The sequence below is a fragment of the Aulonocara stuartgranti genome (genome assembly GCF_965226115.1).
Source record: "Aulonocara stuartgranti genome assembly, chromosome: 16".
NCBI classification, from domain to species: Eukaryota; Metazoa; Chordata; class Actinopteri; order Cichliformes; family Cichlidae; genus Aulonocara; species Aulonocara stuartgranti.
In genome coordinates, this window is record NC_138952.1 from 10,046,807 (window position 1) to 10,335,164 (window position 288,358).

General features: G+C 38.5%; 3 protein-coding genes and 2 long non-coding RNA genes across 6 annotated transcripts; 1 reads left to right on the top strand and 4 right to left on the bottom strand.

Moving 5' to 3' along the window:
* Positions 1 to 10,093: 10,093 nt before the first annotated feature.
* On the bottom strand, positions 10,094 to 25,661 carry LOC309690909 (histamine N-methyltransferase-like). The gene is made up of 8 exons (XM_082508365.1): positions 24,973 to 25,661; positions 24,735 to 24,877; positions 23,321 to 23,373; positions 21,900 to 22,007; positions 16,490 to 16,620; positions 15,994 to 16,087; positions 15,088 to 15,488; positions 10,094 to 10,733 (listed from the first exon to the last, which is right to left on the bottom strand). The coding sequence occupies exons 2-7, from the start codon at positions 24,866 to 24,868 to the stop codon at positions 15,136 to 15,138; spliced, it is 873 nt and encodes a 290-aa protein (XP_082364491.1). The 5' UTR covers positions 24,869 to 24,877; positions 24,973 to 25,661; the 3' UTR covers positions 10,094 to 10,733; positions 15,088 to 15,135.
* Positions 25,662 to 26,276: 615 nt separating this feature from the next.
* On the bottom strand, positions 26,277 to 35,346 carry LOC309691405 (histamine N-methyltransferase-like). 2 transcript variants are annotated; one of them, XM_082509021.1, is made up of 8 exons: positions 35,236 to 35,339; positions 33,927 to 34,030; positions 32,567 to 32,713; positions 30,556 to 30,608; positions 29,590 to 29,697; positions 28,012 to 28,142; positions 27,753 to 27,846; positions 26,277 to 26,788 (listed from the first exon to the last, which is right to left on the bottom strand). In XM_082509021.1, exons 3-8 carry the CDS (start codon positions 32,701 to 32,703, stop codon positions 26,427 to 26,429), a joined length of 885 nt encoding a protein of 294 aa, XP_082365147.1. In that variant the 5' UTR covers positions 32,704 to 32,713; positions 33,927 to 34,030; positions 35,236 to 35,339; the 3' UTR covers positions 26,277 to 26,426. The 2 variants fall into 2 exon arrangements, with proteins under 2 accessions (XP_082365147.1, XP_082365146.1); XM_082509020.1 differs by lacking the exon at positions 33,927 to 34,030 and having other exon boundaries at positions 35,236 to 35,346.
* Positions 35,347 to 40,170: 4,824 nt separating this feature from the next.
* thsd7ba (thrombospondin, type I, domain containing 7Ba) lies at positions 40,171 to 237,715 on the bottom strand. Its single transcript, XM_082508367.1, is given in 30 exon segments — positions 40,171 to 42,604; positions 42,895 to 42,982; positions 43,280 to 43,475; positions 44,110 to 44,192; positions 45,331 to 45,350; positions 45,352 to 45,424; positions 49,034 to 49,207; positions 52,881 to 53,049; positions 53,359 to 53,504; positions 55,079 to 55,196; positions 55,898 to 56,013; positions 57,735 to 57,879; positions 62,156 to 62,315; positions 63,448 to 63,581; positions 83,563 to 83,741; positions 84,261 to 84,527; positions 95,680 to 95,871; positions 102,789 to 102,892; positions 104,378 to 104,510; positions 106,349 to 106,464; positions 110,456 to 110,687; positions 113,989 to 114,180; positions 127,813 to 128,013; positions 137,054 to 137,212; positions 152,873 to 153,042; positions 154,017 to 154,265; positions 157,177 to 158,035; positions 192,163 to 192,339; positions 195,609 to 195,944; positions 237,483 to 237,715. Coding segments are annotated over 28 exon segments (4,917 nt in total). The 5' UTR covers positions 192,323 to 192,339; positions 195,609 to 195,944; positions 237,483 to 237,715; the 3' UTR covers positions 40,171 to 42,522.
* A 6,330-nt stretch (positions 237,716 to 244,045) lies between these two features.
* On the top strand, positions 244,046 to 244,888 carry LOC309690913. The gene is made up of 3 exons (XR_014271830.1): positions 244,046 to 244,089; positions 244,491 to 244,665; positions 244,810 to 244,888. It is a non-coding gene; the product is annotated as an uncharacterized lncRNA (long non-coding RNA).
* Positions 244,889 to 282,036: 37,148 nt separating this feature from the next.
* On the bottom strand, positions 282,037 to 283,169 carry LOC309690365. Its single transcript, XR_014271722.1, has 2 exons — positions 282,881 to 283,169; positions 282,037 to 282,285 (listed from the first exon to the last, which is right to left on the bottom strand). It is a non-coding gene; the product is annotated as an uncharacterized lncRNA (long non-coding RNA).
* Positions 283,170 to 288,358: the final 5,189 nt, after the last annotated feature.

The window sequence follows — 288,358 nt, forward strand, 5'->3', positions numbered from 1 at the left end:
GTCACAGCGTCGAGGGTCATGGCATTGCTGATAAAAGCGCAAAGCCTGCTATTTGTTATGAGCCCAACTTGACTGATCATAACTCTTTTGATGAAAGGGGACATGATTTCACACCCCCATGCTGTCACTCCCAAGAGATGCCCGTGTTCCTGATAATATAATGTCATTTGAGGATCCCAGTGAATGAGGCCTATCATAGGGAATGTAGAACTAAATGAAGTGGTTGTTATCACTCATAGGACAACGATTATGGTCTTCCGGGAATAGTTTGCAACTCCAACCCTGCAGATGCACACACGTACTTAGACATGCACTGTTGAAAGTGTGTAAGCTGTGATTTGTATGAGCTGAATTGTAGCTCTGATCAAAAAAGGCACAACAGAGTAGAACATTAAGCTTTATGGGATTTTAGCATTTCTTCTTCCCCTCGTTTCCGCTTTTTGGGGTTATTTACTTGCTTTACTTGAAACGGGTTGTAGTTTTTTAAAGTACTCAGAAGTTGTTAATACTCATAATTTTGAGTGTTTTATTGTCATGCGCCGTGGTGCGCGGGCACGAAAGGATCCAGGCGCAGACTCCGAGCTAACAAAAAGACACTTTATTAAAACAACGAAAGGCGACCCGGGGAAAGTAGAGAGCAAAACAGAAACTAAAAATCCGGGGAAACAATGACACGAGGAAGCCGGGATCGGGACGGCGGGGGGCTGCAATAGAAAGGGGAGATGATTACTAGGGAGCCAGGAAGCGGGGAGAACATATCAGGACTGAGTTAGAGTAGGGGAACCGTGGGAGCTCGGGAGGGAAGTGTGGCAGTCCGTGGGGGCAGGAAGTCCATGGGGGCAGGAAGTCCGTGGAATGGCGAGTGGGCCAGGTGAGCACCGCGAGATCCAGTTGAGCCGGAGGACAGGCAGGTAGCAGACGCCGAGTAGAAACCTGGACAGAAGTAGGCAGGTTAAACAAAGTTCCAAGCAGAAGAGAATGCACACTTTTCGTGGAAGTCTGGTTACCACTGTGGGGATGACTACGGACTGGCGTGGAGCATCCGTCAGCGCCGGATTAAGTGGATCTCCGTGTAATCACCGGGATGGAGAGCAGGTGTGCTGGTGATGGCCCAGCCCGGGGGTGTGGCTACCCGAGCATCACGCATTCCACAGACACAGGACCACGGACCATGACATTTATGTAGAAGGCCAATATCACTGTATTCTATTGTATTGCCAATTTCATGATAAACACTTAGATAAATCATTAGTAATAGGAATTCATCTTTATGGAAAAATATAGTCTGAAACAATGCATCTGAGCGTATGATGCTAAACACAGTAAGGGGGGGAAATGAACCTTACAAAGACTTATCAAAGCTCTGCAAACTCTCCTTATGAAAGCTGATCAGAATAAATTAGGTTCACTTCAGCACTGAATAAATTCTTGTGAGATCAAGAAAGTCTGTGCCATATCCATCATGCAAGAGGCAAGTAAGACTGATTGCCTGTCATCTTATGCTTAATAAAAAGCAAATATTGGCTGTATGTATGAGTATTTGTGCAAATTGTGTGTTTGTGCTGCGACAAGCAGCAGTGTACCTTTACCACCATCAGGAAAAAGCTCCACGTGGTTTGCTCTGAGTCATTTAATTGACTGTTACCGTGCAAGCAGAATCACATGCCACTTGCGTTGATGATAAGACATGTTAACCAATTTTGAATTGAAACATTTGAGTACATTTTTATTATGATTTTTCCAAACACATACGAAACAAAACACGGCTGCTCCAAATTTACAGCACTCAGTATTGGCATAGCAAATCTAGACAGAACAAAGCAAACACTCATGCACACACACTTGTTTTTATATCTTAGTGACCTAATGCTGACCCTAACCTTCAAAAATAAATGCCTAACACTAACCCTTAGCCTGAAACTAACCATCTTAATTGTAACCCTGACATTAAAACCACATTTTAACTCTCTAATACGCCGTCAAACTTGTGGGGATGGGTCTTTTGTCCCCATAAAGTACTGTTGGCCCCCACAAGTATAGTATTCCAAGTTTTGGTCCTCACAAAGATACCAACCATGGTATACACACACACATGCACACGCGCGCACAAACACAAAGCAAAAACATTTTCCAATAGAATAAAAGAAACAAAATAGTCGAAAGCATCATATTTTGCTTTTTGTAGTCTTAATCTGGAGGTTAGCTGTTCCATGCATTAAATATATTTAAATATGCTCGATAGTGAGAGGTTCTTTGCAAAGCCAGTTCCTTTTTTAAACCTTCTTACATGCCACCTTAACCTCCTAGGACCTGCTGTCTACATATGTGGACATCACATTTTGGGTTATTTAGACCAAATTACTCAATTTTGCTCTACAAGGGCCTGATATCCACTCATGAGGACATTATACTGCCACTGTTCTATCAAAATTTTAAATGAATATCCTCATATGCGGCTCTTATTTTCTTAAAAACAAAAATAAGGTAAAAACAAAAATCTGGTAATTCTTAATTTTTACATTCATCGCGCACCAATATGCCCAAATATCAAAGAGAAATTAAAAATGCATGCTGTGGAAGAGTTCAGGTCTCAAGGAGGTTAAATATGTTTAATAAAGTAACCACCAACTTTCATCAAAATAAGTATGCTAAGCGGCTGGCATTCTAGTGATCAGCTAAAATGTCTGCTCTAAAACTAAAAACCTATCTGTGTACGTGGTTAATGTGCAACTCGGTGAATGACTGCCTGTCAGAGATCAGACTCGCTTTGAATCCATTTCCTAAAGGTTCACACAATTTCTGTATAGCAGGAATGAAGCAGAGGGTGTAAATTAGAAGGGCGTAAAGGGAGTACCCCATAACTAACGCTATTCAGACATGGAATGCACCATCGCTGGCTGGCTTCATGAAAAAGACATAGCTAAAACGGTGACGAAGAGGGCTGAAATATGCAGCACTCTTTGCCATGTAGCTGAGATTTGTCTTCAAGTCACATATAATGCATGAGGCCAGTTTTCCGGCTGCAACATGATGGACAAGCGAGTGCGCCGTTCAGGGTGTATTGAATTGCCTATTAAACATAATAAAATTCTACATCAGTTCATTGTAGTCTTGTGATGCCTGCCTGTAAGTGCTTCTGCATGCAGTCCAGACACTATGCTGAGAAAGTGATTAATAAATGTTACTGGGGTGTCCTAGTAAGAACGCTATTACAACTTTTATGGAAAAGTGACCAAGGGTTGTTCAGACTTGAAGCGAACATGTTCAGATGCCCTCAGATTAATGGAAAGGAGTTCATGTCTAAATAGGGAAACAATCAAAGTCAGCAGTGGGGGACCAACTCCAGCTGAAAGCTTGCGACCTGGTCACAGGGCACAGTGATGGGAGAAATAAACATTTTCTTTTCTATGGGTGTGGATCATGAAAACATGACACAGAAGGAAGTCCTGTGGGAAGCTTGCATGCTCAAACAGCTAAATGCTGTGCCGCCATGCTTGGGGAGACTACATCACAGTTTGAATTGTGGGAAAATGACAAGTGATCTCGGTGTTTTAAAGTGAAAAAACACTTTCACAGAGGCTGTGAAGTAAGTGACAACTAAATGATGTTGTGCTTGGTTATAAACATGCTGGACTTTTCCCTCCTCTTCCTGTTTCGATGCTGATATTTGAAGGCTGATGTCTGCTAATGAAAGGACAAACCTTTAATGACTCGCTGTGAATGTCAGCAGGGACAATGAATTAAGCCGTGTCACTGCACCATGACCTGTTCGTACTTGTCATCAAACAGGCTTATTACAGTTTGTACACATCACTCATGTTAGTATATGCGGCTCTTATTGTTGTGTCTTGAATGAGATCATGACCATGTAGTTTTTCCATGTCTCTCAATGTTTTCTAGCTAGATTAGATTATGCAAGCCTCCTCAAAGGCATACAGTGTGTCTCATGTGGTTGCCTGAGACAATTTTAAAAGGTGCATCGCTGAATGAATTCAGCTACCAAACAAAATGTTTTTCCACCTTAATACCCGCTGCGAGTATGAACCTTTAATGTTTAATAAACTGCGTTCATTTGGATCGGTATTAAACTTAGTCACGAGCATCATACCAATCACAGAAAGTTGTTTCTTGAGCTATTCTCTATATTACCTTTCTTGCAGCACAATCTTTCAGATTTCCCATAAACTGCAGCCTGTTCTCTCCCCCTCAGGGACATATTGGGGTTCATTGAATGAATCTCAAACATCAGAGCAATCACTGTCTTGGTTGAGTGGCATTTCTCTCTGCACTCTCTGTCTAGCAGCCTTGTTCCGCTTCATTTGAGCCCACATCCGGCCAGAGAATGATCGTGGCAGCCAGAGGAGTCTTCCCAGCCGTTTTGTGGGCGTCTGGACGTCCTGGGCTCCTCTGTATTCATTAGCAGGCTAGTCACAGTGGTGCGATGGAGCGTATCCTCTCAGTGGCTCACAGGGACTGTCAGCAGAGTGACGGAGACAGATCGCAGGTGGAGAAGCGAGGAGACCTGCCATAGATTAACTCGTCTGCCAGCAGGGGGACTCCATGGTACCATTTGTTTTCAGCTCAACAGATAATTTTTCTAATTAACCTTTAAGTGGATTGCTCAGTGTTGTATTCAGCATGAAAAAAGACCGCTGAGTACCTGTCAACTGTTCTTATATTCTTTGGTATTAGGAAAATAAGAAATGCTTTTTCAATTTCTGATGATTTTCCAAGCTGTGTGTCACGACCGATACATGCACACACACACTGATTAGCAAATGTATTACCCAGTGAAAGGTTTATGCCACAGATGCTATAAATTAACATGTGTGCAAGCTCTTTAATCAAAATGATGCTTTTAATAATCAAATCCATACGAAAAAGCAGAAAATCTGTCTATCTATATTGTATTACTGAGGCAGTAGCACTGAATGAAACTGAATACATTATAAACTTTCACACTGAGTCTAGTCACCTATCACATACAATTTTGTAAGACAGCACGCCTGTGATTAGCGGAGAGTTCAGTTCTGTTGTTTTTCTTGCCTGTGGAGAAAGGGCGGGTACTGTGTGTGGACTTAAGACATGAAACTATGGAGAGTTATCTACAGTTGAATAATGTATTGTTCCCATTTTGACTATACCACAATACACTAAAATCTGTGTACTCTTCCCAAAGAAATCTTGAGAAAAAAGGGGATTGTGTTGTCGTACTTTTGACAAGTACAATTTGCTTTCTGCACTTTCTGTGAACTGGAAGAGAAAACAGATTCCATTCTCATGCCCATCAGTATCAGAGTATCAATATTCTTCATGTATGTAGTTTAGTTTGTTCAGTACTTTTGTGGCCAAAAGTAGAAGGTCACAATGTCAAAATGTATATATATCACATATATTTCACCTCTGTAATATTCTGGATATTTATAACTGAGCTATTTGTTTATGTAAGAGCAATTTCTTATTGACTTCTTATTTTGCAAACTTTTTGTAATATATTGTATTATTTAATTTAGTTCAGTTTGTTACTGTTATTGTCTCGGAACAACTGTAACCACATAATTTCCTGACGGATTAATAAAGTATTCCGATTCCTTTGTGTCAAGCATTCAAACTTGTGACACAGGTACATATTAGGCCTTTGAAGGTTATCTAATTTGACATATCATGATGTTACGATGCTGCCTAGCAACAAGCGAGCATTGCGCTAGAGTGACCCTCTTTAAGCATTTATTCCCTCACTGTAACATCTAGTTACGGTAACATTCACAAAATTTTACTCAGACATTATACACTCCCTGGTTGCCTGGCAACCACCTAGCAATGGGCTAAAATGACCTGTCATTTGAAAAAAAAAAATCCTGTCATTTTAATTTCAAGGCAGATTTGTAGCCACAAAAGCTGAATTATACATTATAGGTTCACCCTGTTGCCTAGCGACAGCTTAACAATGGGCTAAATTGACCCATTTTTTATTTTTATTTTTTGCATTTGTGTACCTATAACATCATAGAAAAGCACTGCATCATTTTAATTACATGATCAACGGCAACTGTATTGGTTTACTTAAATATCCAACTATTGGTTTACAGGTGTAAGGCTAATGTTCATATCATCCACAGACTGATCAGACTAACAAAAGATGGTGTTTATTTTCTGAAATCATCCGAATACAGTGTACCATTAAAGTTTGACTTAACTCTTAGAGTATAACCTGGAAATTCAATTTTAAACTTGAAGTTAACAGTCAAATGTTGTCCCCAGGCCAAGAGATTTCCTCCTTTGCAAATAAATCCAAAATGGGCATCCTAAGATTATTCCCTTCCAGCCTCAAGACACTGTAGCTTCAACCAAAATCCACAACCTGGACCGCCTGAGGTCACAATATTAATAGGTCAAATTCCTATTTCTCACTCATGTTTATTTCTTCTGTGATATAAAAAAAAATTACTTATTTGTGTTGTCGTTTTTTCAATGCTACACTGGCTAGTTTTTTTTTCCCTTTATGCTAACCTAAAATTAAGCTAACAAATAAGCTGGAAACAGTGTTTAAAGATGCCAAAATATCACACGACTGTTATTAGGATTTAAGGTGCTTATCATAATTATAAATGCTTTATAGACTATTCAGACCAATCAAAAACAAACCAAAAAAGAAGACATTGTTCATTACTGGACTCTCTTCGCAGCATGCTGTGAAAGTTTAAGTTATCTGTCAGAGTAACACCAAGTGGACTCAGGACATTCAGTGTCAAACTTTATATTAACCATCAAATGTTGCCCCCAGGGCAAGAGACTGCCTCCTCTGCAAATAAATCCAAAATGGCCATCCCAAGAAGATTTCCCCAAGCCTCCAGACGTTCATGCTTTAGATTAAAAAATGTGTAATTCCATAGCCATCTGGCTCGAGAAAGGAATTTAAGAGCTGTGTGGATGCCAGCCCGATGCCACATCTTGGAATGGGCTATTGCTTTCCAAATTGCTCTGGGCTGTGTCCCTTTCCATGTATTTGTGCAATAGCATTAGCTTGTTTTCTGTCTGCCCTCTTTATAAAGTTTAAAAAGTAATCTTTTCTCAGAGCATGGCTGTTTCTGATAAGGAATCTAAACTAGGTCAAGGACTCAGAGTAAAGTCATTGAACAGTAATTAAAGCACCCGCTGATGCTACAGTTCAAAATGTCTCCACCATGAGCTTTGAGATAGAAATCCATTCAAGGATTTGGAAAGCTTTTGTTTCACTCTCCTCATGAGTAAAATTACTTCATTCTTTTTTTTTTGTCAGGGAAACTGAGTAATTAAGTGAGCAGAGTTATTATCGAGCCACTGGAGTGAATCGAGAATTCTGCCTGATCACCTACGTAATGTGATGCCCAGTCATTCAAAGGGGTGGCAGTAAGTTGAAAACAATTTGGGGGCTGGCTGATCAGCATATGAGAAATCCATTTTCCAGAAATGTACATTTTACATTGTGACATTGTGAAGGATCATCTTGGTACACAAATACAGTAAGTAGCAGTAAAAAACAGTCCCTTGTGATTTTAATTTCTATATTATCCTTATATCAGACTTCTATTGTTAGTAGGCCTACCATTAAAACATGTGTTGCACTACCTATAACTTAATGGTATTTTTTATTTACAGTACACTGAGCCAAATACACATGTATGTAAATTTACTGTATCCAAAAATGAAAAAGTAAAAAAATTGCACATACAATAAGTCTCCTTTTTAAAACCAGACTACTGCTAAGAAGTTCTGAAAGTCATGAAAAGAAAAAAAATAAAATAAACAGAAATATATGCAGATCTGGAGAACAATACACGAACTAATATTCCCACCAATGGGACCACCACTGCCTTGTGAAATACATAATCCCTTTCTGTAAGAAGATGATATTTGGCAGCCACCTCCATCTACTGTAACATTGTGCCTATGGTCTTTTTGCTTCTTTAGGAGAGCCACTGGCTGAGCATTTGAAGTTTTAATCTGGCGCTCCAGAGACTAAGGTCACCTTTCACTATCCCCCCCCTCTCTCTCTTTTATTTGCTCTTGCTTAGTTCTGGCAACCCTGCCATTTCACACACTATTAAAAGAAATCTGCTAATGCAAGGAATGAGGTCCTTGGCTTGTGGAATGGAAAATGATAGCATTTCTGAATTCTGTCTCTCTAAAAAAGACCCTGGGCGTCTTGTGCAGGGTTTATGACCCTAAGATTAGTCACTTTTTGGTGCTGGATGTACTGCCTTGGGCTATTTCTGCCAGAAACTGATTTTCATATTGATGTGCGACGTTGAACCCTCTCCAGTCCACATATTGGCTCATGCATCACCTGGACTGTGCAGCTGTCAAGCCTCAGTGATAGCAAGTGAAGCAGACAATTCCTCTGTTAATAAATAAACAAGTGAGGGTGCAAGTACGTATAATATTCCAGGCTCGAGGCATCCAACTACGCACCGCACATTTCATTAACATTAACATTGCATGATGTTCAATTTCAATTTGTCCTGATTTCCTGTTACAAAGCATAATTATGGCATGTTTATATATTACTTGTGTCAAGAATAATAATACCACCACATCTTGAGCCGCCTTCACTTTGTCATTGAGTATTGTAGTCTTCTCTCCTGAGCAAATTTGTTTTTATTGGGCTTTTCCTTTTAAGCAACAGAAATTGGAATGAAAAAAAAAAACCCCAAAAAGATACATGCAAATGGATAAAACTTCTTACCAGTCTTTACTTGCACTTATATATCTGTGTGGATATATAGCAACATGGCTAAAAGTAAGACCAGGTTACTAACACTGTATGCGATATACTTTATACTACTGGCCTTTTTACACTTGTCAAGGAAGAGAAAAAAAGAGCAGTTGGGGAATTACATGGAGCACAGCTTTGCATGCATTACACAGAGAAGACTAAGGAGAGATTATCCAGAGCCAGATGTGTCTCTCTCCAAGGAAAAAACACGCAGTCCGCTAAGAAGCAGCAATATCCTGCCGCTAGTAAGCGTCAAACAGCAGGGCGTTGACGGTCGGCTGTCTGGAGCATCGTGCCGGCTGTCTTTAAATTTGCAGGATTTCAGGTTTAGGAAGCAGTCGTCTTTTAATGTTGTCGACACATCCTCCATCATACTTTAGACAAGTGTTTTCCAAGTTGACTGATAGACGGTAATGCAGCATTAACTTCTGTTTGCTCACAGGCAAATGTCATCTGTTTATTTCTGAGAAAGAAAATGTGGGGTTCAAGTTTGTCTATGAGCAGAGCAGCTTTTTCCCAGCAAAAGAGACCGTCATGCAAAGAGTCCGGAGCATTGCAACACTGAAACCCTTAAACTAGATCTGTACACACTATATTACTTTGGGTTCCTAACATTGCCATGCCTACTTCCTCTGGTTTAATTGTAATAAATGTGTTTGATGTCTTCGATGAGCATTTCAGTGTTATGACATTCTGTAGTTCATGAGCTATGACTCCATAGCACAGAAACCAGCATGCTTCTCTAGGTGCAGAATTGTGTTTTATTGAACCAGGGCTTGTCAGCATTTTTGGTGAGCTGGTAAAATATAATTGTGTCATCCTTTATAAAGCAGTGTTGGGTTGACAGCACCCACAGAAGCTTCATTCCTCTGCTTTTTATTGGGGTGTGAAGAAGGGACATTCTCTTGGTGATGAATAACGTCTCTCTCGCATGAAGTCAAGGTAAAACACACTCACAGTGGTGGTGTGCTCCACTGGATGTACATGGATCATTTAAAATGAAATCAATTCAGCTGAAGAATTAGAGCTGGTTGCCGTAATGGTTTTTATCTGACACCCATCAATACCTCTATTGATTTGCAAGTAGGATCGAGTCTTGTAAGGACTGAGTGAAAAAAAAATTAAAAATAGATACAAATTTGGCACAAAAATATCAAAGTACTATTGCAGCAAATGCACTTAAGTAAAGTGACATCCGTTAATGATTTTATCTGTTCCCTAATGCTAAGTGTTTGAATGTTTAATATACCAAAGTCAGAAATGTTTTAAATCTAAATCTCTTCATGTTTTTGTAACAACACTGAACTTGTGCATATATTCTCCAGTTGGTTCTCTGCTTATGTGTAATTCAGAAAAAATCTAATCACATTTTTCTATACAATTTAATCATTTCCTCTCTTAAAGAAACAAACATCAGATGACAAATATACCCCAGAACACCTGCACTACAATATATCAAGATCAGCGACCATCTTTATTGTGTTCAGGTTCTTACCGGGGCTATAAACACCTGTTTATGGATACAAAGAAACAACAGTTTCACATTTCTTTATAACTGATTTTGTCAGAAACACTATGAGGCCAAATAAGGACCAGAGGATCCTGTTCATAAGTTATTAAGGCAGGGAGGGGTCGCATCAGGGACTCCCGCTTTAAATAGAGCTCCAAAGTTTCCAACTTCATTTCCTATGCACAATCAAGCTCAGACCCAAGAGATGGAGGATATTTAAGGTCCGATGAATGGATGTGAGCCAGAAACGGCATTTAATAAAAGCAAAAGACGAGATACAAGTTGATTAATGCAATGAGGAATAATAAAGCCATAGCAGATCTGCGGGGAAATGTAAGGTCTTATTTTCTTTTTCTCTTGACAGGGATTAAGTACAAATATCCCTGCTACTGGTATTAACTTCTGGCAGGATTGCTCTGTTTCATGATCAGTTTTTACTCCAAGTCCTGTATCTCTTCACTAATACAGCTGCAAAAGAGGGAGAGAGAGAAAGACATCATCTTCAGTAATAACAGTAATAAAACATAGCTGATATCATCTACAGGGTTCAAACGATAAAGGTGTTGAAAGGCCTCTGTCGATACACTGAAGTCACTGATAGTTAGGATGGCAACATTCAGTATCTTTAATTTGGCATTTTCCAAGCCATGACTCAATGATTTCTCAGTGTTTCCTGCAGATTTCCTTTCTTATCCTTTGCAACAGCATCGCTAAACCTCTAAACATTACTTATTTATTTTCCATTGAATCCCAGACTAATTAAATTCTTGCAGCTCTTTCAGGCAGACTGACCCACATCACCAGTGTGGCTATAGAGCCCGGGATATATTAAAGTTAAACATATGAGTGTGCACAATCCATAGTTATAGTATTATGAACATTAAAAGTATGCAAATGTTTTTTTAAGATAAATAAAAAAATAGTTCTGCTCTAATCATGTCAGAGAAACCTAGTAGTTAATAAAAGCACAGCTTGCATATCAAACAAACCCTATTTGAGCAACAACTTCAAGAGAAAATCTCTTATTCTGCATTAGGTTTCCTTTTTAAAAAAAACTCTTCTTCCACTTCCCACACAATGACAAGCACAGCCCCAAACCCTGAACCTTGTGAGGGGCATTTAGTGGGGGTAAACGTCACAGAGTGTAATTAAAGAGGAGCTTGCCCTCAGGAACTCTCCCAGTTGACAAAGCGAGTAAGTGACAGTGTCTGTTTTTTATTTTTTTCCATCAAACCAGCAAATATTGACTTAAAAGAGCATGGCTTAGAGAAATATCAAGTTGTTTCACAAAATTGTTATCACTGTTTGTCAGACACATATAGAATTCTTCTAAAGTGGCCCGTTTTTCATTTCAACTTTTTTCCTCTCGACACAAGTTAAACGACTGTGCTAGAAAAAAGAAAGTCTAAACTAGTATGATTTATGAAATCATCAAATGTGTGTTATCTGTAATTGATCAAAAATATGAACAGAAGCGGTCAATTAGTGGCGTGTTTGTCCTGCTTTATCTGTCCCACTAATGGCACTTCTGGAATAAATATGGTGCCATATCTTATCTGTGGCAATTCTCCATATTCACACCCACAGGAACGGTCCTGTACATCAGGCTATAAGGCCTTGAATCGCTAGATTAATGAGACAGACAAAGGTAAACTTGATTAGAGTAGAGTCACCCCATTCCACCCTTTCTGATTTGTAGTTAATCGCCTTGGATTGATTTAAGCCTTTGATTCTATAAGATCACTTCTGCGCAGCAGAATTTGCACCGACTTGAAGAGAAGAGAAATTTTTCAGCAGGAATTTCCACCTTGTTTTCTATCGACTGCTAATTGACGTTAGATAAAATTCCAAACTAAGAAAAGTCCCGGGAATCATCAATCAAATAGCCATATTCTGCTGTACTCAGACCTATGGAGGACAGCTGCTATATAACAACGGCTGCTAAACAGGACTAATTCTCTAGAATGAAATATGCTGCAGAGGACGGCCATTTACAGGACCGGTATCAGAGCTATATTTCAAGGCCCAGGCGCAGCCTCTGCCCATTAAAGTGTGTGTGATGTATTTTAGGGCCGGTTTATGTCCTGCTCTTTTCTCAAAGAGGGCTACACACTGACATAATGGCTGATAGAAGATGCTTCTGGGCCAGCAGTGGCTCTCCATACAGAGTAAACCAGAGTAGAGGCTATATTATTAAAGAAGATAGACATCTGAAGAGTCAATTTGGCCAAACCGTGTGAATTCAGATTAGAGAAATACCAAAAATGTCATCGCTGCTTTCGTTTTTATTTGCCTTTACAAATAAATGCAAGCACTGGTATCATAAATGTGCATTTAGTGGCTGGGATTAGGTTTATCCCTACCAGCTTTAGTATTCTAGGATACACTAGCATCAGCAAGACTGTTGGAAACCATTTTACAGCAGAATAAAGGTACGCATATGGAAAACAATGCACATTACTTGACCTCCACAGTTGCTATATTTATGGGTTAACACTGCTTCTGTATGTGCACTATCAGCACCTATTACACGTGAAAACAAATGGTGTGAAGTTATGGTCAACAAAATAACAAGGTAATTTCTTTATACGCGTTAGGTGCAGTAGGTGTGACGATGGTATCTCCTAGTGAGCAAAAACAATGCTGTTTTTTAAAATCGTTTTTCTGTTTTACTCTGGTTTAGCTTTTAAATTTTACATGTGATACTTTTTAGCAGTGATATATTAAATTCATTAATTACAGGAGAATTAAAGCAGCTGTGAATGAAGCATATTCTCTGCCTAACAACACGTGCCAAAGACGTTTGCTGAGCCAAGAAAATAATTTTAAAAACAGCCCTACTAGTGGGTACAGCACATAATTTAAGGCATACCAGTAGTCACACTTTGAACACATGGCCTGTTTCCTCATTGCCCCTAAAGATTGAAGACACAACTTAGAAGTTCAGCTCTGATTGCCCGCCAGATGGCCATACCGGAGAGATCACTTTTCTGAGAAAGACTTTCACCTAGAGGCTTCCTCAATCATGTTAAAATTTTACTGCAGCATCTGACATCTGACCAGCGTGCTGCATGGCCAATATGGGAAGAAAGTAGTTATGGAACCCACAGCTTTCTCTGCATCGTCTGCATAATAAAAAGCCCGTGAGTTTCATAAGCAAATAGAAATCTGCATCACGCACCCTTCAAAGACGTGGCTTGTCATTATGGCATCAGCTAATAAGCAGGTGGCAGGAAGTAAATAAAAACAATATCCAGCTAATAATATGACAATACCCAGCTGTTCGGCACTTCTGAGTATAATCAATCACCTGGACAACAAGGTGATCTATAAAAATTTCATCACATTTATCTAGTGGAGAACTTCTACCCTGATAAGACACCAACTGCCACATGAAGTAAATAGTTCTTGAAGAACATTAGTGGCAAGCAGTGTATTGAGGTTGATTATCTCGGTGACTAATGCTCTGTCACTCTGTGGTATGAGAGGGCCCAGCGAGGACCCCCAGTAATGGAGCCTGAGCAGGTGCTGAAAGCCCATTGACATCAGGGGGGAGTGCACTGACAAGAATTTCTGATGAATTTCAATTACTGATCTATTAAAGCTAATGAGGTAAATGAACAGCCAGAATACATTTGCCAGATAGCTTGAGACAAGACCTCAGCCGTTCCACTGGATTTTGTGCGTATGTGGCCACAGCAGATGGCATAACGCCAGTGTAGAAATGAAATAACTGGGCGAGTGGGGGCTGAAAATGTAACAGTCAAATAACCACTGGTAGCTCGGGAATTAAATGCTTAATATTAAGCACACTGATATGGCTAATAAAAGTTTCCACCGTTTGCTGTCATGGCCTTACTGAATGTAGGGATAGCATGCCACCAAGTGGAGTTAGTACAACATAGCATAATGCAGGTTCACCTGCATTTTGAGAGTTGCAGCACCATCTGCAGGCTTTATTGTGAACAGCAGTTTATTTAAATAATAATAAAAAAAGATACCCTCTTTGAACTCATGTTTGAACTAGCTAATCATGTGACACCTCATGGATATCAGATTGTGCACAATGATAAATATTGATCAGCTAGTCACATCCTTAATCAGAGTTCAGCAAAGACCTGCCAGCTCAGCACAACTCAATATGTATGATCTATCAGTGATAATTAATGTTATAAAATAAATATTCTTTTTTTGTATTTAGTATCTTTTGGAATTTTTTTTAAATCCCATTTGAAAATACATTGTGTCAACTAAGACTATACCAAAAGTTGTCTTCATTTTGCTAATAAATAAAGTGCTTTGTTATTTTTTTATACTGCAAGATAAAAATGAAAAAGGTTAAATCTGCTGCAAACCATAATGTCATATTAACACTGATTTAAAAAAAAATATTACGGAATAGCTGCCTAATTAGGCTACAGATGCTGCATATGTGAAACAACACTGGCATCCAATGTTTCTTTAGGTTTAAGATTCAACTGAGAACAAAACAACCTTGATGGCTGAAAAAAAAAAATTGTAAATATAGAGCAATAACTGGAAAACTTTGTAAAGCCGGGTGATTATTTTCTGTGGCTCTATCACAAGAGCTGACATTTTCCACACATTAGAGCTGTTCTAACTGTAAAGATATAGATTATAGAGACTTTATCTTAAAAGGTCATACCGATACTAAACTTGCTTACAGATTCGAAAAAGGCCAACGTTTGATCAAAGCGACTTAGTAGCTAAACGTATGTGTCTTCTTGTACAGCCACAACTTTTACTCACTCGAGATAAACTGAACTATATTGATTTTATTCATTCTTTCTGACAAACTTACAGAATAAAGATCCAGCGGAATAGATGGACACTTCTCCACAGCATATATTTAAGCATGAACAAGAATGCAGCTCAGATCGCTGTTGAACAACACTTTGCCATCCTTCTCTGCGCTGCACTTTCTCCTTAGAAGATCTAACATGCCCGCTCTGATCTCTGGGGTGAAGGACTCGTGGAATTTGTCGCTTCCTGTCATGAAACTCAGCAGGCGTTCTCCATGGCAGCTGCCTGGATTGAAGCACTCGGTAATGTCGAAGGCGTTGGGAGCTGAATGCTCATCGTATTTCAGACCCAGGCTCTTCAGACAGGCAATGACCTCTGCTGATGAACGGTACTCTTTAATGACACCTACACACAGCTCCTTGCTGTAAGTCTTCCACAAGGTGTCCCATCCACTGTTGGCTGGATAGTGTGATATTGAAAATCACATACATTTCTGAATAAAAAAATACTTCAAACAAAAGTAGTCAAGAGAATTTACTCAAAATATAAAAGTAAAAAGTAGCTCCTTGAAGGCCAGCTATGTGCAAACCTAACAGAACTTCATTATAAATATAATAACTCAATATTATTAATGGAATATAAACTTTAATTCAACTTAAATTTAAACCTAAAGTAGCTGTTTTTAAGTTTCCCCTTCAAATGCATTAAATACAAAACAAAAATGCTCAGATATGGATTTTATATACAAAATATAACCCCAAGAGGGCACCATTGTTCCAGCGCAAAGAGAAAAATATGTTTGAAACAAGGCTCATCTCTGGTAAAAACAGGAGCATAAAACAAATATGTTCTCAAAAATGTATAGTATACTTTATTTACATTCACACAATCTGAATTTGACACCTTTAAACTGTTATACTGCGGACTAATTAATTAAGGATAATTAAAATCAAGTTCGGCTTACCTGCTTCGACGATGATCATAAGTCTGCCGTTAGCTTTTAGAAGGCTGTGGTAAAAGCTGATAGTTTCACAAAGGTTTTCCACATAATAGATCATCTGTACGGGGGAACATTATGGGGAGAACTTTCTAAAGCTTGAATGAATTAAGTGTTATCATTTACAATAAATCTGCTAGGACATTTCGTCAGAGGTTGCTTGACAATTTATCACACTAATTACACATTTATCTGTCAGAATACACTCTACTCCCACTGCGGTCCCCACTGAATTCAAGCAGCAGTGCAGGATTTAGTGAGGACCCAAATATATCTCATTGTTAACAGAGTCAGACAAGGATATTACACTTTACAATACTTATACTTTATAGTTTGCAGTAGATTTTAGCTCACCACAATCCCACCTTAGGCGAGAAGACAAGACACCATAGAGTGACAAAGCAAATTCTAGAATTCCCGCTATTCTTTTGCCATGAATCTGCAGAAGGAAAACTCGTAATACCTGAATCATGTGTATGAAATCAAATTTCTTCATCTCGCCCTTCGTTTTCACTTGCTTTACATAGTCCTCGCTGCTCATGATGTTCCAGCCAAATGGGATCTTCTGAAGACTGGCAGTCTTTGCTACCAAAGCTTTAAGATGAACAAAACCAAATAGCCATCAATAACATTGAGATCTATGCTTATGTATATGCGATACATCAAAACACTGATTACACTGAGATAAAACGCTGGCAGACATCATTTAAGAGAATGAACTACTTTAAGAACATATAAAGAAAAGTAAAAATAAATATGGGGAGATGCGATTGTAGTCTTCTTCGTTGGTGTACATGAGAAGACCACAAAACAAAGAACCAAAAAACAGCTGATGCATTCACATGAAAGTAACATCAGCAGACGTATCAGTAGTTTGGGGTTTGTTCCTATGCATAACAACAGAGCAGCCACCAGGCCCAGGCTCTTCCAGCAGCCACCAGGCACAGGCTCCTGCAGCAGCCACCAGGCCCAGGATCCTCCTGCAGCAGCCACCAGGCCCAGGCTCTTCCAGCAGCCACCAGGCCCAGGCTCTTCCAGCAGCCACCAGGCCCAGGATCCTCCAGCAGCCACCAGGCCCAGGCTCTTCCAGCAGCCACCAGGCCCAGGATCCTACTGCTCCACCAGGCCCAGGCTCTTCCAGCAGCCACCAGGCCCAGGATCCTCCAGCAGCCACCAGGCCCAGGCTCTTCCAGCAGCCACTAGGCCCAGGATCCTACTGCTCCACCAGGCCCAGGATCCTCCAGCAGCCACTGGGCCCAGGATCCTCTAGCAAGGCACCAACAAGTAAATCAACAGTGACAAGACGGTGAACGGAGCGAGCAAGACAACAAGCTCAATGGGGCCTAAGAGAACACCGAACGCCGATGAAATTGAGGACATCAAAAAGTCATTGGACTTTCTAACTGAGGAAACATCGGCTATCAAGCTACAACAGAAATATATCCTAGACTTAGTCGAGGAAATAAGGTCGCTACGTAACCAGAATGCAGAGAAGGAGAAACGGATCGTCTATCTGGAGAGCAGGGTCGCGGACCTGGAGCAATATACCAGAATGAACGACGTGATCATCACAGGGCTGTACATAAAACCCCGGTCATATGCTCGGGCTGTGACTGCTGGCAGTAAAGAGGAGCAAGGAGATCTGGATGGGAGCTCTGCGGAGCAACAAGTAGCTGGTTTCTTGCAGTCGAAAGGGATCGACCTGGACTGTAATAACATCGAGGCATGCCACCCCTTGCCCAGGAGAAATGCTAGTGATAAACCAGCTATCATCATAAGATTTGTAAACAGGAAACACAAGAATGCACTGCTGAAGCAGGGGAGGAAACTAAAAGGATCGAACGTCTACATGAATGACCATCTAACCAAATCCAATGCTGACATAGCGAAGAAAGCACGATACCTAAAGAAACTGGGTAAAATTCAGAACACCTGGACTGCAAACTGTAAAATATTTATAAAGCTCAACGGTACACCGGAGGAAGCCAAGGTGCTGGTCATCAAATGCATCCAGGATCTGGAAAAATATTAACAGGTCACTTGACTACAAAGGCAAGGAGCGGGACAAACAATCTACAGTCATCAAAGCAGGTAATAGAAGACAACAACGGAAGCTAAAGCGTAACGTATTCAAGGATGAAACAATCAATTAATTCATTATCTGGGAATTATACATTGCTACCACAAAGGATTGCTAATCAGGAGATAAATTCACCAGTAAACACGGAATACAAAACACACTTCACAGAGCAGGACATTGATCCAGAACTGAACTTTTTTAACATCAAAAATACCTGCTACTATCATACTGAAGAACAATTCAACAAAACTGTCAAGGTCGACAGCAAAATATCTATAATCCACTTTAATAGTAGAAGTTTATATGCAAATTTTCACAAAATAAGGGAATATTTAAGCAAATTTACACATCCATTCAGTGTGATTGCAGTATCTGAAACATGGATTAATAAACAGAAAGGAGAGGACTTTGTAATAGATGGATATGAATTAAATCTTACAAATAGAAAGAATAAGAATGGCGGTGGTGTGGCCTTGTTTGTGGATAAAAATTTAAAATACAAGATGGTAGAAAAAATGACGGTGGCGGTAGATAATATATTAGAGTGTGTAACAATAGAAATTAGTATGGGAAAAGAGAAAAATGTCATTGTAAGCTGTATATATAGAACACCAGGTTCTAATATTGAAATTTTTAAGGAGTGGGTAGATAAAACATTCATTAGGACAAATCAAAAAGTCATGTTCATTTGTGGGGATTTTAACATAGATCTACTAAATCCAAACAAGCAGAGAGCGACAGAGGAATTTATTAATACAATGTATAGCTTGGGACTTTTTCCAGTGATCACTAAGCCCAGCAGGATTACAGCACAGTCGGCAACCCTAATAGACAATATATTTACTAATGAAATAGAAAATAGAACCATAAGTGGTCTCCTAATTAATGACATCTACCTGTTTTTATAGTGTATAACAGCAATTACAGGAAGGTTAAACAGCAAAACACAATAAAATACAAACGAGTGAGAACAGAAGAGTCAATAAACGCATTCAAAAGTGATTTACTCAAGCAAGAATGGGAGATGCTGTATAAGGAAAAAAATATTGATAAAGCTTATGAGATTTTTTTAGGAAAATTTAAACTGTTATATAATAGTCATTGCCCAGTAAAGAAATATAGTAAAAAACAAAAATATGCAGAGTGCCCATGGATTACAAAAGGATTGCAAAATGCATGTAAGAAGAAAAATACCTTATACAGAGAATTTATAATGAACAGAAGCACAGAAGCTGAAAATAAATACAAGAAATATAAAAATAAATTAACGAGTATTTTAAGGTCATGTAAAAAGGAATACTATGAAAAATTACTGATTATGAATAAAAATAATATTAAAGGGATCTGGAAAACATTAAATACCATCATCAAAAAGGGCTCGGGGCAGGCAGACTATCCTTCGTATTTCGCAAATAATGATAGAAATATTACTAATATGAGAGATGTGGTAAATGAGTTCAATAAATTCTTTGTAAGTGTTGGGCCAGACTTGGCTGAAACAATTCCTGATATAACAGATTCTGTAGAGAAAGAAACTAGACTCATTGACCGCAATCCTCATTCAATGTTCTTAACGGTGGTGGAAGAAATGGAAATCATTGATATTGTTGGGAAATCACAAACAAAAAACTCTACAGACTCTGACGACATTGATATGGAAATCGTTAAGAGAGTGATAGAGGGCATTTCCAAACCCTTAACACACATTTGCAATTTGTCCTTACAAACTGGTACATTCCCAAAACAAATGAAAACAGCTAAAGTAACACCACTGTTTAAAAATGGTGACAGACACCAATTCACAAATTATAGGCCTGTCTCTCTACTTTCTCAATTTTCAAAAATACTGGAAAAAGTCTTTAGTAATAGACTTGACAAATTTATAGATAAACACAAAATAATAACGGATAGTCAGTATGGTTTCAGATCAAATAGATCAACATCATTGGCATTAATGGAACTGATCGAAAATATCACCAACAATATAGATAAAAGACAATGTATAGTTAGTGTATTCATTGACCTAAAAAAAGCTTTTGACACAATTAATCATGACATATTACTTGATAAACTGGAGTACTACGGCATTAGAGGAGTGGTGTTAGAATGGGTAAAGAGTTATTTGAGAGACAGGCAGCAATTTGTGAAAATTGGGGAATATCAATCAGAGTGTATGGACATTGTTTGTGGAGTTCCGCAGGGGTCAGTATTGGGACCAAAGCTGTTTATCCTCTATATCAATGATATATGCAGAACATCAGATATACTACAGTTTATTCTATTTGCAGATGATACAAATATTTTTTGTGCTGGAGAGAACTTACATCAGCTTTTGGAAATTGTCACACAAGAAATGATTAAACTGAAAACATGGTTTGATAGAAATAAGCTATCATTAAATTTGGAAAAAACTACATTTATGTTATTCGGAAATTGTAAAAAAGATGCAGGAGCAAAATTATTAGTAAACAATGTTGAAATAGAGCAAGTTTCGGATACAAAATTTCTGGGTGTGATAATAGATAACAAAATCTGCTGGAAACCTCACATAAAGCATATACAAGCCAAACTGTCAAGAAGCATCTCCGTACTAAGTAAAGTTAAATATTTTTTGCCTTCCAAATCACTCCGGGTACTTTATTGTTCACTTATATTGCCATATTTGGAATACTGTGTGGAAATTTGGGGAAACACATATAAAACTGCACTTCAACCAATATGTAAAATTAAAAAAAAAAAGCAATCAGGATGATTAATAAAGCAGGATTTAGAGACCATACTAACATCATGTTTTTGAAATTAAAAATACTGAAGTTTATGGATCTTATAAAATATAAAACTGCAAAAATTATGTACAAGGCCAGATACAATATGTTACCAGGAAATATACAGAGGATGTTCTATGACAGAGAAGGAGACTATGAATTGAGGGGGAAATTGAATCTAAGGATTCTTTAAAGCACGGTTAAAACCTTTTGTGTCACTATTTATGGGGTAAAACTGTGGAATAGTTTTACTATAGATCTACAGCAATGCTCAGGAATTAGTAAGTTCATGAAAATACTTCGAAAACTGATTTTGGAAGAATATGATACCGATAAAGATGATCACCCATTGTATGTATAAAAATATCAAATTATATCCAAATTATATCAATCACGGTAGCCAAGTTTATATAGGTTCTCCTCGTGTATCGTGTGGAGTATGTGATGATGGGAATTAGGTGAATTATGTGGGATCAATAAGATGTTGAGCAGGGGTAGGAATTAATAAGTATGTTCATACTTCTTCCTACTCCTTTTCAGACCAAACATTGTTACATTATGTCAGACGATTTTGTTTTATTTCATTATATATTTTTTGTTTATCTGAACACATACGTGTGTGTGTGTATATCTACATATATATTCGTATCTGTAAATGAAAATATATGTAGTGTGTATATATTGTTTTTTGTTTTATATGTCTGAAACAAATAAAGATACAATACAATACAATACAATACAAGTGAAACAAATGATTTCAGATGACAATGTATGCACCGCACGTTTTACACAATTTTCAGGTACTGCAACACAAATGAGTGCATGATGAATTTTAACAACACACAAAGTAACTACTTCTTTTGGCATTTTGAGAAAGCTCTAAATGTCAGCTGATAATGTTAGTACTTTCACTACTGGCACTAATACATCGGCTTTTCAGAAAGGTAAAGAAGAGCCTGAAGAGGAAACCCATCTGAAAATAGAGTAAAAATATTTCAACATGTGGTGTGAATGTGAATGGTTAATACCTTTGAAGTTGTCTGAGAGTTCAGAGCTGCCCTCCACAATGTCAGCAGTAATAGGAACAGCAGGGAATACAGACTGCAGCAGTGTGAGGATCTGAGCATCCACCTCACCTGGGGGAAAAAAAAAAAAAATCAGGAAGTAAGAAGATTTTGAACACCTGTGGCTCCACATAACGCTTTAAAATGAAAATGCTCCAAAACATATAGTATAGAACACTTAAAAAAAAACCTGAAATTTATTTAGAAAAGTCAAAAATATATATAACGCAGATGTGTGTAATACTTCTTATCATTCTGATCAACAGAATCATTAACAGTTTGTTGTTTGATGTCATTGTGCAATAACCGCAGTGATCTATGACCTATATTGATCATATGTGGAGCCAAGTGCAATCTGCAATAGCTTTGACAGTGACTTTAATGTATTAATGCCCCCACAGACACTGTTATTATGAATTCTCTTTGTTGCACGCCTTTGAAGGGCATGGTAATCAGTTTAATTGGAGCTTTTTAACAGCGATTCTCAAACTTTTTCTGGCATGTCTCACTTCAGAAACCAAAAAAAAAAAAAAAAGTATCCAGGATTACATTTTAGTGAAATAAAGGTCAGCATGACAACATCAGAAAACTCTTTTCTTCAAAAAACCCTGTTCGTTCAGCTGCTCCACTTTAATCTGTGGGGACTGCCACAGAGAACCACTGGTTTAAAACAAGTAAATATGTGATGGTCTTGAGTCTTTGACCCGTTTTTGAGTTTGTTATTTTGTTTTTGCAGAATATTAAGATGCTGATATTCAGTTTAGAGTGCCTCTGAGTTTTGTTAAGTTCTAGTTCCTAGCCCTTGTTTAATCATTTAGATCCCTCTCATGGCCAGTCTCTCAGTCTTGCTTCTGTGTCTTCTCCAACGTCTCCTGTGTAAGTTATTTGTGCCTCCTTGTGTAGTCCATCATGTCTGGTTATGCATGTTAAGTTCTCTCGCTCCCCCTGTTGCCTGCGTTTAGTCAGTCTGTGTCTCAGTGTGTGTTTCTCATAATTCCTTTGTTAGCCTCCTGTGCTGTGTGCGTTATGTTCAGTTTTGCTTCCTTGTCTCATTAGTTAGATTACTTTCAGCTGTGTTCCCACCTGTGTTCTGTTCCCTCATTTCCCCTTGTGTGCATTTATGTCTGCATCTCCCTCATACTCTGGCTGCTTGTTAGTTTCCTAGTTTTCCCCAGTTTGGTTTCATGTCCTCTGTATTTCCAGTAATAAAGCTTAAAGAGTTTTGAGTTCAGTCCTGTTTGTGAGCCTGCATTTTGGGCAGTGTTCCTGCCCACTTCACACTGCCACATGACAAAATAAGCCAGAACTACCACAGCACACATATACAATGGTCAGTAATGCTACTACAATTAATATTACACTTATTGTTATATTTGATCACATACCTCCACCACTTCCAACACCAAGAACGCTCAGGCTGCTTTTACCCTCTCCAATCCTGCATCAAAAATAAGAATGTTAATAAACCGTTAAAGAAAGTGTACAGTATGTGTGTCACAAGATGTATGCTGGAAAATTACGGTCTTACAAAATTGCACTATGGAGCCTCTGTGTTATAGCTGTCTAATTTATTATGGCTGGTGCTAGGCTGGATCATTGAATAGATGGGTTGGCAGCTCAGTGGGTTGTACACAGCTCAGCTGCTTGCTTAATTTTTAAAACAGCTTCACTCCTGAATGGTGGTCTAAAAAGAGCATCTAAGAAGTGACTGTTTGAAAGCATGGATGTTTTCTTTTGTGAAAAAACTAATTACAGAGCTCAAAGCAAGAGCATTATGACAGCTGCTTTTCAAAACGATCAGCCCAAACCTCTAAACGATCACAAAATCTAAAAGGAAAATATGAAAATGTAAAAGCTGAAAGCCATACATCTTTTGTTATTAAGCATTTCACCTCTACTTACAATATGGAATTTAATCTATTGCAAACTATCAGACTACAGAATATCTCAAAGCATTTTTCATTTAATAAATAAGTTGGTGAGGTACATTTAGTTAAGTAAACAGTAGATGTTTGTGCTATCAAGTGAATAAAGACAAGTGTAAAGGATAAACTGCAAGTGTACTGTTGAATTCTTTCAGGGGGTTTATTAAAAAAATGACCAGTCTTGCTGAGCACAAGTTAACATTATTTCAATAGACAAATTGTGGATATTCAGGAGATCATGGTGAAAAGAAACTTTTTACAAGAGGGCTGTGCGGCAGTGAAAGAGACAAGAAACCCTTCTTCTAGTCTTCCCGTCTGTTTTAAATAGCTGTGTGACAAATACGGATAAAAATGTAATAACCAATCACAGCATAGCATCATCCATCAGGCTGATCCAATTTAGCACCAAATGGGTTGTTTTGACATAGTAGGGACAATCTGAAAGAAATTGAGTTTTTGAATGAAAATTCAGATTGTGTGCGTGCACTGCAGCTTGCATGAAATTGTAGGCAATTTCTTCTGCCTTTAAAAAGACATTTTGAAGTTATCTGCACAGACCCTGGTGGGCTAAATTACCCCATTCCCTAAAACAGCACGTAACATAAGGAAGGCAACAATTTAAGCCTGGCTAACTAAATGGATAAATGCTCAAACGACTTTCCATAAACTAGCAGAGACCATACTGTGGTGGAACTTCAGGCGGTATAAAGCATCTACTGTTGACAAGTGGAGGACACAGATGCAACTTACGTCAAAGTTTTCACATTCCAACCCTTGAGTACAGTCATTACTGTAGTGCTGCATGAGCAGTCTGTCCCCTACTCTTAGCTTGGAATATGGGTTATTACTTCAAGCATTTCATTTCCTGCTGTACCTTTTAAATTCTCTTGCTAGGAGATTGTTAACACACTGCACAATGGCCTTGTGCTCTCCTGAGTGTTCCAGATAGAACTGGAAAATGTGGACATTGTCACCCTCATAACAAGTGTGCTGTGCTTCTGCAGCCATGACTGATTCCTGCAATGCACAGAAATCAAAAACAACAACATAATCAAGTTGCTCACCACACTTTAATTATATAGTTACATCATAAGAATAAAAAAAAAAAATACCTTAAATAGCTGTAGCCTCTGTGGAAATCGAGTTCTTCCCCTTCTTTTGAGTTGCACACTTTACATTCCCTCCCACAAAGTGGGCTGGCTTCAAAGTAGTCTCTCTAAAGCACAAATAGTGGGCGTCCTGAACTGTTGGACTGGTTGTGGCGAATGAGGGCAGAGACCCAACTGCTCTCCCCCTTCTTTTAAGTTGTGGTGTTTCTCTTCTCTTCCACAAATGGGCTGGGCTTCAACATTTTCTCTGTAGAACAGAAATAGTGGGCTTTCCTCAACCTGTTCAATTGGCCTCACCTGCCCTTAACACTAACCAAACATATACAAAGCATGCACCACTTTAGATGGTCTAAGATTCTGGTCCTAGATTTAGAACTGAAGAAGCTTCTTGAATGAGGGTTGCAGCATCTTGAAGCAACTTAAAGAAGTCCAGATGCTTTTCTTTCTAAGCTCTTTAGACTACGGTGACCTGGATGACTGAGAACCTTCACAGACACTGCTTTAGATGATTTCATACATTACATGTCATGGTTACATGGTTGTGTTTGCAGATCAGTAAGTAAAGTTGTCCTCAAGATGGTGCCAAAAGTTCAGCTATATCGTAGTGTCTGCAGAACATCTGCTGCCACAGCATACATCATCTTTACCATTTTATAAATATTAACAGCACAAGCTGTTGAGCTGAAAAGACATTCTGGAGCATAAATATATTTAAGCTGCAAAAGGTTGTAACAGTTATTGTAAACAATCCCCAAATCAGTCACAACGCCATGATTACGATGAATCTACTCATCTAGGAAAACAATTTATTTTTAATGTATAAACCATCTTAATTTCAAAATGCTATTGTGACAGCTTCATCTTAGAATCAGTTGTATAAGTAACTTACTTCAGCTTTATACACGTCCAGTATAAGCAGCGACTTTAATTCATCTACTTCTCACATTAAAATAAATATCATCTTCAAGTTTTTCTGTATAACAAACAGCTTACAACCTTTCAGCTTATCTAAAATAGATCAGCCTTTATGGAAAACTGAACTGCTTAATGTTCTGTTTACTTTTAGATTTTGATTAATACATGTTCCAATGAAAACAACATAATGGGGTTGGCAGTGGAGCACCGAAGCCTGCCAAATACAGCTCATTAAAAATGATACGACGGTGAAATCTAAAGCTAATGTCCGAAGCAGTTTACGACTTATTTGTGAGACTCATAACAAACAGTAGTTATAACCAATTCACTTATATACAAGCATAACCTTTGATTTTACAGAACTGTTAAGAAATGCTTTAACAACAGCAGTCTATGGAGTCATTATTTTATTAGTAAGTAGACAAAATATATAAATGGAAGCAGGTGTGTAGATATCCTCTACCCAGCTTATTATATACATCAAGTGCAAAATAAATCAAACAATGTGATCCACCTACATTTACTATACTGACAGTACATGTTTAGGAGAGCTGGTCTAGTGATATTGCTTCAAGGTTGTTGTTGAAGATAACTTTACCGTTGGACTCTACACTACAGTCTGGGTGCCGAAGCATCTCCAGGACACCAGCTCTGAGCTCAGGTGAAGCTGTGTTACTGAAATCCAGCACCTCAGTGAGAAAATCAAGAAGCAGCTCTCCCTTCTCATCCCCTTCAGTGAAACACTCAGTGATATCCATCTGAGATGGCAGCTCATAGCTCTGGTAACGCACTCCCTTGGAGTCCAGGAAGCTTTTGATGTCTCCAGTGGTCACACACTGACTTATGTCGGGTTGACACAGCTGTGCTCTGTAGGTCCGCCACAGCTTCCCCCAACCACTCTTGCCTGGAACAGATGAAAAAGAGGCTATATTACAACAATGACAATTTGACAAGCAGGTGTTTAGCACGGTCACCATCCTAATTTCTGTCTAGAATTGGCCAGAAACTGAATCATACTTGACTGAATAAGTATAAATGAATAATGACTTGCTGGTGGTACAATGCGGGGAGAATTCATCCTCATATGCATCAGAGCAATTTTTTCACCATGGAGATGCTTACATGGATCACGTTGCTACATCGCAGCTCAGGTATTTAATAAATTCAGAGGAAAGACTCAGAGGGAAGTAAGAAATAAGAAAAAGCTTTAGCTCCTTCAGGATTACACTCAGAGCCTTGTTTATTTTCCCTGTTTAAGGTTTTTGTCTTGAAGTTAAAAGTTGCATTTTTATGCATCTACACATTCACGGATTCACATACCAGGAGCAAAGCAGATGACACGAACCTCAGCATACACTGAAGATGTCGAGGAGATCGGTGTGTGCTAGCAAACTGTCTCTTTTGTTGTGTGCAATATTTATGGACTCATTGGTGCTGACATGGGGAAAAAGGTCAGACTAATATCAAGGCTTTTTTATTTTTTTTTAAATGAAGGACTGGCTGTGAAGAATCTCATTTGGGTTGAGACTGGTTTTGGGCAGCATGGCAGCATGAGATGTCTGAGAGCAGGTGTCTTAGTAAATTGAGTTTTGGCCACTCTTGGTTTTCGCAGCAATAAATTTGAAAATTTTTACTGAATTAAGTGAAAATAAATAAGTTAAAACAGCAGTATAACTGCTGCTCTATATTCTGAAGTTATGTGCGTGTACTATATATCAACTGAATGCTGGAAAAGGTTTGGTTGTTTCTGTAAGATGCTGTTTTAAACCTTTCATCTCCAAATGTATTGCATGTATAAGCAGTATGTTCGTTAGCCATTTGCACCATAATTAAATCGCCCACATGAGAGAAAGAAAATATCCACTTACCAGACACTAGAATTATGAGAAGCTTCCCATTTTTACCAAGAAGACCCTGGAAGAATCTGACAGTTGCTTCAGGATCCTTCACGTAGTATAGCATCTGTCGATTTCACCACAGATAATGAGCTACTAACTGCATTCACAGAATGCCTAATTATAACGCTGTGCCAGGCAGTTGTTCTAATTGGATTTACTGCTGCCATTTGCCAGAAATGAATGTAACCCAGCTGTGTAAAAAACACAGGGTATGCTCATCGACACCGACCTGTATCATGTGAATGAAGTCCACCTTCTTGGTGGCCTTTTCGGCTTTCCAGTGCTCCTCAAACTCAGAGGCAGTCATCGTGTTCCAGTTGAACTTGATGTAATCTAAATCTGGTTTCTGTGACACTAAAACTGCAGACAGATAATTACTTAGTTATTTATTACAAGTTAACACCGAAATAAAGCTGGCATGAAATTTTACAGCTTAGAGTGGCTGATTTTTTTTTTCAGGCCACAACGGAGCTGACACTTGTCACAATGATGAGAGCATTTCTGTAATTTGCACCCCCCTCCCCTCTAAAAACAACGCACTTGTTTTGCATCACACTTCATTAAAAACAATGGAGACCACTTGGCACAACCACACAGAGACCTTTGAGAATGATCACAACGCTTTGAAATTAAAATGTTACAGTGTGTTTGAAACTCTTTGCTGTTCGTGCATCCACCACTGACTTCCAGCATGACAGGTATTCAACTTATCGTAAGTTCATGGATTCATTTACATGAGCTAATTGCATCTGCAGTCGTAGGCTGGTAGGTCTTTTGTGGGTGGAATGCTGCTTCTCCAACAGAAAATAGGAGGTTCATTTACTCTATCAATATGTCTCGGAGCAAAGTTTAAATGTCATACATTTTACTTTATTTCTCTATGTCGACATTACAATCCCCTTAGAATGAACCTTTCAATCATTCAAAGAGGTTTTTTTCTTACATATCATATTGCTATTTCTTACACACCCAGTCATCTGAGGGGTAAAGGCCATGAAGTACACCTCCAGGAGAATAGTCCTAATTGTTTCAAAACCAATTACCAATCACACTTTCACCAAATTCATAGTCAATAAGAAAGTCTGGAAATCCTCTGCAAAGCAGATCATTCGGCAAATTAGACCATCCAGTCTATAAGATGATAAGCTCACCCATCCCTTCTTGTAGAGGCTTACACTTCATGTTGCATCATTTGTAAAAACGCAGCATGTGTCTGCTATCTTGGGGAAACTTAAACACCTTTTGTTTTCTTTGAACTGCAAATCTAAGGGGACAATTATGATCAGTTCCACAAATAACAAAAGATTTCAACATGCTTTAAAACATTTTTAAACAGCAAAGGTGTCTCTCATTAGATTGTAAGTTGAACAATGGAAAGAACCAGCAACAAAAATCAACAATGAGGAACGGGGGAGTCCCTGCTTTATGCATTATTTTTAATCAGATATCGTGTCTATAGGAGTTTTGGGTGAATAATTGGTTGTAGCTTTAATGTATGCAAGGATCCTGGTCAGACAGCAGCAGACTTGAAACTCGTAACGATTCAGTGTTTTACTCACAGATGCTTTAGTCGGGTCCATTCTTACAGACATTAAGGCTAAACTCTACAACGCCACTGGTGGTTAAATGACTACTTCCTGCTAATATATGAACCGGTGAATTCTTAAGATGCTGTTTTTCACCAATAAAAATATAATAATATCCTGTTTTGCTTGTAAATAAATACTGAACCCCATTTTGGACAGCTGAGAATACAATGATTCATTTTGTGTTGTGTGAGAGAAGTGTGTGCCTGTAAAGACTGTACCTTTGTAGTTATATAGCTGCTGGCAGCTAGGCTCCACCACCTCGTTATCCACCGTCACCCCTGGGTGCTTCTTATGGAGCTCAGAGAGCATCTCTAGGTCAATCTCACCTAAAGGCACAGGCACACTTTTTATTTGGAAGACAAAGTCGCAAACACAAATTTGACCCACTTTCCCACAGTTCCCGAACTGCTAAAAATAATTGAAAATAAAATTTCCACTTTTAGCCAAACAGATCAACATCAGTTGAAATGGTGCAGGAAGCATCTAACAGCATGTTTCAGTTTTGCAGAAAATCATACATTTTCTGTTGCAGTAATTACAGAAGTGAAAAAAAATGTAATTCAACACCATGAGAGATAGTTATCACAGCGATACCGTTTCAGTATCACGTAACCAGGGATTTGGCTCTAATTCTAACTGAAGGTGACAGGTTGCCATGTACAAAGGAGCTCATGTGGACACATGTTAAATCTTTTAGATTGAATAATATCTTTCAGGGGAGTTTCCAGTCATTCTAATGTATTTTGCAGCCGAAAAGAGAATCCGTAATGCTCCAATATGATTCTGACATGACAGCTCAGTAAATTAAAAGGATTGGCGGAGACATAACCAAAGGGTAACAGCTCTCTGGGGGCATGTACTGGGTTTGCTCAGGAAAAATATTAACCTTGCTGTATCACGGGCACTGAAAACAATGTGCAGTAAAGTTATAGAACAGCGAGGTCATGCTATCTGGCCTGGGTTGAAGATTAATCTCACAAACTGGACAGATGTCTACAAACTGCTGGCAGTGATAATAAGGGCAAAGTTTTGTTGTTTTTTTCCTGTTGCAACCATAAATGAAAAAACTGCAGCAACAGCAGTAACAGATGGCTTACGCAATGTCTTGTCACTTTCGATGCTGCGCAGGTCGCGCTGCTTTTTAACGCGTCACATTTAGACCAGTGGTAACAGAATTTTCTTACCAGCTCCACTTCCAACTCCAATGACATTCAGATGTGACTTTCCATCTCCAATGCTGAGGAGAGAGCAGATAAAACACTTCAGAAAGGTTCACATCCTCCAACCTGTGACATGTGGGTCACATTTTTGGGCTTGTAACTGTCAGTTCTCCCTGACACTTGGGCATGTGAGATGTTCTGAAGTAGCGACTGAAGAATCTACAGATACCCAGGCTTTGATTATTGCTGTGGCATGTTCTGTCACTCACTATATGATTTTTAATAACACCTTTTTAATTTACTCATGAGTCACATCTTTCCAGATTCCTCTCTGATCTGCTTTTTAGACCTGCACAGAAGAGGAGAGGGTCTGTTTTTCTGCTGCATGTCAATTGCCTCCTACATCAACAGAAAATAACACAGGAAGAGATGGAATTTCCACAGCAATCAGTCATTGTCTTTTACAATCACATATTGTTTGGCTGGTTAATCTAGCATGTACACTTGTGTAGGCAGTTATTTGATTCTGTGAGTGAAACGGTACTTACATATTCCGCTTTGGGCTGTAGTGCAGTCCTAATCACTCAGCAATTCTGACTGCTTTCAGCAGTATTAAGCAGAGCACATGTTGACTGATTGACACAGCTTAGTCACTAAATGGTCTGTGTGCTCCAGATCTTCCTTTTCACACTGTATTTTGTCACCTCTCGACATATTCCAAATCGGTCTGAAGGTATGAGTGGCTGATGCTTATCATCACAAGTGGCCCAACATTAAACTAACCACGGGTGAAATGAATAATATTGATCATCTCGTTAAACTGTAATTATCTAGGGTCCAGGCATTTATGTGTATGTTTTTTAAACCTATATCACTGATCTAAACATTGCTCAACTGGTCAGGAATGCCATACAGAACATGACAGACACCCTAAAGTGGTTGCCCGGCCTTCAAACTCCCTATTTGCATAATCCATAAGGTGCAACAGAAGAATCCAGTCCAAGAAGGCTCCACAGATTAGCTGTAATTGCTAATTAATTGTAAATGCTCATAGGGCAATCATAGAGATCCATGCACAGAGATGTGTGTAGAGATGAGTCTTTGACACACGGGATACTTCAACAATATTGTAGTTTGGTTTTAATGTTGTGGCTTATTCTTAATGATATTTGAAAGGTTTCAAAATGACTTCATAGACTTTGCATAGTTAAGTAAAATAAGAAACGACACACAACAAAATATATACTTTATAATGCCTGATTGTATTTTTTTCAATTGACTCACATCTAATAAGATTACAATAAATGGTTGCCACCCAATTCCCACTTACTTTTAACCCTGACACTACCATGCATCTAGTCTAAGGAGCTTGGAAAGAAAGCAATTTTCTTCAAAAGAAACTTAAAGAAGTCCAGACTACCGTGGCTTAGATGAAGTCTACCATGACCTAGATGACTGAGAACCTATACAGACATATCAAGTGTCAAAGTTAATTGGCTGTTCTTAAGGGTTTTCCATCTATCGGTCCATTTTCTTTCACTTATCCAATTTGGGATTGCAGTTTTGGACTAAATCCAGATCACCCAGAGAGCACCCATGAGGATACAGGAAGAATATACACAATCTACACAACCGGCTGGTGGATTTGAACCCAGGACTTTCTTGCTGTCAGGAGATGATGCTAACCACCACAACACCAGACATGAGTTAACTTTTTATTCAATTATTTTACCCAATCTACATATCTACATCTCAAATTACCATATTAAAAGGAGCTGAGGTTAAAGGTTATTAACGCCTCCTGACTTATGGTACTCTAGTTTATCAGCTTCATTTTTAAATCATATGTTTAATACAGTTAAACCTTACTGTATCAGGTTTTTAAGGCTTGCACCAAAGTTTCAGAGTTTTGACAGTAAATGATTGCTTAGCTTTAAATACTGCTTTGATTCTCAGATTCAGCTGTAGTATAATGCATGCCATGTTGAATGGTATGGTCGTGCAGAGTTGCTCAAAGCTGTGTGTGGTAGATTACCTGGCCAGTATATCTGGCAGTTTATTGTGGATGAAGTCCCGCATACACTGGTGTTCAGACGAGCGCTCCAAAAAAAGCTGGAAGGATTTCTGGTATCGGTCATCATCATTAACCAAACTCTTGAGGGAAGATGCCATGGCTCACAATCTGCCAAAAAAGAAAAAAAAAAGTATTATTTCAAGTGAGCATTAACATGCTTGCTGTCATATAAAAACAATGACCTGCCACGACGTGTTACTCAAACACTGTTAACAATGACACATCTGGATCATTTTTGCTTTTTATCCCTGAAAAATAAGTTTTCTTACATTGAACTTCACCTAAGTCAACATCTCCAAAAGCTTTCCTGTATTTATTCTTCACTTCAGCTCCCATTGTACTTATCTATAGGAATACTAAAGCTGAGCATGCATCCATGACTACCAGATCTTAGCAGTCATTACAGAGCAGCCTGTGTATTTAGAGAAATGGCTTAAAAGTGAGAGCACAGATTCTGAGCCACTGCTCTCCGACGGATATGTTTCTTTTATTTTCCCAACACATCCCACTTTCCAGCAGTGAGAGCTGTTTGATGTTGGGTGCCCACTATTGGCTTGTGATCAGACACTTATGTAAATCTGAAACCAATGACCAATCCAGGAACTAAGACAAAGAAAAGAAAAACCTAAATATATGACAAGCCACCTACTATAAATGTGAATTTTCTAATTTATACATTTTTTGAGAGACCGTCCTAAAAATACCAGACCATGACATGTTTCTAGTACTTAGGTTTAGCAATAACATTTGAAATCATAAATCACTTTCATATGTCCATTTATCTACTTTCTTAAATGCAGCAGATGCTGACATTTACACTGAGCTCAGCTAACATAGCAATAGTTAATCCAGTCTACCTACACTGTTTGATCAATAACTGGTCAAGGGTCTTTAATCAACCCTGAAACAACACAAGTATTGAAACAGACAGCCAACAATAGCCGAAATCATGTTTTAACAACAGTCTGTTGTCAACTTACATGTAACTGAATCAATGTTGAACACTGCTGTTGAGTCCTACTCCCTTTTGCACCACTGATCAATATTAGAACAGCAGTAACATCACTACCAAAGGTCCACAGGACCATAGTGGTATTTCAGCTAATATTTAATACAGCACACTACAAAGAATACTTCAAAATATTAGCACAATTATAACATTTATCTTGGCTATAGATAAAGGATAAATATATTTAACTGTACAATTTAACATTAGGCTCTAACATGCAAATAACAGACAACTTCACATCAGTTAAAGCAGTTTATTTACTTTATTATCATCAGGGTTGGTTTAAAATTTGGTTTGTCAATTTACTCCTACATTTTCATCCAGACTCCCTTCACACCGTCTTGACCGTAGCTGTGAACTGCCTGGGTAAAGCAGACTTCACACTGCCACATTGACCAACTGATGAGTTAGACCATCTGGAAAAGAAAACACCAAAGCAAAATATTTATAAAAAATGAATAAAAATATGATAAAGATATGAAAGGAACACACTTTGTTCTGATTTGGGCTTAACTTTCTCCTAATTCACCCTAGCTAGCATTATTCTACCAGGTACAGTAACAGGCTGACTTCAGTATCTGGTCACTGTGACGGTCACAAATCTTTGTCACAGTAACAATGAACATAACACATAACTGGTAAAAAAAATACATTTTACACAAACATTAGACAAATAACTGAATGCTTACCTGATGCACTTACAGGAGACATCTCTGGGGTTCTCAAATGTTGTCTACCACAGGATCAGCAACATTAATCGCTGACTTTTCAACATAATAATGTGGCAGAGGTGAAACCATCTTTAATTTCGACCAACTATAAATTGTTGACTTTTCAGCCTCACTGGTCAACTACAAAAACCCCTATGAATCAGTCCTATTCCAGTGTCGACACGCTGTTTGGCTTCACTGATATCTTAATGCTGATCCAACATTAAATTAACATTCAGATTTGACTCTCGACCACAGCCATGTTTCAGATGAAAAGTCAGTATTTCTTCAGTGACTTCTTGCTCTTCTAAAGGACCAAATATTCAATGACTGATCCGCAAATCCAGATAAATGTGGGCTGGGATTACCTCTGCGTCACCTGAGGCATGTTCAAACGTGCACCTGTTGCCAATGACAAGTTTCCAAAGCATATTACTAAGTTCCAGGAATAACCAGGAAACCTTCCTTTTCATGGGTGAATTAAAACAACGTTCACAATATAACGCTTGGCCATCGGTTTCAAATTAAACCACGTAAACGGGTGGTGTTAGAAGGACAGTCTGATCAGCAGCACTGCGGTCAAGTGAGCCTTCACTTACGAAGTCACAGTGGGAAGTGAGTAACTGTGTCGTGGGAATAGACAAAATGCACACCATAAGAAAGTGCAAGAGAAGTGAGGACGGGTACATCATCGGCGGCTTTTGGCTGTCGGCGTCTTAGCGGCGGAAACACAACTACGCCACACAAACACGGGAGTCTGCTGCGTCCATCGACGCGTAGGCAGCTGCTAAAACAATTGAAAGCCAGCTGTTGCTCGCTGAACATGTGTCGCAGAGCCAGCTTTGCCATATTTGTTTATGATTTGTTAAACAGCAGGAAGATTGAGCTAAAACACGGCAGTTTTCACTTACATGTGCAGAACTGATGTCCGGATGTCTGCCCGGCTGGAATAAACCCTCCCACCAGCGTCTCCGCTTGGCTTTATGCAGAGCGAAGTGCAAAGGACACAGGGCGACAGTGCTGTTTGTCAGATTACGTTATAAAAGAAATACCGTGTCGTTATTTTACATTCAAGAAAAAATAGTGTTTAATGTGTTTGGTATGAAACTTGGACACTAAAATGCTTTTTTTTTTTAAACCACAAGAGAAATTTTACATTTATTCTAATTTCATGACAGTTGTATAACCATGCACTTCCGTGTCAATAATTGTGTTTTTTTTAAACAAATATTTTAGTAAGTTTTGTCTGAGTTGTTATGTAGGACATGATGTAAAAGTCTCTTTAAAGGGGGTTCCGTTTAGCATGAAAATGAGGATATATTATTTAATTTGAAGGAAAGGGAATTAAGTAAATGTCAAGTCTTGTTTGTGATTAAGAATTGCCAGACACCGGAATCAGGACTAGAACTCAAATTAGACTGTTGTTATGCCACAGATCCCTTTTGATGTGCTTTAAAAGAGCGTACAGGGGAGGAGGGGAGGGCTGCTGGTCTTAGTGGTCTATAGCTAATAAATATAGGTCCGGTGGTCAGACATACAACTAGAACAATATTCATTTCATTGCAAGGACTCACATTTGTTTTTTTGTGGGGTTTTTTTGGGGGGGGGGGGCATCAGCATGTTATGCAATGAAAAACAAATGTCTGCAATCGCACTATCTAGGCAATTAATAACAACTGCATAACTGAATGAGCTAAAGTGAGCTGAACAAGATCATTCTTTGGTCAGTGTGACCCCTTGTCTGAGAAGGTGTAGTGAGGGGTTAAAGCGGTTCGGAACAATCAGAACAGTTTTCTGGCACTTCTAGTTAAAGAGTAATTAAATCTGATAGGCAGGCTAAGCATATCACTGTTGAATGACTTTAATTTTTTGTGTGCTGCAGCCTGTCGTTGCTTCCAGTGATGCCATGGAGATAACAGCTCAGGAATAAGATATTTAGATATTGGAGCTATATGCTGAATTATGCTAAATTATGTGTTTGTCTTGCAACACAAATTGAAGTTTCTTTCTACTTTCTGTTTTGTACCCTGCCTATCACCCTATGGTAGCTGGGATAGGGATAAGCAGAAGAGACTGGATGAATGGGCTGGTTTTGTGTTACATGAATAGGTTGGATGAAACATCAGGCTGTTTAGTGTGGGTTATACTGATTAGTTAAAAGTTTACAGTGATGCCTTGTGGTTTGCTGGTTACATCTAGAGTACTGTTACTAGGTTACATCAATTTATCTTTAAGGTGATGGTGCTCTTTAGATTCACTCACTGAATTCTACGTTTTGTACATTTATTGCACATTGTGTTGCAGAAAGTCTACAATTTATCAGAGTAATTTGACTCTGTTGGATGATTCGATCAGTCTGATTATTTCTTATTAAAGTTTTTGTGAAATGTAAAAAAATAAAATAAAAATGAAAAAAATGGTGGAACAGTATTTCCCAGCAGGTTCTGTTGCTAGGATCCTCCCAACCCATCCCAACATTTGCAGACCATATTATTACTGTCATTATTAAATGGATGATGAAAGCAGTACTTCACCTGCCACATAGTCTTTGGAAAAATCTTTATTTTAGGCCTTAAAAAGCACCTGTAAACTGTAGCTCTGTCACAAGACAACAAAAATGCCTTTTCATCTCTGGCTTCAAATGAAGAGTGTTTAAATAGGAAAACAAGACAAATGAGTTAAACAAGGCTAAGATCAACAACTTGTCAAGAAAGATAGAAGCACTGACTTGATTTCTAATAAAAGAAATCCTTTTATTAGAAAATAATAAAGAAGCCCTTCTTTATTGTGTCAGTTGAGTCACTTACATCATTGTGTCACTTACACAACACAAGGATAGGCATTGTGTAAGCGAGCGTTGTGTAAGTGCACTCGCTAACACAGCTAATATCCTCGGTTCTTTTATCGTCTTGTATTAGTTGTGATCAATTAGTAGAAGTTTAAAAGGCTTGTTTATGAATTCAGGTTGGATAATTGGCACATCTTCAGCACAAGTATAATAACTGTGCATGAGATTAGAAGCGTGTTTATTGTCAGTTTGTTGATTTTTCTTTCTGTGCTGCTGCAGTAGTGAGATGAATGAGATCTAGGATAGAAAGTGCGACATTTATGACGTAATCGTTTCATTTTAGCAGTGATATTTTACAACCTTGGCTCCTCAGAGAGCATCGTGCCTTCACCTACCGACACACATAGCCTAATCACTTTGTTGGTTTGTGTGTCTCAGTTTGCAAATGTACCAAGAAATCATTGCATTTCACTTGGTTTACTTGACATCATTTACCTCTAAACACTGACTGAGGTGAATTTAAATCAGTACTTCATAATTTTTCCAGTTCATCATAAAAGAAAGTCTTGCATCCTTTTTTTAATTTTTTTTAAAACATTGTGGAAGATTAAAATTTCATCTTGAACTAAATAATGCTGTCAGACGAAAATGAAAAGCACTGACCTTATAACAACAATTTGTCCTTATTTCAGAGACTCCATGTGGAAACCAGGATTTTTATTAATTACATAAGCTTGCACCAGCTCATCTTTTTGACCTCACAGTTCTCCGTGTTCCACCTTTGCACCCTCTAAGATCTCAGTGTGCTGGCTCATGTAATCACCAAAAATGGAAGTCAGAAGATTAGTGGGTGGACTGGCATGAAGTCCTTCTCTTCTCCTTCTTGATTAATTAGATACCCAGCCTGCCTAACTGTCAAATTCAGCACCAAATATTTATTAGTCTGTCTCACTTTCTCTGTCTTTCTATCCCTAGAAGGCCCAGCAAGACACACACTATTGTGCATTTTGTGCTCTGTGATAAAAGCTTCCTTCAGCTGCTCCCTTGCAACAAGGGGGTTACCACAGCAGGTAGCTCCACATTTTTGATCTGGCAGGGTTTTACGCTGAAAGCTGGATGCCCTTCCAACCCCAAAGGGAATTTGTTTCTCTGGCAGGACTCAACCTTTCACTCGCCAAGTGAACGTGTTAACCACCACACTATCGGAAGCACGCGATGCCAGGTCATAGTTAAAAAGAGTGTCAGCCGCTCATCTCTTCAATCTAGCTTTTAATGGTCCTTTGAGCTAAATAGCAATATCAGTAATAACATGTTCGCAATGACAACACTGACATTTTTGTGTTCACCATTTCACTTGAATGTGTTACCGTGCAAGGATTTATATATTGGCTCTAAAAAGAAGAAATCTTTAGTTTGCCATTCACTTAGTTATAAGTACTGGATAAAATGCACTTTTGAGTTAGGGGAATGTAGAGAAACTTTTTACTTGGTTGTTCACTGAATCATTTGCTTTGACATTAAACACCACACTACAACATAGGGGTACACTTTAATACCCCTATTATTAAATAATAATGATAATAATAATAAATGGTTAATCAGTTGTCAATTTACCTTCAGTTAATAATTATTTGGGAGGCACAACAGCTGAGATCCAGCCTAACACTGACCCTGCGTTGGATATGTGGAAGAAAACAGATAGATGGCTGGATGTTTACTAATTAATAAACAGTTGGTTTATTACACAGTTGCAACTTTACAATGAGCATCCAGATAATGTTCATAGGTGATGTTGATAACTCTTGTTCTAAAGCATAGTGTAGCAGGTAGATGGACACGGAGTGGTACATCTTCATGGGTTAAGTGAAAACATTAACTTTCTGCTGCCACTACATTAAAGCATGGTTGAAAACACACTCGAGACAAATCTATACAATGTAAGTGATTAATTGTTAGTTTCAGTGAAACAGCTGAATCAGGCAGTAGTAGTTTTGGACTAGCTCCAACATCCCCAACCCCTAAACTTACAAACTAAATAACTTAGTGAAGTCAAAGATAGCTGCCCTTGTATTAAGTCTTCAAGAAATGTCATAATTTATCAGCTTCAGCAGCACTGGTGATTAAAACTGACTGTAGAGGAGTCTCATGCAATTAAATCCTGATCCTGATATAAACCTTGATGGGATTATCCTAAAGGCATGGAGAATACTGGTGGTCAAGAGACCTGTAATGAACACGATCTGAATGAAACTGGCTTCTTGTTTCAATGTCTGCTGGCCGACGATTCCTAATACATTCATAAAATCCTAAAAAGACTTTTTTTCCCCTGGAAAAAACATTAACAGACTTATTTTAGAGAGGCTGAACATATCAGAAACTAGATATCTCTAAGAACTGCTTCACTCCTCTGGGCTGCAGATTCACACATAATACATTAGTAATAAATGATAATAAGCATTATAATGGCCATTATTTTAAAGCATTAAGCACTGATGATGCTAAACATTCATTAAGCTCTGCTCTGCCCTGACAAACTGCAGGATACAGCATTTTATTAGAATCAGCCAGCTTTCATATGATAGATAAATAAAATTAATTAAACTAACCATTTTCATTCCGCTCACAAGCATCCACTGAAATGTGCAAATATGTCTTGAAAGCTACTAAAATGAGATGAATAGAACATGACAAGATCGGCCCACATCTTTGCCACAGATCAGATGGCCGTGACACAAGCATTTGAATTCAACCTTCTCTTAAACAAAAGTGACAGTCTTAAATAAATGAATTAGATGAGACAAAAGATTTAAACACTGTTTCCTTCGCAACCTGCGTGCATCCTGCGGGACTATCAGACTGGGAATCTGACTGGAGGGCAAGATGAATCTTATCAGCAGCTTATATATTCTAGGCTTTGCCTCTGAGCCTGTATCAGTAATTAGAATTTATCAGGACTCGATAGTCAAGGAGCCGATGGAGATCACAGGAGAACAAAAGCATCCCTCAAAAAAATATTTAAAAAGGTGCACCAAAGAGGAAAGAAAGCAGTGCATTGATTTCACATGGTTTCACAATTTATTTGCATTTTTGTCCAGCTCTCCAAGTACACACAATAAAAACACAAGCAGCATGATGCTGTAAACAATGGGTGAACATACTTTTAGTTTTCTGGGACATAACCAGAGAGACGTCTCATCAAATCAGGCTGTTTTTTTCTTTTAAATACAGTAAATAATTAGTATGTCATGTTTTCAGAAAGGGGTTTCACTTTACTTTTATTCGTTATCCTTGTCATCATTTTCCACATGTTCCTTTGTGTCACTTTATCGGCCAAATATTAGAAACACTGTCTAAATTAAACGATTCTGAAATGTTCGGTAAATTGTAAAACAGAATCTTTGCAAAGGCCACTTGGAGAACGTTCTGCCAAAATGGATCTAGCATGCCTACATACAATCAGCTGTTGGAATACAGTCACGTAACAACCGTATTTGCACAACCGTTAAGATTAAAGAGTTCCCGATAAAATACATTCAGGAGGAGATCGGACAACACAAGACCAAATCTCCAGTTAGTCTTGGCAGAACGAGAAACAGCATAAACTCCGATCAGAGCCAAAATTAGCCAATACCAGGAACTTCATTCTCCACTGGGCTGTGTGAATATTGCACAAAAGGAAGGTGAAAAGTCTCGAATCTACCAAGATGCTATGAGTGGAAATATATATATTTTTTAAAAAAGACAGGGCTAGAAAATAAGACTAGAATAAGAAAATAAATAAGAAGCTGCCGGATTATTAAATTATGTGCTCATAAATATTTGGTATTTGCTATCTTTTATGTCTTCAGCCCTGTACTCATGGTACAAAAACAACAACAACAAAAAAAGACCTTGTATTTGGATGTAAAATAAAGCACTAAAATATGACAATTTTTAAATAAATAAAGCGCATCTGCTCTGTTAAAGCACTGTGTGTAATCCAGTGGATAATTTGTCCTCTCTATGCTCCGGTATGTTTTGATGCTTAGTCCTTTCTTGCTTTGCATTTAGTGAAAAAGTGCTTAACACATTTATTAGACCACAACCCATAGAAAGGTTCATACCACAACTGGCTTAATTACACAGTAACGGTAATTACCAGAATAATATTTTATGTTTCTGTAACAGTTAAATCGACCTGTATGCGCAAACTTGTTATATGCTGACAAATAATTATCATTGATATCCACGAATTTTCACATTTAGTTAAAAAAAAACAATAAAAAAGACCCCAAACTGCTTGTTATTTTTTTGATAAAAATGTCAAATTACAGTTATTTCCTTGTGTTCCTGAACAGAGAAATTAGTTTTAGTGGTTGAATATTATGCTTCATTAATTTCTGATTTTTTTAATCTAAAAATATGAATTCTTTTTATATTTGCCTAATAAATACTTATTTATTCGTATTATTCTTTTAATGGCAGGTGGTCTAATAACCTTTAAGCACTGCATATGAGGTATGGTCTTTATCATACTGGTATTACATACTGTAATTTGCATTATGTGCGATACCGCACTCGTCACCAAAATACTCGGACGCTTTTTGGTTTTGTACAAATTACTCCGCTCTGACTTACTTACTCATTTTTGTCCTCAGTGGTCGAGAATCCAGGGAGAATAAGGGAGGAGAAATTACTGCATCATTGTATCGTTAAACTCAAGGCAAGCCTGCATTTGGTTTTCACATATACACAACATATGGCATCATCAACAAAACACAATCTGACAGCAAAAACTTGCATTACAATTAAAACACTAGAAAAGTCATCGGAAAGGAAAACGGAATCAGCACTAACGTAGTGCATAGACCATCGTGTTTATTGTCGAAAATTCAAAAAAAGGCTGTTTTAGTTTACTCAAAAGGCTTGAGACGTTTCCTTTCACAAAGATCCACCACTGATGAGACAAAGTCAAATACTCCCACCTCTGTGGGTCTTTGAATATCACGAGCGACTGCTGACGAGTCAACCAGGATGTCCCTCGGATACTTGACACACACAAAAAAGAAAACAAAAAACCCCCCTCCAAGAGCAACAGCTGTGCATTCATCTTCTTTCGCAGGTTTTAAATAGTGCTTCAACTGTGTGTTCATGTTGCAAGCATTAAAAAAAGAAAAGAAACTAGAGGTCCTTGTCTCATTTTTTCACTTTGATCAGCTCTGGTTCCTCTTCTTTGAGGAAGCGAGTGGCTCTAGCGAGATTTGTTACCCTTCAGCAGCAAATCATGTGTGATCGTTGCTATTCGCTGATCTATTTGAGACATTGCAAAAACCGAGCAAACAGTAAGTGACGGATGTGCTTCCTAACAATCTGAACACAGGCAGCAGGCTGTCTGATGCCGAGCGTGTCCTTGTGAGGTATAGCAACCTGGTTACATATCCATGTCACCATCATAGGCCAGGGTCAAGGGCTTCTGCGGTGGGGGAGACGTCTTAGTGGTTTTGGATGGCTTACTGAAAAAAAAAAAAGGACAGACAAGAAAGAAAAGCTAAGAGTTCATGTGGCTTAGTAGCACAAGGCAGCCCAACTTGATTTCAGTCCTTACAAAGAATTCCATTATCTGATAACAGCAACACAGCAGACAAAGTATAGAGTAGACTATAACTCATACTTGGCAGGGTTCTGTCCAAGGAAAGACACTTGCTTTCCTTCTTGATGTTCTCCATTCTCATACAGAATGCGCACAAACCACAATGAATCTTTTGTTTCTGAGACTGAACACCGAGTAGAAAACGGTACATACCAGACCAGGAACGATAACGCTATAATGAAGAGTATTAAGATGAATCCAACAGCAGTCACGGCGTAAACCCACAGCTTTACTCTTCCATCTGTGCAATCAGAAAGCAGTTTTTAATAGAAAGTTTTAAATATATGTAAGTCTACATCTATTTTATGAATATCTTTTAGAACTTTTTCCTCACTGCTCAGAATAAATAAGTAGGGCTAGTCCTGACTACAGTTTTAGGCATTTAAAGTCTATTGAACATTGTCTTTCTTGTAATATATAATGAATTCGTGTAAAAACATGGACCTAAATTCCTCGCCCGTCCCGGTGAGCAACAAAGTTAGGTTCAAAGGTCGTAGCAGTACTGGTTGGTCTGCACACATGATTTCCATTTCAGTACCTGGGCCAACAGGTCGTAGGGTCCACTCGTTGTAGCGGTCTTTGGCCTTAGACGGCCCAGGTTTTAATCTGCCAGAGTTAGTTTTCACATCTGCTTTCTTATTGTTGTCCAACCCCGGAGTTCTGGTGCAGTAGTCCAAGAAACCGTGAGTGGTCATCACCTCAGTGTAACCCTTCTCACACCCACACACTCCACTCTGCATGAGGGGGAAAGAAGCCCAGAAGAACATCATTTACAGCGAGCTGACGATGACTGCAGTTGTTGCTTTCCAATTACTGCAAAGCACTGCTGACAAATGGGCTGCCACATATTTGGACCGTTCTGTTTTACTCAACAAAATATTTCTCACTCTAAACACAGGTTTACTTTTTCCAGCACTAAATTGTTCTTGTCGGGGGGTAGATTACACCGCTTCCCGGATCTGGAAACGGATAAGAATGCGCCCCGTCAGGCTAAAAACAGGCACCCTGAAACAAATGCAACACGTGATTTCACAGCGTTGCATTTGTGGGTGCAGTAACACGGGGGTACTCTAAGGGGCAGTAAAACTTCAAGCTAAATCTATTATTTGTCATTTTCATGCTGCTTGTGTGCAGTCCCCCCACCTCATAGGTGTAGTCTCTAACTGACATGGAGCCCACGTTCATTGGTATTAATCTGATTATTCTTTAATGGCCTGTTCTGCCAAATTAAAAATGTCATCTGTCAAAATCCATTTAACTCCCCACCGAAAACGTGGGGGCAGCAAAAAAATAAAACGGCAAAAAAAACAAAAAAACAGTGAGAATTACAGAGATCACAGCTGCCTGATCAAAGTGCAATGGTCTTACCGGCGTGCAGTGTGAGAACGGTTTTGTGCACGGAGGATGACAGTGTCTTAGCGTGGTGGGCCTTTTTTGTGGGAAACATCCCCCTGGAGAAAGACAGTGTGTTCTTATTTCTGTTCCTTTACCTATTGATTGCTAAATTAATGTACTGTCACATCAGATTAATGGGCTTAGTTGCCTATCAGAGCCCCCCATCAGTCTGTGAACATTTTAATTCCAACATGGAAAATTGCATGTCAAAATATCAAAGAGTAATGCCTGAGGTTGTTGCCTTCTTTGCAGAGGGAGGTTATTCCTTCTGGGCTCATATTTGCCAAAAACACTTCCTAGCAGTGATAAGATCACATTCAACCACTATTTACAGCACATCAAGCTCGCCTAAAGCTTTCATTCCCCCAATACCATTACCTTTGTTCTCGTTCTCTACGCCTGCTTTACTTCCCACAAATACAAATGCACGTTTATATTTATATGGATTGAAAGCCTTGCAGCTCAGAGTCTGGCTTATTGATTACTTATGTTAAGAGGCAGAAATCAATGGAGGCTCCACTGAGACTAGGTAGATCAAATAAGGTGTTAAATTCAACTCAGACTCTATACTAAAGCCATGCTTTTCTCTGAGTGTGTATTTATATGCATGTGAAAGAAACATGTGTTCCAATGGAAGACTGTGAAGTACTATCAGATGTTTTTGAGAGGGGGTAAAATAGCTAATCATAATTGTTACAGGATGTAACCCATGGACAGTATATTATCATAAACTCAAATGATTAACAAAGGCAAAAAGACAACATTCGTATCCGATTTTGTATCGAGCCTTCTCAGATCTTTTCCAACGTCTCGTTTCCAATTATCTCGTGAACCAACAAGAAAATCATGATCTAAATTTATTTCTGAACCACCTGCTAAAGCCACCTCTGCTAATATTACCAGTGTAATAGCTTTCTTAGATGAATGAAAGCAGATTCACTTACTGTCATGGCAACGCTTACAAATTTCTTTTTGAGCGATCAAATTATCTGATATTGTAGCACATATCCGTGTGATCCAGACTGAATTGAAAAATGATTCAGTTCAGCATGGGGAACAAAATCAGAACTGGGGCACTTTTAGCTGCAGCCTGCATTAATATGATTTATATTTATACAGAACATGTCTGCGTTTTCCCAGGAGCAATTCTGTTTGACCCATCTAAGGTGGCCAGAAGACCCAACGACTGTTCACCTGTAACATCAGCCCGTCTAGCGCTGACACCATACTGTTCTCTCGTTGTTGCTCCATCCTCCTGTCCTCCACTGGTAACTGTGGCCATTTTCCTGTTGCAACAGCAGAGAGGCAAGAGACGCGGCTCATTAGCAGTTTGTGTTGGCCAAGCAGACCTGTCGTCAGGCCAAGATTGACGTTAACTACCACTCCTTTCTGCAACTTCATTATGGTAAGACATATTACGGTTTTAGTATGGGAAGAAAATGCACCTTTGTAACTGAGTCCCAGTGTGCTGGTGAAGACAAAGGTGGTGAAAGTCATCCTCAAAATTGGTTGGAAATGTCTGAAAAATGCCATTTTTTGTTTGTTTTTTTGCAGGAAAGCTCATATTTTCCCAGAGGAAGCTACAGGGAAAAATTGATTTAAAGAGAGAAACAGTGAAAGGCACTTGAGCGTCATGTATTAAAGAAAATGTGCAGTGCTAAAATATGGGACAAACGATTAAAAACACTAAAGGAAAGGAAATAAAGAACAAGGTTAGGACAATTTATATATTCGCTGTAGCCCACAGTTACCCTGTTATGGTTTCAAAAACAACTAATTAATAAAAACAATCAAGAGGCAAAATAATTTGTAGACAAAATATATATATATATATATATATATATATATATATATATATATATATTTGTGTATACCTTCATATACACAAATATATATAAAATCGGTGATGTGGGGAGTCTTTATCCTTCGGTCTTCTATCCTCTACCAGGCCTGGAAACTTGATCCTAGCTTGTTCATTCTCAACCACCCTCAGGACTTCCAGGTCATACTTGGCACAGATGTTCCTTAATACTATGCCAGACACTTGGTTATAGCATTCCATGTATGCCCTGCCTGTTAGCATCGTGTTCTCTAATGTGTGCCTTTCTGTTGTTTCGTATATATTTCTCTTCTTTTGTCTATATGCACCTTGATCGTTTATATTTCTCCTGTTTGCTATTTAATTCCTGCTGTCTGCTAATTATATTTTATTTTGGGACAGCTGGTGTGGAGCACCCACAAATTCATTTTACATGTACAATGACAATAAAGGGACATTCTATTCTATTCTATTGCACCCTGCTGCTATGAGCAGGATTATCTCACAGGCATCTTCACGCAGCCTGCACCTGGTGTGCCCGGCTTTTATGGATCTTGTGCTTTGGGCTTGTTCGTGTGCTGCCATGATTAGTGCCTCTGTGCTATCATTCAGTCCAGCTTTGTCCAGGTTTTTTTTATATATATGTACACATATATTATATATAAATATACATTAACTCAAACTCAGAGCTAAGTCACAAAGGTCTCTTGTGAAACACACATATCTCCAATTTGTGAATCAATAATCAGTCAAATGCATTGACCTCCATGTTTCATCAAATATTGGATAAGTGGAATAACATTTATGACCCTTCTATGGTTCAAATGCTGACTGTTTAATCACAGCCTTTTTGTTGCAATTTGTAATTTTGAAGTGCTAACCTCCCATGACACAGTCTCAATGAGAACTTTGCAATTACAATCACCAGACTGCCATCTACAGCACAGATACCCATTTAGAAACCATTTGTAGTATCACCTTTTAGCCTTTTACCTTGAACAGAAAGGCCTATAAGAGTTCTGTCACACATACAGAATCATATAAAAATCTGTCTGTCTTTTATGAGAAGACATAAAGTTTACTGAATGTTTAACAGAAGGCAATATTCATGTCACTGATCCATTTCAGGGATAAGAAGCTTTTGTTTTTAATACTGAGTGTTGAAAATTGTAACAGATTCACTGTGTGCAGAAGGAAAAAAAGCAGTTTTTCTCACAGTAAATGATGACCTTCCATGTCACCATGGTGTTAATCTTCTCTTACATTTATTTATTTATCTGTAGATTTATGAAGACAATAAAGGTCAACTTGAAAGCCAGTGAAAGAGAAACAGCTTGAGTGGTTCAAAGGTTCGGGGGCATGTTTTTCAGCTTCTCGGTTACAGTTTAAAACCTGCAATAACTGATTTTTAATGCCTATTTAAGGACCATAGACACCAGCTGTTAAAGCAACACAGACATAGCGCAACATACTGGGAGGTAGGGTGGTGGTAGAAGCACAAACACACACAAGTTTTGACTAGGAGACCATTAATTAAAAGGAGCCTACAGTATATGCTCATTTCCAGCTCCATATTTATTTACTTGCAGTATTCTAGAGTAACTTTGTAGAGTTTATGGTTCAAAAGCGGGAAGCCAACCTTCTTGTGATTGGCTGCCGGTCACAGACAGAAGGTGGGTGGGGCTCTTGTGTTCACATCCAGAGGTCTGGGCGTAGATGGCACTATTAAGGATGGCTCCTCTCTATTAGTGCCTTCCATTTGAATCTGAGTTATCAGTTTAACTGAGTTACCAGGTAAGATTTTAAACAGGAAAGCTATTTCAAGGGAGATTTTCAACTTGGAAAGTCAGAGGAGCCCCAGCAACCCAGACTCAAAGATCCAGGATTGCTGCTATGAGCACAAAGATCAGTAAAACCGTAAAACATTTTAATCTGAACTGCAACTGTTTGATACTTTGCTACTTACTAAATAAGCCATATGCAGAGAATTGATCAGATTCTATCTATGAAGATAGAATAGAATCTCAATGGTGTTAAATAATTTTTTTTTAAAAGCCCTGCACTGTGTTGCTAGTGTTGCATGACTGGCTCCACCTTGCTAAAGCAAAACAAATCCGGTTGTTGTTTGCTTTTCTGACTTTACCAGGGGAACGCCCTTAGCTTGAGAGTTGCGTCACTCCCTACAAAATCTGACTTCCCAGGTCTAAAAGTTATGATATTAATGTAAACATCCACTTATTTGCACAGCTGCTAGAGGTCTAACTTTTAAAACAATAAAACAATAGGATGTAACAGAAGCTGGCACAAATGACTTATTTTCTCAGGGCGGACAGTCTTTATTACCTTGCTAATGCTAATTGAGAATATTTACTTTATTTTTAGGAGTGGCGATCATGAGCTCTGTAATTGCTAGAGAAAATGCTGACTTTGTCTGTTAAGGCCTGACAAGAGAGATTGCAACATGCTCATTAAACGGAGGAGGCTGGAGGCACAACACCTTTCCAACACATCAAACCAACACCAGGCACTCAGCTGAACTGCAGCACAAACCTGAGAATTTAGCCACAAATATTTAGGTCACCCCTGAGAAAAGGAGGAAAAAAGGATTTGAGAGCAAACTTCAAAATCTGGAGTTGGAGTTTTATACGACACTATAGCACAATATTATTTTTTAACAGTATTTGTAGTGGAAAGAACATATTTCTGCAGTATTAATTAATTAATTTTCACTGACCAGTGTAAATTCATCAGCTGTTTGAGAGACTCTGTGATCAGTTGTTCTGATGCAGAAGTAACAAGGAATTTGTCCATTTAAATGACCCATTAATGCACACATGAGCTGCTGTGGAGAGGGAAGCATTGGTGATATATGGCAGCTGTTCTGAATGTTCTTAGCTCAATCCTTTACAAAGTAGTTGTTACCAAACTGCTAGTATTTGGTGCATTTAACTGATCAATTATTGTGCATTTTGGTCAACAGTCACTGTCAGGAAGAAAGAAGAAAGTCGTCTTTTGCCTGACACTGGCGACCTGATGCTGGTATGACTTTGCATGGAAAATGCATGGCATCCCGAGTACCTTTACAGGGCTGGGTCTCAAAGACTTGATGAGGGCAGCTGTCCTGATTCTCCATGTCTTGAATAATCACGGCTCTGGAGCGCGCTTGGCGACCGGTGGTTTCAAAGCTCCGCCCCTCCAGGCAGGTCAACTGGCACGAGCTCCAAGACGACCACTCAGTCAAATGGCAGTCTCCTGAGGGGAAAAAAAGACAGTAAAACATCAGTGATAGCACAACTTGGTCAATAACACTGTCAGACTCTCCTTTCAGATACTTGCGGGTGGTTTATATTCAGCTTGCCAACACTATTTCAGGGATCGTTTTATTGGCTCCCCTGCTAGCTCCTGGAACATTAAAAAGAGATCGAAAACAACTTCAGCACACATCTGCGGCTGATAATGTAACAAATGCACAAACAAATTACTCAGACAGCCCAGTGGGTATTCAGAAGTAATAGACCAACCAGAGTTATAAATTATACAATACAAGCTATAACTCCAAGCTGGACTGTAAAGGTAAAACCCAAAACTGAAATGTGTCTCAAAGGAGATGGAAAATTCATTTGGTTTAGTTTGGAATATTTTTTTTAAAGGATAAAATCTGTTTGGTTTTTGAATGTCAAACACAAATATCTCTTGTATTTCTTGATAGGGTCACATTGTAGTGATAATATCACCCACAGCCTCAGCTACTCAGCCAGAACAACCCTCCGATTCTTTGCCCTGAACACCCATTAGTAACTGTCTGTGGATTGGAACATCTCATTATCTTTCATCTTTATATGGATACAGTCTATCAGCTCTTCACTCATGCTGCTAGAACCCTGGAAACATGCTGTAGCAATAGCTACAGTATACAGCACACACACACACACACACACACACACACACACACACACACACACACACACACACACACACACCCATCACAAGCATGTCAACAACTCCTCCTCTGGCCCCTACTCTGCGTCTGCCACCATCACATCAACACTTACATGAACACATACACACACATCTGCTCTTGCCATCAAACACTCCTGATCCCGAGCCAAGACTCAGAGCAAAGGCGGTTTGAGTGATGAATCAAGGAGAGGATCAGAGGAGAGTGAGAGGCATATGAACAAAAGCAAGCACTGCTCGCTCTCTTCAAAGCACAAATTAACAAAAGCCATACATGGAAGTAGCCATGCATAAGGAGGTCATTTTTTGAGGGGTGGTGATTTTACCATAATGACTCTCTCTTTAAAAAGAAAAAACAGAGAGAAAATCAAATATATTCTATAGAGTTTGTTCAGCTAGCATATGCCTAAAGACAGTAATGCTTCATTATAGACTCGCAGGGTGGAAAAGCAGACAGTGACAAGTGAAGCAGGTCAAAACTGTCAGCTGGCCAGTAACTCTCTTGGTTAAGGCAAATTCTACATTCACACTGTGGCCTAAATAAAAAAAACACGAGTTGAATGTCAGTTAACAATGATACACTGTCTGTCTGTTGCTATAGTGATTTTTACAACAATGAGCTTAATCAATTTCTATGCACAGACCCAATAAAAAATCATGACAAAGGTTCATTGTAGGGGTTCCCAATATCCTCACCAAAATAACAAACTAACAGCATGTCGTGCAAGAAGTCTACTATTATGTTGTTTACATTTTCCGTTTGAATTAATACATGCAGTGTTAATTTACTACAGACAACAAGGTTGAAAAGCTGCAACATGCCTTAATTTCGAAAAAGTCTACCAGAAAATTTGCATAAATTGATTTCGTTTAAAACAAGTTTTTGCATTTTAGGCTGCTGAGGTAGAGCACATAGCAGTGCCAAGATTCACCATCGCTTCTTATTTTTATGTTTTTCTTTTTGCTACATTACAGCTACAGACAGTTACTCTACCAACACTGGTGCTCTGCTATCGTTATCCATCACAGTGACCAACATGTGGCAGTGACATTTACTGTACTGAACAATGCAGTCTGGAGTCTCCAAAACATCACCTCACACTTTAGTGTAGATACACATGGTATAAGCAGAGGTATATTCATTTTTAAAGTAATGCAGTCCAGTAATGGGATTTGTCTAAGACTGAAATGTCAGCTGACAAACTTCTCTTTGATTGGACAGAAATCATAACTTTAAAAAAAATAACTCGATACAGTTGAACAGGTTCACAAGCTATGGCTAGCATTAGTCCAAGATACAGAATTATTTCATCACAATAATGTCAGAAATGATATAAAGACACAAAGCAGTTATATTTGAAAAAAGATGAAAAATATATGCTCATGATGAATTCATGCCAGCAACGGGGGAGACCAGTTACTGTACTTTTCACAAGGTTTTTTTCCCCTCATACTTACTTGATGAATGATAAATTTCAGGTTCTCAACAGTTTGCAGACTTCTTTGTCAGAGACAATGCTGATTTTTCAATAAACAACAGGTTTACAGAGCCATACTAAGGTACTATTATAGAGGTAGAATGGGGTTTGGCATAGTCTTTCTAAAATAAGCAATGCTTTTCTTAAAATTATGTTGGCTAGATGTTGTTCAGAAATCGGTATATACCATTCAGCAATAACATGGGCGTAACTTTGTGCTGAACATTGGGGGGGTGATTATACATGCTATTTTGTATAACTATGTTAACTATTTTGCTGTTAACTGAAATGAGTAAAGAAAATCAACAGGCTATTTATGCAAGGTAGTTCATAATTTTATTGGGGGGGGGGGTTCTATTGGTTGGATCTGATTATTGGGGGGGGGCATAACCCCCCTAAGCCCCCTGGAAATTACGCCCCTGAGCAAAGGGGCCTTCAAAGGTGTGCAAATGACCCATGCTTATGTGCACTATAGTATGTATTTCAAACCTGTTGAATTACATGCTATAGAATTACAACTGGTACAGATTTTTTTTTATTCAGTGCTAGTACCATAAAATATAATTTTTTATAATCCTTGTACATACAGATGTTTTTTCTTTTTCTTGATTTTAGATGTGCTAAGTAATAAAATCCCCCTAAATCCATTTACATCGGAAAAATAGTTTTAAATGATTAAATTAGATGGGTTAGTTTTTTAGAACCACACAACTTCTTCAGGTTTTTGTCGCCCATGTGTCAACATCATTTGAAGCTTGTGTTAAACTCAAAGCGACTCAGTGTACAAACTGTTATGGAAATAGGATAAAACGTTTTTTTTCCTTATATTTTACATACACTGTGTTTGCAGTAAACACTAAATGTATTGAAAATGCACTTTCATTCTCCTAATAATTGTTTTGTTTATTGGAAAATTATTACATTCACATTTGAACAAGCTTTCTGTGCGCAGAATTCCCATAGGCATTAAACTGCTGTGATAAGCTCTGGGATTGTTCTCAGCTATGTGATCTGCTAAATGCTTCAATTAGCAGATGATGGTTTTTCATGCCTTACGGAGTCATGTATTGTTACATAATGCAGTGCAAAGAAATAAAGTGTTCTCAGGTTATTGATTATAAAATATGTCTCTTTCATAGTTACTGAGCTCAGGCCCTGTACTGCTACTGTACAGGACGAAACTAGATAATGTAGAGCTACAAGGGTCATTAGTAAAGCTATGACTTTTATTGATTCTGCAATTATTTAGTGGCTGAAAATGTCAGCCAATTGGAAAAAGGGACAATTTATTGGCAGATCCTAGCAAATGAATTTCTGTTAAAAACAAGATTATTGACTGTGTTGTTAGACGGATTCAATGATTATGTAGTTGTTTGGTGAATATAAAAGGACTACAGTAATTAAAAAAAATCACTCAGTCATGTAATTTTGACATATTTGTGTAAAACTATCAAATCCAGTATATCCACTATGTTTGAATGCAGCTTTACCAGGGCAGGGGACAAAACAGGGCTGCTCCATCTCTTGTTGGATACGTTGCCTAAGTACGTCTCCACAAAGTTCCTCCTTCACTGGCTGACGAGGAGACTCGTGCCAGTTTCCCCAGTGGACAATGCATGATAGATTTCTTCTCCGAAGCCCCTCACCACATGCTGCGCCCTGCAGAGACACAATAAATCAACATTAATAAACATTTGCAAAGATTTTCTTAATTTTATTTTAACCTATTTGTATATCGTTTTCTGTTGAAGCACTGCAGCAGGCTGGCGACAAGTCCAAATTGGAAAGCTGAATGTGAGATACTCCTTTAAAACTATGACAGAAGCAACAGCTACTGCAGCATATTCTTGAACTACACATATTAGATAAATGTGATGCTGAAAGTCTGCAGACCACAGGAAACACAAAAAGCTGTTAGGCAGTACAGTGCAAAGAACATCAACATATAGGCAGAAAAACCTGTCATACCGCTACTGTGCATGGGGACCAGTCACTCAGCACCCACATGTAGCAAGGCCTTATGGGGCATGGTTTGGTCTGGATGAGCTGGTTGGGACAGGGGCGACCCTCCTCTTGAGCATCCTGAAGGATTCTCCGACTGCGCACAGACTGACCTACACAACACAAGGCAAACATGCAAATGTGACAATAAATCGAGCAGAGTGCATTTGCATTGGATGCCTGCCTTTTATGTCCTTTTTTCCATTAATTGCTAAAACACAGTAACAACACAGTGGGATTGATCCTCTTAGTTCAGCTCATACTCTCAATTGCTTTGAGAGAGACAAAAATGGATCACTACACAAACATAAGACTCCATAAAACAACTGTTAATACAATGAGTGGCTGAAATGAGAGATGATGATTCATTTAGTAGTGAAAATAGGCTGTGCCTGCTCTTTAGCTCACAAAATATTTTCCTCACGACAAAGAGGAATTAGTGTAACAGCACTATACATCTGTGTCACTGTGCCACTTTATGCTCAGATTTTGCAGTTTCCAACAAAAGTGCTTCATTCAAGTGAGCCATTAATATTGTGTGAAAGGAAAAGTTTACTAAATGCCAGCAGGGAAAAAAGCAGCTTGTGCCTGGGTCCTGTAAGCCTCCATGAGCCATCCAGTTGGCAGAAGTTGTGCGTGCGCGCGCCTGTGTATGTAATGCCAGGAGAGATGCCGAGCTCCGAGAGCCGCAGGAAGACGCAGCAAAAAGGACATCCGGCTCTGCCATCTCAAAAATCAAACCAAAAACATTAACGCTCCCATGTCATCCTGACAAAACAAGATCCTTGCGTCGTCTGACACAGATACGACACAAATACGACACAAATCCCTCATCGAGGCAGAGAAATGCGTTTCACAATGTGTGAGAATGAAGTGATAGTAGCAGAAAGAGTCACAGCAATAGTGACTGAGCTGTGAAAGAAAGGATTTCGAGTTTATATTCCCAGATGAAAGCCTGGGCTAGTGTGAGCTCATTGGGATAAGGGGTTAACTGCAAGTAGAAAGTTAGCGAGTGACAAATTAAAATTAATAAACATAAGAAGAAGACAGTGCCGACTCTCTCTAATTAGCAGAATAACATGCATTCTCTTTGGGAGATTGACTTTGGGAAGCTGAAGCAACAATGTATGCATTTCGGTTTAATCATTTACTTTTGTATATTGCATGAGGTTACAACATGACTTGCACAAAGTGATACTAAGTGTGTCACTGGTTGGGGATTATCAGCTGCATGTTTGCACTCACGGAGTGGTATAGCTATATATTTTATTTAGGAACACTGAATCATTTATGGCGTCCACAAGTGTGAGCTATGGAGCTCACACTTATGGACGCATCTATTGTTAAAACATAATGTCACAAAGGAAGTTTCCAGTCTTAATTAAAAAATAAATAAATAAATAAACTTGGTGCATAATATAAAACAAAGAGGAAAAAGTAAAGTATACATTATTGAAAAAAACCACAACCTGTGCACAGAGTTCCCCTGCATAATAAGGCATTGGATTACACATACGCGTAAATATTTTAATGCATTTAAATGTATTCATGCACTATTCAACATCTTGGTGCATGCCTGAGTAGATGGAATAATGAGGCGCTGCATATGTAGTCCACCGTGTGTCTGTTTATCAGGTTGTTGTTCCCATGAATTTAAGTTAAGGTTTTTAGCTCATGATGTTTTTACCTTGACTCCCACAGCTGTGCGAGCATTCTGCCCACGGCGACCACTCAGAGAGCACACAGCTGACAGGACAGTTGACTACGCAGCTCTCTGTTAGAATCCACTTGTTGATCAAACCAAACTGTAGAAAACAAGAACAGATCTGAGAGGAGGGCTAGCTAATTATTTCCACTAACAAGAAAAGGGGGAGCGCACACATTTCCATATTTTAAATATGCTACAGTTCATTTCAGACAGTGGAAAAGCAGCAGCTGAAAATAAAACCCTAACAAAAAACCTTCAGATGCTATTGAGCTGTTAATGTACATTATATTTAACACAGAGACAACATCATTGCTACATTCATCCCATTAAAATTGCATTAAGTGGATAGTGCAATATGATTCTGGATGTGCCAGAGATTACCCAAACATTTGGAAAATGTTTGGTTTGCTTCACAAAAATGAGAAATCTTTTTACGTCTACTGTTATTCAATTACAGTAACGTAAGAGCGCCATTTGTCTTTGCACAAATAAAGTCAATAACATTAAGTTCTGTTTGGCTTAGTGGCAAAGTTGGTATGAAATCAGATACAACATTTTCACTTAATCAAATTGGGCAACTGAGCTTTCAATAATAAATAAGTAATGAGAACAGAAGCAAAGCTGCTGCACTGCAATAGCTGTCAATATTTCAGATTTTGCAAACTATAAGTTAATTTTGTGCATTTTTTAAAACTTGTATGGCTTTGGAATTTGACTTGCACCCAAAATATGTATATATGTGTGATGAAACTTTTCATTTTTACATTAAACATCTTTAATTGTCTACACAGCGATTACCTGCTCACACTTCTGCACCTCCGTAACCTTGCCATCGCTGCGAATACAGTCCAGGAGACGAAAACGTGATCCCTGACCGCAGATGGCATTTTCACTCAGCTGGCATGTACTCCAGTCTAGACGCACACAGCAACATATCTTCATTAGTCTCACTGTCAAACCGTCTTTTATGTCAACGCTACTGGTCTACAACAACAGCAACATTCTGCACAAATCCCAACAAGCTCACACTCGGCTGTTTCTTTGTTTAGGAAACTCCATGAAATCAAGATTTCTTTGTCAAGAGAGACCTGAGACCATTGCACAACCACAAGACCACAATAATAAAAAAGATTCACTCAGAACAACTATCCCAATCACCCAAACAACCAGACCAAATGAAGCAGTAACAAATATTGTACTCAGTAGTCTCTCATGGGGATGAGCGTCTCTAACTCAAAGCTGAGCTAACGTTTATTTCAGAAGTAGTGGTAATGAGGTGCACAGAACTGGGAACCAGTGTAACCATATTCAGTGATGATGAGGATGGGGTATGATGGCAGTCTGGTGTACTGAAACCAAAGGATTTGCTGGTAGACAGCATATGCACTGCAAAGCCAGCTCTGGCAATTTAGGTAAAGGCAAAAGATTCTGGCTACACTGGGAATAATTAACAATTAATAGTTGTATTAATTATTCACTATTAATGAATAATTAAATGAAATAATTAATAATTAATTCACTTTATTTCAATCCTGGAATCCATTCTGGGGAGTCTTACTGATAACTTCTTGCATACAGGCATGTGTGTGCCTATAAAGCTCAAAACCCACATAAAATGAATCTGCAACTGTCTATTTGTTTATTATATTTCAGTTAACTAAAACATTTGAGTTGTTCTCTCTTTGAGTGTGTTATGCACCATCCATATTGGAAAAATGTAAAAAAAATTCACTAAAAATGAAAAAAGGAGAAAACAGCTGTTCCAAAAGGAATCACAGCTATTTTTCTCATAATACTTTTGTAAAGTTTGATAAATATTTTATATTGCTATTGCAATGATTACTGCTACTTCAATACAGGAGAAATCTGTGTCAAAAGGTCTAAATCTAGCTTTCTAGTATGGAAACTGTCTTTAGACTCGCTCGGTGCACTGAATAAGGAAGAGTTAGGGAGGTTTCACAACTTTATGTTATGTGGGTAGATTCTAGATCTGGCTGGTTATCATCTGACAGTAATCCACAGACTGTGAAAAAGTAGATCGTTCTACAGCTTAAAAATGAGCATGCTACCACACTTGCAGAAAGTATGTAAAAATAGCTAGCCTACTTAACTCCAACCAGTGCGTAGCCTTACCTTTAAGCTGAATGCACAGGTGTTTACCTGCTCCTTATGTGAGAATGACTAACACTAAATTACAATATATCTGTCTTCTGGCTTTATGCATATGTTGAGAAATGTGTTTTATTGCTCTTTTTTCATCCCTGATGAAGCATCTTGCGATCTCCTTAATAAAACACTTTTATAAATGGGTTTTTTCATTGTTATAAAAACGTTATTTTTAAAGCAGTTTTATAATAAATAATAACATTTTTTATTAATATATTATTTAGCTGTAATACTGGCATTATAGTTGTTGGATAAAGGGACTTTGTTGTGTATCACTGTGTTACAAAATAACTAAAAATGACTTAATCTTGTCCCTTGCAGTATACCACGATAATGGATGCATTCTTATAGCAAGTAAACTTGACCTTTTGCTGGTTTTAGGTACGCACCCATCTTGTTTATGGGGCTAACAACAGGTTGTAATCATGTAACGTGAATTAGATCAGAAATGACGTGCAGATTGTCCTACCTGAGACTCTGTACTGGTAGGTGAAACATGTACTATTAAGAACACAGGACTCTGACTGGACCATCTCTGGACAGGGTGAGTTATCTGAAGCTGCGGGGCGCAGGATATGTCTGCTTCTGTTTCTTGATGTATCTTGGTCACATTGCTGCAGAATAACAACAAAAAAAGCAACAAAAAGAAAAAAGAGTGATGGGATGATCAGGCAGAAACAAAGCATCCTACAGCATCCGCTGTCTTTAGTGTTATGATCTACCAAGTTAAACATACTAATAGCTAGAAGTTATGAAATACATTGTTAATTTCAAAATATTTCAAATTTATTTGTGCCCCAACAGCATGCAGAAACTAATGATAAATACTTCTTGTCATTAGAAGTGACCTTTATGGCACTAATTTTATGTAGATTTCCAGTAGATTTCAAAATTTAACGTAATACCATTCAATATCAGCCGACAGCTGTACATCTCCCTAATGAATCCAAAGTGCTTACTTTTTGCAGTTATTCTCAAGGACAAACTTGTTTGTTTTTTTTTTATTATAATCAGTAGCAAATAATCCAATAATTTATTCTCATAAAAAGAACATATTTTTGTTCATAACATGCTATGATAAACACATTTAATGAAAGAAAAGCAACCTGAATGAGCCAGCTCAAGGTGAAACCCTCGTTTTCTCTTGACATGAGTGTTATCAAATTACACAGCACAGAGCGTTTAGCGGCCTGATTTTCAGCACAATGTGTTAACCTTGGGCATAAGCTACCTAATAAAAGGTTTATGAGAATGAAAGCTGCAATTGTTCCTCTTCAATAGATCATTTCTATTGACATGATTATGGTTAATTGCTGTGAAAACATCAGTCTTATAAATAATAGAAACTATTTTGCAAATGGAAAACAAAACAAAACAAAATACCCGGAAATTTACTTAAATAACCCTTCATTTGTGTTGTGGTTTACAGATAATGAAAACCTCTAAAAAACTGATGCAGATGCTAATACAGGTAAAAAATTTGATATCAAATCCTGATTTCTGTATCATTCTCTGTTTTCTCTGTTTTTTTATCAGTATAAATATAAATGTTTTTCTTACCCAACATCCAACTCGACTGAACAGCAACACTCGTCAGCAGTAATTGACACATGAAACACATTTGCTATATGGCAGCTGCTCCCTTCACCCTGTTATAAATAATACATATAGAGACTGGGCATCTAAATAATCTTGCAAAGTCAGTAAGCTAGGAGAACTCATCGACTTTTATACCACACTGTTAAATAATCAACCTCTACACCACACAGTTAAAGGCAAATGAAGACAATTATTGAAAAAACTGCAAGAGTACAACATTTACTAAATAAGGAGCGTTGGCAAATCATTGGAGTCACAATACAGAGGAAGCGAAATCCATTAACAGAGGATTAAATGTGAACTGTCAGCTTGGTCTTTGGTTGAAATATTCTTCTAATAAAGGTCTTTGCATTGAGATGCATTTGTATCTCTGCGCCTGATGCACCACAACACACACGTCAGTCACTGCAACCTCCTAATGAGAAGGTGGTGGTGTGTGAATCTCATGAATCAGCTGCAGTCATTGTAGCTTTAATGTGTTCAGGCTCACGATCACAAAGCCACGTGCTTACATTTGTATGCTTCATACAGAGACTCAGAGATTAAGATTTCTCCTTCTTATTACAGCAACTCATTTACTATAAAATACACTGACTGTCCACTTCATTAGGTGCACCTTACTAGTACCAGGTTGAACCTCTTTTTGCCTTAAGTCTTAATGGCACAACAAGATCCTGGAAACATTCCTCAGACAGTCTGATCTATATTGACTTGATTGCATCATAATGTTGATGTAAATCTGTCAGTTTGCCCAGAAAATATCCCCCATGCCATTACACCACCACTATGAGCCTAAACTGAGCCTAAACTAAACAGGAAGCAGGTTGGGGCCCCGCTTTTATGTCGTTTAAGCGAAATTCTGACCATAACAGCAGAAATCAAGAATCATCAGATCAGACGTTACTATCTAAATGTGATGAGCCTGTGCAAATTTTAGACTCATTTTACTGGGCACTCAGTGTGGTCTTCTGTTGCTGTAGCCACTGTACGTCAAGTTTCAACATGGTGTATGTTCAGAGATGCTCTTCTTTAAGAGTTATGAATTATTTTGGCCCTGTGAACTGCTGCTCACTAGTTATTTTCTCTTCTTTTGGACCATTCTTTTTGAACCGTACAGATGACAGTGTGGGAAAATAAGTGAAATAAGCTAAAGCACAGCCCAACTAGGACCAGCAACCACTCGATAGTCTGTGAAATTTCTTCCCTTCTAGAGTAGATATTCCATGATCACATCTATGTGAGAGTAGGGTTCAATAATGAGGCATATAGTGCTTACAAGTCACTAGCACACCTGCTCTGGCATTAACATCAGCACAGAAACTGTGTGCCAGGAGCTTCATGGCAGGTGTTTCCCTGTTTTTTTACCCCCAATAATTTATGACGCACAAAACATTGCCTTGGAGAAGCAAAATTTCCACTTTGGCCAGTAATGCTGAAATAAAACCCTAGTTTCAAAAGAGCCTTAAAAACCTTCAAAGAAGTGTAATCAAAATCTACTAAAAACCATGCAGAGAAAATGATGTAGCAACTTGGTCATAATAGTAAAACCAATCTGGGCTTATTTCCACTGCTCTGCAATTTATGTCTTTTTAAAATAAACTTTGAGTTACAGTTCCATAAAAGTATTCGTTTAATCTAACTTAAACTAAAACAAGGCTGAGAGAAGGGAAGCATCAAACTGTTATTACCTAGTATGCTATCGTTTATCACTATGCTGCCTTTGTACCCCACACATCTCGTCACATACCTGTACATGCAGCACAATACCTTCATTCCAGCTGAGAGAGCAGAAATAACCCAAGGGTACAAAGCTTCTGCTAATTACAGTGGATGGGCATACTTTACATAAAATATCTCTGTTTGATCTAACATTATCACTTACAGAGGAGGTTTTCCTTTCACAGCATGAGGATGCAGAATCAGTGTCAAGCGTTATTTTCATCATCATCTCAAGTTGTTGAATTTTAGAGATTAACTTCAAGAAGCACAAAAATATTTGACCAAACTGCAGCGCAGTGGCAGTTTAAGGTTGACAGCAGAGACTGTAAATCAGCTGCATACCCCGGTGTGTATGAGTAGACTTGCTTCATCAATTCTTTACTTTATTACTACTTTTATGTAGGACAGGATAATGTAAGGCTCACATATTTGATTTAAAATGATTTAGATCAATTGTGTAGATAAAATGTTAAGCTTACTGTATGTTAACATTTTTATTTTATCCTATTTTTTCTCTGCATCAGTATATTTATGTATTACGTACCAGAAATATTCTTTCAAGTGGCTAAATTTCAGTTGAGTCAGTATTTGATTAAACAACAGATGCAAAAACAAACACCTACATCATGTGCAGAGCTTTCCTAGCTGTAAAAACAGGACTGTTTAATTAGCTCTCAGTTTGATGTGTTTTGCATTATTATTTCACCTACAGCATTACTGCAGTCCTTTAATGCTAAAGTGCTACTAAATACTGTAGACTGAAACACTGAATGAATCAATGTGTAGAGTAGACTCAGACTAATTAGCTCGTTTCACCTCTTCTGACTCTAATGTTCCAGTCCAATGAACTGTTGCGTTTGACAGGAAACCTATAACACAGCTAAGAGGCCATATGACCAATAGCCTGTGGCTACAAACACTCGGGGACATATGTTACGTAGTTGCAGCCTGAGGGCTAACCTTCATTATAGAACAGAGGCGTATTAATAAAGTTCAATTTATCCACTTTACCTTAAACTATGCAGAAAATATTACAGAACAAGTACAGAACAGTGCTTCACTGTGAATATGAATATATATTTATATATATTAAGCTATACTGAAGTTAGATAAACACATGTAATGTGACATGTTACAAAAACACCTGGTTTCTAATGACACAAATAATTTTATGGAAGGCCATAAAGCTCATCTAAGCATTTGTGAGCCTGTTAACAGCAGATAGTTGATAGTTAAATGCAGAACTTAATGCACATACATGTTTTTTGCCCTTACTTTTTAGAAATAATAAAAGGTAATAATGAAATACGTTGTTTGATCAGCTGGGTATTTGTCCATTTTTACCTGCAGCTTATACTGTAAATGCTTCATATATATATATATATATATATATATATATATATATATATATATATATATATATATATATATATATATATATATATATATATATATATATATATATATTTGTTATTATGGATACAGTTGAGATGAAAACAACAAATCAAGCAACTTACTCCCTGACAATTTGTCAAATAACAGCAGAAACGGCCACTAAATTCTGTTTCTTACCACAGGGCAGTTGCTCCAAGGTCCCCAGGGCGCCATGACACAGTCATTGGGGCATGCCAGATAGCAGACCTGGGCTCTCGGTGGCATTTCCTCTTGATCACACAGACTATCCTCCACAGTGCTGTCTTCCCCATTCCCCGTTGTTCCTTTCTTTACACACCTATGAGCGCAGCAGATGCAGCTGTGTAATAAGTCTCTAGGGCCCCAGAAGCACAACTTTTTTTTGAGTTTTAAAACCCATTTCTGAGTTTATGACTCACACTAGATTACATGTTTATATGTTTTTTGGGTCAGGTAAAATTCTCAAGGTAGTTTGTTTTCACTCGAAATATAACTACAGATTTTTCCTCGTTAAAACGGCTTAATTACATTTCAGGAAGAGTAACATATTGTTTGTCAAGATGATATGGAATTGTTGTCCTGCAGCAGAGAGAAAAGATTCCCAGCTGGATGGTTGGCTTCAGTCGGATCTCCTGCTTAAACAAGTCTTTACTAGTGTGAGGTCATTATTTGTATCTCTCAGAAGTGGGTGAATTCATGATAACTGATGAACCAGTGACTGTTACCTAGTTTTACTCGCATAGAAGTAGTGATAATCTAACTTTTAAGTAATTTATTCAATAATGAACTCTAATAGCTCATCATTATCTATTATTAGTAGTCTTTTTTCATTCTTTAAAGGAGTAACAGTTAATCATGTAATAGATCATTCCTGTTACCCTGGTCATTCATTTGACAGTAAGTACTGATATTTTTACATCATTATTGTACATTTATCTAATATGATAAATGTACAAACCTTAAACATTCAATAATTATAGGTAAGGGAATTTAGAACACTTACATACAAAGTACAAACAAAATTTTGCTGACTATTCTCAGAAGAAGAGAATGTACATAAGGTATTGTAAAAACTCTTCTTTTTGAGTGGTTGATTAGCGCAAATTAGTTTCTGTTACTCACACTGAACAAGTCCAGATCAGTTTCTTTGGACACAATAACACAATTGCCCAAATCAGTGTCTATTCTCTCCGACGATGCTTAATCCAACAGCAATGTCAATACTTCACTCTTTTTCTCTGTGGCTTTTTAAAGTAGCACTAAAAGGCAGTGCACAAAAATCTATCGACACTCATTAGGAAGCTGTGGATTGTTTTTGACTGTTTATTTTCCCTTGGCATTGCGAGTGCTGGGGCCAGTGAGAGTGCCAGATTTAGGATCGTTGGCAGTCTTCTCTTTCCATTGTTGCAACGCTAGGCAAGCAGTCTTCTAAACCTAACCTACTCACTGACCTGATCTTGCGGCTTTGGACTCCCTCCCCACAGGCAGGCAGGTCATCCACAGTGTTGATGGTACAAATGGACCATGGCTCGGCCCTCCACTCGTATTGGCTGCATTCACTGTAGCATGGCAGAGCCTCATACACCTGTATGTACATACACACACATACACAGGAGGAAAAGGACACGTATAATAAACAATAGAAGGAAAGCAACTAAGCATGTGACCTGAAAAACTAGACATGCATACAAATTAACTCATACACACAGTGACCCCACCTGCCCTCCACACACAAGCATGCTACAAAAGGAAGAGTTGGTTGTTACAATTATAGCAAAAATGTAGGAACACTTTTAGTTTTCACACCTAATGAGGTGTCTCTGTAGCAGAAACAGTATCTCACCTGGGTTTTCCTTTGGTAAAGATAGAAAAACACACCGCTTTGAGCTTTCAGGCTTAATTTCTTACGTGTGGTAGCATTTACCTTCATGTTTTGTTTATTTTTACCATCAAGCACTTGTGCATTCTTGAGATGTTTTGAAGTCTGCGCCTGAGTTTTATGCCAGTCGATGTTCTTTATATTTTAGAGCATAAATGAGGCTTAAACATAATTAAAAGTTGACAAAATAATACAAATTGTGAGGACAGTCAGAGTAGCTAGAGAAAATGAAGGCTGTACTACAGAGAGGTGCTGAAAGACGTTTTATATACAGCTATAGATAAAAAGTCTTTTTTCCACACTAAAATAAACCTGCGCGTGAAATGGAGAGAACAGCATGGGGTGCGTAAAACGACAATGAGCATGGCAACGGGCCCTTCAGCTGATGATGTAATTGGCTCGCTTTTGAGGCTATTCACTTTTCTCCACTCAGCCACTGAATCTGGCATGTCTGTTGAACCAAGGGAGCAGCCAGCACAATGCTCCTGTAAACACATGTTTACTCTCAATCTATGTAACTGTCTGCCACAGTTAAAGGTGCACTCTTGAGGACAATTTGTGGAGAAAGCTATGACAAGCTGTAATGGGTGTCACCGTGGTGTGTGCGCTCACGAGTGTGTGTGTGCTGAGATAGAGACAGGGAATGATTCTCGAGTATTCCCTCCCCTGTGGGCCACACAGATGCCTATTACACACGTCATCATCTCCCATCTGTCCCTGCAGATGCCCCTAGCTTGGTAAACTGGCAACTGTTCTTCTCACACATGCTCCGCTACTACTGCAGAAACACAGCACCAGCTGAAGGGCTAATTTTTATCACCCAAAGAGTGATTTTTAAGCCATTTTCCTCAATTGCTACACTATTTATTCATCACTGATCCCAAACTTTTCAACCCGGGCTGGAGCGTCTCAGTTCAGGTTCACACAGGGAGTAAATTGCAGTTTAAAGCAGGTGCAGCGCAACAAAGAATAGGAACAGCCTCGCCTTTTTAGAGCGTATCGCTCATTCATATACATTCATACAGCACTCTGTTCTGTAATTCCCCCCCCCACGATTTCACACCAATGGCTAATTTAGAGTCAGTCAATAACTTTACATGTATGTCTTTGGACTGTGGGAAGATGCTATAGTACCAATAGGAAACCCACAGAGGAACAGAAAGAACATGTAAACTCCACACACACAGGCCCCAGACGACCGTGGGATTCAAACCAATCACTCCTGATATGTGGTTCCAATGCAAACCACTCCACCTTTCGAGTACAACTTTTGTCACACACACTTCATTACAGACGAAAGACAAACAGGCGGCTCTTTTATTCCTTTTAAAAGACTCCTAAAATCATTTTTTTTAAAGATTAACAATACAATAATATCATCTGACTCAATTTCTTTTTAGAACACTTTAAAAAACTGTTCACGATATAATGAAGCCCTGACATCTTGGCAGTGTGAATTTCTCCAGTTAAAAAGCAGATGATGTATCCTCTAAATGCACTTCGGATAAATTACTTCTGTTCGTGTTGCACTTGCACCAATCAAACTATTGTTCTTTCTCTCGGCTGAAGGGCTAGAAAGGTCAGAAGTATATGTGACTTGGACAGATCCGGCATGCATTCTGTCTTCATTAGCTAAAGCAGAGTATACGTACAGAATGAATAGCACTGACCTGAGCCTGCGTGGATGTCCATATTAGCAGTGCATGACAAGCCAGAAGTTGGGGCAGGGGAGAGAAGAACAATGATATGATCATTAGTATAGATTTTGCCTGCAGTGACAGAAATGTATAGTTCTGCGTAAATTTGAAAAACTGCATTCTCCTCGGTGTTTCATTAATGAGGGTAAAGGATGATTAGGTACTTTATCATCTACAGTGAATCTAGGCGTCCCGGATAGTTTGCCAAACTGAATGACTAAAAATGCTGAGAGAGTTTTTAAAATGCTGCAGTTGGTTGTAACAGCTGTGCTCTGGCCAGACCTGCAGCTGAAGGCAACTCCAAGGAATTAATTTGTCTGGAGATGGTGAGCGGGAAGTCCGCGTGAATAAGCATATGCTCAGAGAGGCTGTGTGCTCTGTATCTAAACAAGGTTACTGAATATAAAGTGTTATCTCACTGACAAGTTTCTGTTTGGGTAATTCTGAATGAGTTTAATTAAAACATTCGAATAAAATACACAGCTTTAGATTTAAACATATAGTATATTCATTCAAAATGAATATTAACTAGACTTGTAATGCTTTTTTAAGCCAAATGATTCTTGAGATGGCAAATGTACCACTGCACAGTCATGGTACAAAGATTATATATTGTACCTTCTTTCAGTTATATGGCTTTAAATATTAAAAACAAATAACAGAAGTTGGTTGATCAGACAAGGTCTTAAAATTTGGTAAAAGCAACCTTAAATGAAGAGCAACATATGTCATATTACGCAGTGTCATTACTTATTAAACAAAAACTAAAATGCAATGTCTGAAAAACGATGTACACCCTTACTGCTTCCATTGGAAGAAGGTAAGAAGTAGTCAGATGTTGTTAATCAAATGCACTTGATTACTTGACAATCAGCCCACGCAAACACGTCTATATAAGCGGACATTTAGCACTTTGCTGGTCTGAAGCATTCAGGTGTGTGTTAACACCGTGCCGAGGAGGAAAGACATCAGCAATAATCTTAAAGAAGCATTTGCTGCTGCCCATCAATTTGAGAACTGTTGTAAGGACATTTAAACAATTTCTCCATCCTCCCACAGTGGCAAAGACAACTCACAAGTAGAAAACATTCAAGACAGCTGCCAGACTTCCTAGGAGTGGATGTCCCACCAAGTCCACTTCAAGTCAGGCTATGTGCCATAAAAGCAGAGATTGTGGCAATTTGCTGCCCTGGGGCATTCAGATGTGCCATAACACAATGCCACAATCTTTCCAGGAATCTCAAATTCACCGAAAGGTCAGACTGTGAAATGTTGAGAGGAACCGCAAAAAACCAAAGCGCTACATCTCAGACTGTAGAGGCCTCAGTCAGCATTAAATGTCCATGACAGTACAATTATAAAAAGACTGAAAAAGTAGGGCTTGTTTGTGAGTGTTGTCATGAGAAATCCTCTTTTCTCTAAAAAGAACAAGGCTTAGCTTTGCAAAGTTGCATCAGAACAAACCACAAGACTTCTGGAATAATGTCTTTAGCCATTATGCACACAGCATCGCAACATAAAACACCCCATACTAGCCGTCAAGCACAGTGGTGAAGGCGTGACATTTGGTCATGTTTTGCAGCCACAGAACCTGAGCACGCTGCGTTCATTGACCCAACCATGATCTCCTCTTATACCAAAGTATTCTATTCTACAGTCAAATGAGAGCTTATCTGTATGACAGCTAAGTCTTGGCTGGGTTATGTAACAGGACAATGATCCCAAGCATACCACCAAATCCACAACAGAATGACTGAAAAACAAATTAATCAAGGTCTTGCAGTAGCTCAGTCAAAGTCCAGACCTCAACTTCATAGAAATGCTGTTGTGGAACCTTGAGCTATACAAAAATGAAAGCCCACAAGCCTCAATGAACTGAAAGAAAGGTATAAAGAAGAATGGGCCAAAATGTGAGAAATTGACAAAATCACAGAAAATGACTACATGCTATTGCTGCTAAAGGTTCTTCTAAAAGCTACTGCATCATAGGGTGCACTTAGATTGTTTTTCTTTTGGTAAATAAGTAAAGAAAAGATGGAAACTGTTGTGTGTTATTTTATACCTGAGGTGTTTTAGAAGCTCTTAAGGCTCAGAAGGGCTCTTTTCCCCCCCGATTATCATATCACCATACGTAAAACCTTGGAATTGAAAAAGGTTTAATTTCTTTTGACTGTATATTCTTGTGCTGATTAATGCCAATGCAGCAAGTTTTTCCTTGTCATTTTGAATCATTCTTTCATTTATGCCTTTTTCCCACTTGAATTGCATAAGAATAAGTAAAAATATTTAGCAGTGAATATAAAGTCCCATATTTACAGAGGAAAAAACAATCTACTTGCAAGACATGGAAATAAAACTCCATGGCTTCGCTAGATGCTAATTTGTACATGGCTCCTGCCCAAAAAACAAATACACACATACCTACTGTACTCTAGAAGTTTACCCAGTGATGCGCAAGTGCACATAAAAAGACAACACACCTATACACAATCAGATAGATAAAAGACCAACACAAAAGGACTTGAAGCACCAGCAGGCCCTTCTGCAGGGATGGCATTTTATTGTAAACAGAGAGAAAATGGAACACGAAGCCTTGATGCTGAGCAATCTATTCTATAAATCTCTTTCATAGTGTCACTGTGTGCCTCCAACTTCAAATAGACTCTGCAATTATTGTCAGTAGGCCCATGGATGAGCTAAAAAACAATGGCACCACTGAGAAACACAGTAGGATCTATTCTGGGGTGATGATGACCTCTAAAATACACTCATGAGATGATAACTTAAAATGTGCCAAAATACAGTATAATAGAGCCTTGCTTTTGAAGACGTCAATTTGGGATTTTTCAGAAGAGAAATACAACACTGCTGAATGAAAATACAAACAAACTGATTTAAGATGACAGAAGATGAAGCTGGGATAGGAAAAGAACAGAACCAGAGGTGGCAAAAGTACAGACTTCTTGTACTTAAGTAGATACCTGGTTAAAAAATATTGCAGTAATAGTTGCAGTGCTGAAGCAAGTTTTTTACTCAAGTTAAAGGAGAAAAGTACAGGCTGTTAAATGTACTCAAAGAAAGTAAAAAGTTACTCTTTGAAGTATGATTCTACTAACTATTTTTGTGCAAAGGCAACAGAACCTTGTGCTATTTAAATAAATAACTAGTTTCTGTTGTCTACATTAACTCAACACCTAAACAGTAAAATGAGTCAGGAGATACCGGGGGATTCAGCAAGTGAGCTTCAGTAGGTTTTCTTATGTGATCTGCAGACCTGCTGCTCTTCGTGGATTTACACAACTGAATTCAACAAGATGTCAGTACTTTCACAAGCTATGGTGGCTGATGTTGATCCCCTAACATTGACACTATGCTGTTTATACTGGTTTTACACCAGACAGACTTATAACACTTTAATAAATTAATAGATAGATTAATAAACTGAATTCCAAATTTATACTGAGTCACAGGAATTCTGTGAATGTACTCTTTCAACACGCTATACTGTATAGCCATGTATAGTAGCCACAATAGAAGAGCATTGTTTAAGCATTGTTTAAACCACTGTAGTTGTTTTATGTTGCGAGCATCACAAAAGCACATGGCCGACAGAGACCTGACCGTAGCTGCACTTAATTTTAACAGTTGGTCATTGACCATTGAGTTGGTTCTTATTATCCTCACCCTCTCTCTCTCTCTCTCTCTCTCTCATAACTGTCTTCCAATTAGTTTTCTTACTATCAAACACTTTCATGAACCAAAGCCTTTACAAGATTTACAGTCTGTCTAACATCCCCTTTGGACCCACTGCTGTGTTGGCTCTACTGCAGGGCAACGCCGTGACTTTCTGTAATTACACAAATTGATTGCCAATCATGCTTTGAAATAATCTCCTTTTCTCATTTATTTTGTAATCTATTACAAGAACCTAGCTCACCAAGACAGGAATACATTAGCAGAGACATTTTGCAAGTACTTAACCTTGCACCATAATAATAGATGTGGTCAAATATCTTTTTCCACATACAAGAGCCTCAGCATCCGCCCTTGTCTTTTGCAATTTATATCACTAGTGTATGTGAAGAAATTCTGTTTCAAATAAAAGAGTCCAACTGTAAACACTTCTGAAGCCATACATTGAGCTAAAAAGGACAAGTTCACACTGACTGTGGTGTTTAGCCTTATCTATAACTTCTGCATATTTACAAAACTAGGAATATGTCTAAAAATTCACGTAATATGAGAATATGTGTATGTATATGGGAAATTTGACAAATAATTTGCAGACAGTAACCAAAACAGATGTGCATAAGCACCAGTCTCAGAGATCCCATGTGGGAGCAATGGCCATTCTTTCAGGATTTGTGGTCTGGCCAGCTGATGTCAGAACAAAGACCCATCCCTGTTTTGTCTGGCGGTCGTGGCATACAAATTTTTAAAAAGAGGTTGGTCAGTGGTTTTGAGGTTTCATTCCATTAACTAACAAAGGAACTACAAAAAGAAAACAATTCATTATTTATTATTATCTTTTCTCTATAACTTGCTTTGGACATGACAGCGGTTCTACCATGAGCTTCTTGTTCACTGCTGCATTTCCATTGCTTATAAAACTTGCTACATAATTCCCATGCTCCGTTGTTGTGTACGCAGCTGAAATGCCATGGATGATTCCAGGATGTGTGAGGGTAGTGGCTGGCTTCTGAAAAACATGACCTTTCTGCAGTATTTCCCATAAATATTGTAATTTCCTTCTATGTGAACTTTTCTTCTTCCACTTTCACCCATTAGTCACAAAAATACTACATCAAATAACAGTGCAAGAAAATAATTTATCTCACTACTGGGCATATTCCTCACAGTTTTGAAATGTTTATTAGTGCAAAATGGCTTTAGGAAGCTCAAAGAAACACACTGGAGGTGTGACAATGTGACAGCAACACCCTGTGAAGCTAAAGTAAAAGAAACACCTGGAAGTGCAGTGCTTAGCACCGTCACTTCACAGCCTTTGCCTGGTTGTCGCTGGATACTAACAGTTGTTAGGTTATTTAATTGGTACAGCTAACCTTTTTTATAACCCCATTTCTGAAAAGGTGTGTAAATATTGTGTAAAATTAAAAAAACAAAAACATAATGCAATGGTCTACATATCTTATAGATTCAATAGAACATTTTAACATACCAATAGTTCAAACAAAATGTACCACTTGGGGAAAAAAAGATGCAGTATGATGTCTGGCATTGTCTCGCAAGGTCTTCTAAAAAAAGATGTGTACAGCATTGATGGTGCTTGTCCGGATGTTCTGGGTATGAGCTCCTCAGGCACTTGTGCACCCCAAACTGGCTTTTGAACCCAGCATTGATAACAAGCTGGTTGGGCCCACTTACCAATAACTTCCTGAGAACTCAGGAAAAAAGTATCTTTCAGATTAACTTTTTTTGTGATTTCTTTTTGGAGCCAAACAAGGTCACCCAAACACATGAAATATCATTGGAAAGGCCACAGTCGTGATGTGTTAAATAGGGGACTATTTAGCACATCAGGACTTAGTGGGGAAACTCAAATAATTCAAAAGATATAGACCAAAAAGAAATGTCCATTACAGCAGACATAAATGAATAGGCTCGGTCTCAGGAGGGTAGTCCGAAGGACATAGTGTCCATCCATGTTTTACAAAAAGAATTTCAAATTTTAATTTGTGTGACAACAACATTTAACTTTTCCTCAGTCCATTTTTAAGGCGCTTAGGCCATGGACGACAGCAACATTTCTCTATCATGCTCACATAATGCTCCTTTGTATGATAGCACTTTCACCTGCATTTGTGGCACAGTGAACCTTTATTGACCTGTTGCAAATGAACCTAACTATTTACTACTAACTACTTCCTCTTTAGTTCCACTTACTTTCCCAGCCTTTTATTGCCCGTCCCAACTTTTTTGAGATGTGTTGCTGCAATCAAATTAAAAATGATTTTATTTCTTCAGATTTTTCATGAATTGTATCAGTTAAAGAATTGATATAAGGGTTTATGAGATTTGCAAGTCATTGTATTTTTATTTTAATTTACATTTCACACAGTGTCCCAACTTTCAATTTGCTTTTGATCATCTGGTTGGCTAGAGACTTTTGAAGGGCTTTAAAATGTAGCCTGTTTGAGAATAATGGCAGCACTTCAAACTTTCTTAACAAATACGCAGGGTCTGGCTTACAGGGGGAGAATATCATTTACCCAAGCAATGCCCTTAGTTAATTACACCTCAATGGTCATCAGAAGCTCCATCAGAATATGACTACAAAAGTCTGTCTTTCTAATGAAGCCAATGATGAGTTCACCATCTGGCTGCAGCCAGGTAAGCACAAGATATCTAACATTAATCCTGCAGTTTGGGATCCATCCATTCCCTTGAGTTGCTATGGGCTGTGTTTGATTTTCAACAGAAGGATGAACGAGACTTGACTGAGGAAAATTAACTGTATACACTAATGATTCCAACAGAACGGGGTGTACCCATACACTGCATATAAAAATGAATGTAGGTTTTAGAGGTTTTAGAGTCACACTGTGAAACTTTGGTTCTCTTTAACCTTTTAAAAACATTCTTGATTTGCCTATGATCTCAACGACTAGTTTGAAATTTTATTCAATACAGGGCATTCATTTTGTCAGCTGTAATCAAAAGGACAATACAGCAGGGTATGCTTTAGGCCAGAATAATTTGCGACTGATGGGTCACTACAATGTCATCATGCAGTGTGCCTCGGTTCATCATACATAGAATTAAAAAAAAAAAGACAATAGCTTTCTGTAAATGCTCAACTCAAGCATGTTCTATTTTCATTTCATAGTCTATATTAAATCTTTGGTGCAAGAGAATCGCTGTGTGTGAATGATATAATATAATAATATTCTAAATAAACTTCATGCAGTGATAAGATGAAAATGAGTTAACACCACCATACTGGCAAGGATAGATGCACATAGTATATGCCACAATAATATAAACACTCTCAACAAATTATTTACAGAAGTATGGAAATTACCAACATGACACACTCATAACTATAACATAACACCTGTCACGGCGATGAAGAGAGTCCCTAAGAACATTTACGACAAAGCAGAACAGCTAGTAACATCAAAGCAGCAGCTATCAATTTATTCACAGAGCCCGAAAAGGAAAATGCCTGAAAGTACAAACAATCAAGTGCTTTTACGGTAAGCATAGCCGATGCTGTACTTGCCAGATCTCAAATTTGCACTTGAATAAGGTAAGCAAAGCAGCTTATATTACTGAATAATGTCGCAATAATTGTGTACTTTGGGCTTTATTTTTGCTGCACTGTGAACAGTCATTATTGAAGATTTTCGAAACAACAAGACAGGGGTGCCTCTGTTACGGTAGGTCATACAATCTGGCATACAAAGAGCTCTCAAAAGCACTTATAGGTCGACACAGTACGTAGAAAATATTGCATATAATGGCTGATACAGTGTCTGTCACCACTGCACCCCTATTTACTCTGGGGAAGTACAACGGCCCACTTGTGTGTCTTCAGTACAAGCCAAGGTTCCTGCAAGATTTATCATATCAATATTGATTCATGGTACTTTTCACAACAGTACAAAGTGGTGACATATTACTGCCAAAAGCAGGTATAACCTTTGTTTTCAAAGTTCTGTGCCCCGGATGAGCATATGCACACAGTCTGCACAAAAATAATTAAATATTTGCTTATGGCTTCAATTTGCCTTCTGCTCAGTACATTGTACCACTACATCTTACATGCTGTGTAAACTGTTTTGCTCATTATATTTGTTGTGCAACCTTATTTGATGTGCAAATGAAGACAGACTTGTTTTATAAAATAAAACAAAAATATGTTAGACTATAAGATATATAACATTTCCTATTCGTCATATTAAAAACATTTTTCGTTATGCGGTTATCCTGAAGCAAAGGACATGATGACTCACAGCTGCTGTCACAGTAACATGAAAGGCTTTCTAGCTTGAGAATTTTTCAGGAAAAAAAATGACATTCTGAGATGACTGAATCTGACCTGACAAACCCAGCTAAAATGGCTAAAGGCATTACGGGCAAGTTTTGGCTGCTTGTGGAAGATGTATATCCAACACTGCTCGCAGAGTTGTGCATTCCCAACGTCATATGAACATGATGTGGCTCTCTCATCTCTGGGATATATGAAAGCAACTGTCTGTCAGTGTAGTAACCCCCGTGGGTTCTGCTCCCTTCACGCATCAGTATGCAACAACTGCCTCACGTTAAAAAGCTTGCATTTTTCTATTGGTTACTCCATAACTGTAAGATAAATAACAGTAATATATTATTATTAATTTTAAAACATAATTTATCAAAAAAAATAAACGATGGATGGGTAGATGGAATTCATATTAATTGTATTCAACTAGATGTGTATATATCTATAGCTAAAGACCACGTGTTGGTTTTATTCCTTGGGCAGAATCCTACAATTAGGTCCATAAAATTTGTGCTAAGAAATATAATTTTTTTTATATTTTGCCTCAGCACACCACTGCAGTTAAGTTGAAGGAATTACAGCCATTTTTATACATAGGCCCTCATTTTCAAAGGCTCAAAAGTATCTTGACAATGAACTGAAATGACCAGGTTTAGGTGTGGGCAAATCGATAATCTGGTGCATTCTTAAAACAGGGAATGCACTGGCTAGCTTAACAACATCAAAAGGACTCCAGAAACATGGAATGCTAAAATGTATTGTTTCCAAGTCTTGTTTATAACTAAGAACACTCCAGAGGAAGTAGGTATATTATTATAAAAGTCTGCAATGTGGATGCGATGGCAAAATGCAGACCACTGGTTACACTAAAGAATAGGAAGCCAGGCTTTTTCAGAAATTTTCTGCAACCCCAGAAAACATTGAAAAGTCCTGGAAAACAAAAACAATCTTTGAAAACTCTTTGGACAGATCAAAACAAGATAAACTTGTACCAGAATGATAGGAATGAGAATGTTTTCAGAAGAGAAGGAACACCTTATGAGCTGAAATATATTCCATCATCTGGCAAACATAGTGGAGACAGTATAAGCATGTGTGTCTGCTAGTGGAACTGGACCAGTAGTATTCTTGATAATGTGACTGCATAAAGAAGTAGCAGGATGAATTCTTATGTGTACGAGGCTGTTCATTCAGATTCAGTGAATTGAAGGTTCTTTACAATGAAAATGGGTAACGACTCAAAAAACAAAACACAGCCAAACAACCCAACAGTTTCTAAAAGCAACTGTCAACATATTTAGCTAGCTTCAGCAGACAATGTGTGTTGGTAAGAATGTTAGATTCGATGTGTAGGTTGAACAGTATTTTATTTAATCTGGCTAGTAGGAGAACAGCACACAATGCAGGCTCTAAGGTAGGTAAAACTCCCAGAACTCCAATTTCCCAGCAAACATATGCAGACTCAATTATTTTTTAAACTTGTTTATAACTTCAGTTTTGGCATAGAGACAGTAATAACGGTCACATGTTCATGAAGTGTGATTAGCTAATCCTCACAACTTTAACGGGACCGTGGTTTAGGTCGAATTGTATAATGCATGAACAACAGACACATCTTTTAATCATTTACTAAGTGAACAGAGTTAATTATCCTTTCAAAATAAGATTTTAAATCTGTAGAGAAAATCTGATAAACTAAAATACTTGAAGCCAATTACACCAAATGTATTAAAGATTTATCAACAAGAGCTAAGCCATGAGGGCAGACTAGATAAATATCAAAAACAAGTGCTGACAAGACTAGTAGAAATTTAATCCTGCAACAGCCAACAGCATCAAACATTTACATGTGTTACTGAAAAAACAGTGAGCTTGGGTATCATAAACAGCAGCACCATTAGAGCTTAGCTTGGCAGCAATACCAGCAGACACCATGACATTTCTCATCAGTAAATGTGTGGTTGAGATAAAAAACAAATTGTCAGTAAATTAAGGCCTATTTAAAACCGTGTGTCACCATTTTCATTTTCTTTTCTCTAAAGCAAGACACTGTTACCCAGTAGGATCAGCAGCCCCGTAGCTTACCGACAAATACATAAACACCCATGTGAACGGAGCCAAGAGATCAAGCAATGGCCAAGAAAGCACAACATACCTTATTTTGACTCTGTCAAAACAAAACAGAGTCTGGGAAATAACTGTTGACTGTTGTATTGTATATAGGATATGGTGGGTAAAATCTTAATCATTTACATCTACATATCATTTACATATACTTATAATTAAAATTCTGTCTTACCTTTTAAAAAAGTGGCATAGATTTTTAAAATAATTAAGGAATTTCTTTTGAGACTTTAAAACAACTGTGATGTTTGATGCATGCAACAAGCCCTATTCCCCTATCCTTCACACTGACATTCATACAGCACCTGCTGCATACATACAAGGCTTTCTCTCTAATAGACACAGTCACCCACATGGATTGATGCATCGGTGCAGTCTGGTGACAGAATAAGCCCAAGATTGAACCGCTGACAACTATTGAACTGTTTCCAATTCACTACAAAAACAACACTGTTTGTAAAAACTTATAAATTAAATATAATTATTCATTCTTATAGACGGGATAGATGAAGCATCATCATTTGAGAAATGGAAGGCAATTTTATTAATTTTACATCTTGCTTGTTGTTCACCAAAAAATTCTTAAAACAGCATCCACAGACAAACCGCTTAGCACACATAGTGCATGCAGTGTAGACCCCAAGGCCTTAACAGAATGAAGACATGTGTTATATGGAAAGTGAATATAGTACGTGATGTCTCAGCATTTGGTGGTAAACAGTTGGAGTTTTGATGAAATTCAGATATCTCTAGTAATTATAGATCCAATTTGTGTTTGCCTTGGAGCTCAGCTTTGACATCTGTGAGCTCTCAGTGGCTATCTCTCAGGGCATCTTGTGTTTAGCAGTATGCTACAAATAGTGGTACTCTTACATCAATGAGAAGGGGTTCATGATTTCATTAGAAAGGTTTTTGGGTGAATTTATAATTATGTTTAAAAATGTGGGATATACAGTGGTGTGAAAAAGTGTTTGCCCCCTTCCTGATTTCTTACTTTTTTTGTATGATTGTCACACTTAAATGTTTCAGATCACCAAACGAATTAAAATATTAGAAAAAGATCCCCAAAAGTTGATTCTGTTCATCTGGTTTTCAGTTTTCAGTGAGAGAAACATTTCGTCACTCATCCAAATGACTTCTGCAGTCTCAGTTGAATGCAGGTTTCCCCAACCTTATAAACAATTCTTTTGTACAATGACTGAAACTAGCATCACTGACAAGATCGTCAGTGGTGCCTTCCTGCAGAAGGTACAGAGTCAGCTGCTCAATGAACGGGTGAGACAACATTTTTTTTTACCATTGATGTGCTAAAATCAAAAGAGGTGCGGATCTGACAGAGACTTACAATGTTTCCAGATGAGAATACTCTTCAAAAGGTGTTTGACTTCACTAAGAAGGCTCGTCTAGCACAGCATGAAAGTCTAAGACCAGGCAACAAAGGAAGTTTGACCCACTTGTTGTGTGTTGGAAACACCAGCAAAATACGGAAATTCTAAGCGTCCAGACGAGAGAAGGATGCCGCACCGAGGATGTGGACAAGTGGGTAAAAGATTTGTCTGACAGACAACTCATCCAAGCAAAGAAAAACATCCTTGCAAAAGGGTTGCTGTGACACAGAGAAAAATCCCGCTAGTAGAACTGATCACAGCCACAGAAACTGCATTGCTGAGACAGGCTGAAACTTTCATCTGCAGCTGCTCTGCTTCCACATCTGCAATGTTGTTGTTTCGAATTGCTAAGCCCCCAGTCTATTTACACCTAGAGGCCAGTGCCCACTCTTTCATCTTTTGCCATATTACAATGCTGTGATTGCAGCCATTCCCCAACTGTTTGGAATGGTACTCATGGCCATTGATCAATTGTCAGTGATCAATGAGCTTTGATCAGTGGTTGTTGATCAATGGTCATGACAGTTTGCATATTAGTGGCCACGTGTGAAAAAAGGGATTGCTCCCTAAACCTAATAACTGGTCGGGCCACCCTTAACAGCAGCAAGCATTTGCAATAACTCTCAATGAGACTTTTACAGCACTGTGGAACAATTTGTTCCACTCATCTTTGCAGAATTGTTGTAATTCAGCCATATTGGAAGGTTCTCGATCGGATTCAGCTTAGGTCACTCCAAAGTCTCCATTTTGTTTCTTCTAAGCCATTCAGAGATAGACTCACTGGTGTGTTTTGGTCCTACTGCAGAACCCATGTGCCCTTCAGCTTGAGGTCACAAACAGATGGGCGGACATTCTCCTTCAGGATGTTTGGGTAGAAAGCAGAATTCATGTTTCCATGTACCACAGCAAGTCTTCCAGATTCTGAGGCAGCAAAACAGCCCCGGACCATCACACTACCACCACCATATTTTAGTGTTTGTATGATGTTCCTTTTCTGAAATGTTGTGTTACTCATAACACCAGATGTAATGGGGCAGTCCCTTGCCCAGTCTCTTTCTTATGTTGGAGTCATGAACACTGACCCTAACTGAGACAAGTGAGGTCTGCAGTTCTTTAGATGTTGTTCTGTTCTTCTGTGACCTTCTAAATAAGTCATTGATGCACTTTTGGAGTAATTTTAGTAGGCTGGCCACTCCTATGAAAGTTCATCACTTTTCCTGGTTTCTCCATGTGTGGATAATGGCTCTCACCATTGTTCATTGGAGTCCCAATCCCCTAGGAATGGCTTTTTTTTTAACCCTTTCCAGACTGATAGATGTCAATGACTTTGTTTCTCAGCTGTTTCTTTGGATTGTGGCATGTTGTGTTGCTTTTTGAGATTTTTTAACCCGCATCAGTTTTTCAGATAACTTCTATTTAACCGACTTCTTCATTCAGCAGGTCTGGCAGTAAGTAATCAGTCCTTGGTGTGGCAGTGAAACTGATGTCAGGTTTATAAAAATGTGGTCAATCACTGTTAATTCATGATTTAACAACGTGGGGGTGATCACATTTTCACATAGGGCCATGTAGGTCAGGATTTTCTTTCCCCTTAATAAACACCATTTAGAATCTGCATTTTGTGTTTACCTGTTTTATCTTTGTCTAATATTTAAATTTGTTTGATGATCTGAAAGATTTAATTGTGACAAACATACAAAGAAATAAGAAATCAGGAAGGGGGCAAACACTTTTTCACACCACTGTATATACCTGTACTCCACAATTAAAAATAAGGGTATATATGAGACACTTATCATGATGGGGAACCCATACTAACTGTAATGAAAATGAACCAATAAACATCATATGTATGCGACTTTAAAATCTCTCCTAATTTAAAGCTCCCCCTCTTGTTTCTCCTATTTTCATAGCTGACAATATGTCGAGGCTTCAAGATGGAACTTATTTCAAGAAAATGAGAAAGACAGCCATGTATTGCCAGTGGTGACTTCACTTCAGTCTATGGCCAGGCACCCTTGACAGCAGTCATGTGTTTCCTGATGCAATGTTTAAAAAAAAATACTGTCAGTTCTGTATTTATAACTCCACATTCTTTGAGAGAAGTCACAAACACATAGTGTATTTCAAGGAGACATTATATATATATATATATATATATATATATATATATATACATACACACACACACATTTATATAATACCATATTTTGCATGGCAAAAAGTTACACAAGCTATGTTGACAATGTAAAAACGAATTTTTTCTTGTTTGTGGTCATTTCTAAAACACCGGTTCATGATAACTGTTATCAAAAATGAAGGTTGGCTATGGTTTAAAACAATAACGTCAACAAAAGATTTTAGATATGTACTTCATTACAGTATACATGATATTTGGTTGGAGGCCTTTTGGCATAGATTTGGCAAGGTAGTTAAATTTTGGCAGATATTGACAGCATCTTGCAGTTGCTACAGATTTGCTGGTTTCACATTTATGATGTGATTCTCCTATTCTCCTGGTGTAGCCACTACCAGCTCCACCATCATCATTAAGTTTGCTGACGACATCGTCGTGGTGGGCCTGATCTCTGATAACAACGAGATGGCCTACCTGAAGGAGATTAGGAATCTGGAGAACTGGTGCCAGAGAACAACCTCCTTCTAAACGTCAGTAAGACAAAGGAGTTGATAGTGGACTTCAGCACTAAGCAGGAGAGGAACTACCGGACCCCCGTCATCAACGAGTGCCCAGTGGAGAGAGTGGACAGCTTCAAATACCTCGGAGTTCACATCATGCAGGACCCGTCTTGGTCCTGTCACATCAACACTGTGGTGAAAAAGGCCCGACAGCATCTTTACCACCTCAGACGCTTGAGAGACTTCCGACTGCCCTCCAAGGTGCTCAAGAACTTTTACTCGTGCACCATAGAGAGCATCCTGGCGGGAAACATCTTAACCTGGTTCGGGAACAGCACCATGCAGGACAGACGAGCTCTACAGAGGGTTGTGCGATCAGCTGAGCGCACCATCCGCTCCGAGCTCCCTGACCTGCACTCAATCTACAGCAGGCGATGCTGGACCAAGGCCAGGAAGATCGTGAAGGACCTCAGCCATCCCAACAATGGACTGTTCTCTCTGCTGAGGTCAGGAAAGCGATTCCGCTCCCTGAAGACCAACATAGAGAGACTGAGGAGGAGCTATAAATATATATTTATATTTATATTTCTTCATACATCCTTATATATTTCTATACTGTGTATTTGTGTATTGTGTATTTTGTTGTACAGTTATTTTATTTTCAACTTTAATTTATATATTTTATCTTATTCTTTCCCAGTTAAATTTACCCTTCATTCTAATTTGTTGTTGTACAGTTGTTTCATTTTTAACTTCAATTTTTATATTTTATTTTATTCCTTCCTAGTTAAATTGACCCTTTTTAATTTTCATATTTATTTCCTATCTTATTCATAGCCTTTTTTTCTGTTTCTGTAGGTCACGAGCAATTGTGTAAGCATTTCACTGCATATCATACTGTGTATGACTGTGTATGTGACAAATAAAATTTGAATTTGAATTTGAATATTCCACCACATCCCAGAGACACGCTATTGGATTGACATCTGGTGACTCCGGAGGTCAATTGAATACAGTGAACACAAAGACATGATCCATAGCCTATGGTTTGTCAAGAAAATATCCCCCACATCATTACACCACCACCAGCAGTCTGAGGTGGATCCCTGTTTTACCGTCCAAATGCTGCAGCAAAAATTAAGACTCATTAGACCAGACAAGATCTTTCCAGTTTTCTTTTAGAAGATCTTCTTATCAGTGGTGAATTGTAGACTCAATATCCTGTTGATAGCTGCTAGCTGACAGGAGTGGCCTAGGTCTTATCCACTGGGACTGTCCGAGCAAATGACCCACCACAACTCACTTTGGGATGGGTGGGTCGATTTGGGAGATGGAATGTGTCCCATTGTGCTGGATGAGGACTAACTTGCATTATTTCAGTTAATGAGTTTTACACAGATATACTCGCTTTTTTTGGTAACCTGTAACTGAAATTATACTCAGCTACTAATACTAATGATAGAAAGATGGATATGCGCCCATGAATGTTCACATTTTGGTCTATCTCTAATTAATCTAAACATAGTTTTGCTATGATTTATATACAGTCAGTGTTACAGCTGGATCCATACATGGATAAAATCAAAAACATTGGCTAGTTGTGACTGAACAACTGCTGTTTAGGGGTGGCGTTTATCAAAGTGCAAACAAGAGTGCCGAGTTTTTAGTATTCTTCAACATGAAGTTAATTCTTTACTTACTCATTTCCCACTTGTACACCACAGCTTGGGGACTTTTTTCAGTGAGAGTGATGCATGCATTATTCATCATGATTAACTTGTTCATGGTCATTCATTTATCAGTACAAAAAAAAAAAAGAAAATATATACATACATATGGGCTTGCTCATTAACAGCACACTTTTGAGTTTACTTTACAGAGCAGCTTCTGCACAGCCTTTTTGACATTGTAGCCATTATTGCTCATCATTTCCATGGTGGCTCTCTCTCTCTCGCTTTCGTTTTCCTTCTTGCTCTGGCTCTTCCTTTCTCTATCTCTCCCCCTATCTTTTGCGCTCACTCAGCCGTGTGACAAGAAGATGATTTGTGGCATGCTGTAAATTTTATAACTGTCGAGCCAATCACTTCTGGCTGGGGCTCAAGGGGAAACATCTGCTGGTAGGTGTGAGGCTAGAGTTTGGCTACAGCGATTCACAGTTCAGAGTCAGCGACAGGAGAGCAAGTGTTTGTGAAAGAGGAGAGACCAATTAGGATTGAGAATTTTCGTTGTCGTGAAATACTCCTAACAGACATTAACTACATTTTTACAAATGTAAAAATAGAGAGCAATGGACAATAGTTACTTTAGGACAAAGCAAGGATAAACCAGAGGATAAATCTTTCTTTGACATCTTGTTGAGACCATTTAGAAGTTTCCTCATTTGACATAACAGGAGGAAGCACCCTCGCAGCTCTATGCCTACAGAACTAGCACAAAGGTTAGAGTATCTCTCCACCCACACTTTGGACAGATGTATTTCACTTTAAATGTCCAATTTAGCAATGTTAACAATGAGCCCCACTCCACAGTCTGGATAAATCCATGAGGACATGGGCAACAGTGAGCTCCAATTTAAGTGTTGAGGGTTATTACAGGGCATTACAACAGGGGCCATATAGACCTTGTTAGTGGGCACTTAACCATCTGTACACAAATCTCCACTAGAACACATTAGAATATTTTTCACACAGCCATGCCTCATCTCCATACTGACCTCTACAAACTAAAGTGTCCTTTCAAGCCCATTCAAGCATAGAGGCAGCATTCATAAAACACTTCCCCTCTTTAAACCGTGACCCCACGAGAGATGTGCTGTCACAAAATATTCAGGGCTGTGCAAAAAAACCTGACTATGGAATATCAAAAGCTCCCATCTGTCCACTTCCCTCCTCTCTATTCTTTCTTTTTTTTTAACTTAATTTTCTTCCATTTTTATGTCAAGGAAAGGGCATGTCTTGCAAGGCCATTGATTTGGCGACTCAAAACACCAGACAATGAACTGATCACCCCTGAGTCCCTCTGCCTAAAGGGTAATAAACCTTGTCATTGAAATGTGAGCAGAATTCATCAAAGGTATCCTAAAAGCCTAAATGAGATGTGTCAAACACTCACATGGAAACTGCAGCATGCACCGTACAAATGTTTCCTGTATAAGATAGTGTGTGCCTGCGTACAGCAAGGAGAACACTATTAGCACTAAGACGGTATTTGTTTCCACATTTAGCATAATTCTGTGTTGCATGTACTGCAGAAGTACACATGACTTCCATTATTTGTTATTATTAATCTCTGGCTCTCTTTCACAGTCTGTCTTTTCTTCTGTCTTCTTCCCATCACCTCCAACCAGTCAAGTAGATGGCTGCTCCTCCCTGAGCCTAGTTGTGTCGGAAGTTTCTTCCTGTTAAAAAAGAGGTTTTCCTTCCCACTGTTGCCACGTGCTTGCTCAAAGGGGGTTGTTTAATTGTTGGTGTTTTTCTCTATTATTGTAGTGTTTTTACCTTATAAAGTGCCTGAGATGACTGTTGTTATGATTTGGACCTACATAAATAAAACAGAATTGAAAACTGTATTATCCCTGAAAATGACCAAGTCTGAGAAAAAGGAACTTAAATAAGCAGCAAAAGAGCTGATGAGCGCATTTCTGTGTGGTTTTACTGTGTCTCCTTGTGTAAATTTCTCCCTGAAATTTTTAACTGTTATTAATAAATATTAATAAAGATCAAGCAACAAGTGAATACGAATTCCACTTTGAGGACAGATTCATAACAAACAGTTACCTTTCAATATTTGCTTTTTCCTCTTGTATTGGATTCTATATACTACACTGGTGCTAGCCTTACCTGGTTCTTTAAATCCAGTTTGGGACATGGTCGTCCTCCATTGAAAGCTTTCTCTCTCAGCCACTTAGACCTGATCTTTAACCCGCTGCCACAGGATGCACTGCAGGGGGACCAAGCTGACCAGTCACTGAGCTTGCAGTCTATGGGGCAAGGGATGTGGCAAACCTCCACAATGTAGCCTGGAATTTAAATTGGCAGACAGAATGGGCAGGGATGATTCAGACTTGGTCTGCAGCTGCAGTGCAGATCACATTAATTATGTCAGACAGTCACGCTACTGGTGAGTGTTACCCCAGACCCTGGACTTACCCACCGTGAGACCGAGGGCTAATAAACTGACTAATGAGCATTTAATTCCTATGCTGTATAAGCTTTTTACAGTGTGTTAAAAAAATTGTTGTTCTCTGCGTTTGGTTTTTAGCTAGACTTACACAGCAAGGCTTCACGACACAAGGAAACGACCATATAGGACAAAGACTTACAGTTGTGTTTTAGTCACTGACATTTTTCTTTCACATTAAAAGTTAAATTGCTCATACTCTCATCAAATTTCATCATCAATTTACTATATATAGTGAAATAAATTAGAGATATAATCTATGTTGCATGTATCTAATACAATGTTGTATGTTTATGAAGGATACTCATTATTTTTAGCTAAAATGTGTAATTTGTAGGCATATCTCAATTAGTCCTACCTGACTCTGTACAGAGTGAAGGGCTAACCAGGTTCTCCTGCTGGTTAATGCAGGCAACAGCCCTGTAGCGCAGACCTTGGCCACAATCCTTCACCTCTCGATGGCTCATCCAGCCCTGTGATGATCCCAAGACCGAAGGATCAGGGAGTATGCAAGCAGACCAGTTCCCACAGGGCTGGGACAAAAACTCATCACAAGGACATGTCTCTGTCTCCTCCAGCGGGTGCAACTCCTTATTCAAGCAGGTTTCCTTTTTTTTGCTACGACCTAAGCAGAAGATGGACAAACAATGCAAAATTACTGAACTGGATGGGCAGAACATGTTTTGTAATAGGACACGAGGACAGCTTTTTTCCACATTAGATAAGAGTCTTGAGAGATGAATGTATAATAAGGTGTATTGTTTAACATAAACAGCAGTTACAGTAATTAAAAAGTGTTCATTAAATGTAACAGAATGTATTTATGTTAATAAATTTACAAAGTCAGCAGGTGAGAAAACTAAATAACCAGTGTAGCTATTAGCTGAGTGTAAATTGCTAATTTGCACCATTATAACTGTGAGACACTTACAGGCACATTGCAAGTTCGCTTGCTCTCTTAAATCCACCATCTCTACTCTTAAGAGACTTGTATTTGAGCCTTAGCTGACTCCGCAAGGCAGTGAATTGCTTTAGAAGCTGGCTTAAAGTTTCATTATTCTCACTCACATTTAAGCCCAAATCATAGTTATGTGCAGAAATACAGTATATTCTCTAAAGATGAACTAAGACAATGTAACCAACTGTTAAATCTGCCATCATACAATAATAGAGCATAAGGTGTTAACATGGAGTGACAGTAGCTGTGTTTTATTGTATAGTTATCAAACGCTATTATGTAGTATTTATTGAAATATATTTGTATAATACTACATTTCTTTCCTCTTACGAGTGATTCCACCACAAAATACTGCAGTCAAATGGCAGGCTTTTCCCATTATATACCACAAACTGCTGCGAGGCTGGATGTAAACCAATTTACTCAGTAGGTCATCTTTTGCGATTCTAGTCTATGTTTGTTGAGTTCCTTTAGAAGAAACACAGCCGAGGCAGTAAAAAAAACCCCGAGGCAGTAAAAAAACAAAAAACAAATAAAATCATAACCAACAAAAAACACTTATTTGTTCCCTTTGTCGTGTGACGCCCAAAAAACCTCATTGTATAATTGGTGCTGTTCGCAAATGTATTATTGCTTAATTTCTCCATTTATTTTAAACCCCTTGGGGAAATGGTGCATGCTTAGTGTCTGTGTTATGACTCTACAGCTACAGCGAAGGTTAGACTTGACTAGAATTGCTTTACCATACTACTTAGACAATATTAAAATGGACAATACAAATAAGATTATTGTTCCATTCAGCTAAAACATAATTTCTATATTTATAACCTGTTGCAGCTCATTTGTATGTAAATGCACCATCGTTGAATATAGCACATTCGTGCACTGTGTGCTACCGTGAGGAGCAGGAAGGATAAAAAGTGCTGCAGCATTGCAGTGTTCTCCCACCGAGCAGGGAACACAGAAAGATCTGTCATTTAAAAATCTCTTGAATGTGTTCTGGTAATGGGCATTTATTCCCTCTCATTCTTTTACAACCATGATTTCTCACCAGCACTTAGTGGTTGCTGTTTATTATTAATAATGATCAAAAGTGCAGAGTCTTTGATTCAAAGGGTTGACAATAGTGGAGAAATGGGTGGACAAAGCTGCACAGACACATTAGTTATATCATTAATCTGTAATGTTCTGCTCAGCTGTTACATTGCGATTAAGTGCTGTAATTGTGTTTGGAATGCCTACCTTCCTTCAGCCTGTCTCTTCTTGTTTTATATCACATAATCATTTTTATAAATTTGCCTTTTGGCAAGCTTTTTTTAATTGTACTCCAACAATTTAATTATTTATTTATTTTTTCCTTTTTTACAGCATGCTTACTTACAATCCACAGAACACAGCGCATCTTATGGGTTGCCAAGTTCTGGTACGGCTTCTTTTAATAGAGATTGTGGCACCAAAATGAGTCTAAGAAATGAAAGAGGATTTAACTGAAAACATTTTACACTATCATCCGTCTTTATCACTGGGTATTAGTACATGGGTTAAGCGATATACAGTGGATTGAGCATGAGTATTTTCACAGTTATTTAATGTTATTTAATGTTATTTAAAACAACAATAGTAATACAGTGGCTGGAAATGCCACTTTCAATATCTGGACTGGCAACAGATACAACCTGTCAAGCTGCCCAGCCCCTCAGAAGTCTACCTTATGATAGATTGTCTGCTGTGTCATATGATAACATAACACCTATAAATATCCTGCTTTCAGTGATGCATCAGTTAAAATAAAGAAATAGATTAAACAGTCCCCTCTGTTGTCACCTCTTCATGTACTCGTCAGTACTAGAGAAAAATTTAAGTTGACAAGCCCACTGCCCCCCACCCACACACCTCAAAGACTATAAAGGGACAATTCAAGCAAATGGAAGACAAAACGGTTACATATCTTTATATTTCATCTTCTTGCCATTCAAAATGAAAATAAAAATGCAATTTAGGTCATAATGAGTCCCTGACATTGTTTTTTGTGTTGCTTATTACATTAATATTAATATCATTTTGTGTGTCCCTTAGGTTTGGGGTATACTGTGTGTAAAATTAATATGTTTAGGGGTTGCTGTTTTTTTTACCAGAGAATCTCCAAACTCTGTTTAATAATACATCAGATCTGCAAATGTGAATCCCTTCTGCCAGATTAAATGCACTGTTAAACTGACTATGCTGAAATTGAAAAAACACTATATTGCAATCATGTTTACCTCCACGTTAAAGTAATAATAACAATAATAACAATGATTTCTGTATAGCACAAAACCAGCATTATAAAGTGCTCCACAGAAATACAGAATAAAGGAACAAACTAATAAAAGAACAAATTGGCTGCCACTCAAGCAACTGAGTGTTTGTATTATGTAGAGACAGATACATTACTATAGCAACATTGACAGCGTATTTAGCAAAACAATGTGTGTGCTGTGACAGTATGATGATATCTGAAGACATGTTGCTAAGGTGTGTAATGTCTATCACTGCTTTCCTTTCCAGGTGATTTTAATGCTTTACAGTAAAGCCTCATAGACTTGAAGAGATACAGACATTGACCCAAAATAATTCTGGTTATATATATAAAGATGAACAGGCTCCACTGTACCTTAAAGACTACATGAAGAGAATAAATCTCTGTCAAAGTGCAAATTTACTTGAGACTGCTAGTTTTTAAAATTAGAGCCTGCCCCGAAGAGCTGCCTCTAAGTGTGGATTCAGAAAGCAGAGACCCTCTGTACTTTTTTCTAATAGCCACTTAAGTCTAATAACCTACAAAGTGTACTGAGATTACTTCAGTTTCCTGGTGTAGTATGACATGTTTACCTTATGTGCTGTTGTCTATTACACACAAATGTACTGTAATAGCACCTCCAAGCAAAAAAGGATTCCTCAAAAACTATCAGGAGACTTTTTAGTGATTAACATGATGAGTTTTTTTTCAATATACATTTATACATCAATTTTCTTTCACTCATTCAATTCAGAGTCATGGAAAAAAGAAACCTAATTTAAACGTCTTGCTTTAAAAGGAAGAAAATTCAATGTAACCTGCTGTACAAAGAACAGATGGCATTGTATTATTTGTAGGTTTATGCAGTACTGCTTTTGAGGTGGTTATTTTCTTGTTGTTTGGTTAAAATAAATCCTGTTAGTCCCACATGAATAGAACCATTCAACACTTTAATGAATTGCATTCCCCCAAGAATAAGCAAATTGCTACGTTATTGTTACAATTAAAGTAAACACCTCGTGCACTGTAAAATGAAAGCACTATAACAGAACTCCTTGACCCGAGCCAAATGGAGAGCTCACAAACACTCACAACCTGGTAAAAGAGTTGCACTGTGGTTGTACTAATCCTGCTATGCCTGTGCACCTCTGTTTATTTTGTGGATCCTGGGTGTCTTTAGCTCCCCGTGTGCCCAGTCAGTGAGCAGTCCATCTGTTTCGTAACATGATTTGATTGCAAACATTCCTTATCGAGTGTGAACCCACTGCCGTCACAGTGCAATTCACCAACAATCTGTTCAATCTATGCCACTGCTGGTGGTTGATTGAAAAGTGCCAGTGCAATATCACTTCACTGGCAACTTGACTTTGCAGGCAAATTACTAGTTAAAGATCTGCAGGCAACACAAAGAGTGCAATATCTAGCTTATTTCAATATTATGTATTTTGTATAGAGATTTTTCCTCTAAATCTTCCATATATAAAGTGTCATAACCTGATGCTTCTTTAAAGCCATAATATTATGCAGAATTATCGAACAATACTGCCAAGCATTTGGATGTGAATGCATATCTTTGTATGTTCTGACACCCAACTGTTAAAGAATGATGGCTGTTCCATTGTTGAGGCTGAGCCATGCCCCCCTATTTCATCTGCACCTGTCTTTAAAAAATACATGAATTTGGCTTGTGAGATAAAGTATTTTCTTAATATTTACTGATTGGTTTATGCATATTTCAAAAGGTTGAATTGATTCATGGCTTACGTACGTTTGTTTTTTAAATGTCACCATAAACACTGAGAATATATTATATTTTTTCACACTGATTTTGACTAAAATGCTCTGACTCTTTATTCTTGATATTTTTTCAAAGCAAACCTAAGAAATAAAGTGTTTGTACAATACAATAAGAGTGCATTACAATGAATTACAAAAAATTCAATATGTGTTAAAGCTGCTATATAGCTTGACTGATAGACTTTATATTCTTACATATAATATTAACTTCCTCAAGTTGCAACACTTAAAGTGAATTATTCATGTCATCAGTCCTACAGTGGCTGAGTAACAGTTGTCATGAATGAAAAAGTCTGACTGTTCAGTTTGTTGTCTGGCTCTCTAGCGGCATAATATTAAAACTTTTGTTATGTTACCCCAGAGTGTGTAATAAATCCTACAAATTTTGTCCTTTTGAATTCCAGCCCACTTCATTAAAACATTTTACCAACACACTTCTTCGCAGTTTGAGTGGACTTTTAAAGACTTTTCAAACCCATCACTTAGCAATCAAAAATTTTACCCATTAAACATAAAAAATCAGGTCAGCTTTGCAAAGAAACGACTTCTTAACATTAAAATCATAAAAACTCACAAAGAAGAAAAAATACAAAAGAAAAATTATGGAATGAAATCAGCTTCTAGATAGCCATTGACCATCGGAGCGAGCATATTTCAATAAACGCCTGTCTAAAATGATACACAGGAGCTACTTAGAAGGCTCAGAGTCAGAGCGGTTGTGAAATGCACACTAACAATGCCGGCTAAATCATTGAAATGCAGTTAAGGGCGATCGTGGCTCAAGAGTTGGGAGTTCACCTTGTAATCGGAAGGTTGCCGGTTCGAGCCCCGGCTTGGACAGTCTCGGTCGTTGTGTCCTTGGGCAAGACACTTCACCCGTTGCCTACTGGTGGTGGTCAGAGGGCCCGGTGGCGCCAGTGTCCAGCAGCCTCGCCTCTGTCAGTGCGCCCCAGGGTGGCTGTGGCTACAATGTAGCTGCCATCACCAGTGTGTGAATGTGTGCGTGAATGGGTGGATGACTGGATATGTAAAGCGCTTTGGGGTCCTTAGGGACTAGTAAAGCGCTATATAAATACAGGCCATTTACCATTTAAGGTCTTCAGGATACTTGCACAAACACTGCTCTCGGATAAGTGGGGGAAATAATTCACAGAAGGTAATGTTTGAATACTCATTCACCACTCATTCTCCTGGAAAATATAGCACCAGCTACTACTGAGCACTTAAAAGGAAAGTGCTTAAAAAAATGATGATTTTCTAAAAGATTTTTTTCACCCAAGTTAAATTCTGACTGATTCAGTTTACAGCGGCATAACAATAATTATTTTCCCTATTAACATTTATATTATTAAGACATTGGTGTATTTAAAACTAGAATATTATCATTCCCTAGAGTTATTTTTTATAACGGGTTCAATTTTTCAGTATTTTACTGATGTATGAAACAGACCTTCAGCATTTACTATTAAGGTGTTATTTATTCATAGACACATGAGTTAAAGATGATATGTTCAGAATGTTTTCAACAACACGCGGTAAACCAATGCTGCTAACGATAAACACTAAACAAATCTGATGCACATCTATTCACAACCAGGCAGCCAAATGGAAATGAGTAAAATGATAATGTGAGATGTCCCAAAAACACTCAGCAAAAGATAATGGTGGTGTTCAGTATTCAGTATACTGGTGGATCGTATACCATCATAGTGATAGAAACAGACATTCACACCTATTCAGCATGTGTTTAGACGTTTGGGAATTACAGCACCTGCAAGAAACCTATACTGGGTGAACATGCAAATTCCTCACAGAGAGGCATCAGCCTCCCTATGGACAGTTTTTAAAGTAACAGTTCTAACAACTGAGCCGATGCTGCCTCAATGTGGAGTGTCATATACACTCCCATCTAATTGAAATGGATTGCTATTTTTGAAGCATGTGATATATAAAGTCAGAGGTGTAATAAATTAAATCTGCTACTTAAAACAACATGTTTGTGTCCTTTAGTATATAAGACAGAGGGCAGGGTAAGTGTTCAGAAGCTGACAGAACAGTAAACAGTGGGTATGGCTGTTCGTTTTATGCCTTTCTCCTTTCAAGCACAGCCTGTTTGTGAACATAAGTGGAATGGTACGAACTAAAATATGAAAAATAATGTATACAGAGCTTTACAAACAGCTTTTATTCTAAATAGAGAATTATACCCACCAGCCACTTCATTCATAGATAGATCTTGCTACTACTGGTTTGATCTCCCATTGTGACTTCACACCTACCTTAGTTCTATGTGGCACAGATTCAACGAGATGCTGGAGATGTTACTCAGAGATTTTGGTCCATAATGACAGTGTCACACAGTTGCTTTAGATTTGTCAGCTGCACATCCCTGATGGGAATCTCCCATTCCATTACATCCCAAACATGCTCTGTCAGATCGATATCTGGAGAATGTGGAGGCCAGTGGAGTACAGGAAACTCACTGCCATGTTAGAAAAAAATCACTTTGAGATGATTTGAGCTTTGTGACATGGAGTGTTATCCCTATAGAGGAGGCATCGGTCTTTAAGGGATGGATACACAGTGGTCTTAAAGGGATGGACATGGTCAGCAACAATACCAAGGTAGGCTATGGCTTTTGAATGATGCTCAGTTGTTACCTGAGGCCCAAAGGGTGTTGGGAAAATATACCCCAGACCTTTACACATTACACCACCAGCCTGAACTGTTTATACAAGCCAGAATGGACCCATACTTTCATGTTGCTTATGCCAAATTCTGATGCTACCTATAAAAATGTTGCAGCAGAACTCATTAGACCAGGCAACATGCGGCCAATCTTCTACTGTGCAAACTTGTCAGCTACAGTATACCATGAGATTGTAGTCTTATTTTACTATTGCAGCTGACAGGAAAGGGACCTGGTGTCGTCTTCTGTTTCTGTAGTGCATCACCTTCAAGGCTTGAAGGTTGTGCATTAAAAGATGATTTTCTGCTTACTGTTGTCTTTCTGTCAGTCCAAAGCAGTCTGGCCATTCTCCTCTGATCTCTGCAATAGCAAGGGAACTGCCACTCACTGGATATGATCTCCTTTTTTGCAATCCAGAGATGGTTGTGTGGTAAAATGCCAGTAGATCATCAGTTTTTGAAATAGTCAGAATACCCCGTGTGGCAACAGCAACTATGCGACATTCAAAGTCACTTCAATAACCTTTATTCCCCAATGTGATGTTTAAACTTCAGCAGGTCGTTTTGACAATGTCAATGTGCCTAAATGCATATTTACATTAGAAATCAATAAAGTGGCTATTGAATGTATATTTACTTTTGCAAGTTTTCCACCCTGTTTAACCTGTAATGATTAGAGGTTAGTTTTTACATTGCCTTTTGTCACTTGGATCTCCATCAGTGTATTACAAGCCTAGTGTCCTGGCAGGCCCAAGTTGAAGCCGCCCAAACATGATTGTCTATGTTTGTTTGTTTGTTTAAATACAAATGTTGCAGTTGTTAAGGTAGCTAATGCATTTTATTAGTTTACTTTTAATAATATGCAATATTAAAACCTTGTAAAAGCAAACCTAGAAAGAAATGTAGGGATAAAGATAAGGTACATGTTACGAATTTTAGTTCTCTGATGATATTTGTCTACTTAAGTCCACTAAATATAGTTTACGGTGATCTAGATCATAGATACCAATATGTGGTTAACCGTTTGGTGCTTCATGGCGTAAAGTACATAAAATACATTTTCCGGTTTCTCCCTCTCTCCTGCCACTCACTGAGTCTTTGTGCAGAGCTCTACATGTGCAATCCCTCTGTTCAGTTTACAGGCAAGTATAGTGCTTGCCACTGGTATATGAGGCTGGTATATGCTTCACCAGATAAAGGTACTTCAAAATACAATAGTAAAAATACATTAAAAATTTAAAAAGTTGACTAGATGGGAACAGAGAACACTGAGAACACTGAAAGCACTGGTTGCTTAGTACTCATTTCCAAATTCGACCTTGATTTTAATGTCCTTTATCCACCTGTATCCTGTCAAATATCTTCAAATGCTGAAATCATTCTGAGAAAATTATTTCACTGTCATCCAGACAAACAGACATAAAATTCTTCCCACTAGAGTAGCTGTCTCAAAGATCAGATTTTGCCATGATGAGACGCACAAACAGACAGACCCAACAACTGAAAACCATCCAAATTCTTCTGCCCTGGTACCTATAGGCATACAGACACCTTGACTATTGGATGACTGACCAATCTAATACCAACGTTAAAAAGGATAACACCGGCTGCAATGACTGTATGCTGTAGTTTACAAACTTCTTTATCCTTACACTTGGTAAAGAAAGTAGGATCATTTCCAATCAAATGTCCAGATAAATTTGGTGATAAAAAGTGATAAAGACACAAGTGAATTGAAATATTCACATGTTCTGACTGCTATGAACAGACAGTTATGCTAACACACTTCCCCATGAGCTAAGCTTGATTTCATGTGGTGGATTATAAGAGCAATATAGAAGGAGACAGGACATGTTTACTGCAACCCCTCCAGCAACAGATAAAATATTAATGTAGACAAATAGTATCCTGCCTGGTCTGAAACCACAGCATGTAATTCAGATTTTGCCATCTGTACTAAAATAAGAGACTACAAGCTGTGAGGGATCAAATTTAGACGTGATATTAAACTACAGGAACTGTGTGAAGTCACACTGTAACAAAGTGCTGGAAAAACACATTTGAGTTTTTACAGTATTGTACATTTCTTCATAAATACATTTAAAATGCTATATTTGTTTAGTAAATTTTAGTATCACTGAGTAATACACTGTACTGCCAAAAGTACTCACTAGTCAGCCTTAACACAATTGACATCAAATTAATCCATGGGGTTTAATTTGATGTCGGCCCAGCCTTTGCAGCTAGAACAGCTTCAACTCTTCTCGGAAAGCTTTCCACAAGGTTTAGGAGTGTGTTTATGGGAATTTTTGACCATTCATCCAGAAGTGCATTTGTGAGCCCTGATGTTGGATGAGAAAACCTGGGTGACAGTCTCTTAGGGCCACATCTCAAAGATGCTGAAGTCAGGATTCTGTGCAGGCCAGTCAGATTCTTCCACACCAAACTCATTCATCCATGTCTTTACAGACCTTGCTTTGTGCACTGGCGCACAGCAATGTTGGAACAGGAAGAGGCCATCCCCAAACTGCTCACATAAAGTTGGGAGCATAAAATTGTCCAAAATGTCTTGATATGCTGAAGCATTAATAGTTCCTTTCATTGAAGCTAAAAGGTCAGCCCAGCCCAACAACCCCGTCCACCAAACTTCGCAACTGGCACAATAAAGTCAGACAAGTACCGTACTCCTGGCAACTACCAAGCTCAGACTCATCCATCGGATTGCCAGATGGAGAAGCATTTGTCACTCCAGAGAACACATGTCTACTGCTCTATATTCCAGTGTCGGCGTGCTTTACACTATCTGACACTTTGCATTGTGTTTGGTGATGTAAGTCTTGGATGCAGCTGCTCTGCCATGGAAAGTCATTACATGAAGCTTTTTACAGACTGTTTCTTGAGGTAATATGATGGCCACATGAAGTTTGGAGGTCTGTAGTGACTCATTGTGCAGAAAGTTTGCGACATCTCTACACACCAGTATCTCTTAACCCCACTCTGTGATTTTACTTGGTGTATCACTTCATAACTGAGTTGCTGTCATTCCCATTCACTTCCACTTTGTTATAATAACAGTAATAATGGATGGTGGAATAATTAGTAGTGAGAAAATTGCACAACTGGACTTTCCAGTTCCACAGGTGGCATCCTGTCATGGTACCACACTGGAATTCACTGAGCTCCTGAGAGCAAATGTCAGCTGTTGCAAATGTTTGTAGAAACAGTCTGTGTGCCTAGATGCTTAGATGTTATACACCTGTGGCCATGGAAGTGATTGGGACATCTGAATTTGAATGGATGAGTTTTTTGGAATGTTTTTGGCAGTATAGTGTGCGTGTAGGTGTACGCTGGCAAGCTACATATATTTTGATTGCTGTCAATGTTCTAATGAGATTTTAAGCACAAACAACACACCTGTAGCAAATAAAGACTTCAGGACATCATTCATACTTATATTAAAGGCAGAAAATTTGCCACACAAGCTGAGATCTTGGCATAGTTCATTTGTTTTCATTTTTTTTTCAGATTTCAAAGTTGTTCTACTCTTTTAAACTATAACTTTGTAATTAACAATTAGTTAAAATAAAAACAAAACAATAAAAAGCTGTAGAAGTTGGTCAAAAGTTGGCAGTGTTCTACTCAAATTTTACAAAAGAATTTTTTTTACCATCTGCAGTAATAGAATATGAATAAATAAACAAGACTCATTAGTTTGAAGTAAATGCAGAAGGACATAAAAATGTTCATTAATTTTGTAATTTAATGTAAAAGTGAAACAGCATAAGTTTTTTTTTTATCTTTCACTAATATGCATTAGGTCTGAACTGGTATATTCTGACTTAAGAAAACTGCCACACGCTCAGACATTACAAAAGCTTTTATCCTCTCTGCTTTTATTTATTTCCAAATTGACTACCAGTCATATCAATAAAAATATAAAACAACAATGTGAGAATGCTTCACCTGAGAACACAATCCAATTGTTCTACCAGCAAAGATTAAACAGTTGCCTTGAAATTGCGTGTGTCTCACAATCCGTGAATAACGAGTCTTTACCTGCAAGTGAGCGCTTTCGTATTCGAGAGCTGCCACATCCAGCACATTCAGAGAACTTGGACCATGCAGTTAGAGTGCAGTCATCCTTGCAAGCCACCCGACACTCTCTGATCTGAGGGGGCAAGGGACCAGCCCATTGCAGGCACTCTGTCATATTGGCAGACTCTCCGCTCTGCCCAACACAACTGACTCCTGCAATTACAAGAATGCCATTTCAGTTATACATTGCACAAATGACAAGCCATTCTTCATCAAGCCAAAATTCAGTTGTCGCTACTGTAAAATAGTCTTCGAAAATTCCTACTATGCCTGAGAAAAGGTTCACAGTTTTATGTGAGGTTGCTTGGACTGAAGAAATAAAATGCCTCCACAGTGTAGCCATAGTTAGAATATTCTGGTGCAGCTTTCATGTTAGCATCAAATGAAATGGTAATTCAACCTTCAAGCTCAACACCATTATCAGACTTCTTTAGATAACTATGATTTATTGTATAAAAACAGGACATTCATAATAAAAGCTTAACATAAAAGGTTAATAGCTTTGACAGAATGATCTACATGTTTTAAAAAGAAATTATTGGAGCCTGATCAAACAGGGATAGAGACATTACAATTCAGCAATATGTGCCAGGGTGTGCCATGAATTATTACATTAGCTGCATAACAAAAGCAGATGTGTTATTTTTTCTTTTACTGATAGTGGGTCTAGCGCTCAGTTGAATAGAAGAAACATTTCACAGTCTAGCCTGTTACTTTCCTTTAGACATAAATAAATGAATGCAAATAAATGGAAGATGTAAGAGGTGTCTTTTTCAGAAAATGCAACAGCTGGCATCATCAAAGGTCAAGAGCAAAAGGAACAATCAATATAAGGGATAGATCAGAATGAGTTTTTAAAAGCTGTACTGTGAGACTGTATTTTACTTTAAACAAACATGTTTCAACATGCTCAATTAACAGTAACGTTAACATTTTGATGCTTAACAGGTTTAATATTAGCAATGCTTTAGCATATCAGGATCACATAGTAATAAATCAAGTACTTTTCACTGAAAATGCCCAATCCTAACCTGCAGGCAGGTTAATGGCTTACCAAAAATAATAGTTTCCATTCCTTTGGGTAAAGGCCAAGTTAGCACGTTAGCATGAGTTAAATGGTGTATCAATAAATATGTTTAGACAAATGTTGCAGGAATATTGATATTTTATAGACAGTTAGTTATACACCTAATTATCTAATCTACAAAGGGAACATATTATGGAAGAAAGCACATCCATTTGTTAGAAATGCATGCATGACATTTAAATAACGTAAAAGAAATAGATTGTGTGATAAGTGCATTTGCAAATCAAATAGCATAATAATTGAAACACTACCCAGATTTACAGTTTTTGCCCACTGCTTGAACACATTTTGCAAAACCCCGCTCGCTGTGCCAAAACTGTACACACAAGTACACATGACACAACACTGGGAAATATACTATTCACATCTGTGCCAAATTGGAACTCTACTCCCAAAACCTAAACTCTGCTGTCAAAACCTAACATTCCTTTGTCAAAATGTAACTCTGTTGACAAAATGACACATACCTGCACCATATGCAAACACTCACAGATCAGGGGGAACACACTAGTCTGCTGTACATAAAACACTGCAGTCCTTGATTCCCATTGTTTATTCAGAAGGCACATTTACAGGAGACACATTTCCAAACAACCATAAACGCAAATAGACCTACTCAATACTGTACATTGCAGTACCATGAATACAGGTACAGCAAATAAAACAACAACAACACAATAGTACTGCAATAGAAAAAACACTATACTGTAAACACAAAAAACCATGACAATTGTGCATAAGTGGGCTCATGGATCCCGCCGTCTGTTGGGGTCTGGCCACAGGACCTCATCAACATCGCAAGCAATGTCCTCTCCCGCTAGGCACCGGGCTAAATATCCTCTTGCTCTCCCTCCATCCATGCTTGCAAAGTTCTTGGAATGGCTACGCTGAGGGCTTTTTGTAGTTGGCTAATTGGTGTTCGGTTTTGCAAGTAGGTGCCTTCAGGTGTGTATTTGAGTGGTTGCAATTACCCGATGTGTTTTGTATTTTGGATACATGTGTTTTCCGAATGGCACCCTGAGATTTCATTTTGTGAGCGAAGTGTCTTATGTATGAAATAGAGTGTAGCATGCAGGACCATGTGTGTTGCATGAGGGAGTAGGTGTGTTGCATAATTGGTACTGGGGTGCAAAGCAGCGCTTTTGTTTAAGGTAGGGGTACATGTGTTTGAGGTATGGTAACAACAGCTTCACGTTGTGTTACTTTAGTCTAAGCATGGGTTTATAGTGTTCAAGCAACGGGCAAAAACTGTAAAAACAAAACAATAAAACAAAGTAAATAAAACATCTGAATTACAATAATCAACACATCTACTGGTTGATAAAAGGAATGATTTGTCCCTCCCAGATTCATGAAACACATTTTTCAGACACTGCACACAAAGTAGCTGCATAAAAATAGTACTATGTGTAGAGTTTTAAATAAATTAAAAAAAAAAAACACACAAAGAAAATGAAGTTAAAAAAACAAAACAATGCCTGTGGACATATTGGCTCGAGTTTGCTGGCTGATGGAAGGCAGAGGAACATTTTTAGCTTCGCCAGGTTCTGTTAACTGTGAAGGAAAGGTTGAATGGACTTTGACGCCTTGAAAAAGGAATCCTCGTAGATAAACAAACAAACTGCACAGGGCATTATAATGTTCAAATACTTTGCACTGTCACTCTGGGATTTAAATAAATTATTGTTGCCAGTGAGGGGAACTTCTCCTCCCGCAAGACCTCCGAGTCTTTGAGGATTCACTGATCTACAAACATGCCTTTAATCCATTGTATTGATTTGTATTTGACTTTTAAATTTTGCCCTCTGACAAAAACTGTTTGGTTTCTACATGTCTGCTGAAAAGGCGTGGGATGGTCATTTACATACAAAGCTTCTGCACAGGCAGCACAAGGAGGATGGTAGCTGTTGTTATAGTGCATTTACGTAATGGTCAAATGCATAGCTATACAAAAGCCTGCATGTTTGTCTATAGGTTAATTCTGTAAGCCCTCAAACACTTAAGACGTGAGAATATATTGAAAAATACATTTTTTTTATGTCTTGTCTTTTAGCTAGTCTCACTGAAAACCCAACTATGTGATCCCCAGAAGCTTCTTATTAAGAATAAATTTCTTTCTCTTTTATTCAGTCCAATCCAGAAGATTTTATGTTTTACATCTTTACTTAATACAAAGTTTTTAATGCATTATATATCCAGCCCACACATCCACCATCAAACATCTTCATTTTAATTCAGTCATACTGCTTGTATAATGTTCTTCAGTATAATGCATTGTGAAGAGTAATGTGGACTGGATTCATCATAGCCATTAAGTCACATCTTTCCTGGAGCAAAAGATCATCAGCATGACTCACTTTCTACTGAATAATTACTCACAACGGTTCCAGTTCTACTCAGGGAGGAATATAACATATCCAGCTGGTTATGATACAAAATTTGGCTGAATTTAGACACAGTATGTAGTGCAATATGCACTGACAAACAGATCACTCTAGTGGTTATCAGCTACAAATTCACACAGGTAATCTGCAGTCAAGTGTTCTCTTTCGTTTAGTGTTTTTATTTTATTTGGAAAGGTTCTAATTCATCTTGTCAGATCTTTCATTTAGTAATGCCTCTTATCTGCGAGCACCTCAGCGGGTTAGTTGTATAACACAAACCTCTCCTCGTTCTGCACATTATGAGACATTAGCATTCATGCAACATGCCTTGAATCTGGCATGAGGCCAGATTCACACGGACATGGAAGTATTTACCCAAGGCAAGGAAATATTTGTGATTGGATTTGAGGTTTACAGAGCCAATATGTTGCAAATTCTGACTATTATTTTAATCTCATAGTAAAGCTCTGAGCCTGAGGTTCACAACATTTTGACTGGTTTTGACTAGGCAGAAAAGCCCTGGTTGCTCTTTAAGTTGTTCTTCTACCATCTTTAAACTATTCATAGTGACATTTATCATCACTAGTCAGTTTCCAGAGGCTGCACGGTATTTGTATTAAAACATTTCTTTCTCCCAGTAGAGGCAACTGCAACTAAAATGCTGCCTATCTCAAGGAAAGTAATAGTGGTTTCTACATAGATTGTGTGTCTGTTTTTACTTTTCAGTGTTAGAAATTAAGTCAAAGAAATATGAGATAAACCCAAGGTTAAGTGCATAATTGACTGTTTAATACACTTACATCTACCTTAAAGCAAATATATTTCATTGATGTACAGATATAAAGTTAAAAGGAAACATGTTAATGGGTAACACAATAAGAAGCAGAGTTGAATTCTGGTGATTTAAAAAAATCTATGCCTTACTGTGCTGTGATCTGCTGCTCACTATCACAGATATGAAAGCTGACGTGTCAGATTAGAAAAAAACACTATGGACTGTTCGTGACCAGAGAACAGAGGACAAATTTCATAGTGCATTGCTAGTTGGTAGAAGGACAATGCAATGTTAATATTTTAAGCTGATCATTTAAACAGTACATATGTTGTCAAGAAGATAGGATTACATTCATAGTTGTTGACCAACCTGGTAAACAGGTTAAAAAACGACAGTTACTCTTATATGTAATCTGCTTAACTACCATCATGCAAAGATGCAGCCTGATATGCACAATTCATCTTAGCATGCAGTGCACATATGCGCTACGCATCTCAGCACTCAGTACTGAGAAGCATATTGAGTTGCTATGGTTCCTAAATGCTTCCGCATTGTGATCATACCACTTACAGTTGATCATGGAATATCTAGGAGTGAAGGAATTTCACAAACTGACTTGTGGTTCCATCCTATTACAATTCCATGCTCAAATGAGCTCAGTGAGATCTTTAGTTCAATCCATTCCTTTACAAATGCTTGTAAAAGCAGACTGAGTGGCTAGGCAGCTGATCTTAAGCACGTGTGGCACTGCATCTGAAAACAGCTCAATTCAAAGATGACTTTGATACCTTTGTCCATACAGTGTATTCGGAAACATGATTAACTTCAAGCTGCTGAAGAAAGCCAAAGACAAGCAGCTAAAAGCCAGCCTAGATTTTGCACTGAAGGAGGATCAAGGTCTGACATACTAATGTTGCAACTTTTCATATTCAATTTTTCAATGAAGAGAAGCATTTGAAGTAGCTATCATCTCATCTCTCACACCCTTACAACAGGATGTGAGCAACTATAATTAATAGCAAGTCTGGGGGAAATAATTCAAAGTTGAATACTGTATTAGGGTCATGCCTTACCAATTCATCTCAACCTTCTAGCTATAGTCATGGATTATGTTGAAAAAATGTATATGAACAATTCAAGTTGAATGGACCTTCAAAGGTTTTAAACCTCTACTTAATAAATAAGTTAATAAAAACGTGTATATTTTTACACCCCAAAAAGGCTTTAATTAAAAACTAATATTTCCCCTATTCTTCATATTATTGCAACCAAAATCTGAGTCTGTATAATGTTAATAATGTTGTAGGAGTAATTCTGCTCTCCATAGGAAAACCGCCTGCCACAAATCTTACTAAATACAGCCCGAGGGCTGAAAAATTCACTTCTTAGCTTGTTGTGTGATTTTTGGACTGTGTAGATTCCTGTGTCATATCCTTGATGAACATCCTTATGCTTCTCAGAGGATCTGTGGAAATGACTGCTACAGGCTCAAATTATTAAAAAGCCATAGGTGTTAATTGAATCATTTTGCACTCATTTAAAGGCAAGCAGCTTCCTGATGCATTCCCGAAACCGGCTGTTCTAATGTACTTATATGGCTCAAGAGAAGTTTTCAGAGCATTATTTTACTGCCTTGAGAACTTTATAGCATTTCTGCTCTCGGCATCGCTGATTTCTACGTAGCAGTATAATTACAACTGACATTTCTCAAGTGACTTTCTATGACTTTTCGATGAAGATGGGAAAAGTGTTTGCAGTGTTCCTAGGTTAAGAGCAAGCCTCATTGACCTTTAGAGCTTCCTATTTGAATATGATTAGTTGATAGCCAAGTTAAATACCTGTGACATTTCAAAAACTGTAGTGTGAGAGTGAAATTTGCAATTGGTAAAAACACTGAAATTAAATGTAGGATTTAAACAACAAAGATTTCAGAGGCTACGTTCACTCAGCTTAGGCTTAACCAAGTCAATGAGAGGGCACATAAATGTCAAATTGTGGCATAACTGGAGCAAAGTAATTGGCAATAGAGCCATAGCTCGAGTATAGAAACAACGAAGGACATCTTTTAAAAAAAATTATTATTAGTCTGTGACTTTGAGATTTTCTGCCTTGCATGCGATATTTTGCAGATATTACAAAATATAATGTTCTAAAAGATTTGATTGGCTGCAAATAAAAGAAAAACAGCAAACAGAATAGGAATGCATTCAGCAAAATCAGTGTAAACTAGAGGATGACATAATGACAAGGACAAATAAACTACACAATAGTTTCCTCGTTTTAATGTCCATCTTTTTTAGTTTAAAGGTGAGCAAAAAGGTGAAGAAAAAACCTGATACACTGCATCAATATAGGTTCTTTTCGGTCTGACTTTAGAAAAGCAGAGAAAGCTATGAAACCTTCAAAACTTTATCCAACATAAAATGCACTCAGTTGTTAGTCTACTTTGAAGTTGTGAGTCAGAACATATGAGTGCATGTAGGGTCTGCATGGTGCTAGCTCTGGCTTTTCATTTCTATTAAAGCAAATACTAAGTAGCCCGTGATGGCTGGACTTGCTACGTACGTTAATAAGAGACTAGTGACATGATGAAATTGTCAAGAAAGCACAGAAAGGTTCATCTAATGATATTCACTGAACAAATTGCTGTCTTCCTTAACGTTTCTGCCATTTGCTTGTTAGAGGAGCAGTTCAGAAAGGACTATTAGGTCTCATTAAGTAAAGATGGTATATAGATGGAAGAGCAACGCTGAAAATAGGTGAAATGGTAGCAGCTGGGAAATATAAAGTGAAGAGAATGCACTGATTTAGGGCTACAACTTGCCTCTTGTTTCTAAACCTTTTCCACACGTTTCTCCTGGTCCCGACAGCCCACGTCTCACAGATTCAGGAACTAGAGAACAGCTGCTCCATTTGTGCGTCCTCCACCTAGACCGAAACGCGAAGGAAGAAGAACTTTAGGCTGGCAGCGGCTTGTTACAGTTTTAAGTACAGAAATGCTAAAGGTGTCATTATATTCTTCTCAGAAGTGCGAGTTTGTAGCCGTGAACTGGACCACAGGCAGCACTGAATGTGGAAAAATGGAAGTGAGTGCCATTCTTGATTTTACAATGAAAATAAAAATATTATGGCATTGAATTTGTCCAGTTTGTGAAGGTCACAAATTAGGTACATGAATTCACATTAAATACTAGAAAAACTCAGTTAAACGCTTAACTGTGTGTTATGGTTAAATGCTCATTCTTGCACATGAATGGTTACTGTGAAGTGCATGTACCTCACCAGGCCAACTGCCAACAACTTTCCAGCATATCTATTGCTAGTGGTGTTTGAGACGGAGCAGTATGCTGAAGAAATGAAGATATAGGTGTTTGAAGGAGTTTAAATCTGAGCAGATTTTGGAGGAAACCAAACTGGCAACAAATCTGAAAGCATCACACTGAGCTGAGACATCCAGCCATTGTTGGGAAGTATCTCCAAATGAGACTATTACTTAAAAGTAAGACCATGAAGCCAGCAGCTGTAAATGTTTCTCTAAAGGTGTTTTACATTTGTAATGTCATTTGTTTTTTAAGGTATTTGTCCTGCGATTCTATAAACAGTATTTTTTTTTATTTTTTTTTCTAAGCTTGGGACATGGTAGTAGTTTGAGAATTTATGACGAAAACAGGTTGGCCTTGTACTCAAAACACAGATGAATAGTTAGATTTTTTAAGGAATATAGCATATCAAGCAGAGCAAATGAAGATGAACACATATTTTACCAGTCATACTCCTTTAGTGAATGTCAAATATCAAGTTTCTGATGTTAAAGCTTGTGGCTATGTTACATAGCTGAAGCTCATTCCCAGGTAATTACACAGGTCTGCAACCGAAATGGTAGTTTGGCGGTGTAAGGAGCTCAGATGATCGTGTCCCAACAGGTTTATTTTGTTCATAGCGAAAGGTAAAGAATCTCAAGAAAATTATGCATTTCATTGCTTTTTTAAATTTAAACTCCACATATTTTGCAAATAACTGTACATGATGAAGGGAAATGGAGATCATTTTTGCATTCCGCACCGTAAAAAACATAATATTTACCAAAACTATCCCATGCAGCTGAAATTTTTTTTTTATCAACCTGTGTTAGTATCATATTATCATTCAAAATTGCAATTTTATATTTATATGTGTTTTTAAACATGTATCGTAACATCTGAATATAAACCAGAATTTGTATTTACTTACCTGTTTATTCTTCCATCTTGTGCCATTTAAACTTCATCATTTAACTCTAATAATGCACCCTAGTCATGATTTCAAAAATAGCTCACTCACTTCTTACCGTGTGCTCTTATATGGCAAATAAGCTGAGTTAACTTGTCCTTGGATTAAAAACAGAAAGCAGTTCATTATAAATAGTGCTTTTACCTATACACTGGACATACACGAAGTGATTCACACTCTCTCTCTTCGTAAAGTGTGTCGGGACACTCTTGACCTCCATTAGCAGCCCTCTGAATGATGGTCCTGTATCGAGACTGTGTGGCAGCGGTTGCATTTTCTGTTAAACATGAAAGATAATCTTCACAAAAAGGCTGCGTTCAATGACAGATTATTTGCACAGCTGAATTTAAGTGAACATTTCCAAGGAGGAATAGGATGTAAAATGATACCGAGACAAGTGCCTGACAAATGTCTTGGTCGCAAAATAAATGATGCATCAATATCACCACTGTGCTCTAATATCTCAAAGAGGGGAAAAAAACAAGTGGTCTCGAAATTGTTCCGATGCTGATTAGCATGCCCTTGTAGCAGCGATGTCCTCCACTTCACTGCAGTCTGTTTTCGGACACACCACACTGTAATGGCTTCATTTGGCTCAGGCTCCAAGGCCCATTACACAGCACTAATTACTAAACATTGAAAATGGTGCAATTAAGAAAGAGATTACATCATCAACAGACCCAATGGACTACAGCATATTTACACAGATGAGATGCCTGCTCAATTCTTCTAAAAACAATTACATACTTTTTGATTTCTGAGACATTACAGTACACATATTGAAACCCATTAAATATCCATTCTTTTCTCTCTATGTGCTAGGTTAATGTAATGGACAGTTAAAACTGTTGTTTACAATTAAATGTAATTCTTGACAACACTTTGCGTGTATTGCACTGTACATTTTTCTAAGAAGCCTCTTGCCATCATTGTAAGCATGTGAAGCCAAGTGCATCATATTTGAGTTCTTGAGATTTTTACGCCATCAGTTTTTTCAATGAAAAATCTGAATATATCGCATCGTACATTACATTTTCAAGCTATTCATTGCAAGAATGAAAAAATAAATAAAAATTCTGTATGTAGCAACTATGATACAAAGTAAAACCCATGTATGAAAATGTATATTAATTTTGAATTTTCTGGCAATTATTTTATAGGTCAGGCTTAAAGGAATAACATATACAGTGATGTATACCTTCTTGAAGTTTACCTTATACAATCTACTGATGTGTCTTGATGCATGCTCAATCATCCAGGTAAGTAAATCCCAAAAGAATGATTCTGTTCATCTGGACGTAGCGTTTTCAGACCAAACCAAACAACGTCATCAGGCTCCGCAGTCTATTTACATCTACAGGCCAGTGGTCACTATTTCAATGATGAGGATGTACACATCCTGGACAGGGAGGAATGCTGGTTTCAGCAGGGATTCAAGGAGGCTATTTACGTGAAAAGGGAAAGACCATCTCTGAATCGAGGAGGGGCCTAAGGGTACATCTTTCGCCATTTTACAATGCAGTGATTGCAGCCATTCCCCAACTCTCTGTGAATGGTACTCATGGTCATTGATCAATAGTCTTTGATCAGTAGTTGTTGATCAATGGTGGTGACAATTTGCATATTAATGATCAAGGAGCTGACCTCACAGCCCATTGCTCATTCAGTGGGCTAGGTTCAGTTATTGTGTAAAAGGTTGGGGAAACCTTCAGTCAGCTGAGACTGAAGAAGTCACTTTGATGAATGATGAAACGTTTCTCCCACAGAAAACGTTACGTCCACATGAACAGAATCAACCTTTTGGGAATACACTGATGTCAAATTAAAATCAGTTTCTAGATAGATAGATTATAGATTCGATTATAAGTAATCAGTTGATTACTTATAATCGAATCTATAATCTATCTATCTATTGTGAAAGTATGAAATGTGTTTTTATTTGAATAGGTTATTTGTGCTCCTGAAACAAGGTATTTATATATTCAATCCCAATATATTGATAATTTACCAATTTTAAAAGATTTTACTCTGGATACTGATTAATTTTAAAAAGACTTAAGCTATTAGAGAGGCAATTGTAAAATAAATTTCTAGAAAATCCTGTCAGTGAGCTACCTGGAAGGCAGGTTGATGGGCAAGTTGTCCATTCACTGAAAGGCGTCACAATGCAGTCTCTCTTGCAGGGTAGCAAACAAGGACGGACGGTTTCCGGACGGGAAGAATCTGAACATCTAAACATACAAACAAACAAACAGTGGTCTTAAATTCTCTTCAGCCCCCAGGTGATGAATGATAAACGTCCTGGGTCTCACTAGTAAGAGGATAGCGCAGTAAAACAAATGCCCTGTCCTTGACATCACACATCTCCCTACAGAAAACATGATTGATTACATGTGCCTCTGCCTGCATGCTCAAGCAAACGCTACACAAATATAGAAATTTACAGTGTTCTCACACATTCAGTTGCCTCCCAGTCTACAAATATTACTCATTAAAAAAAAAAAAAATTCAAGCCTACAAAGTGCCTGCATGCTTCACAGTGCATTTTCACTTTTAAATCCCAGTTTTACTAAAACTAGACTAATCAATATTTCTTTATGCTAGATTTGTAGCCCACAGTGGCATCAACTAGTAATAATAATAATAATAATAATAATAATGGATTGTATTTATATAGCACTTTTCAAGGCACCCAAAGCGCTTTACAATACCACTATTCATTCACTCTCGCATTCATACACTGGTGGAGGCAAGCTACGGTTGTAGCCACAGCTGCCCTGGGGCAGACTGACAGAAGCGAGGCTGCCATATCGCGCCATCGGCCCCTCTGGCCAACACCAGTAGGCAGTAGGGTAAAGTGTCTTGCCCAAGGACACAACGACCAGGACAGAGAGCCCAGGGATCAAACCGGCGACCTTCCGGTTACAGATACGCTTCCCAACCCCCTGAGCCACGGTCGCCCCTAGTGGCAGTATGTAGGCAATATTTTTTGAACTAAAAATCTCAACAAAATATCAGCAATGGCAATGTATCTATAAATAGTGGAAACAAATTTATGATCAATTTAAATGTCCCAGTGAGTGGATTTATTTTACATATACAGAGCAGCCAGGGCCATTTTTTGTTACCAACAAGACAAGCGAAAGAGTGCTCCAGGGGAAAAAATCAATCAAACACGGCTGCTAATTAACCTGAGAAACAAGGATATGCAAACTGTTTACCAATAGATCATTCCTGCTACACCAAACACATCATTACCAGGTTTTAATGAGCATCTGACCGACTTTTAACAATTTCCTTGTCTTAATTCATGCTGGCACATCTCTTGTGTAACATATCTGTAACAGCCCTCTGGCTGTGTTGTGTTTTGTGTGTCGTGCAACCTTGAATTGGTGCGGATTAATGCAGCTATGTAAAATCAAGTAATTCATAAGCTTTGATGTCTTCATCAACCAGCAGCCAACTCCTGTCCTCAATGCACAAACACATGAAATTTCACATTTTGTTTCAGAGCCAGTGACTTCCTTTGCCCAACAACCAGATCCAGGTCTCACTAGAGACCCAGCGTGGCGCCACATCCTACTGACTGCAAAAATCCAGCACGCACAGCAATGAGATCAAAGTATGCCAAAGCATAAGGGGGAAAGATACATAAAACCCATCATTCCCCAGCTTTATCCCTACTCTTCTCTCTCTCTCCCTTTGCAGTGATGTATGCCAGAGGGCATGACAACGCAACAGAGCAGCTGGGGTATATTGTGTGGTTTTCCCAAAATGAGGGAGTTAGATTCACTGTCAAGGCCACAGTGTTCAGCATCATTATTCATTATTCATCATTATTAATAATATTAATAGTATGTGTGTGTACTGTATGAAGTTTCATCACTGTCAGTTTTATTATTTACACTGTTTTTCTGGGGGCTCTGTATTGATACCAACAAAAAAAAAACAACGAATCTTTTTGTTGAGCCACTGCTCACTGCTGAGATTACTGCTCAGCATGAAATGCTAAGATGTTTGCTGACTGAAGTGACCCTTCAAACAGAGCAGCAACAGCTGTATTCTGAAACATTTTCCAACTCAAAGCTTAACAATTCAGAAATCAGAGTTTGAGATAAACAGGGGTTAACGCAGAATTGCAGCTCGCCTACCTACTCAGTTTTCCTTGCTTTTTTAATCCAGAACATAATCTGTTAGAACGTATAGAATGTGTCTTGGGTATAAATATAATTTATGTCAAATCTGCGTTTTTCGATAGAGTCAGACAGTCACAGCATAATTTGGAAAGATGGCAGAAAGACCCGACTTTGGTGCATAAATACACTAAAAAACTGACTCTTACTGTGGCGGCAGATAGGACAAGCATTAGAAAAAAAAAAGCCTCTACATAATCTATTTTACAGCCCTGTCAATAGCACATCAAGCTAAAGAAGAGCAATCTTTGTGAATTATTTATAAATCTGTCTTCCTGCTGTGAAGATCACTATAACATCATTATAGTGACAGCACAAAAGCCCTTAGCAGAGTTTGATATTGTATTGCTGAAAGAGGAGTAGATAATGGTGGAGCAGAAGCAAAATGAATCTCTGGTTCACAAAAACAAATGAAAAGAAACACTAAACACACAGAAGGAAAAAGGATAAAACCAGACCTCAATACACAAAACTCTGGGATATTATTTCACAGTGAAGCAAGTCCTCTGGGTCATCTGTTAGTAACTAAAAGCATACGCTAGATATCTACAAGTAAGGCGGTTTTGGAAAATGGAGACTGTGTTCTTAAGTGATTTTTTTTGTAAGAGAAACATCCCATCTTCCCCTTGATTTTACAAAGCTCCTTTTCTCCTCACCTATAATTTAGCATTCATTTCTCTCAGGGCCTATTTTCAGCTGCTAAAAATAAGCAGAGCAGCACAGTAAAAAGATACTCTGATACAGAAGTGCAATTTTCATACTGACAAAATAAGTCATCTCCCAGAACTGAAGAATATACGTTGTATAATTTGAAAAATATCTCATGTAACTTAGTGGAGAGGGGTAGCATGGCTAGTGGCCTTAATGAGTGCCCTTCAAGTTTTAATTTTAATTACCATAAACATCAGGTGGGGGGCTGAGACCACATATTCACCTCATTTGTTCAAGAGCAAATGCACGGAGGTCAAATTGTGACTCATAACAAGTCTCGTGAATATCCATCAATATGTTGATGACACAGTTAATTACTCATCAGCACCCTATTATTTGGCAAAGACCAAAAAACAGCTTCTCAGGAGGAGAACCTTATACCCAATGTGAAACATAGGGATAGAAATGTTACAGTTTAAGTTGGCTTCACGGCCTCAGGGACTGTGTATTTTGCAGCCATTGATTCAACTATGCATTCTGCACCTTATACGAGTGCTTAAGGATAATCTGAGGTCACCGCACTACAAGCTTAAGCTGAACTTAGAAGTACATCTTTCAAAAGGATTATGATCCTAAGCATAATAACAAATACACAAAGGATAAAAAAGCCCAGTCAAAGTCCAGATTTAAATCCGATTGAAATGCTGTGTTAGGATTTGATACAACATGGAAGCAAGACAACGAATGGCATTGACATTATATAATATAGAAAAAAATATAAAATAAAATATAATATAAATATATAATAATATAAAAATTATTATATATATATTTTTTATATATTTTTTCCATTAAAGAGTTGACTTCCTGTTTTCAATATTCATAAATGCAGACATAATAAACAGGCAATTTCTGCTAGTTTCAAGATTGCATATTAAGAAATACAGTAACTCTTTTGCTCTACACTAAGAACTACATATAACTCAAGTGCTCAAATGTGACGGGCCAATGGAACTCAGACTACAAGAGAAACCAAATTTTGTAGCTGTCCTATGAAAATCTATATAAAGACATCTGTTTATGGAGAATATAGACACTATGTATAAGTGAGTTAAGTGTTTGCTAATTAAAATTAAACAAAAATTTTTTTTAAAAAGGGTAAAAAACGTCTATTTGATGTGCAATGGCGTGAAAAAGTGTTTGCCCCCTTCCTGATTTCCTTTTTTTTTTTTTGCATTTTCACATCACTGTACTTACTTTTTCAAATGACTGGATATATAATTCTATATAAAAAAGTGACATTACAAAGAAAAATACTGAATCAGAGTACATAAAATTCAAAAAAGTCCATATATCAAATACTTTGCATAGACTCCACCTTTTATTTACGACTGGACCAGCATTCATCTTCACACAGATGACTTTGCGGATCTGAACCCCGACAGCACAGGTTATGGTCCCATTCTGGAGGCTGGTTCCATTGAGAGCCATAGAGGTATCCTCAATACATGGACCCCATGCTGAAGCTTCCCAGTGAAATACCACACAAGGATGGTCATTGCAGACTCTCCATTGCTCCAGAGCTGGACCCGCTGGACAAGCTTTTCCATCTGCATATCAACACATAAGAGTAGAAAATTGTGAAATACACAGAATGTACAACATGGCATTCAGAAAAAGCTGCACTAAATCACTCCAACACAGTTTCATTATTGTGCAGAGTACATGTGATTTGACCAAAACAAATCTAATGGATTCTCTTAAAGTACAAGATGTATTTGATCAATGGAAGGAAAAAAAGTGCCAATATTATCACTCTACCATGAGCTGTTTATTAACATACTGTAGCAAATATTTGTTTTTTGGGTTAGCTGAGCAAGCACTTTTCAAGTTTCAACTTCTAGAAGTTCAAATTACAAACTCAGTCACAGCAAGGCCACTGTGAAAGTCTTCCTTTGGTAATTCATTGACTGCCAAAGCACAACAATGTTTATGCTCTGTGTCCTGGTTAGTGTATGTGTATATATACATACAGCGGGGAAAATAAGTATTTGACACATCAGCATTTTTATCAGTAAGGGGATTTCCAAGTGGACCATTGACACAACATTTCCACCAGATGTTGCCATCAAGCCAAATATTGACGTCATACAAACAAATCAGAACATATAAGTATACAAGTTAAACCACAATAAATAAAGTGAAATGACACAGGGAATAAGTATTGAATACATGGAGATAACAAGGGGCAAAATGACATAGAAAGCCAGGAGATCACCTGAAATCTGTCAGTATTGATAGAGAAATCCTGTCCCCTATCAGTACTAATTGATATCAGCTGCTTTAGTCCTAATTGATGGCCTATAAAGGCTCCTCATTACCCAGAAGGCACACAGGAAACACTCCATGATGGGTAAAAGCAAAGAACTCTCTCAAGATCTTCGTAATCTTATCGTTGAAAAGCATTTTGATGGGAATGGTTATAGGTGCATTTCCAGAATGCTGAATGTTCCTGTGAGCACTGTGGGGGCCATTATCCGGAAATGGAAAGTGCATCAGTTCACCATAAACCTGCCACGATCAGGTGCTCCACGCAAGATCCCTGTCCGAGGAGTCCAAAGAATAATCAGGAGGGTTCTCCAAGAGCCAAGAACCACTCGGACAGAACTTCAGGAAGACCTTGCATCAGCAGGTACTGTTGTTTCAAAGAAAACTATAAGCAATGCACTGAACCGCCATGGCATCCATGCACGCTCACCACGCAAGACTCCATTGCTGAACAAAAAGCATGTCAAGGCTCGGTTAAAATTTGCGCAACAGCATTTGGAGAAGCCTGTGGATTATTGGACGACTATAGTATGGTCAGATGAAAGCAAAATTGAACTTTTTGGCAGTCATTCTACACACCATGTTTGGAGAAGAAATGGCACTGCTCACCACCCCAAGAACACCATACCAACAGTCAAGTTTGGGGGTGGAAGCATCATGGTTTGGGGCTGCTTTTCAGCAAGGGGTACTGGCAGACTTCATATTATTGAAGGCAGGATGAATGGAGAGATGTACCGGGACATTCTGGATAAAAATCTGCTGCCATCTACCAGGAAGCTAAAAATGAAAAGAGGGTGGACATTTCAGCAAGACAATGATCCCAAACACAAGGCCAAGGAAACAATGAAGTGGTTTCAAAGAAAGAAAATCAAGTTGCTTGAATGGCCCAGTCAATCACCTGACCTAAATCCCATAGAAAATCTATGGAGAGAACTGAAGATTAAAGTTCATAAAAGAGGCCCAAGGAACCTTCAAGATTTAAAGACCGTTTGTGTGGAAGAATGGGCCAGAATCACTCCTGAGCAATGCAGACGACTGGTCTATCCATACAAGAGGCGTCTAGAAGCTGTAATCACCAACAAAGGCTTTTCTACAAAGTATTGAATAAAGTGTGTTCAATACTTATTCCCTGTGTCATTTCACTTTATTTATTATGGTTTAACTTGTATACTTATATGTTCTGATTTGATTGTATGACTTCAATATTTGGCTTGATGGCAACATCTGGTGGAAATGTTGTGTCAATAGTCCACTTGGAAATCCCCTTACTGATAAAAATGCTGATGTGTCAAATACTTATTTTCCCCGCTGTATAAAACCTCCAAAGTAATCATTTCTTCATTTACAGTTTATGTAAAATACCTGAGTTCTATGTATGCATCATTGCTTTCTGGCTAAAGGATTGTTTACAGTGGTGTTCACAGTGGTAATTTACTTTTGTTTTGGGCCTACAGTAGTCAGGGCAGAGACTCTCTGGTTGAAATGGAGGTAAAACATGGACAGCTCAGTTGATGAAATATGATAAATATGATATCTGGAGAGGGAACAGTAGTGTGCTGTGACTTATAGAAAAGTAAGGATGAGCTGAACCACAACCAAATATTGTATATACTTACACCTTCCAGTCCAATTTGTATTTCTCAGGGCTTCTACAGTATTCTGTCAGACGCTGTTACAAAAATGTATCCTTATAAACACAAATGCAGCATTAATACCCATGTATACATACCCACACACACATCAGCTCTGTCAGCAAGCTGATAGCCAGTAACATTGTAATAAGCAACATAGTTTGGAACCTGGCTTAATCTGTGAAATTCTTTCATCAGCTGTTGTTGCAGATATGCATTTAGTTACAGGGATTAATGGCTGCTAGCTGGCTGCCAAGGCTTTGCTGACTGACTTGAAAACACAACACAAAGTAAGAAAAGCACTGTTGGGAAGAAAAGAGTCTCTGATAATGAATGGTCAACTCAAACTTCAAATGTTTGTGAGATGAAAAACGACTAAATGAGACTCGCACACAAAAAAAACCCAGATAAAGGTTCGAGCTCAATCAATATTTACTCTTCTTATTTGCCGAGTCTAGTCTTGTGTTAGCCGTGGCATTCCTCAGTTTGAGTCCCTCTAACAATAGCACTATATCCCAAAGACACTGAGCTCCCTGCTAATGAAAATGTTACTGGATTTTTTCTTTTATATCTGTAATTACAAGCTACTTCTTAAAATCTCCAAAGATCAGTGTTTTCATGCTTTCTGTCATCCAGTCAGTGTAGTACTGAACCTCATAGATACCGAAAGGTATACATTATTATCAACAACTACAGTAATAATACAATATAATACATCTTCTTGTTACTTCTGCCCTTTTTTCTGCAGTATTTCAGATGAGATGACATGTTAACGACAGTTATAATCTAAACCTTTTCTACCTATTTGCCATATATTAATATCAGCTTTAAAAATCTAGCTTCATTAAAAGTAAAACCAAGTTAAAAATAACTCCAGTAAACAAAGCAAAGAAGTTCTTTATTAGTATTAGATGAGAAAGAGTCAAAGAGATCAAAGGGAATTTTGGATTACCTTTTTGTGGGATGGCTAAAACAGTGCGAGTGCGGCTCTGTCTACCCTCTGCCGTCTTACTGGCACAGCTGTGTGAGCAGGTGGACCAGGAGGACCAGGGGCCAACCACACAGTCTGCAGAACAGGGCACCTCGCAGGCTTCTTCTGCAAGTGGAGGGCCTTCCACACAGTAGGCATCGGGCACATCTTCTCCTGAAAAAGGCAAGATAACTGAAATCAGCCTAAAGGCTCAAATAATCCAATTGACACTCGCTACACTTAGTATCTCATCTTGATCTAACAGCTATCAGATAGGGAAATAACCTTGTGCAAACTAAACCAAAACACACTGGCGCTAGAATGAAATCCCAGCTGAAGTATACATCAAATAACAAATGTATATTAGAAGCAGAAAGTGGTATAACCCAAGGCCCTATGACTCTGGGTTGATCAGATTAAAACCTTAAAGCCTGGTCTTGCTCACATTAAATGCAGAGGTAAATGAACCCACAACATACTGCGCTCCTAATACATCAGCCCCCTCCAGAGGATACCAGATCTTTCATCATGCTGAATGAAAGTATAAATGCAATTCACATGAAGTACAACACATAATGTGTTATTTGGTCAGCTACTTTATATTCTGTGCTCGTCTCAGTTTTACCATTTTTGTTAGGCCTGAATTATCTCTGAAGAACACCCAGACGTGCACTTGTGACACTGGACAAGATAATAAGTGGATCCTGCTGGATCTAGCTGACACAATTGACACATGTTGATACCATTACATTCACTCTGTGACAAATTCAAGTCATGTCTACATCAGCTCTGAATGTGAACACATGGCAATGCACGTATAGGGGAGGATGATGTGTTTATTGCAATTTGGAGCACTTAGACTTTTTTCATTCTTCAAAATTAATCCCTAAAATTCTTTTTTTGTGCTATTGATAAAGTTTGCCAAGACCATGTTACAGATAGTAAAAGCAAGTAAGCGGGCATCCCTCCTAAGTGTTCTGTCAAACACAAATTTAATTTCATCAAAAGAAATTGTAAGGTCACTCCATTGGTATTCTGAGCTAGTTTTAAAAGCTATCCTTCAGCCTTCAGCCTTCATCTTCGTGTTATGAAATATGTATCGCAGCTGCTAGTTAACTCTTCTTTTACGAATGAAACAGCCACAGGAAACAAAGAGCAATTTCTTTCTACTTTGTTATATCTTTACTCCATTTTTTTTACAGTTTATCTAGGTTGCTTTAATACGTCTTGGACCATCATTAAGGTGTGCAGTACAGTAAGTGCAATTTTATTAAGCCACAAAATGAATTACCTGCAAAAGTAAATATTCAACTCTCTGAAACTGTCATTGGCTTGAGTCATTCTTTGCAAACAAGATGGTCAAAATACTGGTCACTAGACTGCCATGTTGTCAGTATAATGGTGTACTCTGCCTATGTATACTCTTGCATACTCTTGCAAGGTTTGGCAGACAAAATGCAAAAGGCTCCACTTTTTTGACTCATATACAATGCCTCAGTTCAAGATATCTACCAAATATCTGCCAGGTCTCTCTTGGAAATGAGATTTTTAATCTCAACGAGAGTTATTTACCTGGATAAATAAAGGACTAATAATAATAATAAAAAAAAAAAAATAGGATTCTTATATAGATTTATATAGAGAGAAATATAGAGAAAGGACTGTTGATTGCATTGTTATTTGCCACACACTGTTGCATGTGCAGTCTTTCCTGTATTGCAACATCATGGTTATGGGAATAGTATCAAAGATACAGTCACAAAAATAGTAAGCAAACAAAGAAAGAAAAAGAAACATAAAAGGTGAGTTGGGAATAAAAGTGAAAAAGACATGACCTTGCATATCAGTTCTCACTCGTTTTCAATAAGATCAAAGAATGAAAAATAAAAACAAGAAAACCTGCTTGATCCATCATGACAAGTGGCTCCAACATCGTCTGCATGACAATATCAATGACATGCAGATGTCACCAGATAACATGGAGACTGAACAAGTAGTTTTGAGAATGTCATTTATCAAATGAAAATTGCACAATAGCCATCGAGAAGAACTTTTACTGCATCTTTTAAAGCGTCCTTAAGCACCTTGAAAGGTACCTGTAGATTAAACATAATACAACAATAGCTTTCTTGTTAAACACTATGCACATAAGCTACTACTATATAGATAACCAGACATATGGTTGTATTTCCTTTTGGAGCTTTAAAAGAGTTTGCCATAGATTTCTCCAAGGTCTCTGTCCTAGAGAGACAGATCAATTTCAGAAACAGGAATGTCATCCTGTTGTCAAAACAATGCCAGCAGCTGCTGAAGCATTGTTTTCTGATATACACTCACAGAGAGAAGAATCATTAACTTGGTTGAACCCTGCCACTAGATCACGGAATATAGTTTAACAATAACAACCCCAGGGCAGATCTGTCATCAATTTGTCTCTTTTTTTTCATCTGAATCAAGCAAACAACCTTGATTCAGAGGAGGGCAGTAAACATAGAGAATGCAAACTTAGATGTTGCCTCATAAGAAAAATGTAAAAGACCCACCCTCGGGGAGTTTGGAAACTTTGTGGCCATAAAGTCAAAGCATAAGAGATCTCCAACCATCAAAGCAGCTAATGTGCATACAGCAGGAGTTAAAGAAAAATCAGCTGAATGTAACGATGACCCAAAGGCTACAGTGTGGGATACATTACGACTTTCATTAGCACAGATCAAAGTGGGCATAAGATGCAAACTTTTCCAAAAAAAATGTGCATAAACATTTGTAGAGCGAGACGTATATTTATAATACTGGACAAGCGGAAAGATGGTGGATGGTTATTACTGTAATGTTCACTAAAATTATATTTTCAACTAAAATTAAAATTTTAAGTAACGAGAACATAGGTTTCACGATGGTATATATATTTAAACAACTCAGAGAAGCTTTGGAGGCTGCAGCACAAATTACAATGATCTTTAACGCGATTGTTTTGAACTGACAGTAAGCTGTGTGGGAATCCATTGTCACTGTTTTGGTTCGCAGTGACTCCTACCCAGGTGATTATTTCAGGTATGCATGCTAAATGCAAAGACAGCATAAAATAGAGTAGGGCATGCACTATAGATTTCAGTGAATCAACCTCACTGACCCACATTTAGAGCAATACACACTAGAAATGCAAAAATGGGCAATGATATACGGCGGTACTTAAAAAAAAAGAGCTTTAAATGGAAAATGCAAAGCAAAAAGTTTTAGCTTAAAGTAAAGTAAATAAATATTCTTTGTTTGTTCTTTTGCTTTTACTACTTTTAGAGAAAGAGCAGAAGAACAACAGTTTGTTTTTCCACCCACTATTACCTTTATGGGCAGTGACATAATTTACATACAATTTACACTGCTTTACAAGTAGAGAAGGATCATATCTGCCTATTCTAAGCATGGACAAAGTCTTATATAGTTTGGAAGTTGAATTTCTGTTAAACAGCATGGACAAGAGTATGAATCTATCAGTAGATAGCAGACAGCAGCATGATTAAAACCAGACAAGTCTGTGCAATCAAGGTGTTTGCAATACCAAGAGGTCACTTAAGTCTACTAATTTTTACAAGGGCAAAACTTTTGCAGAAAGGCCACTGACAAGGGCGCGTTGACGCATTTACATTCCCAACTTTAGGTTTTAAATCAAACTAATGCAACAAAAAGAATATAAAAGCATGACACTGGCTCCAGGCTTATTAAAAACTGATTAAAACAGATGCATTATTGCCAAAGGTGGAATTACTTACTGTGCTTTTATAAACAATGGAAAATCAGTAATTCAACAATCTTTCTGCTTGAAAATCAAAAGGGTTTAATGCATGTATTAGCAAACAAAGTAACAAAAGACTCACAAAACCTTGCCTGAAAACACTGCCTAAAGAGAAATGACATGATAACATGAATCCAAAGTCACAACTAATGTATTTGTATCTATGTGTGAGTGTGTATGTATGAGACTACTTGTGTGTGTGGGGGTGCTCTGCAAATAGATGGTTGCCCTAGGGGTCCTTTTGCATTATTAATACAGGAATTGGGGCTCTTACTCAGATATAATATCACTGGCTCCTGCATGCAATTTCCACATGATTTCTATTCTGCTCGCCCACCCACCAATTAATTTCTTCATTGTTATTATTCTAGTAGATACTGAAAAAAAGTCCTCGCCTTTGCTTAAAAGTTAATAATCATATCCAATCTGTGGAGGAAGCTTTTAAAGTAGAGCTGGGGGGAGGCAAAAGAAACAAGGTGCATTGGATAAAATAGCTGTGAGCATCCAACAAACTACCCTGGGTCACTAATTATTTTCTGTGCTTTACCTGCCTGTTAAACGTGTAGCTTCAGCATTTCAGCAAAAGTTAGTCACTTTCAGCACTTCTCCTAAACATAGCTCCTGAATATTGCTGACCACTTGAGCAAGCAGAGTCAGAATGATGCTGACCACTGTGCTCAGTTATTAGGTCAGAAATGTCAGTTCATCTGTAGGTTTAAGTATACGCAGCAAAGATCTGCTGTATGTGGCTCATGTCAACTGCCAGTCACAGGTGCACTGCATTACACTGTGGTCTATGGTTACATCGAGAAATTGGACCGACTACTCTGGTCACCGTGCAATTAGTGGGAGCTGTCAGAACAAGTTTACTGTGCCAAAAAGCTAGAGGGTGAAGCTATCACATCTCTTTGCTGAAGTAGTTTTCAGTAAATAACACATAAATACAGTAGTAACTGTAGCCAAACACAAAATAGTAAATGTAGAACACAATAAATGAATACACTCACATGTACATTTGGCACTATTTAAAAGAAAAAATGAAGAATTAACAATTTTTGATTAAATAGTGTTAAACCAGTGTGACTGGTTGCTTCCACTGACAGGTCACAAATAAGCATAAACAAACACAATGGGAATAAGCTATGTGCAAACAAACATAGAATTTCAACACTTTTAGTAGCTGGTCCCACAAATAAATACAGTTAGTCTCAGACTCTCATTTTTTTTTTAGCTTTATTTAAAAACAGTGATCCTTGCTTACACAGAATCATTTTATATGCATGGGTTATTAGCAAAATCTCGTGAACACTAAAGTCAAACTCTTAAATATTTTTAGAAGTCAAAGTATCCCTAACCTACACTTCTAATCTAGCGTCACTGATTGGATTCCCCTGGTTCCAATTAGCTTTTGTTAATATAATTAACCTAGGAGTTTGCATAATTTTTCAGCCTATACTGGGAATATCTGTCTGTCTGCCTACCTGCCACAGAAATATTAAGGCATACAGTTAGCATGTGGTGTATAATTTAGCACCAAAACATACTTTCTACATATGATACTGATTGTGAAAATAACGGTATTACATGGCTACTTCAAATAGAACTTAACACTTATACAGCCACTAACATTTTCTGTGGGGGTTTTTCAGCTCTGTTTCTTATCTGCTTAACCTCAAGTGAATTGGGAAATACAAGATATCCGATAAAGCGCATTAATAAAACATATCTAGATACATGATCTTAGTATGTGATGCACCAAAATGATTCATCAGTAAACAACAGCGCTTTATTATTTTCACCACATGGTTATCCCTCTGGGCATCTGTCTGGTTGAGTCCCAAAAGTGTCCTTGACCACCCTTGTATCACTTAATTCTACTTCAGTCATACCAAAATGATTTCTGCTGCCCTAAAATTATTGCCATAATAGAATATATTCCATGGCAAAGACACGATTTAGGTGATATAGGATTTTTTTTTCCTTTGATTGCTTGAGCAAGCCTAGATAATCATTTTAATCTCCATCAGATTAACTTAGTCAGAAAAGTGCAGTTTGTATGCTCTCTATAGGCTTAGACTTTCCTCACACAATTTCATGCATCCTCAGACTTGGAATGATTTTCGAACAGATTTTCTTTATGCTGGGAAACGGGAACAAAAAGCTCACTCAATCAGGGAGAATTTTTTTTTCTTTTTACAAATCTCAGGGGTATCTGGCACATCACTGAATTTCATAATATTCAACTTATTATTTAGCTGAACAGAAATAAACCCAGCCACCCTATTCACAAGATTTATCCTCTTCTCCAAAGTGAAACTTGGGTCAAATGTAAGAAAGACTTCATTTGAAACTTTTTAATTGCTCATGTAATGTTACTGGAGTTGACAGCAGTTTATTTGTAGATTTTTTAAAAACACGGCAAACACAATCTGATGACAAAAATTGAAGTGCTTTTTTCTATGGTTTCATACTCATATTGATTTATTATTGAAGAGAAGAGAGGCATTTTGGATATTCACGTTGCAGATATTGTCACCCAAAGGATTGAATGATGAACAGTTTAATGAGTGCATTTGTTTTGATTTGGGATTTGTATACTGTATATGGTAAAATGTTATACAACACTGATTTGTCCAAAGTATGAATATTTTTGTAAACTTTTATTTTATAATTGTCATAATTTTCTTAGTTTAAGTGATAATTTTGGAATATATATATATAGATGGTTCGGTTTTCAAATCAGGTGGTGATTTTAAATGTTATTTGGGTTTTGGATGATGTCATTGACGATTCGAGTGGACTCATTAACTGATTGATTGCATGCACATGTGACGTCTAATAGCCAGGAATGCCTAATTGGCTGAATTATACTCAATGTATACATATGTGCAAATGTGCATGAACAAGGTTTCTTTGTACCTGACAAAGGTCACACAGACCAAAACCCTGTAAAGGAATAAAAAATAATGAAGAGCAGGACAGTGTTCGGAGGTTATATTATATATTTTTCCTGTAATTGATTGAGATGTGCAGAGATTACAAAAAGAAATGATGGTTATAAAATTTGAGAGGTTTAGTGGTATATAATGTCCTGATGATGTATATATCAATTTAATGAAAGAAAAGCTTCAGCTTACAATGGGGACACTGAAACTAGACCATAGTAATGGGCACTGACTGACTGACTTGTGAATTCCCTCCAACCTTCCACTTAAAATCATATGGTGAGTCAAGATAAGATGGAGAGTAGACATGGTCTGTTGTTTTTTCCTCTGGCTTGCTCTTTGTTATCCATAAATAACTCTTAAATCCAGCTCCAACATCAGAGATGAAAGAAGAGTTCCTTAAAATCTCCACCACCTTTGTAGACAAAGACAGCTACGTCAGCTAATGTATTTATGATTTAGTGATTACAAGATAAGCTGCTACTATTTAAAAAAATTTATGTGCATCTACAGATATCACAGCTGGTTACCGTTTCTGACAGCATATCAGATTATAGCAAACAATCCTTTAAGCTCTGCTGATATGTTACTACTGCCTCTCCATCTTCACTGCCTATCTCAGCCTGTCAGAACAAAAATGATTGAAACCCAGGCAGCAGTGAATACGTATGCAGGAATTCTCCACTGTCGGTCTAAACCTTCCTACTTCCTCAACTCCAGATCCCCATTGCTCTCTCCACAGGACTGCAGAAGAACTGGAAAATTCTACTGCAAAGTTTCTTTATAACGCACCACAGGAACCCGGAGATGCCGCAGGTAATGTCATTAACAACCCACCTCCACTGCTGGATTTCATGTGCTTTGATTGGTGTGCTTTGATTGAAAATATATGTAAATATACTGCTTGATCTATAACCATTAAAAATTGAATGAGTTTTATTTATGTTCTTTGTGTTTTGTCTTTCATTGTTTTACCATTTAGTCTGAGAGAAAATCGATGCAAGAAGAGTTGGTAAAGAGCTTTAACTGCTTTTATATAACTTATGTTATTTGGAAATAGTAGTTTAAATACAAATGCAAAGATTCAAATAAATGGTGTTGATATTGAAAGAGTCAGTGAAAATAAATTTCTGGGGGTAATAATAGATGAAAAACTTAACTGGAGAGCTCACGTAAGATATATTCATTCCAAAGTATCACGAAGCATTGCAGTACTAAACAAGGCAAAACAGGTATTCGACAGAACATCACTTCATATTCTCTACTGTTCACTGGTTTCACCATACTTAAGCTATTGTGCAGAGGTCTGGGGCAATAACTATAAAACCACATTACATTCACTTTTTACTCTTCAAAAGAAAGCAATTCGAATCATCCACAATGCAGGTTATAGGGAACATACAAACTCACTATTTTTGCAGTCTGAAATATTGAAAATTGACGATATAGTGAAATTCCAAACAGCACAAATTCTATTCAAAGCAAAAAATAAAGAACTGCCAGGTAATATTCAGAGTATGTTTTTTTTTTGAAAGAAGGAAGTTATAATTTAAGGGGTTTTTGTAACTTCAAAACAATGAAGGTACGTACTACAAGAAAAGGCTTTTGTGTTTCTGTTCAAGGAGTGAAACTATGGAACAAACTGAATATGGAATTAAAGCAATGTCCAAACATAAAACTGTTCAAAAAGAGTTATAAAAATATGATCTTCTCGATCTATAAAGAAAAGGAAAATATTTAAATTAAGTGAATGTCTCTATTTAAAAACAAACAAAAAATTCATGATGTGATATTATAGTATATAGTATATCAGAAATCTGTTCACTATTTTTATTACAAATTATATCAGTAAGGAAGCTGACTAAATATTCACTGATAATTTATGGGACAGGGGTGGGATTAAATAAGTGTATACTTCTTCCCACTCCCTTTCAACATGTAAATTAATCAGAATGTTTTTTTTGTATGTAATTTGTATAGTATATTTTTTTTTTCTCTCATTTCTTTTCTAAATGTACTTGTATATTGTTCACATGTTGAAATAAATTACCAATCAATCAATCAATATACAGTTGCAATCAGAAAAGTCATGATAATTACAAGATTTTCACAATTTTTTAATGTTTTTTTAAAAAAAACAAGAATTGGGTGCGCAAGCTTTAATTTCTTTTGGCTATTCTATAATCAGCACAGTGTCAAACGTATGCATATACACAGCTGACATTTGCAATAAGTAGTGCTACACTGTTGTTTATCTTGACAAGGCCAAGGCCTATTAATTTCTCATTAGCTGGCGTGATTGACTACAACTGGTAGTTTCTCCGCCTGAAAACAGAGTGCCAGCATAAAAAGGATTTGTTTGATAGCACTCATTGGACTGACCAATACTTAGAACAATTGGAAAGTCCAGAGACTCCAACATCATCAGTTCAAACAACTGTACAGCAGCCTCACTGTCCACAGTGAAGTGAGTTTTACATAGCCATGAACTGGGAGGGTACCAGTCAAGAAAGAAGACCCTGCTAAAAAAGACGAAACGTGTGTAGTCCAAAACTACCATGACATGACGAGTGTGTGTAAACTTCTGACCACAGCTGTGTAAGGTTTATTTTTTGTTTCATATAATAAATTTATTGGCGATAACAGCGGAAGCTTCGACTACATCAGTGGCGTCCAAACCTAGGCGTAGGGGTCCGGTGTCCTGCAGGTTTTAGATGTGTCCTTGATGCAACACAGCTGATTTAAATGATTAAATCACCTCCTCAACATGTCCTGAAGTTCTCCAGAGACCTGCTAATGAACTAATCATCGGATTCAGGTGTGTTCACCCAGAGTGATATCTAAAACCTGCAGGACACCAGCCCTCGAGGCCTGGCGTTAGCCAAGGCTGATTTAAGTGAACCTTTTGTATGGTCTGCCCTCTTGTCACATACACTGAAAGAAATATGAGTCAAATGAGAACAAAACCTGAAGCAGAAGGCCTGATTAAAGCTGAGAACCACTATTATGATTTCTAATATTCTTGAGTATTTATTTATTTATTTTTTTTAATGTTCACCTAGATCAGTGGTATCCAAACCCAGACATCGAAGGCCTGCAGGTTTTAGATGTGTCCTTGATCCAGCTGATTCAAATGGCTAAATCACCTCCTCGACATGTCTTGAAGTTCTCCAGAAGCCTGGTAATGAACTAATCATTAGGGCTGGGTATCGTCACTCATTTCAAGAATCGATTCGATTCCGATTCACAAGGTTCCGAATCGATTCGATTTGATTCGATTCAATTTGAATCAATTCAATTCAATTTGAATTGGGGAAATTTTGCCTCAGACAGTCAGACATATTATAATTCAGATCATGCATCAGTACATTTCTATATTTTTATATCTAGAAAAAGAAATTTGACACTTGGGAGACATAATCAAAGGTGTGAGCGTCACAGCAGATGCCTTTGTGTCAAAGTAGAGGATAAAACACAGAAAAACATGAAGGTGATTTTCCTGGCCTGGGATTTTATAAAAATATTCTGCAGTAGATCAAAAACGAAACAAACCCATTAATGAACATATGAACATTACCTGATGCTGCTGATGTGAAGCAGAGCAAAGTTACAGAGGTTTTATTAGAGACACGGCTGAGCATTTTGCTATTTTGCATAATTTAAAAAAGTTTAGTTCAGTATTGAACGGCAGAAATGAGGCTTTCTTTTCGGAAGTAAGTAAAAGGGGAAAAAAACAGCGTCCGACAGGCTGTAAGAACGGTAGACTTGTGCGTAACAAGCAAGTGAATAATGCAGAAAAAAGATTGTTAGAAGGGAAACTGATCTTGAAGTACAGAGAGAGAGAGAGAGGGAGCTGTGCATGTAGGGGAATTCATGACGATGTTTATGTGAAGCGTAGTTTGCTGCTTCTTTTGCTGCTGGTTCGGTCAATATTGATTGGAGAGAGATAAAGGCTGCAGCTTCAGAATCAGGGCAAAAATGGCGCAAACACAAAGTGCGGACCCACCGAAACATCAGAATCAGCGAGCTGTCGGCTTTCAGCTCGTGTCCGTGCCGTCGGGTGAGAAAGGCGACATCTCACTGATTCTGATTTGTCGGCGGGTCTACACTTTGTGTTTACGTCTTTGTGCAGAATCCGTGTTCCCGCTCTCATTTACTGTTTTAGCTGTTTGGTGGTTGTTGAAATTTTGTGAGGTTAAACCTGAGATTCTGGCATTTTGGGCAAAATAAATTTATATAAAAAAAATTGATTCAGGATTTTAATGAATCAATATCACGTTATCCAAGTGAGAATCGATTTTAATCAATAAATCGATAATGAAAACCCACCCCTACTAATCATTTGATTCAGGTGTGCTGACCCAGGGTGAGATCTAAAACCTGCAGGACAACGGCCCTCAAGGCCTGGAGTTGGCCAAGCGTTGACTAGAGGAAGATTTAAATTAACTCTGACATTATTAACTAATAAATACAGTTAGTCGAGAGTCTTTGAGACTATAGGAATCTTTATTTAGCACTTCATTTTTCAAGGAGAGAAGCTGCCTTTATGCCTTTTCCAGCAGACAAAATGTCCATCATTATTACTTGTGTAATAGCTTAGACGCAGAGCTTGAATCTGATGAATCTGAGTGTGCAGCCAGACTGGCAATTAGCAGTTACTTTTTTCAAGGTCTGCTAAATTTTACCAGTACAGAAATGAAGAACATTTTCTCTCTAGAGACAAACCAGGATGTGATTGTGGAAAGGGGGGAGATGCTTGCACAAAATAAATAATGAAAAAAAAAAAAATCAAAGCAACAAAACTTGTTCCATCTATAATCATCTATTTTACATCACTCATTCAAATAATAAAAACAATGTACCAACATTACTTGGTGTGATTATTATGTGGTCTCATAAACACATGAAAGCAGATTTGAATAATGTAAATATAGATTCCTTTCAGTGTCACATACTTCTATCAAAATTATATTTTTCATTATATTGTACTTTTTCATTCATGTCTATTCATTACAAATCCTTTATACCTGATTCCTCTAACACTTATTTTCTATTATGCATTTGTTTTATTCTAATATGAAAAGCCAAATTAGTTAGTATCAGGACCTTTTTTTGCATTTAACTGCAAGAAACAAAGTGTAATATTCTTATGACATTAACTGGTTTTCTTCCATGCAGTTGCAACTGTGAGAGTTTTTAAACAAAGGGGCTCACTTAAGAACTCAGCAGTCACAAGGCTGTCACTATGTGTGAAAATAACTCAAAATGCTAGAATCTTAAGTCCGATAAGCCAATTAAGGAGCAGCCACCAACTTTTTATAATTTCCATAGAAATCCACCACAGATAATTTCATGAGCCTTTTTCCTAAAACCTGGCAAAGCTCCCACTCTTAGCTGTCCTGTCAAAACTCATTAGACTCTCCTGTTGGCTAATTTATCTGGACCTTCCACTGCCTTCCTGATAAACACACACATGATCCATTTTGACAGAATAATAAAACACAGGCAAAAAAGGGTGCAATTAGATTTATAATCTATGGAGATGATCAATTAATGCTTGGTAGGAAGCTACAATTCTGACTTTTAATCAGGCCAATGTTTTCTGAGCCCACAAACGATGATGATCCCTAATGAATAATGCATGCTCCGTTAATGCTGATGTCCCCATCACCCAACATGAGGATATGGCTGATCACAACGGATCACATTATACTTGATAGTTTCTGCATAACTGATAAGATTGCATGTCAAGACCATAGCACTAATGGCTTTACCGTGAATTTGGATGATTTTCTAGTGATAGCTATATATAAGCAATATTACATTTAGTGATATTGTAATATTTAGTACATTAAGTGGATTTATAGTTAAAGGTAAAAAATAAATGAATACATACTATAACTAAATAGCAATCAATAATAATAAAAACCATAAAAGGAATTAATTTATTATGGTCAGAAACGGTTAAATCCGCATTTTGCCATGAATATGCAAATTCTTTTTCTTGCCAGCAACAGGAAGTAAATATGAAGTAAAGCTGAAGCCACTAACTAGCTTTGCTCAAAACCAGGATCTCCCCCACCTTGTATCAATACAGTCAAGGCTATTGCAGGCCTACTGTGTTCGTAGTGTTTCTTTCTAACCTCAATTTGGTGGTGCCCCGTTCTCCTGTGGAGTGAGCGCACAGCTGATTTCACTCAGCAATTAACCACCCTGCGCTATAAAAGCTGGGGAAGAGCTAATCTCTCAGTGTGGGCCAGCTAGTGTGGTGAGCTTTAGTGGCATGCATGCTTTGTGCTTTGGTAGTGCTGAGTTACTAGAAAGTAGTCAGTGCCTTCTGTTAACAGAAGTGCTTTTTTCTTTAGACTATTTGCCTTTTCTTTACTGGCTAACGAATGATTTGGTAATGCTTGACTGATAAAGCAGCATAGTCTTCTCATCTAAAAATCATTTCAAAGCTGAACCTTTTCATAAAATATAGATTAATTTTATTGCAGCTTTTGACTTTCACCTGGACATTTTATTGCTACTCCCCACATCCCCCACCTCTCCTCAGATATGTAATAATTTGGGGGCTCATCCAGGATGTGACTGAGAGTTCAAACAGCTTTGAACTTCTGTTACATTTTTCTAGCCACTGCTTTCGTGAGTATTGCTGGCTGGATCCTTGTTTAACTTTTGAGCTGCCTTTCTCTAGATAGAACAGGTAAATGCCTAGCTGAGCTGTCATTGCTCTCCCTTTAGGCACTCCTTTGTTATTTTGCCTCGTTTCAGAGTTATCTTTGACAAGAATGAAGTCTCTGTTGAGGATTCAGCAATTCAAGACTCTAGTCACTAATGTCCTTGCCTTTTAAAATGCCTCAGGCATGGGATGCTCTAGAAGATAGTTGAGTTAAAAAAAATGTAAAGACAGTAGAAGGTGATTATTCAAAAAGTAAAGTATTCATTTTAGTAAGGTTTTCTACTTGGAATAAGGCGAAACTGAATTAAATGACCGATTTTCAGTCACAATGAAATGCATTTAATATGTGACAGGAACGGTTTATCTATGAAGAATATGTGAAACATTACCTTTAGCGTTGACACAGGTCACATTCTGGATCGCAGCTCCAGGACCGCAGGAGTTTTTGGTGGGAATACATCTTCCCTCTTGTTGGACCTGCCACAGGTAGCAGGCAGGATCGTCACAAGGAATGAACTCCGTCAGATGAGGGCATGTCCCCAGAGTGCCACTAGACTCCCACAGCACTTCTCTCCTCCTCTGTCTGAAACCTGATGGAAACAGGTGATGAGAAAGTACAGAAGAAGTTATCCGAGAAACCCTGATAATATAGTTACTATAGTATTCATAGACTTAAAGTCTATATATGTACATTGCTATTCTTCTTATCAGATGTTTCTTGCTGATGGAAAGCTGAACTAATCACAAGAACAAGCAAATTGCTAAGTCATGGCAACAGAATACCAGAAACACCATTGTTCTGCAAGGTAAAATAAGCATTTTTGTCAGTCTGGTAGATTTGAAGAGAGTACTATTATTACCATTATGGCTTTCATTCCCCACTGGAAAGGACTGTCTGACAGCAGAGTAAAGGGGGCAAATATCACAAAGATGATATACACTAAAACAAATATTGATTTCTTTCTTTGTTTTAATATTAGGTGGGCATTCTTTTCAGTGGCCAAACTATGTTTTGCTGCTGACCCCATTCACACCAGTACACTACTTTGTTTTTGTGCTGTTACTCGTATTTGCTGCAACAAACTTGGTTGGGGGCTGCAGGCATTCGTTTACAGTAGATAATATGCCAACAATAGATACCACATAAAATTCCTGAAAAGAACAAAAAAATTATTATTTTGAGAATGTCATTAAGTTTCTACGAGTGAAAATTCCATGTTTAAATGAGTGTTTTACATCGCTAGATCAATTCTCTGGTTCACTCTGACCTGGTAAACGGCAATCACAAAGTATGATCGAATTTGCTTGCTATAATTTTTGAGCCTGGCTTTTTTGGCTGCAAATCCAATCTGAGCCTGTAAATAGTTATGATCTCTTTTTTGCTTTTTATCTGTGACTATAGAGGGATATTGTCGTTTAAGCACCTTTGTAATCTGCTCTTTATTGCTCTTGCTTCATTAAATTGAAGTCTTCTTTTTGACTTGTACTGACTCCACAGTGGTGCTGAAGCCAAATGGAGCAAGATACTGTGATGTCGCATGATGACATAATGTTTCCAAGCTAGTATTATTAGACTACTTACTGACCGGTTAGATTATTAGATTGCCTAGTTGTTAGGATCTCTGCAGAGCTTTTAATAGTAAAATCCTGATTAAGGAGTTTTGTGGTGAATATAAAGTTATAGGAAATGACTGGCAGAGCCCAGAAAAAATTCAAATACAGTGGGGCAAAAAAGTATTTAGTCAGCCACCAATTGTGCAAGTTCCCCCACTTAAAATGATGACAGAGGTCAGTAATTTGCACCAGAGGTACACTTCAACTGTGAGAGACAGAATGTGAAAAAAAAAATCCATGAATCCACATGGTAGGATTTGTAAAGAATTTATTCGTAAATTAGGGTGGAAAATAAGTATTTGGTCACCTCAAACAAGGAAAATCTCTGGCTCTCACAGACCTGTAACGTCTTCTGTAAGAAGCTTTTCTGTCCCCCACTCGTTACCTGTATGAATGGCACCTGTTTGAACTCATCATCTGTATAAAAGACACCTGTCCACAGCCTCAAACAGTCAGACTCCAAACTCCGCCATGGCCAAGACCAAAGAGCTTTCGAAGGACACCAGGAAAAGTATTGTAGACCTGCACCAGACTGGGAAGAGTGAATCTGCAATAGGCAAGCAGCTTGGTGTGAAAAAACCAACTGTGGGAGCAATCATCAGAAAATGGAAGACATACAAGACCACTGATAATCTCCCTCGATCTGGGGCTCCACGCAAGATCATGAGAGGGTCAAAATGATCATGAGAACGGTGAGCAAAGATCCCAGAACCACACGGGGGGACCTGGTGAATGACCTGCAGAGAGCTGGGACTAAAGTAACAAAGGTCACCATCAGTAACACACTACAACGGCAGGGAATCAAATCCCGCAGTGCCAGACGTGTTCCGCTGCTGAAGCCAGTGCATGTCCAGGCCCGTCTGAAGTTTGCCAGAGAGCACATGGATGATACAGCAGAGGATTGGGAGAATGTCATATGGTCAGATGAAACCAAAGTAGAACTTTTTGGTATAAACTCAACTCGTCGTGTTTGGAGGACGAAGAATACTGAGTTGCATCCCAAGAACACCATACCTACTGTGAAGCATGGGGGTGGAAACATCATGCTATGGGGCTGTTTTTCTGCCAAGGGGACAGGACGACTGATCCGTGTTAAGGACAGAATGAATGGAGCCATGTATCGTGAGATTTTGAGCCAAAACCTCCTTCCATCAGTGAGAACTTTGAAGATGAAACGAGGCTGGGTCTTCCAACATGACAATGATCCAAAACACACCGCCCAGGCAACGAAGGAGTGGCTCCGTAAGAAGCATTTGAAAGTCCTGGAGTGGCCTAGCCAGTCTCCAGACCTCAACCCCATAGAAAATCTGTGGCGGGAGTTGAAAGTCCGTGTTGCTCAGCGACAGCCCCAAAACATCACTGCTCTCGAGAAGATCTGCATGGAGGAATGGGCCAAAATACCAGCTACTGTGTGTGCAAACCTGGTAAAGACCTATAGTAAATGTTTGACCTCTGTTATTGCCAACAAAGGTTATGTTACAAAGTATTGAGTTGTTGTTGTTGTTGTTGTTGTTGTTGTTGTTTTGTTATTGACCAAATACTTATTTTCCACCCTGATTTACAAATAAATTCTTTACAAATCCTACCATGTGGATTCATGGATTTTTTTTTTTTCACATTCTGTCTCTCACAGTTGAAGTGTACCTCTGGTGCAAATTACTGACCTCTGTCATCATTTTAGGTGGGGGAACTTGCACAATCGGTGGCTGACTAAATACTTTTTTGCCCCACTGTACACACAAAGATTGTAAAATGTTCTTCATGCCATTGAAAAGGACAACACTTTCCAAACCAACAAGGCTTTCATTCGATGACATAACAGAAGGTGAAAGCTGTATCCCTGCCATGATATTAGCATTTGAACTCAAGTACCTTCTATAGTTTCAACATAAATAAAACTAAAAGGAATAATAAATATTGTTCAACATGTATTACCTCACACCCTCAAAGACAACACAATGTAACAACACCCTCTCACCTAATTTCAAACCCACCAGCACTGAGGCTGTCCAACAAACAACTAAACCTTTCAAAACCCAGAACAACACCATGCTGTGGCAATGTTAGCAACTTAACCACATAGACTTGTGACCACAAGTTGAACCTTTGGATCAAGAGAGACTGAATAAAGCAAAGGAAAAAACATCTTTTTCCAAAGGAAAATATTTAATGTTATTTTAAAGGCTGGATCACACCTCACTTCAGAACAAAGAAGTCCAAACTGAAATACATGATGATCTTTGGTATTTCCCTTGCTTGGCCCCACCTGTCTCTGTGCCACAGATATAGACACACTGACATTCTGCTTCTGCCCCTCTTCTCATTTACTCTAACACAGAGACCTTTTCATAAAGAAACACTCCCAGTAGATATTTCTTCATTGATTTCCCTTTTTTGTTTGATTCAATACAATCGTTCAACATACTAGAAGTGAGATTTTATTTTAATATCTGAACTTCAATGTACAGCACGTGCTACGTTAAGATCATTTAGGACAAGCTTGATGAAAAACATCTATAATGTTTGGTGCCATAAGAATCCAGTCCAAATGTTTGACTCGTGGTTTAGAATTTCCATCCATACCTGATTCATGCCCTGGGGGACGGGGCTATGGCTCCCCACACTCCCTAGCAGATCGTTACATGGAGAAACCTTTGGAATACAAGCATGCTGATCCACACAGGTGTGCACACAGGTGTACACACGGGTGTTCACAGACGCGGACTACAGCTTTCTTGGCTGCTGCCTCAAAGCACATTGTGCGCTGTCTATCTTGTGTGCTGCACAATAGCGTTTAATATTTAGCATCTACTGTTATCTACTGCTAGCTAGTTTATTGTGATGGTGCTGTATTTATTATGTTGCTCTTTTTTTGTTTGTTTTCTCTTCTGTTTTTTTTTTCTCCATACAGGTGATCCAGGTGTTTTGTTTGCTTTTCTTTCTTTCTTCCCCCTTTCTCACCGTCTCTTCTCCCCTCTGTTTTTCTTTCTCTCCCTCTCTTTCTTTCATTCTTTCTCCCTGTCCTATTCCCCAGTCATGTTTGTCCCGTTTGTAGCAACCGAAAATAAAATAAATACATAATTATAATAAAGGTCAATCAAATGGACCAATATGGCAAGGCCATGATGATCCACTTGGTAAAATAAATCCGCTTGGCATCTTTCTTGGCCTTAAGACAACAATTCTGATGGCTAAGGATCCAAACGGGACAAAAAAAATAAAAAAATAGAATTTCCATCCATGCATTCTCTTCCACTTATCCTTATCAGGGTAGCTGGGATAGCTGTCTTAGTGCAAGAGGCAGGGTACATCCTGGAGAGGTCACCAGTCTGTCGCAGGGCTTACACATAGAGACAGACAACCATTTGCACTCACATTCACACCTATGGGCAATTTAGAGTTACCAATTAACCTAACCCTACTAACTGCATGTCTTTGGACTGTGGGAGGAAGCCGGAGAACCCGGAAAGAACCCATGAAAACAACTGGTCATATGCTTCTTTAAATTATAATCCAAAAACTAAGTTGTCCTGACAAAATCAAAACGTAAAAGAAAGAACAATAGATAGCTAACTACATAGAAGGATCCATCCTTTGCACATTTACAAGTAATTTTTATGCAATTCAAGTTTATTTTAGTTAGTTAGTAATTCTCTTATATATACTTTAACTGCTAATTAATACTTTTCCCTATAATAATATTTATTTTATAATTTTCCCTATAATCAAGCAAAAGCTGGTCTAAAATGTCACATTTACAGAACTTTTATTTTAGCAAGATCGGGAAAGATGTCGTATTTTTGGTTGCCATCCTTTCCCTGTTTTTCAGTAAGGAACATAAACAAATAGATGATATGAATATTATATTTTCAGAATTGTAAAACCTTATTGTGGATGTAAGAGCCAAATTATGTGGATATTTTGCATCCAATTCATTGTGTAACATTTTATTCAATGGTATTTGATGGTTTGGGCACCAGGAACACTAGCAACCACTGTTGTGGAAGCTAATGGGGTTCCTTATAAATAAACAAATAAATAAACAAAAGCAGCATGATCACTGTCTGTCAGAAAACAAATGTATATCGATTGAAATAACATCTAAGCGAGAGCTAGGTGCAAAAGTGACACAACAGCAGTGAAAAGGCAGTGACTAGAGATACATTAAAGAGGGTGCAGCTTGATTCATGTGACATGAACAACACTGCTCTAAAGATGGTTTACACAGTAATTAGCAAATTGCAGAATGATCAACATTTTGACACACTCATTATTATTCAGCCAGTTACCCAATCACCCATCAAATTACATTCTTGTTGCCTATTAGGGCTGATTTGGTTCTAAAATGTTGATTATGTCACAGATGGGTTATTCTTAAAATATACATTTCTTTATAATCAGGTCTTTACCTATCGAATACATTGTGATCCACATTTATAATCCATGGTTTCTATTGACTACCGAGCTCTTCCAGTTTCCTGATGATGCATTTGTGGATAAAAAGTTGAAGGATAAAAATAATATTTTTTAGCTGTGGCACTTTCTCCAGTAAATGTAGACGACACTTGAGCAGGGGCGGCTTTTCTTTTTGAGCAATACTCAATTTACACATGGCTGAAAGGTCTCACATTCTTTCCCTCCACAGGTGGACCTGTCAAACCCCTGGATGCCCACTCTGCAAATTACATCCCCGACCATCTATTGGTGTGAGGCACCAGTTCAGCGGCCAGATCCGAGCGATGCTGCCCAAGTGTGCTCTCGAAGAGCAAAGAGACTGTGGATCGATTGCAGTATTGCCCGGAGCACTTACTGTTACTCACATCCAAACCACAAAAAACAATTTGGCTGGGCATGCCCCCACGGATATTAATAATTGAAAGGTTTCTTGGTCATACCAGGTTTATTTCAAGGAAACAAGGGCCAACCGGTGATTTTTAGCACATATTTGTTCAGAAATACACCTCCCCACAGCTCTGTGATTTCTTGCAGAGACATTACCAGAACTCTGTCCAATAATCTCCCATGTTCAATTCATTTTTCCATAAAGCTTTTAGTGCCTTATGGAAAAGGCACTAAAAGTGCTTTTAGATCATTTAAATTCGTAATTTTCTGGAAAGCAAAGCAGCGGAAGCACCAGCTTGGCTCCTCCACCTGAAATTTGGGATCTCACAAGCCTTTCAGTTTGGATCAAAAGTTGTTTTAATATTGTGAGACACAAAGGCAGTGTGCTACCAATTCTTTGCAGCTCAGAGGGTGCAAGTTCAAATTTTATTTGCCACATGCAGTGGCAGGTTGCCCTGCAGTGGAATGAACCCGCCCCCCAACCTTACAGTCAAAGACACCGATAATAACAATACTGTACTACTCAATAAGTGTTTATTGCACCATTGCCAGCACTGCTTCAGCAAGTGGTTGTGTATTGGTTCATACGCTTTCTGCTGTGCACTCGTAGTCTTTATGAATACCATCAAAAGACAGTGTGCCACAAGAGACCCTGTGCAAAAAAGCAGATGCTGTGTTTTCCACTCCTTGAAATATATTAATGACACTGTCTGTGAGAGGAGTCGGCTCATCACGTTGAGATCCAGTGTTGGAGAGTGTGGGCACTGACCTGAACAATGCACACTTCACTCACTCCCTGGGGCGCTTTCATGCGCATTTACTCACGGCAGGGACGAGGTCATGCTGCCCTTTTAGCAAAGTACTAACACACTAACAGCTCCGACACTACTGGCACACTGACTGAAACACGCACACTGCGCACACACACACATTCACGACGCACAGCCTTTCCAAAGCAGTCAGATATGACACACTTTCACCTGTGCAAAAAGACAAGAACATCGGCAGCAAGAGTGTGTTGAATACTTCAGTACATCTGCTCTCTTGCACACAGACACACTGTCACACACACTTCACATGAGCAAACACACACGCAGACAGGAAGCATCTTATCTGCTGATACTCCTTTCAGCCTCCTGGGGCCTGAGAGCTGAAATCTAGGTGCTTCTGTCTCTCGTCTGCCGTGGTTTAAGCATGTGGCACCTTCTTCCAAAGCCCATTTCTTCCCAGACAACTGCTTATCAACAAACAATTTAAGATCCAAACGTATACTGCTCTCTATACTGCTCTGACAACATTGGTCTTTTTCACTGACACTTTCTCACTTAACCTCTATCAGGAACAATACTTCTTTCTCTTCAGGATTGCTGAAGCACTGCGTAAGCAGTCTTGAGACAATCTAAGCACAAGGCATGTCACACTGCTAAAAAAAGCAAATGCATATGTATGTAACAGCTTTCAGGTTAATTAGAAGTCATGTCTATATACAAGTACACAACTAACTCTACATGTGGAACATCCCTGTAATAGAGTTAGCACTGTTTATTTTCTTTTATTTAATAGTTATGATTTAAACTTCCACATCAAAGTTAATTGATTAATTTTAAATATAATAGACTTAAATATATGTAATATCTCTTATACTGTTTGGTGACCATCCTTTTATTATCGATCCATATTATCGGTCAGAGTAATTCGGAGAATACAGTGCTTTACTTTTGAAGGCAGCTGGAAGAATAAAGCACCTTGAAACAATGTTTCTACATTTTAAAAGGACTCTCTGATGCACTTTGTCTGTTATTGTGGTTGTTACATTATGTTTCATGGGCTGTTGTGATCACTAGGGCTAGGAGTGGTCTGCGGTTTTGATTGAAGACAAGTCATTGTCAAACCTTCTCATTGTTGAATTAAAATTGCTGAGTGCATTACTAAATTATATTTTGAAATACTGCACGGCTATTATTGCAAACATAAAAATTCGGTGATGTATCACAAGAAATACAACTTCTGCTCTCTGTGCTTTGAAGCGCACATGTGCCATCAAAGATAAATGTTACCTTGTTCTGCTTTTACCTTTCTTTTTATGTCGGTCATGAGTGATTAGAGTGTTTTTCCGGGTGGAAGATGCATCTTGAGACATCGTGTTAAGATGTGTCTCCCATCTACTTGAGTCACATAGTCATGATATTTTTGGCCAGCAAGCATATCCTGTACATCTTAGACTTTGAAGTAAAATTACTTAATTGCAGCAATTATAAACATTACACAGTAATCTTTTTCTTCTTTTTTTAGTAATAGCATCCCGTTATTTTTTTTTAAAGCAAGCTTTGTGTCATGGTCACGAGCCCTGTCGCCTCCATGTGCTTAACTCGACAGCGTATTTGGTCAAACGTAAATTCTGTTGTGAATGGTCCTGTGACAATTCCAGTCACACTGCTTTCCACCTGGCTTTGCTGCCGGGTCGTAAGAAGAACTTCTTACAATCAAGCTTACCAATTAGTTGATGTCTTATTTAAGCTCAGCACGGATGTTGATGTCTCCATGTTCTGTACCTTTTGTTTGAGACCCTTATTTAGCCTGTGAATACTACAAGCAGACACTTAGAGGACATATTTTGCAGATACAGCCTGTAACTTTGAACACAAGTACCAGGTAGACTTAACTCTGTGTTTGAAGTAACCGTTACTGCCTGCGGCTGGGTCCGGTTTAGACACATATCCACACACGCTCCACTAACAGTGCACATGCCTTACTTGTTTTTCAGTTTAGCCACATTTGCTGCAAGGATGTTGATGCTCTGTAGTTTGTTTTGGACAAAGAGTTAGTTACATTTGATTTCTATCTTCTTTTGTAGTAAGTCATTCTGTAAACGATGTTAGCCTACGCTTGGTTTTGTTCCTTTCTTTGATTTGGCATCACTCACAAGCTCATGCAGTTTGTCTCATTTCTGCAATTTATTTCATCTTCTTGTTCTCATTCTTTCTTTTTTTTGTTTGACAATAAATATCTTCACAGAAACCAAGAATATCTGTTTGTATGTTGCCTCACTCCATCCAGTTTGAGCTGCGATATAACGCTTGTGACAGGTACACACATGTATACATGGAAAATGCAATGATCCAAATATTTCAAAAGCGAAAGCTTGTTCATTTTTATATAAATTTTTCAGCATACCTTTCTTCCCATGTGGTTCTTCGCAGCTGTCATATAGACATGCACCCCAGGGTGACCACCCGGTGAGTAAGCAGTAATGCTGGCAGGGAATGGAGCAGTGCTGGACAGCCAAAGGAGGCTCTTCACCATCACACAGCCTAGCATTTACAGGCCTGGACACTGAACAAACAAAAGAAGCACAGGGAAGGATAAACCGACCACAAGTCAAAACACATACAGGCAGTTGTAGTGTGTGTGTGTGTGTGTGTGTGTGTGTGTGTGTGTGTGTGTGTGTGTGTGTGCATGCGTGCAAGTAATATGTTTTGGAATGAAAGCCAAACAAACATACTGTACGTGCTAGTTGATATGAAAGTGATTGAATGAGCATATGTGTTATCAGAGCAGTTAGTTTTGATTGGCAAGATATGTATTACTTAAAGTAAAGTCTACAACTTAAACTTTCTCACTACAGCTGGTGAGAAATAGGTTACGAGTAGAGAAAAATGCTCATTTCTAACTTAAGAGGTAAAGTGGAAGGCCAGTTCAGTCTCACAGGAAAATCTGTAACAGCTGGGTTGGTCTACTGCATAAATGTACTTTGCAATAAAGATTTTTTTTTGCCAACATGGCGGCGCGTGCACACGCAGCGGCTTCTCTCTCTACCTGAATATTGTATATTGTATATTGCATAGCTTTCTTGTTAATTTGTATTGTATTTATTTATTTAAATTTTTACTTTTTAATTATTTTATTTGCATTTTTTAATCACTCTCTTATTTAAATGTTCATTTGCTATTTCATCTAGGGTTTGAGAGTAACGAAATTTATATTCTCCGTATGTCCTGTACATGTGGCAGAATTGACAAATAAAGTTGACTTTGACTTTGACTTTGAAAATGGTAAAATCAGGAGATACCTAGAGTTTTAGAGGGACCAATTGTAGAGGCAGGAACCAGTAACCTTGCATAACGGGAAAATATATGGTGAAGGATGTGAAAAGGTCTACCCAAAATGTGGTAATTTTGTAACTCTAACAGAATAATTTTAGTGAAATTAGAATTATGGTAAGTGTAAAACAAAAATAAAAATACAATATGAAACTATGTCTGACAGTAATATATGAAAAACTAATTGGCCCCATAACAAGGACAAAAAGTCTAAAAACAAACAGCAGAAAAGTTATTGTTACACACAGAATCAAACCTCAGTCTAATGAGAGTAGTTCCCATGACAAACCAACTAAACTGTCAAAATGAAAAACAAAATAAAACAGACTAAAAAAAACCCCCAAAGAAACAAAAAAAAAAAACTTATGAAAGGCAGAATTTTAATTCCTTTTTTTTTTTCTAAAAACTGTGATGTTTTGTGTTGTGCAACAATATAGCTTTAAAACATTTTGCATGGGACTCAGCTGAGAGGGCAACGACCAGCTAAGGGAATAAACAGCAGCTCAACAGGGAGATATTAAGTCAAGACACGGTACGACCAATTCACTGCTAAGCACAGCTGACATTATTTGAAGATCACAGTCGGCTCAGCCACCTGTAATGGGCTCTGACATTAGTCTTTCTCGCAGAGTAAGTGACTATTTTTTGCCTGTCCACAACATGGGGATTTATTCAATCTAATATTCCATTTTGATGCACCTCAGCACATTACTGAGAGGCAAATTTCCATTTAAATGAGAGCCCATAGAGATATTCACTAAATGTCCACTGTGCATTTTGTCTTTTTACCAAAAGTAATTTACGTGGTATTTGATCTCCTTTGTAAAATGAGATGCTTGCCTAAACACGTTGATAAAGTGCAGTATAGATCTTTCTGCTTTGCTCCCTAAATTGTGTTTTCATGTTTGCCAATTGTGTTACAGTTGTAGGCATCTAATAAAACCTGATTGAGCTCTTTATATTCTCCACATGCCTTGCAGCCACATCTGTTTATCATGTAAAACTGTACGAGTCACATCAAGGTAAACACTGAACTTGAAGTATTGATGTTGTCTCTCACATCCAGTGGTTCAAAGAGTTGCTTTCATTCGTACTCTATACTTAGCACATTCACAAATATACAAGCATTTCTCTGAACACTTCCTTCCAAAGGCAACACCTCCATCACACAGCTCAGGACTTGGGTCAGAACTATATGAAAATATGGATGGAGGCAAAGTTAACTTGTTATTATTTAATAAACTGTTGTGTTTTAAGGGGAGGCAAAGATGCGATTTGCAAAAAGAGAATCTTACAGTTGGCAGCCATTAAAAACTACCAACTGTGTTTAATTAAAAAGATAAATTAAATACTTAGTATGCATGCTAGTCTATTCTTAAAGTGATTTATAAGCCTAACTTTAATTTTGTTAATTAGAAAGTATCGCCTTTCTGTTCATAAATATTCAGTAACGGTCTATGTCTTCCTGCTGCCACAACTTGCCATATTGTGTGTGAACACACTTAGGAGGGTTAGACTGGGTTTCTGAAGTGTTGATAGAGATTTTTGTTCCTTTGCTTATCTTTTTTTTTTTTTGCATCAACTTAAACATGGGCAATATGCCAAATGTAGAACAATGAAAACACAGAGACAATTCCCTTCCCCGTTGTTGTGAGCTGCAAATAAACATGTTCTGCAATAATAAAGGAATCCCAGTCAGCTAAGCTGATTAAGTTCAGGGGAGAACCCCCAGGGCCATTGCATTGGAGACCAAATTGAAATCGGTTTAACCAACAAATAAATAATCATCACTGTTGTCTAGCATTATTTGGCAGTATATCTCTTTGCAAAATTACTACAACACGTAACGACATTTTTTTTAAGGATGTGTGACAAAACAACAAAGAAGTCTTTAAACAGATGCAATTGTTGCCCCAACTGCCTGAACCAAAATAATGAATCTGACTAGATTATCCGTTTTTGGGTCATATTTTAAAGCTAGACTTTACATTATTTTCAGTCTCTACCTTCAACTGAACTTCAATATAGCTCCGGCAATAAACAAGATACATTAAACGCACGCACAAACTATATATAAAAAAGTAGTTCTTATTATTTGACTAACAGCAGTTCCTTATTTTCTTCAAGTCTGTACCTTGACTAACCTCAGATATTTATGCAGTCTGTCTACATTTTATTACAGGGCTTTAATAGTTATACATTTCCTGATATTGCAGCCACAGTTCACAGTGGGAGGGATGATAAGTTCTTCTCAGCAGTTGAATTAAAGTAATATTTCACATTTACTTCAGCTTGTATGCCATATTTGAAAAAAACCATGAAAACACACTTTCCTCCTGTCTCTCACACTTTTAGGTCTCAAATTGTTTTACTTGTTTTCTGAAAAAGGAACTAGATTTCTGTTAAAGAAAAAGTTTGCTTGGTAATAACTGGTATGTATGCATTCTACCTCCTGACCACATTATACAGATTATTATACAGAGAAAGAATATTTCATTCCACTGCTATGTTGATAACACGCAGACATTCTTATATTAGAAATTGCTGGTCACATTTTTTGTTAATTAAATTCAAATAAAAGAGGAATTCTTATCACTGGTACAGACAATCTGCATCCAACCATGAAGTCCTCCCTCAGTCCTTTATCCGTTCATGGGCTTTAGTGACGCTCAGTGTCATTCATGGTTTTGGATTTTTGTAACGGTCTTTTAAACTCGTATCAATCAGAAAGCATAGAAAAATTCAGACTGTGCAAAATGTAGCAACCAGACTTCTTACAACAACCAAGAAAAAATTATATTACACTAATCTTAAAGACTCTACACTGGCTGCCCATCACTTTAAGGATCGATTTTAAGATTTTACTTATCACTTTTAAAGGTCTTCACGGCCTGCATTCAGAATGCATGCTGAAATTGCTGTTCCTGTACCAACCGGTGCGCAGCCTCAGATCCTCAGGCAAAAACCTGTTAACTGTTCTCACCTCAGTGAGTGTTAGCTGTGAGGCCTCGCCCGTTTAGGGATGATGTGCCTGAGAAAATCTGGCTTGCCTCACCAGTTTCTTCTCTCACTGCTAAAGATTCCTTTTTATTGTAAGGCTTTGGTGTGATTTCAGTATAAATATGATATTTTTGACCTTGTTTGTTTAACTTATACTTAACTTAAAACAATAGATAAAGCTCAATAAAACTGAATCACAAACTTATTCTTCTAAAGTGACTTGCCCAGGTACAGTTTACTATAATAGACAATATCATATCTGTAATATACAATCCAATGTACTGTACAGGGTAAAATAAGGATTGTAGCGGAAAAAAGAGCTCAGTTCATTTAGCATCGTTACAGGTGTATTTTTTTTTTTTTTTTTTTTTTACCTTAGCCTGACTAAAAGTAGATTTTTAGTCTTGTAAATTTCCACAGTACAGTGGGGAATGACCATAGACACACTGATTTGCTTACTGAAGAGGAATATTTCCCGCAGTCTTATACAGTGGCTTGTGAGTAAGGAATATCAGTCAAAAACTGTTCTGCAAGCACTTTTTTTTTTTTCATTTGAACAGTCTCATTTAATTATTCATTTATTTATTTATTTTTTAAAGCAGAAATTCAAAAACCTTTTTACTGAACAAAAGCAACATTTGTGAGATGTGTGAGAGTTAATTTCATTAGCATCTTTAGTAGCTTTCCTGGTTTAAGTGCCATTTTATATTTGCTGTCTCTTAGTTTGATAATGAATCTGCATTATTTTCTGACCAAAGAGGCCCAATGCTTGTATGTTCATGAAAAAAACTGCACTTTCACACTTTCAGAGGTACAATTAGCAATTTCTCTGTGAAGGTTCTCAGTCATCCAGGTCATGGTAGTCTAAAGAGCTTGGAAAGAAAAGTGTCTGGACTTCTTTGAGTTGCTTGAAGACGTTCCACCTCTCATCTGAGAAGCTCTTTCAGCTCTAACGTCAAATGGGGGAGAGTCCCAGATTTAAGTCCTAGGGGAGTGTCCCCCAAGGGGGTCACAGGGGTCCTGTTGATCCTCTACCTAATCACATGAGCCAAGGTGTGAAAATGGGTGTAGGTCACAATCAAAAGTTTCGGGGGAACCTGCTGTGAAACCTGGCCCCACCCTATGATGTGGTTTCCTGAGGTCAACAGGCCCAGGATGTGAGTGGGCATTGAGGCATCTGGGAAGGGATCTCAAAACTGGGTTATAGATGGCAGACAGTTGGTGTCGTAAGCCACCGCCTCTGTTCAACGATGGTCGCTCACAATGGACGTAAATGGCTTCTTTCACTCCTCTTTCAAACCATCCGTCTTCTCTGTCCAAAATGTGAACATTGGCATCCTCAACAGTGACCTTTGTCCTTGATGAACAGCCGAGTCTTGTCCCATCGAGGTGGCTCTTCTATGTCGTGTAATACGTTTACGAAGTGGCTGTTTTGTCTCTCCAATGTAGAGGTTTGAGCATTCCTCGCTACACTGTACAGCATACACTACGTTGCTACGTTTGTGTTTAGGAGTTTGGGATGAACCAGTTTTGTCTGAGTGTGTGGCTGTGTCTGAAGTACACTGGGATGTCATGCTTGAAGAAGACTCTCCTGAGTTTTTCTGATAAACCGGCAACATGGGGGAAGACAATGTTGTTGCATTTGTCTTTCTGATCCTCCCTAGTTGGTGTCTGAATAACTAAAGAAGCTTCTCGGATAAGAAGTGAAACGTCTTCAAGCAACTTAAAGAGGTAAAGAGGTCCAGACACTTTTCTTTCCAAGCTCTTTAGACAAATAACAATTTCACATGCAGAACAGTGCCCCACTGTTGGTCCAGATCTTGGCTGAACTTGGCTGAACTTGGCTGAACCCAGCGATACCAGACCACGCCGTGCAGCCGCATGGACAGGACAATGGAGTCGGGGAAGAAAAGAGGTGGTGGAGTGTGTTTGATGGTGAACAACAGATGGTGCGACAGCACAAACATCTCCCCACTCATACGCTCTTGCTCGCCCAATCTGGAGCTTTTGATCGTTAAGTGTCGCCCTTTCTATCTCCCTCGGGAATTCACTGCGGTCATTGTTTACATTTACATTCACTGTTTACATTCCGCCTCACGCGGACTCGGACACTGCCTTATGTGAGCTACATGAGGCTCTCACACATCAACAAACACTTCACCAAGATGCCGCACTCATTGTTATGGGAGATTTTAACAGAGTGAATCTCAAACGGACATTTCACAACCTTCACCAGCACATCAACTGCCCCACCCGGGGCACGAGGACATTAGACCACTGCTACACCCCGTTCAAGAACTGTTACAAGGCTCAGCCCCTGCCGGCATTTGGAAAATCGGACCATTCCGCCATCTTCCTCATGCCTGCTTACAAACAAAGGCTAAAGCAGCAACCACCAATCAGGAGGGAGGTCGCTCGCTGGACGGACCAATCGGTGGCCGCGCTGCAGGACGCACTGGATGACGCACTGGATGACGCAGACTGGGACATGTTTCGGCGCAGCTCTGATGACATCAACATGTTTACGGAAGCGGTTGTGGGATTTATCGGGAAACTAGCGGACGACACAACAGAAAGAACTATCATCCGAACGTTTCCCAACCAGAAGCCGTGGGTGGATAAAAACATCCGCGACGCTCTGAGATCACGCACCGCTGCCTACAATGAAGGGCTTGTATCCGGTAATATGGACCTATACAAGGCTGCGTCCTACAACGTGCGCAGCGCGGTCCGAAAGGCAAAGCGGAGCTACAGGGAAAAACTAGAGTCACAGCTACGACAGTGCGACTCTAGGAGCCTGTGGAAAGGACTGCGGACTATAACGGACTATAAACGACCAGCTTCTTCAATGATGAATGCAGATGCTTCACTGGCTGATGAGCTGAACACGTTTTATGCTCGCTTCGACGCTGCAGCAGCAATTAAAACAACAAACGGCTGCGCGCGCTCAGAGTGCACCAGTGAAGAAAATGCATTCGTCATCACAGAGCATGCCGTGAGGAACACCTTCAGGAGGGTGAACACCAGGAAGGCAGCAGGACCAGATGCAATCCCTGGCCGGGTCCTTAGAGCCTGCGCTGATCAACTAGCACCGGTGTTCACGGACATCTTCAACCTCTCCCTGGCCCAAGCTGTGGTTCCCACGTGCGTGCTTCAAACAGTCCATTATTGTCCCTGTTCCAAAGAAACAACAGCCCCGCTTGCCACAATGACTACCGTCCAGTAGCACTGACTTCAATTGTGATGAAGTGTTTTGAAAGACTGATGAGAGATCACATCACCTCTTCACTTCCTGCCACCATCGACTCACTTCAGTTTGCTTACCGGACTAATCGTTCCACAGACGATGCCATATCTCACCTGCTCCACACATCCCTGAGTCACCTGGACACTGGCAGAGGGAATTATGTTAGGATGCTGTTCGTGGACTACAGTTCAGCATTCAACACAATAATTCCCTCTAAGCTTTTCACCAAGTTGACGGATCTAGGACTCAGCTCATCACTGTGTCAGTGGATCCTCAACTTCCTCACAGACAGACCCCAATCAGTGAGGGTGGGAAAACAAGTCTCCCCCTCCATCTCACTCAGCACTGGAGTGCCTCAGGGCTGTGTTTTAAGCCCCCTGCTGTACTCACTGTACACTTATGACTGTGTAGCCACATCCGACACCACCTCCATTGTCAAGTTTGCTGACGACACTGTTGTTGTGGGCCTGATCTCCGACAACATCGAGACGGCCTACCTGGAGGAGATTAGGAACCTGGAGACCTGGTGCCAGGAGAATAACCTCCTCCTAAACATCAGCAAGACTAAGGAGCTGATCGTGGACTTCACTACAAAGCAGGCGAGGAATTACAAACCCCTCATCATCAGTGGCACGCCAGTGGAGAGAGTGGACAGTTTCCGATACCTGGGTGTCCGCATCACTCAGGACCTGTCATGGTCCTGCCACATCAACTCCCTGGTTAAGAAAGCCCGTCAGCGTCTCTTCTTCCTCAGAAGACTTAGAGACTTCCATCTGCCACTGAAGGTGCTCAAGAACTTCTACTCCTGCACCATCGAGAGCGTCCTAGATCTGCAAAGGGTGGTGCGCTCGGCAGAACGCATCATTCAATCAGAGCTCCCTGACCTGCTGTCCATCTACACCAAGCGGTGCAAGTCCAAAGCTAGGAAGATTATGATGGACCTCTCCCATCCCAACAATGGACTCTTCTCACTGTTGAGGTCTGGGAAGCGCTTCCGCTCCCTTAAGGCCAAAACAGAGAGAATGAGGAGGAGCTTCTTCCCCCAGGCTATTCGGGGCCTGAACCAGGTGTAGGACTGGACTCTCCCAAACACGTCACTATAAGTGTCATGGTCCTGGGCCATGTGGGCCCAGTATTCTTAGTTCCTTGTATTTTTGTATTTTGTTCCTTGCTTAGGCCATGTTTTCTGAGTTGCCCTGTTGTGTTGTTCCCTAAGTGTTTTCCCTTCATGGCTTTTACCCCCTGTGTGCCCCTCTGTGTATCTGTGAGCCCTCGTCTCTCCTTATGTTTTATTCCATGTTTCCCCTGCCCATTATGTCTAAGTTCTCCCCGTGCTCTCTCTTCCCCCTGTGTGCCCTCTATGTATTTATGAGCCCTCGTCTCCCTTTGTGGTTGTTTCATGTTTCCCCAGCCCGTTATGTCTGTGTTTTCCCCGTGCTCTCTCTCCTCCTGTCTGAACCTCTGTGCACTTCCTGTTTACTTTGTGACTCTCACGCCTGTACATGTCATGTTCAGTTCACCCCGCCCTGTCTCGTTATGATTATCAGTGTCACCTGTGTTCCCCGTGTGTTCCCACTTTCCTCGTTTACCCTCTGTGTATTTCTGTCTGAGTCTCCCTCTGTTCGGCGTCGCGTTCTCCCTCATGCTGTGTGGATTTCCCTGTTTCTCTCTCCTTGTGCTTTAGTTTTCCCAGTTTAGTTTATTTTGTATTGTTTCTCGTGGCCAGCAATAAAGCTGTGTTTTTTGAGTTCATCCCCGTGTGTGTGAGTTTTGCGATTGGGTCCTCATCCTGCCTGCCACACAGCGATCCTTGACAGAAGAACGCGACCAGTAATGGACCCAGCAAACTCCGTACGGAACCGGCAGCGTGCAGACTCCGCCTTCCCTAACGAGAGGAGAAGGCAGGAGGCTCGGCATGCCCGGGAGCGCGAGTCTGCCTTCTATGGGACTCGATTGGCTCTAGGTGGGCCGCGCAGCCTCCAAACTGCAAACGCTGCTGCCTTTTCCCCACATCGTCCCACGGTGATAAGAGTTGGAGGATTCAGCCTATCGCCTGCCACAACTCCTCCGGCCTTCTCAACTTCCGGTTCACCTCCCCAGTCGCCGCCCACGTCCTGCGCAAAGAAGAGGGTTACTCAGCGGCCGAGGAGAGATTTCGTGCCTCCGACAAGCAGCCTATCTCCGCTGCAGTCCTTTGCGCTCTTCCTGGGACTTCCACGCTCGGAGCTGCACAAGCTCCCCGTCTCTCCGGCGCAGCCCGGTTCGTCATCGGCTCAGCCAGCCGACATCACCGAAGTGCCTGCGCCCACTGCCTCGGGAACTCACGGCACAGTTCCCAGGAATAAACGGCGCTCACGCCGTCGCCACCCTAAAGTTACTGAGCAAACTCCGGTGGTGAGTGACTCTGACAGTTTTTTCCATGCCACTTCCAAGTCGGACCGACTCGGACAATATTCTGCTCCTGAGTCCGCTGTTTTTCAGGTCCGTAACACATCAGAAATGAATAGTGAGTTTGAATATGACTGTGTTTCCAGGGCTCATAATGTTTCTAAGTTCACCTCCGCACCTATTAAGCACGAGACTGAGTTCATTACCCCCCTAGAGACTGCTGTTCATGCTGAATTAAAGAATCCTGGCACTGTAAGCTCCATGCGCGTCATCCCAGAGGCCATTAACTCCGTGTCTGGTAATTCTGGGTCGGTTAATCCTGAACCTGCATTACCTACCCTCACGCCCATGTTTCAGAGTGACTATTTTTCCTGTGCTCCTCCCAGGTCAGCAGCAATTAACACACAGACTGATAATCTCACCTTAGAGAAGCAAAAGACTATTGTTGAGCTGCATACTCATAAGATAAGATAAGATAAGATAACCTTTATTAGTCCCACACGTGGGAAATTTGTTTTGTCACAGCAGGAAGTGGACAGTGCAAAAGTTATGACGCAAAAATTAGAATACAATAAGAATGAATACAGTACACAGCTGTACAGAATAGAATAAAATAATATACTATATACAGTAGAATAAAACAGAATAAAAATATACAATAAGATAAAAATAGAATATGAATGCTATATACAACTGAGTAAAAATACAACGATGCCAGAAAAGATTATTGCACTTAGTGTTATTGCACATGTGTGGATGTGTGTGTTTGTTCAGTTAAAGTCTTTGTTGTGGAGTCTGACAGCAGTGGGGAGGAAAGACCTGCGAAATCTCTCCGTCCCACACCGTGGGTGCCGCAGTCTCCCACTGAAGGAGCTGCTCAGTGCTGTCACAGTCTGCTGCATGGGGTGGGAGATGTTGTCCAACAGGGATGACAGCTTAGCCGCCGTTCTCCTGTCACTCACCACCTCCACTGGGTCCAGAGGGCATCCTAGAACAGAGCTGGCCCTTCGGATCACCCTGTTCAGTCTCTTCCTGTCCCCAGCAGAGATGCTGCCGCCCCAGCAGACCACACCATAAAAGATAGCAGAAGCCACCACAGAGTCATAGAAGGTCTTCAGGAGTGGGCCCTCCACCCCAAACGACCTGAGTCTCCGCAGCAGGTACAACCTGCTCTGCCCTTTCCTGTAGAGGGCGTCTGAGTTATGAGTCAAGTCCAGTCTGTTGTTCAGATGAACACCAAGGTACCTGTAGCTGTCCACAGCCTCAATGTCCATACCTTGGATGTTCAGTGGTTGCAGTGGAGAATGCTTGTGCCTGCGGAAGTCTACCACCAGCTCCTTGGTTTTACTGGCGTTGATCTGGAGGTAGTTCAGCTGGCACCAGTCCACAAAGTCTTGAGTCAGTCCTCTGTACTCCTTGTCGTCCCCATCAGTGATGAGGCCGACTATTGCAGAGTCATCAGAGAACTTCTGCAGGAAGCACTGGGTGGAATTGTGGGAGAAGTCTGCAGTGTAGATGGTGAAGAGGAACGGAGCCAGAACCGTTCCCTGTGGGGCCCCCGTACTGCAGACGACCCTGTCCGACACACAGCCCTGAGTCCTCACATACTGTGGTCGGTCGGTGAGGTAGTCCAAAATCCAGGTAGTGAGGTGATGGTCCACTCCAGAGTTCTCCAGCTTGTCCTTCAGAACCGAGGGAAGAATAGTGTTGAAGGCACTGGAGAAATCAAAGAACATGATTCTCACAGTGCTTCCAGCGGTCTCCAGGTGAGCGAGGGAACGATGTAGGAGGTGAATGACGGCATCATCCGCGCCAATGCCAGGCTGGTAGGCAAACTGAAGTGGGTCCAGTGATGAGCTTGTTAGGCGCCGAAGCTGAGCCAGGACCAACCGCTCCAGGGTCTTCATCAGGTGGGATGTCAGAGCCACCGGCCTGTAGCTGTTGAGGTCCTTGGGGCGTGAAGTCTTTGGCACTGGTACAACACAGGAGGTTTTCCAGAGCTGTGGGACTCTTCCCAACCTCAGGCTCAGGTTGAAGAGGTGCTCCATCACCCCACACAGTTGGTCCGCGCAGGACCTGACGACCCTCGAGCTGATGCCATCTGGGCCCGCTGCCTTCTTGCCATTAATCCTCCTCAGTTCCCTCCTAACCTGGGTGGTTGAGAGAGACAGGCTGGAGCCTTGTGTTGAGTGTGTATTGGATGCTGTTGTTGGGGGTGGGGAGGAGTGAGCAGGGTGAATAGAGGAGGTGTGAAGTGTCTGAGGTGGAACAGCAGCAGTGGGGGTGGGTGAGTCTGTAGCCGATGTTGCAGACTGTCTCATGGTTGAATCAAATCTGTTGAAGAAATGATTCAGTTCATTTGCCCACCTCACATCCCTCCCAGGCAGAGAGTTCTGCTGTTTGTGGCCTGAGATGAACAACACCGTGAAGTTAACAGTTCTGAGGTCCCTGTACCTGCTGAGTATAAGACTGTGAATGGTGTTTCTTCACTCCTGGACTATGCTGCTCTCCAACCTATATATTTAGAAACCGTTTGTGTGAATGCTCCTGTGTCCGCAACGGATCCCTTTGTGCTCGGTATTACTGACTCTGACTCTGCTAAACCTGGATCTTCCTGTGCTATGACTGTTTTAGAGACTGCTACTCCTAACATGGACAGCTTAAGGCCTACAGAGTTGCCAGGAGTGACTCGCCATGAATCTCTGTTCACTAACACTGCTTCTAGCTCCACTAACTCGATTTTCCCTGTGTCTGTTTCTGTTCCTGTGCTTCACTCTCCGCCTCCGGTTCCTGTAACCAGGGCAGCGCGGGCCCAGCTTTCCCTTGCTCCCGTACCAGTTCCTCGGGAGTGGGTGGCTGAGGTCCAGCTGGTCCCTGCTTCTGTCCCCAGCCTGGCAGAGGCGCAGTTCATCCCGGCACCCGTACCTGCTCCTCGGGTGGGGTTGATGGACACCCAGCCTTTGCCTGCTCCTGTTCCGGTTCCCCGGGTGAGGTCAGCCGTGACCCTGCCGACTCCTGCACCCGTCTCAGTTCCTCGGGTGGGAGCGACAGAGGTCCAGCTAGCTCCTGCACCTACACCGGCCCCCAGAGTAAAGGCAGCCAGAGCCCAGCTCGTCCCTGCACCCGTATCTGTTCCTCGGGTGGGGATGGCTGGTGTTCGGCCAGGCCCAGCACCCATTCCTGTTCCCCGGAGGAGAGCAGCCCAGAGCCAGACACCTAATCTACCACAAGCGCAACTACCACTACAACTGGCATTGCTGTCCATAACTCAGTCAGTGGCTCAGTTATTAGCACAGTTTCCTGTTTTGTCACCAGTTCAGTCTTTAGCACAGTTAACGGCTCCATTACCCACTCAGTCATCCGCTCTGTTACCACCTTCCGCGCGGCCGGCCTCCTGAACCGCTCCGTCGTCGTCTCCTTCGCCGCCGCCGCTGCCTTCCGCGCGGCCGGCCTCCTGAACTGCTCCGTCGTCGTCTCCTTCGCCGCCGCCGCTGCCGTCCGCGCGGCCGGCCCCCTGAACTGTTTCCACGTTGTCGCCTTCGCCGCCGCCGCTGCCTACCGCACGGCCGGCCTCCGGACCAGCTCTGTCACCTGTGCCACCCGCCTGGTCGGCCCCCCGACCGTGTGACCCGTGAACTCTTGTGCCTGTGGGCTCTGGGTCGGCCCCCTGAACTTTATTTGGACTATGGTCATGTGCTCCTGTGTTTTCTGTTGTTTGTTTTGTTTCCCGTTCTGGTCCCTCCGTCCTGATCCCCCGTCTCCCGCCCTGGGTGGGTTGTTTTCTGTTTTTGTTTTGTTTCTCGGGTTTGGGCTGTCGGGAGCCAGCCCTTTAGGGGGGGGTGATGTCATGGTCCTGGGCCATGTGGGCCCAGTATTCTTAGTTCCTTGTATTTTTGTATTTTGTTCCTTGCTTAGGCCATGTTTTCTGAGTTGCCCTGTTGTGTTGTTCCCTAAGTGTTTTCCCTTCATGGCTTTTACCCCCTGTGTGCCCCTCTGTGTATCTGTGAGCCCTCGTCTCTCCTTATGTTTTATTCCATGTTTCCCCTGCCCATTATGTCTAAGTTCTCCCCGTGCTCTCTCTTCCCCCTGTGTGCCCTCTATGTATTTATGAGCCCTCGTCTCCCTTTGTGGTTGTTTCATGTTTCCCCAGCCCGTTATGTCTGTGTTTTCCCCGTGCTGTCTCTCCTCCTGTCTGAACCTCTGTGCACTTCCTATTTACTTTGTGACTCTCACGCCTGTACATGTCATGTTCAGTTCACCCCGCCCTGTCTCGTTATGATTATCAGTGTCACCTGTGTTCCCCGTGTGTTCCCACTTTCCTCGTTTACCCTCTGTGTATTTCTGTCTGAGTCTCCCTCTGTTCGGCGTCGCGTTCTCCCTCATGCTGTGTGGATTTCCCTGTTTCTCTCTCCTTGTGCTTTAGTTTTCCCAGTTTAGTTTATTTTGTATTGTTTCTCGTGGCCAGCAATAAAGCTGTGTTTTTTGAGTTCATCCCCGTGTGTGTGAGTTTTGCGATTGGGTCCTCATCCTGCCTGCCACACAGCGATCCATGACAATAAGACTGGACTCTCACACACGTCACCACACATTTCCTATAATTCCTATAATTTATAATCCTTATCTTTATAATCTCTTCTGCTATTTGCACATTCTTTACTGTAAATTCCTAAGTTAATTTGTAAATTTTTGTAGTAAACTGTAAATTGTAAATATTGTAAAACTTTTCTTCTGTCATTTAATGGTCCGGCATTGTACAGCTACAAGCATTTCACCCCCATGTCATACTGTGTATGGTTGTGTGTGTGTGTGACAAATAAAATTTGAATTTGAGATCTTATATTGTATTGTACCTTGGTAAAAGACTCTTTCTAGTTGTACTTAGAACACATATCAGTTACAGCAATGAAGAATGTTTATCATTTTTTGTTTCGTACCTAAAACTATTTTGGATTTGATGGCAACAACATGTCTCTTAAAAGGCTGGAAAAGTAAGTGGTACTAAAAAGAAACAGCTGGAGGAACATTTTGCAACTAGTTAGTTTAATTAGCAACCGGTCAGTACCATGACTGAATATAAAAAGAACATCTTAGAGAGACAAAGCTTTTCAGAGGTAGAGATGATAGAGCTTCAACAATGTGCAAAAAAAACTGTGTGTGTAAATTTTGGAACAATTTAAGACATCAAATTGTGGATATCCCATCATTTACAGTACATAATATCATCAAAACATTCAGAGAATCTGGAGAAATCAAGAGAGAAGGCTGTAGATCCACACTGGTTGCCCATGATCCTATGGCTCTCAGGCCTCGCTGTATTAAAAGCAGTCATAATTGCATCATGGAAATCACTGCATGGGCTCAAGAACACTTCAGAAATCATTGTCTGTGAGTGCAGTTCAGCGTGCCATCCACAAATGCAGGCTAAAGCTCTATCATGCAAAGAAGAAGCCATATGTGAACGTGATTCATAAATGCCACCATGCTGTCTGGGCCAAAGCTCATTTAAAATGGACTGAGGGAAAGTGCAAAACTCTTCTGTGGTCAGAATTGAAATTTGAAGTGCTTTCTGTAAAATATGGATGTCGTGCCCTCTGAACTAAAGAGGAGAGGCAGCGTCGAGCTTGTTATCAGTGCTCACTGAAAAAGCCTGCATCTTTGATAGTATGGGGGTCCATCAGTGCACCTTCGTACATTCAGACGACCCCCGTACCTTTCACATCAATGCTTAAAGGCATACGCTGGTTTTACAGCTACATACGCTCCTTTTTTCAAGGATGACCCTTGCATATTTCAGCAAGACGATGCTAAACCATGTGTTGTAGCTGCTGGAAAAGCATAGCTTTGTAGCAGAAGACTCCTGGTGCCTGCAGTACACACCTTCCCCCAACTGAAAACACTTGATGTATGATGGAGTGCAAAATATGACAGCAAACACCCAGGACTGTTGAGCACCTAGAATCTTTTATCAGGCAAGAAAAGGGCAACACTCCTCTTCTTAAAGTCCAGCAACAGGTTTTCTTGGCTCCCAGATATTTACAGACTATTGTTTAAAGGTTTTATTTACATTTTTTAATTTACATTTAAAACAGCATCCAAATATTGTGGGAATTAGGTTTGTATTTTTCTGCTCATTGCATTCACCTTAATAATGTAAACCACAAACAAACCATGGAAAATTATTTATGGTGCATCTCTTGAGTCACTGTGTTTTTCCAGCAAGCCCAAGGTCAACTGAAATAAAGGCATTTTTCCCCTTACCCTCCTTTCTGTGATGTGGTGCTGAGGCATCAGGGACTTGAACACAGTAGGTCTTCCTGGTCTGGATGCCCCCTCCACATAAAAGACTGATGTTTGCCAGTCTCCGGTTCTGCTGGCTCAGTAAGGGTAGAATCCGACATTCGCCCCAGTCAGTGGTCCTCCACACATACCTAACAGAGCATGCAAGGATGCTAATTAGTTATATTTGCAATGTTAATGAGTTAAAAGCTGATAAATTGAATCAGTGATGGAGCCACTGTTTGATATGTATTACAAAAAGTCAACACTTGTTTATGTATTTTCAAAAACAAAGTTGTAATCCATTAAGAAATAAATTGATAAATGATCGTACTTAAGAAGGATAAAGCCTCAGTATACACAAAGCCGTGCCAGTTGCTTTCAAAGAGTCACACAAAGCAAAAGACAAATTAGTGAGAGCAGTCTCTGGCAAAAGCATCTCTCACAGTATGTCAGAAGAAGGGGGTGTGGGGGTGGGGGGTGATTATTTTGATTTCAAAACTTCTAAACAAATGTTTGGTTTCATCTATGAAAAATGCAGTGATGCAGAAAGCAATAATATTTGAAGAGTTTACCAGAACAACAGCCTGTAGTAATCTATCAAATGCTTAATTTCCGTAATGAGTTTTCCCTAATCATGTAAATCCTCTGCTCTCAGGCACTCAGTGTAGATTCAGCAAATAAAACAAAATCTACCAGCAGGGAAAGTAATTCTCCATTGACTACTTTGTTGTGTGCATGTTATATTAGCTAAATCCTATCGTAACCCAAATGCCCCAATACAATGGCATTCTGTCAAGGCCTCTTTTTATCATGTCATGTCTATGGGGCTCCCTACAGTACACAAGATTATTGTGGCTGCCACAAGATAATTAAAATGATGCTAAAAAAAAACAGTGTGCACAAATCAATTCAATAGTAAAGTCATAAATATTTTAACCTCTAGGCTTTCTCTCATAATTATTAAGGTGAATTTGTTCCAAGAAGCCAAATTAAAAACCCTCATTTGGTCCTCAAGTTTATCGTGCATTGGTGAAACTGCAAATGAAAAGAACGTTCATTTGAAGATTGTGGCCTTAAGAAGCAATAAAGATGATCTCTATTTAAAAAAAAAATAAAAAATTACCTGGGGCAGTTTGGAAGTAAATCGCCTATGATATTGCAAGCTTCTTTTTCCTCAAGGGCAGGACATCGCTTCCCCCCGCCAACTGTGATCTGAGTCATGATCCGTGACCGGAGGCGGTAGCCAGGGGATAGGTCGGTGGACCGGCAGGTCTTAGAGCAGGGGCTCCACGATGACCAATCGGATGTCTGACAGTCTTTGGGGATCACGCATGTTTGGAAGGTCAGTGGGGATTTGTCCTTCGTACAGAGGCTGCAGATTGAGGAGAGTAAATTACTGTCACGTCAAGGAAATTTAATTTCATAACATGATATCTTTGTGACCCCTTTAAAGTTTGAGAGTGCAGTTGTACACAAAGCAAGCTATAAATAGATGTTGTTGGAATTTAATTGGATTTGCCGATGGAGAGGTATGAGACCCTATGAGCAAGTGGTTATGTTGATTTGTTGTTGAATAAATGACCTTTACTTCTTCCACTCAAGAATTTAAAGTACATCCTGTTAACACAGATCTCAAGACAAAGTCAATCTTTTACACAAGTGCCACAAAGAGCTGATATGCTCACTCAGAGATGTTAACCAAGCACAAGCACAAGTCATTAGTCATGATTTTAATGCTATTATCCCATTAAACTGCTGCTGCTGCTGCTGTTCAACCCACTATAGTGCCAAACCATGTAACTGACCCATACGTCCTCTGCATGATAGTCTTTTGTGTGACAAAAACTAAAAGAGTGACATGGAAATAAATGGAAATGAGAGTTTAAAAAAACAACAACAATATCACATGGCACAAACACTGATCTCCTGGGGAAAAGTACAGTCAACTTGTACCAGTAGTAAATCTGGGACTGCCAAGAATTGACTTTTGTCGCTCTATCAGAAAAAAGCTCTATCAGCAAAAGCTCATGTGTGATCTATTTCACCACTGTATAATGACCCCATAAATGAAGTCATAACCCAGTGAGCCATCTGGGTGGGGGTGGTAAGCCTAAATCAGCCATATCCTTAGCTACGATAACCAGACTATGGCCATTTAATAGGCTAATCCCAAACGAAAAGCATGTGTTTTCTCATCCAATTACAGTTTTTGTTGGCTAATCTTGGAAGTTGAATTAGTCAGGTTATTGAGATACAAGATAATTTTTAGACTTTCTCCTTGTAATGAGGCTGTAAGTTGAGAAAAATGAAGCACAATACACGTGGGAAATCTATTTCAAAAGCGCCACACCTCCTTAGATAAAATAAGTGCTAATCAAGCAATGCAAAATAAAATCCTTTTTTCAAACCACACACACACAAAAAAAAAAAAAAACATGTCAATGAAAAGAGATGTGTGGCAAGATAAACGACTTTTAAACTACTCTGTCCAAAATGGCAACAAGCAAGAGCAATCACAAGAAAATTGATATGACAATTAAATGCTGTACAACTTCAATGTAGTATGCCTTATTATAAATAAAAAAGCAATATGGAGCAATAAAAAGGCTTAATTGAAACAACATGATTGAAATGTGGTCCCTGAAACAATGATGGCAGTCAGAAATGGATTTTAACAGCCAGCTAATAGTGACACTTTACACCAAGAAAATGGTATGGTGGCATTTAATCAATGTAATATACATGCAATGATTTTCTTTCTGTATGAGAAAAACAAAACAAAGCAAAAAAACACAAGACAGAATGTTGTTTGTTACTGTGTATTTGTGTTTGTGTGTGTGTGAGACACAGCATGTGTAGGTGTGCATTTGTGTGTGCTCTGCTTTTTGCTTTGTGTGCGAGTACGTGCAGAAAAATCCATTCTTATCAAATCCAAATACCAAGGTTAGCTCTAACAGCAGAGAGTGGAACGGGGCAACACTTGACATTTAACACAATAATGCCTCCCTTCCTTGCTGAAATGCTGGTCAAACATCAGCCCTCATATAATCTAGTAATAATTGAATAAATAACCACCATCAATAAAAACCATTTTATTTCACTGAATACATCTCATGAGAGGTGGTGAGCATTGATTACGCCTCTCTTTTATTAAAAAAAATGTCCATTAGGATTATTTTGCCTGACAGACAACAACATTCAGCTCCTATAATTTTTAAAACTCTCCACACGCTTTATCAGAGGAAAAGTAAACTGATGAAAGAGAAACAAACTACAGGTATTTCCTTTCATTATTAAACCTGCAAACATTTCCGCTTGGATACAGTACAAAAAAAAAAACCACACAAGAAGAAAGAAATATTATACAGCACTGCTGTTTTCATATGAGAACAAATCAGGTGCACCACAACATTTATCACACCTTGAAATCCAGAAAATTAGAATCGGGGGTTCTATTTGGTGCAAATTATTAGAATGTCCTTAGGGGGTAACAGGTGGAATCAGTCTTTCTATACCATTGAGGTATGTGGTCTGACAGAGGGAAAAATGGGTTTGTGGATCCCAGTGGGGAAAAGAAACGAAAAGCAAACTTTTTTACATGTATTGTTGATTTCAAAGAACTGCCGATTCTTCCAGGATTGATTGCCCCAGCAATGTCAGCCTTAGAGCAGTGCATCTGAAAAACAGTTTCTTGTAAAACCTGCATTTTATTCTAGGATGAACAAACTGTCTTTGTCAAACTGTAAGTGTATACTATCTGATAAATATTTCAGAAATTTGAAAATCATGGGGGATGTGTCAGGAGAAAGTATTTTGCCAATGAACCATAGGGGGAGAGAAGGGTTTTTTTTTTTTTTTGCAGTGGGGGGTTAAATAATGTACTCTGGAAAGACAAATCCAGCATACAACTTTTTGACGGTGGTTAAAGTAGATGTATTTGGCGCAGACCAAAGACAGCTTTCAAAAAGAGCATTTTTCAACCAACTGTGAAGGATGGCAAAGAAAATGTTATAGATTCTAATGCAGCACAGTGCCGGGGACCTGAAGATTTAAAGTACAGTAAGAAATCTACCAAGAAAAGTTTAAACGATCGTGCAACTGATGGAATTTTGCATTGAAGAGTTGTGAAGTGGTAGGGTGGCCACTTTGGGGGCATAATGAATGAAAAAGGCACAAGTATTCCTAATTTTTGTGAAAAATGCATCAATATGTCTCAACTTCAATCCACATTACCATATTAAGATGATTTTCCTATTCTTTATGGTTTGAAGCATGTTGCTTACCTCAGCATAGCATTTTTGCCATCACTTCTTGTACAGCGAACATGTCGTGTCTGGTATCCCACTTCTAGTTCCCACGACGCGGGGTACTTAATGTGCGCATGAGCAAGGTGGTGGTGGGTGTGATGGAAATGCTGGTGAGAAGCTAGTGTGTGCAGCGTGGCTGTGTTGTTCTCGTTGGACATAGTACTGAAGTCCACTGTGGTCCTTCCACTTAATAGCGCATCCTTGTGATGGGGCATTCGGCACTCACTCCAGGCCCCTACTTTAAGGCTGTACTGGTACTCGTCCTCCCCAGCCGGGCAGTCAACATGGCTGGAACAAGTCCTGGTCTCAGTTAGGTTGGGGCAGTTTGCCCCTCCATACATTGATGTGGCCAGAACATGTCGAGTCCGATGCTGCAGGCCAGCACCGCAGGTTTTGCTGCAACTTGACCAAGAGTTGAAGTCTGAAACCACACAGTCCTGGGGGCAGGGGACAAGGCATGCCTGCTCCACAGGTGGTTTTTGGGAAAAGAATTCACATATCCTCGAACTGACTGTGGTCCGATTTGAGGTGCGTACGCAGTAGACTTTGCGCCTCTGGATCCCATGCTGTGCTGTAATGCACTCAGTTGCCCTCAACTTGAGCTCATTGGAAAAGAAAGGAACAAGAACACAGCTCCCCCACTCTGACGCCTCCCACTCGAAGAGGTCCTGGTGCCAGTCGCAGACTTTAAAACACTGTCTCTGGCTTTCTGGTTTCTCCATGTGATGGCAGTGGGAGTGATGGGTGGTCCAGCCCTCCATGTGGATGCACCATATTGTCCTTGTCTGAACCCCACCAGAGCCACACTCCTCACCGGTACACTGACCCCACTGGCCTGCAGCAAAGAAAAAACACACAGAGAGGGCATTTTCATTAAAAACTGAAGCTTTAGGGGAAAAATGATTTAAATTGCAGCAATCTGGCAGCTTGCAATCAAGCAAAATTCAAGGCCATTCACTTAACCTCCATGATTGCTTTATTCATGAACTGAGGAAAAAAGGAACAAAGGAACACAAAGTAATCAAACCAGTGGCGGACATCAATATAAAGAAAATACAAGATCAGTTTCTTTGTCACAAGGGATTAAATTCATTTTTAGGTTCTTGAGCTCAAACTGATCAGTATTTTTGGTCATGTATAGTATGGTTAGGAGTTCACTTGGGTATTATGATAAGATATGCTATTAACTTGAATTATGCGGGCCGTTATTATCATTATTATAATTTGTATTATTACTTCATTACAACAAAGCCTCTCCTTTAACAGTAAAAGCATGCAAATGCTTAAATGTAATGTCTGCAAAGGTGAAATGGTGTACAATGGTGATTTTAAGAGATCTTTCAAACAAAAATGATAAATTAGATGCTTTTGAACTTGTTTAACAAACCATAAGGTTGAATTGTCTTAATATGTCAATCAATTAACCAGTGCTAGCAACATTTAGGAAAGAAATTTCTGCTTAATAATTAAGGAAATGTAATATTGATCACTCAAAAGGGTCAGCTCACAAACACCCAGTCAGATATTTTTGTCTCAGAAGATCTGAGTCACCTGCTTTCAAAGAACTATGTGAAATGGCAATGAACTCTTTACTCACATTAAGGGATGGTGGCAAATAATGGGTGTAAATTCAGAGGCACACAAATAAATATAATTAATATTTGATGACCCTTGTTGTTGTGAACACAGAAATTCTTTGGTTCACATCAGGTAACTATAACCCAAAAAGTTAGAAAGAAATGGGTGTGTTAGGGGAGTGGCTCAAAACTAAGACATTAATCCAGAGGACTAGGGTGTCTAACCTGTGTCGGGACTTTTTCAGTTTCTTGTTAATTAGCTAAGGGCTGCATCAGACCCTCATCATTTTATTCAAATAGGACTTTTTTTAAAATTAATGAGCCAATCATATTTGTAGTTAAATATGTGACAAATATATTGATGAATATTACCAAAAAGAGTTGTATCAGATGCTGGGGTTATTTTCTTCATCTGGGGTTTTAGTTACAAACAATGCAGTGACATTTGTATTTAAATGTAACAAATATATAGATTATGTCTCAACAAAAACAGTAGCCGATTGTCGGTTTTTATAAAATGTTAAGTTTTGAATACCAAGCCCAACAAATCTTAAATACATTTTTAACCTCTTTGTCCTCATCATTAAAAGAAGTACCGTAATTGTCGGGCTATAAGCCGCTACTTTTTGCACAAGCTTTGAACGCTGCGGCTTTTAGTCAGGTGCGGCTTTTCTATAGATTGTCCATGATTTTTGTGATATCGTAAGACGATTTGTTTTGTTTGTTCCGCTGTTGTACGGCACTACGTTGCCTGGCGGAAGGATCGGGGTTCAAGAGTGGTATGTTGGTCACATGTCCATCCGCCAGGCAACATAGTGCCGTACAAGTAGCGCGAAAAACAAACTTCAAAGTAGCGCTACGCGTTCAGCGGGAGTCGTGGATGACGAGCGGCGATAAACTTGCGAAAAGCAAGTTGTGCTCAACTCTACCGGTGGATTCTGACAGCGTGGAAAAGTGTGCAAACATCCACGATCACCAACGGATTTCGAAGGGCTGGACTGCTGCATGATGAAGAGGAGGACACCGCCACGGCCCTTCAGAGGGTGTTCGACTCCGACACTGACAACGAGGATTATCTTTGGTTTTGAAAGTGACAACGAAGGAAAGAAGCTGAGAGTGGATGACGAAGCCATCCTGAGCCTGTTCGTTTCCGACACTGGAGAAGAGGACTTTGGTGGTTTTAGTGCGCAGGAAGATGGTGGTGAATGACTGACTTTTCTTCTTGTTAAAGCCGTGTCACTGCACCTGAGCCTAAAAGGTAGTCTGAATCTATTTTTCTGGTGTGCTGTAGGTTACTGTTATGTACTACATTTGTTACTCATTTATGAAGCACAGCACATGTGCAAATATGTACCCATAACTTGATTTTCAAAATATTAATAAAAGGGGTGTGTCTCCAAACAGCCATCTCTTTCCTGACAATTCGCTTTGTGCATATTCTCTTACATATGATAAGTCAATATTGAAACACCTGCGGCTTTTGGTCAGGTGCGGCTAATGTATGTACAAAACAGGATTTTCCCCTGATTTTAGCTTGTGCGGCTAATATTCAGGTGCGCTTTGTAGTCCGGGAAATACGGTAGACATAAATCAATTTCCTGATATGATGTGATTATCTTCGTCAGTCACGTTCTTAGTTACTTTGCCACATGCTATGAAAAAGATAATTTGATTCATTTCTTCTAATTGGAATTAAATTGATGTAATAATGAGATCCTACTGCTTCCCAAATTGCTTTCGAATGACAACCTGTTCAAACTGTTTTATGTCTTTTCATGCCAGAGAAATCTGTTGTTAACACTTTGCTTCCTGGCCTATAGCTAGCATTTTAAGGCTCCTTTGTTTGTTTGCTTAATGTAGGAATAGTCTAAAGTACACATTTTTATTCACAGTTCATTGAAGCACAATGTTGAGTTTCTTTGTCCTGGCACTGTGATGCTAATGAGACTGTCACTAATATATTATTCTGATCAAAGATCATAGATCATGTTTGCATCAAAGGTACAACGTATCAAACTGAAAATGCTGCTGCTGCTGAAGCTCTAAAGGTAGAAATACAGTTGATTGTGATACCATGTTTCTTTTTGTTGTTTGCTTGTTTCTTCTAACACTTTATTTTTGTTCTTTTTGTTAAGATAAAAAATCAAACACAAGAAAGGGCATTTCTTTTCACTTGTTTTCAAAAAAATCAAAACATAAACACAAAAATAAACAAGAAAACAAATGAGATGTTTTATTTCATTGGTATGTTGGACTTGAGTGTCCTATTGGCTCTCTTTGGCTATTTGCTCACTTATGTTTGCACAGAACTCTTCAAAATAAAGTTTCTTTCTCTTTGCCGTTAAACAGTGAAAAAAACGCATGGGGGCATATTGAGAAACAAAGACAGACCCAGTAATTGCTTCAGAATTTGATTAAAAAAAAGAATGACAGAGTGTTTTAATCTTCCAACAGACCCACTCCCAGAACCACATCACGTATCGGCCACTGCAAGTCATACAGAGCATTTAAACTTAACATATTATGCAACTTTAATTTACAGTGAGATTTTAACACTGCAAGGATGAATAAATGAATTCCTGATTTGGCTAAGAACTCAAAAAAAGCTAAGTGCAGCATTTTAGATGGAAATAAACATATGGAGTTGTATATACATTTTCATGTAAAGAGGTGCAATTACCTTACCGTTTGTGTCTGGTTCAGTAAACACAGAGGTTGTTAAATGTAATTTGAATGTTTTCTGCATATTTCAAAGTGAAAAAAGTTTGCACCGTCTGTGCTTCATTAGACGTGCAGTTTGGCTTGTTTATTTGCCTTTTTATACCTCATTGGAGATACCATAATGATTTGGGATTAAGCAGAGGTTTATTGGAGAGGGGCTGTGGTTGTTTCTGTTACAGCACTACTTTACTCACTACTTACACTTTGGGACCTTTACACTTCAGTCAAAGCTGCCAAGAGTTCAGAAGTTACAGAAATACAATTTGAATAGTTAGTCAAAATTAAGGTTACAGATGTTCAGGGTCGCAAGCACCCATGTTTCTTCCAAGTATGCATACAGCCTTTGTGGTCACTAGTGGCACTCTTTCATGATAAACACCCTTTCATCGGCATGACCACCTTTGCTCAGTAGTGCTGTTTTCAAACTGTGCCAGGGTGTGATTTATGGAGGTGTGATTGGGAGTGATTCTGCTGCAAGGGGAGCCAGCTAACACAAGCACTAGTTCATCTTCTAAGCTCTGAATAATCACTCTCTCGATCTGTCAGCATCAGCATCTGTCAGCCCCTCAGGAGGAACCAGTTGCCCACAGCTCCTTCATTTCCGTCGCACTTAGTCACCTTGCTCGCACCTCTGGGGGCCCCGGCACCCATTGAGCTCCTGCTATATTTACCATTCAGTTTGAAAACTGAAATTGAATGAAGCAAAAGCAGATGAGCAGACATCACTACATTATGGGAAAATGCAGAAATTAAACTTAGCCAGTGTAGTGTGACTGAACACGTATTATCTTCCTCAGCAGCGTTCAGTTCAACCCTTAAGTTAGACAAATGATGCTAAAGCTGTACGATAATAGCAAGTAACACAACAAAAGCAATTTCCACTCTGCCCCGAAACCAGACAGATGAGGGAAAGAAGCAGCAAAGAAAAGAGCAATAAACTGTCTCCTAAACAGCAACCGCACTCGCTACTGTTGAAATGCTTGGCTCTCTTGTCCATTTAATTACATTTGGTAAAAGCATCACTGATTCAGGTCAGTGGGGAAAAAAACACCCTGTAGGATCACAGGCTGGTGTACTTGCTGTATGAACTTCTTTCGGCTATTTTAGGTTTGTTAATGTATAACCTACAGAAATGCATATATGTATATGGATCTATCTATCAATCTATCTAAATTTAGAAATATTATTGGCTTTTTTCAGCTTGATTAGATAGATGCAGTGAAGACTGTCAGGAAAGCAGAGGGAAAGAGAGGGGGAGACATGCAGCAAAAGGCTGTGGGTCAGACTCGAACCCGGGGCGGCCACCTGCTATGGTCGCCTGCTCAGCCCACTGAGCTAAACTGGCACCCCAAATGCATATATTTTTATTATTTATATTATTTTAGACAACCAAACACTATTCTGTAAAGACATGGTGGTATTTTTTCCTTGGTATACTGCCTTTAAAATCTAAGTCTAAGAGTATTTTTGTTGGCCTATGACTGATTATATAGTCTATCTTCTGTACTTTTTCAAACATTTGTGTAAATAATAGTATATAAAACTTGTTTTGGGCAAGCTTCTTAATTAAACTATTTCACTGTTGGTAATATTTGATTATCGGTCATTCTCTTATCATGCTGCAGCTTTTCGTACATTTCCTCACAAGGATGTAGTGAATTTACTTGCCATCCATCTTCAACTTATCTCCCTCAGTTAAGCTTCACTGTTTGTACACATGCGTCCTTTGTCACAACACTTTTAATTAAATACCTATGCCACCGAGCCTAATTATGCGCAAAGCTATCCCCAGTGACACACTTCCATCAGTTGTAATTTATGAGCACTGTGGTTCATATTCACTTACAACATTAATATATGCAGAAATTCATCAAATTATCATCAGCCACTCGATCCATCTCCCGAAGGCCTGAATCAGCTCATTTCTCCTTACATGCTACACAAACACGAATGCGCAGTGTTTATGTAGCAGGTTAGAAGGACATCCGGAGAAAAATATGTGCAAAATATCATCATCAGGCAAATTAAGTGACAATAACACTGATGACCCCGAGCTAAAAATAAAAACTTTGTGTGATGATAAAAAATGAGCCACTTCTGAGAGATGTTTGACCTTCGCGCTTGAATATAAATCATATATTTCCATAAATGCTCAATAAGTGAATGTATTATAGCACTTTTGTTTTGGATTGACAATGAGATACTTAATGTGCTTGGATTATCTGCAGGGAAAAAGCATCAAATGTAGCTTTAACATCCCAAACTTATGAATTATGTTCCTTGGGGCTGCAGTACTATACACAATGCCCCACTAAGCTTTTGTTATAATTTAGTATTCAGGCCCACAGCATCCATGCCAGACCTACTTGAATAGCTAATCACTTTTTAAATGGCCAACAGTATAAACACTAGACAACACTAACACATGCTGTGCCCACTGAGTGATGTAATGCCCACTTGGGCCAATCCATAAAAGTAAATAAATAAATAAACACTGTAAGACTATCCAGTTTTTGACCAAAGAATGTGCTTTTAAAATAAAATATAATGTTTAGCAAAGAGGAAAATCAAACATCCCTGCATGACACTGAAAAAAGATACAATAAAAACCCTAAAGTAGGAAACCACTGTCCTCTGTTCTGATTTATGTTTTTTTCTTAAATCCAAGCTCCGATAAATCTTGATGATGAAGATTTCTAAGTGGATGATCAATCATGACTTCTTCAGAGTTATCACACAGTGAAGTGAGGAGATTTTCCAAAATGCATGGCAGGCAAACAGCAAAGTATGGTTCACCCCTGAGAAATAATAACCATCATAACAAAGCTATGCTCCTTCTGATATATTATATTTCTATTTCCCAGATATTTTCATTTTTTAACTAAAGCAAAACAAACTACTTAGTGGTGTTTCAGGCTCTAGAAATAATAGTACTTTGTGCACTACGGAAAATAACTGCACATCAGTTATAGGTATAAGGCTACAAAAATAAATAACAGGAATCTACAGTATGACCAGCTTGTGTTCAAATCATTTTTTAATTTTCTTTCTTTTTTCTGTTTAGAAGAACGTACAAACTTTTGTTTTCTGACTATTTATCTATCGATCAATATTGGAAGGTTAGTGGTTCGATTCCTGGCTGCTCCAGTCTGCCTCCCAAATATCCTTGGGTCAGACACAAACCCCAAGATTCTCTCCTGTTACACATGTTTACATCCCAAAGGAACTCTATTGGATTAAGATCTGGTGATGTGCACACTGTGGTCAGCAATAATGATCAGGTAAGCTGTGGTGTTAAAATGAAGGTCAATTGGTAATAAGAACCCTAAACCATGCCAAGACAATGTCCCCACACCATTACACTAACTGCAACTCCACCCATTGATACAAGGTTAGATGGATCCATGTTTTTTGAACCAAATTTGCATAAGACCAGAAAATTTTTTCCAGTATTCTCTTATGCAATTTTGGTGAACCTGGCAGAAGGGGCAAATGTTGTGGTCTTTACCATGATGTGCATTCGGAGTTGCACATATCTTGGTTGTAACAAGTGGTCGATTGATTTACTTCCTGTCACCATCTTTTTTAGATCATTCTCTGTAAACCCTAGACATGCTTGTGTGGGAAAACCCAAGCAAACCAGCCCATGTGGTACCAACAACCATGTCGCATTTACCCTCCTAGGACCTGGCGTCCACATTTGTGGACATCACATTTTGGGTTATTTAGACCAAAATACTGAATGTTGCTCAAAAGGGCCTGATGTCCACTTACGAGGACATTATACTGTCCCTTTTCTATTGATTCTTTGTTTTTACATTCATCGGGTCCCAATCAGCCCAAATATCAAAGAGAAATTAAAAATGCATGCCATGAAAGAGTTCGGGTCTTAGGAGGTTAAGTCACTTAATAACCTTAGTTCCCAAGTCTGATACTCAGTATGATCTTTACCAGGTCACTGTCTTCATCATGTCTACATGTCTAAATGCAGTAATTTCCTGTCCTGTCATTGGGTGATTCAATATTTATGGTAACAAAGAGTTGAATAGGCGTACCTAAAAAAGTGGCCAGTGATTTAAATAGTTATGCATTATTCTTTCTGTTGTTTTTCCCTTATATAGATGTATCTGTGTGATGAAATCAAATATTATTTTTCAGTTGTGATCACCTTATTTTCCCTTCTAACAGTCATTTTTCCTTGCCAATTGTTGAGTTGCTTGTCTGTATATTTAACCTGCCCACGGGTGAGAGCTCTCAGAGAATTTTAAATGGTTGCTGCTGAAAACAGTTTTCTGTTTGTTAAGTCAAGAAAGCAAACAAGCTGTAGGTGGCAGACATATTTGAAATAGCACACACAGAAACCTTTTTTTCCTGGCTTTCTATAGCTTCCTAATAGAGATCCTGGACTGACTTATTACAGGTTGCCTACTGACTGAGTTGTATGAAGATAGTTTCTTTATATTTGAGTCTTAGTGTATTTCTATAGACACTATCATTTTGTAGATAGACCCATTCCTCCTTGGGATGATAACAATTAACTTTCAAATATAATTGCTGATATCTTTGCATATATGATGACACTGTGAGACATGGCTTTTATACTAAAATAAGTAGCATAAAATACTGTGGAACTAGGGCCGTTAAAGGATTTAAAAGTCAGCGAAAGAGGACAGATTCCTGTAAGTTTTCTTCCTTAAAATTTTTTTTAAAACCAAAAGGTCCAAAAAAGAAAAAAAAAAGAAAAAAAGAAAACTGTTTAGGTGACCAGAGGGTATTTGGTCATGTGTCATATGATGTCAAAACAACACAACAGGGAACTCATTTTTCTTTCCTCAGTTTGAGCGATGAATCCAGTGACATTTCCTTTTAGCAGCGTTGGCATGTCATGCTGTCATACTAAAAATACACCAATGTTTAGACTCAGAAAGAACTTCTTCTCCCCACAGAATCAATGCTTGGTCATTCTATTAACTAGCCTTGAGAGACATGGTAGTTCATCTACCAAGCGGATATTGTATTTCCTCTAAGATCTCATTTATATACATAGATCCCACTTTGATTGTTTGTGAGATCCCCAGAGGGGTGCTCTTGCTGAAATCAATGTGTTTACACTTATAAATGCCACAGTACTTTAGTCAGCATCACTTTAAAATGTGAAAACAACAGTGGGGGATGTGAGGTGTGCTATGCCTCTGCAGTGATCAGAATCTTTTTCCGTGTAATTGCTTGTCTCATGTGGTCTTCTCAAGTCCCTGTGCCAGCCTATGTAGAGGTGACAAGTAATTGGATAGGATGTCATTCACTCCTCTGTCTCACTGCCTTCCGCTGACCTGGGATTTCTCTCTTAAGCACAGGAGCAGAACTAATGGCCGTATCTACAGACAGCAACCTGAGGAAAGACCCTGGTGTTTAGATAATGCAGGTGACCAGGGCATGAAAGAACAGAGATAAAGTGACAATTGTATCGCTGACAAATTTAAAATTGCACCCATGGCAACTGTTATGATGCAGTCCCTAGGGGAATTTGTGTATATCGTACAAGATTTAATTCTCTGCCCAACATCAAAAGAAAATCCATTAGATAAAACTGGAATACCAGCAGGGGAAACTGGGGATAAACTAGATTTAAGACTATGAATAAATACTAATCTTAATTGGTTGAAGGGGGCCATGACAAGGTTGCCTTCATGGCTAAAAACATCTGCTGTAACTTAATTTGAGAGCTGATTAATGATGTACCCGAGTGGCTTTCCTTGAGGTGCTCTTAGACTGAGAAGCAAGCAGCAATTCCTGAAGTGCTTCTCTGCGATTTTGTCTGAGGAGAATGCACTCCAAATCATTGGTTTAAGTTGAGGTTTAGACGACTAAATTGCCAGGTAATTGTCAACAAAATAAAAGCTAATTAATTTGGTAAAACATTATTCATACTAGAATATTTTCAACCGATTCTTGTAACATGTAGTAGCTTTCGTTAGCTATACAGCGTTTTTAACCACTGGCTTTATTCTTTTTATAGTTGCAGCTTTACTGTTTGCTTCAGTCTCACCACTTTTATCAACCAATCTTATCAACTCAACCTTTTTCCATTTGCAGCAGACAGCTTCCTTTTCAGGGAAAAGCTTTGATGCCCACTGCACACTACCTGCCATGTACCAAATAGCAATCAGACAAAGTTACAAGAGTTGATGGAAAGCAAAACAGAGGTAAGAGCAGAGTGAGCTGTGGGCTTACGGGTTGCCACAGTCACTTCAAATCAACACTAATATTCCTTCATGTGGCTAGATGTACAAATAGGGAACTCTTGTGAACACATTCACCATAACAGTTTTATATAGTAACAGACCTTTTTGATGACAGATTTGCTTTGTAGCAGGGCAAGCATAGGTGAAACTACTAGCGCTCGGCTCCCTTAAGTATTCCTATAAGCTTTAGGAGTAAACCAATGTTAGTGCAGGACCTTTGTGAAGTGGAATTTAGCCATTATTAAAACATATTATTTTAGGTTCACTACCAGTTGCAAAATATGAAGTCATCACTTGCAAATTCAATAACACACTCAAGTAGAAATAAGCAGCCAAGTGAACAAAGCAGCCACCATGGACATGAGTGTGTGACTCATAGGCTGAATTTTACTTGCACATATTAGGCCGTGTATCTTTGGATGTTCTGACAACTCTCACCGATTTACTTTGATGACAGAAAAGATTGACTAACCAAAGAATTCTAAAGCAAGTAGGTGTATTTAACACTTGCCCGGGGCAAAAAGACAAGATTTGCAAACTTTATGTTCAAATATTTTGAAAACTGTCATGTCAGACTGTTTTGCACAGGCTGAATTCAGCTTTGAAGGTAGAGCTGAGTCGTGCAGTAATTGTAGAGCAGACACTGTCACATGCACAGTAGCTAATTTGTACACTTTGTTGTACATGCACAATGACAATAAAGGGCTATTCTATTCTATTCTATTCTATTTTAGTTATATATGGAAGGTCTTTTCGAATTCGCAAACAAGTATGAGTGGCAGTGAATATCGGCACCTGCAAAATAACACTATTTCCTTATGACTATGTTTTATCAATCTTGCTGCACATGCTATAGATCGGATCTCATAGCCCCAGCAAATATCTCCCAAGAGTTGAACACAAGAGCTCTAAAAGTTCATTCAAGAATCTGAAGGTCACTCTTGGTGTGAAAAATCAAACCTCCATGGAATGGGTGCCAATAAAAACCCTTTAGCTATACAAAACCCACAGCCAAACTAAAAACTACAGTCTTCCGATGAAAAAGCAACCATTTGGGGTTTTGTTTTTGGTTTTGTTTTGTTTGCTGGGACCCTTAAGACTCGGTACTTAGTGGTCACTGACAAGACTATTTATTCTATATCGTATCAATTAGTGTTTTAAAGCTATGTAAGGCTGTCTCTCAAAGGGTTGAAGTTAAAGTTTCAGCAGGATAATGATCCTATGCACACTGGCAAATCTACCAAAAGAGGAACAAAACTAAGAAATAAAGCAATATGGCCATGTCTAAGCCAAGACCTGAATCCTATATCAAATCCCAGTGAGGTGGGATTTATAATAGGTAGTATATTCAAGAAACTCCTGAAACATATTGCAACTGACGAGATTTTACATGGCAGAATGGTCAAAATTTTCAGTAAGCCAATATTGGAAACTGGTGGCCAGTTATGCAAAAGTCCTGTAACAAGTTATTTCTACTACAAGTGACAATACGAGCTGCTGACAGCAAGGACACGCTTTTACACATAAGAATATTTCATTTAAAAAATATATATGCTTGAAAAAGAACATTTTCCTTGAACTGTCAAGTATACCACCTTGGGCAGGCTGTGACTCACAAGATAGATTGAGTTGTCCACTATTCAATTAGATCCCCAGTTCCTTCAGTGAGCATGTCAAAGTGTTCTTGAGCAACATATCCATGTGATCCATGTGCAAAAGTGGTCAGAGTCATCAATAAATCTAGAAAACCTGTATGCAAAGACCAGCATAGCATAACATGACTGTATTTCTAAATTTCCTAATTAAAGTGGACTGAAAGTACAGAAAAGGTTTAAAAAAATTACATATACTAGGTCTAGCTGATCACAACTGCAAACTTTTCAATACCATTAAGTGCATTCAAGAATATATGGAATTATATAAGTGTATCTGTTTTTCAGTCAAAGCAGGCCGGTTCAGGAACCTATATTCACAGTAATTGCCATTGCTTTTCTTTGTGTCTCAAAATATGAGCCTTGAATAGATAAAAGGGAGCAAATGTTCCTGACTCACATTATTATTAGCTTCTCTTTATTTTATTTTTGCACTTGAACTAAAGAAAAGTGACTGCTATAAAAGGAAAAAATGTCTGCAAAATTTAATTCAGAAAGACAAGAATCCTCCACACCACCACCACCCCTTCCATCCCTTTCTAAAAATACTGACTGGCACTAAACGTAATAGGAACTCATGAATTTGCTGTTGTTTTCGAGAGCTTCCTTCTCGACAGTGTTCTAGAGTCATTTTACTTTACAAAATTATTTTGGAGTACTTTGTTTGTTCCTTTAGTAGAGGAAAAATAGTGAATGGACCAATTCTGTAAGGACCCAAAATTTCCACAGACAGAAGTGCAGATTACCCGAGTCAGGTAGCCTGCAGAGTGTAACCTGTGGAGGCTAAACACTTCACCTATCCTCCATCTGTCATTTGCATCCCCTTTGTCCCTCAGTTATTAATCAGATACTCCCTTGTTTTATGACTATCTGTGGGAGGCTAAATAAATAATTACTGGAGAAAATTATAATTTGCCAACCTCCCTAACACTGCTCATCTAAACCTTACCAATTTCAGTGTGACTGGATTATTTTTTTTAAATCACACCTCATAGTGAAAGTAAAATAAAGTTAAAAATACAGTGTGCTTTCACTACTCTCACAAAGCTCACATTTGCTGTTGGAACCACACAGTCACTTTACCCAAAACACAAAACCTAAGAGTTTCTGGGTTTTCTTTATTGGACTTCCCAACAAAACCATCAACCACTGTGCAAGGTAGTTGTTATCAGCATGTCTATTAGAGATATGCAGACACTTCATATTTCTTTCCTGGACCCGCTCACAGGAATGGGCGAAAGACTAATGGATAGTTTGACAGTTCTGATGGCTGCTAGTGCCTTAATCTCTCTCTGATAACAAGAACAACACTGTGACTGCATCTTGCAAACAAGGCAAAAACTGGTAGAGGCGAAGCACTGTTGGGATGGTAAAGTAAGTCTGTTACTCTGTGATACCTATCATTTTGGTCTCGACTGAAATATGTCCACACGTAATTGGATTAACTGTCATAGAATTTTGTGCGGACGGTAATTGTTTCCATTGATTCTCATTTTGCTTTGTTTGTTATCCTCTGTTTTTTTTTTCAGTGAATACCACAAGTAGGCTGAAGTGTTTTGGTTGAGTCTGCTGTATAGATTGCTGTGAAATATTGGACAAACACTTAGCTGTAAGAGCTTTAGTGATTTTTGCTATAGAGGTATTATTGGATAGGAATATTTTTTTCTTCTTCACCAAATACCTTTTGAACTTGTGGTATTTTGTCAGAGCTGCACTGGGAAAACATTCAGAACGGACATATCCAAGAGGCCAGCTTTTACATTACTGCAACCAAAAGGGACTAAACAGCTTTGGAACTCAGCTTATTCTATACATATTTTCACACAGTCCTGAACTTTTCAAGACATCACCAATGGATGTGAGAATGTGAATATTCAGTGCACTGAGATTGGACTTTTAACAGCTTTCAGCCTTCCAGCAGTGATGTCTGATTACTATATAAGAAAAGCACAAGTAATAGTCTAAAATATCAACACCAAGGCACTGAGCATCCTGCGTCCTGCCTACTGCATGCTCTACCAAGGCAGCTTCCTCATCTAAACCTAACAGTGGATTTCCTGTAGTGAAACTTTAGATTTTGTCCTGAAGTTTAAAAGGGCAACTTCCGATGATGCTTAGACTTGAGTCTCCTGACATTGTCAAAAACTAAGCACACCTAAGCTGTGGTGAAAACAATATATTACTAGCAGCAGAAGTCCACATCCTTCGTCCGCATGTATATATGATACATTCACACACTATAGACTGGAAGCAGAGCCTAACAAATATTGTTATTTCAGACACAGAACACAGCAAAAAGAGCAATTGTGGTAAGTAAAATGCATGCTGTTACAAAGATTATGTAGATGATTGTAAAGGTTAAAAACAAGATGCCTGTGTGCTGTGTGAAATAATAAGAAGGAGAGCTGAAAAATGAAAATGGAAATCCTTGGACTTATAGCAGTGCTTATTCTGGCAAGTCCACTTGCTCCACAGAGCAACCGTAGCTTCAAGTGATCCTGACAAAATTGTTGACTGAATCACAAAAGAGCAGTCAGTCAGCAGCTCAGAAAAAAAAGTCAAAATGTTAAAAAGGCTTGGCTTAGCTATCAAACACATTCTTTCATCCGCAGTACTGTAATGCAACACTATATTTTGAGTCCTTCACAGATTGCTGTAGCTCTCACTGGAAACAGGGCTGCTTCTTTTTTCTTTTTCTCCCCCCACACTGTGTGAAAACAAAAACAAACAAAAAAACAAAAAACTGTTAAGTGTGCGCTGACTGTGTAAAAGATATATTCAACACTTGTGTCATTGCCATCTCCATTTTTGAATGCATATAAAATAAGAAGGGCAGTTATGTAAGCGAACATCTTGGAGGGAGATGTGGGTGTAATGCATAGATTTTAAATATCATAAAACCTGGTGCAACTCAACTGGTATGAGTGTGTGGCATGGATTTTGTGGCCCATAACTACACCCAACTCTCATTTAAAGCAACAATTAAAACTTCCACAGCCATTGGCATTCACAGCTCTTAGTGTGAACTGAGTATTCACAACCGTGCCAAATGGCTTTTTCTACCAAAATAAATAAATCTGATTTCCAAATTATAAACAACACAAGTTAATTTTCAAACTATTCTGCCAATACTCTATCAATACAATGTTGATTTGATCAAAAAAGAAAAATCAAGATCAAAACAATGCTATGAATAAAATTAATGCTAAAGTTTACTTCATACTTCATTACAGGCAAGAATGAAATACAGCTGCTTAGACTAAACAGTATAAACTGATAAGTACTGTGATCATCTCCTAATTTTGGACAATTTCGGATCATCTGCTAAGTATTTAGTGGTAAACAGTCTCCAGATGAAAACAAAATGTGCTTTGGTTCAATAAAAGAAGAAATGAATTATCAACAGGTTCTAGGCTAAAAGGATTCTCATAATGGCCACTGCTTGGGTTTCCCTTTAACATTCATTTTCTTGCTAGACATTCCTTTTATTATTATAACCCTTTTCTCTTCTAAAAAAGTTGACTTGCCTGTATTCACAGTTAAATTTACATCCACACAAATGCACACAAATATATAGTGTATATATATAGTGAGAGAGTGACCTTGTTACGCTAATGTTAAGGCTGTAGTTCACTTCTGTTTCAATAATGAGTTCAGCTCATTATATCAGCACACAGTCCCTCGTTGTAGCATAAGGATGATCTGACTGCCACCAGATTTCTTTGCCTGATGGTCGTGTTTTAATCATGAAAACTAAGCAGTGCCGTGCTTTAAAACAGAAATAATCTAAAAGCCTTTCCATATAACCCATGTCGGTGTCATGTATAAACATACATATGTTATTTAGCACAAGAAATGCACTGTTTCGGTTGTTGCACTTAGAATGTATGGTACCATTACCAATCAAAATTTTCAACTTAACATCCAGCCTTATTCTTAGTGGAGAGTGTAAACAGTTCCAGGATGCAAACCTTTGAGTCAGTGTGGTGCCAGTTCTTCGGATCATAGAAACAAACACCTTCCAGCTGCAAAGCTAAAACTCATTTAAACGAGTCAGAAAGAGATTCTTTCTTACTGGCATTTTACAGCTCACTGAACATTAATCAAGGATATTTCTACTTCTATTAAGAAATAATCCCCTGACCAATTTTCTCATGCAGATTAGTTTTTTAAAGGCTTATCCATTGAAACCTTCCGCAGATCCCACCTGTCCTCCACCTGCAGTCATCATAATCATAATAAGTCACACACATTCAAAGACAGCTCAATAATTAAAATATATGCGTTTCCGTTTTGAAGGTAACAGCTTCTTTGATGATGGGTTACCCTGGAAGGAACATGCCCGGTCATAACCATTTTCAATTTTTCCATAATATAATTACTAAGCTCATCCATTACACAATAGGAAAGATGAGTAGTTACTATTGCAAAAAACACAGTCAAGATGTTTTTTGTGGGCGACACACTAAAAAACAAAAAAACACGAATAAGTGCACAACTGAAAATGACCAAATCACTGTTAGAGTGTTACTGGTTTCTTCATCCTTGTTGTCTACACTCATATTAAAAGTGGATCATTAATACATTAGAAAATACATTTTTGGTTAACTATCAGCTGTTAACTGGGATAAGATTTGCAGCTATTATCTAATACGCACAAAGAGAGAGTCAATCCTGTTGCTTTCATAGTGAAAGTATATAACAGATCAAACATCACTCCACAAATACTAATTAAGAGTTCAACTGGCTTCTTTCCTCATGATTAAGTGCTGGGCGTCTGGGGTAGAAAATGATGCATAGCATGTCAAACTTATATTAATTATGTGCAATAAGTTTCTCCTGCAAAACCTTAACTTAAGTGTCCTTTTTGGCACTTTCCATTAAAAACAAAACCCCACACATGACTTTATAAAATCTGCCAAAGAAGATGTACTCATTTTTGTTTAAAGATCACAACAGTGGCTTCTGGAGCCATTTCTCCAGAGCTAATATCAAAATAGTGTTACTGTTTGTACTTTCACAGCTATAGAGGAGAACATTTCCAACTTTGATAAACTGAAGCATTACTTGTGTTCTAGTTCACGACAAATAAAGCAATGTATTCACTCTTGACTTTATTGAGTCTCGTCTGTGTCTGCTGCTTTATTTCATCTGATGTTTAAAACAAATCTTAGCTGAAATTCAATAGTGTGTGCAGGCCATAGTCTATTTTCATTTCTATAATGAGTTCAGCATGTGAGAGTGGCACTTCCTGTAGCACCTGTGGTCCACTAATGACGAGGATGATTTTATTGCCGCCAGATATATGTCTAATGGACTTGTTCTAATCACGAACACTGTGCAGTTCTTTTTGTCTCTCCTAATAAGAGAATAACCTGAAGTAAATGCAATTATGCTCATGCTCTGATCCAAAATGTAATTGGACTGACCTTCTATTGTTAAATTTGCCAGGGATCATCATATATATGATTTTATATATATATATATATATATATATATATAAAAACACCCAGCACGCCCCTGCGGGCGGTTTATCCTTCAAGCTCGGGTCCTCTACCAGAGGCCTGGGAGCTTGAGGGTCCTGCGCAGTATCTTAGCTGTTCCCAGGACTGCGCTCTTCTGGACAGAGATCTCCGATGTTGTTCCTGGGATCTGCTGGAGCCACTCGCCTAGCTTGGGAGTCACCGCACCTAGTGCTCCGATTACCACGGGGACCACCGTTACCTTCACCCTCCACATCCTCTCGAGCTCTTCTCTGAGCCCTTGGTATTTCTCCAGCTTCTCGTGTTCCTTCTTCCTGATATTGCTGTCATTCGGAACCGCTACATCGATCACTACGGCCGTCTTCTTCTGTTTGTCTACCACCACTATGTCCGGTTGGTTAGCCACCACCATTTTGTCCGTCTGTATCTGGAAGTCCCACAGGATCTTAGCTCGGTCATTCTCCACCACCCTTGGGGGCATCTCCCATTTTGACCTCGGGACTTCCAGGTTATACTCGGCACAGATGTTCCTGTACACTATGCCGGCCACTTGGTTATGGCGTTCCATGTATGCCTTGCCTGCTAGCATCTTGCACCCTGCTGTTATGTGCTGGATTGTCTCTGGGGCATCTTTACACAGCCTGCACCTGGGGTCTTGCCTGGTGTGATAGACCCCAGCCTCTATGGATCTTGTGCTCAGAGCTTGTTCTTGTGCTGCCATGATTAGTGCCTCTGTGCTGTCTTTCAGTCCAGCTTTGTCCAGCCACTGGTAGGATTTCTGGATATCAGCCACCTCCTCTATCTGCCGGTGGTACATACCGTGCAGGGGCCTGTCCTTCCATGATGGTTCCTCGTCTCCCTCCTCTTTCTTGGGTTTCTGCTGCCTGAGGTATTCACTGAGCACTCGGTCAGTTGGGGCCATCTTCCTAATGTATTCTTGGATGTTCATTGTCTCATCCTGGACTGTGGTGCTGACACTCACCAGTCCCCGGCCCCCTTCCTTCCGCTTAGCGTACAGCCTCAGGGTGCTGGATTTGGGGTGAAACCCTCCATGCATGGTAAGGAGCTTTCTTGTACGCCCTGCCCGTGATCATATATATATATATATATATATATATATATATATATATATATATATATATATATATATATATACAAACATATTGTGAGATCCACAGTTTCAAACGTTTTATGTATTTGTTTTAAACTCTCCTAAGGATGGCTGTATGCAAACTCAGCTGAAAAAGCAGAACTACACATAACTTTAACAACTTTACAGTTTCCGCTCAAACTAGAAGTTCATTTGTGATGAGGAACATCTTTGAATAATCTAACTTTGTCATTGAGCTGCTTCTGCCATTCAGTGGCTCGGGCCTCATGCTGCCAAAAAGCCAGTTTGAGAGAGAGCATGATCCCTGATCAAGGGAAGCCCCCCAAGCATCCCTACAGCAAAACCCACCAGCACCCTTTTCCCACCACTGTCTGTTTATCATTACACTAGTGTTCTCTCCCCTAGTTACATCTTATTGAAATGAAACTTTGTAAGGGCCTCATTTAAATCTCTGTGAACTGTGCTCCCACTTGACTTCTACACAAGTTCAACATTACAACTTCAGGTTTATGAAATCCAATAAGATTTTTTAACACAACTCTGAGGTGGAGGCTGAGGAGATGTAATCCTGAGGTGGATCAATTTTGTTGAGATGAATAATTATAAAACCAGTTGTACATACTACCCTAGAGAGATTTTGAGACTTCAAAGATCAACAACATGGTAAATGTTACAAATTATTGGTTAAATTTTCTTTTACAAACATTCAAATATATAGTAGGCACATTCAAAGGTAATCGATTACCAATAACACTGTCACAGTGGCTCGTTTTGAGGCATAAGATCTGTGCGGTTCATGGGGTGTATGACTATTTGATCTCATATTAAAACATCTCAAAACCAGTTAGAAATACTTTCATCTTCAGCTGGAGTGGACTGATGACGCTGTCAATTACCTCGTTTTTAATTTAGCACTGATCTCTTTTTTAAATTTACTTTCAGTTTCTCTTAAATATCACTACTGTGAAATATGGTTAAAACATTCATGCTCCCCTCTGAGAAGTAGATAGAATATAACATTGTATCTTTGTTCTTGCCCTCATATAGCCCTGATCGTTGCTCACTAAATATAGGCCAGTTTTGCCCAGGCAGTTGAATTCTTTCTTACATAATTTAGTGACCAAAAACACTGTAAATATGTAACATGATACCTGGCCTTGTTTTTAAAATACAAAAGTTATGTATATATATGTATATATATATATATGATACACACACATCACCCTGCTCTTTCAATATAACCCATAACGTGGGGCGATCATGGCTCAAGAGTTGGGAGTTCGCCTTGTAATCAGAAGGTCCGACAGTCTCGGTCGTTGTGTCCTTGGGCAAGACACTTCACCCGTTGCCTAGTGGTGGTGGTCAGAGGGCCCGGTGGCGCCAGTGTCTGGCAGCCTAGCCTCTGTCAGTGCATTGAATTCTTTCTTACATAATTTAGTGACCAAAAACACTGTAAATATGTAACACAGCCCCAGGGTGGCTGTGGCTACAATGTAGCTTGCCATCACCAGTGTGTGAATGGGTGGATGACTGGATGTGTAAAGCTCTTTGGGGTCTTTTTGTCCTTAGGGACTAGTAAAGCTCTATACAAATACAGGCCATTTACCATATCAGCCTTTTCTGATGCATTTCTTCTGTCCCTCCCATTAATTCAGTGGGTTGGGTGAAGTGTCAGCAATGAAAGGATTACAAGCACCAACCCTACTGAACTGATTGCCTTATTGCTTTTAAAAATGAACATTTTATGTACTTATATAATATAAATTTGAGCCCAGACAGTTATGTTCTAGGCCTTTAATTGTCCAGCTCATGGATACCTGTGAAACTAATCAGAGCTCAGAAAACACAAAGAGGCAGCTAGAAAATTAGCTTTTAAATATTAGCATAAATTGAAGAACTTGACTAGAGACAGTGCAACAGTCCTTCAATACGTTTAACAGTATTTGGGGTTGTGTTTTATGTAACATAAACACTGTCAAGAGCATGAAACCATGCATGATATTAGTTTGTCTAGTGTATACCTGAAATACAGGGTCATATTACACACAGGCACTATACTACTTTTACTTTTGCCTAACTAACCCCGTGCTTTGGAAAAATACATCCATTTTCATCATTACACACATACTAAACAGCTGTATTCTCTTAGTTTCCTGCTTGCCAGGTTCCACCTACCCAACACAGATTTCTAGCACCTATCATGAATGCAGGACAAAGTTAATATGATTCAGCAGCCAGAGTTGGTCACATTAACCACATATGTACATCAATGCAGTGTATAGTTTAGAAAGATCATGAAAACACCGCAATCATACTGCTGCCCTGAATTTCCTGAAAATTAATATATGTTTAGAATGTGAGACCAGTGATGTCGCCTGGATTTAATTTTTTCTCATTTATGAAAAAGCCCTCTTTCACCTCATAAGTACAACACAAAATTGAAAACTGTCTACAATGTGATTAAGAAGTCACTCGTACAAAAAAGAAAAATCCGGCAGAGAATGAAAGCCAAGAATTAACAGAATTAATTAAATTGGGTTGTTGTGACCATTGAGTCCAATAGGTTGATCCAGCTCTCCCACTGCTCTCAACAACAAAGAATTATTCAGCTGCTCTTCCCAGGACAGGACAATTGAGAATGAACAAAATGATAACGCTGAATGAAAACAAATTACATGCAGCAGAAAAGTAAGTGGAAAATCATTTAAAAGTTGTGGCTTTTATAATGTTCCATATATTTCTAGAAAACCCTAATATTAGTTTCTTGACTGTTGACACTTAAGAGTCTGAAACTTGTGAGATCATTGATTTTTAAAGAAATTAGCAGAGACATTATGACTGAAATGAACTGAACTGAATTGAGGAAGGATTTTGGTCCTAGTTCATTCACTTCTACCATTTCATTTTACATTTTACAGGAAGATTGGAAGTTGTATTCCTTCCCAAACACGCATTACATCACAGTAGTTTTATTTATCTCGTGAATCGTTCTTCAGAAGATTTTGGATGCGTTTAATTGTAGGAATCTTCAGGGAAATTATTTTACATTATTGATGTGAAAAAGAGAAACGGAAATGTAAACAGAAGTAGAAACAGAAACAGTGGGTGTAGAAAGTCACAGGCGGGACTCTCAATCACTCAAGAGTAACTCACCTCAGTGTAGAAAGTATGAAAAGAATAAAAAAATTTTAAACAACTGCATAAAGCACAATTATTAAAAACAAGATACAGATAAAAGAAAAAATAAGCCTTGCATTTAAGAGTATAACAATGGTTTGTAGTGTCTCAGACTTTCTTCTTTTTACTACTTCTTCTTTTTACTATTTTCTGTTTTTGTATTATTATTAATAATAATATAATTACATTATTTTATGATATACATGCTTGTGTGTACAATCTACATGATGTGCTCTATATAGATACTGCGAGTAAAGTTTTTAGAAGCTGAATCCACATCTTATAGCTGTAAGCATGATTTTCCATTTTCTGTTTAACGTGACATGTTCCACAATTAAAACTGTGTCATTTTCATTGGCTACTATTGCTGGCAGTATAGCCAGTCTACAAACCCCTGGCTCTCAGCCTGCCTTCACACTTTTCCACTCTCCTCTTGTTTACCTTCTGTTTTTACTTGTCTTTTTCAGCACAGCAGTTGATCAAAGGGTAAAATAAAACAAGCGGCCCTGATAGACAGCACTCTGCAATCAGAAAATGACTCATATGGGAGTGTTTCTCAGGTAAGAATGAAATCCATTTGGTTTTACCTCGCTGTCTCTCTAGTGCGTTCCCCACCGGGTCAAATACACAGTAAACAGACGGGGCTATTTTAACAGGTCTCAGTAGAGGCTGCTTTTTAAACACAAAGAACATTTTTAGCAGTTTCTTTTTTTTCCGTCTTGCTATGCGTAATGCATTACAAAGGAGTTCCCCTCCTTTATAATACAGAAAGGATCATTTTTGTGGAGTGAAACCTCCAGCTCAGGAAACAAATACCGCATCATTAATTATCAAACAGTTGGGGATACAGTGATAGAAATAAGTGTAACTTGCCAGGGAAATGGGAAATCTTATCAGTTGGTAACCTATTTACTTCTAGCTCTGTCTGCAGTAGGGGGTATAAACAATTGTGCTGACAAAGATACAGCACTCTAGTATGGAGAGCAGCTTGTCAAGGAAAATGCACTATGAGGAAGACGAACACAAAAGGTTTTTTTTTTTAAGCATTTAGGTTTTTGCTCCCCTGCTATATTCTGCTTCTCTCTGTATTCATCCTGCCTCAGTCTGGTTGAGACTTTCAAGCTATTTTTTTGCAGAGCAAAGAGTTCATCTCATTAAAGCTAGTGTAATTACAACAGGCGTGTCATGTTTTGTTAAAGCAAATGGCCTTCTATTTTTTTAAAATCTGGAATTACAATGAAGCTTCCTCACTAGAGAGCATTTATAGAGCATATTAAGAAACCCAACAAAAAAAATGAGGAACAGAATGATAGAGTAATAATACTCTGTGACACCGAGGCTTAATTCATTTTGCAGTGTGCAACCAAGGATATCAGATGCTTTGTCCCATCATTCCATGCAGTGACAAATTACTTTTATGGTCTCTTTTTGTGCCTAACCTTTACACAGACATGCATAAAACACAAAGTACAAGGTCACTAACATCAGCCGCAAAACTCAATACTTCCAACTTCCAGTAAGACATCAAAGAGAAGGGCTTGCTCCTGCCTGACTCCCCTCACTGCTGATTTACTGAAATCTTTGCACTTGAGCCAGTTTGCAGCAGCAGAACAGGAGAACATCCTGTCAGCAGGTTTACTTCATTTGCATTCAAGAATCTGAAGATGTTGACTAACCAAATTTCACTATTGTGACTTAATGCTTCTGGGGTATAGCTGCATTCTCAAATTTCATTCTAAATGACTAATTAAGCTCTGCTTTTATTTCAGTCACAAGTATCAGCAAAAATAACTCCTTGGGCGGCACAGAAGTGCAGTAGTTAGTAATTTCACCTAACAGCAAGAAAGTTTAGTGAGGTTGACTCGTCTGGTCTTTCTGTGTGCATGTTCTCCCAGTTTCTGCATGTTTTTTTCTGGGTACAATGGCTTTCCCCTACTGTTTAAAGACATTTGTGTTAGATTAACTGGTAATTCAAAAGGAAAAAAAGTCCTTAAAGTGTATACGATGAAAGGCTGTATACATGCTTTGGAAAGTGGATGCTGTACTAAAAATGTCTTAAAATGCATTTCAGAAAGTACATTTCATCAAGCTATCAAGTGGCATTACACAATTAATGGACTGCAGGCAGGTCAGTTCAGCACTTGGACTATTAAGCCATGAGTAAAAGATCTAGGGAACACTGCCGGGGAAAGGGCCCCATGGACTAAGGCTAGGCCCTAGTCCATGGGGCCCGTCCGGGCACAGCCCAAAGAAGGGACATGGGCCCACCCTACTGTAGGCCAACCATCTGCAGGAGTTACCATAGCGGCCGCTGGGCGGTGGCCAGGGTCGGAGATCCTAGTGGACCGATTCCTGGCTCTTTAAACTAGCAGCTGGGGCTTGGAATGTCACTTCTCTGGTTGGGAAGGAGCGTGAGCTAGTGCATGAGGACCCAACTATTTTGAGACTTGTTGGTCCCATCAAATATACTGATTACTGTGTTTCTAAGAAGCTAATTGCATTCCAATTGTATCTGCATTCTACACAGCATCCCAGCTTTTTCTAGTTGTGTTTGTATGATGTGTGATTTATGTGAAATTTGTATAACACCCTGCTAAAAAAGAACCAATGAATGACTGAGCTGGAAAATATGTTGTGTAATCCATATGTGATGTTCCAGAGATGCAAGAGCACAGCTGAAAATCCTGAAAGCGGTGCTCTGCATTGTTGCATTACTGTAGTAGAGATGTATCTTATGTAATCTATTACTTCTTAGTTCATTTTATTGGTCATCATACTATTTCTAAAGCATTCATTTGCATGGCATATGATCTCACAGACACTCATTTCAGCTCTCTGGAAATTGAACTGTATTTTGTGCATGCCTGTTATAATGGTTTAAATGGAATCTGGCTAACTGATTACAATCAGTCAAATTTGAATATATGATTATATTCTATGAATGATTCAATGATTATATAGAGTTATATAGAGACGAAAATGAAGCAAAGTTTCAACAGCCCTCACACTGCCTTCATTTATATGGGAGTCGTGTCTTAAGGAAGTTTGCACACATGGGGCTTCATCTGACAAAAATCAGAAGACCAAGACATGCCTTTTATGTATTTCAATATCAGTATTAATTGAAGCCGCAAGAGCTATTCAGTAATGACCTTCCAAATTTGATTCCCATCTTTTCTACAGTGACACTCCAGGCTGGATATATCCAGTAGCCACAGGAGCTCTTTATAATTTCTTCTGTCTCCTGTTACAAACTAGTTATGGCTGTGTGTCACTGCCAATTCCTCCTTCAATCCTCTTATGGAAAATTTAAACTGGGGAAGATTTGTTCAGAATTGGAACATTTTGTATAAGAGTGATCTGAAAGGCCTTCGCTTCGTTTGAAAGAGACTTCAGAGAGGAGAGCTGCTCTGAAAGCTAACTGTTCTGTGAGAATATTCTCATAGGATTAAGGATCTGACTGCTTGGATTGTACTGCCTTGTAGCTCTCATGAGACTAGCCACCGGCTTTTATGATAACCTCAGTCTGTTCCATTCCAGTCAAAAGGAAGGACGCAAGTTCAAATGAGATCTCACATCAACAATCAACATACAAAACTGATTTTGTCAAGGTTGTTTGATAGCTTAAATAATACAGCTTGCCATTAATAAATATCAGTTTTTTATGGTGATCTAATTGAAATACTTCAAGGAAATAATTTGTTTCCTATCAACTTTGTTCTTGGCGTTTTCTGTCAAAGACACACCCAAGGCAATGTTTAAAATACAATGAGTGGTTTAACAAAAAAAAAATAAGAAGAAGAAGAAAAAAATGGGTGTATTCAGCTCAATAGTCAATGCTACATTTTATTCCCCTTTGTCCTAATCAGGCTGACTTTGTGTACTAGGCTTACACAACCCAAGGGACATGTGTGAAAGCAGAAAAAAAGAAATTCAATTTTTAATGGAATAACACACTGCACATACTTGTAGCAATTTGCTGAATTGTTCCGGCAACCTGCATAATTAATAGCACACAAATAAAATACGAGAAATACTTTGAAAGTTTAAGAGTTTTTATCAAAGGCAAACAGAGAAAAACACTCAGATTATGTACCTTCCACAGGAAATTAAGTTCATGCATAAATTTAGCAAGGAAGGTCTGCATGTTCTCTTATATTTTCCCTCCATTCCTCAATGTCATAAGAGCTATTCGTGCTGGTCTATTTTGTTGTCACTTCCATTTCCCCCATGCTGTAAATATCTCCTCATTGTCAGTTTCAGTGTCTGGCTAATGATGGGTTTGTCTCTGTTCTCCAAGGCCATCAGACCACAGTCCATGTTTTTTGTATTCATTATTGTCTGCCACACTACCTTTTAGTACGTCTAATGAGCATTCCTCTTTCACTTCTCCTGGTTTTGCTCACTCTGCTCCACCTCTGTCAGTATCTCTGGGGGTGCTAACATTGTCTTTATCTAGGACTGTGCTGCATGACTTTGCCTCTCATCAGGGTTGAGAAGATTTAGCTTATTTCCTGCATTTTCTCACTGAAATAGTTTTATAAGAGGAAATTGATTTACCACAACCCATAGTTCAGGCCTGTTTCTGTGTTGCATTTGTTTTTGCCCCCCACCCCACATCTCTGTCTAGTTTTCTTTGAAGTTCTCCTAAAATCTGCTTTGTTAGGTTTAGGCTCTAAAAGGTTGTTGGCTAGGCTTTGAAAGGTAAAGGCGTTTACTAAATTAGGCAATTTAATTGCTGTTTGGTTAAGATAAAGAAAAAGATCTTTTCATACCAATGTTACTTTTTGGGGGAACATGACAAATTGGTAGTGACAGCTGCATCTAACTAATGCCATAACTAGGCACATCACGCACCACCAAAGGACATTTTGCGCATAACAGACACTTCTGACAACACAATATTTAAACACAAACGCCCTATTTTTATTCTTCTGCAAAATTGTATGGATGGAATTTTAAGTTCGAGAGGGACCCATTTAATAACAGTGTGATCTTGTTGTGCAGCAAAACAAAACAAAAAATAACCGCTGTGGCTTGCCGCTAAAGAAGAGTAATCTAAAACTTAAAATAAAATAGTTTGTTAAATCACTGCATTGTCACAGAGCTGTGCAGCACCAGCCGCTTTCTTCCCTGTGTGAATCACAGCTTATTTACTTTTAAAGCTCTTCATTTGCGGCAGAAGAAATCCCACTGTGACAAGGATCCACAGCTGTTGTCAAACTGCTGACAACGCCAGAGCCCGCAGGACAAATCACCTGGCAGTGGTGTTTGTTATGATTGCATTAAAATAAATGAGTTCTGTGAGCGTATTTTCTAAAAACATATTAAACTTTTAGGAAACCTGCCATCTCTGACACATTTGTATCTTCCCTTTAGATTGTTTAGAACAAACAAAATGAGAGTAAATAATGAATATCTGTATGTAATCCATAAACAAAAGCACAAAATCCTATCCCTGCTGGATCTGAGAAATAACTGTGGATTTGTAAACAGACTGTGCTTAGTCTCTATATCACAACACTCTACAGATACCATATTACTTAAAATGAAAACACGTAATAATTATTTTTAAACAACTTGATGAGTCAAAAGAAACCATTGATTCACACATATTTACTGCTATGACACAAACTAATGCATTATACATCGAGCGAGGAGGAAGCCATTAAATAACAGAGTGTGGACAAGTAGCTTTGTTAAATCCTGTTAAAATTCATGATGAAAATGGTTTTTCCTCAGTTTGATGCTGCCAAAGTGATTTTTTTATTTTTATTTGAACTTTATTGAATTTTACTGAATTTTATTTTATGTTTTATTTTTTTTTATTTATTTTTGCATGTGTGTTGTTGCTGCCTTTGTTTAATTGAGCCATTTCTGTAACTGTGAGACACTTGCTGCTGCCTATCTTGCCAGGTCTCCCGTGAAAAAGAGATTTTTAATCTCAGTGGGATCTTCCTGGTTAAATAAAGGTTAATAAAATAATAAATAAATATAATGAAGTGAATCCATTCAGTTTATCACAAAGAGACTAGACTACCAGGATTGTCTCTGAATTCACTCACTGAATTAAAAGTTACCTCTTGCCCATTTTACTGATTTGGCTTTTATGGGAATGATGTCGGCTGGATTAAGGAGAAAGATCTGCGTGTACACTTTGAGACTTTGTATTGAAATATAGTGGAGCAAATTTAACTGTTTGTCATCAACATAATAAAAATATATAACTTGCAATAACTGTCATTTTGGGTTTTCAGTTTGGAAGTGCATAAACACGACTTCCGACATGAAATCTCTTGATTTAAAATTATGCTCAGAGTTTACTTCAGTCATTTAGTCTATTTATTAAGAAACGTGATCGGCACATGAATTTAGGAGTTAACACTCTTCAAACACCAATCTGTTTCTAATTGTGTATTGATAAGGGTCTGTCTCTACAGGGAGCTGTTTTTGAGCTCTACAGCACTTGTTACTACACTACAAAAATCTCCTTCTTCATGGTTTGAATTCATGATTCATAAATAATTGAGCTGTCACTTACAGTGTTGTTGACAATATTTTTTTTTATTGTAAATTCTGCCACTTGTTCATTTTTGATTGTTTTGTTCAAGTCAGTTAATTGACGAGCAGTTTTCTGCAAGTGAGACTGCTCCCTTATTTTCCAAGGGTTTGCCACAGGCCATTTATCCAGGCTTGGTGCCAGTACTGGGAGTGCTGGGTGACCTCATCCATCCATCCATCCATCCATGTTCTGACACTTATCCAGGTTTGGTTCATCGGGGCAGCAGAGAATTCTCTTAGCAGAAAATCACCCCTCTGCCCTCCCTGTTCATCTGGGAGGTCAATGAGGCATTTCCAAGCCAGCCAAGAAATATAATCTCCAGAGTGTGTCCTGGGTCGGCCCCAGGGCCTTCTCCCAGTACCACACGCCTGAAACACCTTGCCTAGGGGGCATCACGGAGGCATACTCTTCAGATGCCCAAACCACTTAACTCTTCTCCAGAAATTGACAACTTGTCATGATGGAGTGGGTTGTATGTTTATGTTTGTCACTGGTGGGGTTAAGTGGTCTTGGGTGAAGAAACAGAATAAGATTGATTGACCTCTATGCCGACATGGAGATCAAGCGATCAAGTGGCATGGGCCTGGGACAGGGTTACCAGGTTGTCACTCTAGATCCAGGTCTGGTAGCTTTAACACATTGGACCCAGTCAGGCATAACCTAAAAGTGCTAATGGGTCTGCCATCCACCCACAGGAGTTCAGTGTACTGTGGATTGGCTGCTCGTCAGGTGCAGAGTCATTTGTGACATAATTAACAACAGTATTAAACAACAAAGGAGCCAACGTAAAATAAAAGTTTGTATAACATGGTGTTGGTAAAAGTATGCATTATATATTTTCAACTTCATGTAATTTTGTTTGAGAGCAGTCCTTCAACTCTTATTGTTTAGCTGAAAAAAACAAGTGTAATTTAACAGCATTACTAACTCATGTTATCACTTGACTCGCGGGGAAATGATCTGTTTTATTGAATTAGGAAGCTGTGTTTGCAAAAGAGACTTGACCTCCTCCAGATGAGCCACGATTTTAGGTTTTAGGGAACAAATGACCATTATTATTTCTAATGCTGATTAGAAATACATAAAATCTAATTACATCCCTGTCAGCTTTGGTAGTGAAGCTGATCATTTGTGAGTAATAAGCGCAACATGATATTTATGTAGCATGGATAATGCACTAATGGGTGAGTGGTTTTGCTTTGTTGTTTGCAAACATATAAGATTGCCTGGTGTTGGCTACTACACTCGACCTCCTGTTGGAGCTTTCAGTTCAGCAGCCTCCTATAATGCTTTTTCCACCCTAAAACAAATTAGTGTGGTAGAAAAAGATCAATATTGCTTAGAAGTGAGGTTTTTTTCATGTTGTTATCAGTCTCTCTAATATTCATTTGAAGGGGGTTAAATTGCCTTATGCTAAAAGCAGCATCCTGCCTTTTCTTAGGATGGTTAGTCTGTGCTATTGTGTGTTTATTAATGTTTAATGTGAGAGTGACATTTCCAGTTTTGATCCCATTTTTGAAAAACATATTTTTTGAGCTACTTAGCGAGGCTAAAACCCCAAAACCGTCACAGAATACTGGAGCCTAGCAGCATACCTAGATGAAATACAATAACGGCTTTCATAGATGTATCTAGATATTTTGAAGTATAAATAACTGTGTGTTCAAGGTGGAATGGCTGAAATCATGCACTCCAAATGGGTTGTGGACTATTTGGATTCATCTTCTGTGAGTAATCAGGTTGCAGTGGGTGCTTGTGAATAGATTCTCTGATTTCCAAAAAGCTTTTCTTTTTTCCTTTTGAGCACGTAATTTGTCATTTTCAACTTATCTTCTTTGTCAAGGTCCTTTTGAATCAGTGCTACTGGTCACACCAGAGTATCTACTGTTTGTGTTATTCCCTGTTGCTACTTACAAAACTTCAAATGAGCACATCTCTAGCTAGTACTGCGCATAATAATTACTGTGCATATTTATGATGCACTCTTGAATGTCCCCCTTATCAGGCCAACTTTTGATGCCCAGTAAAAAAAAGGAAAACAATTTAACTACCTACTGTCATGGTCCTGGGTCGGTGACCCAGCGCTTTTAGTTTGTTATCATTTTCTAGATGATGATTGTTTAAGTTCTGTGTTATTTTCGATCTGCCTCTGAGTCTGCGTCTGTATCTGTCTGTCTATGGTGTCTCCCCATCTGTTTGTGAATCTGTCTGTTTAGTTCAATGTCTTGTCTGGTTCCATGTGTCTGAATTTCCTGTTTTATTGTGAAGGTCCGTGTCGTATGTGAGTGTGATCAGTTTACGTTTCCCCTGTCCCGTCAGCCCAGATTTCTCCCAGCTGTGTTGCCCTCCTGTCTCTCATCCCCTGATTACTGGTGTGTGTATTTAAGCCCTGTGTGTTCTCCTGCCTGTTGCCGGTTCGTCTGTGTAACTCCGCGTCAGTCTGTGTTCCTTGGTGTCCTGCTCGGCTCTCTGCCTCTCGTCCCTTTTTGTTTCATCTCAGGTTTGTCATTTAGCTTTCCCAGTTCAGGTCTTTAGTTTTGTCTTCCCTCTTGCCTGTTTTGCCTTCTCACCACTGTGTAAATAAACTCACCAGCATCTCATCCACTGCCTGCATCTTGGGTCCTTCTTCTAACTCCACACGGCTCGCCTCGGCAGCCGTGACACCTACACGCCATAGGACTGACTATAGAAGTAATAACTAACAGGTTGATTTGTTCGTGTCTGCAAAAGAAAACTACTGCAACTGAGTGTAACCTGATACTGTTGAATTGCAACATCTTATCAACTGATGTTAACTGCTTCAAAATACATTTGCCTAGTGTGTGTGTGTGTGTGTGTGTGTGTGTGTGTGTGTGTGTGTGTTTTCGTGTTTTCTTTGCCACGGTAAATCAAAAAAAGACCTCTGTAAATTATTCAGTGCCATTTGGTTAAAAGTGAATCCCCAAAGATTTGATCCTTGCACACTGCCTCCTTTGAGCTTATTTTTGAGAAACAACAGAAGCTCTGTGCAGCAGTGATGTTTGATTTCAGCTTTGATGGTGCAACAGTGTGGTGAAATTGCAAATAAATACACTCAGACCCTGAAATGAAATGTAAATGTTGCCTGACTGTATCAAAGCACATATAGAGTTTATTTTTTCTTACAGTCAAACATCTCACATATGCAGCGCTGTAATGATTGTTTTAACCATAGCTCGTCAGCAAATCCATCGGGTCCCTATATTTATACGGGAATTAAGTGGGATCAACTAAGGTGATTATGTACTGTTGATTTCAAGTTGAATTTTAAATACATCTGTGCTGTTTTTGGAGGAGTTTGGATTTGTTATTCTTACACAACTTTAGAACTTTTCTTCTTTTAAAGTCTTTTGACTTTAAAACAATGTGCACCTGAAAGTCTCCCCATCATCCTTTGTTTTTTGGGAGCTTGAAGAAAACAGACATTTGAAAACAATGCCAACTGAATCTCTTAGGTTTCTTTAATGTGATTCTCCAAGTTCTGTTAGCTCACATTGTTTTTTAAAAAATTATTCTACCCAAGTTCAATTAAGTCACATTTTTAAAGCAGCAGGGACTCTTACGCTTTTAAGCTGAACCAATTTAAGATGATTTACAGACTGGATCCTGGGGCTTCAGCCCCGTAAGTCCTTTAAATAATCCAGGAGCGGCTGAGATATCTCTCATTAAGGAAAACCTTTATTGATTTCTCAATCTTTTGAAAATCATTGCCCTTCAGCTGAATCTTCCTGCTGAAGGTTCCCACATAATTTAGATGAAGAGTAGATTACATCCTGGAGTTTTTCAGCAGACTCCAGCCAACAATATAATAAAATAATATTTTGTGTAATAAAAAAAGGAGGAAGAACTAAGAGGTGTAAATAGGGAAATAATATTAGTTAAAAAATAGAAAATGCAGTCTCCAGTGTACTGTTAAAATACATCAGAATGGTAAATGGCCTGTATTTGTATAGCGCTTTTCTAGTCCCTAAGGATCCCAAAGCGCTTTACACAACCAGTCATCCACACACACATTCACACACTGGTGATGGCAAGCTACATTGTAGCCACAGCCACCCTGGGGCGCACTGGCAGAGGCGAGGCTGCCGGACACTGGCGCCACCGGGCCCTCTGACCACCACCAGTAGGCAACGGGTGAAGTGTCTCGCCCAAGGACACAACGACCGAGACTGTCCAAGCCGGGGTTCGAACCGGCAACCTTCCAATTACAAGGCGAACTCCCAACTCTTGAGCCACGATCGCCCCAGAATACCAATGTTGTCTTCTTCTTCTGGGATTTAAAGACATATCAATTTCCTGAACTAGCTTGGTCCTCAAGTCAAAGAAGGAAAATGAAAACTTAAATGAGGGTGTCGTTTTATTTTTGTTTTTTAGAAAGAAAATAAACAAGCTTTGATGTATAATAGAAATCATTTGGGATGAACGCTAACACGTACCCAGGAAGACTGTTTTCTTGTTTCTTTACTATAAAAAAAAAGACAAATACATTTTGAGAGCTAAATCCCAACACCTTAGACCCTCTTTGGAACAGTTACGTTAATCTCAGTGATGACAACTGAAAACTTGGAAAAGAAGCCCTTACTTACTGCAGTAGACTAAAGCTGACACCGGATGAGCACAGTGGCATGTTTAAAAGCAGATGCTTAAATAAATCCTACTTAAAATGCTCCACTCACGATATCTGCATTCTGATGCAAACAGGACTATGACCCTGGAAATGTGGCACTGACTGCCAGGAAAGTTATCTATAGATGTTAAAGGGAATTTCTTTTAGCAATTTATTTTAAGGGTGAAATAATAATGCCATTAGCAGCAGTGTCTCACTGTTCTATTTTGTTCTTCAAGACACTGATGAAGGTCAAGCTTAAATAGCTCCAGCTCCCTGTTTCAGCCTGAGACTCGCAGCTTAGCCACAGCTCTGGGAACTGGCTCACACAAAAGACTTACCCCACAATGCTGCTGGCCTAGATAGACACGCCAGACATACAAAAGGGTGGCTGTGCTAATTGAGAACAGATCTTTGCTACAATGACAATTCCTAAAGAAAAAGATTTGCCTGTCAGCTAAATTAAGTATTCAAATGGTTCCTGTCAATATTTGCCAACATGAACCTAATAGTCTGAGTTAAGACATTAAGCTTGGAGCCGCTGCCGACATTAAGACAAATATGTGGCTCACATCAATGACATTCATCAGCACAATACAATGCGAATACAGTAAGTGTTCAATCTGTGTTTGTGCGACTCGAGTTTGTGTCGTTCCGCAGTTCAAATCAAAGCATTGTGATAACAGCAGTTTGAGACGAACAGTTTTCCTGCAGTCAAACAGACATTAGGAGGATTTATTCAGAGGTGAGGTATGTTAAGTTTGAGATTCCCTTTCTTCTTTGTAAATTGATTTTCATTTCCATTTAAGAAACAACTTATAAGCCATCTTAGCTCTGAAAGGATGTCAAATCCTCACACTTGGTGTTCCGGTTACATCCGTTTTGAACATAAGCTCTTTCAAGTGAAATTAATCAATCTCTTTATCACTTGGGCAGTGTCATTACCCAACCACAGAGTGAGAAATGAAAGTGCTAATCGCACAGCAAGTGGGGCTTTTGTGTGGGAAGGCCAAATTTTCCTCCTCAAGCTGCTTTGCAAATGCATTTTCAATTGAATTGGTGAAGCGAACAAAGGATGAATTCTGAGTTTGCCTCAAAATTCTTGTTAAAAAAGAATGACATCAGCTTACAGTACAGGTTTCCAAAAGGTGATTAATTTACAAAAATGTTAATAATTTGCATGGAAATTACCAAATGGATGCATAAATAACACACAGGAGATGTAAAACACATTTTAGGTGTGAGTGCATGTGAATGTGTTTGAATAAGGGATTTGTACAGCTCAATACGCAGCATGTTTTCCATTACAACAATGTGTACTATATATAACTGGGGCCATAAATTCACTAAGCATGCCAGGAAGACTATTTCATATGCCTCAATATCTTAATAACCATGCCACTCTGCTGTAACAACTGTAGCTGTCCTTGTCATTTTGGGGCTGTGAGTGAATACTCTACAAGAAGAAAAAAAAAAAAAAGCATTATTATTCTCTTCACCCCAGGCACTTGAGCCTGAAGGCTTGATGATGTCCAACTGCAGTCCAATGTGTGTCAAAAAAAGAAGGAATATTTTCCCCACAAAACTGGTTTCACTGAAAATGCATGTGTGCAAATGTGTGCTTCCACGTGCTGCGTATCTTATCGCCATGATCCTCAACAGGTTCAAAGAGATTTGACTTTTTAAATTACCATTAAGAACAAAATTATGTTGTTTTACATGCAAGCAGGTGGATTGCATATCTTAATTTAAATATAAGTCAAAACAGGACCTTTATTAATGCACTTGTAATAAGATAGAATAAATATTTTACCTGCTTTCCATGAAAAATGGTGGTCTCTAGGATACACGTTGTCTAAACGGACAGATATGGAAAAGAGAGACAAGAGGAGGAAGAGGCTTAGGTAGCTCCCAGCTTGCCGTGTCCAGGCAATGACCCCAAAGTCATCTTTTAGAGTCATAGTCCAGCCCATTGCTTCCTCTCTTACTCCTGTGGGAGGAAAATGAAATTCATCATCAGCTCATTCATAAATATGATCAGAAACCTTGACCACCTTCCCACTGAATCCTCCAGCCCAGAAATGTAATATTAGGTGTCACTTTCCAAGTCCATCAGACTTTTTCACACATGGATCATAGTGCCGGATGGATAAGATTTGACTTGTAAAACAGCTTTGCTGTTGTAGTTGATAGTTGTGGGATACTATGGCTTCTTCTCCACCTACATAGATCAAAAATAATTAGACAGAGTGGCAAGAGTATCTCAGCGTCCCAAAGGAGGTGTGGAAACAAGCACTGATGGAAGGCGAGGCTCTAAGCTTGGAGTAATACAGGGTATTAGTACCTTTTTATTGCAGCTCATTTATTCCTATCTCCTGCTACTGTGATTCGTGTCCTAGGAGTGTTAAGGATTAGTCCTGGATTCACTAGGCCTCTAATTGTGTTGCACCAACAGCAAAATTAATGAATATGAAATTAAATCTGTAACACCTTATGCTTTGAAAGACTGGTGTTCATGACTGCAGTGATTCATTTTCCAAAAACAATTTTTGCTACACTGTGGCACTTGGGTATTGAGAGATTTGTTATTATTGACTTATCGTCCCACTGAGCTCCCCTGCAGTTTTTTGACATTCTGTAATCATAAAACATGAGACAAAAGCAATTTCTGCTGCATAGGTTTAGCAAAAAATTGGTCTTAATATCAAATACAGCTGATTTAGGCACCGTGGGAATTTGCAGCACATAAAGAATAGCAAAACATTTTATGTTTATGCAAGCCGAGGTATTAAGCTGGTGATCCACACATCCAATACTAACATCACTGAGAGTTTATTTTATTTCAAAGTCACATCTGTCATGAATTAGATGTAATCTGTGTGACTGTGGTAAGCATTTTCTAATCTACTGATTCTGTACAGGACAAGTTTTTAATTTTTCTTTTGACATTCCACATCAATACAACAGAGAGGCTTTTCTACATTTTGTCCCGATAGTATACGATAGTAAGTATCATAGAGAGTATCTAATGGTAGATTAACTTCTGAGAGGCAGCAGCCATTTGAGATTTAAGATTATTTACACATGGCGTGCCTGTGAAAGCGCTGGCAGCTGAATTATTTTTGCTTGATTTCATTCAGGGAAATTAGATTTTGACTTTGCTGCTTTAGCTATGTTTTGGTGGGGGTAAAATTTGTTTAATGAGAAAGAAATGCTTGGATGGAGATGGCTTGGTGCCCAGAAGTGGGCTGCCAGATGCACAGTTTTTGATGGACTGTCCAATTCTCCTCTGGCTTTGATGTGTTATTCTATAGTCAAAATGGTTTGCTCTTTTTTGTGTGTGTTGGGGGGCTTCAGGCCCAAGGGTTTGGCAATTCAACACATAACTATTGTTTGTATCTATTCTCAATACCAATTTGCCTCATGGGGTTCTGTCAGGCAAAGAACAGCGAGTGCTCTTTTTCACTCCCGCTCTGTCTCCCTCTCCATCTCTTCCACTTTCTCCTTTAAATAACTCATCCACTCTGAAGATAATGTATTCACAATTTTTATTAGAACTGCCTTTGTCTCACATTTTTTGATGGCTAGAAGATGTATTCTACTTGGATGAGTGAGCAGACCAGTCTGGCACTCACATAGCCATATGCCAATTAGATACCTCTGGTTGCTGATTACTAGCCATTCTCTTGGGCTGCACTGCTCTGGAAGCCATACCTGACTGCACCTATATTACACGCACCCTCCAGCCACTCTTATTTGACTATGCACAGGACAAGCAGCACTCTTCTTGGGCTGACAGACCATGTCACAACTGATTGGAAAACATGGTCTTGAACACAAACAAGCAATGGAAACAAGCATGACCCCAAGGCATGCCAGTTTTGTTTTTCAAAGTACAAAAAGGTAGACAATCGAGATTACTCTATTGTAAGATATCTTTGCGAGATTCAGCAGCAATTGTGCTCATCCAGCCAGCGCATCTCAGAATGGGTGAGTAATACAGGCTATCCTGAAAATCTTAAAAAAGAAAAGCTCTTAAGCTGCTAAATATCTGGGTCAAAGGAATCATGCTAGGCTCTCAGTGGCCGTAGAAAACCTGGCAAACAGCAGCATGGCTCAGATGCTGGTGTGAGTCTTATTAGATACTCCACGATCTGATGGAATGCAATCTGCTCCTCTGTCTCCTGTGGTCCTTGTTTGGGGCTCACTCATTGAATTCAGCGAGAAAAACCCTGCAGCTAGCATAAGGGAGCAGATGAGCAACACTCTACACCCCTCCCTTTCACAGGTGGTCACAATAATTAATGTTTGATTAGATGTTTCCAAATGAATGGCAAAAGCTAATTTGGTATGCCAAGGCTCTGAACAATCACCATGCGATCCTCCAGCCTCTCTTTAAATAAGCCAAACACCCTGTTCTGTCTGGAGTGAAAACAAAGGCATTTGATCCCAGTCTGTTTACCAGAGATGCCACCCTCTTCTCTGGATTTCCACATAATTATGTAGCCAACCAGCTCATTCCCGCTTCAGATTCTAAGCTTAAACTCCCATCTATATCGCTGCGCCATTCTTTGTGTGTTGCATCAAGTGGATTCAGGTTAACACAGCTGCGAGTATTTTTTCCACATTGTAGCGCATGTAATTGTTTTTGATTGGGGTTGGCAATATGAAAACAGAAATCCATCTACATCCAAAGGAGCTGATTTTTGCAGATGTTTTCCTTGGCAGGAATGACCATGACAGCATTGAAAGAATCACAAATGCACAACACATTTTTTTGTATTCCTTTGATCCGAGGCTTATTTTAGCAGTCGGTTTCTTCTGTTTCTGTATAGATTGGTATTTAAAGAGTATTGCACTACATTTGATTCTTTAATTCCTTTGACACCAGGAGTTTTAGTCTATTTAGAACAGTAACAAAGACAGTGCCACTATTATGCTGCCTGAATGGATGGTGACAGCTCATTATATAAAACGTGTTTGTCATTTCCAGAATGTTTAGCTTCTTTTGTATTTTCATTGCAGCTGTAAAACAAAAGAGCACAGATATATAGCTCAAAATGAGTGGAATTCAGTTCAATTTTGATGGAATCTTGGGAGTCAGCATCTTGACAGTTGAGCATTAGTCTCAATCTGATCATAAATTCTGAAAAAAATATTTTTTCCACCCTTAAAATAAAGAAAACGCACATTTGGATAACTAAATTCATAAACAGCTGCACTCTTAATTGGACACCATGCACATGATGTAAAATGTACCTGAGCAAGATGACTGCCAGTCATCCCTTTCGGTGATCTGGTTGTTACAGTAGCAGATGCTTTTTTTTAGTAGTCCCACCGAAAGCAGGAACAGGGCAGAGGATGGTCCAAAGATGTTAAGTTTGACGGGGAGAGTAAATCACCTGCACCAGGCCTTCAACCTGAAGCATCATGCAGTGGCTTAATCCTGTGTGAATCAATGTGTTGTGGGCTGGGACTGTGTCACACCTCCAGCAGTGACTGGTATTAACTCCCCGGTGCTGGCTCTGTCAAGCACTCACCCACTGATGTTCCTACTCTGGTTGGCACAAGGCAGCCCGAGCTACTGTAAGGAATCTGAGGAAGACAAAAACAGACAAGGAAAAAAAGAGGCAATGATGTTCACATCTTTCAACTACAGTGCAAAAATCTGACGCCTCATGCAATGACATTTTATTATTTATGTTTCACATGATACACAGTTGATAGCTAGTGAGCTGCAAAAGGCAAGAAGTAATGAATAACAGTGTGAAAATGCAGGGAAGCTCTACAGAGATGCATGACATGAATGCAATGTCTTTTTTTACACACGATCAGCAAATACTGGTCCAGAGGTAGGACTTTGCTGTGATTTATAATCCACTCATCTGTTCTTTCTTATTCGCTCTACTCTTCATCTCAGTGCAAAGATCCCCGAGAAAGTTTCTGTGCATAAGAAAAAAGGATTATTATGTTTCCAGTTTTCAGACGTACTGCTGTTAAAAAGGCGAAGGGCAAGTTGTGCATTATAGCAGCAGGTGAGTTTGCTGTCGACAAATTTTGCATAAATCTGCAAGGTTTGCAGTGATTATTTGTCTATCCCTCAGTCTCCAGGGGGCATGTAAGACAATGACAATTGAGGAGTTGAAGTTGCTTCCCATAATATTCAATGACAACCTGTCAACCCTCTAGCCAAGATCTTCCTGAGAGCTCACCCAGATGGAAATTGAGTCCTATTAACGCCTTCTGACTTTGTCTCAGTGCTTCCATGCTCTCTTATTGACCTTTCTGGTCATACTCCTGAAAACCACGGCTCATAATGACCTGATTTCCCAAGGCCTTTAAGTGCTTTGCCCTGCCATTCCATTGTGGCTCAAATGAGCTTGTCTCTGCAGCTGCACTCCTCCTCCAGCGGGCAACTAACTTAATAAAAGCCAACAAATAGGGTGGAAGAAAGGTACTCCTGGTAGACAGAGAAAAATCAATTGCAAACATTTCAATTTCAAGTATGTACACACAGTTCATTCATTTTTTATTCAGTCTGTTGTTTATTAGAGTCAAGGTGCATGTGCGACATTTTCTTACCGCTTGTGAATTTCTGCCTTTAGTTGATAATGAAATAAGTATTTTTGTGTGCTTTAAATCACAGCAGTAACCTTAAGATGGACAATACGGCACTTCGTACAATCCTGGGAGCTTTAAATCGACCACTTTTGTTTTTGCCAATGCAGCTTAAGGGATGTCACTGCCAGTCTGTTAACCAGTGATTCCACCACTTTAGTCTAGACTGAAAAATAACAATTAGTCTGCTCAAACACCTCCCACAAACTTGATGCAGAGTCCTCAGGTGATTAATCTTGGTGACTCCTTATCTAGCACCACAGTGGGGTGAAAATTTAGTGTTTCATTGAAATATCTCATCAACATTTTGACAGAATGGCATCTAATTTAATATACACATTTACATCACACATGAATGAATTCTGATTACCTCATTTCACATTTAGCAATTACAAAGAGTAATTAAACTGGGTGATTAAAATAAATTAGTATCTGCTTTAGCTTAAATAAGTGTAGTAGTTCAAACTCTAGATTATGTATTACCCTAAGCCACCACATCTATTTGACACTGGGTCAGTGCAGTCTCTTCAGCTTTCTCTGCTTAACATCTTCTACCTTTAAGTTAAGCTCAAAGGCAGAAGTGTTTGCCATCCTCTCTCCTGACAACAATTGCCTCCAACCTTAAACCTGCCTTATGCTTTTCACCCCCCTTCAGGAGCTTACCTCGCCTGGCTTGGCACTATACTCCAGTCCCACAGCTAAAAGCTCTCTTGACAAGGCAGAATGTTTGCTCTGCAATGTGTGCAAGTGTGTTTCTTGAAATTGAGGTCTGTAAATGACATTAAGGTTGTCTAAAATGTCCATCCCTTGTACAGTATTCTGGTGGTTTTGTTGTTTGCAGAGGTTCACAAAAACTCAATAAAAAAGAGAATAGAAAGAAAAAGTAATGATTTCTATCGTCTTTCATAGCTTTTCCAAAAACTGCTAATAAGTACTATTAATACTGTAAATGTACTATTACTATAAAAACTGTAAAACTGGAATCCCTCCTCAGCTACCTGCCTCACTGGTGGAAGTCAAGACCTTGATATTTTGCCAATATAAACTTAGGACAGATATATATAAAACAAAATAAATGTCTAATGTGTGCTCCAAAAACATCAGCTGATACACTGAACTTGGCCATTCCTTGTGTATTGCCATCTGCTAAATGATTTCTAGTTGCTGTTACATTTTAGAGATAAGACTTTAATCCAAACATTGAATAAATTAAATTCTGCATCTCAAAAGAAGCTCCGCATTTAATAAACAGGCTTGGCAGCATCCACAGACCCAAGCTTTTCACCATATCATAAACCAGTTCCCAGCTCGGTACCTTGGCAGACAAACATCAGAGACAGCTGCACTGCAGAGTCACTAATCACTTCACTAAAACAGACAGTATATTATGCAATGCGTACATGAATTCAGTCCCAGACTGTTAAGATGTTGTATGTGGCAGTATCTGAAAGAGAGAGGTATCTCAATTCTGCCAGCACCTCAAACAGTCTGGCAGCCCAAGCAGCTGCTCCTGAAGCCAGGGTTGTGAACTCAATCAGCTGCATGTTTATCACTGTGGCACCAAACTTACTATGGCTCTTTTTCCCTGCCTCCATGAGCTATAGATGCAGTGGTATGGCCAGTTAAGCCAGCCAACGGGGGTCACAGTACTGATAACAGGAGAAAAAATACATATATAAATAAGCCACGCCCATAAGTGTCACCAAATAAAGATGAGCTATACAATACCACCCATCTTAATTCTGATCTATTCGTTGATTTTTCGGGTCTTTTTTTTATCACAATGTGTTGATTGTTTTTCTCAGTTTCTGTATGGTTATTTAAAAAAAATTACTTTGAGCTGGGCTGGAAATTCAGTGAATGCCTGGAAGATAAATGACAAAGTAAATGTGATCAGACAAAAAATGCTCCATGTGATATTTAAATATGCACAAGCTGCAGAGAATCTCTTAATCAAATGAGTTATGTCACATGTAATAGGACATCAGACATACTCTCATACAGAGAGGATATCTTTTTGCCAGTCTTGTTTTGTTTGGGGAAGTATTTTAGGGGGAGTTTTGGTGTTTGGTGAAGTCTATTTTTAAATTGAGCCTTAATGTGAAGATTTTAGTTCATCAATGTTTCTATATTTCTGTATCTGATGAAAGGAACAATTAAACTAGGCAAAGCTGTAGCCCACAGCTGTCTGAACATACAAACTCCTCTGCTATACTGATCAAAATCAAACCTCTGACAGAAAATAATAATTACTGTGCCTCTAATGTTCATCCAAAAAAAATTGACAGAAATTCATTTGGAAAACTGTCTGATGTATTCTACTGCTGAAGGTAAAAGGACACCTTTGGGCATCAAAGTGGTTTTAGGCATGTAAAACCTGTTAAATTTCACCGGTAGATATTCATACACCTTTTAATTGTTCACAGATTTCCTTGTTCAAAGTGAATCAATGGCCTTTAGAAAAAAAAATTATTCCAATTGATGTAATGCCTAACACAAAGCCACAGAGCATTGTGTTGATAGCCAGATAATTCTTACAGAATATTTTCTTCACACCATAAATATTTCATCGCAGACATGAAAAAGGACCTCGACAATGTCAAATTAGCACAACCAGAACAAAGCTGCAAAATAATGAGCTTTTTCCCTTTTACTGATGCGAACATTTTTGATAAGAATAAGATAAGTCTCCCTCAAAAACACTGTAAAGAGCTTAAGTTGCCTCACTGTACACTGTTAATTCCAGTAGCTTTCGTGGCTTACATACATTACTTACCTTTGTTTGGAAATGAAGAATATACTAGCTTGTATTGAGTTGCAGTTTACTCATTGTTGTGGAGCAATGTTAAACAAATTGAGTGACAACAAAGGAAACAATGACATTGTTTCATGGGGAGAAAGGAAACTGCATTAAACTGTGCTGAATCTGCCAAACAGATGGAGGAGAAGAAGAGCAGCAGATTTGGGATTGCTTCGTTAACTTCAAATATAATTGTGTATTGTGGACAGATGTGGAGAGCTAGAAACCCAATGGCCTGTTTGAAGTTCGCCACCTAAAGCGCATTCATGGTGCATTGTAATGTAAATTCTCCACAGACGAGTCAAGAGATTAGGATCATATCTGACAATTATTTTAAGTATAATTTGTATAGAACATGACTGTTTCTATAAGAGCCTGACTTCACTCCACAGATTGTTCTCCCATTATTATATTGAACTTGCATGGCTGAAACTATTTCTGTAATATTGTAAGTAAATTAGGATGTGGATGAAATGGCCCAACAACATTTAAGTTAAGAGCTTAAATCCTGCAGATTGTGAGTATAAACTCATGTAAAACTTAAATTGCTATTTTAAATTGTTGAAAATTTACATTATTTTATGAGCAGTTTTGTTCGTTACTGCTGATTACAATAAACCTATGAGTTTTCCTTTCTCCAGGCAGTAGTTGTTAGCTCAAACAAGATGGCTCTTTTACTGTTTTTGGAAGTTTTTTGTGCTATTGAATGTTTCATGATGTTGTAATCCATTTGTTCATTGCTTAGTTCTGCAAGCCAGATTTCACAGACAAGTGCGCCATTGTACTGCAAGACCTCCCTGTTCTACGTCGTGATGATCTTCATAACATCTACAACACTGATAAGTTTTTATAGTTGCATTTTAAAAGAGCGAACAGAGTTGCAGTGAAGTTTGTTTGGAATTTGCAAGTTTTACCAAGAGCTAGAAGTTAATACTAACTGTACAGGTGTGAAGTATGTATGTACAGTATGAAGGTTTGTTTTTTATTTTAGTATCTTTTTGAAGCATGTCAGGGTTTTACTTCAGGGTTTCCGTGAGGATGACAGAAGGGGGACACCGCATGGGAGAAGAAAAAAGAGGAAGCACCAAATTACAGCTGACTTCATTCATATACAACGGTGATACCACCCTGGTGGATGGACTGAGGTGACTGTTGCAGTGAATTGGTGCTATATTAATTTAATTTAATTGGGTAACAAATAAACATGTGAAAAACCTGATTTCTCAAGCTGTCGTTTCTTCACATGTTACTATGAACAGTTGTCTAATAATTGCATTTATGAAGCAGGCTTCTAAGAGTGAGGACGCCTGGGGTCTGTTGCAGGTGCAGCCTGTCACTGGTGAATCTGTGCTCATCTCTCCAAATCATTTTCGCCTTGATCAAGGGTCTTTCTATAAGAGATATATTAATGGATGTTTTCAAGAAGCTGCCTCAAGTAGTTTGCCTCTTGTTTGGGATTTTAGTGCTTTTTGCTTGGACTAACCTAAAGACTTATTCATTCAAATGACGCTTGGAAGAGACTCCTACCAACACATGTTTTAAATTACAAGCTTGGTCACTGTACTTTCCCATTTCAGGAGTCCACATGGCCTCCTGAAGTGGTTTTAAACCATTACATGTGAAACTACATCAGGTTTTGTGCACTTTTATGTCTAAATAAATTAAACCCGTTTTCTGCATTTCGCACCTCTCCTACAACTGATATTGCCATAAAAAGTGTCACACATAACTTTCATACTGACTACTGATACCTCCACTTGTGTAAATTACATTTTCAGATGAGCAGTGTCACTTGTTTTAGGAAGGAGAGAAATAAAATACGTGTCTGTCTTTATGCGTTTATTTTTGGAGGAAGGCTCGTTTTTGTTATTCTTCCTCTGTGGATTTCTGACGCACTTGAATAACACAAGTAACACTTGCTTCTTTTTTTTTAAGTGAATAAGGCTGCATGAGATTTTTTTGTCAAGGTTAATTTACACTTTACTGAGAGGGTATCGCTCATGCATGGCAACTATGATTTGGTTCATGTTACAGGTAGGTCATTCTCAATCAAGTTAAAGGTGCTGACAGTATGTGCAAAACAGAGCAAAAAAAATGCACAAATAAATAAGGATTTGGTGCAGAAACAGAAACTCTAAAAGCCAATGTGTGAAATGTTTGAAGCAGATCAGGGAAATATTCTACAAAAGGCAGCGATAGATGCTGAAGCTGAAAGAGGAAAAAACGGTTCCTGGATAATCGGATTTGTTTTGTGCAGCTGTTCCACCTGGCCTCCCAGCCTCCACCGCCCCTTCATTAAAAAAGCTTATAATTATCTCAGCCGTGGCTGTAATCCTGGTCACTCCATCTCCCCTTTTCAATTGATAGGCACATCTCGTGGGACTAGGGTATGCAGGTGAGTGTGTCTGAGTCCCGACTGCTTAGGATCCGGAGGGGATTGTCGCACAGAAAGGGAGCCATCAGTGTGAGCAAGAGAAGTAGCGTGACGGCGTCAGGATTAATTTCGAGGAGGCCTGGTTGCTGAGGTTGGCTGATAACATGGGTCAGCAGCTGCAGCGACACCTGGACCCTGAAGCCACAAATGTTACCCTGGAAAATAACTGTTAATGTACTGAGAGCTGTGTGCATTTATCTGCGTGTGTCCAAGTGTGTGTTTGTGTGTGTCCAAGTGTATATATGTAGTAAAGGTAGAGGAGGAGCTGATACCTGCCTAGCCTGCAGAAGATGTCCAGAGATGGTTGAAACCTGTAAAAAGTCAATTATACAGAGGGGAAAAATGTGGAGAAGAGGGGAACCATGGGTGAAATTAAAAGCCTGCTTCTTGTGATAAGTGGTGATGATGGGAAGTCTGTTCTTTTTTGTAAGTGGTAATCTGGGGTGGTGTAAAAAAATGTCAAAATGTTCCAGCGTGTTGAGGAAAGAAGAGGTTGCACGCTGTGTGAAAGAGGAAACCGAAAATGTAGCATTCTAGTTTAATAATAATGGATACTTTATTGATCCCCATGGGGAAATTACTTGTTTTTCTCTGCATTTGACCCATTCACTCAGTGAAGCAGTGGGCAGCCCACTAAGCAGGCGCCCGGGGAGCAGTGTGTACCTTGCTCAGGGGTACCTCAGGGTAGCCGTTAAGTGGATTCGAACCGCCGACCTTCCGATCATGGGGCGACCACTTTACCTACTGAGCTATCCCTGCCCTGTAGTTTGACACAGGACTTGATTTTCTTTGCAAAAATTAAATCAGTGGTAACAGTTAACAAAAAAACAAAAAAAAAACAAGCTTTGCTGGTTTTAGTGTCTATGAATATATCAAACAATACTCTGTCATATGCTCAGTACATCCTGCAATTGGCCAATATCAGCCAAAGAAGAAAGCTGCTCCACTGCAGGTGAACTTAGCTTTTAAATTCATCTTTGAATTTGATATTTTCAGAGTCAAGATTTTTAAGACTGTCATAATAAGTCATTGGGAACAAGTCAAAGGACAAATAGATTACAAATGCTCAAAATAAGATCTGTAAGACTACAAAAAATAGGAATTAGTATCAGTACCTAAACAGAGCCTAAGACAAGGATTTAGCTCCTGTATAAAGGGATAATTTTTGTATTTTGAGTCATCAAAAACATTATTATTATCTTTCCCCCTCTCAGATCTAAATGTCAGAACATTATGTTCACTTTGTTCACTGACCTTTCCAAACCCATCAACACTGACGACAGCGCTAATAATCCAGTCACACGCCACTATGTTTTTTTCCTCACACTATGCCATTTACATATTTGAAACAATGAGATCATTTTTATGCAATGAATTATTGTGTTTATTAATGCCGTCATGTGCATCACTCCAAAACTGCGGGTGGGACTGAAACAAAGACGATGATTTCACACTTAATAAAAACACACATTATATGGGTTTTGCCATTTAGAAACGTTCAGAGCTAATTTCTCATGTTTTTTAAAAAACATTAAAGCACCTGCCCAAGAGCACAACATATTCAAATTTCTCTGCCATCAAACACAAGTAAAGTAAATCTTCAACAACATAAAGTCGTTAGGTGAGCGCAGTTCCACGCACGCAGACACAACCACTCAAACACTCACAGTTTTTGAAGTGTCGTCTATAAGCTCAACTGCGTCAGAACTCAAAGTTCACATTTAGGGATGTGAGGGGGAACAAGTTGACATTTTGTGCTTTAAGGTGGCACGAGTACTGTGCCAAGAGATAAGGGCTCAGGACAATAGATAAAGACTGCTTGAGAGACAGCATGCTGAGCCTGTAGCTGTATGGATTATCAAAGCGCAGCCATGGATGGAAAAGAGGAGGGCAGAAGATGGGGAGGCTGGCCCAGTGTCTCTTACTGGGAATTATGGTTCCACACAGAAGAAAGGCACTCAAATGGCTGACTTCCTGTATTGATTGGCGGGTGTTCCAGGGATTAAACCTTAACCTTATATTGATCCAGTTTTCTTTGTGAGTCTGGATATAAGGGAAGAACTCTGGCCATGAGACAGCTGCTGCATTTCCCCTCGCTGATTTCTTAATTTCTTAATTCAGCTTAAGCACCTACACATCTGATTTTTATCTACAGGCCAACAAAGAAAAGATTCAAAGTAATACAGAGAAATCCTAGAAAGGAATAGATGTGTAAAATGTGGTGCCACATGCACAATGTCAGGTAGCTGAACAAAAGAAAGCTATTATTTTCAAATGTTTGACTCAGATCTGACAGGCAGCCATGTCCACTGGAAAAAAGCCAGTGCTATCAGCTCACCATTAGGATAACTGATGTCGCTCGCAAGTGTTAGTGCCACACAAGGCTGATAAGCATAGACTTGAGAGGCAATTTGTCACTCACTCCTTGGGTGTTTATGTTGGGTATAGCATGAAACGAAATAAGTGCCTACTTTGTTTTGGCAATAACAATGAAGCTCTTTGCCGAGTGGGAGGCTGTTCGATAGAGTTGTATTCACCCGCTGTAGACTTGCACAAGAATGCACAATAATCAGAGATGATTGTAATGGCTGCAAAGTGTACATTGAATAACTCTCCCTCGTACATGATTGGCTACTGTGCTCCCTAAGCACACTTTAGCGTTCGCTATAGCCGAATCTCATTTGCAAGAGTAAGTGGAGTGTGATTGTGATCATGTTTTTGCAGTTGTTGCTTCAAGACTTTAAGCATTCTTCAAAATCAATAGACGTTACAATTTACACATTTTAAAATATACTTTCGCACACAAATGTTTAAATTGTTTATGTTTGTGATTAGTGTCAGTTATCTCATGCATCTATTCTATCTCGTTCTGGATTATGTTTATAAATAATTTTATTATGACTATTTTGAACAGCGCCGTGTACAGTTTCAAAGATAACGTCAACGTGAAAGTGAAACAGAAAACCAGGCCAAACTTTGTTCCAGCACTTGAAAGCACAAAACAATGCATACAACACAGATTGTGCATATCTGTGACTGTGAATGTATGCACACTCTATGACCTGTTGCAAAAATAACATTCACATTTGCTGTTTCAACTTTTTTTTAGGCGATTTCCTATAAGGTAGTTAGATACTGCTCATACTTTTAACAGTTTTTTATCATTCAGTCTGTGAAAACATAAGATTTTGTGTCTTTGATAACACTGGGCAAAAGATCGTGATTAAATAAATCAATGTAATTGAAAAAAAAACTACTTTCAAAAGTGATTAAATCAATTTTAGAATTAGAACTGGTATTAGGACTTGTGGAATTCTAATACAACTGATACAAACAACCACGAAATGCAATTGACTAATTGGTCCACAAAATGTGCTGGAAAATTGCATTCAAGCAAAAGTAAATTACCTTTGTAAAAATTTAATTATATAAAAGATAAAAGTAAATAATAACATAATATCACTTCTACTACTGTGTTGAAATATCAGTGTTTCTTTTAATGCAACATCATTACATCATCCTGGATGAACTGCATCAAGCTTTTAAGTCTAACCCAGCTATAAATCATGCTTTATATAGTTAAGTATTTTGCAGCAGTAGAAAATACAGTCCATGCATCATCCATGAAAACGTTCTTCTTCACGATTGTAGCTGATTAACTAGACAACAAATAAGATGACCACACTTATCATACCCTCACTTAAACCAAGGAAATAAATAGTAATTAAAGCCAGATGAATTGAAGTCGCATAAACAATATAAACTTTCATGTCTGCAGCCACAAACACACTTATCAAACTGAACACAATTATTCATTTTTTTAAGTCAATGGTGCATACAAAAAAGCTTTAATAAAGCATTTATACTGCTATTAATTCTAGTACAAACTAATACAATTTCCTTTTTTGTCACACGTTTCCAAAAAAACATCCCACAGTTAACTACTCGTAGAGAAAAACAGTTTAAACTATGGATACACAAGCTTTCTAAAGGAACCATATGTTTCTTCAGTCTTATCATTCTCAAGTGTGCGCAGAGGCTACAGGAAGTCATTTGGCTTGGTTAGCAAAAGTCTTAGATATGCATGCTGAGCTAAAGAAAGTGCCCAAAGGCAAATGTGCACATGCTTTTTTTGGTGTATGAAGGAGTTGCGCAACTTTGAAGACAGTATTCAGTTTATGACCAACATAGAGCTGTGGCCTCCTGCAGTTTCTTTGCCGCTGCAGCTGCAGAGCGACTCCAGCCTTTTGTTCCAGTCTAACAGTTTTCCCAGACTTTATTTTTACAATATGCCAAATGTGAGCTGTAATGTAGAAAAATATAGTCTTTCAGGAATAATGACATTTCTAGAAACACTCAAAATAATATCGCACAAAAGACAACACTCTTTCTGTAATATGATTTAAATTTATGTATATTAATAAATTTTAGCTTGTCCTGACCGAACACGGTGTACCCACAAACTACATCTGCTCTGTAACTGACCTCATCGACTGTTACCATGACACTGTTTTTTGATATTGTCATTAGCAAAATAGCTTTAAGGCTAAAAACGCAGTGATCTAATTAGGTCTGACACACAGCTACCATGATAAAGTCTGACTGATTTTTCTGTTATGTTTACTCCATGATCTGATGAAGAAGCGCTGCAAAAAGTGACAGAAGATGTAATCTCCAAATGGCCTCGTGCAGTTCTCATTTGTACTTTCCCACAGCTGAGGCTCTTTACATTTTCACAAATTAACAGTTATAAAGGTTTTTTTTTTGTTTCTTTCTTAAATTGAGTTCAGCTTGGGCTTATTTGGCATGTGAGGGGCATGTGTTCCAAATTACTCAAATCACAACCAAGCGGGACATTATCATCTAGTTCCCTCCCTATTTAAAAATGCACACCCTCACCAGGGTTTTAATAGTTTTGCAATTTTCATTAGTTTTTATTTTTATTTAGTTTTGACTTCAGATTTTTAATTTTATATCAGTTTTAATTAGTTTTTACCAATTGTTTGTTAGTTTAGTTTAGTTTTTATTTTTTTGAAAATCCTTAGTTTCAGTTTAGTTTTGATTAGTTTCAGTTATAGTTTTAGTTGTGTTTGCAATAATTAAGTGTAACAAAATCCCACTTTCATCATATCAGTCATTCTCTTCTGCGTATGTTGCGATTCCAGCTGCCATCGGGATACATCACGTTGCCTTGCCTGGGGTTAGCTTCTGTTTTCTGGGGATGAGGGTTGAGTGTGCTCCCTTACCTTCTCAACGTAGGTTAGCCTTCTTGTGTGAGCTTTTCAAGTGCACTTTAAGGTTTGTGGGATTTTTTTCCCTTTAGAAATGTCCCTCATAATTTGTCTCTTTCCACTACAAGACACTTGCTTTATCCAAAACACAGTCATATTCAAAGTAATCCCAAATTGGACTCTGGCGCTTTCTCCCAAACTTTCCTGACATGATTCTGCGCGTGGACGGAGCAGCGACACAGACGACTCGACTAACGTACTTGCCACCTGCTGGCATAATGAGACGGCAAGAAAAAAATCTGGAAACTAAACTTCATTTTCACCCTTGACTATTGTATGACACGCACACATCAATGAAAACTAAACACATTTTTGCTATAAATTCAGTTAATTTTAGTTAGTTTTGTGAACACTCATTACAGTTTTAGTTAGTTTTCCTTTTTTTGTTTTTATTTTTATTTCCATTAACGAAAATGTTTTTTCACGTCTAGTTTTCGTTATTTTGTTAGTTTTCGTTAACGATAATAACCTTGACCCTCACTCCATGTTTTAGAAGTTAAATAAAAAACTGCAAAAGCATGCTTGAATGGCATCAGGCACTAGCATGTCCATGACGCTATTGCATCATACTTGCATTTTGCCTAGTGTCAGCTGGTGTCAGCCTTGTGTTCGCCTCTTTTACTCTCTGTGCTCATGTACATATATTTTCCAAGAAGTCCCGTAAAGCTGTTCTCATTTTTCCTTATATGATGTTTCCAGTCTAATATATTTCTCGCCCATCAGATCCAGTCAATTTCCTACCAGGTGGTCACTGTTTTTTTCCTAACCTGATATTATTTGACAAAATCAGTTCGCAAATAATTAAAGATGTTGTGTTGTGATTTTGAGTATATTTGAATATACAATGATGCCTAAAGAGAAAGGTCATTCACAGTTCAGCTGAATGTGCTGCTACCGGTCAAAAAGCAGAGTAGGAGCAGAGAAGAGTGCCAGCAGCTGGAGTTTTGTGGGGTTGTGCAATGTTTTACAGAATGCATGGTTAAGGTTGATCCAGGAAGCCACTGGGGGTCTGTAAAGTTACTAAACCTAGTACTAAAGTTTCAGACTTGGCAATGATGAGAAGAACTTGTGAGCAAATATGACCAAGCTTTCTTGCAGAGGTAGAGAGGGCAAAGGTTTGAGCGCAGAGTGAGAAGAAATGGACTGCCATGATTTTGCAGAGGTAGCAGCCTATATAATGCAACATCCAGCTATTTTAATATGAACAGTTTTGCCTCTCTCCATCTTAGAAAAATATATTGAAATAAGTCAATGTACAGACCAGAGCTAGAAGTGCAGTGTTGCGTCTTATCTTTTCAGAAAGATTCATGACAAAAAAAAAAATAATAAAAAAACATGGATAGAGTTCAAAAGTGGCTTTCTGTATTCCAGACCTCTTCAATCTTGTACTAGTCACAATGTGCAAAGCACTAGGTTTTACAGGCAGCTGTCAGCCTTTTATTCTGTGTGTAAAACTGGGTAAGGGATAAGGAATTTCTGTAATTCAATTCAAAAGTGCTTTGACACAGAGAAATGATGGCTTAGGTCTAGCTTAGGGAAAATGACAGTGAATAAAACTGCTAAACCTAGCAGCTTGTTGAGCCAAGCATACAATAAGGAGGCCTTACATCAGCACTAGTGTGCATTTTAAGGGCAGAAAAGAACAAGTGACATCTTCATAAATGGTGCCATGCTGAACTCAGGGTATTGTGGTATTGCAAAGTAAGATTTGTGCAATCACAGTCTTGAAAGTGTTGGTATAAAACATTATTTTAAAGATGCATAATAAATTAGATTATTTTTTAACTAGAAAAAATGTCAAATGTTGAAAGTATACAACATAACCACATAGCTGAAAGCTGTATGATACTTTATTACTACCTTCAATGCATGGTTTTATGTTTTGGTTATGTGGAAGCAGCTATATATATATATATACACACACACACACAATCAAAAGAAATCAAAAGAAACTCCACTCAACCTGATCGGGATTAGGATTTAGGAAGTGGTACACCAATTCTACTCTAAGAAAGGCCAGTTGTTTTTTCCCTCCATTTTGAGAGCATAAAGGACAGAAACAGAATACTAAGCAAAATAAAGCATTTTCAGTGTAACAACAAGCAAAAATGACACATCAGTACAGCATTGCTTTGATACTATACCAGAAGAATGAAAATACCCAAGTTGTTTTATAAAGATCATTGTATTATGATTGGCAAGGCAACTTCAAAATGACCTTTACTTTTTCATTTCATTTAATGAATACGTCTGCAATGGTTTAACAAGATGTTAAGATGGAAGAAGGATGGAAGCTTGTATCTGTTTGTGCTTGCATTCATTATCTGATTAAATAATTTAATAAGTCAAAATGCGTTAATAAGAGCGTAACCTTTGTAAAAGATATTATGAATTGCTAAGTTGCATCATCTTTAAATTCACCGAATCTCTTGCCAAATAATGGAAATACATTCCTCTACAAAGGGCCAAGCATGTTGCACCACTTTACTGAACAACCCAGAGGAGTTCAAACTGATTTGTAGTTGGCTTCTGCCGTGAAATTGCATGTACATGTAATTACTGTGAATATCCCTACACTATCCAGCTATGAAATGGATAGATATTGTTGACAAAATGTAAAAGCAGATGTACAAATTGAACAGGAACGGAGAGTTTAAAACACAATGGGAAGATCATTTAGCTGAGCTTTTCCCCCCTACTTGTTATTACAGCCTTGTGGATTTGTTTAATATGATAGAATGTGCCAAAAATCATTTAAAAAGTTAATCAGGTTTAGTCAAAACCTTTCAGATGTGTCATTATTATTTTAAGCATTAAGCAATGTGCAGTTACATATCTCTTGACCACATCCACTATCTGATTACTTTAGGGAAAATTAGCTCTTTCTACCCTATAGCCTTATAACTTTTGGCAACAGAGAAATGTTTTCAAAATAACCTCAAATCAGAAAGATTTTTACCTGACGAAATGTAACATTTCTTGGTCTCAGTCAAGAAGATTCAACTTGAGCTAGAGACATAAGGTCAATCAGAAACACAGCTTATAGTTTTCTTCAGTTGACATACATTTTTAAACTAGGTCATGATCAAGCATCTAAGAATCTCACTAAGGAAGCAGGCTAAAGGAAAAAAAAAAGGATTAAAATATTCCCACGTCAGACTTGAAAATGACAACCTCAACTTCCAGCAGCACAGTGGGATATGGGACTCATCCATACCCATAAACACACCAAATCTACATCTCCAGTTCAACTTAAACCAGGATGCCCCACAACGTCACAAATCCTGGTTTGCAATACAATCAAGATTTCGTAGGATCTTTCATCAAAGCAACTATTGTTGTAAGGAGAAGCTCAGAATGTCAGCGGCACAATACAGAATCAGTTTCAAGTAGCCAAACAATGCCTGCAATAACTGCACTGTGTTCAATAGGATTGTGGTTCTGTGATTCATAAAACTGCCTCTCTGATCTCCTGCCAGTGATCCATGAAATCTTTTTTGAATCCTCAAACATAAATAGAGCTCGGAGGATAATTCATGGTGCTCTGAGGTGTGAGCACTGAGATGAATGGCTATGCTATTGCTGGAACAAACTGTCTTCTCAGATTGGACACCCAACATAAAGATCAAGCAAATCAAGGTTAGTATACGCAAAGATTTATATAAATATATAACAGTTATTAACAGGTGACTAAAAATATAATGTGACTAATGTAACTTGGGCTACGTTCACACTGCAAGCAAAAGCGCATCAAATCCGATTTTTTGACCCCATGCGACCCATATCCGATCATGCTATGACAGTGTGAACAGCACAAATCCGATATTTTCAAATCCGAGCTGGGTCACTTTCGTATGTGGTACTGAATCCAATACATATCCGATGTTTTAGAAAAATCGACTGCTGTTTGAACGGTCGTGTCGCATTAAATGTCGCACTCAATGTCACTTACCCATTATATTGTATATTGTATAGCTTTCTTGTTATATGTAAAATTGTATTTATTTAAATTTTTACTTTTTAATTATTTTACTTGCATTTTTTAAATCACTTTTATATTTAAATATATTTAAATGTTCATTTGCTATTTATCTAGGGATTGAAGAGTAACGCAATTTCTATTCTCCGTATGTCCTGTACATGTGGAAGAATCGACAAATAAAGTTGACTTTGACTTTTGACTTTGAAAATCCGTCTTTTACGTCACTGACACAAGACAGATGCCAATTATCGGGGTCGCGAACGCTTCCTTCCAGTGTAGATATCAGTGAAACTGTTGGGAAGACAACGTGAACATTTTATTTGTACTATATAATCTGCAGATTCTGACAGAAATCTGCAGCTATCCTTTGAAGCATCGCTCCTCTAAAACAGCAATAAGGATAATTTTTAGGTTATTTACAAATAGCTTAAAGCAAAAATTGGGAAACGTAAAGTCCGAAGTCTTTATATTAAGGGCCATCAGTCAAACAATATTGTTTGCTCTGGGTCTAAACAGAGCGTGTTGTGTGTGACGTCTTCTTTTGCGCATGCGGGCCGCTTTGAGCGTTCACACTAGAGCGCGTTTGCTGTCGCATTTTATTTGTAGTGTGAACAAGCAGACAAAAAAATCGGACTTGATCAAAAAATCAGGATTGAGCATTAAGACCTGCAGTGTGAACGTATCTTGAGGTAGTATTGTGTTAAAGAGTTCTACACGAACTGCAAGAAAACCAGACTATGAGGAGAGAAAACAAAGAAATGTTAAATTGCAGACCAAATTGTTCCGCAATTAAATCAGATCTGCTTGCTGAACAAAAAGTTATCACAGCAAAAAGAAAATCCTGTCCACTATATTCTTTTCATTGAGTATTATTAAGTCAACATGCTTAAGGTAAACCTGCTTTTGCAAAGAAAAAAAAATGCAATTTTAATATTACTTATGCATCAAGATAACAGTTGACTCACATGTCTGGTTGACGGAGGTGTAACACAGGAGGGGAGTTAAAAAGTTTCTTGGTATACTGTATATATGATCAGACAGGGGCTGTGCATCAGCAGAGCGCTCTGTCTGACCTTCCCTGCTGTTGAGCCCATTACGCTTCAATTAACGACAGCAGCCTGCTGCGACCAGCAGGAACAGCTGCTCAGCCCACATGGCGGTAATTCAATGAGAGTCACAGACAGGGGGACATAAAACTTGATCTACCAATCAGACACGCCAATGCACAAGAGGATACAAATTTACCCTGCTGTATTGGGCCTTGAGACAGGGGGAGTGAGAAGGATGACCTGGACACTATGAGCCTCTCACTCGTCGGAAATAATGCTGATCTTCGGCATATGTGTAATTCAATTTCACACGCATCAGAAATTTGATTAGTGATATGCTTTCGGTTAATGGATATTCAAAGTTCATGTTGACCTCAGAGATTCTTTTCAATTATATTTTTCATAATAGTTTTAATGGCCGGTTATGGTTTTGTCTTTTTAATGGGCTGACTGCTCCAGTCTCTACAAAAAAAGGGTTACCAAAATTCAAAAATGTTCTAATTCAACATCCAGTGGCTCAGACGCACACAATACAACTTAATGGAAATAAAAGGCAGAGACAGCATGTTGATAGAATAATAGGAGGTACCATTCAATAAAACGTGTTTACTTTTTTAAATAATTGATCAAAAACCACTCTTGTTTCATAACGGACCAACAGAAATTATTTTTGTGCAATTACTGTCTTCTTTTTAATGGATGTTTTATTTGCAACGAGACACAGGACAAACAGAAACCTTGCTCTTGTCTTTTCCATACAAGGCTCTAGAACTAGTACAAGACAATGAAGCAATCTGCAGGTGTGCATTGAAAACATACATGGTGGAAAGCGTTCTTGGAAGCATCCCAAGCTATATTATACTTCATATTTCTATCTTGTGTTAAATATATATGCACACTGACACACCGATTTTTCAGAGAGGAACTTTGTTTCGTAACTTCTTTTTGTATAAAACCAAAATCAAAGCGTAAGATGAACACTTAGCAGTGAAAACAAACATAGGACAAAATGGAAAAAAAAACGTTTTCCAAAACAATAACAGCTATAAAAACAACTTGACAACCAAAGAAATTGAAAAGAAAAAGAAAAAAAGAAAAAATGTTCCTGTTAAAGATAAATATTGCTTAACTCTAAGTTTATTTTCTTTCTTTGTATCCTGAATGCCAATAGAGAGAATTTACAAAAATTAACTATTTACCCTTTTTCAAACAAAAAAAAGTTTGCTTGCTTTTTTTTAAATCAAAATTTCTTTTTGCAGTTATCCAAAATTCAGTGTTAGAGTTCATGGCTTGGGTTGTTGGTCATCAATGGTGATGTCTTAGACCTCAGAAAGTTAAAATACACGTACAAGCGCCTTAACAATGATCACAAGAGGCTTGGATTTATCACCCTAGGCTTTCCACACCACAATCTGAAAGCACAAAAAGTCACCTTGAAACTTTAAGCTTATGATGCAAAGCAACACCAAATCCTGACAATGCAATTAACATGAAAAATGTGAAACAATGTGTTTGTGTAGACAAGGCTTCCCAACGTCCCCTAACAATGCCCACAACTTATCTGTAACTTCACCAGGCGTCTTGGAGAGTGTAATTACACCAGGACCCTCCAGCCTGGGACAGTGCTGTTGGCCTGATTGGATCTCACCTTGGCTTGACCTCTTCATCCCAGGGTGACTGAACCAACTCGCTACATCTTGACGAAGAACAATGCATTAGTTAATCAACTGATAAAAGCTCTAGATAAAAGTGTCTGGATCCCATTAGCTCTGGAAATAACTCTCCACTCTGTGCTGGCAGTTTTACTATTGCTGAGGATGTAGTGTAGCATAGAGCCAGTATCTTTCACGAGGGGTGGGACTCTTAATGAGCAACTTCTTTTGGATGCAGAGTCAGCAGAACTTGTTCAGTGGACAGACAGATGCAGATATCAAACTTTAGGTTTGCAAATCTTGTCTGTGTTGCTCACAGCTGTCTGGTCAACTAAGAAAAACATTTTTGTTTCTGAATATACATTTTAAACACAAAATGGCAACTGCGAAAATCTCTAAATTCCTTTATTAAGTTAAATTCCTTTCATTTTCCTAGACTGACGTCTGCCACGGGATCCAATTTTACCCAACCATATCTAAGTAATCTATTATAGTTTTAATGCATATAAATTAGTCACATACTAGCTGTAACAAAAGAAAAGCAAATAATGAATACATAGAATAGCTCGTAATTTACTAAATTATTTGGATTAATTGCCCAAGTGCATCCTATTAAATATCCAATATATATTTGCAGTTTTCTTCCTATCAAAATATTTAATGTTAATATAGGAGTCTACTCTTAGGAACTCTTGCTAATTTGTAGTGTCATAAAATTAAATATATGCAGTTGGTAACCAACTGGTTACTTATAGCCTAGGCAGAGAGGGTGTATAAATGATTCCAACTCTCTAAGCACGTGTTATGAAGGCAGATCTAGCCTTGCTGGAATATATTGCAGCCCACGCCTTCAGGAGAGAGGCCATCTTCAGAGGCCAACATAACAAATTTTGAAGTGTAACAAATGGCTTGTCAGAAATCCCTGACTGCCAAGAGAAGTTTTGCAGCAGCTACACAACTCCTTGAAACAACATTCAAGTCTTCAGACAGACCACGCTAACCCAATAGCTTTTTTTCCAGAGGGAAAGCACAGATCTTGTAGTATTCCCTGAACTGTTCAATTCCAAAGGTTTTAAAATCATCATCAGGACATTGTCCAAGCATTTTTAATTTCCTTGTGATGAGCAACATTAAGAGGGAATTCCATGACATTGCTCGAGTGCCAGAAATTATTGGAGAAATGTACTGCACCCATGTGTTTGTGCTCCATCTGCCTACTTGATAAAATATATGAATACTTTTTCTAAAGCACTTATTCACCTTAGGTTCATGGGCAATCTGGCCTGGAGCCAAGCTGTCATAAAACAGTGTACAGCCTGCACAGGTCAACCCCGTCTATCACGGGGCTAACACAAACAGACTGACAAGCAAACGCTCACATCTTTACCTACGGCCAATTTAGAATCACAGATGAATCCAACAATCGTGTCTTTGGACTGATGGACAGGCCACAGCACACAGAGAGAACCTACAATGGCTTTGAGAAGGTGGAAACCAAACACAGAAGGCCTTTTGCAGTATGTAATTTACTAATTCTAAACACTGGATTCTCTTTGCCATATTTTTATCTGATAAACCTGGCCTGACCTGATTTGCTAAAACCATAACTACTCAAGAGATTCTGCTACAAACACTTCCTTGCACCATAACGCAGCACACTTTAGGCAGCTCAAGGGTCATTGGAGGTGTTTGGACGCAGCTGGGGTTACTTTACAGCCCTGAAAAGGTGTGCATGATCATTCTGGCATGCTGTGTCCTTCACAACATTGCAATAGCACATGACATTCCTTTACCATCTGGAACAGAGCAGCAACTTGTCTGCCATCTACATCAGCGGTCCCCAACCCCCGGACCTCGGACCGGTACCGGTCCGTGAGTCGTTTGGTACCGGGCCGCGAGAGTAGAGGCTCAGGTGTGAAATGTATGGTTTTTGGGGGTTTTATCGGTTTTCAGCGTTATTTTGTTATCGTTTTTATCTTTAACTCGGTCATCCTGGGTCTTTTCACGTGTGATATGAATAAATCTTCTTTTTTTCGGTACCGGTACTAGTTTTATTTTGTTGTATTTATCCGCAACACCTTAAAGGCCGGTCCGTGAAAATATTGTCGGGCATAAACCGGTCCGTGGCGCAAAAAAGGTTGGGGACTGCTGATCTACATGACACACAACCAATGATGGAACTGGTGGGGCAGCAATTCAGGCTCATCGAGACTTAGTTCAGTGTCTTTGAACTGAACTGATAGTCAGCTGAATGCCTAATGTTAAAATGACATTTTTGATAAAATCCATTATATACAAACATATATATAAATGCTTCACTGCAGCTGGTTGTAGGCAAGTCAATAAGTGGGCATCTCGATCGCATTCTTGCATGTCTTGGACAGTGGAATATATGGCTAGTGGCCACTCCATCCCAGCATCACACTGGCCTACAGTTTAAAATAGCTGGGAAAAAGTTTGTTTGCATCGCCTTTTTTTTTTTCTTCAACAAAATATAAACGTTACACCGATTGGACTGTGTTTAAGAAATTAGATGTTGTTGAAAGTCCTTGCTGGAACTGACTCCTTTCCACCACATGTCAGGCCACTCTCCTACATATAAATGTAGGAGAGTGGCCTGTTTTATCTTCTGGTCCATTATCCTGTTTCTGTTTTGGTTTTTTGTTGTTGTTTGTTTTATTTCAATTCAAATTCTTTTTTTTACCTAAGCCCCAGTTCAGTCTCAGAAGACAAATAATGATGACTGATGATTTACATTCAGCGCATCAATTATTGCAGCACTTTAGAGAAGTGTGCCTTGCAGCATCCACCTCAGTCATGGTTTTCTCCAACTTTACTGCTTACTCCATACACCTCAAGACAACCATATTTTTCTATTTAGAGAAATGTGCACATAGCCTATTCCTGCTGTCTGCTTTCTTCCAAAGAAGGATTCTGTATTGAATTGTAATTATTATGAATCACTAACATATGCTAAGAACAAAATTAGGCCTTGAACATGTTTTAAAATGTTACATTAAAAAAAACATGTATTTAACACATGCAATATATTCCAGCAAGGCTAGACAAATTGTCTAATTGTAAATTTGAATGTATTCCCATTTTCTGCTCATTTCTTTGGCCTCATTCACTTATATATGTACACATATGGTAATAAAGATCGAGGCCTATATTCATTTAAAATAAAAGTAGTTATTACATATCTGTGGTTTGTGTAATTGCTAAAGAAATAAGGAAAGGTCACTGTGGTCTATGAAGCTTTCACAACATAACAGTATGTGACTAATCTGTCTTATAGGAGCTGACAGTACAGAGACAGGAACATCTCTATATCGTCTAATCTTGTAATCTACTCAGACCTTCAGTTGCAGAGCGTTAAGCTTTTTCACAACTGTCACATTTGAATAAACAAATCTAGAACAGGAAATGGAGTCTTGGATCAACACTCAGTAACCAACTGCTGCACTGAATAATGCATTCCTCATAACAACAATGTGCCATAGAGACATATGAGACAGAGTAGAGGAGGGCAGTGCCTGCTGTGAGTTAGATGGTAATTGAAATTTTGACAAGTAACATTCCTCTCAATATCCCAGGAACATTTCTGAAATACACACACTGTAAATTGTTTACAAACAACAACCATAATTAGTGCCTTGCAGTTGTATGCCTCTGACAACCAGTGAAGTTATAGACTGCACGGGCTCTCCAGACTCACAGGATATATAACCATAGTGAAGATTACGATTTAATTGGCGTGCACCACATTTCTTAGTCAACAGTGCAATAGACTCAATACTTGAAATGTGCAATTCACTTGTATTTTTATTTTTTATTCCTATTTATTCTATTTATCCCCTTTGTATATTTTATTTATATTTGTCTCTGTATTTATATATATATATGTGTGTGTGTGTGTGTGTGTGTGTGTGTGTGTGTGTGTGTGTGTGTGTGTGTGTGTATATATATATATATATATATATATATAACAATTCTGTAACTGTAACTTCGGTCGTTGCTGTGCTTTTTGGAAGTCGAATTTCCCAGAGGAACCCACCCGAGGGATTAATAAAGTTCTATCTTATCTCTTCTTTAGTTGTGTTTTTGCATTTTAATCATCAAAATCATCTAATGAGTTCATCTTGCAGTCTCTCAGGCCCCTCCCACTGTCTCCAAGGAAGTTTTCAATAATTGCCTTACAAGGGAGGGTCAGCTGATGCAGCTCTCCTTGGTCTTCAAGGCTACAAAAACGGACCCAGATGAACTATTTAGGCTCTTTCTTCCATTCTGGCATCGAACCTTTTGATATTAATGTTGCGTTGGGTTTTTTCAATAAATGTTTTATGTAAGGAAACCTGTTGTATGGACTGACAGCCCCAAAACACAATGTCTCTGGCCACGCCTGTCAGAGGCACAAAGTCATAATGCCATGTACTAGTTTAGAATATTAACTGTTACATTCATGCATTTAAATGCAGCTAATCACTAGACATTAGACTATCAGAGTAGATAAAGATGTATAAAATAGAAGTATAAAATAAAACAAAATGAAAGCAAAATAGCTATTAATTTTATTCACCAAGTCTATGATAAGAACAATACAATTTACAGTTTTCCTTATCTCCAGCAGGATGCTAAATAAAAACTTACCTTCTGTCTCCAGCATAGCACCGATGACAATACAAGATCAGCAGACATCATGCTGCAACCAGAAACCAAGACAAAACAATGCATTCTTAACCGTGGCTGCATTTAATCTGAAATGGCTACAAACAAGTTTTGTCAAAGTGGCAAACAATAAATTCAGAGGTGCAAAAGTTGAATTTTCCCCCACTGTTCCATCAAAATTAATCGTTTTAGAGCAGACTTTAAAAAAGTGGCCTGTCTGAATTAATATATTGGTTCATTATTGTGGCCCAGATTCCATTGCCTGGTACCATGTAAACACTTTTGTTTTCCTCCATATTTTTTTACAAAACAAATTAGAAGATTTTTCTTGATGCTCTTAGTTAGAGTTTCATTTCATTAACATTTTATATTCTGCATTGCACGGGAATATAGTACTGACTAAAAAAAAGTGTGCAGCTTTTGTGCACCAAGCAAAGCAACAAAAAATAAAAGATTTTAAAAAAATCGGTGCGTGATGTTATGGAAATGACAGTGCTGAATAAACATGCAATTAAACCGAGAGCAGCTGACATTCATTAAGCATGAGCCTCTCTGAGAATAACTCTGTGATATACGCCTGGATTAGCCTGGATTAGTTGTTTACCACTTTGTGAGTGACGTCTTTGAGATGCTTTTTTGGGAAGGAAATACTAAAAGGGAACAAAATTATTTATTTAATAAGGCCTAAACTGTTTGAAGTTTTCCTTGACTGATCTAAGCAGATGCCTGCTGTCCCATTCACTGACCCAATCTAAATAGTAAGTTAACCTTTCAGTTTACATTGAGTTTATTAAATACTACACCTCTTATACATGCATATATAGAATACATTTGCAGCTATGTGCAGTTAATGTTTAGAAAAGTTTATCGATGACATGCTGTGCAAAAAATGGTACCTATAGTTTATAATATTGTAGTTGGGATGAAACAAAGACAATACAGCGACACTGTAATTGCAGCATAATTAAATATGGTACTTTGATAGGAACCCCTCAGGACTATATTACACATTGATAACAATTACAGGAAAATTTAACCCCCCCACACTAGAGGTCTAATTGATGCTCTATCAACTCTGGGGTGGAAGACACAGCATGACATATGGATTCACAGTGTGAGTGCTCTATCGCCTTTGTTGGGTGAGGCACTTATCTGGTTGTGCTTCCCAGATAAGGGAGGAGGGAGCAAGGGAAGGCTGAAAGTAGGACTTTATTGAACATTCTGTCTCTGTGGAAAACCCTGCACAGGTTCACTTTGTGAAAGCAGAGACCTCACAGTGGCCACCAAATCCAATCAAATGTTTCGAGGGCTGACAGGCCCAATCTGTCAGTGGCTGGTTTTTGCCCACCTTCAGTTTTGGAGATAAGCTCCAGGTGGAAGATATTCACAGATGCAGAAGCCAAACAATGCTGGTGAAAAATTACAAGGCAAGGCAGGAGATAAAACTAAATATTTCTCGAACGTTTCCAATATTATTCTCTTTATTAATTAGTTGTAAGAATTTGAACAATTCCATTAGTCCACCAAACGGGAAAAAAAGTTATATTCAGAAGCTGTTTTGCAACCATTATGGTAAGAAGATTATCTTTTTCATATGCTGCATGATTTTTTGCAGTTCATATTTCACGGTATTGTGAAAGGAAATGGACTGAATAAAGTACAGTTGTGCATGTGCATGCATGTGTAACTGCACTCTTTTAAAAACTACAATAAGAGGTCAAGTAATTGACCAAAAGTCTTCATTTGTAAAAAAAAAAAAAAAAAAAAAGAGAAAAAAATATAACACTGTAGGTGACTTATTTTAATCAGTGTGCAGTGAAGTTAATCTCTTAACAATTAATACCCTAATGATTATTTTTAACAGGGGAGTTAATGCGTAATCATAACAATATAATCTCATTATTTAATCAGTTTATCACACCATGCTTTCTGACTGTCAGTTTGTGGTGAGTGATTGGAATTTAAAGCCAGTAATTATTACAACCTTCTTGCTTTTCTAGTAATTTCTAAGATGTAGCAACGTAGAAGAGCGGATACATTCCGCTTTTATGCCGAGGTTGTAAATGATACAACTAATTACAAGTAATAAATGACCATGATGGCAGAGTTTATCCGTGAGATTAAATGCTGATGCTCCATCTGCCAGTTAAAGAAAACACGACGTAAAGTCAATGAGAACACTAATATAGATTCACATACCATCTGTGGCTTCAACATGACCACCTGAATTTTCCCCAACATTCCCAGCACAGTGATTAAATCAGCTTATACTCTCAGACAGTGTCACAAAGAACTCTAATGATTTCTTGCTATGCCCCTTCCTTTCTAATGCTGTAATTCCAAAAAGAGGACTTGAAAGAGCTTAAACACAATAATTCTCTCTGTGTAATAAAATGCAAGGAACTGACTTATCTTATGTACAATCGTTAGTACTCTCACTTCACAGCAAGACTGATCCTGATTCAAACCTCATGGGCCTTTCTGTGTTGAGTTTGCAAGTTCTCCCTGTGCCTGCGTAGGTTTCCTCTGAGTACTCCAGCTTCTTACCATAGTTGAAAGAAATGCTTGCTAGGTTACCTGATGATTCTAAATAGACTTTGTGTGATCGTCTCTTTATGTTAACCCTAGGTGCACCCTGTCTCTTGCCTTATGTAGAGCTCCAGGTTCTTGTGAAGTTGGATAAGCTGATAAGATAAGAAAGCTGATGGATTATAAATTCACATTTTAATTTTTTTTATTTTCGACTTAATAATGCACAGTTTTATATGTAAAATGTCAAATAGATGGTAAGTAAAGGCAGACTGTAAGCTGGCTGCAGGGGTTGCTGCATCTTGTTTTTGGAGTTGACAACTTGGAACTGGCACTGTGGATTAAGCCGTGACTCTGTCAAGTAGTATGCTAATGTGAACATATCTTATTTTTATAGAATCATGAATAAATCAACTAGAACTGCCATGTGGCACTTGTATGCCAATCAGTGCACCTTTGGTTTTCCATCAGCATCATTTGGCACTTTGGACAGTCTCCAAATGGACTGTTACGGGTTTTTTAGATTTTACTTTTCTTTTTTTAGATTTCCCAATAGGCCATGACTGTGATGACATCATCTGCCAATATATGGTTTGCTTTAGAAACAACACCTTGAAGTCCAGTGTGAGCCATTGACCAAAAAGCTGCAAGTGTTGTCAACAGCAGCAATAAAGCATTTTTCCTTCTATTTAGGTTGTGCCCACTGGAATCTTATTCAGCTGTTATTATTTACTCTAAATAATTATTCAACTGTAGCACCAGCAATGTGCTGATAACCCTTTACATATTTTTCTTGACACGACAGAATAGACAAACTTGTATTATATTTTACATAATGTTAGTAAACTATGTATATCTTTGTGAGAGCTATTACAATGACACGTTTTAATTGCCATGACTAAAGTTGATGCACATGATGTTACCAAGAAAGAACAAACATGTGGTTTCTTAATAAGTTCACGCTCAGTGTTTGTATCCAAGAATCTACTTCATATTTGATTGTGAATTACTGGGTTTGTTAACACACACAACATATATCACGTATATATTTTTGATCTTTTCCAGTGTCATTGCTAAAAATGGCAGATGTGGTTATTGTTAACGAGAGCAAAGAGCAGTTATATCTTATAGAACATGCAGTGTGACCATGACTTGGAGGAGGCATTACTCATCAAGGTTACCAGCCTTATGTTGAAGAGCCCTCCTGGGTTTGATAAGAATACAGAGTGCATGTTCTTAGCATTTGTAAAACTAATTTTTCTGTTGCAAAATACATTCCAATGTGTTCAGCAGTGTACGCTTTCATCTATAGCTCTTTCTGTATCTGTCCATTAAGCTAGGATTTGCAAACCTAATTGCAGCTTTTCTCTGCGAAGTATAAAGTTAATGTACAGCCTCCCTTTAAAAACAAGCAATTTAACATTGTAACCTTTATATGCATAAATTAGATCGTTAAAAGCCCAATTGATTAATTAATTCAACAATGACAAAAAAAAACAAAACAGTTTTTAGTAATATTTCTATCTAAATAATGCAGAGAAATGTAATAATTGAAAGATTAAAATTAGGTTTTGCTTTCCAGATTGACCTCATGATGCGAGTGGTGCCTTATGGGTAGACAGTCCTACAGCTGAGTCACAAGTTTTGCTCGAAGCAGGATTTTACTTGGCATTAAAGCATTTTAAGAAAAACAGATTCGAGATTAAGATTAAGTTATAGTACAGGAGAAGTTAGTTGTTTAGCCATTCATGGATCAGAGCATTTATGAGAGTATTAACATTAGAATACCAATGCTCAGGGGTCAAAATGCCTCCAATTATCTCTCCAAATGCAGGTAAAGACTAGGATGAGTTGTCAGCAACTGGCCAAGTGCATCACTACTGATTTCTTTTTCGCTCTGACTCTTTACATGGTTGTTACTACGTTATGTTGCTAAACTAATGGTCTTCTTCCCTGAGAATTTAAGCCTATAATGCCCTTGATAGATGATACATGAGTTTACATGAGTTGATATTTGAAACATGAGTTTCTGAGACCTCTATCTCATCGGCATGATCAATACTTGCTATAATTTCAAAATGTTATGGAAAAAACTCTTTTTTTTGTCTGAAATTAACACTGTTGTTAACAAAAAAGTTGCCAAAAACATGTATCAAATGCGTTACAAAAAATATAATAAATGTATAATAAAAATATATCGTACACAACAAGATATAGCAAAAAAAAAAATGTTATAAGGGTTAAAAAACATCTCAGTTCCAAATAAATCAGAATTTTTTGATGGGTTGGGTCTTACAGGGTTAAGAGTCCAAGACAGTATTTTCTTCAGTTTGTTGTGATACTAGAGCTGTCACAACAGAGACAACTGCACTGACGCTGCTCTAATGAAGACACTTGTGCATGACAAGGCAATGTATGGAGACCTGCCATTGGGAAAACAATGTTAAGCAGGGGAGAACAAAAGACCAGTGTAGAAGCCTCCAGTCCTCTGTAGAACACCTTTCTCAGCTAAAACTCTTTTCAGTGGCACTAAGCAATTCACATGTTGCCACACCATCAAACATTACAGCTTCTGCACCCTAACATGCTATTACAACCTGCTTTTTCATTTAAGGGGTGCGAGGCGTATAGCTTGTTTATAAATAACAAAAGATATAATTTATGAACAAGAAAAGAATGCACTCGAAAACGCTGGGTTGCAAATTATACAATTTATAATATATGGCCTCATATACCTTATTTAAGATAATAAATAAGAATGATCCAGACATATTATCCAGACATATTTAATCTCTCATTTTTAAATGTCTTTTTCAATCCATTTCAGAATAACATCAATAGGAAAATGAAAAACTATGAAAAAATAACAATGTATGAGCACGAGAAAGGGTTTGCTCCAGGAAAGTAAAAGCTATTTGAGAAGAAAATCCACAGGGTGGCAAATTTGAAACTTTAAGTGGTCTAATCCTTGCGCCGTTGTATTATTTACTGAGGCTGAGGATGACATATTGCAGATAGATGACAGAATGGCATAGCTCTTTTTTTTAAAATTTAAAATCTCTTTCATGAAGGCAATTCATTGCTAAACATTCATCAACACAACAAAGGGTCCCATTGATGAATAGTCTAGCTCTTAAAAATCTAAATTGCCTTTGATTAACCAAAATTACTGTAGGCAATTATACAGCAGCATGAAATGAATTGACGACATTTTTTATTATTTTGTGATACTAAAAGGCAAATGTCAATCAGGCTTTTAGAAACAACAGGATTTTTAAAAAAATCGGTTTCATATGAAAATATATATCAACAAACTAATCATGTTTTGATTTTCTTTACTTTCTTTCTTTAGTTCAGGGTCAAGGAGGGAGTGGAGGGGGGTCACCTGTTGTTGACCCTTAGGTGAAAGGCGGGGTACACCCTGGAGAGGAAGTAAGGTCATCACAGGGTGAACTCAGGCAGATAGGGATACATTCTCAGATCTATACCAACAGCCAATTTAGAATCACCAATTAGCCTAACAAGCTATGTTTGGACTGTGGAAGGAATCTGAAAACAACTCATCCAGGTACAGGGAAAACGTGCTAAGTGCACACAAAAAGGTTGCAGCCAACCAAAAGCTGCAAACCAAGACCCAGGACCTTGTTTCTGTGAGACAAATGTGCCACAACAAATATTTTTCTTCTCAAATCTTCATGAGCTATAAACTGAGTAAAATATTTAACAATTAAAACACCAGGCAGTCTAAAGCCCCTCCAGAGTCCATGACGTGGATGTGATGTGGATACCAATAAGCACCAGCATACCCTGGCACTCGTAACTGTGCCACATTTGTGTAAGGAGAGATTTCCACTCCAAGGTTCTGGTGCTTGGCCAGAAGGCACTCAGCACCAGCACAGCCAGTGAGTGCCAGCCATTATCCCATTGTTTGGAGGCACACAGCTTGTCCTAATTAGATGCAAAAGAGCAGAGAAACTGTATCTAGCACTACAAATGAGGAGAGAGAAACATGTCTCACAGCCTGTTGCTGCAGGTTGAAGTGTAATAAAATAATGAACTATCAGAGCACATCAACAGGCGGCCTTTTGAAGCAGGCAGCTGCCGTGGAGAGCAAAGGGCCAATGCAGCATCGTGACAATGCAACACTGATTCTTGCACCTCAGGTGTCAGGGCAAAAGGGTGAAATACGATCGCTAAAAACGCATCCTCGCAGCATCTCGTCCACATGTCAACACAAGACCCAAACAGCAATAAGTGAATCAGTAGATGTTTTAAAAATGTTAGCTTATCTACCGTTAATTACATGTAGTATGAATGAAGACAGAGTGTATCTACACAGAGAAGGAGTCCAGGAAGATAAGGACAACACTACATCAGAAGACAACCAGATGGAAAGACCAGAAACTCAAGCGACCAAGAAAAATGCACAAATCTTTTAATATCACCGATGGATTTTTCAAAACTTTTTAAAAAGTTGAGTTCTCATTGTCATTATACTCAAGTTATATAAAATGCAATATTCAAAGACAGACAAAAATGAGGGTTGTTTAATGGAATGTACATCTGTGTGTGGGTGTTTTTGTCTGTTTATGCATAATGACACCGTGCTAGCAATGTGGATGGCAATTAAGTAAATGAAGAAATAGGATTATATGGACTATGTGGATTTGACCAATATAACCATATACATCTGTGCTTGCATAAAGCACTAACGTACAGCTATACATTAAGCAAAATATATTTTTTTGGAATGGCAATTTGCAGCTCCAGTACTAAATAAATACTACCTGTGTAGCCAAAGCTACAATGATAGTGTTAAGAAAAAGCACGCACATCCATGAGCCACTCTATTGTATGCTGAGGAAACGCTCCCTTTCTACTGTTAATTTAGAGCTTGTCCTACTTTATTTATCAATAATGACAAATACATAGATGCACAGTTTGCCTCTAAACTACAGCAAATGAACTACTTCCTCTTGCTCATGTAAATACACATATTGAGGACCTTATACATAGTTTAGAATAAGAACTGGGAAAAAGTGATAAAAAAACGAATTCAAAACACAAGCCAGTAACACACAAGGAGGATTAACAGACTCTCTGAAACAAGGAAAGGGAAAGGTTTGCCTTAAATACTCCCACATGAGGTTGTCAAGGAAAGTGGACACGGGAGGATGACGAGACACGGCTGAAACTAATTAGAACAAGGCGGGAAAGTAAAACTAAATACAACGCACACTAGACAAACTACTATCAAAATAAAACAGGAAGCAGTAACACAAAATAACTCCCCACTAAAAAAAACAAAAAAACAATCAAAAACAGACCATACTAATGGATGGCTGTAGATAATAACTGTTGTACCTCTTTTATAACCTCTTCCATACATACTGACAGTGATTTGAACTAAAAATTCATTTGAACAAATATTTTCACATTTGGATTCATCACTCCATGAGACCTGTTGCTGCTTATTTTCTTTTCTTCTATTTATGATTTGGCATATCTTGGCCTCACTGTTACCCTTCAGCATGACTTCTTGACAATTTAATGAAGTGGATGGATTGACTGAAAGGCCAGATGTTTCTGTGTCAGGTCTTTGATAGATTTTTTTCTCCTCCTCTCCTCTAGTTTCCTCATTTTTTTTAAAGACACACTGCACACCAAGCTGAGCTCCTAAATCTAAATCTAAAATTGGTTGTTTGCTAGATTGTCTATTATGTGTAGGCTTAACAAAGTAGAAAAACATTTCTGTGAAAATTATCAGGTACAAACACTCGACTGAATGTGAGTGAAAAAGTAGCCAGTGTCCAAAGAAAAACTGAAAACTTTTCAAAAAGTCCAAAGAAATATTGCTCAAGACCACTTTAAAAATTACAAGAAATTCTGACTTTTTTTCGAGTGAAACATAAAGTACACAGTAGTCAATGTAACATCAGTATAATTAGCATTTATAATAAGCATTAAATAATTAAAATGTAAAAACTCAGAAATATGATGACTTCTTTATCTTTCAGTTTCACGTCAGATGATGTTTCCACTCACACCACAGATCACTGCAAATACTAAGTCACTGGATGAGATAGAGAGTAAATGCATTGCAAGGGAAATCATATTTGGCTGTGGTAACACCAAGTGAGCAACACCGGATTTTTCTTAATACACTTTTTAAAAAATATTCCCATCTCATTAGTAATTTCAGCTTGAAGACAGCTTCTTATCATGGTAAATTAGACAAGATGCAACAGCAGCATTTAAAAGAGCCTCAGCAAATCAAAAGAACGTTGATCTTAAGCAGCTCACTCTCACCTCTTCAGTCTACATTACTAAGTCTTAAAGTACACGCTCCCTTTAGTTGCCAGTCATTAGTTGTGCCATCGCCTCTTTCTGAATCCATATCGCACAAAAGACTGTTCAAAACCGATTCGAACCCCGAATATCAGAGTAGCATCGCAACTGACTGACTGCACATTTTCATAAGCAGAAACGGCATTCTTTCATCAGAGGTCATGCGTTCTGTTCAGGTGAACAACTCCATTCCTTTCTCATTAAATGTAATTACCGCTGACACCTCAAAGACAGCAGCAGAATAACCAAGAAAAAAAACGCCAATTGAGACAGAATGTCTGTACAGAAGGCCAAGAAAAAGACACATTTGACCATTAAGAACGAATTGTATTGCTGCACTAATTCTATTACGCGCTAGGAAGATTTAGTGAATATAGCAAGTGATCCAAAGTTAATTGGGGTGACAAAAGCAGGAGATCTAAGCTAAAGGCCAGTGAGCTGACTGGGTTTTGTGACAGACTCCTTCAGCTGCCTGACAACTACAAAACAGCCAACGAATAACCTGTGTGGCCAGATGGAAAGAACTATAGACAAATAAGCCGGCTACTTGACAAAGACTCTTAAGAGAAGGCTTGTTCAAGCTTCTGCATTTGTATTCCAAGTGGATTGCAGTGTGGGGGCTAATGTAATTGAAAACTGTTGGGGTGTTGGGGGTCAGCAAATTCAATAGACTCTGGGGGAAAAAAAAGTGTTTGTGTTTTGGGTAGCAATGTGAACTAACAACAGCCCTGCAGAGAATTATGATTCTTCTGTCCAAATAATAGCTTCCATCCTACCCTCTATCAGTTTGATGTGAAGAGGAATAGGAGCATGAAATCATCACCACTAACCATGTCAAGGGTAGCATTTTCTAAATGGTTTCCTCTAAGAAGGATTTCTTTATTTTAATGGAGTCAGGTGTTTTTAAGCTTAGGTGAAAAAGGGTACATTTTTTAAGTTGAGGTCAAAAGAGGTGACAATTGTTTCCAAGAGCCACACTTTGGTAGTTTATTTGTGAATGGGATCCTAATTCAACCACATAATTTTTATAGAAAATTAAAGGAGCAACAACAAAATAAACCATTTGGGGGAAAAATAAAATTTTTAAAGTCACCTTTTATAGTATTGTACCTCATAAAAGTTACACCATGATGCAAGTCTATATACATATCTACAGTATGTCAGCTAATGTAGCAAGATAAATGACTCACTGGAAGCTCCAGTTACTCAACAAGCAAACACAGCAGCAACCTCTCAGGGGTTAGAAATGAAGACAATGTGGAAGTGCCAAAAACTTTAGTTGTCACGAGTGGCCATCTCACGCTGGCTCTAAAAGCAGGTCTGTCCCCACAGAATTCCATGTAAAAATGGCTAACTTTGCAGCAGGAATAAGCATATTTACAACCTGGTTCAATTTGGTTTTCTGTCTAATATACAGACTATAGATGTACCTTTTAGGCTCTCTAGCATTAGTTGTAACTTAGCATTCTGCCTTCGCTAGAATGTGCTCACATCTGGCTCTAGAAAAACCATGTTTCTGGCAGCCACAGTTTTGAAACTGAGGTATCTGAGTGCATATTTTAAAAGTAATCTTTGAGGATAACCTGCATATACATAGCCAAATGCTTGCAAGGTTTTTAAGTAATCTAGAATTCACCCTAAAATGAAACCAAACTCATATCTCCATTTTCCAGGGATAACTATCAAAGCAGTTTGTTAAGCTCCTTATTTATGAAAATCCATCTGTGGATTTTCTTAGGAGTTTATCTAACTAAGGTCGCAGGGTTGTGAAGCCTATGCCGATGCCCCATCTAAACTGACATTTCCCAAAAGGCGTCACTAGTTCATCACACAGAGAAGCAGGCAATCACTCACACTCACTGCCAATTGATCCATCATAAATGTCTTTGGTGGCACAGGAAGAACACACAAACTCCACACAGAAAGTCCTCGGCAGCAAATTCAAATCGTCTTCCTCTGAGGAGACAGTACTAACCACTGTGCCAGAAGTGTAAAAAAACTACATTTTAATATCACAAGAGCTCATGAATATAGCAATCAGACAAATAGTTGCTTATATAAACTGCAGTAAATGAACACATTTCTTTCTCTATTACTCTTCCCGAACAGTTTATGCCGTAATGCAGGTTACCCCAGATGAATGTAGTAGCTGTAACTGTAATTTATACTCTGTGCATACAGCATGTTTTCACTAGATGTGAGAATATTCTTTTTGTGGAGCTGAAATATGGAACCACCACTTGGTTCAGTTGTTAAGTATAGGTTTCCATTCTATCCATAGACATTTAAAAAAATGCTAAAATAGCAATTGCTTTGAAAAAGCTGAAAATTGCAGCTCTCTAACATAAAGGAGAGACATGCATTTTTCCCCCAAACTTGTACCTTAAAATGGTACATAACTGTAACAGCAAGACATTTCTTGTGTTATCACAATGTTTTTGCTTTTAATGTGCCATGTTATGGCATTAAATTCTCGACCCCAACCTGACCTAACCCAAAATATTTCGAATGCCAAGTAAAATGGCAGGAAAAGGTTTAAAGAAGCACCAGATGCGCCTAAAATAGCATGATATTTATATACAATCCCATGTGATAATGTAGAAAAAGAAGAATTTAAACTCACACAGCAAACAAGCATTCCTTTAAAACCACCTGAAGACAGCAGGGTGTAAGTACATACCTAGGAGGAAAGAGTTTTTTAAAGTTATGTAACTCTTTAAAAGCCATACTCAGAATTGGAATTGAAAACATATCCTGGAAACATCACAGGGAAGCTGCAAAGCAGGGTGGAATATGAATTACTTTTCCATGAATGGCCCACACATGCTCAAATTAAAATAAATGGCAGCTAGCTTAATGATATAACTGCATGTGTCATGAGAAAGGTGCTTTCAGATGGAAGCAGTCTCCAATCTGAGGTCCACACCCTGCCGCATGTGAGAAACAAACACACCATCTGGGGTATCGATACAGTACATGTGCGCAATGAAGTAACCATGGGAACAGCAGAGTAATCAAACCATCATGAAGGGATGTTTTCAATCAACAACAATGTATTCCCCACTCACTTTACTAGAGCAGTCCATAACAATATATAAAAGACATCATGCTCAATTCTGCCACCAGCTAATTTGATAAAGATAGCTAACTTTGGCTAGCATCAACACTCAAGCTAACCGTCCGCAATATTTAGTTTGTACAATCAGGATATCACAGTTCTACTTTATTGCTGCACCATTTTTCACTGACACACACATTTACAATATTGCTAGCTGTTGACACAATAAGAGCTGCTTTGATAGTACTCTGCCTTTACACAAAACATTACCAGAGGACACGGTCACAAGAGTACATTCTTCTCGTCTCAGAACAGACAGCTCGCTGAGCCTCCCTTTACTGACATGTGCCTTTTAGTTTATATCCCTGTAAATTTAAATATGTACATTACAGCTCCGGGGCAGTCCAACCCGGCCAAAATTAAATTCTCCTCCTTCTCGTGACCTCAACATAAAATGTGATCTCTGACAATTGTGATAAATCCCATGCTTCCACGGTGCGTGCACACAAGTCCCTCACTGCCCGCATGCTTCTCATTAAAAATGAATTGAATAGTAGCGGGTGTCGCTTTTCATGTGAAAAGGGTGTAAAGCAGTAAAGTGAGTGAAGGGGGAAATATATTACAGCCCAGAAACATTTTGCAGGCATACCAAACCCCTGAAGTGTTCCTGTTGGTTACAAACTGCTTTTGAACTTCCGTGATTTGATATTTCTCGAGATGAAGACATTGTCAAAACACATCCTGGCAGTCCTCTCCACAAAGTATTCAAATTAAACCATCAAAGGAGATACGTTATATTTTCTTAATGCAAATCTGTCATATATAGTAAATAGCTTTTAAAAAATTCAAGGGGATGCCTTTTTTGCTTTGGTTTGTGAATGCATTAAGAGGGGAAAATAAAATCAAAAACATGTCTGCTATTTTTTTTTTTAATATTTATCACAGTTGCATTTCAATCAGGAAAAAAACAGGACTTTCTTCACTTCAAACAAACAAACTGATGGACATACTTTCAAAAGGCCAATTTGGTTTCACCGATGACAGCCTTCTCTAAGAAAAAGATTTCTTTGAGGGAATTTCTACTATTTTATAGAATCTCTAACAATCTGTTGAGATGGTTGATAGGTTTGTAGCTTGAACCTATTCGCTGGAACGTTGAAGACAATATAATTACACAGCAAAGCAAGACACGAAGTAGGCAAAGTTCTTCATGTTTCTCGTGCACGGGAGAGAACCGGACAAATGCTGTTCCTTCGCTTGACCCCAGTTGCTCTCGTCCACTCCCCCATAACACTGCTCTTTTATGAATATGCATAGGTTCATTAACATACGACGTCTACATACAAAGAGTACCTTGCCTGTGTGTGTGTGTGTGTGTGTGTGTGTGTGTGTGTGTGTGTGTGTGTGTGTGTGTGTGTGTGTGTGTGGATATAGATATAGATACGTTTATCCTACCATAAAACAATAAGACAAGGTACGACCTCTTCCCATTTATAAAACTCTAAGCATATATAAGTAGATATTTCTAAGCATAAATGACAATCAACAATACAAAACCTAACAATGGTCAATACAACCATCCAGTATTATGTTGGGAACATATGTGCACATGTTTGTCTTGTTGTTCACAAATTTTAATAAACCAAAATGAAAAATAACGGAGAGGTTATCCAGTTAAATGCATGCCTTGACTATCAACTGACTGATTAAAGTGATTATGCATATATATCATTTGAGCACACAACAGTGTATCCATCCTGGGAAAGTATTCCTAATTTACCAACCGTGAAATTACGTCATCATTTTTGTCTGAGTATTTAAATTAAAATAGTACAAAAAAACCCACATATACAGACTGATGTACTCTTTACAACCAATAATCAACTTTCCTCCAAAACATTGTCACAATTTATTGCTCATAGCCTCAGCATGAGCCGTGCCTCTCTGTCACAGTTGTGAACACCATATTCACTGCAAACAACCCTTTTGAGAGCTTTTCAGATGCATCTAATCCTATTAACAGGGAGGTGTAATTGACAAATAACTTTGTACTTGCTCAGCACTCTCATTGCATCATATTACGGCAGAATAAACTGTAATATGAAGAGCCCTTAGCGATAAAGAAGTATGCACTAAGCCATCTGTCCTTTATCATTTTATAATGCCAATGCTTTCACATAAAGAAAACAGTTGTGTAACATTTTACTTGCAGCCCAGAACACTTGCTCACAGTTCATGACTTCAAAAGAGAACTTATGTTTATTATTTAATACAAATGGAAGTGGCCACATGTGCTTGCTATACAGACGGAGAAACTGTGATCACTGTGATTTAGTCAAAAGAAATATTTTAATGCAAATTTGTTCATAAATATCACTTTGATTAGCTATATTATTTGAAACACCATAGGCATTTTCAAATACAGCATACACCTACACAGTGGAGAAGTTGTACTCAGTTAAGTTGCAATCACTGACTGCTGTTTTTCTCTATACAGTTACTTAACAACAGCCTGTCAGATCAGAATGTGGGGCTGAGACACAAAAACTTTGGAGAACGTTTCTTAAATTATATTTTTAGCTGTATTTTATTACACGTGATCTTTCTAGTTTGTGTGTAATCGTCAATCATCGACCACGGTAAAACCACCTGCTATCTTTTTCACATCTTTCTTATGCCAGCTCTGACCCATCAGAGCATGGACACAGTGGGTCTGCAATATCCTGTGGTGTGTGTGGCACCAGGCTTTTGGCTGTATATCCTTTGGTTCCTGGTTGCAGTATGGGGCCTCTGTGGATCTGGCTTACATCTTGCAGATAATTGATCAGATTGGGATCGAGGGAGTTTGAAGGCTGGGTCAATGTCAATTCTGTGGGAGTGTGATTGATCTGGAACAATCCTTAAGTGGGTGGTCAGCCACATGAATACCAGCACACATGGAGAACATTGCATTATAATGAGATCATTTGTTTCACTGGTCAGTAGTTATAATGTTGTGGCTGGTCTGTGCATGATTTTGTAGGTCAACTCCCAAGACTGAAAAAGGAAGCCAATGTAAAATACCAATAAGTGCAGTATCCATCGAAATCTAGTTCAGTCTGACTCCTAAATACAGTCCATTGCCATAGACTCCTTTGTTAAAATGACATCTTTACAAGGTTAAGAAACTTTACATGCTTCATATATGACTTACATGGTCCACAAAACTGGGCATCTCTCTGGATAGCTTCCTTCATAATAACTGTAATATAACTGCACTGTACTTTTGTGGGCTATGGGCATGGCCACTTTGTTTTTGGGAAACCTGCCAATCAGTTTGCTGTAGCTACAGGTATCTGATGCACTCAACGTCCACTAATGGGAGACACTGGTAGACCTTTCCACCACGTTTTCCGCTTTGGTGGCCTTTGGAGCTTTTTAATGGACCTATCTGACAAAATCACTGCCTGCTGTGGTACAGACCATCCACAAAGTTTTGCTAAGTGAAGTTCTACTATTTTAACCTCTTACGTTGTGCTTATTAGATGTCTGTACCTTCATGTCCACCCATGCAGCTTCAAAATCAAGCTGATAGCTTATCACTACATCTTATCCCAATATAGCAATATCTGTCTTTGAAAACTTAACAAGGTGCTGAGTGGTGAAAATGTGCAGTCTAAAACCAATGGGTGACTTTATGTTGGGTGCATCTATCTTCTAGACCCACGCATGTGTGGAAATGTACCTTCAGCTCATCTCAATCTGGTGATCAGTCAGACAGCAACTATTGTATGGATTGCCATGTACAGACATTCAGAATAGTAATAAGAAGAAGGTTTATTGTGCTTGAGTTGCACAAACGCTAGTATGCTATAATGTTAAACCCAGATGGTGAACATGGCAAACATGACATCTACTTTAATAGCCAAACATGTCAGTATCCCTGTGAGCATATTAGCTCAAAGCACCTAACATGTGTTCTTTAACAAGTAAAAATGGGCCAATCTGTAAATTTAAATTATACAGGGACTTTAAATGACATAGGGGCACACTGGAGACAAATATACCTTAAATTGGAGAATTCATTGCTCAGTTAGCGTTTCCCTGGGCTGGCTGACTGCCAGATGAAGTCTGATTGCCAAGAAACGCTTCCATCTACTTTACAAACTGTAATCTAATCCTCCTACCTTGACTCCTAGTTATGTGCCCTTATAGCCTTGTAAAAGATTAATTATTGCATAAAGCCACCATTATTAGTAGCATCCCGCGATGCTGCAAAAATGGATCCAGCACACAAGTGATACTTCAACCCCATGCACATGTGCATGCAGACACATGCGCACTCAACCTACACAGAAGTCACACTTTTCATTCCAAATATTTCTTTTTTGAAATCAAACCAGTGAAATCTGTGGGGTCCCTCTGTCTGTAATCCAGCCACCTCCACCAGTATAAGTGGGCACAACACGCTGCCTGCCTCCTTGAGTCCAATATACCACCCTCATATTTCAATCAATAATCAGGTGGGGATACAATTAGTAACTTGGAAGGCTTGTGAGAGTCACGTGACGGATCAATCGAGCAGAGAGGCGGCGCACTCATTGAGGTGATTCACAGCCCAACAGTTTGTCCCACGCTCAGCCTGAATCCATGCCGTCTATCTTCTTTATATGAAGCTTTCAAGGCTGGAAATATGCATCTGTCAAATGTCCCCCATTACTCCGGCTGCCTGTCACACCTGGGGCAGCTCACAACCAACCAGAAAAAAAGACGGAGTGTAGCTGTCAGCACAGAACCCTCAGCGGACTGAAAAGGCACCAGCTTCCCCATTTCTCTGTCTCTCATTTCCTCAAAACGCGGATATTTTTCTGGGTCTCCAGCTGAATGCTGGGTTAATGAAAGAGGCTGTGTCAGGCAAGCTGAGGCAGCTTCTTTTTGCTCTAGAAAACATTAACACAGCACATACTGCACAAAAGACGTTTACATCTCTTGGTTTGTAGTTCTGTCACTGATTTTGTATCATTAACAGATGTCAAAAAAGCCTATACCATGCCTTTCCTCGTTGCTGTGTGCAGTGTGGGTTGCATTGCCAAGCAAACAGCATAAATGCCTCAGAACTGTTGTGGAATATGGCAAGTCTGGTGAAAATGAGCAAGTTTTCTGTGTGTGTGTCCATAAATTAAAATGCAGTTTCAGCTCCAGCTGTTAGTGTTTCCACTGCAGTGTATCTGGTTGTTCTCTCACCTCAACAACCAGTGTCTTTTCACATCACAAAGCTATTTCTCTCATTTCTCTCCACAGTCCAAGAGAGCGCTGCAAACTATGTCATGAATGAAATATAAGCACACCGCTGTATTACTTATGAGACCCGACGCAACTTTGCTCAGAGCTATTTTCAGATTTCATTTAAATTCATCAGTATGATGAATATTCTTACGCCACAGAAACAACCAACAGGGCATCGGTCCTCGAGAAAATATTAGCTAAAGATGAACTTGAAAGATTACTTATCAGCAAAGACCACCTTTCAACATTCATCATTACAGCAAAGGCTCTCTTGCAAAGGTGCTCCAAAGCAGACAAACCCACCATGAGACATGATTTAAGTGACACTAATGTGCTTCACTGTTGCATTGCACAAGTACAATTGCATGGTCCTATTGTTTATTTAAACTTCAAAGGCTAAGCGTTGCTCATGGGGCAGTCTTAAACTCATTTTAACATCTCCGAAATGAGGGAGGCAAAAAGCACGGTCTGCTTCTGTAATTTATGCAAATTTATATAGTCATTTGCATTTATAAAGATTACACTTTGAAAGGGAACTGTTTTCACAAATGCTATATCCATGACCAGCAATTACTATATAGTTAACACTATGACCTAACCTTCTCTTATAACACGCAGTTGTAGAAAAACCTACTGATTCTCTCACTTGCTCATTTCAGTAGACATAGATTTTCAATGTAACCATCTTAAGCCAAGATTAAAAGAATACATAAAAAAAAAATCTAGTCAGTCATACTGTATAGCCTCAGATGTTCTGACACACTCTGAAGAAGAGAAAAACTGTTCTTGCATAGAACACTAATAGCTTTACTATCGTGTTTTTCTTTGCTGTACACAAAGTCACATGTGATCACTCTATAAATATACCAAAGAGAAAAATATCTTTGTTCAGGAAGGATGACAGGTCCTGATAAACTGTGTCCGCTGGCCACCTGCCGATCTGTGAACACTTGAGCTTCCCTAACTCTTAACTCAGTTTGTGCCACCAGCTTCGACCAGCGAAAGCCCTTTTGCTTCTCTGTTTTGTCCCATGCTGCAGGCTTTATTTCTCATTCTTTCAGCCTCATTGCACATCTTTGTTTAATACATAATATCCGTGTTTTCCTTTCTATCTAAGGGTATATTCAGTCCTACCTATCAGGTACACTCCTCTGCCTGAAGTAAAATTCCTGAAGTTGTTATTGTCACAACTTATTTGCAATAAAAGCGCTTACAAAATGACATTTGAGTTCCTCAACTTTGCTCAGACTGTCTCTCTTAAAATAATCAGACCTCCACTTCAAATTCATCACGGCAAACAGAGCAAGGAGAAACTAGAAATGTGGAGAAATCAATTTGTCCACTACGGGAAGCAAACAACCAGGCTTTATGCTTTAAATTTTATGAACCCTCATTGCAAAGCGAAGAAAAAACAAACCAAAAAGAAAAAAGGGTCTTACCTGAGCTCTTGCTGATGCTGATGCTGTAACAGATCCTATCTGTGTCTATGGTTCAGAATCACAGAGAAAGAAGGAGAAGAGAGAAGGGGGGAAAGGCAAGGAGAGAGGAGGGGCAAGCAGAGCGCAGAGAAAGAGAGGGAGCAGGAGGAATCAGGGAGAAGGCGAGAAAGTGTCTGTGGACCAAACGGGAGAAATAGCCAGAGAGGAGACAGCAGGGATAGTGGTGCTCTCACACAGCGCGGCGTTACACTGAAGGGGATGTGCTGGCTCTCGGAGGTGGTACTTCTCAGCCAAATGACATCTGCCTCCCTCTTAAAAACCATTGGCTAAAAGGAATGATTTCCTAATAAGCCATCCCTGCTGTCTCCAAGTGAACACACCCCCTCCTTCTTTCCCACTGCATATGCATACGCAGATGTATGCACACCCACCCACTCCAACACACACATAGACACGCATACACACCTACACATGCACAAAGACACAGACTGATATTCTTTTTTCCGTGCAGTTTGCAAAGATTGTCTTTGCCACTTCATTTGCCCTATTTTTCCTCCTCCTAGGCACTTTCCCGTTTCTTTATTCTCTGAGGTCCCCCGCTACACACGCATTGTCATTTATCACAATTGTTGCAGAAAGTGTTTTTGTCTTTCAATTCAAAATTGCTTCCCCTTTCAACTGTGTCTTTTTTTTTTTTGCAGGATACTCTTTGCCTTTTCCAATAGCTTTCAAAAACTTAGACACTATAAGTGGCGCTTTGTGATCTATATATTGTAGAGACTTACCCTTTTTACCTATGTTGGCTTTTTGGCCATTATGGAGAGAATGGCTCTTTAGCTCTTTTAGCTTGTAAGAAAAAAATAACTCATTCACTGCTTTTACTTTTAATAAGCGTTACTAACTTTTGGAAGTTTCAAATGCTGGTATGCAAATTTGTTTTGCTTTTTCATTGTTTTAATCGATTTATCCAGATTGTGGCATGATTAAGGTGGTCAGGTCTTGAGCAGAAAACCACAGAGTTATAAACATTACTTCAAGTTTATTGATTTATTCTAACTTTTTAAATTTGTTACAGCAATCCCACTTTCTCAAATGTGTGGGAGTTATAAAAAAATATGAAATTCTTAATATGAATACATTACATTATTAGAGTTTTCAAGTGGTGTTACTGAATAAAATGAGTAATTGTGAGTACCATCATGAGTACCATCATACATTCACAAAGCAATTTTTGGAAGGTTTGCTGGCATAAAAAAATATGACTTAATGCATTTTCATAAGAAAAACTTTCCAGATATGCAATTATTTAACAGCTGGATAAGTAAAATAACACGTGAAAACAGCAGTGTACTGTTTATTACAATATTTTGCACACTCAATATATGCTGGGATTGTGCTTTTATTGCCATTTTTACTTTCTAACATCCACGGTGCAACATTAAATGTACTGCAATTAAAAAAAGTCTACAAAAAACAAAACTTTGAAAGATTTTAATCTGGCCAGTGATCCACACTGAAACTTGGAATGGTGGTTGTTTCTTCAGTCACATCATTAACATAGAAGTGCGCACCATGAATTTGATCGAGAGAATTACACGAAAGCAGCCTCCACCATTGTGTTTCCCATCCAGCATCTTCATTCACTGCCCTTCTCACCCTGATTGTCATTGCAAGTGTTCCCTCTTCCCCAAAATAAAATCACAATTTTAACACTGTGAAGGAGATCTGGTGCACATCGCAGCCATTCAACTGCAAATCTTGAGACATGTCGCAGATGATCTTTAAAACAAAATAATCTCAGTAATAATTTACTCTTTCCATTCGTCTATGAGCCTGCAAGCAGTAACTGTTCAAAAAGAGCCATTACAGCAAAACAGAGTTATTTGTTATTTAAGCAGCAATTGGATTAAGTATGGATTCTGAAAACAACAAATATCTGGTCTGATAATCAGCCAGGGCAGTAATGGGGTGATCTCTGCTAATAGTGTCAAATTTACAAACAATTATCACCCATTTTTCATTTTCCATCAGTTCTACAGCTTAATCTAAAATAAACTCAAAGTGAAATCATCAGCTTATCTCGTTAGCGCTCACTGGCATGCGTAGGACTGACTTTAATGCTGTAACACCTTGCCAAATATGGAGTTATCTAGCCGCCTTTTTTCTTCTTCTGCTACTCCCTTTATGGGTCACCATAGCATATCATATGCCTCCATCTCACCCCGTCATTTGCATCTTCTCCTTTCATGCTGACCTCTGCATGTGATCCTTCACCACATCCATGAACCTTCTGTGTGATTTTCCTCTTTTTCTCCTGCCTGGCAGCTCCATCTTCAACATCCTTTGCCCAATAAATCCAGTAACCATCCTCTGCACGTGCCCATTTCGGCCTTGCCTCTCTAGCTTTATTTCCAAACCACTCAACCTGAGCTGTCTCTATGATACACTCATTTCTAATCGTGTCCAACCTGGCCAGTCCCAATGAAAACCATAACATCTCCAGCTATGGCTCCTGTCTTTTTGTCACTGCCATTGTCTCTAGCAGATCTGGTGTTCTGTACTAGTTAGTGAAAATAATAATGTTGAATATTTTTTTGTTTTTTGGTTTGTTTTTTGCAAACCAAGATCATCCTTGTCTACTATGATGTTTAGACCCAAGCTCAGAAACTCTAATGACATTAGTGACACCATAAGCAGTTAGCCTATTTTTCCACATACTGTACAACTTTTTACAGCCGCTGAATGTAAAAGGTCCCTGTAATTAAATATTAACAATGGAGCTGTCAAATTATGGCTGGCATATATATCACTACTTTGTATGCTGCAATTGTCTTTAGTGTATTTTTATTCCCAAAGCTTTTTCTGTTTATTGGGTTTTCATTCATCATTTCTAATTAATGAGCACATCTGTTAAAATATCACTAGTGTATTTAGTGGAACTGTTGGACTACCTCCCTGTTGGGACACAACCTTATCTGTTGGCAGTTTCGTTCTATAATTGCATTTTTGATGGACTCCTTTTGTTTGACCCATGCTTTTCTCTCTGGCCCACTGTGGAGTAATTGGCTGTGCTACAGATAACCTCTTTTGAGTTCCTGTCATTCTGCCCTGACATCATTTATACCATCATATCCTGTAACCAAAGAGAAATATAACCTAAGGTAATTGGGATTTTTTTTCCCCCTTCCCTCCCTAACAACTAACCCCGCTCTTCAGAAACAAGAAACTTCCATGTGACAAGAGCCAGCTAACAGCTGACCCACAACAGAATCTAACAGAATTATTAAGCTATGCTTGGATTGCTGCCTCCTTATATTTGTACTTTGGTCACAAGGACAAATAGTGGTTCTTACTCCTTGCGCTCAAATGATCAGCTGCTGTTGTCTGTTCCCCTTGTCCGCACAGAGCTGGGTAAGAAAGCCTTTGTCCACTCTGCGCCTTTTTCATGGAACATGTTACAGAAAGACTGGAAACTAACTGAATTGTTGTCTTTAAATGTTTTTAAAACTAAACTCAAAGGCCTACAGGCTGCCTCAATAATGTGTAATTGTTTTGTGTAATTTTAACTTTGTTTGTTCGTATGTATTTGTCTTGAAATGTGCTGCCTCTTGGCCAGGACTCCCTTGAAAAAGAGGTCTTTGATCTCAACGGGACATTCCTGGTTAAATAAAGGTTAAATAAAAAAAAATTAAAAACAGGACAGTTCTAATTAATTTGACAGCAAAGAGAGACAGTCATTCCTTTTTGCTTCAGAGGACCAAAAGGGGAAACGTTTGCTAATTTATGAAGTGGAAAGCATTCGTCCTCAAGCAGTGACTTAAAAAAATCTGAGATGTCTTCCAGTGTCATCCTCTCTTTATTTGTTATCATTAAGAATTTCACTTTGAGCTTCACATGTGACAAGGCTGTAAGAAGCTTTTGTGCAAGTTGAACATATTCCTTTTTTGAGGTTCTTCCATCACAAAAAGATACATGGAGAAAACTCCAGCAGTATTCTGCCTAGCTACACAGACACTTTCAGTCTAGTCGCTAACAAACGAAAGAGCCACATACCAAATCGAAATCTATGGATGGCATTAATCCTGACAGTAAATTCAAATCACCCGGTGCTGCTGGGGCTGATAGCTGACTCACTGCATCTCAGCCTCTGGATGCTCTTTCCTATCCATAGAATCACATGAAGTACTATGGCTGGCTGCCTGCGGTTTGCTATCTGATTATGCATTTTATTTAAGCTGTTCTTTCCAAGTACCAATCAGGCTTCCCATCGGGTTGCCTGTCTGTTTGCCTTTGAAGAATTAACCTCAAATGTCAGTGTCAGCCACTAGCAAGCTCCTAGATCTCTATCATAAAATGGCTGTGGTTAAATTTGCTTATCATATTAGGTACTACTGGAACTCAATGCTATCAGAGTCCTCCAGGAATAAAATACCTTCTTAATTATAAACCATCTTATCATCAGTTTTTAAAATATAATTTATCACATAATTACTGGAGTGATCAAACCAAGCATTTTGTAAATAGGAAACAAAGTTTGCTAAAAGAAAAAGATAATGAGAAATTCATATCTAATCAACAGCATTCATAACAGAGATTGTAATTCACACACTTTAAAGTATTTTAGAAGGTGCACTGTTCAAGAAGACATTAAGTCATTAAACAAAGTAGAAAACTGAGATATATTAAACTATTTCAGATTTATGATTTCTCTTTATGCTTCTTCAGTGATTATTAAGTTTCCATTATGTTATTAAGTGATAGGAAGTGAAAAGATATTCAAAGCTGTGATCAGTTTACTCAAATGGAACACTGTTAACCTTTGCTGTATTTTTCACAGTAAAATACCACAAAATGCCCAGTAACTTACCTGAAAACATTTCTACAGTTAATTACTGTAATTTGCTTTGCATTATGGGTATATTAAGGTTATTTACATTTACTTACTGTATTTTTTAAAATTGCGGTAGTAGTTATACCTACCGTTAACACATTAGCAGTAGTGCTACTGTATTATGTGATTTGAATGGTTCATCATACTGTTTGTGTATTTTTACTCTTTCAGTGGTTGGTTGCAATAGTGCATTACATTTTAACTCTTTCACTGCCAACCATTTCCAGATTTTCCTCCAACCTATGCCATTTGTCAGTATGATACCAGTGAAAGTATTATGGTTTTGACTTTTTAGGGGACTTGCCTGTGTGTAAGGTTCAAGAATTCTGATCATCTAATCTGCTGCATGCAGTTGTATGCACATGCACAGCTGCTGCAAATGTGTGCTTGCCACTGCGTTGCCAAAGGCGAACTTCAGTCAGTGGAGAATATTGTAATAATTTGGCGGAGGCTTCTCAGTCGAGCAGTAACTGAATTGCTCATTTACTGAACGTGCAACATGTACAGAACTCTTCTGGGAACTAGTCAACCCAACTTAGTGAAACACACACTGAATGCATGCTGGCCCCGCCCACACACCTACCTCTACCAACCACCACTACTCCATATCCTGACTGACATGACCTGTGATCCAGTGATTGACAGGAGAGGAAAGACAGTCCAACTTTGTTAACTCTTCATTACGATATGCTCGAGAGGACAAAAGATTTTGCACCTCGTTATTGTTGGACCTCTGTGTGGAAACTGCAAACAGGACGTCATAAGGTAATGCAAAGGACTCTCCTACCTAACATACTCGTTTATTAATTCTTAAGAGCATATATATTTTTTGTGTGTGGGGGGGCTTAAAATCGGTGTTAGCTTGGTCGAAATAGCACATTAGCTGAATTATTCTGGAAAAAATAGGTTGTGTGTGTTTTTTTCTTTTCTTATTTAAATATATATTTAGATATATATTTTCCACGGGGAGGGGCGAAGAACACAGGCACAACGACAGTCTTTGTCTTTTTCCCGCCGAGTGTGGTGCATTGTCCTCCTGCGCTTCTGTTCTATGACTATTGAGAAGCTGGCCATGCTAACAGTGGGACATTTAGCTTCAGCTAAAGCAGCAGGTAAAAATACACATTTAATGAGAATAAAGAAAGACAACTTTTTTTTGGAAATTTAGAGACTGCTAAAACAATCTTATCCAGTTTTGAGCTTGCTCATGTAGGTTAGCCTGCTTTATTTAATTTTGTGTGAGCTGCAGTACACAACACTAAAAAGTTAATATAACATTAGGTTGGTGGCATGAGGAACTCCAACCTAAGTTTAATATTTATTATTTTTTTAAGTGGGAAGGGGAGCATGTTTTTTTTCCTTTAATACAACGTCTTCCAGGGTCTTTTTCATAGGAAAACCGTGTAACGTCTGTGTTAGGTTGGTCAAAAGAGCAATTAGTTGAATTATTCTTGAAAAGATGGGTTGTGTGTTTTTTTTTCTTTTATTTACTTATGTAAATATATTTTTCAAGGGTTAAATAAATGCAACATTAAATTAACAATTGTCTCTCTGTCTTTTCCCGCCCAGTGTGGTGCATTGCTGTCCTCCTGCCCTTGCTGGCTGCGCTGACAGTGTGATGTAGCCTCAGTGTTTGTGTTTTAAAGGCTTTTTCCACCAAGATGTCTTTTGAGAGAGAGATGACCTTACCCATCACACCAAGGGTAATAGCGCTTGGTAAGTAAATAGTTTCAATCCTCTTGTAATATTTTTGTAAAAAATCTATGTAATTATTGTGGTATTTGTACCCACAACAACTTACTTAACAGGGGTTTGTCTGTTTTATATTGTATAAAAATAGAATACACACAGTTTGCTGCTGTTTCTCTTATTATACACAATGACCAACAGGAAAAAACAGCCTAACATTTCAGCACAGGCCAAAATGCCAAAACATTAGGCAGTTTTTTCCTGTAATTGATCATAATTTTCATTACATAATAAATAATAAGAGAAATAGCAGCAAACTGTGTGGATTCTATTTTTTTACAGTGTGAGGCCTGCTATCCAGCATTCTTGTGGAAACCTTATTTGTAAGGGTGAGCACATTGTCTTATTGGACTCTTGTCTGTTTTTAGGGAATAATTTCATGTCTGCAAGCCGCTGGATGATCAGTTTGGAGGGCAAGGTATTTTATGAGCCTGAGCAGATGCATGACTTTGCCAGCACCCTTGCTGTCTTCTTTGCGTCATACTACGTTTTCAACCTTGAGTATCAGGAGTCAGCGTCCATCACACAGGAGATGATACAGAGGTAAATACTTTACACCATTAAAGCTTACACCATTTAAGAATGAAATATATGTGATAGCTTGACTACAGTTGCAGAAACATATAGGTGATTGCTGTAATGTATGTTTTAATTTTGAAATTAAAGCAGCCTTTTTTCCGTTAAAAGGTTCTTTGTGAGGATCAATCCAGACATGGGAACAAAATGCCCTGCAAAACTTGGTACAAGCTGCAAGACAGGTCGTGTCATAAAGAGGAAGGTTACAAGCATCAGCCCTCGGATCACCACCTTCCTCCAGCGGCTCTCTGAGTTTGAATGGAGGACTTCCAACTAGGTAAGAATACAGAGATGATAATATCTTTTACATAGCTGATAATTATATACATACTGTACACACATCCATACAACAGTATGAATGATCTCAGACAGATGTGAACAAGTGAATAACCTGAGCAAACATGAATATTGATGATGTGTCTTTGACAGGTGGTGATAAAGACTACGCTGAACCCGACCATCCTGGTAACGGAAATCTAAATCCCATGTCACATTCTATTTCCTGGGACCCACTGATAATTATTACATTTTGTAAATGATTTTTGTTTTACAATTGTAATAGTTTATTTAATGTTCATGCTGGTGGGTTTGTCCTGTTTTTAGTGGAATGAAAAACTGTTTTCCTTAAAAAAATCAGACACGGAAAGGTGAAGGACTGTGTAGTTTTCATGTACGCTTCTATTTATTTTGGTTATTGACATTGTTTTTATTCAGTTGAAAAATGTTTTTCTTGTTAAAAAAATATCAACAATAAATGTTGGTTTAATTCACTATTCTGAGACTACTTTATTGAATTATATTGTTTTTTGTAAATGTTCTTATATTGAATATGAATGTTAATATTATTTTATATGCTGTAAAACACAATTACAGTCTAAACAAATTATACTGTACACAATTACAGTGTTATACCATAAACCACATTTGCAGTACAGTGATACTATAAAACTTAATCACGGTAAGTCTTTCTAACTGTAAACCACGTTTACAGTAAAGCTGTTATACTGTAATATATGTTTACAGTAAAGTGGTTGAACTGTAAAACATCACAACAGTAAAGATACTGTAGATTAGTAATTACAGTAACTTACTGGCAATAGTGTTGCCAGTAAGTTGCTGTAAAAATACAATAAAATGTCTAACAGTGAAGATTTTAAAAGAACATTAAATGTAAATGCTGTTTACGAAATACTAGAAATTACATAGAAAAATGTATTTACAGCAAGAAACAGCAAAAGTCAAACTTGTGTTGAAATTGGTTTATTAAACATTAAAACACTTTTTTTTTTTTGTATTTAACAGAAGAATATCCTGTACTTTTTTCATAGTTTTCCCCTTTTTTACCCTGGATGTTTCTTTTGACAGAACTCTTAAACATTTCTCAAAATAAACATAATAGACATCTCTCTCGTTGTCATGATAGTGGTCAAATTGTTAAGGGGTTCAGATCAAGCTATTATTTAGCATGAGCTAAATGCATAGCCCTTTTTGAGCTACACACACACACACACACACACACACACACACACAAGAAAAAAAAGTGTAACTAAAAGGTTAAATCTGAAACACTGTGCAGAGTCTGTTCCCTTACTATTAATGCCATTGTGTGGAAATTGGGTGCAATTCACCTAGAGAGCACACATGAGATATTCCTCAGTGAACAGGAGTGCATGGAGCTTAATGGCAAAAATAATTACACCAAATTTGAAAATGTATTTATTTTAAATGTAGTACACCATAAATATGTGTAAGAAATAAAATCTTTATATTTGCTTAAAGCAACGGATACATTTTTTTTGCATTTTTGGCTAATATATGCAGATTCTACTCACTCTCTTGATGGCACCCATTTTCAAATATTAACTATAAGAGACAAAGTGAAATCAAAACAGAAACTTATATGTGGGTATATGAAGCAGCTGGTTATGGTGGTCTATTGTGAGAGATGTGAAGCAGCTGCTGTTAGAAATTCTGTGCTCGCTTGATGTGAGAAATCAAAAAGGCAAATCCTGTAAAGGGACTTCTGATGCTGTAACACTTAGAAAATAGTATTGAACTACAACTGAAACCTTGTGAATAAAAAGGAGGATTGGAGGATGGTCTATACGTCCATGCCTGTGTTAAATTAGTTTTACAGCTGTTGGGATATAAACATATTTAAAAAATCCCTCACCCCTCTGATTTTTAGCATTCATCTCTGAACATTTTACAGCACAAAAAGCAATCAAATCAGAAACTGACTTTCACTTTCAGCACTCAATCGTGTGACAGTGAGATGATCCAGTCCATCCATTCCAATTTTTCATTATGCTACTAATCACCAACTGTTTCAGATCAGATCAGACCACTTCTGAATGAAAATTATCGTTAACTAAACAAAAGAGAAATTAAATGGATTCAAAGCAACAGATTTTACAGGACCTCACAAAATAGTCCTAGAAACATTCCTACACAGCATCGAAAACACACCTGATTATTCACATCAGAATCCCCAACATCTGAGTTTCTCATTTTAACGTGTTCAACAGCAGTTCTGCACCAAAACTGCTGTTTCTGACAAACTGCAGTTATGAACTCTTGCTATGAAGGATTCATGAAGAAATGTTATGTGCACAGTTTGTTGGCTTTGCAACTGACAGGGCAGCCACTTCTGTGTGAAAAGATAAATCCTAACCTGAAAATCATTCATGACATCATTCACAGATTACAACCAGCAGTACATAACTATAAAACACATTACAGAGTCGTGTCGGTTTCACATATTTACTGACTTTTGCACTTGATCTCAGTAAATGAACAGTTTTCAAAGCACTGTATGGAGTAGGGGAACATACTGCAGATGATGCTCTTAGACTTTGGTTTTTAAGCTTTAAGTTTGTATATAGAAATCTATTGTATCTGAATATTTGTTTATTATATTTTAAAATGGCTGAATTTTTTGCTGTTTAAATTATTTCAAATTATTTCAAATTAAAGTGTTTGTACCATTAAGTTTGACTGGATCTCCTGTGTCTGAGGAAACATGAGATCAATGATAGCAGTAATAAATACTGTCTTCAGTTTATAGGCCATTTCTGAATCATTTCTGTAACCAAAAGCCAACTTCCCCTACTTTTTTTAATGTCAGCTAGTATTCCCTGCATATTGCTTTATGTATTTTGTGAGTACCGCTTGTAAGCATACATAGACTTTTTTACCGAATTTCCCAGAGGAACCCACCTGAGGGATTAATAAAGTTCTATCTTATCTTATCTTATCTTAGACTAGGAGTACCACCCAATTTAGGAATGATCTGGTGAAACTGAGGTTAATGTTAGCTTACAGCTAACCCAGCTGCAGTTTACATCATTAAATTTGATGTTCAGTTAATCAGGCTTTAATACAGAGGGTCTTCTTATCACTCAGTGGTGATACAGTCAGTGAAGAATACAGTGAAGCAATGAGCAGTGTACCAATAATTTAAATCAGCAGAGGAAAATTAGACACCGCAAGCTAGGAGAACTGTGTTTAACTGCTAGTGATTTTGAGAAAATCTATGGTTAAACATAAAAATAATGACTACACACCAGGACAATCCAGCAGTTTGTGTGTTACACACACACATACCTGAGACCAGCAGCTGTTTTTCATGGAAGATATATCACAGGAGAAAGCACACATGTAAATAAGAGAATTCAATTTAGCTGTTTCATTTCAGTGTCCTGATATCAACCTCTTTCATGGCAGACCAGGAAACGCACATGTACAAATTTTATTAGCAACGGCTCACTTCCATTAAGTGTCCCAATAAGCCATGACAGTGAATCAATATGCCCACTACTATCACCCCAGAATGACAAGGTATATAGCATTTTCACCTCCATCGGTGTGCTTTTCCTTTACAAGCTCCAATGTCTGCTGTGGAGAAAAAGAATTGTTCATGCCGGCACTGAGACTTACTGAGGCTTAATGAAATAATAATAAAGTTACCATTAAATGTGACAAGTGAGAATTATGCTTAAATATTTAATCTTAAAAGATGAAAAGGTTACTTTTTGCCTGGATTTGTGTGATTTTATATATGCTGTCTTTTGTATTTTTTGATGTGCCTTAGAATTAGTATTAGCTTTTTTAGCATTGTTTTTTTCTTTTAAATGTCTGTTTTTAATCTATAAATTAAAGATTGTGCATGCACAAATAGCAATCTCAGGCAATGTGAGAGCCAAGGCAGCGGCTACAGAGTTTCAGAGATGTCATCAGAACATCAATGTAGATAGCTTTATTTTATTTAAGCTTAGTTAATTTATTTTTATGGGACTCATTCTAAAAGGTGTAATGAAACAGTGCTGGCAAGAGACAGTGAGTAATTGCAGGCTTGGCAGTGTTATCCATTATAGCTGAGAGTACCAGGAGGAGAGTAAGCTCACCCACAAATGCAGTTCCTATTTACATTTAGACAAGCCTTTCTCTGATGCCAACCCTGCTCTCTCTCCCTCATGACAGGGTTAACAGTCTTTTAATCTGCTGCTGATGGGAAGAGTCACATGATTGATAAAGCCAAGGTCCGGGACAGTCTACAAGGTGGCAGTGGTATGTCTAAAAGCGATGCAAGTTTAATGTATAATTTGGGTTTTCCCACAGGCTCTCATTGTTTTCAAAGAAAACATTTGGCAGAAACTGCCATGCTGATAAGTGCAATCCATCATTATAAATAACTAGTTTTACATTTTTCCAGCTACGATTTATAAGCTCATCCATAATCATAGCAGATGCAATAACGTCAAATTTAAAATCATTCATGCAGCAACGTGTTTTTTCACTAGCGTGTCTAAAGTTTTTGTTACGACTTTTCATTACCAGCTGAAGAGCATCATCAACTGTCATCAACTCCATCACAACTGACACACCTGACTGGAAAATGTGGCATGACATTTCTTATTTTTTATTTTTTTTTTAATTAATTTACCAGTTACACTAACAATCAATTCAAATATGATCATCAAATTCCATGGAAAGCAGTATTAAATGTCTTTTGAAAATCAAGAATTTAAGTTTATGTTTCAAAATTGTTAAAGAATGAGCAGATGCTGGCAACACCTTTTAAAACTACATTAGGGGGTTGTACCTAATTCAACATTTTGTAGAACCAAGGAGCTCATCGTGGACTACAGGAGGAATGCTGACCCACATCCACCCATCCACATTAAGGGGACGGCTGTGGAGCGTGTGAGCAGCTTCAAGTTCCTGGGAGTCCACATCTCCGAGGATCTCACCTGGACGACCAACTGCTCCAAGCTGGTCAAGAAGGCTCACCAGCGCCTCTTCTTCTTGAGGACTCTGAGGAAGAACCACCTGTCCTCAGACATCCTGGTGAACTTCTATCGTTGCACCATCGAGAGCATCCTGACCAACTGTATAACAGTCTGGTACGGGAACTGCTCTGCCTCGGACCGGAAGGCGTTGCAGAGGGTCGTGAAAACTGCCCAGCGCATCGCCGGAGCACCACTTCCTGCCATAAAAGACATCTACAGGAAGCGGTGTCTGAAAAGGGCTGGGAAAATCATCAAAGACCCCAGTCACCCATCACATGGACTCTTCACCCTCCTGCCCTCTGGGAGGCGCTACAGGAGCCTCCGGACTAAGACCACCAGGTACCGGAACAGCTTCTTCCCCACAGCTGTCAGACTCCTGAACTCTGCCTCCTGACATCTGACCCACGTTAACACATGGACTGAACATACACACACCTACAATGGACAACTGTACCCTCAAACACACAATAAAAACATGGACTGAACCACCAGTCACAACCACTAGCACTTTATATAGCCTCTGTAGAAACTATCTACACCCTCACTTATCTTAACTGCACTACTGTATAGCTCTGTGTAAATAATCATTCTGTACATACGATAATTTTTAACCCTACAACTGTTTACAACTTGCATAGTTCCCATTTCTGTAAAGTTATTTATTTCATATATTCATATATATATATTCTGTATAGTTTTTCATATTTATATCCTAGCCTGTACATACTTATAGTTAGAATAGAATAGAATAGAATAGAATTCAACTTTATTGTCATTGCACATGCACAGGTACAGGGCAACGAAATGCAGTTTGCATCCATCCAGAAGTGCTTTAGTGATATAGATATATTACAATATATATTAGCAATAATATAGATATGTGAGTATATTACAGAAATGGGTCTATTATGGTATGTTATAATGTACACGGTATGAAGTATGTTGTGAATATTCTATAACTATAAGTATGTACAGGCTGTAGTGAGTACAAGCTATGTACAGGATATGAACAGGATATAAATATGAAAAACTATACAGAATATGAAATGAAATAAATAACTTTACAGAATCTGGGATATACAGTTATAGAATATTCACAACATACTTCATACCGTGTACATTATAACATGCCATAATAGACCCATTTCTGTAATATACTCACATATCTATATTATTGCTAATATATATTGTAATATATCTATATCACTAAAGCACTTCTGGATGGATGCAAACTGCATTTCGTTGCCCTGTACCTGTGCATGTGCAATGGCAATAAAGTTGAATTCTATTCTATTCTATTCTATTCTATTCTATTCTAAATAGCTTAACCTAGGAAGGTATGACTCAAGTTATAGTCCTCTGAATGCACAAAGCAACTGGGACTCATTGTTGGGAACTAGTGCCAATAATAGGACTGGCTGTCAATCAGGCAAGTAAAAGCAGTAGTTGGTAAATCCCCCTCAACAGTAATAGCAGATTGTCCATGAATCCCAGTGTTATACTTGTGAACTACAGTGTAACAGCACAGGTGAGTGTTAGTGGTGATCATCAGTGTTGCTCTTACCACACCGAATCAAACCACCTTTTTATAAATCATCGTACTTAGGATATTTAAATAAAATGCTTTTCTCCAAATGTATTTATTTATGATTTAACCTTTATTTAAAAGAGAACAAAAATATTTTTTTTTTAACAGATGGAGGCACAAATCCCTTTTGTGGCTGTATCAGGAAGGGTATATAACTGTGCCAAATCAAACATGTGGACCTGTCCACTGTGGTGATCCCTTGTGACGAGGGAGCAGCCAAAAGTCACTTTTTCTAGTAAGATGTGGACAAAAAGACATGTCAACAAAATTACAACTGAGAAAATAAATAAAGTACAACATAAATACACATAAAACAAAACACAACAAGTCGACAAGTAACCTAATACAAAATAAAAAGTCCAAAAGACAGAAGACTGTAGAGCTCTGAACTCCCAGAGGCAGACAAAAGCATTCAGCTTTAGTTTACTCTAAAGGTCATTCCACAGCCAAGGTGCAAAATTGGAGAATGCTGTTCGAGCACATCCAGAAAAAAGTCTGGGTACGAAACAAAAAAAAGCCCAAAAAAAAAAAAGAGCACAAATCACAGCATTTGTTTGAAGGTTTTAGACAGATAACAAGAAAGTTTACCCAATATGGGTTTTTTTTACATAAAGAAAATATACCAGTGCTGTTGTTTTCTTAGGCTAATGAAGACCAAAGAGCCAAATTTAAATTACATCATGATATGTGCCATACAGTGACTTTTATATAAAACAAACAACTAGGATGAAAATATTTCCCAAACTGATAAATAAATGCTGGCTCTGTTTTGATAATAAAATAAAAATTTCACCAAGTGCTCTATGTACTCAAGGAGAAAGTCTATCATTCATCCAGATACCAAAATATGTATAGGATCAATATGTTTGATAAAGTCTCCTCCTGGGGTAAGAATATTAACGTCATGTTTCCTTGTATTTTCTTTTGGCCTTTCTTCTGGCTTTATTGGATAGGTGCAGTGAAGACTGACAGGAAAGATGATGGAAAGAGAGAGGGGAAGATAATAATTATATTTACAATTATATTTATAAAGTCAAAATGATCAGCTACACCAGCAGTCACTTCCAAGATGATGCTCAAATTCCATATAAAGCAGTATGAAATGACTTTTGAGTTCATGGACCAAAAAAATGTACAAAAAAAAGGTACATTAAAACCTTTTAAAAAACAAAAAAGCAGCTGCTGGCAACACCTTTTAAGTCTACATTAGAGGGTTGTACCTCATACAGTGTTTTGTAAAATTAGTAGGGTAAGGAAGCTATGACTCAAAGTTAATCCTCTAAACACACAAAGCAACTGGGACTCAAGCATGAACAACACCATTTGATACCAACATTGCAGTTGTTATGGTACCATGACCCAAGCTAAAGCCAGACTTAATTTCACTTAAAATATTATTGTTAGCCAAGTAATGTTTCAACTGAGAGTTTATTTTAGATTGGACAAAAAAAAATTGAACACGGGAGTGACGAAAACAGTTCAGTGGCCTAAATCTACAATTTAAAACAACATAGTTCTCAGTCCTTCATGCGTTTTCAGCCATTCCATCTATTTGCTTCCACTTTGCAAGAAAATGGATAGAGCCTATCCTAGCTGTCATAGGTTGAAAGACGGGCTACTCCCTGGACAGGTTTCCAGTTTATCAGAGGGCTAGCACAGAGACAGACAACCATTCACACTCACATTCACACCCAACTTACCAATTTAGAATTGTCAATTAGCCTAAGAGGCACATCTTTTGGGTTTTCTTCAGGTGCTCTAGCCACCTCCTACAGTCCAAAGACATACAGGTTAGTCTGATTGGTGATTCTAATTTGCCCATAGGTGTGAATGTGAGTGTGAGTGGTTATCTGTCTCTGTGTCAGCCCTGTGATAGAAGAAACTTAAACTGGATATGCTTTTACAGGGACTTCAAAGAAAAAGAAAAAACCTCTTCAACCTGAGATGTAGGCAGCTAATAATACTTACAAAAAAGCTTAAAAATTACTTTTCCTGACTCCAAGGTACTACAAAATTAGTGCCACCTTCCTTCTCCTGTATCTTTTATAACTCATATTGCCCCTGTCCTTAGTCTTTTCTATTGCATGATTATCTTCAGGGCTTTTTCTAAGTCATCTATGCTCTAGTGCAAGCAGTTAAAGCTCTGATCTTTTCCACCATTTCTCCAGACGGCCTAAATCCTCCCACAATATATTTGATATTGCATAGAAGAACTGATTTTAAATATTTTCTGTCCAGTGATTATGCTTTGTCTGTAATTTAATGACTAGTACAGTATATGTTTATCTAAAAGGTACTGGATTTTTTATGCCCCCCACTGCAGCATGCAGTATATTGAGAACTCCATGACCAGTACACATCACCGTGGTGACACTTTGGTCTGAATGTTTTTTGCAATTACAAGAGAGTGAAAAAAATTCAACCACTGCAGTTTTTCTAAGCTCTGCAGAGTTTTATGGTCTTTTAGCTTTCTGTTTGGGCATTACCAAAGCTTCACTGCCTATTTTATTGTCAGTAATCAAGTAGGGTTATTAAACTACTGTATCATTAAACACTACCTGTCCAGCATTAACCAGCAGACATACATAGTAATTAGCTGATGAGCATTTAATGGTTAAATGGCCATGAAGAGTTACAAAAGGGATCAAAAGCAGAGCTAAAAGGGCAGAGAACAATGACTTCAGCTTTCCTCTATGAGGAATATTACTTTATGCTACTTTATAAATCCATGTTATCTTTTGTGATTTGGAAGCAATATCTGAATGCTCACAAGTGTAAGTGTGCCAGCCATTACTTATCAGCTCTAACTTACACAAATCTTTATCAAATAAACAGTAACAATAACAGTATTTAATATTTTCAGCAATGCAAGTAGCATGCAGTATGGAAATTTATAGTTATATACTAAAAGGGTTAACCATGTTATACAACATGACATGTGAAAAGCATAAATACAGCAAGGATGGGAAAGCTAATTACCTTTAATAAAAAGGGAGCTCTAATAGATGCTTTCAAATTTCCTTTTCATGTTTCCTATGATGACACACACTTATACAGGCTCCTGCATAGCATACATAACTTCTGCAAATTTTGCGATATATGTCCTTGGTGAATGCTGTCACAGATTGAGATCTAACAAAAAGTATTTGCTGAACAGCTGGGTGCGGTATTTAAGCACAGCACCAGTGAGCTACAATTTGTAAAACACAGACATCTATTCCCAGAGTGAGAACAATTACAAATGTGTTTACAGGGGAAGTACTGTAGCCATTCCAATTAATCCAATGTACCAGAAAATAACTTCTATTAAATAACTGCTCTGTCTTACTTGCATGGGTGCCTCTGGGTCTAAATTTCCCCCCTTTTGTTCAGTGGAGGATTGTTCTTCCTCTTGGAAACATAGAAGTCACAGTGTGAATGAGGTACAAAAGACTAAAAGAATAATGTGTTCAGTCTAAAGGTATCATGTTTAAAAACAGAAACATACTGTAAACTCCACGGAATCTTAAACCTGAAAGCTTTTAATACTATTCATCCGTCCATTCATCCATCCATCCTCTTAAACCCTTTGGGCTTCAATCACACAGGCCTAAAAATCGCTCAGCCACCATGGCAAGCTCCCACCTGGCAACCTGCCTCCACCAGGGAAAATTTTTTTTCCCCCAACTGGTTGGCAAGTCATTTGAGATTGGAGGAAGGCGGGTGAAACCGAAGAGGGTGCTACAAAAAAACAATTGCTTACAATAAATAAGCAAAAATAATCATGATTAATGGTCACTAGCAGAATGATGTAGTTGCCCGAAAGATGCATGAAAGACTTGTCTGCAAAGTTACTCTCTGAGCTGCAGTGAAACTCGAAAAAGGTTGAAGCAAAACACAAAGTAAAAGTTGTGCCCTACTGCTATAACCAGCACCCTTCAACATTCTCCATTTCCAGTTTGCTTCAAACTACTTCCTGGTGAGGACTTTGAGTGTTTGCTGACGAGTCTGTGTCTTTCATGCAAATTACTTGTGACCATGGCAACCTGTTAGTGACCAGAACATTTGCAAAGAAATTTCCCGTGTAGAACTATATACCTCTTTGCAATTAATTTCACTTTGGAAACTTCCAGCAACTAATCAGCACCAACTTGCCAGCTGGTCATGTAATACACATTCAATAACTGGTCTCTAAGTGATCAGGGTTTAGCAATTTTCACAGCATCTGCCAGTAACTTCCACCAAACAATTGATGGTTTCAAGATAGTCACTGACTAGATGTGACCAGAGCCTTATACAATTCAGGGTTGTGAAATTCTGGATAGGGCACCAGCCTATCACAGAGCTAACACGGAGACAAAGATAACCATATTCGCTATGGGAGGTGTAATATTGTCACGCTTAAATGTTTCAGATCAATCAAATCAATAAAATTTAAATATTATACAGAGATGACACACGTGAATACAAAATTGAGCTTCTAAATGATGGTGTGAAAAAAATCCAAACTTACATGGCCCTGTGTGAAAAAGCGATAAGTGGCAATAAGTCTTTTACAGCACTGTGGAGGAATTTGTGCTTACTCATCTTTGCAGAATTGCAGCCACATTGGAGAGTGTTTGAGCATTAACCGCCTTTTTAAGTTCATGCCACAGCATCTCAATGGGAGTCAGGGCAGAACTTTGACTAGGCCACTCCAAACTCTTCATTTTGTTTCTCTTAAGCCAGTCAGAGGTGGACTTGCTGGTGTGTTTCAGATCATCGTCCTGCTGCAGAACCCAAGTGTCCTTCAGCTTGAGGTCACAAACAGATGGCCAGACATCTGGTTCCATGGTTCCATTTACCACAGGACATTTTTCAGGTCCTGAGGAAGCAAAACAGCCCCAGACCATCAAACTACCACCATTATGTTTTACTGTTGGTTTGATGTTACTTTCCGAAAATGCTGTGTTACTTTTACATCAGATGTAATGGGACACGCACATTCAGCTTTTGATTTCTCAGTCCACCAAGTGTTTTCTTAAAATTCTTGGGGATCATCAAAATGTTTTCTGGTAAAACTGAGACGAGCCTTTATGTTCCTTTTGCTCAGCAATGGTTTTCATCTTGAAACTTTGCCATGCAGGCCATTTTTGCCCAGTCTCGTTCTTATGGTGGAGACATGAACACTGACCTTAACTGAGGCGAGTGAGGCCTGGAGGTCTTTGGACGTTGTTCTGGGGGTTTTGTGACATCTTGGATGAGCCATCACTGCGCTCTTGGGGTAATTTTGGTCGACCGGACACTCCCCAGAAGGTTTGCCATGGTTCCATGTTTTCGCCATTTGTGGATAACAGTTCTCACTGCGGTTTGCTGGAGTCCCACAACTTTAGTAATTAATTTATAACCTTTTCAAGACTAAGAGATCTCAATTACTTTGTTTCTTATTGCTCCTAAACTTCCTTTGATCCCAGCATGATGCCTGACTTTGGAGGATCTTTTGGTTTACTCAGGTCCTGTTTAAGTGATTTCTTGATTGAGAAAAGGTATGGCAGTAATCAGACCTGGGTTTGGCTAGAGAAATTGAACTCAGGTTTCCAAAGATGTGATGGAGGAATCACTTTTTCACATAGGGCCATGTAGGTTTGGATTTTCTTTCCACTTAATTAATAAAAACTGTCATTTAGAAACTGCATTTTGCATTTACTTGTGTTATCTTTGTCTAATATTTAAATTTGTTTGATGATCTGAAACATTTAAGTGTGACAAACATATAAAAAATACAAAATCAGAAAGGAGCAAACACTTTTTCACACAATTGTACTTGTAATACATTTGTATATTTACTTTAAATTAATAGGGTCAGTTTAACTCAGGGACATGAACATAATTTCTCAGTAATTGTGTTGTCTATCAGTTATCTTTGTCCTCTTAGGGATTGGGAGAAGCTGGACTTTGGACTTGTTGCCAGTACATTCTGAGGTAACGACACACACACACAGGCAATTTAGAATTACTAATTAAACATGAATGTTGTTGCATTGTTGAGACACACCTGAAGTAGTTGGAGAAAACATAGCAGAAACTCCCCACCGAAAGGCTAGTAAATCTGAACATAGAGCCATCTTGTTGTAGTAAACTTATAGTACCAGCTTCTTTACAATATTAAAAGCAATATTATTAATCTTTTTACCGTTTTACCGTTTACATACATATTTTAACAAATATAATTTATTTTTGCATGTCACAATGAATGTTATTTTAAGATAAAAAAACCTAATTTTATTGTACAAACTGTTATGCTTCTGTGTAGCACACAGTAAAATCATACCACTATCATCTTCATAACCATCAGCTCACTCCCCAAGACTCTCCATTCTGTGTAAGGTTTATCTCTTAAAGCGCTCTGAGAAAAAATACTGTTTAATCAATGTCCCAAAAGAACTTTGGTCATATCAGCTCATCCACCTCAACCTCATCTCCCTTGACAGTATCTAGGTGACTGTTTGTCCCATTATTTTATTTCTGATACCTCTTCCCGTGTCAGTTTGGTCCACAGCAACATACACAATTTCACCTTTGTTACGACCCTGCATTAGGTTGGGAATTCATGTGGGCTGAGAGAGATTGACAAGTGAAGGAGAAAAGAATCTAAGGTCATGAGATGAGATAACATGACAAAAGGTTAGCTAGAAGCAAGCATCCTGTAAACACACACTCGGGGATAACATCATTTCTTATATAAGAGCTTAAATTCAAATGGAAAGTAGCTGATGGAAATAGATATGACAGGTCACTGCACAGTTACATGAGATGGACAGAAGAATCGCTAGCTGGATATTTTTATAGCTTGTTCATTTCCATGGGCCAGCTGCTGTGCACTGTGCACACCTGCACATTCATAAATATATTCTCTCTTCCTTGCAAAACTATTATCATGCAGCTACCTATGATGCAACGTTAAGCTAGGATGGAAATTTACTTCCCATCTCCCTTTAACCCCTCCATGGCAGATGGTTTATAGTATTGTTTGTGTCACACTTCTTGTTTTTCCCTTGGTAACCTTTACAATTAGCATCTATAGATTACAATGGGTCTCATCAATAGCTACAGCATAAGCAAGGCAGCACAAGACTGAAACTGAGAGATGTGAAAAATGTGATTCTGGAAATACTCGTTTATAAATTGCGGAGACTTAAATTTTGGAAATGCCCTGCTTGTGCTTCTTCACCCTGCCAAGGCAATTTCCTGAGGAAAAGAGTGGTAGTAAATATAGTTAATGTGCTGAGGCGGCAGTGTTACACCAACATGCCATTAAACAAGACATGAGATATTGGTGTGATTCTTCACACAATTGGGACATGAAATCCTGAATTGTAAAACTAGGCTTGGATAGGATTACCCACAAGAGGACCACCCGGGGATATAAGTGCTGAATCCCTCCCCAGAAAAAATAAATAAGGGCATCAAACCTGAAATTAAGAAAAATAAGACATGTCCGTACATCATTTTAAAATGCCTTGTAATTCTATCAAACACTATAACACATTAAAAAATGTTCACAATATCTGAACATCACCAAATCTTGCTTTCTGAGGAAGGGGAGCGGCTACGCTTTGATGACTTTTTGAGTTTTCAATTGCTTTTTGACTAATTTAGGTCATTTAAGGCATCTTGATTTGCTGCACACTTCTTTGCTGCATTCACTTCTTCCCAATGAGAATTTGGCTTTATCATCAAGACTTGTTCTCTATGACTTGCTATTTGGTGAGAAGGGTGGTGTTTCAATATTAACGACTCAACATGTTGTGTTGAGAGTTGAGCACGAAGTAATGAGGAACATAACAGTCCCAGAATATGAAAAGCATGTCTATATGTACACACTAAAATTGTTTTGACACAGATATTCTGTGTAATCTGTTGCGGTGGCTGTAGAAGCTCAGAAGGTGGAGCAGGTTGTCTACAAGATCCAAGATGCTGTCCGACGAATCCATTAGAGTGTGAATGTCTGTAAGTTAGTTTTAGAAAGCACTGCTTGTATGGATCGATGTGAAAGGGTGAGTGAGATATGTTGTAAAAAGCTCTTTCAGTAGTCAGGTAGAGTAGAAAAGCACTATATAAGAACCAGTCCATTTACCATTTTTGCAGTTTGTTGGGTGTGGTTGTTCTGCATCAGTGTTTGCGTGGATAGTACATTTCCAAACGACATTCACATGAACACCCAAGATTTCCCAGCGGAACATTATACTGAGATAATCGTGATTTTATGATTTTAATGTAGCTGATCTGTATGTACTTTCATAGAGTGCTATGCAAATGGTAAATGGACTGATTCTTATATAGTGCTCTCTATTCTCCTGGAGTACCCAAAGCGCTCTAAACAACATGCCACATTCACTCATTTACACAAGCACTGTTTCTATCTTTTGAAGTGCTTTCTAGCTACCACTCACGCACATTCATACTCCAATGGATGTATCAGAGAACAACTTGGGGTTAGTATCTTGCCCAAGGATGCATGCAGACTACCCCTATGCAAGACGTTCCTAATTTAACATTTACCATGCTGAGCAAGAAGGACGCTATAGAGTTTGACATAATTTAGATGGATTTCTCTTTATCTGACATATTTGATTTACATGCACACTGCGTTGGCTGAATAGAGCAACTCACCCATGAACTCTATCAATATCTAATAATATAATACTGTTCTGCAGAATTTTCCATAACTGCCTTGAGACCGCCACAATTATTTTAGATGATCAAGGACCACAATAATAGTATTCTGAGCTGAGAACATCTCTCCTACAGCAGCTGTTTTTCCAGCTGCTCTCTCTGGAGAGGAAAAAGGGTGAACTGCAGAAGATTCCAGTATTTTAGGGTTGAAAACTTGGTCCCCTTTATCCTAACTATCTATAGTCTGAAATACACCCCTACATGACAAAGACGGTCAATAATTCAGAAACTTCAACTTTTTTCTGCAAACCCAATTCTGACAAAGTTGGAACGCTGTCTGAAGTGTGAATTAAAAGTGAATACAATCATTTACAAACCTTGCAAACCAATACTTTATTTACAAAAGAACAAAGACTGAGAAAATGTACCAAATGCTTTCAGTTGATGAACAGTCTGGACTGCACCCTTCTACTGTGAAGTAATGCTGTTGTCATTGATGCAGTATGGACTTTTGACTGAGATCTTCCCTGAAAAGAAATCATCTGGATGAGCACATATGTTGTTCTAAAACCGGTGCATACCTTTGAGTGTTGATGGTGCCTTTCCAGATGTGCAGGCTGTCAAATTCTATGCCATCCAAGCTGCAGGCTTTTAAACTGAGCGCTGATGTTCCCTCTCCTCCTTAGTTCACAGGATACAGCATTCATAGTTATCAAAAAGAATTTCCACAGAACAGATTTCCACTGCACCTCAGTCCATTTTAATTGAGCTTCGGCCCAGACAATCTGGATGATGTTCACATATCACTTCTCCTAGAGCTTCAAAATGCATTTGTGGCACAGCAAACTGTGTTAATAGACAATGACTTCTTAAAGTATTCCTGACCTTATGGAATGATTTCCATGACAGAATCTTGAATCATAAATATTTCTAATGCATTGCCGAGGGCCCAAAGATTACAGGGCATCTAAGATTAATTTTGAGCCTTGTGTTTTACACACAGAGATTTCTTCATGTTTCTTGAAGCTTTTGATGGGATTATGCTCTCTCTTGACACCTGATGTTACTTGTTGCCAGTCCCAGTGCCAAAATTTAACCAAAACCACTGAGCTGAAACTGAACGGTCCTTTTTTCATGCATATTACAATATTTTGCATGAAAAATGATCTTAAACCTTATTATTAGGTAAAACCATGAAACGTTTAAGCTTTTCATCACATTTGACTAATTTATTACAATCAGTCAAATATGATTCTATGACTGAGCCTGTGAATATGATTATGTATATACTGTTTTTACCAAACTAGAGCAGGCTTTAGTTTTATATTTATTAGTTCAGCTGCCGTTATACAATCTGCCTTAATATGGCAGTCATATTAAAGAAGTTTGCACACATCAAGGCTTCAACTTACAATAATCACAAGCCCAAGACATGCCTTTAATGTATTTCAGTGCCAGTATTAATGGTATCCTTAAGGCGCTTATGAGTAATGACCTTTTAAGTTTAATTTCAGACTTTATTTATTTACATTTTACACAGTGTCACAACGTTTTGTCAGAATTTGTGTGTTTGTAAAACCATCACATGAAAATAAAATGAACCTCACAGCTTTCCTGTTTGAGACACTGTGAGAATTTTTGAGACACGACCTAAATGATAAATGAAATAAATAAATGATACTTGATATGACACAATATCAGAATACCTAACCAAGTCCGTGACATTCAATTGAAATCAAGTCGTAAAATGAATCTAAAGCAACTTTAAGACCAGACAGTACAAAAACTGATGTTTGACCACTGCTGGCTTGAAGAAGAATTTCATTAGGAAGAACTGCTGTCTCAGTGCTATTGCCTTTTCTATAACTGGACAGAAATCTATCAGATAGTGTTGCTGTTCGTCTAATTATATGAACTGCTCAGTGACTTTTTTTTTTTTTCCAAGACTGTAGCCAAGAAGAGAAGTTTGGAGTCATTTAAAACCAGTGGATGAAGTGGCTTTTAGAAAAGTCGTCCAACTCCAAATAATATTCATGTCCAGGTACTTGAACAGATGTGCTATGTGTGAAGAACTGATAATAGCTATAATAAATGGACAAATTGAATGAAATACATTTTTGAAGACGTGAGCTAAAACATTGACCAGTGAACAGGAAAAGGATTAACTAATTATAGCAATTATTGGTTCGATGGCTGATTTGAATTCTACCATGGAAAAGAATAATATTGAAGGGATGTCTGTAATTCTGTTTATAAGATCAAAGAAATACTAACAATGTGCAGTCCCCTCCATTATTTGCTACTTTGTACTTTTCCACTTTTCTTTGAGCAGATGTCCTCATTAAGCCAGGCCTTATAAGTCTATAAGGAGCAATATTTTCTAAAATATATTTCTACAACAACAATTTTCAGAAGTTCAAAGATTGCTGTTGTACAGTATTTTTGGTTTTTACTGAATATATAACTATGGGCTCATTCTACGTATATGGATTAAAGCTTCAGCTATCCTGGATATTTCAGTTCTTCAAAGGCGCATAGCCATGAAGTTGAACCATGGAGCTGGTTTAATTAATGTAAATAAGATAACATCATTACTTAAGTGTTGTCCTGCCATGGCTGATGGTTTCTTGTTGGAGCAACCGGTTGCATTTGGTGAATTTATGAGATGTAATTACAGCATTTCAGGTGGAGAGGAAACTGTAGGAATATCATGGACCTGTAGTATATCGTAACCTTACTTTCATAGAGATATCAGGAGTAAATCATTTAGATATTAGATAGACAGTACTGTCTAAAAGTCTTAGCACTCATTTTTATATTTTTTCTGGAAAAGTGAGAAATAGATGCAGTGATTTATTGAAACATATGCAACATATACAAGGCCTTGTACAATTTTAGCTTTCTTCAGGAATATATTTTTTGAGGCTTCTTAAAAGCTCTGGGGAGGCCAATCCATGGCTGGTAGTTTTCCAGTGTGTGTTTTTCTATCAGTATGTTTTACTGCATTGATAGTGTGTTTGGAATCATTGCTGAAGGCAAAATGAAGGCATTGCCATTACGATTGTTTTCAAGATGGCATTTTGTGGTGTATTAAAATTAGATCATGCTTTTCTACATTAAATATTTCCATCAGATATAACAAGCAACAACCAACATGCAGCACCATACCATGACAGTCTTCAATGTGTTTTACAGATAGCAGCAGACACTCACTGTTGTAGCTCTCTCCTGACCTTGTCCATGACAAATATGTCAAATTTGGATCACCCATAAGTCCTGTTGCCACAGAGTTTCAGTCCAGTTCATGTGTATCTTGGTCTACCACAGCCTTTTCTTGATGTTTCTTGCTGTTCCCCTTCCTTAAGAATGATTTCTTGACAGCCACCCTTCCACTGAGACCATTTCTAATGAGGCTTCAGTGAACAGTAGATGGATCAACCGAAGGGCCAGATGCATCTCTCAGGTGATTATAGTAACACATTAGGATGGAACACATTACATCCAACAGTGCTGATAAATCCGCTTAAATTTAGCTTAAAAAAAAACAAAAACTATTCATCTAAAAGTGATCAGGTAGAAAAACTTGTGTACAAATTTTAAAAAATGCAAGAAAATCTGACTCCTTAGCACTTTACAACACCTTATAACAATTGCGCCAAAACTTAAAATAAAGAAATGACACCACAAGATCTGTGATATGACAGGTGGGAATGCTGCCTGAGTTAACTTTACCCGACAAGAAGTCACCTCTGCCACAAGAGCTCTCTTCTTTCACACCCTCTAAAAGCAGCTAATTAATATTTTCATTGCACATAAAGTAATAGGTTAGTAGTTTTTTCCCCAAAATTTGTCCTCTTTCTATTTGCTTTTAAATGGCAGACAACATTAATTGCTTTGGAGCCTATTAAATATGTCTAATAGAAAAATCCTACCTAGCCATTTGACAACTATTTGTGTATTTTCCCTTTTTTGTTCTGATGTCCTTGGTGTGCTGCTACTCGGTTTGAATATTAAAGAATACATGATAAGACTGTATAAATAATAAGATCATTATTGCAGTGGACAAACAAAGGGTACTAGAGCTAACTTAAAAGGGACACACATTTATCTAGCTTTCTGCTTTTGAGATTTTATTCTCCTACGCTGTTTGTCTTGTCTTCTTCAGTGCGTATTGACCTTCACTTTGATTTTTTGACTAACTATAATAAAGTATTGGGCTATGTTATCTGAGAGTTGATAAAATAGAGTTTTTGATTCGCTTTTCCGTTTTAATTATAGTTAATTAATTAATAGTCCAAAGAAAAATTAGAAATTAGAAAATTGTTTTAGAAGTGTGTGCAGAGGATTGCATGTTTTTATTTTGTTACCACTTTTTGTTCTTACTGCCTTTGTGATTTGACCTTTAGTGCACAGCCCTCAAATAGAATCTCTTGTTCCAGTAAAACAAGAAATCTCCCATTCGTCATTCCTCTTATTAGAGTTGCTAATCATGGTATCCGGTAATTATGGGATTTGCCAAGTCAGTGATCACAAGAGCACACAATCATCTCGATTGATGAATGCAGCTTAGATAATCCAATTCTCTTGCGGCTTTAAAGAACTAAATAAACAGGATTAGATGATGTTTGATGACCCGGTAGATCTCATAAGTGGCATAGAGAGAAAGGGCCCCCGGTGTCACAAGAAGTGTGAGAGTGTTAAAAGAAATGCCTCATCTTTATTTATTTTCCTGACATTCAAATTGTCATTATTTCTTTCATTTCTGTGTAAAGTAACTTGCCTTTTATAGAAGAATTTACTGTAATTCCATAAGCATAAACAAACTCATGTTAAGTAATACATAATAAAAACATCTGGCTGTCTCAGTCACTTCATTTAGCTTTTAAATGTTACGCAGTTGTTACTACAATTAACTATTTTATACTAAAAAGTAAAACTGTGCGCTTGAAAGAAATGTTGAAAAAAAGGACATAAATGCGAAAAACAAGAAATGGAAAATGATGCTGCTCATACCAACCTAACTGAAATTAAATCAAAACATGCAAGACATGTCTTTAGTTTTACTCTTTCAGTGTCAAAGTTTATTACAATCTTTATTAAGACTTGGGATGTCTACACAGCTGTTAGTCAGATGTCTTAAAAAGTGAAAAATAGCACTGGGTTTGTTTTTTAATATGTATTCTAATATCATGAAACTATAATAAGGAAAACTAGAAGTTAGATACTAAGAAACTAAGATAAACTGAACTGGAATTGAAGTTTTAGGTTTTGAAAACTAATCATCAATATGAATATGAATAACAATAAATTAGAAAAAAAAAACATTGATATTTCTGGTATTTAGGGTAGAGGAGATTGGAAGATTGCAGTATTTCTGGAGTATTTGAAATCTCAGCAGCCTAGAAAAAGAGACGTGGGATGACTGGCATTGATCAGCAAAGCTGGAAAGCTCTTTTGGGGTTATTGAGGTTATTTTGTGCTGGTGTCTGGTGAAATATTACTGAAGAGACCATTAAATGAACACTGTGGTACAGTTAAAGGATAAATCCAGTTTATTTCAAGCTGGCATATTTCCCTTTAATGTGGCTATTATACCTCTGTGGATCATTCTCAATTTCCACTCACCCACTGTCATCTAAAGATTCAGTAAAAGAAGGACACTCGCAAAAAACGGTACACAACTATCCGACTTTCCATCTGTCATTTTTAATATTTCTGATTAAGTCTCACTAAAAGTAAACACTGAAAAACACTACCTGAAAATAACCACTTTGCCAACTGCGTCAGGGATCTCCATCAGGGGCAACTAAGGCGATCTGATCAGCTGTTTGTTTATGAGCAGTCTTATTCTTGCTGGCAAATTCTCAAAGAAAAGCACAATGTGTTCTTTGGGATTGGTTTATGGAAACAACGAGATGGATCTAGATTTCCTAACTCATCACATTTGGACTTCTTCAGGACCCCCTTGGCGTTGTGAAGAGCCCAGGGTTGACTGGGGGTTTTGATCTTTTTACGTTGAATTTTTTGTTTGATGTTCATAGTTTTGTTTACTCATCTTTATGTTTTCTTGATTATTTTGGAGTCTTTAGTTACTGTTAGAATTATCAATTTCTTTAATTATCTTCACCTGTGTGTCATTTCCCAGCTGTGTCCTTCTAATGACCCTCGTGTGTGACATATTTATATATATAGTGCCGTCTTCCCTTCAGCCTTTGTTCCAGCATCTGTTACTTTCCCTGTATGTCTCTCTGAACATTTCTGTGGACGTTGTGATTTTGGATAGTTACCCAAATCATTATATTTTCCTAAAAATCCCAACACTGTTTAGTGCCTAAACCAGAGAAGTAGTTTTTGGTATCGAAAGTAAACCAGTGTGTGAAAGCAAAAAGCAGGTACAAATGAGCTAATCAGCCAGCAAAAGCAAAATGATAAAAAGCTCCTAAAACACAAAGCTAACAAATAAGACACAAACTGAATTTTCCTAGCTGAAAAATGTTTAATCACTCCACCACAAATGTTCTAACCTCCAAATGTTTACTATGTCGCTCATTAAAAGGGGAACGTTATCTCTCAGCATCCAATTTTGCATAAAAGGATGGACACCAAAGTCCTGTCCTATCTCTGAAAAGCCTACAGTATCTGACAACAATGTGCTGGCGCCTGTTTTTTAACTTCTCTCTGTGTGTGTGTGTGTGTGTGTGTGTGTGTGTGTGTGTGTGTGTGTGTGTGTGTGTGTGTGTGTGTGTGTGTGTGTGTGTCAGTACCATTCTCAAAATGCAACAACTAATTACAACTGCTCAGCTGGAGAGTACAAAGTTAGTATTACAAAAAAACACATTTATGAAAAATACGTCAAGTTGAAATAAACTAGAATGATCTTTTCATGTTTGTTCTTGTGGTACTGTCATAATTTTTAATTTAATTTTTTAAGGTGCCAGTAAAATTATAAATCAGTCCTGGATCTTGGACATGGCTTCAAATAAGACTGTGCAGGGAGAAGGCTAAGCTAACCCTAGCTGTGCTCACTATGGTGCGACTCCATCGACTTCTGGTCAAATGAGTTCTCTGTAACAAGGACCCATGCTGCTCTGTGACAAGAGACAGAGGGCATTTGACATAGGTCACCCATGCTGCACAAGTATGAATTCTCTCCGGCACTTGCAGCTCTCAACTTGTCCAGCTTTTCATTATTCATAAATAACTCATTGGAAAGAGTGCAATTGCACAAATTACAGCCTAGTGAAGCTTAAAGATGATGCAATTTAAGTTCTGAGACATTGTATTAATGGCTCATCAAACTAAGGAAATGCAAGCTGGCATATGCCTAATGTAGATTCAGTGAGTCCATTAAACTATTGTCATTTCACACTGTTTCATCATAAAAGCCACGGTCTGGTTTCAAACATTTTCTCCCAGATACAAGAAGCTAAATGCAATTTTAAATGTTTTCTGTGACAGAGCTATGCAAGATGTTGAAAGACATGAGGTGACATGAGTGAAATGAGGCATTTCAACCACACTTGAAAATATGGAAAGCTGGAGAAAGCTGTGCAGAAGAATTTTGAATAACTTCTAAAGACAATGACCCTGACTGCAAACTGAAAACTCATGTTCAAGGTTTTCTCGTGTATATTAGAGTAAGAAGAAAGTGCAGATAATCTATGGTGGACATCGTTTTAAACTAGCCTTTGTCTCTGAAAGATTGCTGCTTTGTGATGCCTGCATCCATTTTCTCATGAGCATTTCTTTACAAAGTACACTGCTTGGTTAACGTTAGCTGACCGAGGGCAAGTGCTTTTACTTGCCTGTCTGACAGGCAAGTAAAAGAACCTCTCAACAATAAATAAGCAATCTTCAGTTACTGGGCTTTTCAAATGGTTTGGAAACAATGAGTCAATTCTCATTTTCACAGTAACCTTACAGCACCTCCCAGCATTAGGAGACATTTGCAATTGTGCCTAGTAAGCGTTTCAACACTAACTTTGCTCATGTTTTTTCAATAAAGGGAAATGAAAACAGCTGAATCTGATAATAGCCCATGCAGCTGCTAAAGGGGGTAAATGAGTGAATGGAAGATAACAGCCTATAGCCACCAGAAGAGCTATTTAAGAGTTGTGGCAAGATACAAGGGGACCGTGACAATGGCAGGCCTTTTGTTCTCAACCTTCAGTGCAGTGAGGGCTCCATTCTCTCTGTCTGAGGTTCTTTCCCTCCATCAACAGCACAGATAAGTGCAGGTCCCACAGAGAATTGAGGGAAGAAACAGATTAGAGAGAAAATCTGATGCAGAGAAACACCAGCCTTTCCCCTAGGACAGAGAAGGACTGGTTTAATGTCAGCCCTGCACCTCATCACTTTGACAAAGACACAGTGTCCACCATCACAATGAAACAGGATTCACTCAGCCTAGTAAGACTTCAAATTCAGAGAGTTTGGGTGTAGAGCTGTATTTATTCTGAAGCTTTTGCAAGAAAAACAAAGCCCTCAATACATGTGGAAAATATGCATCAAGAGGAAAGAAACACTTTTTTAGCTAAATCATAGCACAATCTTTTTTTAATCACACTTGTCTGTGAATTCAAACCAATAGAAAAAAAGAACAAGAAAAAGATTTAATCTGAAGTCCTCGGTTCTCTGAGCAGAGCCCTGTACGCTATTGTTACAGAAATAGATTTCAATGGCACCTGTAAATTTATACGTTCCAGGTGGGAAATGTTCAGGGCAAAATGATGAATTTACGGACAAATGAACTGATTATTCATGCAGTCTTTTTCAACATATTGCTTGCAGTATATGTGGCTCTTGATTTGTATGACTTTATATCCTGTCAGCCAAAATATTTCTTGTTCAGAAATAGACTGGCACAGATTCTGAGAGGTGATATTGGATTTAAATGTGTAAAGGTATTATATTTGATTCCTAGGAGAGAGAAAAAAAACAGAAAAACTATTTTAATGTGACTAATTGAAAATAAATAAATAAATAAAACCCCACGATAACAGTAGACATCATTCGAATTGCACTTTTTTTATTGGTGACATTTATGTATTTCTAAGCACAGATTTTTGAAAAAAGTAATGAATCTTTTTGAACAAAAGACAAGAAAAATAGTTTTCCTCATTACAGTCAGTACTGTTGTTTGCTGTTTACACTTCAGTTATTAGTGTCTGGTATACTGATATGTATCCCTGCACGCAGCTTCAAAACAGAAAATATTTCATTATAGGTTAAATGTGGGATTTGGCGGATGAATGAATCCTAAGATTGGGTGTAGCAAAACACTATGATGAAAGAAATCACTTACAAGTAAGTCATGTAAAAAAATTATTGTATGTTCCAGTATTGCTCTGAGATTCAGTTTTCTTAACCAGCTGAATACCATAAGATATAAGCAGATGTAAGTATATAAAGACAGAATTCCAGGAGTGAATCTATGTAACCCAACTGTGGTGGAGTACAAACCGATGGGAGTCAGACTCAAATGCCATTTTACTGCTATCTTAAAAATGGCAGCTGACTGCTGCTAGTCTCAGACCTGGTCCCCATCTTCGAAGTAACCATTTCAAATTCAACAAAACTGCACATTCATTGCACACAGTCGTGATAATTTTGGTCGTGCCATTCTGCTTTTCCTAGTGTGACAACAGCATTTCAGACTGCTGATGAATTACAGGTTTTACATGATTACCTATTAATCCAAAGCAGGTGACACATCTTAATATTTTAATTATTTACAATTTAACAACCGTTAACAATTTCTATTTAATAAACTGAATCAAAACAAAATAAATTGTGAGCTCTCTTTTTTAAACCACACTTAACAGAACATTATCATAAATACTGGAATGTATAGAAATGTGTGTAACAACATCCACAAGAAAAAGAGGAAGGACCTGCAGTGTCAAATATACTTAATGTTTAGCAGTCATTAGCAAATGTTAGTATACAACCAGATGTCCCTCCGATGGTATCGAAGGGACATCTAGTTGATATTAAACAGGATCTGATATTAAATACTGGTATATTACCAATACCAATATCAATACGCTATATTGCCAAAAGTATTGGCTATCCAAATCACTGGATCATCCCTGTGGCCCCAGGTGTGTAAAATCAAGAACCTTGGTATGTAGACTGGTTCTACAAATGTTCGCTTTCAGGAGCCCACTGAATTCCAGCATGGTACCGTGATAGGATTCTACCTGTGCAAAAAGTCGAGTTCAGAAATTTCCTTGCTACCAAATGTTCTACAGTCAACTTTTAGTGGCATTATAATAGGCCACGGATAATCCGCAGAGGTTACCAACTTTCTGCAGAGTCAGTTACTAAAGACCTCCAAACTTTATGTAGCCTTCAAATTAGAACACCTTTGGAATGAATTAGACAGGAAACTGTGAGCCAGGCCTTCTTGTCCAGCATCAGTGTCTGACCTCACAAATGCGCTTCTGGAAAAATTGTCAAAAATTCCCATAAATCCAGTCATAAACCTTGTGGAAAGCCTTCCCAGAAGAGTTGAAGCTGTTATAGCTGCAAATGATGTGCCGACCTCATTATCCCCCTGTATGAAGAAAGGGATATCACTGAAATTCATATGCATGTGAAGACAGATCAGCACACAGTGTGGGCGATATAGTGTATCTGAACATGGCAACAGTATCATTTATCTAATTGTAGTTCCTCGCTGAACTTTAAGTACCTGGTCTTTCCTTGAAATGTTGTTGTGCTACTGGCTATCAGGGAAAATTATGTGACCTTCATCGACAAAAGTACTATCGTAACTACTGTAACAGAAAATGATTAAAGGTGCATTCATAATGAATATTAGCAACCTACATTCAGTACCGCATTCACAACAGATGGCAAAGCGTACACTTCACTGCAGCCCTGATTTTCGGCCCTTTGAAGGAACAGCGAGTCATCACTTTGCACTCTTTTGCTCCCACCACTTCCCTACTGTCATCTCCCACAGCACGTTAAATGTATTAACCTGAAAAGAGGACTGCATCATAGAGAATGCATTTCCTGCATCAGCACACACCTGTTTCACTTGACATTCATCTAAGTAAGAGAGAAAAAGGGACGAAAATAACTTTGAAGTATAATAGAGCTCATTTCACCACTTAACCTCCATCCGTTTTTTTTCCCTTTTCATGTGCAGATGTGAAACTTGAAACTAAATAGATCAATAGATATTGATCTATTTAGTGCAGCACTCATATGTAGAATTAACAGTTGTTACTGATTGCAAATGTTCAACTCTACAGTAAGTGAAGTGAAGGAAGTGATAAAGTGATAATTGAATAGTCTATTTAACACTGCAGAGTTTGAAGAGGATGTTTTAGCATTGCAATTAGAAATTTTGCATGATGTTGATTGTATTGTAAAGGTGTCCATTTTTTCATCAGCCTTTCATGGCAGAGTTGGAAAAAAATAAGGAAGGGAATTAATGCAGCTAACAAGCACAGTTCTTAGAGCAACAATGTTTTGTCCGCAGCTTGGCAGTACAAATGCCATTTCATTAGATGGAGAAGGTCAATTGTATCCATCACCCTTGTGGAGATAAATGAACAATTCTGTGGCAGCTAAAAGATCATCAATTGATGAAAGACTAACATTGATCTAAAGGAAAAAAGGCCAGCTTGTAACTGCCTCAAAACTACTTGTTTCTTTATTAACAAAATTAGCCTCTAAGGCACAGCTGTAAATTCTAAGCCTTTAATTAGCATAATAAATGAATGCGATTCTAAACTATTACACGTAATTACCAGGTGTCTGTGATTATTAAATGCAGAATCTTCATTCATTTATCTATATTAATTAACTTAGGGGTGACCCACGTATTTATAATATTGTTGCAACTGTAGACAAGTGCTTGAAACTTTATGATAGTTTCTTTGAATACTGCAGACTACTTTTTTACTGAATATATGCAGCTTTTGTTCCCATTACTAGATTCTGATACATGGTTTATTCTGAGTGGTAACACCCAATAAATATGTAAAAGATAAATATAGTGTATTTTCCTTCCAGGTATGCTCTTTAACCTAAACAAAGATGACATAGACACAGGCTAGTGTGAAATCTCTGAGGGAAGTCTAGTTGGGGAAAGTCGTCCCCCCAGTCGATGTTTGAATAATGTATGAAGGATCTGGAGACATCACTTAGAGATGCTGCCAATATCAGCTGGGGCTCTGCCCACCCCTGTGGCTGCTGCCCTTTACCACAACCTTTAAAAGGTGGATTCCCTAATGCGAACGCAGTTGTTTTCTAAAATACCCAAATGATAAGGATACAAATAATCTATTCAGTTGTCACGTTGTGTGGTGCATTTTGTGTGAGGGACACAAGGACATTCCCTTATTGAGATAAAAAAGATGGAGCGATAAGCTAATCTTTTTATCCCCACCTGTGTTTACGTGGTATGACATTTTGAATATCGCTCTGTAGACCTGTAATCTTTTTCAACCCACTAATGCAATTATTGCTCCTCCTGCTTTCTGTTTACTGTTAATGCTTTTGTTAAAAGAGCAAACCCTTTTTTTGTTCTTTATGTTGCACCATGTTAACAGGTCTGGTCTGTGTCCCATATAAGGTAAAGGAGTTGCATGGCTGAAGAATATGAATCATAAATTGACAGTTTATTAGGATTATTAGGATTCAGTTGCCTAGATCTGGGTTCTCATGCCAGATGGCAGGTCCCCAGGGTAACTATGTTGATCCCTAAAAGAGAAATTCATTTTGCTCATGTTTCTCAATACAAAGAACTGTGCAAGGCTTCAGCCAACCCTTCATTTCTTTATATTTGAGTCCTGATGACCCAGACTTTATTTTCTATTTTTTTCTAAGTGGACTGAGGCATAGATCACCAGGCTTTCTGAAGGTATTTCAAAAAATTTCTTTGACTGCTTTTCGACTCATTTACAGTCCACTGTTTGCACCTGACATATTTTTGTTGCTGTTAACACTGATCTATTTATGTCATAGAAAGGACCCAAATGTAGAACTCAAAACACGGGGATTAACTGAAGGAGGCTGCTTTATTGCAGTGGCAAAACCTGCATAAAAAACACTTACAAAACCAAACAAAAACCTAGAAACTGGTAATTAAAACAAAACAATGGGACACTAGATGTGGCAATCTCAGGGAGCACAACAGGAGAAACCCGGCATGAGGAGACAACATGACGCTGATAGAGAGAAACACAGGGCTAAAATTCACTGAGGGATAACGAGGGAATCGGACACAGGAGGAGAGCACAGCTGCAACTGATCACACTTGACGAGACTAAGGGGAGACAAGGCTAGAGACACACAGACATGAAACAAGAGACCGTCAAAGTAAAATAACATGAACACTAGGGGAGCACAGAGAACGCCTAAACACTGGAAAAATAAAAACAAAAAACAAGAAAAATTCAAAAAATTGATAAACACAAAACATTAACATGGAGTCACCAGACTCTGAAAAATGACAATTAATCATTCAAGAATAAAAAGGCATAAAATAGACATTTATTCAAGCATGAAAAAGTCCAGCAAAGAGTTGATACATGACCTGAGAGATGCATCTGGACCAGGGTCGACGCAAGTGCGTTAGGAATGGACACGCATTCATACTCCAATGGATGGATCGGAGAGTAAGTTGGGGTTAGTATCTTGAACAGGTGGATTAATGAACTCACCATCAGAAGAGATGGAGATGCTGGGTGCAGCTGCTAAATCTCCTCAACATAACATCCTTCTACTCATTTCACAGTTTTCATGTTAGATCTTGTTTAAACGCTAACTGCACAAGCTGAACTTAAAAAACGTCCACTAGCTGCTTAATCCCAGCAGCACTCGTGTAATCCTGGATGCTAATGCTACCTCCATTGCTACAGTTTAGCTGGGTTTCTGGGTCAGGTGTTGTAATTGCGGGGTTATAGTAAGGCGAACCATTAACCCAGGCTTGGCGGTCACTGCTGTGACATATTCCTGATGTGGATGCTCCAAACCGCTTTCTGATATCCTTTGTTATTTACCGAGTGATGCACTTTGTGCACATAGCTTCTGGCATATAGCATCTGAGCTAACCTTCCTTACCGCAAAGAAAATCTCCACATTAGTACCGCACACTTGACACTTCTACCTACAAGGTGATGATCAAACAACGTGAATATGGTAGTTGATTTTAATTGGCTAAAGAAGTGTTAGCTCTATAGCTGTAAATGTATTTCACTTTTCTTTTGTCAGAGGACATACTAATATATTGCACAGGCCTGCCCCCCTATGGCCCTCCATAGCACCAATGCGGATCTTGACCTCCATCAAAAATTTCTCAGTGGAAGTTTGATGTCAAGAAACCAGTCTAAAAAAAGGGAAGCAGGGAGAAAGGGCTAACGCATTCCAAGTTACTCAAACTCTGAATTGAAAACAGGTCTAATGGAGCGATGAATCTAAATTTGTCCTCACTCATGAGAGAGATACAAGAGTGTGTGTCTTCTGCCAACTGTAAAACACAGCCGCGGCTTTGTCATGGTTTGGGGCTGCATTACCAAAACTGATGGAATTACAAAAAAGTACCATCAGACTTTAATATACCATGTAATGCTATCAGCAAAGCATCTGATTGGCAATGGCTTAATTTTCACTGATCCCAAAGACACTGCCAGTAAAAGCACATCTGAATAGAAAAACATACATTTGAACACTGTTGGTCATAGTTAGTCTGGATTAGGCTGTGTTGATGAATAAAGGTGGTAATATCAAATATTAACTTTAATGCTTGTAAAACTGTAAAAACTCAGTTTTCAACTGAACTTCTAGGAGAAGTGGTTGGATTCTTTATTTGCTGAATTATTTCAAAGTAAAAAGTGTATTTAAAAACTGTTAAAGCTAATTGCAATCTATTGTTCCTTCAGTATTTCTCTTTATGTAAAATTTTAAATTTGCAAATGGATATCCATTCTTCATTTGTTCACTAACAACCTCAAACTCAAGGGAACTCCTAAATGTTAAGAGGGGAAAAAAAGGTAAGTTTCAAATAAATGATAACATTTTACACCTCAGTTGTATCTAATTCTGCTCCTTTGTGAAATGCTGAAAAATGTGGTTTTGACAAACCTTGTGTTGGCAAGCTGAAATAAATCGAAGATTTACTCAGACCAATCTCAGACCAACAGCAGGGATACCTAGTTTTGACAAAGTCTAATGATGAATACAGAGCCTATCTACACATAGAGCAATGTTAAGTAGATTCAGAACAATCCTGGCTGCTTTTCAAATATTCAGCTTGAAGTCAAATTATTTGCATAACTTTATTACTTTGCTTTCCTATTACGATTTTCACTCACATATGGCACACACAGCAGCATTTTGAAGAAGGAGCGTCAAAAGTCGTTGTGGAATAATAATTTTGCCAAACGGTGTGCAAATAAGTTCAAACAAAGCTTTGCACTCTGTATATAATATAATTGGTCAATGAAATCTGTGTGCAGCTTTCTCCATTGGTTAGCAATGGATCCCGTATCAGGAAGGTCACAGTATCCATCACCTCTTTAAAGTTGTTGTATCTGTCTCTCTGTGAGTGCCTGATGAAAACCCTAAACTGCATGAGGTCTATCAAAAAGTCCACCATGAACTCTGGCTTCTGCAGTAAAGTGTAGCGATATTGCATTTTTAGACTCACAGCAACACTAGTGAAGGCTCAAAATTCATGCTGTATTTGTGCACATTCTGAGTTTTGACTACCTCATTAAGCAGTCTTTCTTATAGTCATTGATGAGACTTTCAAATTTGGCAATAAGAACAGCTTCTGTTTAATAGCATATTAATAGTTATGACTCTAAATCTAAGCTATATAATTTCTAAGAGAAAAGACATCCTTTAAGCCACTGGCAGATGTGAACGTCTGGTGTTCGTTGCATAACAATCTGCTTGTTAATCAGTACTGTGAGGTGTGACTGCATTAATGAGGATTCAGATATACCCTTTGTCACTTGTCAACCACTGTTTCCTTGACAGCTTGTTAAAATAAATAGAATCTAAATACTCTTTAATGCGGTTTTAATCTGGATCCACTTTTGCAACACAACAAATAATGGAGTTCCCGTGTCTAGGAGGCGTCTCGTAGACAGACAAATGACAAAACTACAAATGTTAAGAATCAAATATTCACAGTGTGCTTAAATCATCCCCGGGCTGTACAAAGAAACAGGTGAATTTCATGCAGAATTTTTTTTAAAAACCCAGAATGCCTTTAAGCACCGCCCTTTACTTTCCTTGACAGGTGCATGTTTGTTTTATTTCAAAGGACTGTTTCTGTTTATGAAGCTCCTTTGAAAAATAAATATATCCCAAACGCCACTTCCTGCCATATGCTCCATTAATGGGGACCATCTTCTGATACCCTTTTATACCGATATCACCATATTGCTTGTCATCATCTCAGTGGAAAGTTTCCTTATGGTTATTCTGGAAGCTGAGCAGAGTTAGGGTTAAACACAAACTGTGTCTAAATTGGGCCGGCACTGTCTTTACTGAGCAGATGAATTCTGTGACAGCTGCTGCCTCACATTCAACCCACAGCTGTGCCTGCACCAAATTCTGAAACCAAACAGCAGAGTGCAACATGGCAGAAGCGATAAGAAGCACTGCTTTCAGTTGTTTCTTTCAAATCTCCCTAGATAATACAAAACTAATTAATCATTTATCATTAAAGGCAATAAGAAACAGCATAATATTTCATTTTTATGGTTGTTTGCTTAGATTTCATTGAGGTTTAATTTTGCAAGCGGTGAGCAAATAATAAAGCATTTTCTTCTTTAAGCAAATGCTGAGAAGAAGACATGTTGACAAGTTTGAAGTTGTAGCTGAGGGAAGCGGTGCGGAGGATCTATCGGAATCACATTTGACAGTTCAACAGAGGCAGATGATTCCAGAGCTGAGGGGGGTGGGGGTTCATTATCTCCTAATTACATGAGATAGAGCGGAGGCTTACTGAGCTGGTGCAGGAAAACACCTGCAGACTCGAGTGTGTCTCCCCAGATTCCAGCGCCAAGCCTGTTAAAATGCTGCATACAATCCGAACAGAGCAATTATGCCAGGCAGCTTTGGAGACAAGTAAATGAGACACTTAAACAGGAAGAGAATGGGAAGGTGGTGATGAATGTCATCAGCTGGGAACTGGAAAAATACATCCAGCGAGTCAGCTCTGTGTCTGAATAAACATCTGCTTTTTTCTCTTATTTTTTATTTTATTTTTTATATTTTGTCATTTTCATTGTTCCGCAGCCAAAATCTGATTGTCCACCAAATGGATCGAGGCACTGCAGTCATCAGTGCTACCATCTGCTCTACCGTCATTGTCTTTGAGAGAGTGTTAAACACATCTGGTACAGAAATAGCTACCAGAAATGTGCAGAAACAATACACAGCTTGACTAGAGGCCAAGTTGCATTTTAAAGTAGTGTAAAAACTTCCAACACCTGCATGCATCGGGATCAGTTTAATGCTTTTGTGAGTGTCTGACGCAGTGATAAGGGACAAGGATGATATCGTTTGTTAAAGCTTGAAAGTCAGGGGGGAAAGGCAATAAAGAGGCAGTCTCTTGCAGATGTTATTCTGTTAGTGCACCCAACCCTGAACAGAGGGTAGAGTGTATCAGAAATGGCTTTCTGTGTGAAATGCCTAACTTTACCTGCATTATTCCTGCAGGGTGCTCTATGGCTTCATAAGCAACAGCTGTGACACTCTCTTCCCCTTTCTGCTACATGCTCGAAGTCTTCAAGAAAAGGAGCACAAAAGCAGAGCATCGCAATCTGTGACTGACATGAAATAACTGACTCATCAGTTGTCCATTGCAATAGAGGCCACTAAGATTTATCTTTTTAAAAAGGAGATCTAGTTATGATAGAGTCCACACAGTGACAGAATGATTCATCATCCACAAGTAAGATTGGAAGAACTAAGTTACCTGTACACAAAAGGTTTAAAATTGGATTGCAGTGTCTCGTGTGGATATAAGCTCCTGTCACCAAATTGAGAGCAGCCTCTCTGCTATTGCAGCATAATGGAAACTATATGATAGTGGGCCATCTAGTGGGCGGCTGGGGCACAACACTATTTTTCTTCACGTTGCCATAATGAGGTAAACAAGTAGCTGTGCGCTCAACCAAGCTTTGCATTATCTTATCAGGTACTTCTCTAAAGCAAGGATGTCTTTCCAAACATGAACAAATGATACAGCTGACTGATGCGAGGATGCAGAAGATAATTGCACAAGCAAAAAGTAGAACATGCAATTGTCCCGCTTAAATCAAATTAATTTAAGCATTCACTTGCACCTGTCTGTCTTTGCTAAGCTTAAAAGAAAAAAAGAAGAAAGAACTGGACTGGTCTCCAAGAAATAGCTTTATTCATCACAAAGAAATACTTGATTGGGTATCAACAGTCCATCACTTTGAGCCACTTCACAGCCAACTGACCCCCAACTGGTACTGTTTATAAAGCTGGGTAGGAGACTATACTTCAGTCTTTTTTCTGTTCTGCAAACCAATTATATGTATATATGAAATCAAATCATATCACATGAAATCAAACTCCTACACATCAGTTGTAAAGGCAATTTGTTTAGTTCACAGTGTTCATAGAGTGAAATTACATATCATGCCAGCACTGTAGAGAAACGTATCCTCGCTTACTAAATGGAATGCTCTTTGCTAAGTTACAGAAGCACAGAAACCTAAGTAAAGCAGCGGGAGATATTGACTGCCGAGCACCATAATAGAGCACACTTTCTGTCTGATCTTTCTTCAATACACATATCCGCAGCAGATTTCATCCCATGAGACATTAATGGGAAATAGCAGACAGACCTGGGTCACAGGAACAGACAGAGGACCCAGCCTGCCCAGTGCATCCAATTAGCAATCATGGCAAAGCCCTGGCCTGGGGCTAATGGAAATGTAGATAAGATCCTATAGAGACAAATTGGAGGTAGGATATAATAAGGGACAGGCAGATGGAGACCAGGAGACTTGAGATGCTATCTTAGACACATGCTGGCTGGTCTTTCTTTTGCTGAGCAAGCATTAACAGCAGCCTTCACCCACAGAGCAAGAAGAGAGATAATTATGTCACATAATAATAAATTACACTGGCCCGATTTCAGAGGATTGTAGATAGCGTTTGTCAGCACACCACTTGCTTTGTATGGCTTCCAATTTGGTTGAATCAAATAAAAACCCTGGCAGTGCAGAAGCTATTCACATGCGCGTCCCTTTTTGCTTCACAGGAGAAAGAAGAGTAATCAAAGAGGGGGCAGGCTCTCGGTGCCAACTCTTTTCCATTACAATGCGTGAATACAAGGCACTTTGGCTCTCAAGTAAAGACCAAACTTTGCACCGTGTGTCCTGTAGGACACCGTGTTTATGCCGTGTTAATTCTGTGCTAATTACATGAGTGAGCAGAAATTGGAGTAGTGCATGTGGCGGCTTTGACTACAGGGCGGGAGGTAAAGCATGCGGCGTCCTGCTCGGCAGAGTTGATCACTGAGACTGATTCCCTGAGTGCAATAACGCTGTGGGCAACTCAGTGGGGGAGGGAGGGTGATTCAGTCTGCATGAAGCTGTAGGTGATTTGTCAGTGTGGTTGAGAATGCGGGAATGTAAGTGAGTGGGTGGAGCAGCCACTGTGTGTGTCTGGATGTGAAGATGATTTTCTCTGTATTTCATCATCTCGAATTATCCTTTGGATTTTTTTTTTTTTTTTGCTTGTAAGCAAAGGATCGGTTTCATTTTTATTGTAGGATGAAAGTTTCTTGGGTGGTTGCTTAGTCTGTATAAGAGTAAAATCTGTATTGATCCTTAAAAAAATATGTCATTCAGGTTGCTGTACATAAAAGATAACTACTGTGACATCTTCCACTGGTTTTAGCCATGTTATTGGTTTTTATTTTTGGAGCAAAAAGTGACCACATTTAAATAACAGACTGGAATGTTAATTATCAGCCAATTGCAAGCCTTGATGGCCCATTGGTATGACGAACTGCACAACAGTTCAGTCAGATAAATGCATTAAAATGCTCCAAAAGGCACCAACACAGCAGTCACAGCCATAAGGTCGTGTTCTATGACTTCATTTTGCAAAGGTGAAACCTAGCAGAGAGCCAGCTGCTACCACCTGTCAATCAAAGCGACCACACCTCTAACTTGAATATCTTTAAGCCTGAATATAATAAAACTCAGCAAGCGCCCTTGCATATGACTTGCATATGACAGTTTGATCCGTTTTGACATTTAAGTAGTAAAAATAGCCACCCTAAACGTCATTTCTTCAGTATGCAAAATTTGATGATTTTCCCTAAAGTTACCAAAAATACAATGAATATATTAAAAACGGTATGCTTTTGTACATGTGGTACAATCTAATACATACATTGGTGGCTGTTCTTGGCCATTTGAACTGTATCTTTTTAAAAAGGGGTCAAATGAAGGGAAATCTTCCAGGGAATCTTGAAACTGTGAAACTGCATGTCTGTGTGTATTTTTTATGAGACAGCGGTGACAGAGTTCAGGGGGACCTTGACATTGTCATGAGAATTGTTTGTGTTCCCACCACATTTACTCAGTTTCCCACAGAGACAGACACCTGCTGGTCTTTGAATGGTTATACAGGGAATCTCCAAAGCGTTTCCTAGTAAACAGCACAGGAGTGATCATATCTGGAGCACAAAAGGAACAGGGGCCATACAGAGGTCAGAGTGGTTAGCACTGTTGCCTCACAGCGAGAAGGTTCCTGGTTAAAATCCCTTTTTGGGTTGTTTGCATCGTCTTTCAGTGCCTGCATGGGTTTCCTACAGATATTCTGGCAGTACAAAGAAATGCATGTCAGGTTGAAGTGGCCAGATAAAGTGTGAAGTTTATACAAAAAAAGCTTTGGGTGCTACATAAATGCAAGTACATTGCATTAGGTTTGCAACCTGCAATCTAGCAAAATCTAAAAATAATTATTATCGATCTATTCTGAGTGTACTGAAATTAAACTGAGAGCTAACGAATATTAAAGCAGAACCTTTTCATCTGGCAGTCATGAAAGTATAAAGTTGCCAATTCAGTGGGAAATACACAAACAAGCCCCACAAACACAATGTTTCTTAGGTGTTTTGAATGCACAGACCGGTTTGCAACCAGCCGGTCAGCAACCAGAAAAGTTAACCATTTGTTAATTAGCTAGTTAACTAGTCTATTTACACTATAAATAAATCTATGGTTCATCCTTTGGTATAGATTCTTATTATGAGAAAATTAGTGGCCCAGCTCAAACTGAAAAAAACAGCCACATACCATCTTTTATATCTATACTGTACTCTACGCACAGGATTTAAAGAATATACCATCTTTCAGTTCTTTCTCCAGCTCTATAAAACAGTGTTTATTGTTTAGTCAAATATACTGTAGTAATATGAAAGAGCCAGTGTAAGATTTTTTTTTAATGTTTTTTTGTTTGTTTCACATCCTACACAGCAAATCCAGCATATCCAAATTAACACTGTCAGATTTGATTTCAACACTATTAAAGTGTCTATATGGGTCCACACCAGAGAGTGTTAATTTAACTCTTTTTGGAGAGTTGGTACGTTAACTCTGATTTAGTGTTAAACACCAAATCTGTCTGGAGTTGATAATTTAACACTTGGTGTTAAGAGTTTATATATTAACTCTCAAAGAGTATTTTAGTTTAACTACGTAAGAGTTATCTTCTAATTCATTCTAAAAAGTGGGAATTTTACTGTTCTGAACTTCTAGAAATTTCTTTTGGAAATAAACATTTGCTAAAAAGATGCAATGGTTTTTGAAAAACATTTATTCTGAACTGTGCACCACAATTTCAAAACATTTTCTGAAAGATGTAACAGTATACATGTTCTCACTTTCATTAGAATTTTGTTTATCAAAAGGTCTGACATGGTAAATGCAAATAACAGCATTCTCATCACTTATTTCTTCAATACAATATGCATGTCCTTCATTCATCCCTTTGTGGAACTTCAACGCACTTCTGCTCTCCCCCATATTCCATCTTCACAAGCATATCCTGTGTGGAGATTGAATAAAAATTAGTTGACACTAATTAACGGCCCAAATAATCCAGTAAACAATTGCAGCACAGTAAAAAAAAAAAAAGCAATCCTCTTTGAGCCATTACTTGTGTAAAGTATTTTCCCAAAAGACAAGGACACAGGCAACAGGTAATACTGAACTAAATGTAAAACCTCAACCTTTTTCATTTTTACCTAAACCGTGTGCACAAAACTCTGGAGGGATCTATGCTAACGTAGAATCCAGTCAGGACGTCAGCTATTGCTGTTTGCTCGTTTTTTGTTTTTTTTTATTTTATGGGCGATCGTTTTCAGGCTTCAAGTAGCACCATTATACCAACATTTCACATTCTAGACATTGTTTTAGGTGTATTTGACCAAAAGTTTGACTGAAAATTCACATGCAAGCTTTTTTTCAAGGCTGTGGTATTTGCCCGCAAACAATACCTTTCAGCTAGCTAAAACAGAATATTATGCTATCACCGAGCAACATGGCTAATACCTTTCACACAGCTTTGTCTCAACTCCAAAGAGCCACAGAAGTAAAAGCTCATAATAATAATTGAAACAATCTTTGAAAAAATGACTTACCAAGCATGGCAAACAACTCAAATATGTAGAGCAAAATGTTCTGAAACGGCTTCACTTCAGCTTCGATTGGAGCCGTGCTGGGGGCGGAGTCTGTGAATTTACTCTGTTGGTGTCATAGCCCCTGTAGGAGTTCAGAGTTAAGAGGTCAAGAGTTAATGTTTCCATTGTAACACCTCCAGATTTGACATAGAAACACTCATTTTTAACACTCGATTTTAACTACTATCATTTTACACCTCAGAGTTACATTAAAAAAATGTGACTCTGCTTAGAGTAAAATTAACTCTACTTTTGCAAGGAGACTATTAACACCAAAAAATTTAACACTTTTGAATTTGCTGTGTATATGGGTATTTTGGCCCACGCCCACGGAAAAGAACACACCTGATGCCCATCAAGGCGAACGGCATTTAAGCCAGGAGGTGACTGCTGGTCTTCGCTGGATCGTTGTCTACCACGCGTCAGTGAGAGTCAAGCGACAGCTCAAGATAAGTCAAGTGTCTTTTGTGAATATCGTACTCATTCCTGTTTCCTCATCTACAGACCCCGTGGATAACCTTTCCCGTGTGAATCTGTGTGTCAAGTGTGAAGAAAGGAACTGCAGTCGTGTATGTGGAGAGTTGGAGAGCGAGTGATTCCCCCCCCCCCCTTGGATTTCCCTGGAGCCCCGTCCCTCACATTGTTGTATATAGCACTGCCCGGCACTCTCTGTATGTGAACTCTGTAAATAAATCCTTGTGTTCAGCTGATTCAGGAGTCCCGCGTTTGAGTCCCCTGCATTGAACCTTAACACTTAAGTCTATTAATATGCATAGTCTATATTAAATAAATATGCAGATTTCCACTGTGGATTTTTCCATTTTAACATCAAAATCTACAGGGACTACTTTGCTTTAGGAGCCAGGAGGTTGTTGCTTGACCTAAATGCAACGTTTGTTTAGCGATCAATCCTTTACAGACTGCACCTACTCTTCATTTCTGTGCACAGTGAAAAACGTTTCCGGTAAATGTTATAAACTGCAAAGCAAGTGTGCCAAATTTGTTAATGAAAGTGGAGTGTTTCATCTGGTGAGGGTAATTAAACAATACTAATTAAGCTCCCTACATAAACAGCTAATTACCTTAACTCCAGCCTCTGAGATAAAGCAAAGTTGCCACACCACGAACAGCTGAGGTGAGGTGGAAAGATTAGCCAAGTTTTCTGGTTTGATGCAGCCTGCATATTCCAAACTCAGCAGCCCGGCTGCCTTATAATTAGAGAACATCACAGAGAAGACGCAGCTAAGGCAGATATTTACCTCAAGCAGCTTTTCATTTAGTCGTGTCTGAGCTGCATTCAAATCTTCTCCGAGACTCTTTGTTGCCAAGCAACATGAACCTGAGGTACTTTATGGCATTCTGGTTATAGAGTTTTCCCTTCAGGCTTTGACAATTCATATCTGAGATATACACTGACATGTCTATCTTTTGACCTCAACAAAGTCAATCTTCAAAATTAGAATCCTGCTCGAGATGTGCCTCTGCTAGTGTGGCACGACTAAGAGGGATTTGCTGGGATTCTCATATGGAATGTAATTTTTTCCTTTATTCCCTTTAACAAGATATATAGGAAGAAGGAAAGGGGATATGAAATTATGTTCGACAGAAGGTGAGAGCCAATGAAACCAGAGTAGGAAAATATATCAAAACATTCCTACTTGTTGTATCCAGTAAACACTCCTAAAGAGAAAAAAGAAAAAAAGATTCTGATGTGCTGAACATCTTGTTGCTTTCTGCTGGCATAAGGTTTGCCGCTAAACTTTAACTTTGAGAGTGTGGCAGTGTGCCGAGCTGACATGGATGAGGTTAAATTGTGTGACTGTCTTCACAGAGAATTGTGCTGAAAAGTGACAGTTTGGCCAACACTCACTCTCGCTCTCGCAGGGTGAAAGATGAACCAGTGCGGGCCTCTCACGTCGTTGGAAGCTGTCCAGATTAATTAGGAGACATCTGAGATTACAGAAAGCTGAGTTTGGCAGCCAGCTTCTCTTTCCCCCTCGTCTGACAGGGATGCCATCGTGAGTAGATATCTGTCTGGGGATCGCAGGGAGCAGGCGGACTGCATGATTTATCAGGGAAAATTTTTGCAGCCTACCTGCTGAATTTGTAAACAACATTGATCATTTTGACTTAGCTTTTACAAATGGCAGCGGTTTCCAAAAATGACAGATCGTTACAATAAAGGTGCAGGAGCAGGAGGTTGCTAATATGTACTATGGCCTGGAGATAAACTCATATAGATTCTGAACAGCATCATTGATTTCCCATGCATCAAGAGGACCAAAACAGTTAGATGAACAATACAGAACCTTACAATGGAGAAATACTGGGGAACAAAGTGTTGAAAAAGACATACTGGAACAAACCACAGCCACTGGGACAAAGACAGCACATAAACCTTTTGTGATTAAATAGAAACAGCTTCACTCTTTGTGGTTTATAGCACCGGCTTCATGACAAGCGTCTAGCCCACTGTGCTTCTGCTGAATTCTCTTCTCTGCATATCAACTCCTTCATCTTTGAATGTGGCATTTTAATGCTGCATGGTGTTGAAGCACAAACTCATAACACAGTGTGCAAAGACATAAAGGCTGATATTTTTGGTGTCTCTTTTGTGCTTCAGTGAGATTATTTGCTGAAGAAATACATTTTTTTCAGGTTTTGATTCGGCATAGAAAACGTGAATAGACTTGGACACAGTCATATGGAATAGAATGGAATAAAAAGGAATAAATAGACCCTTTTTAAGTACAGTGTGCCTACCCTTTAACAAAGCTGTAGAGCCTGAGAAGTAGAGCAATGCTGTTTCCCTTGCATGCAACCAAATGAATTGTAATTGCCTGGGGACCTGAAAATCAAACTCGAGGGTGCAGACAGAAAGGAAAAGCTCATTCAGTGCTCTGATCAGCAGTGATGACTGGCAGGTCATTGTTAACATTCAGAAAACAAACAACTCTTGCATAAAGAGCCTCAGTGCTCAGACGGGCCAACAAACACTGAGATGGGAGACACCAGGGACCAATGATATCACCGTGTAGGAGCAGTTAGCAGCAGATTTAAGATCAATTTAACGCTCTGGTTTGATGCTACAAAACAGAGAATGATCATATTAAAACTGTAGTAGTGTGTGGAAGTAGGTCATATCGTGGTAGAAGGATTAATTCATGGTTTGTCAGTTTCCCATTTGCTTTGTTCACCTTTTTTGCTATTTAGATCTTATATCATGCAATATCCCGATGGACGCAGTGGGTCTGTCCCAAATTCCAAAATGACAAACGGGCACAGTCACATGGAAAAAATCCCCAAAAACAAGTTTTCCAGTATTCTTGGAATAACCTGCCAAGTATCTTGTCAAATGTGTTTTTCTCTGTTCGCTGCACTTTGGATGTAGTGACCTAATGAACTATTAATGAGAGGATTCTTAAAGCATTTGTACTGGTTCTCCGTGTTTCCTGTTTTATTTTGAAGGGGTCTTGTGTTCTTTGTTCGTTGTATTTAGTTTCACTTCCCCTGTCCTGTTGCTAGGTTCATGTCAGTCAGCTGTTTCCCCATGTGTTCCCACTTCCCCTGATCACTCCTGTGTGTATTTAAGTCCTCTGTTTTCTGTATGTCATCGTCAGGTTGTCTGTTATCTCCACTTTAGTCACAGCCATAGTGTGGCTTAGTGGTTTGTCATAGAAATAGTGTTTTCACAGTGTTTCTTAGTTTATTTAGTCGTTCATGTTTAAACTTGTGCCATCATAAGATAAGATAAGACAAGACAGTGGTTCCCAAACTTTTTTTGCTAGGCCCCCCTTTGTTTTAAAAAGGGGGGCACAAACACATCCTCCAACCACACACACACCCATATTTTGCTCCATTGCGTTTTTTTTCACACCTCAAACATTTAGTAAACAATTAAGCAAATACAAGTAATCTGCAATAAATTACAGGTAGTAAGAAAATAAACTACTAACTCTTTTACGCTACGTCCACACCTACACGGGTATTTTTGAAAACGCAGCAGTTTCGTCCACACGTAAACGGCGTTTCGAATCCCCGAAAACTGAGATTTTTTAAAACTCCTTTTTTGCGTTTACTTGTGGACGAGGAATACAGAGTTCGTCACGCAACGTCAAAGGTATGTGCCTTTTTTCACGTCATGCTGTGCGCCACGTTATTGTTTACATGAGATGAGTTGCAGAATGGCAGATAGAGACAAAATACTGTTTCTGTTAATCTTACTATCTTCAGATTTTAAACGCTTACATACACACACGCAGTTACTGTCCTCTCCATTTAGAAAGGCAGAGGTGTCACGGTGTGATTATTTTACATGTAGTTTTCTTTCCTGTGTAATAATATTCAACATTGCTATCAATACATTTTTCAAAAAATGCTTGTCTGTGCAAAATGGGTTTAAAAACATAAACAGCTGTGGGATACCGTTTGTCCGTGATTTAGACAGGGGAACAAATCGTGGCAGGATCAGCCTGATATTATTTGTATCCCGCTGTAACTTTACTGTATAAAGAGCTAACATCTCCAAAATGTCAGGAGTAGTTAGTCATTACAACAAATGTTTGTGAACTAAAAATCAAGAATGTGGGATACTGTTTGTCCGTGATTTGGAGAGCCCAGCGTGTGCTCCCGACGCAGGGAAAACCAATTCTGGAGGGGAGACCTACCTTGGCACTTGTGCAGGTGAAACCAAAGGGAAGATATGCTTCACCATATTTTCTAGTCTTTGGCTTAGAATGAAGTTGGTTTGGAAACATATTCAGCTATGCTTCATCTCCTGCTTTGCGTTTGTGTGGGAGCCCCGTGCTAGCAGTGTCCAAGCATTTTTTCCCCCTTTTCATACCTGGCTTTTGCCTGTATGACAGGAAACATTGTATGACTGGACCTGTGGCTCTTTTGCCTTTTTTAACTTAGATGATACTCTGACTGAATGTTATTTGGCTTTTTTGCTTTTTCAAGCAGCGGCTTCCAGGGATGGAGATATTGGTCAGTCAGCAGCTTAATTTGTGTTGTAGTCCATTTCTCCATCCATCTAATAGATTTGATCACAGAGACTCCATTGACTTTTCCTTTTTCTTTTCAGTTCCTAGCTAAAATGTTATATGTGTGCCACTTTCAGACTCTTAACAGGCCAATCAATTACATTTAAGCCAAAACACTGCTGACATTAAAGGCGTCGATTTACCTCTCCATTTTCTGCAATGCTTTCACACAAATAAAGAGAAATATTTTATCTTGAAGGAACTTTTTTTTTCCTGAGCACTGCATCTTCCTACCTCTTCTGGAAATTGTTTAAACACGTCACATTTGTTTCACTTAGCAAGGTGTTGTGTATGCGGTGCACATTTGGCAAAGGTAATGAGGCTCACTATGTTTGAGTTCATTTAGCTGCACTGGAGTTTCTACATAAATTTTAGATGTGACTGAAAAGTTACATGG

What these genes read in the sequence shown, in the direction of transcription:
- LOC309690909 (XM_082508365.1), bottom strand. Translation starts at nt 24,868, where the DNA reads ATGGCTGCAGAAGCACAGCACACTTGTTATGAGGGTGACAATGTCCAC. An exon ending in ACTCTCAGACAACTTCAAAG is followed by an intron (nt 16,621 to 21,899) that starts GTATTAACCATT and finishes TTCATCTTAAAG; the next exon opens with CTTTGGTAGCAAAGACTGCC. An exon ending in ATTTCATACACATGATTCAG is followed by an intron (nt 16,088 to 16,489) that starts GTATTACGAGTT and finishes TCCCCCGTACAG; the next exon opens with ATGATCTATTATGTGGAAAA.
- LOC309691405 (XM_082509020.1), bottom strand. Translation starts at nt 32,703, where the DNA reads ATGGCATCTTCCCTCAAGAGTTTGGTTAATGATGATGACCGATACCAG. An exon ending in TGGAGTTGGAAGTGGAGCTG is followed by an intron (nt 29,698 to 30,555) that starts GTAAGAAAATTC and finishes CTGTGCCTTTAG; the next exon opens with GTGAGATTGACCTAGAGATG. An exon ending in ACTTCATTCACATGATACAG is followed by an intron (nt 27,847 to 28,011) that starts GTCGGTGTCGAT and finishes TGAAATCGACAG; the next exon opens with ATGCTATACTACGTGAAGGA.